This window comes from Stegodyphus dumicola, chromosome 3 (genome assembly GCF_044657685.1).
Source record: "Stegodyphus dumicola isolate Sdum_Otavi_A_Nest chromosome 3, ASM4465768v1".
NCBI classification, from domain to species: Eukaryota; Metazoa; Arthropoda; class Arachnida; order Araneae; family Eresidae; genus Stegodyphus; species Stegodyphus dumicola.
The window spans coordinates 111,468,003-111,740,667 of NC_140770.1; the positions used below are offsets into that span (position 1 = coordinate 111,468,003).

Here is a 272,665-nt window from a genome sequence, read left to right on the forward strand (position 1 = left end):
CTGTAAATCTATCCCGTCTTAACTCTTCTAATCTCTTTGAAAGTCTTTCCACTTGCTCTGCTAAGGTTTCCTCGGTACTCATGATCTCTCTTAGTTTAGGGAAGTCTTGACGTATTGGCTAGAGAACAGAGGGTTTTTTTCTCTCTATACATATATCATGTGGGAGCGTGTAATTTATAAATCCTTGTGAAATATTTCTACATCTTGTGTAACTTGGAAAATTCTTCTTCTTCTCGTCGATTGGGGTGGAGTTATGGAAAAGAAATGGGATTGGAAAGAAATCAACATATTACAAAAAAAGGAACTTTTTTTTTCTATTTTTTTTTCTCTAGGGATTTACATACCATTTCATTCATGAACATTCAAGGGTTCTCTCCAAGACCAAATTTTAGAAGAGGACCACAAAGAGTACACTTGAGGATCCTCTTTCAGGTCTAGGTGAGATAAGGGTTGAGACCAATATTCTTGGGTCTCTAAAGCATCCCAACTTAGACATTTATTATTATTATTAGAAAGTTCATCCTCCTCCTCCTCCTCATCGTCGCACGAGTTCTCCTGGGGAGATTCTTCCGCCTCCTCTTCGTCTTTGACCGCTTTGCTCTCGGAGGGGTAACAATGTAATTTCCGGAAAACGTAACTACCCTCCATCAAATGGTATCGAAAATTTCTCACCTTGTTCTCGGCACAATGAATCATCTTTTGGAAATATTGGTGTCGCGTGCATTTCGACTTGTTCCGCCACTCGGTTTTCCCTGGGATGTAAAACTCATAAACGGATCGCTGGCAGAGCTTGCTGAAAAATTCGGCTTTATCGTATCCATTGACGTAGATCACCTCCACATTTTCGGTCAGTATTTTCAGGATTGTAGGAAGATGCTCGTAGGAAAGACGACCCTCGGTCCATTGCAGGCCGTGTCGGTTATTTGTAGTCTGGTTGACCACAGCTTGATTGCGGGACGATAAGTCATCGTAATGGACAGGAGGGAGAAAAATCATGGATCCGCATAAGGTTAAATCGCAAGTGATGTAGCCCAGTTCTTTCAAGATGAAACATATATCTCCCGTATTTGGATCATAACAGTGAAAGTATTCCATGTCCAGAACAATGTAGGAATCTTTGAGAGGTTTGGCACTCAAAATGTCCATCTTCTTCAATTGAGGAAAAAAGAAAAAAAAATTCTTTCTCTCTCTCGCTGTGTGTCCTGAAGGAAAAAATGGATAGCGTTCTCTCGCCGTCTCCTCTTTTATATATATAGAGAGAGAAGGTTGCACGTGACAGGTCGTATGAATTCTGGGAAAGGTCACATTCGTATATATATTTGTTTTTTGAATAATATCGTGCGTATCTCAATACACATCCATCATAATAATAATAAAGGTCACCTTGGAAAGAAAAAACATGGAACTCGTGCTCGACTTTGAAGGTTTCTACGATTCTCAAGGAGCCTTTATTGTGAAAGCATTGGCTTACGTCACGTTGGACGGTACTTCTCGAGGGGTATTTGTTTTTAAACCCCCGTTTCCATGGCAAATGCTCACCGAGAAAGAAAAACGAACCGCTGTGTGGGCGAGTGATTATTATCACGGCTTGTCGTGGTACGAAGGAGAAATTCCGTACAGTTATTTTCCATGGGTGTTAACGATGTTGACGGAACCTTTTTCCATGATTTGGGTGCGAGAAGAAATGAAACGGCGGTTTTTAGAGAAATGGTTGCAAAGATCCATTTATTGCATTTCGGGATCGACGCAAGAGATTCTCAAATACAATGGGATCGAACACATGAATTGTCCTAACCATACAAAAGGTTTTTTCCATTGCGCTCTACAAAAAGCGGTTCGGTATCATTATTATTTAAAGACACAGAGAAGAAATTCGCAAGGTCGATCCTGCACAATTCAATCTTGACAGAACTCATTAAAAAAAAATACATATATCACGTTACTTCTTCAACAGCATAGATGGTTCTTAAGTGAAACTTGGAATTTTGAAATAATAGATCAGAGAGAAATCATTCTTAAAAAAATGGTAAAGTCTCGAATCGGCTGGGAGAAAAAAAATTTCTCAGAGCTGAAAAAAAAAAAAACAAAAAAAAAAACTTTTGGTTAATTTTTATCATGTCATTAGACATGATAAAAATTAATGACCCTCCCTTTTTGTCTGGGAAGGATGTCTCACCCTTTCTAAAAATAGATCATGACTCATCCTTTCTCTAATGGCAATCATTCCATGAATGAATCACGATTTGTTTTTCAAAAGAGTGAGACAACATTCCCAGACGAAAAGGGAAGGGGTCGTTAATTTTTATCATGTCTAAGACATGATAAAAATTAACAAAAAAGTTTTTTTTTTTTTTTTGAGTTGTAGAATTTTTCTCAGCTCTGAAAATTTTTTTCCAGCCGACTCAAGACTTTACCATTTATATTTACGAATAGTCTTTGGATTATTTATTTATTTTCTTTTAAAAAGAAAAATTCTGAGCTAGACCTATCTATTGGCTTAACATTCTGGTCATAGAAACAGTCTAGAATCTCATTTTATTTTTCGAGGCTAATGCACGGGTTCTCCAATCAAAAGGGTTACTATAAAGGGATTGGTTTGAATGCATTTATCTGCAAATGTTTTAGGATTCTGTTGTTGAGAAGGGGGTATATTATTATTATTATTATTATTATTATTATTATTATTATTATGATTGTGGCAGATTCGTTTTCTACATGGAAGTCTAATCTCCTCCGAAGACCTTTTCTGGGGATCGTCGATAGATGGTTTTTCAATAGGAATCGTTTCCCTCGGATCCTCTAGAGATAGAGGGTGTCCTGTCTTGAGACATGGAGCGGTCTCTCCTCCTCCTCCTCCTCGAGAAGTCTTGAGAAAGGGAGAGGATTTTCGGTTCCCTTATTCTTGAGGGGTCTTGACAAATTGAGAGGTCCCTCTTCTTCGAAAGAGAGAGAAGTTTTGGTTCCCTTATCCTCGAGGGGTTTTGACAAATCGAGAGGTCCCTCATTTTCGAGGGGTCTTGATAAATGGAGAGGTTTTTTCATCTTCGAGGGGGTTTGATAAAGGAAGAGGTCCCTCCTTCTCGAGGGGTCTTGATAAATGGAGAGGTTTTTCATCTTCGAGGAGGTTTGACAATGGGAGAGATTTCTCCTTCTCGAGGGGTCTCTCTTTCTCAAGGGGTTTTGAGGAAGGGAGAGGTTTTTCATCCTCGACGGGTTTTGACAAACTGAGAGGAATCTGAACAGGCTTCTCCTCATCCCCATCATTATCGAGGAGGATGAGGATAGGCTTTTGGAAAGGTTTTTTCTTTTTCTTCTGAACAGGCTCCTCTTGATGCTCGGGGAGAGGGATGGGGTAGTTGTTCCACCATTCTATTTTTTCTTGCTCGAGGATTTTTTCAAAAGTCGTGGCCTCTCTATGATGAGACGAAGGAGGAGAGTCCTCGAGAAGAATATAATAGGTATTCTTCCCAGTCTTCTCGATCGAGAGAGGTTCGTGCAAACATTTATGCAACCATTCACTAAAATGAACGAGAATCCCTTTTGTCTTCTCAAGACGATCCATAATCCTATTCATTTGCGAGACGGTTAGAAAGTGGGACGTGTAAAAATATTTGGCTCGTTTCATTAACAAAATTTGTGCATCCAAAGGTGGAATGTCACGATCCATCAACACGTTTTCGTCGGACAAAAATTCGTCCCGCATCTTTTGATAACTCCCCACGGTATAATAACCCGCACATTTTGAAAAATCGGAGGCTTTCAGGTAAACGACTCCTTGGATGATATAAAAGGAAAGATCAACATATTTATATTTGAAAGGAATACACGTAGTGAGCTGGGGATGCCTCCTCATGATCCACTTGGACAAAAATACGACTTTGGGGCTCTCCCCTTTTATTTATAGAGAGAAAGAGAGTGTGACCTTCCCTTCCCTCCTCCTCCTCTCTCCCTGCTTCCTCTATCTCTGGACGTCCTTGGATTGGAAAGGTTGACTTTGAAAAAAAAAAGAAGGTCATGGTTGGATAATTTTTTGTTTATTAAATTATTACTTTCACTTCCTCATTCCCACACACATTCATCTTTTTAAGAAAAGAAAAAGAGGTCATGGAGATAAGATTTCTTGGAAAGAAGAGAGAGAGAAACAAAAAAAAACAAATAAAACGGACGTCATAGAGCCTCTATGTGTGTCTGTGTGTGTCTATATAGATATATAAAAAGACGAGAGTACTGGGCGAGATCATTTCTTTTCCATTGGGAGCCATGTCGCTATTAGACGTTTTTCCAACTCAACGGATTTCGAACGGGGAGGATTTGAAGACGCTAAAGCAAATCTCCAACTTGAAAATTTTTTTGGCGTGTCATTGTGCGACATTTATTCCGCATTTACCACCTCATCAAGCGATCGTTTCTTTCAACCAAGATGTCGAATCCTCCAACCTGCTCGTTCAGAATATATACAGAAATTTATTCGAATCGCAACAAACGAAAGAGGAATCTCCCTTCTCTTGGAATCGGATGGATCGAGCTTTGAGACGGCCCATTCAAACAGACCGGCGATATACAGATCCGCGCACGAGTTTTCGGTGGAAGAATATTTTTCTCACGAAACGATATTTTACGTTTGGAGTGAGAACGACGGCTGAGGACGAAGTTCATATTGTTCAAACCACAGCCGCTCCTCTCGCCTATTACGAATCATCGTCCCCCAATCTGAAGGAAAGAAGTTTTAAAGTCAGCGACAGGATGAAATATAAGAAATATATTCTAAGACCTTTTCAAAACTATGTCGTTCCCCCGAAAACGCAATATTTCATCGTCACAACCCAGAAGAGTCTCTTTCTCGTCGATCGGTGCTCGTCCTCGCTTTGGAAACAATTGAAAGAGGAGATTTCTTTCCAATCGCCGATTATGTTTCAAGAAAAAGAAGAAGAAAACCCTCCGCCACCTTTACCCATCCCTTCCTTAGATGATAAGAGGAGCTGGACCAAACCGTTATTTCCCGAAACAAAATCGACCCGGCAACGGAATGAAATTGAAGTCATCACAATTGAAGATGAGGAGGAAGAAAAAAAATTACCTCTTAAAAAACGGTCGACTTACCGGAACCTACCTGGCGTGCAAGATCCGCTTCAGAATCCAGAAGCTTCTTCTTCTTCTTCCCCGACTTGTTCAAACAGGCAACCTCTTTCGGACTCCTCACAGACAGAACCTCTTCCAGTATCCTCTTCTTCTTCTTCTTCTCCTCCAACCTGTCCCGACATCGTAGAGGTAGAATGTCAGACGGGTCCACAAGCTTCAAAAAGTCCCGACATCGTAGAGATAGAATGTCAGCCGGGTCCACAAGTTCCAACAGGTCCAGAAATCATGGAGGCAGAATCACAGCCGGGTTCACAAGTTCCAACGGGTCCAGAAATCGTAGAGGTAGAATTTCAGCCGGGTAAACAAGTTCCAACGGGTCCAGAAATCATGGAGGTAGAATCGCAGCCGGGTCCAGACATCCTAGATCCCTCCACTCATCCCAAAGAGACTCCAAGTGTTTCAAGACAGCCTTGTGAGGATCCAGCCCTTCCCGTATGGAATGATTATATGGACTTACAAAATTTGGTGCAACAGGAAGGAGAAGAAAATAATCATACGGATGGGTGGGTCAAAGACTGTTTAGATCATTTAACCTCGAATGAAATTGAACTGTTATGGAATTGCATTTCTGAAATCACATCGGAAATGGGATAAAAACCAAAACAAAAAAAACAATTTTTTAATAACAAATGGGAGGAGGGTCATGATGTCAATTAAAAAAAATATTATATAGAGTCCAATCTTGGTGGTTCACTTCAGTTTTCCAGCATGAGGTGATCCACGTTTCCCGAAATTTGGATCCCATTCCAAGAGAGATTGTGTAGAGCCTTCACTTCAGTTCTTTTTTTTTCTACCAAGAGGAGAGGGTCCCCAAAGGGTTACCCATGTCCAAAGAGAGAAAGTGTAGAGCATTCATTTCAGTTTTTTTTCAAGTTTAGGGGAGGGAGGTCTCAAAATGACACACCCCCATTTTCAAAGAGAGATGGTGTAGAGCGTTCATTTCTGTTTTTTTCCAAAGTTAGGGAGTTTTCAAATGGCTACCCATTTCAGAGAAAGAGAGAGAGAGAGAGAGAGAAGGTGTAGAGCGTTCATTTCAGTTTTCCAACATTAGGAGGTCCCAAAATACCTTCTGAATTCAAAGAGAGATCGTGTAGAGCGTTCATTTCCAGTTCTCCAAGATCAGAAGAAGAGGGTCCGCTTTTCCCAAAAGGGCTTTCCGCATTCAGAGACAGCGAAATGCAGACTTCAGTTTTCTCCCTCCCCAAGAATAGAGGGTCCCAAAATGGCTTCCCATTTCAAAGAGAGAGGGAGAGGCGTTCATTTCAATTCTCCAAGATAGGGTCGTCTGCATTTTCCCAAAATGGCTTCCCAATTCAAAAAGAGAGAGAGAGAGAGAGTAAAAGGGTGTGTAGAGCGGTCATGTTCATTCTCCAAGATAGTGTCGTCAGCTTTTTCTCAAAATGGCATCTCCCCATTCAAAAAGAGATCGTAACCAATTTTTTCCAGTTTTTTCCAAGATGGGGGGGAGAAGAAAACCTAGGGTGGAATAACACGACACACAGAGAGAAAGAGAAAAAAAACGCCATCTTGTCATTTTCTGATAGGGTACCGGTGTTCGAATACTTTTGTGACCGACTGTACGTTCGCGCATGCGCACAAGCAGCCCAGGTACCAGCATTTTTTGCCGATTTTCGTAAGGCAGGCGGTAGTGAGAGCGAAGGTTGTTAACACTAACTTAGCAATAGAAAGAGTTGTTAATAGTTCACCAGCAAGAGAATAATTTGCAAGTAATAATTATCAGTTGCAAAGACGAAGTCAATCTATATACATGATAATGTTCAGGAAATGATTAGATAAAATAAATGATGGTTCTAATTGCAAGCGAGGACGAGTAATTAGTTAAAAAAATCTTTAGTGTATTGACAAGAAGGCTACAGAAATTACTTAAATTCTTTTATTTAACAGAGGATTTTTTATGCAAACTTAGACCCTTATGTTATAGCATAGGACTGTCAGAATTTATTATTCAATAAGAAAACTTACTGAAAATGATAATATTCTTATATATTCATCACTTTTTCAGTATCCACTCAGGTTTACAATTTCAAATGCCATATTTCAAAATCAAAGTTATGTATGAAATAAAACCTTACAAAATCTGATAAATCATTTGTGTGTGCAAATTTTTAAATCTAAATCTCTTACATTAAATTATTTCTGTCTTTTAAATTACATCCCATTATTTATTTCAGTTTAATTGATTAATGTGTTTGTATTAATATTTCAAAGTTCTTTGAAGCACTTTTTGTGTCTTGAAAATGCAAAGTATTTTCATAAAAAAAAATAATCAGGCATGCAGAATAATTGATTTAATAGTTCATATAATCGCTTTTAACTTATTTCATGTCTAAATTTTCTACACAGAAATCTAATTTTTAGTATCTTTTATCGGACGAAACTTTTCAAAGAGGAATGAATTAAAGGCTTGATTGAGGAAAACACATCTTTAAAGCTAAATGTATTCTAAGAAGTACAAAAAATGTCAACACGATTTTGACCCCCCTTTAAATCAGTCATTTAAACTATTTAAACCGTTCAGGAAAAGGATAAACATTGCGAACATATTAAATCTGCCCTTTTTTATATTCACTTTAATAAAAGGAAATATGTTCCTTTTTTTTATAAGAAAAGGAACCCATTTTCCATTCTAAACTTTTAAAAGTCGCCAACGCGTAAAATTTGATTAACTGCGCCAAGGTAGAAACCCGCCTTTGACAACTCAATGCGCATGCGTCGTTAATGTTGGTGCGAATACCTTAAGCGGCTAATCGCACCGAAGCTATTCGCACCACCATTAACCACGCATGCGCATTGAATTGTCATATCCGTAACGGATTCCACGTACGCGAACTGCCCGAATTTTTTTTTTTTTTAAAGGCGGGTTACTACCTTGGCGTAGTTTTTAAGCGTTGGCGACTTTCAAAAGTTTAGAAAGGAAAATGGGTTCCTTTTCTTATATATGTAAAAAAGAGTAGATTTTTATGTTCGCAATGTTTATCGTTTTCCTGAACGGTTGGTATAGTTTAAATGACTGATTAGTGGAGGGGGGGATCTTGTTTACATTTTTTGTACTTCTTCATTTGTACATTTCATTCTTCTTTGAAAATTTTCGTCCGAGAAAAGATAATAAAAATTAGACAGTGGATTTCTGTGTAGAAAATTTAGACATGGAATGATTTAAAAGGGATTAAATCAACTATTAAAATAATCATATAATACTGGTTATTGACAGTTCTGTATACCTGCTTATTTGTTTTTATGGAAGTACATGGCATTTTCAGGACACAAAAAATACTTCAAAGAACTTTGAAATATTAGTACAAACACATTAATAAATTAAATTGAAATAAATAACGAGATGTAATTTAAAAGACAGAAATAATTTAATGTGAGAGTTTTAGATTTAAAAATTTGCACACACAAATGATTTATCAGATTTTATAAGGTTTTATTTCATAAATAACTTTGATTTTGAATATGGCATTTTAACATATAAACATGAGTGGATACTGAAAAAGTGATGAATATATAAGAATATTTTAATTTTCACTAAGTTTTCTTATTGAATAATAATTCTGACTGTCCAATGCGATAAGACTAGGGTCTAAGTTTGCATAAAAATTTCTCTGTTAAATAAAAGAATTCCACCATTAAATCCCAATTTTATCTAATCATTTCCTGAACATTATCCTGTATATAAATTGACTTCGTCTTTGTAACCGATAATTATTACTTGCAAATTATTCTCTTGCTGGTGAACAATTGACAACCCTTTCTATTGCTGAGTTAGGGTTAACAATCTTCGCTCTCGCTACCGCCTACCTTACGGAAATCGGCGTAAAATGCTGGTACCTGGGCTGATTGTGCGCATGCGCGAACGTAGGTGGTGTGAATAGCCTGTTAGCTACAGGCTATTCACACCACCTACGTCGGCTATTCGCACCGTCTAACACTAACAGGCTATTCGCACCGTCGTCACTGCGGGTGCGAATAGCATCGGCCCCTTAAACTTAGGTAGCACAAAGCGGGATTTTGGAGCGACAAAATGGAGGAGTAAGCACGTGCGCAACTCAACTCCTTTTTATTTGTAGCGGAAGTTTCTCGACGTAGAAATAAATCAAAACACATCGAAGCAGTTTGGTAGTAAACATGGCAGCAGAATATGGGGATTTACGTAGGAAATTGCAATTAACTCAAGACACGAACTGCAATAATACACGTAATGCAATGAAAGAGAAACAAATAGAAAGAAGAAGTTATTATGACAGAGAAGCAGACTCCTATCTTGATACTCTGAGAAAACTGCATGAAGGTATCCAGCAAAGAAGGCTGTTTTCAGACGAAGAAAGCAAGGCAATTGAGGATAAAATTGATGAAGTTGTGGCTATAGGAGAAAAAGGCTTATATAAAAAGCATACAGTTGATAGGGCTCCGCTGAGGAACAAATACTTCTTCGGCGAAGGATATACCTATGGTTCCCAGTTATTACGTAAAGGTCCGGGAATGGAAAAGCTATATCCCAGAGGCGAAGTTGATGAGATACCCAGCTGGGTTCATGACCTGGTGAGAACATTTTATTATCTTTTGCATTAGTAAATATTACTTAGAATTGTTCATTTTTTTTTAAAGTAAATGTAACTGCATTATCTAGACAGTTTAACTCTGCTAACATCGCAAAACTAGTAAAAGAGTGTGTGTTAATAATGATATAGAACTTAAAGATATTATAGTTGATAGTGTTAAATTTACCTATAGCAAATGATTAAAAGATTCTCTGCAAAATTTCTTGCTGTATTGATGCCTGTCTGTTGTAATGTAAGTAAACTTTGATACATTTGTAAAGACCTAAGTTTAATAGTATTGATAAAATAGACTGAGTTATAGAAGTTGAGTATATTTTGCTTAGGTAGTATGGTTTATTTAGCAAGACAGATTATCAGGAATATTTTCGGCAAATTTCGTATTGTATGTTTTATATGTTCATGTAGTATGTTATAAATGAGTTTTCTGTATATTATTCTGTATTTTCTTGATATGTTCTGGCATTATATTCTGTTTTCAAACTAGGACAAATTAAGATTTGTATCGGCATTACATTAATACAAAAACTATGCATTTTAAGGAAAGCAGGTATGGTATTCTTCACTTTATACAGTGTAGATTTTCTGTAAATCTGGTAGTAACAGGCTGAATATTTCAACCTTTGGAAAAATACTTTTGTTTCATAGGAAAAAAAGAAAAAGGATTTTTCTTTAAAATGAGTGTTTTATGAGTGGCCAAGAGGTTAAGGACATTGAATGCTAGGAGCTAAACATGATTTCAGTGTCGGGTGAATAGGCTAGTTGAGTGGTTGGTTTGTATGACTTTCCCCATTTAATGTAAATATGAACCAGTTTCCCTCAGAATGCCTTCGCTTAGACGGATAGCGCTTGTATGCTTTGCCCTATTCACATAACCTAACATTTAAAATATATCGAAGTTTTTCTGTAAAACTAATAATCAAAGCAAAGTTTTGTCTAATTGAATTCTTAGGCTTTCTGAGGCAAGTTTAAGAAGAACATGTCAACTTGTGCTATAATCAAGTAATTTGTTAATTAGGAGTTAATTGTAAAATTTAAGGAAATTAACTGCTGATTTTAGGGAAATGTTATGGGTAATCCTGCAATTGATTAATATGTTTATTAAAGTACTAGAAGCTTTAAAACATTAACCTTTCAGCTTGTTGTCATTATGACTATGCACTAGAAGGAAGCTGTCAGTATTTTCGATTGATTATTTTTGATTTGGCAGTATTTTGAACGGAAAAGTCCGAGTGCACAAATGATACACATGCACTAGACTGGCAAAAATCAGTCATCGGATTTTAACATCTGAAGCAGACTTTAAAATTATTCACCCATAATTTTTTTTTGTTTGTTTGCAGTTTCTTTTAATACTGAATTTGGTTGATCTTTACATTATGGTAACTTGGTGATTTTTTGGCGAAAATTTGGCAACCAACTCTCTTACAGCAACCCTCTATTTTTTTTCCCCGCCGCCATTTTGTCTTCACGAAGTAAAGACATGTTTCTTTTCTTATTTACTGAACACTTCTTCCAACAATCTACTAGCCGAATTACACTTATGCTAGAAATTTTATCAAACAAAACTGCTTAATCATGACAAATATTCACTGCAAAATTGGGAAAAAGTGCACAATACCATACTCCTTACGCGTTTTTCAAAATAACACATACACATAAACCATGTACACGCCGACTTATTTTTACTTTAAAAAACATCCCAGAATTGCACAAAAATGGCATTGCGCACCCTCTTCACTATATCCATGTACACTGCTTTTTTCTCATAAATTAGAAAAATTTCACGAAAATACATGACAATTTTCTCAATCTTTAAACCCGGTAAAAAGAACATATATGAAATTACCTGATCGCGAAAAAGTATTTACCCTTTCCAAATATGAACATTTCCACATATAAAATAAATAAAATATCCAAAAACTTTTACCTCTAAATCATCTATTACATTATACACGTCACCAATGAATTCATACCGCAAGCATTACAAATACTTAGTATCAAATATTTAAATTATTTCCATGCACGTTTATTTCAACTTAAACGTATACCAAATTCCTACAAACATAAAATTCACAAAATAACTATCATTTAATTAAAATATCACTAAACCATGTACACGTCGACTTATTTTTACTTAAAAAAACATCCCAGAATTGCACAAAAATGGCATTGCGCACACTCTTCACTATATCCATGTACACTGCTTTTTTCTCATAAATTAGAAAAATTTCACGAAAATACATGGCAATTTTCTCAATCTTTAAACCCGGTAAAAAGAACATATATGACATTACCTGATCGTGAAAAAGTATTTACCCTTTACAAATGTGAACATTTCCACATATAAAATAAATAAAGTATCCAAAAACTTTTACCTCTAAGTCATCTATTACATTATACTTGTCACCAACGAATTCATACCGCAAGCATTACAAATACTTAGTATCAAATATTTAAATTATTTCCATGCACGTTTATTTCAACTTAAATGTATACCAAATTCCTACAAACATAAAATTCACAAAATAACTATCATTTCATTAAAATAGAATTAAATTCAAAAACACTCCTTAAAATATAAATGAGCACATACTATAAATTAATAAAAATTACCTTACAATCCTAATTACTTTATACTAAATCATTGCTAATAACAATTTTCCCAATAATACCAAATTCCTTTCCACCTTACATTTAGAACAATGCATAAAAATAATATCCTCAAATAATTAAAAATACTAACTTACCTAATCTTCTTCAAAATCTTGATTACGTGGCGGATACACTTTTCTAATTCATTCAATAAAATTATTAAAAGATTTTTTCTGCGAATTATTCCTCCATACTTCCTCCGCTAAATAAAAAGCAAACTTCTCTTTATCACAATGCCTAAATACCCATTTCGAATTCACTTTAGTTAGGGCCATGGGATCCAAAAATTAAACAACACTGTTTCACACAACACAGAATAAAGCTAAATACAAAATTTCCACATTTTTTCCCGATTTCCCCCCTTTTCCGATTAAAGAACCGTAATTCGTCCATTAATATCACATGACATATCCCATGATCTCTCATTTCCCTCACGCAAAATAATACGTAATCGGAACTGAGTACTGCTCACATTATTACCAAAGTCCCAGGTAGTAACCTTTATCGCCTCCAAAAATGTTGCCAAACTACCAGTTACCATATTGTAAAGATCAACCCTGAATTTAATATATTTTATACCTTTTTGTACCGTTTACATGAAGCTAATGTCTCACTCTTCTTATCCTTGATATAACTTTGTAGATCTTATGGTAATATATATATATGATGATGCTTAGTACGTTTTTAATGAGAAAAATTTAGTTTCAGTAAACAAATTACCATTTACTTCAGCAAAAAATTTAAAAAAAAAAAAAAAAAGTACAGTTTCTTTTTATCAATTGTGCAATTTTTGTGGTGTTTATAATTAAGTTTCTGCAAATTTATCAGATTTTTATACTATTATGTATCATGAGTATTAGATTAAATTTGATGAACTTTTTTTCCTCAGTAGTTTATTTCTACCACTATTTACTTTACGTCCATTGTCATATGTATGTTTCAAAGATAACCGTAATGTTCTTATATGTACGTCAGCAGTAGACCATGCATGCAGTACTAAATCCAAGATCCAGCCTCATCAGGACTTCAATGATTCCAGATTTGGAATTTTTTCGGTTATTAGATCATTAATTTAAGTCTGGTAAGATGACATATAAATATTTAAACTAAAGATATGAAAGTGATTTATGAAAATATTAAAGGGAATCAAAATTTACAAATAAATAAATAACGTTATTAAGCATTTCTTTCAATGTAAATTGTTTAATTTGCTTCATTTTTTTTTTTTTTTTTTTTTTTTCCCGCACAGATACTTTCTCTTTAGTTCCAAAGATAGAGTTAATTTCTTATTTAGTTACAAATTTCCATTGTTCAAATCCTGTAATTGCTGCGTCAAGAATTCTTACTAAATACTCATATGAACTTTTTTCGTTTTCAACAGCCTCTTTGTCTTTTCCTTCACTGTTAGTAGCAATGTTTTCTAGATTTAGAATCTTAATACGGATTTTGTCGTCCGTTAGTTGATTGATGATCTAGGCATTGTCATCTCATTGAAAAATGGTAAAAGTTTACAGAAGAGTATCCTTTGTATTTTTAGTGATTTTTATAATGCCAAGAATAGTGCCAAAAAGCAGCATTTCCAAGATGGCTGTCATCCAAAACAGTGCTGAAGTTGCAAAAACAACAAAAGTACTCCCCTTGTGCGTTCTTGTCTACATTTCATTGTGTCAGCGTCGAATGACTGCTGAACACACAATAATGCAAATCATGTAGTCCTAGAATTGATTCTCTTCCTTCTGATCCCAGTATTAGCAATGTCACATAAACACTGCAAAGTAAGAATACTAAATATCATCCAACAACTGCCGAAGATCCCACTTGTGAAAACTTGCACTAAATGTGGCTCCGTATGCCCTCAGTGGTGTTGGTATGAGTGTCAGTTTTGAATGCCCTTTCTTGTGACAAACCCACCCATAGCTATCCAATTGATTCTTAAGCTTGACCAGATGCATATGTTTCATACAACTTGAAATTCATCGTGAGAACTAATTCAATCTTCATTCATATACCAATCATTTATAGCTTTCGTACACTTTTTCTGTAAATCATGAAAAAAGAATATTAATCTTTCTAAACATACTTCTTTGTGAAAATGATGAGACTGTAATTAATTAGAACCAGCCAGCCAATGAAAACCAAAGGTTAATGGCAATTAAAATTGTAATAATTCAAAATGCGAGATTTGTGGCATGTGATACACGTACTTCATTTCACTTAGCCCTCAATCACTAAAGTAAGACGTTCTAATTAGATTAAACTTAAGAAAAACATTGGCATATAACAAAAAAAAAAAAAAAAAATGTTGTTATAACATTGGGCAAACATAGCTGATTCTGGGTTACCAAAAATCTGGTAAAAGGTATAAGTATATTTGTTGCCAGATCAAAGGGCATCCTTTTCTACACTAGAATCTGCAAAACTTCTTTTCATCTTCATGTATTACCACTTCTCTCCATTTCTTCACAAATTCTATTTATTGGAAAATTTTACTTTTTGTTTGTGATAACTGAAAACCTTCAAATTTACTACTATCATCATAAAGCTTGCCTGATATCCACTATACGTTGTTAGTAATTTGTCAAAAGATCGAAGATTAAAAACATGTTGTTCTACTAAATTTTGTCGTGCTTCTATCGCACACTGATGAAATAAAGCTTGAATTATGTTCATTTAATTATTTATTATATTTATAACTATTTTCTGCATATTTTTAAGGCTGAGTTTCGAATAAATCAATTCACAAATATACTTAAGGCTTATCCAAGGCTGGCATTAGACATTTTGGTAAAAATATATTTCACAGTGCTCCTTGGCGATTGGCCAGTAAGGCACAATTTCAAGATGGCCATGACACAAAACAAAATAACTTTCAAAGAATTGCACAAACTCACTGTCCATGTATACATCAATCTATTTTTACTTAAAAAAAATCTGAGAATTTGACAGATTCGGCATTGCGCACTCCGTTTGTACATGTACACATTGATCTATTGTTAAAAAAATCAGAATAATGACGTCATATAATGCTAAAACAAAGTTACTCACACGAAAATTTGTAACTAATCGAAGCTTAATAAACTGCATTTTAACCAGTTCACTGTTTGCCCCAAAAGAGATGCGGTCACAAGAAATGCATACTCGTCTGTTAGTAACGGCTGACTCTCATTGGGGTAAAATGTGGGCTAGACCGTAAACTCTTGAGACACATTCGTCGCAGCATGTTTCTCCAGCCACCCCAGAATGAGTCGAAAAGGGGTGATTGATAGGTTATTAGTCGCACTTATCTTCTCGGCGGTGTTGCATTAGGATCGCAGCAGGTCTTTTTTTCAGGAAATAAAAGATGGGACATGACTTTCGTCGAGTTGATACCCCTTCAACATATCTTATGAGATCCACAACAGCTTTCTCCCTTCTATTAATGAATGAAGAAATTTGAAGGCTTTAAATGCTATCCTTTCAATTCCTAACGATTCCCTGACAGTATGATCTGTATTTTATTCTCTGAACTATGAATTGAATTGGAATGTTATACCTAATATATGCATTTTCTTTTATCCCTTTACTTACTCAGATGGAAATATTATTCGCATTAAATCTCATTGTGACTACGTTGCACCAATTATTGAATGTCATTGTTGAACTGAAATTTTCTGAACTGAAAAGTTGCATTTCATTTTTCAGAACTTGAACTATTAATGTTTATTTTAAGTTTTTAATCGATACCTTTCTATTTTATTTAAAATCTCATTAATTGAGAATGCTACAGCGTTAAAAATTTTGGAATTTTAAAAGAATAGCTAGTAATATGTGAAATTTGTATTGATGTATTGTTTCTTTTAGTTCCTTTCTAAATGTATAGTTACATGTTGTGCAAAACATTTTCAATAATAGGAACTTAACTGGTTTGAGAATAGTTGTCTGCCATTTTCTAGAAGAGACAAATTTATATACTAACAAGTGATAGAAATAGCCAGTATTTATTTAAAAAAAATAATGATACAAAATTTTATAACATTTTCATTTATATTATAGAAATCTTAAAAACAATTATCAATCACATTTCATAAACAAACCTCATAATACAGTCAAAAGTCGTTAATTTGGACACCCATAATCTGGAATGATCTATAATCCAGACCTCAAAGCTACAAACGGTTGATCTTTAAATTATGGTAACTTGGCGTTTTTTTGGCGAAAATTTGGCGACCAACTCTCCTACAGCAACACTCTATTTTTTTCCCCGCCGCCATTTTGTCTTCACGAAGTAAAGACATGTTTCTTTTCTTTTTATCTACTGAACACTTCTTCCAACAATCTACTAGCCGAATTACACTTATGCTAGAAATTTTATCTAACAAAACTGCTTAATCATGACAAATATTCACTGCAAAATTGGGAAAAAGTGCACAATACCATACTCCTTACGCGTTTTTCAAAATAACACATACACATAAACCATGTACACGCCGACTTATTTTTACTTAAAAAAACATCCCAGAATTGCACAAAAATGGCATTGCGCACACTCTTCACTATATCCATGTACACTGCTTTTTTCTCATAAATTAGAAAAATTTCACGAAAATACATGACAATTTTCTCAATCTTTAAACCCGGTAAAAAGAACATATATGAAATTACCTGATCGCGAAAAAGTATTTACCCTTTACAAATATGAACATTTCCATATATAAAATAAATAAAATATCCAAAAACTTTTACCTCTAAATCATCTATTACATTATACACGTCACCAACGAATTCATACCACAAGCATTACAAATACTTAGTATCAAATATTTAAATTATTTCCATGCACGTTTACTTCAACTTAAACGTATACCAAATTCCTACATACATAAAATTCACAAAATAACTATCATTTAATTAAAATATCACTAAACCATGTACACGTCGACTTATTTTTACTTAAAAAAACATCCCAGAATTGCGCAAAAATGGCATTGCGCACACTCTTCACTATATCCATCGTACACTGCTTTTTTCTCATAAATTAGAAAAATTTCACGAAAATACATGACAATTTTCTCAATCTTTAAACCCGGTAAAAAGAACATATATGAAATTACCTGATCGCGAAAAAGTATTTACCCTTTCCAAATATGAACATTTCCACATATAAAATAAATAAAATATCCAAAAACTTTTACCTCTAAATCATCTATTACATTATACACGTCACCAATGAATTCATACCGCAAGCATTACAAATACTTAGTATCAAATATTTAAATTATTTCCATGCACATTTACTTCAACTTAAACGTATACAAAATTCCTACAAACATAAAATTCACAAAATAACTAAAAATAACTATCATTTAATTAAAATATAATTAAATTCAAAAACAAAATGAGTAATTATACTTACTTAAAATATAAATGAGCACATACATTAAATTAATAAAAATTACCTTACAATCCTAATTACTTTAAAATAAATCATTGCTAATAACAATTTTCCCAATAATACCAAATTCCTTTACTTCCACCTTACATTTAGAACAATGCATAAAAATAATATCCTCAAGTAATTAAAAATACTAACTTACCTCATCTTCTTCAGAATCTTGATTACGTGTCCGATAAACTTTTCTTTAGTTACGGCCATGGGATCCAAAAATTCACGAACACTGTTTCACACAACACAGAATAAACCAAATACAAAATTTCCAGATTTTTTCCCGATTTCCCCCCTTTTCCGATTAAAGAACCGTAATTCGTCCATTAATATCACGTGACATATCCCATGATCTCTCATTTCCCTCACACAAAATAATGCGTAATCGGAACTGAGTACTGCTCACATTATTACCAAAGTTCCAGGTAGTAACCTTTATCGCCTCCAAAATGTCGCCAAACTACCAGTTACCATATTGTAAAGATCAACCCTACAAACTTTCTGCGCATGCATTGCATTAACGCGTGCACATAGTCGTTTACGTGTGCGTGTAAGACCTTTACGGCTGCAAATATGAGTGTGCGCGTGCGCATAAAACGTTTATGCATGCGCGTTTAATGCATAACGGACGGTATAAGCTAAGCTAAAATTATCTGATTCAGTTAATGTTGCAGATTGCATTGTTCCTTAATTTTCGAATTTGATCCGCCTTATTATTTTTTGCAGACTGTTAGAGCAATTTTATAAAAGTAAGCTTGAACTTTCGATTGTATGAAATAGAATTTCCGATATATATTTGCTAATATGTAAAGGATCTAAAGCGAAAGTATGTTTCAAAATTCGAAATCTGTTTATCAATTTCACGCTGCTCGGCGGGGGGAACGCCGCGGCGCGCAATGAATTTGGAAGTTCATCTGTCAGCACTATCCTTATCTTCAGGACAGATGTTTTTATTTTATTTGGTTTATAATTCCTTACTGAATTTAGTATTTCATCTCGATGTACTCCGTCTTTAATATGATTTAAAACAAGTTCCTCGTCATTATAATTTGCTTCCGATACTGAAGAAAGTGACAGAGGTTATTGAAAATGAAAAAATTTCGATTGACAAATTAGTTGGTATTCTCGACACACCAATTATAGGACTTGAACAGCAGAACTTTGTAACTAAACAAGAAATTATGTCTGTTTAATAGAATTAAAGAGAAAGTATCACATGAAACGAAGCAACTTAAACAACTTACATTGAAAGAAATATTTGATAAAGTAAACAAATAAATATTAAGCTTTTTCTTTTTGTAAATTTTGATACCCTTTAGATCATAATTGTTTTTTATTTCATAAATTACGGTTTCATATTTTTAATTTTGTAATTTCTGCATGCCATCTTACCAGATTTAAACTGATGATCAATATTCCGGAAGTCCCGATGAGTCCGGATTAACGACTTTTGACTGTATATCTTTATATTACAAAAATTTATTTTGCAAATGCAATTTTAATTTCTTGAAGTAGAACTACTTGTACTTTCATTTTAAAGTTGTATAGAAATATGTAAATAAGAATAAAGTTCTGCTGTTTTACAATTTATAACTTGTTATACATTGTTTCCGTTATTTATTTAACACTTACAGACTTATGTTAACAGTTAAAATTTAGTATTCACAAATTTAATGTATTTAAATTCTAAATACAAAATGGAAACTCGATTTTAAATACTATAATTTAACCCTTTGAGGGGCGGTATATAAAATAATTTAAACTGTGGTAAAATTTTGCATGAACTATAACTTATGGACCCTAAGGACACAAAATTGAGACTTAAAAAAATTCTAGAGCGAAATCCTGAATTTTGAGAGCCGGTATCCCTCTAGGACATTTTTTTCCAGGTAGCTGCCAACTGTTAATCTTTGTTTTTTAAATTAATTTTGGGTACTTTTGATGTGCGTCTGTAGTGATGAGTGCTTGAATATAGTTATGTAAGTCTAAAGACATAATTTTCTTAAATTTCTGCAGAAATTTAAAATTTAAAAATAAAATTTATATTTTTATGCACTTTGATGATGCAACCCAGCTGAACATACTTATGGGTAAAAAGCTTTTCAACTTGATTTAAATTCAATATTATTTTATAAAAAAAAATTAGCAAATATAACACTGCATGTGTAAATCATATCATTCTGTAACTGAACTAGTATAATATTACAAGCAGATATAACTCAGCCGAAAATTTAAAAAAATTGAAAAATGAAGCACTACGACCGACTCAGCTGAGAAAGTATGTTGCATTTTTGAAGTTGTATTTTATGCTTTAGATAATATGGGAAATAAACCATGCTTCATACTATGATACGAAGAATTGCCCCCCCCCTCCACGCACACACACTTTAGATCATGGAGGACCGTAAGGGTCCCTTTTTTATTTTTTGTAAATATAGGTTGTAATATATCTTTTTGTTCAGGAAGAAACACCGTTAAACAATTTTATTATTTGATACACCTCAAAGCTCTTATTCTGATTTTCAACCCCTTTGGCTTCATAGGGGATCCTTTTCAACTTTTGGATAAATTTTAGTTTGCATCTAAAAAGGGGCTTAGAAGTATTTTTCCTCCTTTCACCAACTGTGAAAATATATTTCCGAAACAACCTATTTGTATCAACCAGAGCGCGAATTTCTCTAGTTGTTCATCTGAAATTAACAAAGAATTAAAAAAGAATTTCCCTAAAGAATAAAAGCATGCTTTCAAATCAGCAGTTTTTGTGATTACACTATGAGATGGACCTTAAGTACATTTCCATTTTAAGTGAGCTTTCCCTTTGTGTGATCTTATCACACTTCACAAAGGGAAGAAGGTCTGGCTCCGGAAAGACAAATTGGTTGTCAATCACCTCTTTTCATTTTCTTATATTCTAGGATTTTGGAAAACAGGAAGCAACAGGTGTCTTTTGGGGGCTAGCATGCCACGTTTAACCCCCACAATTGTGTGAAGTTTTGACCCCAGACGGCAATTTTGAAATCGATGAGTCTTTCTCTTGGGAAAGGGATAAGTGCTGAAATAAAAATTTTGGCTAAACACAGATGAATGAAACTTGAGCTGAGTACACAAAGAATAAATGAAACTAATATACAGTCAAAAGTCGTTAATTCGGACACCCATAATTCGGAATGATCTATAATCCGGACCTCAAAACTAAAAACTTTCTGCGCATGCGCCGCGTTGACGCGTGCGCGTAAGACCTTTTACGACTGCGCATATGAGTGTGCGCAAGTGCAGAATACGTTTTCGCGTGCGCGTTTTATGTATAATGGACGTATAAGCTAAAATTATCTAATTATCTATTTCAGTTAATGTTGATGATTGCGTGGTTCCTTAATTTTCGAATTGGATCCGGCTTATTATTTTTTGCAGACTGTAAGAGCAATTTTATAAAAGTAAGCTTAAACTTTCGATTATATCAAATAGAATTTCCGATATATATTTGTTAATATGTAAAGGATCTAAAGCGAAAGTATGTTTTGAAATCCGAAATCTGTTTATCAATTTCACGCTGCTCGGTGGGAGGATCGCCGCGGCGGACGCGTAATGAATTGGAAGTTGATCTGTCAACACTATCCTTATCTTCAGCGCAGATGTTTTTATTTTATTTGGCTTATAATTCCTTACCAAATGTAGTATTTCATCTCGATATGCTCCGTCTTTGATATGATTTAAAACAAGTTCCTCGTCATTAAAATTCGCTTTCGATAGCGAAGAAAGTGACAGAGGTTATTGAAAACGAAAAAATTTCGATTGACAAATTAATCGGTGTTCTAGACACAGCAGTTATAGGACTTGAATAGCGGAACTTTGTAACTGAACAAGAAATTATGTCTGTTTAATAGAATTAAAGAGAAAGTATTATCATATGAAACGAAGCAAAACTTAAACAACTTACATTGAAAGAAATGTTTAATAAAGTAAACAAATAAATATTAAGCTTTTTCTTTTTGCAAATTTTGATACCCTTTAGATCATAATTGTTCTTTATTTCATAAATTACGTTTCATATTTTTAATTTTAGAATTTCTGCATGCCATCTTACGAGATTTAAACTGATGATCTATAATTCGGAAAAATCGATAATCCGGAATCGCCGAAGTCCCGACGAGTCCGGATTAACGACTTTTGACTGTACTTGTATTCAGTCCTAGCGCAGGGTCAGAAAACTCCCCATTTCTCCATGAACATAATATTTAATCCTAAACAACTTATAAGTTAATCATGAAATATTATTACATCATAAACTGTTATAATAATAAAGAAATTCTGTCACGTCACAGAGTAGAAAAGGAGAAGACTGGTGCTGCCATCTATTGGCGTGGTACCCTCAGTGTGGGCGCATACCGGTTTTAAAATCATATAAATAATATGCTGTTAATTATCACTTCTGACTGAAATGAAGTAAATATATAAGATTCAGCATGTGTACGTCATATATTTGCAGATTTTGAATTTTTTCTTTCCCTCCAATAGAATTTATCAATCTTCCAACATGATACCTTGGAACGATGTATATTAATTTCATAACTGTAAAATATTGAGCATTCATAGGGTGATGTTGCCATTTAGAATTGAAAGAAAATACTAGACACTTACGATTATAGCTTTTGGTGTAGAAAAATTAGCATTTTTTCGGAGGTTTAAAAATTGACAAACAACCGGTATATATTATATACCGGTGCCTTTCAAAGGGTTAAAATATGCGAGTGCTTCATATTTTTAACCTACATGTACCAAAACCTTAGGAAATAAATTTAGCTAAGTATTTAAGTTCGCCTAATTTAAGAACACTGAAATGTGTTTATTAGGATAGTCTTGGAAGACACTATTCTTGAAGCCATTTACTTTTATGAGGCTTGAATAAGAAAACGAAAATATTAACAGAATTATAAAGATAGTTGCAACAATTACAATTTAAAAAATTAAAAATGGTAAAAAATTTGCTGCTTAATTTTATTATGAATAATGTTGAATTTTCAGTCCAGTTTTTAAAAAGGAATTGTCACTTTTCTAGTAATCTATTCAGCAAGAACAACTACAAACGGTTGCTACCACTTTGAAATTGGCACTTCACATAGTTAAAACTTTCTTTGCTGTAAGAAAAGTATAATAAGCTAAAAAAAAAAAAAAAAAAAAACCCTCTAAATTAAATAATTGCAATTTTAAATAAGAACATAAAATAAGCTAAAAGATTTTTTTAACATAAAGAAAATAAATATTTTAATTAAATATATAAAAATATACAGGAAATAATTCAATCACTATTTTTGTTACAGTGCATCAAGAAAATAATAAAACAAAATTCAAGGGTATTTCAAATAGACAATACATACTAGCTAATGCACTTATTTTTACTTTAAATAAAGCTTTTACTTGACACTTAAAAATTGCATTTACAGTGTAATAGATTTGGGGTTAGGTAAAAGAAGTGAGGTCAAAAGGAAAAATATCCGCTCTAAGATTCTTTGTGTTTATGGTCCATAAAACACCCAGTCTGTGTTTTATGGTCCTCGTTAGGGGGTCGTCATTCAGCTTCCTTCAGTATGACAGGTACCTGGTTGAATCTGATTTGAATAAAACTTCTAAACAGGTTTCTCACAGCTGGGGAAAGAAGCACTCTAAGGATAGTTTTAGACACAAAAAGTTTATCTTTGGAGGAGTAAATTGGCATGAAATGTTTGCAAATTTTCAGAACGGTGAACTGGTTAAATCACACAATCAACGAAAAAAATCTGAAAGAGTTTTCAGATTTTACATTACGCCCAAAGCGGCTTTTTTTTTAAATGTTGTGTTACCTGTATTTATTAAATAACATGTTCTTTGCACTTAAACCATAAAATTCCTTTCAACAGCAATATCACAAAATAATTTTAAAATGAACATATATTTAGAATTTCCGATGCGCAGTCTCGCGCACTAGAGATAAATATGTTCCCCCGCAAATACAGTGTTGCCATTCCTCATTTTAAAATCATTGAGTTTCTTAATCAAAAATTCTTTAATGTCTGACAAAATATGAAGTAGATAATAAAACAAGTTCCAAATTAGGGCTTCCAGGTGCCCATATTTACTGGAGGATTATGTTATTAAAAATTTGATGTCTGTATATACCGTTGTTATCACAGTGCGAGAAACATACATGCATTTATGTAGATTCTTCATTATTTAATTTCTTTAAGTATAATACAGGGCTGTAATAGTTGGTAGCAACAGTTTGAAAAGTGGAATCAATGCAGAAAGGGAATCAGTGCAATATGCCAAAATGAAATTAATAACCCTTCTGGGCGTGCTGTGTGGGCTAATAATATAAAAAAGGAAATACATGTTGTCGTTTATATGCACTACAAAAAGGAAATATCAATTTACCATATTTTGAAATTTTTGTGTCTTCAGTCTGTGGCACATAAAATTCCTTAAGAGCAGCCCAAAACTCTAAAATTATCTCAACTAGAATATGCATACTGCCGTCTTCACATAAACTCACAAAAATAAGAGTAAAAAATATCTTCCGTAGTGCCGGACTGTTGGTGGCATTTCTTGCATGAACCTTTCTTGCAACAAACCCATTCAAAGCCATCTGAACAATCTTTATGTTCGACCATACGTATTTCCTTCATACAAACAGATCACTTTTAATGACTAGTAAGTAAACCTTCATTTAAACAAGAGTCAATGAATGCTTTTTTTTTTTTTTCCTTTTGTTCCAAAGCTTATGGAAACTTCACATTAATCTCATCACATACAACCATTTGATGCGGTGTCCAGCACAAAATAAGCCGTGTACTTCCTAGCTGACATCCAATGCAGAAATGAGCCCTTATAAATATTTTCCCATCAATCAAATTCATCGCAATCATGCAACCAGTCACGTCATAAAAGGGTTTCCATAATATTCAACTACTCAGGTTACCATAAATGAAACAACAGCTCGGTGATAATCCAAGGGACACCGTAAAATATAGACTAACCGATATTTTTCAGTCTCTGCAGATCCTAAATTCTAAAATTTTGCCACCCCTTAATTTTGCATCCAGGTGCCTTTCCTAAATTCTAAAAATTTTGTCCCTCCTGATTTCTGCTGCCCGTTGTGGTCGCACCAGGGTGGGCTTAACTGAATAACTTAGCCATTATTTTCAGATCAAACAGCATAATGTGTAATCTTTTGGCTTATGAATATCATTTACAAAATCTGTTTTTTGCATATGGAAAGAAATTTTTCCTCGTAGCACACTTCTTCACAGTGAGTTACAAAATGAAATTAAGTATCGAACTTTCCACATGAAATATAAAATGTATAAGCATATAGCATGAAAAGGGTTTCTTAGAAAGAAAAAAAAAAAAAAAAAAGGAGGGAAGGGATACTGGTGATCCAGAGCTCCAGATTTTAGATCATTCCAGGTATTAGAAGTCCAGATTTCAGTCTTTGTACTATATATCATATCAGTCTGCAAGGACATTTTTAAAATCTGTTGGATCAGCTTATCTTAATTTTTGTTGGGAATTTTTTTCACTTTTATCATGTTAATACCATTTTTGACAACTTGCATTCGTATTTCTCACTGATGTAATATGCTCTGAAAATTTATCAGTATTATGTTTAATTATGTTGTTATTGTATAACAGAGAAAATGTAACTGTAAATCATTTCAAAATAAGCACATATGACAAAAAAGTCAAATATTTTATCAGAGATGAGTATGTGAAGTTTTGTATTATTCAGCATAAAAATTCATTAGGCTGTAAAAAAATAAATAAAAATTAATTATTCAGGTTATCTACTTTTCTTTAAAGAAAGGAAGATTTTAAAAAATGTTCAGATATTTTGCTTTTCAGACCGAAGGGGCTTTGTATCTGAAGGACTATTGTTTTCATTTTGTGATTTTACGTTGGATCACTATAAATGTCTCTTTCACTTTTCAAACTGTTGCCACCAAATGTTAGAGTCCTGCATTATATTTGAAGAGATTAAATAATAAAAAATCTGCATAAATGCATGTATATTTCTCACATTGTGATAAAACAACGGTACACAGAGCCATCAAATTTTGAATGACATAATCCTACTGCAAATATTGGCATGTGGAAGCCTAAATTTGGAATTTGTTTTATTATCGGTTTCATATTTTGTAAAACTTTAACGAATTTTTGAGTAGCAAACTCAATGATTTGAAAGCGAGCAACGGGAACACTCTAAGGGGGGGACCTTTTTATCTCCAGCACGTGGAACTGTATAACTGGAAATTCTAAAGATATGCTCATTTTAAATTGTTTTGCAATATGGTTATTAAATTGAATTTTATATTTTAAGTGCAAAGAACATTTAATAAATAAAGGTAACACACAAGGTTAAAAAAATGTCCCTTTGGGCGTAATGTAAAATCTGAAAGATTTCAAATTTTGTTTCTATTTTAAATATTTTTTTATTAACTGTTTTATTAGTTAGGGTAAACTGCTTGTTTGCATGATACATGCTTACTATTAAATATGCTAGTCTGAATGGAAGGTAATGACATCATATCTGTGATGCAAAATGTCATTGTCAAATTCAGTTATTACTCAGTAAAACAGTCTTTTTGATCTGTAAATTAATGTTCAGATACAAATATGTTTTGGCCACAGGGAACACAATAAATAGTCTTTGGTACTTAAATGGTTAATGATTTCATATTCAGAATTGTGTCCTCATTAACTTTCAGAGAAAACTCAGTAGTCACATCCCTAGTTGCAAATATTTATAGAATTGCTGTGGTTTTGTATGTGTAAATTTGATTCTTATAAAATATTTTTTATTTTTATGAGCAGAACAGTTTTGAGTCATAACCCTCGGATGCCTTGTATGAATGAGGTGACAAATGGCAATTATATAGTAAGTAACTTCTGTGATGTATGGATGATAAGAAAATATAAAAAATGAATCCTAATGAGACTATAATAAAAAATGCAACTTTTTTTGGGGGGGATAAATATTTCCTGCAATCATTTAAAAATGGTCATTTGCTATTCAACATTATTATAAAGCCTTACATTCGTAAAGTGCCAGCTAGCTTACTTTCGTAAAATGTGAGTGTTGGGGCAGTATGAACATCGTTATGTTTCTGTTGCCAGTGTAAAAATTTCAAGAAGCAGTATATTTTCCTATATTTGAACTTATGTGACATTAACTCATATTTTATTTTTCAGGTAATAAAGCCTTTGGTTAAAGCTAAAGTGGTTTCTGAAGGCTTCATCAATAGTGTAGCCATTAATGACTACCAACCTGGAGGGTGCATTGTGTCACATATTGATCCTGCACACATATTTGATCGACCAATAATTTCTGTGTCTTTCATGAGTGACAGTGCTTTAAGTTTTGGCTGTAAATTTAGCTTCAAGCCTATCCGTGTCACAGATCCAGTTTTATGCTTACCAGTATGTAGAGGCTGTGTTACAATTCTAAGGTATTTGCACATATTATTGTTATTATACTAATTATTTGTGCATGTTTTTATTTGAGAAAATTAAAATAGAAGAGCTATATTAAAATAATCATTTAAAGTTTTGCACATAACTTTTAAAAATTTGAAGTGTTGGTACAGTTTAGTATAGATGCTTTTATTGTATGATCAGAAGCAATGTGAGTACGCTAGCGGGAAGAATTTAAAACTGCTATAAAAGGTGTGTTAATTCTGTGTTACTTCTGTTGACTGAATTTTATCTTCATTCTGCTGACTGCAGTCCAAAGAGTTTGGAATACTTTTTTGCTGTTGGGACCAGATTTAGTAATGTATGTGTGTGTATGCACATTTATGCACATACACATGTATGTACATACATGCAAAAATACATGCATACATTTCTGAATCTAGTCCCAATAAGAGAAAAATACCGAATTTAGTTAGTAGCTCAAAAGTTAACATAATCATGTTATCCAGTGGGTTTTACCTTTTCTCTATAGAAATCTGAATTTTTTTTTTTTTTTTTTTTGAAAAGAATATATGGAGGCATTTCAAATTCTAATCTCAAAGACTGTGTGAGTAGCTATATAAAATGTTCATGTATGTAAGGTAGACCATGTCAATAAGCATATGCCAGATTTCGATGCCTAGCATGTGAGTTAGCGAAGAGAAGCAGGGCAGGCTCTGACACAGCTCTATAAAGGCCTAGAAGTAATCAAATGCATCATGTCTAGAATCTAAAAACACTGTTAATGCATGCGTCATTGCAGCCCTCACCTAGAGCTTTAAGGTGTTCATAGTAAATGCACTTTGTAACCACAGGAATTATTGAATAGTTGCTATCAGGGCTGACTGTACATGTTATTAATTTTTTTATTGTATCTATAAAAAGTAGTAACACAAGCTTTTCTTTACCCCGCTTTATATCGTATTTGCTATGCTGCATTTAAATTGATTATTTCCAAATATGGACGATTTTGTATTTCTTGAAGATAAGTCAGATATGACAAAATAAAGATCTTGTGCAAGGTTCAATTTCTTAACTGCAAAATCATTCAGTTGCATATTTTTAATAGTTGTTGCTTTAATTTTTCCAAGTAACATATGAGTTACTTGTAATATCCTATAACCCACAGAATATTTGTTTATGTACTTTGGAAGGGCTGTGTTTAATGCAGCATGTACTTCTAATATTGATTTGTGTTATGATTACCGTTTATTATACGATTCAGATCACGAAAGTGACTAAGAAATTAAAGAAGTAAGGTAATCTTAAAGGAACTCAAAGCAAATGTCATGATTCGATTAAAGCTGCCATCGTGACACAAGTCCATAAACATCTAAAAGTTAATATGAAAAGCCTTAAAAGACACTAGTGATGTATGCAGACAACAACTCAAGATTAAAAATAAACCACAAACAGCCTTTCAAGACAATTAATTTCTTTACAATTGCTAAAAGCTATAATAAATAACTGACATCAGCTCAGATTACAAGAGAGTTTGCTGCAGTTATAGGAATTAGAGTATGTCAATATACTATGAACGACAGGCTACATGCAAAGAAACCTATGATTTATATCAGATTAACTTGGACTGTGAAATGTGGGCAACTGTAGGATTGCAGTTTAACCCATTTCAAAATTTCAAACTCTTTTCAGTAGTATGGTAGTCACTGTAAAGGTCTGAGTATTCAATCAATTTTATTATGGCAGTAGAAAAAGCAAAATATTCTACTGTTTATAGATTCTTTTAATAACTCTTTTATAGTTATTAAAGGAGATGGTTGAAGGGCATCAAAATTAATAATTTAAATATATCGCATTTTTTTCATTGTACAGTGTTTTGGTATTATTTAAGAATAAAAAATTATGTAACATAATTTTATAACCCCCCAAAAGAAACGTAGTCATAAAAATAAATTTTGAATATTTTTTCTTGTGGGTGTTTGAAATGTATAGAAATATAATATTTAGCTTGCAGTTGTCTGATTTGTTTCCTGTATAAAAAATTTCATTAAAAATGTTGATATTTTTAGTGGGTATGCTGCTGATAACATAACACATTGCATACGTCCTCAAGATGTTAAAAAGCGGCGTGCAGTTATCATTTTGAGACGGTAAGGTGACTCATTATTATCTATTTGAAATTTTATTAGAATTGTAACTTCTGTTGAGTTCTCCCTCCTCCCAGAAAGAATGAAGGGGGAGGAATTCACTCACCTTAGTTTATTAATTTTCCTTTTATTAATAAATAAAATAGTTTTTGGCAATTGATAAAATTATATTTTATTGTTTTTCTGTTATATAAAATTAAAATTCTTTAAAGGAATTTCATTTTTCTAAATGTTACAGCCTTTTTAAAATGTAAACTGGTATAAATAGCAAGGTATCAAATCATTAAAATGTGCATTAGTGTTTGAATAAAATTAAAAAGAATTTTTTAAAAGACATTTAGTATCAATATATAGATCACATTTGTCTGTATATAGTAGATGATTGCAGTTTGTACATTGATATAAAATGCTATCACCACTGGGTTTTATTTTTGATGTGAAAAATCATGTACAGAAAAAGTAGAGCTATAATTGTGCATTTGCTATATTACAGTCAAAAGTCGTTAATTCGGACACCTATAATCTGGACCCCAAAGCTAAAAACTTTCTGCGCATGCGCCGCGTTGACACGTGCGCATAGGCGTTTACGCGTGCGCGTAAGACCTTTACGACTGCGCATATGCGTGTGCGCAAGTGCAGAATATGTTTTCGTGTGAGCCTTTAATGTATAATGGATGGTGTAAGCTAAAATTATCTAATTATCTATTTCAATTAATGTTGATGATTGCGTTGTTCCTTAATCTTCTAATGGATCCGGCTTATTACTTTTTTCAGACTGTAAGAGCAATTTTATAAAAGTAAACTTGAACTTTCGATTATGTCAAATAGAATTTCCAGAATAGAATTTGGAGCGAGAGCTCCCAAAGGATCTGCAAAACAAAAGTATGTTTCGATGTCCATCAAACAAAAAGTGGAATTGCTGCAAAAAATGGATAAAGACATGAAGAAGGTGACAGAGAGGTTAGTGAAAACGAAAAAATTTCGATTGACAAGTTAGTCGGTATTCTCGGCACAGCAGTTAGGGGACTTGAACAGCGGAACTTTGTAACTGAACAAGAAATTATGTCTGTCTATAGAATTAAAGAGAAAGTATTATCACATAAAACGAAGCAACTTAAACAACTTACATTGAAAGAAATGTTTAATAAAGTAAACAAATAAATATTAAGCTTTTTTTTTTTTGTAAATTTTGATACCCTTTAGATCATAATTGCTCTTTATTTCATAAATTACGGTTTCATATTTTTAATTTTAGAATTCTGCATGCCATCTTACGAGATTTAAACTGATGATCTATAATCCGGAAAAATCGATAATCCAGAATCGCAGAAGTCCCGATGAGTCCGGATTAATGACTTTTGACTGTATATGGTATTTTATTTATTTTGCAAATGGGATAAATATAATAAAATAATTTAAAATATTACAATAAAGTAATATTTTAGTATATCGAAGTGTTATCAAGAACCACGAATAATTTTTTTTTTTTATGTGATTCAATTTATTGTATTGAAAAGCAACATATGATGTTGTTAAAGATAAATGAAGTATCTTAATGCTGTGTTATTTGGTTACAATTTATCATCATGTTTCTGATTATTATTCATGTAGGGCAAAAATTTGTTTGCTAACTCAAGAACATACTTCTGTTGAAAAGAAAAACTAGAAATTTGATCCCTTTCAGTTCTGAATGACAATAATGCCTAGAAATAGTTATATGCATTGACAAAATGGTTTTATTTTCCACATTAATATCATTGGGAACTATGGGTTTGTGGAGATCTCTTCAAATGAGATGACCAGGGAGAAATTGGCAATTTATTGTATTTAAGAAGAATGCGAAACAAAAATAATAGTTATTAGTAATTTTAGGAGAATGCATAGATTAGGCAAATCCTTAACACATGAGAGATATCATAGATTATTTTTGTCACTTACAGAGTAAACTGCCAAATGCAGTTCAGCTAATTCTTTGAACTGCAATCTTTCTGAAGTTACTCGGACTGAAAACTGACTTCATTGATGTCTATGTAAGCTTGCCTGACCTTCTGAAAGCTTCAAAGTAGCCAAGTTAGGTAGAAATTGACAAATTTCTCTTTCTTGGTAACAAAAGCTATCGCTAAGGTAAAGCTAATTGGGAGAGGTTCTGTTATACATCAGAATTACCAGATGTACATTTCTATGCAAGAACTAAGCACTTATATACAAAATATGTGGCCACAAATTCAGTTTAAAAAACTGCTCTCAAAAACCATTACCTATTACTCGAAAAACAAGACATAACATTGTAACAACACACAAAAGGATTAATATGATCAAATATAAAAATTGACAACAATATGTTAAACACAGAAGCACCAGAACAGGCAACTTAATTTATTATATCATAGCATGTTATACTAGTATATGTTTAAAGTATTAGAATGCTGTTATCTATGTTTCTATTTTTAAATAGTAAGAGAATTTTTATTATTCAGAAAAATTAAAGAAGTAACAAACTTATTATTTCATAAGAGTTTGATTATTGGGCTGTTACAGTCTCGTACTTTAAACAGTCAGTTTTTAGTAAGTGAATAATGTTAGGTTTAATTTAGTTTTGCTGTTAATCTAATATTCGGTAAATGTTCTGTACTGTTTCCTTTAATTATAAGTATTCATATGGTATTACATTCAACGGTATTGCATATAAAATTTTAAGTAGCATATACTTGAACATTAGTAGGTACTTTCTGATTGTCAGCAACCCTACCTAAAATATCTGAATTGCTTGGCAACTTTAGAGAGCATGTGTGAACTCATAGGTGACTATTTTTTCTCCAAGTTAATGTGTGAAAGGCTACAGCCATTTTTGAAATGGAGACACACTAAGAACTGCATATTAGAGCAATCAATTAAATATAAAAAACAAGGAACATTGGTAATAAAACACTTATTTTTTGTAGAAAATCCTTTTTTTGTGCTGTTGTTCTGCTAATGTATACAGCAGTCTGTTTTTGCTTAAAAAAAGAAATCTCCAGAAAATTGTGGAAATGGGTCATCTGTACAACTTTGGCATTGCACACTGACCAAAACAGGCATGTGCTACCACGTAATTTATTTTATATAAGGGGTTGTAACATAACTATTTTGGAAACATACTGCTTTACTTATGAATCTTTTTCACGACTTTTAGGCAGGGGTGCAGATAATTGGAATGCACCAAATATTATAATATTATATATTAAAGTGTTGCCTTTGTTTTGTTGCATTGTTGAAGTTCTCTCAAAAAAAAATATATAGCAGTTGTTTTTTATCACAAATGTTTCATCTAATTATAAATATTCATGTGTTATTAAAAGTTTAATTTGTGTATATTAGAATATTACTATCAGGTTTACCTGTTTTGTTGCATTATTGAAGTTCTTTTTTATGTGATAATTGTTTCTGAACACAATTATTTAATTCATATGGGATAGTTTTGGAAAAAGAAGAGGGAGAGTCATGTTTATTAAAAATGCACCAAACATTAGTGCATGTTTGAATAAAACTTATAATAAGAACTCAAATGTATTAAATTTTAAATGTAAGAAAAGTACATAACATGAAGATAATAAGACAAAAAGTATGATATAGAAAAAAATGTGTAGTTATTGTCGAGACCAATGTGCAATGCCAAAGTTGTTTGACATACTGAAAATTTTGAGTTATTTTCTAAAATAGCACAGTAAGAGAAATTTTTACAGCTTCAGGCCAGACGTAATGAGACTTTTTTGGACATTTCAGATCAAAAACAAAAATTTTTAGACTTAAATAAATAAATAAATAAATAAAAATAAAAAGTAAATAAATAAAATTTAAAAAAATAAATAAATACAGAATAAATAAATCTGAAGCCTTCGGATTTCTTATTACGCCCAAAAGGACATTTTTTTTAGCATTTTGTGTTTTACCATTATTTGTTAAATATCATGTTCTTTGCACTTAAACCGCATAAAATTCAATTCAACAGCAATATCACAAAATGTTTAAAAACAGCATATTTTTAGAATTTCCGATACATAGTCTCGCGTGCTGCATATAAAAAGGTTTTTTTTTTCATTCAGTGCTGCCGTTGCTCGCTTTGAAATTGTTGAGTTTGCTAATAAAAAATTCATTAAAATTTTACAAAATTTGAAATAGATAATAAAACAAATTCAAAATTCGGGTTTCAGTTGGAGAGCTATGTTATTCAAAATTTGATGGCTCTAGGTACCATTGTTTTTGACAGTGTGAGTAGCATTCATTATTTATTTAGTTTAAATAGTTCTTCATTATTTAGTTTCTTTAAATATAATACATATCAATAACATCTGGTTGTTACAATTTGAAAAGTGAGGCAACACAGAAAGTGAAATGACACGAAATGCCATTTTGAGACTAATAACCCTATGGGTCTAATGTCTTTTTGGTCTCAGAAAGGAAGTAGATTAAAGCAAGTAATTTCTTTGACATTTTTTGAAGTTAAGTGAGAGGCACATAAAATGAAATAAGGATAAAAGGTACAGTAACAAACAAATAATGTTTTTAGATTTTTCATACATGTGTTGTACAATGGATACCTTTAAAACTGTGTATGCTGTTATGTTAGTTTTGTATTTTTGATTATCAGCACCCTACAAAAAGTTTCTATTTCATTAGCAGCTTTGTGAATTAGGAAAAGCATTTGTTTGTTAGCTTTATGGAGTAACTTGAAACAAGACAGTTCTATTGATTGTTGAAATTGGGAGTGCAGTATCAATTTGAGTGAAAATAATCGGAAAGTACCGTGCACCTTTTTGCAAAATATATGCATTTATTACTGCCGTATCCATTACACAGTTTTGTTATTCTGAAAATTTCAAATGTTTTACTTCTTAAGTCAAGAAAACCTTCATCATATGATATTTTAGTTGTTCATTAGTTTCATCATCATTATCAATCTTGTGCTGTATTCATAGCATTGTCAATTTGTTTGATAGTCTTCAAGTTCGTTAAAATATGCCATCAAATTCATACAATCATCTTCTTGAAACGTTGGTTCATTCTGCATCATATCTTTTGCATAAAGAAGCTGCTTTTTAGCTGTGATGTTTATTGAATTTTAAATTCAGAAAATTTTATATATTACCATATTCTATTTCTAAAGAAATATGAATTTGATTATAAGTTTCCCTTCATATCTGTCAAGGTAGACTTAAAAATACAAGTTTCAAAATTAAAATGTATGACAGTTTTGCAATTTTAAATGTGAACTTCATTGTTTACATCTGAGAGAGTGCAGAGATTTCAGATACAGATAGATGTTAGGTTCACAGATATTTGAAAATTGCCTGAGATTTTTGTCTCTGCTGTATTTACTTTCATTTTATTACTACTATATTTGCACTCGTCGGGATTTGGACTCGAGCCCTTTCGTACCACAGTAGGCTCCCCTAACCACTATTCCGTCTGGTATAGTGGTTAGGTAAATTAGTAGAAACCATAATGATAATTTTTTATGTTACGAATGTTGCTGCAATGCTATGAACATTGTGAAAGAGAAGAAAATTTGGCAAGATTTCAAATATGAATATTATAAAAAAAAAAGTTTCAATAGAATAAATAGTAAAGTTAAATTAAATAAACATTATCTATTCGTAAAAAGCAAATTTAAAGTTAATTAAATTTAAATAATGAAATTTAATTGCAAACAAATAAATGATTAATCATAGCTGCGAACTAATCTACAATATCATTTAAATTCTGAGAGCATATATAAATCAAGTACAAGTATCAAAATCCATGAATAAATATATAATTCGAAAACATTTTTTTATTTAATCCTAAAAAATTTATAAAACTACATAAGTGAGTAATTGTTTAGCAGGCATGAGACAGACTTATCAAGGGGAAGTTGCCTCCAAACCTAACTCTTCAATCATTCAATTCGTGTTTCATCATCTATGTAGGCAAGGGTAAAAGTAAAATTCAAAACCAAAAGTAAAACCAAATGTTGTGAATTACTAAAAGAAATTTAAACAAATGGAATTTTAAGAAATTGGCAAGTAAATGATTAGAATTAAAAAGGTCAATTAAGAGTAGAAAACTGAAGTAATTTATAAACCTCAAAAACTTAACGAAAATTTATACCTACCGAAAACTTCCCCGACACAAATTATGCATATAAATCAAAAAGAAACTAGATACTATCTATAAAAAATATATATAAATAATACTAAAATAATACTAAAAAGGCAAGTATATAGTAAGTTTTGATTTAACTTACCAACTATATTTGTATTTGGAGCAGCATTTGCCAAACTAAATAGTGTGTTTCTGCTAACTTTATAAATAGAGGACGCTAATATAAGGCTAAGTTGAGTGTTAAGCTGCTATCTGTTAGATCTATTTTAAAAACCTATTCTGTAAACTTTTAAGTAATGTAAAATGTGTGTTCTGTTGCAAAATTGTACTTACTTTTCTGTTATCGAGACCGGATTCAGATATGTATGTGTGCACATGTGTATGTATGTGTGTGTACATACACATACCTTTATTCATACATATATACATGCTGTAACGTATTTTGCAATTTTTATCGAAATAACAGATGAGCTACTTAGTAAAACATAAATTTTATTCTCAGTTCACGAAGATAGATAATTTGAATACAATTCTATCCGTTACAGCTTCACACTCCAGCTTACAGTTTCTTTCTCTATAAATTTTTCATACATTTATTACTGGTAAAACTTTCAGAATAACTTTTTAAAACATTTTCTGACATCGCTCAGCAACAGTTACACGATACAAATATGACGTTGCCACTCCAATGTCAAAGACAATAAATATAATTTTTTAAATAATAAAATCTTACAATGCATACGTTGAGCACATCCATTTATCCATACACACATTTCTGAATCCGGTCCTAATAACAGAACAGTACCAAAAATAGATTTAAATATAAAGTGTGCCCTTTGACTTCGTAACATTACAACTGTCTTATAGAGCTGGAATTCTTAACCATTAAGCATTTCTGGGGGGCAGTATTCATGATTTCAGGAGGAGATACCATGAAATAACTTCCCCTGGAAGGATATTTACATAGCTGTTTTAAGGAACAAAAGAGAGTGACAAGTTTAATGTAAGCATAAAGTAAGAGAAATGAAAATATAAGACTAGATTTTTCTGTTCAGGTAGTCAAATTGTAGAAATAATGTATTTCCTTAAATATTCCCCCACTTGTTTTAACTAATTTTGTCATCGAAAATTTAAGTGAGGAAAGTTATACAAGTAATTCAATTTCCGAAGGATGTAGTTATGGTAAGAGCATAACAAATGAAAAATAATCATGGATTAATAGTGGTAACTAATACAATATTATTTCTTTAAAAGAAACCTACATTCCAATAAGAATACTAAGTAATATTAATATAGTATATAATATATAATGTAATATAATAGTATATATTAATATTACAATAGCTAAAACGATAGCTTCATTTCCACTTCCCTGTAACTTGAATCTCGCCTGTTCCGATTGTTATCCACTCCTGCCTGTTTGACCTCATCTTATTCAGTACTGTTGGAACTGCTGTCTGCGTCAATGGCTCCTGCTTGCAAATCATCATCATCACCATTCTGTCTTTCCAAATGTCCATCTTCAGAACCATCAACAGCATTAAATATCTCCCTTTTGTTAGCTTTTTACTATAATTACTTTACTACTCGGAGCTCATGCACCAAAAATTCACGAGCATATCAATTCAATGGATGATCTCTAGAGTTTTCCAATTCTAGTAAAATTGTGCCATTCTGCTGAAATCCACTCATTATAAAACTTTCGGAGAAAGTCTTTGAAGGGTTTGTTCACTGTTATGTCCAGTGGTTGCAAAAGTGATTGAGTCCTAAGTAAAGTTGTGGAAGCTGTCCAAGACTAATATTGGCTTCTTATTTTGAAGAGTATCTAGTCGATGGTTCCATACAATTTTGAACTACTCTTTCATTATGTCTTTCTCATATACTCTATGATACTGTGATGGAGCTTTTATTTCTGCATCATCTTCCATTTAAAAACTGTGAAAGGCAGCAGTCAGTGGTAATATTACAGTACAGCTCATCTTTTTAGCTTCTGTAGTTTTTACTAACCCAGAAAATGACCCCTCTTGATTAACTGTGGTGTTATTAGGCATACCAAAAAATACTTGAGTTTGACCTGCATTTTGTACATAACTTAAAAACTTATTTTTTATTTTTATTTATTTTTTTTTTTTATTTTTTATTTATTTTTTTTTTTTTTTTTGTGTGTGTGTGTGTGTTGTTTTATGAACTTCTGAATTTCTAACCCTTTTCATCAAAAACATCTGGTAGCAGTTGTGGAAGAGTTGTTCTTCTCCTTAAACTAAATCCATTTCTTCTCATGAAATGATCTATCTATCCTCTGCTCACTTGAAATTGTTGGGCTGTAATATCGCATTTTTTTGTTTCATCCTCACTTTCGTATCATTCATATGTCACGGCTATGTCATCGTTTGCTCTGTCATGTAATTCAGCATCAATTTTCTGTATGAAATGTTCACTGCTCTGAATTTGACATCCTCAGTGCATATTTTTATTTTCGTTAAAATCTAATCAATGTACACTGCCCTCCAACAATTTAGGAATAGCATGTTTTTCAATGCTCAGCATTACAAAAATATCAGTAACATTTAAATTCACAATTTGTATGCTTCATAGTAACAAAGGTTAGGAAAATATATGAAACAGCAATATCTGTCACTTTCATTTTATAGAAATAAATACAGTACAAAGTCCGAGATCCAGACATCCAATATCTGGAATGATCTAAATTCCAGACCTTAAAGCCACCAACAAAATTTTTTTAGGAATTTTTTTTAATGCTGTACGCATGCACATTTGATTTTTTCCCTGTAAGAAAGCATGTGGAGAATCCTGATTCTTAATTTCACTTCGATACTGAATAAAATGCCTCGCTATTGAAGAAAGTTCCAATCATCAATCAGTTAACAGATGACAAAATCTGTAGTATGGTTCTAAGTCCATAAAATACCATTACCGATAGTGAAGAAAGTGATGAGAGGTTTTATAATTTCTGCATGCCATCTCACTAGATTTAAACTGATGATCTAATATCCGGAAAAATTCCAAATCCAGAAACGCCGAAGTCCCAACGAGTCTGGATCTTGGACTTTGTGCTGTACTTGTATAGGAGTTGGAGAAAAAAAATGCAAGAACTATGAGTTTTGTTCACAAGTGTTGATTTTCATTGTTATTAGCAGTTTCATTGTTATTAGCAGATTTTCATTGTTATTAGCAGTTTCTTTGAGTATATCCTGGAGAGTCTATTACTGTCCAGGAGAAGTCGTTTGCCCAATTCATTGAGCTGGTGGGCAGTTGGATAGATAAAAATGGAGATGTCACAAGCTAATGTTATTAGACGTCTCAATGTCTCTTGTAGTTTAATCCACTGACTATGGAATGAGTTTGAATCCAAGGATTCTGTGTCTAAAAGACATGTTCCAGGCAAACCAAAAGGTACAACAACTGTGGGAGAATGTTATTTAGCTCTTTCAGTCCAAAGGAAAAGCAACATTACTGTACCTCCTTTCATAGCAGATCATTTAGTGCCAACAGGAACAAGAATCTCAGCTACTACAGTGCACAGACACCAAGACAATGCAGGTCTGTATGCAAGATGACAAATTGTTTGTGTCCCATTGATTTGAGGACACAGGGGTGCCGTTTTATGTTGGGCAAGAGAACCCATCTCCTAGAACAGTCAACAATGGGCGTCTGTTCTCTTCACAAACAGGTTCACACTGGAGAGTGATTCACGTATTCAGCTGGTCTGGAAGGAACAACTCACCAGATACAACCAACCGCACATTGCAGAAACACACAGATACTGAGGTGGTGGAATAACGGTTTCGGCAAGGGATCTCGTTGTGTTCGCACTGACTTGCATGGGTTCCGTGAAGAAACTTTGAGATATTAAGACAAGATCATTGATCGATATGTCCACCCATATACTGCTTCTATTGGTCCTGCATTTCTTCTAATGGGCAACAATGTGCATCAGCACCGACCTCCAGTTGCTGAAGAATATCTTATGGATTATGGTATGGAGCAGATGGAATGGCTATCTCAATCCTCAGAAATGAATCATTAATTCGATAAAGTATCTTTGAGACTACCTTGGGAGAGAGGTTGCTGCTTAAAGTCTTCCTTCAAGGTCCTTAGCTGAGCTTGAACAAGGATTACTCCATGTCTGGTCATTGCTTCCCATTTCACTGGCTGATAACTTAATTGTCAGCATGGAATATTGATTGCTGCCGCCAATGTGTTGCAGCTAGAGGGAGACATATTGCTTATCAGAACCCATTTTTATAATGTTAACACCACATCTTTCCCCAAAAAACTGTGATTTACTGTTTCTCCAAGACTGTTTCTCTGCCAAGAATGCAGTGTTTTGTTGTAATTCATGTTTATGTTGAACTTTAAAAACATTCTATGCTGCAAACATTAAAGAACTGTTTATTGAACAGTTGTGTTAATTGTTTCTATGTTGCTTCATTCTCAAATAAGACACAAAAAACATATTGTCCCATAACTTTTGAAGGGCAGAGTAGGTTGAACACAAAACTGTCTACTGACAAGTTTGATACCATTAAGTTCAATGAATTTTAAAACATCTAAATTCTGATAGGTTGCTGCGACTGTTTTCTCTCATCATAGTTTTGAAAATTTGAAGCACACTATGCTCATAGTACATCCACTCCAAAAGAAAGTTCCTCTAATTATAAATTATTGATCCTGAATAGAGAATCAAATTGATGAGGTTGAAGCCTTGAATATTGTCCAGAGTGCGATGTGTCCGGCTTGGTTGCCCTGTAAAGCTCCAGGGTCACCTTACATGAAAGAGTCTTGATCACAGTTCCCAAGACGGACATCAGAGGAAGGAAAGAGTGGGTGTTGAGCAAAGCACTCGGATTTTGAAGTGTCAAACCCATCTGCAGCAAATAGGCTACAGTGAATAGGAATATAATTATTGAAATTTCATGTTTCAAATATTTCTTATACGTACAAACACCTACTACATCTGGGTTACTTAACAAAGAATCTGCATAACATACATTTCAGATAATAAAGTGTATGAAATATTAATGGAAATACAAATTGATTACATTGAATGAAAATAATCAAGGGAAGTGATTATTGCAGTAAACTATTGCCTGCATTTATACGCACTTGCTCTAAATTATGCATTTAAAGCCCCCCCCTTTAATGAAATACACAGTTTCAGTTTTTTGACCTAAAACTTTCTTAATGGAGGTAGAATTATCTTTGAAACCATTGCTTCTTACTGTAGCATTTAATTAATTTTGTTTTATCCATGAAAATTGTTATTTTATGCAAGTGTGAAATCCAGATTTTGGAAACTTTTTAAAAATATCTTAAGCTCTGTCAGTAGTTTCCAAGAGTGAACAAAAATATGAACTCTTTTTTTTTAATGAACATTGTAGAGTCATTAGGTTAATTGGAAGCAGAAAAGATGAAAAATTAGCAACCGTCTTTGCCGGAAATTGAACCACGGATCTCTGGAATACTGGCCCAGTGTACAGAATCACTGAACCATGAAGGCTCGCTAGGGAAGTGTAGGGAAGTGGGAGAAATACCTTATAACATGAAAGAACATACTTAGCAAACATGAGCAGTTGAGGAACATGATTTACATGAATTCACTGATCAAACTGAAATGAAAATAAACCATTTGCTGCAAACATGATCTCCTGTATGACTTAAAACCTTAGTATAAATAGTCATATCACTGTCTTTAAATATTACTGTTTGATAATGAAATTGCTGTCCAGTTTTTGTTTAATTCCAGTCCATATCTGAAAACAATTTCTACAATTCTGAGAATGTCTAATCTGATCCAAATTTTCCAAATTGTGTATAGATTTTTCTCCTTTGCTATTTTAAGTGACATAAGAAGACTTTCATAACCTTATGATGGCATAAAAAGCTTCCACAACCTTATGATTAGATTTTTTTGTTTTCAAGAGAAATGTGATTGTTCATTGTGGGAACTAGCAAATCAACTCGAACTATTCTTTTGAAGTGAAAGTGGAATTTTTTTTTCTGTTTAGAAGATGAAAGGGAATTATGCACTTCTCCTGCTTGTTTGACACTTTTGAGCAGCTGTATAAACTGAAGCTTCATATGCAAGGAAAGGATAAATTCATTGATTCCTTCATCAGTAAACTAAAAAATTGGAATAGAAAGGTCAATAGTAAAATTCTCAATGTTTGAGGAACTGTTGGGAGTTATCGATTTGAATAGAAATAAACAAGTGCTTCCACAATAAGAAAAATTAGCAGTATTTACTGGAGATGAATTCAGTTGATATTTTCCCAAACTTGGTGATAATACTAGTTTGGATTTAGAGAGAAATGAGTTCAGATGTTATTGACTTTTTCTGAAAACTGAGTTTTAAAATATTGTAGTCTTTGGAGCATTTTGTACATTAAGTAACTTATTTGAAATTTAATTTAAAATGGTATTTACAAATTTAATATTTTTTTATTTTTAAAATTTTGTCAAATCTGAATTGAAGTAAATTTATGTGTAACTTTGCAGTGTATTAAAATAACTTACTTAAATTACATAATATACTTAACATACTTAAATATTAAAATAACACACTAAATTTTATGTGTTACTTAAAAAGTGTTTTAAAGTCAACAAGTCTTAGAAAGATGAATGGCATTCTAAATTAGATGAAAATGGAAGGGAAAACTGAGAACCACTGTTATGGAATATCTGTTATTTCTTAATACTTCATTTTGAAGCGGTTTGACTTAATCGAGTTCATAGATGTGCACCTTCTAAAATTTTGTAAGTTTCTTTAAATATCATTGGAAATAGGACTTATTGCATCCATCTGACTTTTAGGTATTCCTATAAGGTATTTCTCCTGCCTTCGTGGTGTAGTGGTTCTGCACGCTGGGCCGGTATTCCAGAGGTACGCGGTTTGATTCCCGGAGAAGGCGGTCGCTAATTTTCATCTTGTCTAGCTTCTAAAAACTCCTAACGTTTCTACATTGCAACTAAACTTCATCAGCAGGGGGGCTAAATGCAATGCTATTAAGTACTTTTTTCATTATTGGAAATTCTTTCTATTTCCATTGCTTTTGCAATAAAGGAATCTTTCTTTTTCTACAGTTATTGGATAATTAAATGGATTCTTTCTTATGATTATTAAACTGAACAAACTAGAGTCAGTATTGTAAGAAAGGTAATTTGCCCAGAAGCCATGAATTTTTAATTTATTACTTTCATTTTCATGCCTGGATGCTAAATAGGAAAAATACATGTTTTAGAATTTGTTCTTACAAAATGTGCAGTTAATGCCACACGTGTATTTGTGATATAAAGTTACAAATTAATTATCCCTGTCCCTTTTTCTTTTCTTTTCTTTTCCCCTCATGCATATGTCTGTAATTTAAATAAAATAAGTAAAAAAAAAATTAATTAATTTACATGTATTTTTAAGTATGTTTATAATTAGATTTGAGAACAAATTAGTACAAAAGTTGAAATATCATCAACACAATGCCAAATTTTTGTTTCTTCTTTTTCCATCTAGTTGCATATTCTTTGTCATGTTTTGCACTGTCTTTTAAAGAGAGACAGAGGTGTTGGAAATATCAAACTTACATTCCATATCTTCCAGAGTATTAAAAATTTAACCCGGCAGCATGCACGTCCTAATAGTAACGCGAGAACACGTTGGGTCAAATTGGCCCGTGCGCAGTTTTCTTTAATTCATGCGACTTATTATTGAATCAGCAGTATATTTTTTATACCATGATTCATAAAAATCAAGAGAAGTTATATAATTGAAAACTATGAATTAATATCTAGAAAAATCTTGTTAAATCTTTACATCACATATAATATTGAATTAGAAAGCAGAATAAGGTAAGATAATTGAATAGTTGAAGAAGGTAACTAAATAATTGAATTAATGCATTTAAACTTTTAATACTGAAACAATATTCACATATGAAGCTACAACTTGATGCTGGTATATATTTATTGGCACATATTACACATTATGGAGTTATGCTCACCGCAAACATTTTTTCACATTTTGTGCATGATGTTTTAGATTTTCTGCCCTTCACAGCAGGACATAAATGGCATCTTTTCCTTGCAGCAGCTTTTAATTTTTTATAAGAAGGGTCTTCAACTTGTTCAGGCTATGTTCTTTTTAATTCCATTTGCAAACTCCTGGAAATATTAGATTGGATTCTTCTGTTTTCATTGTGCTCCTTTAGAAGTTTTAACACAAGATCCTTCAAAAAGAGCCTCCTTTTATGGTACTTTTCTTCAGGTTTATCGGTTGACAATAACAGGATGCAAGCGTTGATAGCAGCTGTATTTAACATACTAAAAATTACGACCAATGGCCATCTATTGCTATTCTAGCTGTAGAATATAATACTGACATTTCGTCTACTACATCCACTACACCTTTCGTCAGGTTATAAAAAGTAAGGCATCAGCAGATGAAGGATCTATAGCATCATCATTATGCATAGTTGATAATAAAAGCACACATTTATTCTTTTTGGGAGTACATGACACTAAAGTCATATATTTCTGAAATCCGAAGAGCGATGAATGCAATTCTTGTTTTCTGGAGCATGTGAATGCCTTCGGTATTTCTCTTTTATTTTTTTCTTATTGTTCCAACAAGAGTAATTTTTTTACCTAGATGGTCTTCAGCTAGACCAACACTCGTATACCAGTTATCAACAATGAGGTTTCTTCCTGTGTTGAAAATAAGTGCGACAAGTCTCATAACAACTTTGTCTGCACTGTTTTCCAGTTTGTAGGGACATTCAGTTTGCATCCCTGCATATATTTCTAAATTCCAGGTATAAAAGGTCCGCGAATCAACTAGAGCAAACATTTTAATACCGCACTTTGCAGGCTTACTGGGAATATATTGCCTCCAAAAGGTTTTATCGACGGTGACATACTCACCAAGCCTGTATAACTTCTTACAGTTATTTACAAATAAATCAAACACAGATCTTACAGGAGCAAGTTTATCAAGTTCTTTCCTATTCATACAATCTTAGACAACGTAACATCGAATCTTAGACAACGTAACAGAAATAAAAATCTCTTATAATACATAGTCTGGTGGAATATTTCCAGTCCTGTGCCATCAGTGGCCCAAATATCTTTCACATTAACATGGGAAGATTTATGCACTCCACAAAGATAAAGAAGACCGATAAAAGCTTTTATTTTGATTAAATTAATTTTTTTGCAGTCATGGTATCTATGAAAATTATCCGCAATCTTGTCCATATAAATGTTCGTGCAATCAACAATGCACTCTTATATGGTATTATCGAACAGTAGTAACCAAGAGTCTGTAGGGGACGATACAGTTCTGGCATCACCAACATTTCCAGGTAATTTAGTGATAATATTATGCGAAAGTGTTCTTATATTTTGTTTCGCCTTTTTTTTCATTCCATTTTGTAATCCCATCTTTCCCGTATAAAATTCTCCTAAACTGGATGCATCTCTTTCATTATCTGAATCAAATTCATCTTCCGATGAAGTTTCATGAGCACTCAATTGCTCTTCATCGATGCTTTCTTCATCATCATCTCCATTTATTGATTCTTCATCTGTTGATACTTTGGCAAGTAATATTTGAAGCCATTTCATTTCATCTTTATAGCTCTAATAATGATACATCTTTTAAATTCTAATGCAAGCGCTATTTAAAAAAAAAAAAAAAAAAAAAAAAAACACGAATGCAAGAACGCGCGTTGGGTATTTCAGGCCCGGAGGTTCAGTTCCTAGCTAAAGACAGGTTCGAGAAATATGACCTTCTACACAATGGAAAGGGGGTGACTTTGGAAGCAGGTACTGGTAGACTCAACCATTTCCACGAAAGGGGAGAGGTTTCTCAACCCATTGAATATTTGCCCAGCCTGTAAGGCTCAATGCACGTTCTCGCGGATTCAACTTGCCTCTGATTCATTTACTTGAATATAGATACTGATGAGGATCTAATTCAGAAATAACTGCGTATTCTTATGAATTTTAAATTTATATTTGCACTATTGATTTTATTCTTAAAAAAATATAATCATTTTCATCTGAAGTAGATTAATATTGCTGTAAAATTACTGCATACTTTTTCATAGCTGCTAATTCTGTTGTGATTTTACATATTAACTTATTTAAACTGATCTTTCTGTCTAAAATTTTATTTTAGTGTTCTTCCTGATGCTCCTCGTCTTTCTACGGCTGAACTATCTCTAATTTCTCAACCAAAAGTGATCAATGTACCGTCACCATATGACTTTATTGATGAAGTATTTGATCGAAAGAAAAAATGGAAGCATAATTTTGATTACAATCCTCTAAGGAGTACTATAAATGCACAAAAACGCAAACTTCAAAGTTCTGTCTCATGGGCTAGTAATACTCTTAAAAATGGCCATGAAGAAGTAGAAGAACCAAGGAAAAAAAGTTTGCGAAAGGATGAAGAAGAAAAGAGAGATGAATCAAATCGTTAACATTTAATCTTTTTATCTAACTTAACAATTCCCTAATGTTGGAACTGTAAAGTCACGTGTATTCCAATGGACGATAACAAAAAAAAAAAAAAAAAAAAATAAGCTATATTTTTATTGCAGTCTCCTGCTCTGTAACTTGTAAATATATATGTATATTGTAGAGTAAGTTGTAGTCAAAAATGCACTGTACTTGTAAAATTCTGCCTGAATGCAGAGTGTGCTTCAAATTTGTACATAACATACCAGTTTCTTTAATGATCAAAATGTGATGAACTGTTGAATTTGATTCTAATTCAAACATTGTTATGCATGTTAATACAAAGAGATAGAGTAAAAAAGATTTTACTGACACTATGCAATCAAAGGACATTTTGAAGTTTATAGGTTCCAATGTGGGAACTTCACCCTCTTTAGAGCTGCTATGTTCTTGTAAAGGATTGAGCTCCTTATAAAAATAACTAATTATCAAGCTTTGAATATTTTTAGTAGTTTAATATGACTGTGTTAAATTTATTGCTGGAATTTATTTTTCACGCTTAATATGTTTTATTTAGTGCAATTTTTTTGTATAGTTAAAAGTTGGAAATATCTTCTAAGGTTTTATTCATTTTTCATTGTTGAATAAATTCTTATTAGATGTAAATGTGCGATTTTTGTATTGATCCTTTTTTTAAAATAAAAAGTTGTAAATTATTTTGGAAAATTATATTTTTAAAGCATGGACATGATTAATCAAAATCATGTATTAAGTTTCAAAATTAAATTAAAAAAATTGTTGGAAAATTTCCTTTGCTAAATGCGTGTTGTATTATGCTTTGCTTATATGTACAAATGTGAATGTGTCATATAATTAAATTCTAGTCTTACCTAATATTAAACTATGGAGTCATTACAAAATTTTTTTACTCAACATTTGTTTTTAGTTAGACTTGAAATTTTGTTCTTATTCAAGTCTAATGCAATGTATAGAATAAGCAATCACGGTAGGTAAGCAGTTTTTTTTTTTTTTTTTTTTTTTTTTTTTTTCAAAATTGATTGGCTTTAATGAAACTGAAATTTATTCGCGAGATTTTGATTTAATATACATTTAAAAAAAATTGAAAGATTGATTTTCTTGCTAGATTTTCAATAATTAGTCATGTGATTTTGTTTTAATGAAGTATTTTAGAAAATAATCTATTGATACCATCTGAAGAAGCAACTTTGCAGTGCTTCGATTCGTTTAATAAAATATTTCTAAAACATTATTTGGTATCTGTACTATAACACTACTTTTATGTGTCTTCCTTATCTAATTTCTGTTTTTCTAAAACATAAGCAAACTGCAAAGTTATTTTTATCACTTCTAAATTTTTTTGAAAAAGAATGAGCTATACTTTATTGGAAATTTGTGTTTATTATAAATATGTTTAAGTTTTTGGCGAATTTAAAATTTTGTGTTTGGAAATTTTTTTCACATAAGATTGGTTTAAGAGAGGTGTATATAATATACATACTTTATTTTATGACTTGAAATTGTAAGTTTAATAGCATTTTATACAAATATTCTGCAAGAATGAAACAAGTTGAGCATTATTATCTTCATATTAGGATGAATATGTTCAAGAAATTTTTGGAATGTTTTGTATTGTTGATCGAGTTTTTAGCATTATTTATTAGTGTTTGAACTTGATTTTAATGGATTGTTATTACAAATTTATATAAGTTCTACTGTTTTTTAAATAGTCAGTGTTAATTCTGTTTTAGTTTATATAGATGCTAAAGCAGATGTTTTGAAACTTGTGTTTTGGCTTTCTTTTCTGTATATTGAGAAAATAGTTGTAATCTCTCAAACAACTGCTTATCTGAATAAAATATAGAAAGGATAGTTAATTTATTGTGAAATAAGAACTATTGATTTTAAGGGCCTTTTTTAAATGTTTGAGCCTGTAAGTTGCAAATAAAACTGGTTACGTTGAAGCCAATTCTAATTTAGTCTCTTGTTTATTACTCTATCTTTTTTAACAATGCATTTTATATCCTTTACAAAGTGCCCTATCTGAGATACTTTTCTTCCATAATATATAAAATATACATTTCATTATGTTCTATTTTTCATTATTTTACCATTTTGAAATATTTATGTATTGCGCTCAAACATACCACTTATTAATGCTGAAAATTTTATAGTATATGATCCTTTAAAAGTTAATAGGCAAACATTAACTTATTTTTAATTATTAAATATAAAAATTTTGCATTTAATATCTTTGGAAAAAACAATTAAAGATTAAAAAATACAGATGCAGGATAAACTAAGTAATTTTTCAGCTGCTTTACAAAGTAGTGTCAAATTTATAAATCATGTATATAGGGTGCTGAATGAGTGCATATTTCGGGTTTGGAGAGCTGTATTTGTGCTCCTTTTTTATTATGGATTCAGCATGGTTATGCTGTGTGTTAAGCTGGTATCATGCCTATGAGCTACCCTTAATTAATGGCTTGAAAGAGAAAGTTCTCATAATATTTGCTTTCCTATTATCCGGTTCTTTGACTTATTCTTTTAGTTCTTTGGGGAAATCGAATGAGGGACAAAGCTTCAAGCGGAACATTTTTACTTCAATTTCAAAATCCTCATGGAATTAGTGAAACATGTTTCAGCTAGGAGAACCCTACAGTAGTAGGAGAAGTATGTTTCTTGAAACAATTTCTCTTCTCCTCTCACACTGTTAGATGTAAATCCCATTATAATGTAAGCTGTGTTAGTTTTAATCATCATAAGTTCATGTATGTGAGTGATTTCTGATAAAGTGATACAGGTTTTAAACGTAAATAAAAGTCTGTTTGTTTGGGCTGCAGTTTACTTGATTTTCAGATACATACTTCTTAAATAACACATGCTGAGGTGTCCTGTTCATTAACTCCTGAAATGTCTTGCTACATATGCATTATAAAACTTTTATTGAACATGCCATGTAGATCTCAAGGATTTCTCATAATGGGGCATTTATGAGCGGTTCCTCATAAATTTCCAGCATAAATTAATGAAGCTAAAATGTTAATTCTACCTATGTGAAATAAATAAATTAAAAATCTCATAATTTTGCTATGAATACCTTTAAAAGAGAACAGTTTGATTGTTTTAAAGTTATATTGATATATCTAATTTAATATTAGTGTAATTTGATTCTTACTAAGGCTGTAATAAAGAATACAATCATCTTATCTTTCAGATCGGTTTGTAAAGGTGTTTAGCTTCAGTCATCTGTGATTGAAGGTAAACATTTGTACAGTTAGCATAAATTTATAAAAATTTATGTAAAGGTTAGTTGATTTTCAAGTTTATGAAATTTTCAAGTCAGTATCATTAAATAAAAGTTCTGAACACTCTTCTGAATGCTTTTACGTAACCTGGTTTACCTGACTTAGTGATAACAATTTTGGGAGCTATAGATGAGCTGGTATTTTTTGAAGATTTTTAAGAAATGAAAAGAAAATTTAAATAAAATAATAAAAATCCACTAAAATTGTATCAGCGAAATGGCCAAACTATCAAAAATTTCAGACTGGAAAGTAATAATGCTGATTTAATTGTCGAATGAAAACAGTACACTTACATTTTTTTTAATAATCATAATTCTGTTGTAGAGTCATTAGATTTTTTTTATGCTGGAGATGGGAAAAATATGCGGTGCCATCGCCAGGACTCGAATCCTGGACCTCTCGAATATGCGCTGAGTGTGCTACCGTTACAGCTGGAAGGAGGTAGAAAATACCTTATATACTTTCCCTTTTAAAAGGTGACAAGTAATAAGGAGACACAATTGCCTAATCCTGGTGGTGACGAATTATTGCCTACCTTCTTTTAGTTCAGCGCCTCTGTAGAGTCATTAGTTTTTTTAGGGGGGGGGTTGGAAGAGATGTGAAAAATGTGCAATGCCCTCACCGCGACTTGAAACTGGTGCACCAACTGAATTAATTCATTATTCTGCTAAGAGTTTCAAATGTAAATAAATGGCGGCCTCACTAGACTTTTAAATTGTTGATAATTCTACAACTATTGCATGCAGATTAACTAAAGGCATAAAAACCTTAACCAGAACATAAGAACACCATAATTCAATAATTTTTAAAGCAAAAAATGCACAATTTACAATATATAAGAATAAAGAAACTGGATTCACCTAGCCGTGTAACAAAGTGGCTATATAAATATACAGGATGGTTATGATTAAAGTTCCACTTTAAAATTGTCATAAAAGGAAAACTACTGGACCAGATGTTATCAAACTTTGTAATCTTGTAAAGGAGATCATGGGAATTCATTTTCCGCAAAAAAAGAAAAAAAATTAAAAACACACCACCAGGAGGGAAATGGCGCTGTATGCAATATTGTTAAACGTAATAAGACGCGAAGACATCGGTTTAAAATTTGTTTTAATCGTTTCTGAAACGTGTTATAAAGCATGCTTAGTGTGACATCTACCATTTTTTGAAAGTAAATTAAATCGTATAACTGCATTCTGAATAGCATATCGGGAGAAATGTTACGGACATGTCGGTGTATCGCATCTTTCAATTAAGCCAAATTGTTTAGATTATTTGCATAAAGTATTTGATATTTGCATAAATCAACCTGCTGTAAGCCAATTACAAGCCATTGCGGTTTTGCCTCACCCCACAAACAGCTTTGCATTAGAAATGATGGAAAACATTTTAAACCGAAATCTTCATGTCTTAGGGCCTGATTCAAGCTTCAAAAATCACAAATTGGAGATTTGTAAGAAAACGATTTCCGGAATGCGCACACTTTTGCGAGTGGTTTGCGATCTCACATTTGTTGTTTTTGTTGCTGCTTATGCTCACTTTTCTGACGTAGTCAGCCCAAGCCCACGAAATTTCTCGTGAAGGAACGCTAGATTACGCCTGTCGTTGGCAACAGCCATCTCACATTTTCTAATTGCTAGTTTTTGGTTTTCACGGAAGTTCTCCGTTACACGGATGGTGCACTCGACTTTTATCGCCTTTAATTGGTAATTTTGTTTAGGTCAGTGTTTTTTAAGGGTATACAACATCTTAAACCCACGTAACAAAAGGCTAAGTTTGATTCCGACCCTGATTTCGTTTAATAATAGTGCATATAGAGCCATTTCTTCCCTGGTGGTGAGTTTTTGAACTTTTCTTTTCGAGGCAAATAAATTCCCATGACCTCCTTTACACCATTACCAAGTTTGATAACATTTGGTCCAGTATTTTCCTTTTATGAACATTCCAAAGTGGAACTTTAATTATAACCATCCTGTATATGTATTTAATTTATTATTAGAAAACATTTTTTTTACATATTATCTCCAAGTAATATAAATTTAATTTTTGCGATGAATTACTGGAATAAATTTGAGTCAGTATTTTAAGTGTAAGTATTATTTATTTGTAAGTATTATTTAGATTTCTATTGCAGTAAATGTATATACACTCTTTTGCAAAAAAATCGAAGCACAATGAAGGAAGTGGTTGTTTTTGATGAAACTGAATATATGGATAGCTCATACACAGATAATAAAATGATTAAAAAATCAAGGTCATAGTACCTGTTCACGGCTTACAATCACCCATTGTCTTCAAATTAGTAGTTGGTCGAACCGCCCCAGGCTGCAGTGCATGTTTCAGTTCGTCGAGGAAAGGAGTGGTAGAGGTTCCTAATGTCATCCTGCGACACTGCCAAGGCGTTCATCAATTGTTGTTCCAGATCTGCGATATTTTGTGGTGCCAGAATCTGGCGGCCTACTATGTCCCAAACATGCTGAATTGGTGAAAGGTGTGGTGACCTTGGTGGCCAAGCAAGAGTATCAACCGCACGGAAGCAGTCCAGAGATATGCGAGCGGTATGTGGCTGGCATTATCTTGTTGGAAAATGGCCCCAGGATGACGTGCCATGAAGGGTAATGCAACCGGCCGCAGGATGGTATCAACATATCGTTGAGCTGTTAAATATGTACAGAGGATGACTAAAGATGACCTGCTGTCATAAGAAATAGCCCCTACACCATCACACCAGAGGTTATGGCTTTATGCCTTTGTAAAACAAAGGCTGATTGAGACCGCTGGCCTAGTCCTCTCCAGACACGAACATGGTTGTCATCTGCTTCAAGAGTGAAGCGGGATTCATCGCTGAACACTATACGGTGCCAGTCTGATAGCAACCATGATGATCGGCTGCGACACCACTCCAGATGAATCCATCGATGTTGTGGGGTCAAAGGCAAATGTCTTATAGGTTTCTGTAAGCGTAACCCTGCCTCAGACAAGCGCCGCGAGATGGTGGACGGTACCACGGGAGGTATAGACGTAACTGTAGTGCGTTGACTTGTCGACATTGCTACCGTGAAGGCGGTTTGGGCCTGGCAAACAATCCTGCCTCGCATTTGTGCTCCTTGGCCTTCCAGAGCCTTTATTTCGTCGGCAATTTCCTTGTAGCAACCATTGCTGCCATCATCTTTGCACAGCAGCGTTTGTACGCTGCAGGTGACGGCCTATTGCTCGGTATGACCACCCAGCTTCACGCAACCTTACAATGCGAGTACGTTCGAAGTCGTTTAGTTGTCTGTAAGGTTTTCAGTATCGTCGTAATGTCATCTTTAGTTGCTTCTTCATGAAATTACAATGGCAGCAACAACAAAAAAAAAGAAAGAAAGAAAGAAAAAAAGATCCATTTTTCGCCTCTGTTTCTGGTTTTATACTTTGCGAATTGCGCAATAGAAATGCACGCTATTCCTGTTCATTTGCCTTGAAACTTTGATCATTTTCATGTCCGATCAAGATGTTTTTGCATACCAAATTTCGTCACGATTGCAAAAGTCCTTGGTGCTTCGATTTTTTTCCAAAAGAGTATATATGCATATAATTAAAGGGGAATACTTCTATTAAAATTCTTACATTTCAAATTAAATTAAGAAAGTTAATCAAAGAATTACAACTTGAAGTCTAAATTTCAAATTTACAAATTCGTAAATTTTAAGGAATATTAAGAAAAATTTAAATTGTTCAAGAAAAATGTTTATAAGTATTAATTAATAAAAGTTAAATCGGCATGGAAAAATTGCTTTACCAGCAATGGCCAGTAGTAGTGGATGTGCATAAAATTGTGGCAAAAATTGTTATAGACAATTAAATCCATATAAAGAAAATTACTTCAAAATGAATAACTGAAAGGAAACCGAAATAATACCGACTTCTTCAGGGGCAATTAGCTTTCACTCTCCTTCCAGTCGCTCATCGTGTTTCGTCGCTGCTATGCATATGCAAATCGAAATGAAATTGAATGTAAATATTTAATTCTCCAAATTTAGTATATTCATGTGCATATCAAGAATTCCCCTATACGCTGTAAATTAATTTAAATTATTTGGAATGGTAAATTTTATTTAAATGCCAAAATACTTTTAGAACAAAACGTAAGTATGTAAGATAGGTACATATGTACATACAGACCATCATGAACAAAATCTCTTCTGTATCCATTTTACAATCGGTTTCGAAAAAATAATCCTTTATTCTTTTCGTACTTACAGATGTCACGTCACGGAAAAAAAAAAAAAAAAAAAAAAAAAAAAATAATAATAATAATAATAATTAATTTAAAAAAAAAAAAAAAAAAAACCAGAAAATCCATTGATTCGAGAAAAAATGGATTCGAGGGGGGGGAATGGTGAAAATGGATATTTTCTTTGAAATATGATATCTGAAATTTTTCACAATTACAATACTTCCTTTACTTCGTAAAAGGAAGTAAAAACCATGAAAGTCCCTTGCCGCCAGCCTGTTTGCTAAGAGTCAAACTTGGAGCGAAACATTAACATCCATGCAGATGTTAGTAACCCAAATAATGAAGAAAATAACTCGATCAAAATGTCTAAATACGTTACTAACGCCCTCTAAAACTGACCGATTTGAATTTTACTTATAGCAGAAAAATATGGTGAAGGGAGAAAAAAAGAAAAATTCGAGAATTTTATTACTCAAAAAAATTTCCATTGCAAAAGATTCTATTGTTGATTAGATGAACGGTGTATTTTTTCTGTATTCTTTTATGTAAATATGTTACAAATTTATTAATAATAACAACTACCATTTTATTAACTTCATAAGCAGTTTCATTATATTAATAGAGGGATCGGAAAGTAATGTCACTTTCTTACATTAAATTCAAAGGAATAAATTTGTAACAAGTTTTTATTTTTAATCAATAATATAATCACCCTCGTTATCAGCAACCTTTTGCCATCTAGTATGCCGATTTCAATCCCAGACCGATAAAAATCAATTGGTTTTTGAATAAAATATCTCGAGATGGCATTTTGGACATCATCCAAATTTTTAAATTTTTGGTCACTAAGAAAATGTTGTAGGGATCGGAATAAATGGAAATCCGAGGGTGCGATATCGGGCGAATATGGTGGGTGAGGCAGTACCTCCCACCCCAATTCATTATATTTTTCCAGTGTTCGTCTTGCACAGTGCGGTCTTGCAATGTCGTGCGCACGACAATGCAAAACCGCAATGACGCCTTTTCCGTTGACAATCACAAGATATTTTTCGATTAAAGATTAGTTCACTAGATCCAATAAAGATCACAATAAAGGTCTACATTAACAGTTTTTCCAGGTTTCAGCAATTCAGAATGAACAATTCCGCGAATACTCCATCAAACACCCAGATGATTTTCGGGATGTAAACACTTTGTAACCCCTATTAAAACTGCCTTTTGAGTTTTGGATTATCATATAGGACTTATTTTTTTTAGTCTCCACTAATCAAACGATCAAAAAACGGTTCTGTATGGTGCCGTTGAAGCAATACGTTGCATGTGATGGATAGGTTGGCTTTGTTCTTTTCCGACAGATTATGGGGGACTCGAACACCTGCTTTGCTTATTTTTCCATTCTGCTTTAAATGTTCTTGGATGGTCGACCAAGGTTAATTAAGAGTGTTTGACATGGATTTGCTTCCACTTCTGCACTTAGCATGTTGTTGTCGACATGCGCAGAAACGACATTACTTTCCGGTCCCCCTATTACATTACCCGCAAACTCGACATAATGTGGGCTGAGAGACTGTCGAGTTTCCGAAAAGTCGAGTTTTACGGAATAAGAGGTGGGTCTTTCAAAACTCTTAATATTTAACTGTAAATTACTCTAGACATTTGTAGCACAATATTGGACACGAAAAAGTACAACATACAATTAAACTAATGCTAATTTTTTATGTCAAGTTCTAGCACAATAAGAGTCATAAAAAGAACAAATACCCTAAGATAATTGAGTAAAAAAAATTTTGCATACAAAAATGAAGAAAAATTATTAGTAGTTCTTGGTAGAAAAATATAGTGTAATGGTAGATTGTGTCTCGTACTCATTCCGGTCGTCATGCAGCTTCATCCCGTAGACGACGAAGGAACAAAATTTCAATACCAAATGCACCTTCCCCTTCTCCATATAACAGAGCATTCCTTCAGCGGCGGCCTTCAAGTCTTTCACTATGGGTCATCATTTTAGCTTTTTCGTTGCCTTCAATTTCTTCACTTTTATCCACATTGTCTTTCACCAGTGCAACTATTTCTGCATATCTTAAAATTTCACAATTTGCATCTTGTCACTTCAAAAATGAGCTATCCATCCAACAACATCCAACATATCTATTTTTTTCAGTTTCTCGATCATATCACACCCTTGCTCCATGGTTAGAGTAAGAGATGAAAGAAGTGTACGTCTGTATTTTTTATTCAATGCCTCCAAAACGTCCTGTTCCATCGGCTGACACACTGAAATTACGTTAGGAGAGAGAAAAAGGGTTTTTATATCTTCGTGTCGTAACTGTTCTGCATCAGGATATGAGGCATTGTTTAGAATGAGAATCACCTTCCTTGGCAGATTTTTTTATTTTAAAAACTTTTGCACCAAAGGAACGAACTGCTGATGAAACCGATCATTAAATATTGCTCTATTTATCCATGCGTTTGACTGATTCCTGTACCAAACATGAAGATCACAGTTGCTTTCGGTCTCATTAGTGTATTTTTAGTCCAAAGGGATTTGAATCCCGAAGGACTGGCATTTTGCGTCGTTTAGTTTCGTTTTGGCATTTTGCGTCGGACTCATAAATGTCGGTTCACTTTTCAAACTGTTGCCACAAAATGTTAGAGTCCTGCATTATATTTGAAGAAATTAAATAATGAAAAATCTGCATAAATGTATGTATATTTCTCGTATTGTGATAAAACAACGGTACATAGAGTCATCGAATTTTGAATAACGTAATCCTCCAACGAATATGAGCATGTGGAAGACCAAATTTAAAATTTGAAATTTGTTTTATGATCGATTTCCTATTTTTTAAAACTTTGACGAATTTTTGATTAACAAACTCAAGGATTTCAAAGCGAGCAATGGCAACGTTATGCAGAAAAAACATTTTTATCTCCGGCGCGTGAGTTTTTGTATCGGAAATTCTAAAGATATGCTCATTTTAAAACTATTTTGCGATATTCCTGTTGAATTGAATTTTATGGTTTAAGTACGAAGAACATGATGTTTAACAAATAAAGATAACGCACAAAACGTTAAAAAAACGTAATTTAATTTGGACGTAATTTAAAATCTGAAACATTTCAGATTTTTTTTTTTTTTTTTTTTTTTTTTTTTTTTTTTACGTTTTTAAACGCCTGTGGGTTTTTTGATTTGCCTATAAGCGCTAGTTTGGACTTATGGCTGCCTGTTGCATTGCTGCATGCCAAGACTATGACTATCTTCCTTGCTTCTTTTGTAGGTTAAGTGCCGATTTTTCCTCCTTGGATACCAGCGTTTTCGAAGGTATCATTCAAAACGTTAGACCGGTCTCATCGCAGTTATAAATTTGATCTCTAGATATACCCTCCTTTTCAATTAGTTTGGAAATTGTGGAAAGCATCCTTGAATATTGCAGCATTTTTCAAGTTAGCTTTTCCCTGCAAACGTTTAACTGCCTGATGTCGTACCCCTTTTTCCATCTGTCGAGCCCATGGAAGTAGGAAGTAAGATGGAGTAGCCCTAAGCAAGTTTCTCCCGTACCCTGCTCTGAAGCACCGGCGATCCCTACGTGGTTACCAAAACATTGGATCATTTACCATTGAGTTCAATGGGATTTGACGCGTTCGGATGTAAATATTTTGTAATTACATCGCAAATATACATATAAATGTATACATTTTCTTTTTCTACAACACTTCAGAGTCCTAAGTATATGAAAACAATATATTGTTGCGTGCGTACGGGTTCGTTATGAAATGAATGCACAAGTCCGATGAAAAATGAACAAAAATTTATTATTATCACAACAAAAATGCTTAAATTTTCTCAAATTATCATGCAGTATTACAATATCTCACAGTAGTTATCTTTTAACTACTCAAATGTCCAATAGAACGTAATTCAAAACAGCTAAAGAACGCTAATCCGCGAATTCGCTACAATCAACAACAGTAGTTTTCTAAACAACAACAAACTAAGCAGCAACTACTAACTGAGATGTTTTCCTCCTTTTATAAATTTTTAAAATCACGCGCTAGAATTTTCCAGTACTTTCTCGAAATCAAAAAGAGATATTTATTTATTTAATGCACGCGCTCTTGTATTTTCAATTTTCCGGCTTAGCTTTCTTTTAATATTCGTCACGCGCTGCACTGCGCGAGAAATAAAACCATTTAATTTATAATTGAACTAACATTAGCTTTTTCAATACCAAATTCGTAACACTGTCCCCTTCCCAAGGACTGCACGTCCCGGGCAGTACAATCCCTGGACAGGAAGCTAAACTTACAACTGTGGCATAAATGCATTAATAAGCATTACATTAAAATAATAAACAACATGAACAATAAATGCAATAAATAAAAAAATCAAATGCTATCAAATACAAATCAAATACTAAATGCAAATCAAATACTAAATACAAATCAAATCAAATACACATTTAAAAACAAAATGGACCATGGTCTTATACTATTTACAATTCTTTACATTATGTACTATGGCCATAATAATGAGCTAACCTGTCGTAATGAATGACTTTAGGTTTAGATTTCGAAGACTTACGAATCCGAACCACGACGTCATTCAGCCTGTTTAGGACTGTGTACGGGCCATCCCAAGGTGACTGTAATTTCGGACAAAGTCCTTTCCGTCGAGTCGGATTCCACAACCACACCTTGTCTCCTTCGTGGAATTGATGTTCAGTAGCTCTTGTGTCGTATCGGATCTTCATCTTCTCCGTCGCCAAGTTGACTCGCTCTCGTGCAAAGTTGTGCATCACTTCAAACCGGGCCTGGAGATCTTGAATATATTCCTCAGGCGATGAAGGAGCATCCGGAGGGCGACCAAACAAGATCACAAGGCAGACGAAGGTCACGACCGAAGAGCATCTGTGATGGGGAATAGCCGGTAGTCTCGTGGACAGCACTGCGGTAAGCCAGTAAAAACAGTGGTAATTTCTTGTCCCAATCCTGTTAGTTTCTGGAAACCACTAATGAGAGGTTATTAAGGATGGTTCGATTGAACCTCTCTACCATGCCGTCCGACTGGGGATGTAATGGCGTCGTTTGGGTTTTGTCAATGCAGAGTAGTTTACATAGTTCTTTAATTACTGCCGAGGTAAAATTCCCTTCCTGATCTGAATGTAACTGAAGAGGCACTCCGAACCTGGAAATCCAGTGCTGTATCATCACCTCAGCTAAATCTTTCCTAATGATGGTAACATTATATTTTTTTATTTATTGCATTTATTGTTCAGGTTGTTTATTATTGTAATGTAATGCTTATTAATGCATTTATGCCACAGTTGTAAGTTTAGCTTCCTGTCCAGGGATTGTACTGCCCGGGACGTGCAGTCCTTGGGAAGGGGACAGTGTTACGAATTTGGTATTGAAAAAGCTAATGTTAGTTCAATTATAAATTAAATGGTTTTATTTCTCGCGCAGTGCAGCGCGTGACGAATATTAAAAGAAAGCTAAGCCGGAAAATTGAAAATACAAGAGCGCGTGCATTAAATAAATAAATATCTCTTTTTGATTTCGAGAAAGTACTGGAAAATTCTAGCGCGTGATTTTAAAAATTTATAAAAGGAGGAAAACATCTCAGTTAGTAGTTGCTGCTTAGTTTGTTGTTGTTTAGAAAACTACTGTTGTTGATTGTAGCGAATTCGCGGATTAGCGTTCTTTAGCTGTTTTGAATTACGTTCTATTGGACATTTGAGTAGTTAAAAGATAACTACTGTGAGATATTGTAATACTGCATGATAATTTGAGAAAATTTAAGTATTTCGTAATTTTAAACAACATTTCATTCTGAACGGAATTAAATGCTATACTTTTCACAGGAAAGTTTTCTCAGAATGGTTTACTTTGAATGAGATATTTTCACAAATTTTCGTTAATTACATTAGGGAAAAAAATTAAGGTAATTCGATTTTATTCGGTTAAGGTACAAAAATCAAGATCAAAGTTTATTGTATTATTAATATTAAAATTATGCATTATTTCTTTTCTATTTATAGAGCTTCTTCCTAAAATACTTTCTTAAATATGACATGATTTTTTGGCTTCTGAGGCATATTTTAAATCGAAAAATGTAAGTCAATTTATAATTAATGCTCTATTCAGTTCATTTTAAATTAGAGAATTATTAGGAATTAGCGAAATACTTTAAATAGTACTTGACTTTCTCTGAACATTTCTGAAAAGGAATAAAATAATTTTTTTTAAGTATTATTTAAAATTTGTTACTGAGTTATTATAAAATGTAAGAGGAATAATTCTTTTAATTATACTTATCAGATTTTTTTTTTTTTTTTTACCCTTCATTTCAACAATACACATTCCAAAACTCTTTATTACGTTCTTAAGTGCGCGTCTCATAGCATTTGCTTTACAATACCTTTTAACAGATTGCTTTCCGATACGAACAATTCTTGCTTAAATAGTTTTATAACGTATTTGTCAACAGGATTTCAATTTATGTTTACAACCTGCGTACGTTAGACCTGCGTACGTTAAGAAGCCAACATAAAACTCGAATTTCCGAGAAAAAAAAGACTTGCGTTGGAAACATTTAACAATCTGGAATCAATAAGAGGACCATTCATGATCGGACCTCCTTTGGCAGGATATACAAATGTTTTCACCTCCGTCGATTACCCTATTTTCAAATTCTTAATAAGCTGTCTTGATGATGTAGCACGTTCACATGGTCACATCATCTTGACCGCACATGGTACTTCCGCCAAATTCGCAAATGTATCCCTCTTCTGTTCCGCACATTTGTGTAAAACTGTACATAATTTTACATAAATGTGTGATTCCAAATCAAGGGAAAGCTAACTTGTTGGCATATCTGTGTGTATATTTATTAATTTTGACGAGGATTGCAGCATTTGATGGTAATTTTATTTTTAATTAACCCAAATAAATAAAACGTGCAAGCCCAAAGTGATTATTTTTCAGATATATAAAATTAGAACGATGGGTTTAAAATGAGCAGCAGTAAAGCCTCTCCTCTAAAAAATTTTAAAAGGTACATGGTACAATAATATATGGATGTGAAAAAAATTTGTTTTAATTAAAACATTTTCGCGTTTGGAAAATAAAATACAAGTAGCGAATACTCTATCAAGGGTATCGAAAGACGTATACAATTTTAAATGTACCGTAAGGTATATTTCATTCTTTAAGCATGACATTTTTCTTAAAATCTATATTTTTGTAGTGCAACAGCTTAGAATTTTATAAAACAAATTCATAAACTAAATCGCTGTTGTTAGTCATCGAAAAATAACCAAGATGTGATTTTTGCGTAAATGTCACTAAACTATACAAATTGCAATTATCCATCACACTATGAATGCTTCTTTCATGCGAAAGTGTCCCTTTTTCGGTTTCTATGGAACTGTCGTGTGTCGAAATACTATCAGAATCCTGTCAAGCAAGATTAGATTTTAGAATGTAAACAAAGAACACCCTATCTGGTGACCCACTCAAAGCAGTGCTTCACTTCTAGCGCCGTTTGGCCCCTCCTCCCTTTCCTACCTCCATGGTCGAGCCAGCCGGCACTAGCAGTAAATTCAGGCTGTCCTTCTTGAAATTCGTTATAAAATTAGAGGACTTGCTTTCTCTTGTAAAATTGGTCCTGAAATGGGTGTTCCCTGTTCTCTTTGCTGCCTGAACCACAAATAAAGCGCCTCGCTCACTTTTTCGTTTTCACCAATTTTCATACTTTTCCTTTCCTTTAACCTATCCACACATGTTCTTTTCACACACCATGAGTGAATTTCAGACCTCTTCTCTTTTCATCCTATCAAAATAGTTCATCCAACACCTAAATCCATGGTGATTTTGTTTACACTTTCCCCTTTGTTCAGTGTCTTTCAGGCATCTAGTTTCATTTCCAGTGTCGTGTTAGTTTGTTTTGTTTTCTTTTCGAACGACATTTTCACTTCACAGAATATCAAAAGTTCCCAAAAATATGTTAACACTTATGCGCCTGGATATGAACTGAGGAACGTTACCCGCAATCAAATGGTGGGAGTTTAGTTTGCTATAAGATGCAGTCACAAAACTTCAGACAAATCTCCTAACGTTTCACAACAATTGAGAGGAATGTGAGCCAGCGGCAATCTGCTACCTGATTTTCTTCGTATCCTCGAAAGATACAAACAGTGTTGCCAAGTATTACAACATACTGCAAATTTGTTAGGCAATTCCAAAAATTAATGGTGCAATGCGAAAACGGCAAAAAATACAGAAAAGAATACTCTTTAAACAAAACAGGAGACATAAATAATAATTATATGTATTGTATATAATATCTGCTTTGTTTGGCCTAGAGATATCTTAAAAAAAATTCCTAAAATTATGTCGAGATATCGGGAGTCACGATGAAACCGATCATTAGTCGGTTTCATCGTCAGTCGAGACTTCATCGTGGTCGAGTTTGTGGGACTCTAGTATATCACTGAATTAAATGCCATTAAATGCGATTGTGATGCGAAACATATTTTGAGGAAAGTTTTGCACAATTCTTTTGCTAAGATGAAAAGCGAAAAAAAAAAAAAAAAAAAAAAATAAGGACAAGCTATTCCGGAATTATTAGTTAAAAATGCAATATTTCAAGCAAAATGAAAATCAAGAATTTTTTTTATCATGAAAAAATTAATGTAAAATATTCCTATATTTTTTTACATATCTTTTAAGTAACAGTGTTTGAAGGTAAAATACTCTGACAAAATTATTTAGCATGCTGAAAAAACAAGTTAGTGTTAAATAATGGTATACAATTATTAATAACGACTCAATAGGATTTTATTACGATGAATTAGTGTTAAAATGAACTTTAAAAATGCCAATATTATGCGCTTCATTAATTTTTTTTTGGAACTGCGTATTTCTGGCGTTGTGGAAGTTAAAAAATCGTCATCATATTTCAAAATTTTATTGTCTTCGTATCAGAACCTTCCCTGATTCCAATTTATATCTTTTTTGATTTTGATTAGAAAATTAGGAGGGCAGCAGAGAAACTAGAAAGAAGGACACTCCTGCGCAGATAACAAGAGGTAAGGAAAATTGGTGAAATGCCATTTTGAGTGAATCGGCAGTGAATGAACTTTCTGTGCAAAGGTTAGGTTAGTTTGTAGAGTCATTAGGTTATCTGGAAGCAGGAGACGTGAAAAATGAGCAACGCTCTCGCTGGGACTCGAACACGGGCCTCTCGAATACGCGTCGACTGTGCTGACCACTATACCACGAAGGGATGCTAAAAATGCGGAAGAATTACCTTATATCCTCCCCCTTTTAAACAACAAACGGCAACAAATCGAACAACGAATTGATGACAGAGTTTCTGCAGCTGCCAAAGAAGTTTATACTTTAAAAAAGTTTGTAGCGACGTCAGGGAGCAATTCTGATGGTTTTAAATTTTTACTCATGCCTGCTCGTCCCTCACCGAAGCTGTCCACATATGATGGAAAGACCTCCTAGCAAGTATATAAGATACAGTTTTCTATAGTGGCGGATGCGAACGGATGGAATCCCCAGCTAAAGGCCTGCCATCTGGCCGCTTCTCCGAGAGCAGACGCTGCGGATATTCTTCATACTCTTCCAGAAAACCAAGGACTTAATTATTAACTTTTTATCGGACTTGTGCATTCAGTCTATTACGAACCCGTACACACGCAAACAATAGTTAATTTATTTACTTCTATTTTGTTTTTTTCTTCTGAAATATATTCAGTAATACTTATCTAGCTGATGTATATTCATCTTTATTTTAATTTGGTCTCATCAGAAAGTGAAAAAAAAAAAAAAAAAGATGTGTCTACTATGTTTATTTGTATTTTTTGAAGCTAAGGTTGTAATTGATAAAGGAAAAGTTAATATGTAAACGATTTTAAAGATACAAATAACGATTTGCTATTTCGTTCATATGTTTTACCATACTATGTGTTTTAATTTCATTATCCACTCTTGAATATTTTAACAGTTAAGCCCAATAACGAAAGTAAATATTAATACTCTCATCCTATTAAGAATTATAATTAAAATTAAACATATTTCAATCAAGTATCTTTACAGAAATTTTTACAAGCTTCTAAACAAAGAATAATTTAATTAAATATATATTTAAATAATTAATGCAATATTATAATTAATAATTGTTCGAGCGGCCCGGAATGGCACAGGCTCGTATTCTCAGATAAATCACGCTTCTGTTCCAATTTCTCCAATGATAGTCGCCGCCAATGAGTGGGGCGTCGATGTGGAGATAGGTCCAATCCGGCAGCAATTTTGGAATGCCCACCGCGCGACAACACAGCAGCATGGTTTGAGGCGCAAATGCGTGTGATTCCACGTTCCTTCTAGTTCCTGTTCAGGGCACTATGACGGTCCAATGATGCATGGATGATGTGCTACGGCAGGTGACATTCCCAGTGCCCTTCAGGGAGTGCCCTGTGCTCTTTATCAGCAGCATAACGCCCTACCACACACTTCTCGCATCAGCCAACGTGCTCTGCGTACAGATGCTTCCCTGGCCACTGTTATCTTCTGATCTCTCAGTAATCGCACTCATTTGGGATAGGATTGGACGCCGTTTGCAGACCTTGCCATTGCCTCGTTCAAAGACGAACTGTGGCAAATGGTTAACAGGGAATGGAGAGCCATTCCTCAAGACACCATGCGTAGTCTCATTGACTCAGTTACCTAGACGTATTGCTTCGTGTATCGCCGTCCAAGGTGTCCCTACAACCTACTAAGCCGGCGCTATTCTCGCTCTGTATTATGAATATCATTTCGAAATTAAGATCACTTATTGTTCCTTGCTGTCTCTCTCTATTTGCCGAGTTTCATCACTTTCTGCCCACTCCTTGGTATTGCATTTCCAATGCTGGGTAGTATATATATACGTATACACACACACAAAGAAAGAGAGAGGTGGCGAAACCAGAGTTTCTGCCAAACCAAGGGCGTTTGACCAACACCTCTGTTGGGAATGGCATCACTACGCCAGCGAATAAAAAGCCAGATAGAGACTGACGTCATGGGACGCCAGAGGAAAACGAACAGTTCCGGTTTAGTTAGCTAAGAACGATGTTTGCATGATGTGGCTAGATAGATATTGTAGCTAGATAAATATTTTTTATTCTTTTAACTTGTCTTTATGTGTAAATAAATCTTTTTGCTTAAGTTTAAATGAAGTACTCCATTTATGACGAGATAGCTGTTAATTCATCGGGTAGATGACTTACGAATCCCTTCTGAGCTAGCCATTGTTCGAACGCAACAAATGCTCTTTGAATGACCTTTTGTATAAGGGTCCGAACTTACTAGAAATAATTCCAGAGATACTTGATAGGTTTCGAATTCATCCAATAGGATTATCTTCAGATATTGAGAAAGCATTTCTGATGCTAAGTATAGCCCCTCAACATAGAGATTTCTTGCGGTTTTTTTATCCGTCCGAGAGTGAACAGATTGTTTACCGACATTGCAGAGTAGTATTTGGGTTAAAGTCGAGTCCATTTTTATTAGCAGCCTCAATTACACATTTATTAGATAATGTACCATCTGAATTTGATGCTATAGCACAAAAACTGAAACATTCTTTTTACGTAGATAATTGTGTTTCTGGTGTTGCAAATATTGAGGAGCAGGAAGATTTTATTGTAAATGCAAAAGATATTTTGTCACGGGGTTGCTTTAACTTAAGAAACTGGGAGAGTAATGTAAAATGTAAGTATGTTTCTAATAGTACTGGTGTCACGAAAGTATTGGGAATTTTGTGGGATCTTGATAAAGACACTCTTAAGTGTAATTTAAATTTTAATCTTGTAAGTGAAGATCAGAATTTTACTAAGAGAATCATTTTAGCTACAGTTCACAAAATATTTGATCCAATAGGTCTGTTGAGTCCTGCAATCTTACCACCTAAGCTTTTACTGCAGGAAACGTGGAATTTAAATCTAAAGTGGGATACTCCCTTACCAGATAGTATTCAAATGTCTTTTAAAAGATGGTTTAGAGAAATAGATGCATTAAGAGATATCGAAATCTCACGTTATGTTGAAATAAATGATTCCACTGAGATGCATGTTTTCGTAGACGCGTGCAAAGAGGCATATGCCACTATTTTTTTTAGAACGAGAACCTCTCAAGGGGTAAAAATTTACTTTGTTAGAGCAAAAACCAGAGTTGCACCTTTGAAGAAAGTAACGATCCCTAGGTTAGAGTTAATGGCTTGCTGCATTGGTGCCAGGTTGGCATATTCAGTGAAGCAGGCTTTAAATGCCCATGAGATTAAAACAATATTTTGGAGCGACTCTAGGGTAGTTTTATACTGGTTAAAAGAACGTGGTGATTGGACAGTTTTTGTCTCGAACAGAGTAAAAGAAATAAATAATTTGTTTCCTAATAATGAATGGCGACATGTGCCAGGGAAAATGAATCCCGCTGATCTGATTTCGCGAGGGTGTTCCCCTAAGAAATTGTTAGAATCCTGCTGGTGGAAAGGCCCAGCATGGTTGTTGCAAGCAAGAGACAACTGGCCTGACACCGAAATATTGATAACGGAAACACCCGAAATAACACTTGAAAGGAGAAAGGTTAGGTTATGTAATATTAATTTGTCGGAAGAGAGAGTCCCGTGGTATGCCATTAAATTCTCAAATTTCCATTCAATAGTTAGAATGGTTGCATGGATATTGAGATTTATCAGTAATGTAAGATCGCGTCATGATACTAGACGGGGCGGGGGAGAACTTCTAACGCAGGAGATTGAAAATGCTGAAATTCTGCTTATTCGTAATGTGCAAGCTCAATTTTTTCCTAATGAAATCTCTTTTCGGAACTTGTGTGTTTTCAAAGATGTGAACAGAATTATCAGAGTTAAAACTCGAATTACTGAACGCATAGATAAGCCTTTCTTCATTTCACCTATTCTTCTTCCTGATAAATGTATCTTTACTCAAAGACTGATTGAATATTTTCACCGAGAAAACTGTCATGCTGGAACCCAGATATTACTAAGCATATTGCGTGAAAAGTACTTTATTACAAGAGGAAGAAGAGCGATACGTAGTGTTCTGAAGGACTTTATTAAATGTCGACGATACAAAACTAAATCTCTCATCACTGAACCAGTTTCCTTACCTGCTGATAGAGTGGAAAATGCTGCAACTTTCGAAGTAGTTGGTATTGACTTAGCAGGTCTCCTATTTGTAAAACGTGGGGACAAAGTATGGATGGTTCTCTACACGTGTGCTCTTTATAGAGCAATTCATTTAGAGTTAATAACGTCGCTTTCCACTGATGCTTTTCTGTTATCATTTAGACGTTTTGTTGCTAGAAGAGGAAGACCTAGAGTGGTTTATACAGGCAACGGAACAAACTTTAGGGGAGCTTATAATAATTTTTTAGAAATTGATTGGAGTAAAATAACTCGACAAACAGAAATACAGAAGATCGAATGGAAATTCATCCCCCCCACTGCTGCCTGGTGGGGCGGATGGTGGGAAAGACTTGTCCGAGTAGTCAAAGAACTCCTTAGGAGAACATTGGGCAGAGCTGTTCTTACCTATGAAGAACTGGAAACAGTTATGTGCGAATGTGAAAGGGTAGTAAATTCGCGACCCCTGACGTATGTATCCGAAGATACAGAAGACTTAGTTCCACTTACACCTGCCATGTTTCTGACCGACAGATCCAATTTAGATGTAACTGATATAGATACAGTAGACACCAATCATCTCAGGAAAAGAATCAGATTTCGTGCAAAATTAATGGAAGATCTCCGTGTACGTTTTCGAAAGGAATGTTTAGGACTACTTATTCAGAAACGACAGCAAAATTGACACTTTCCAAATATTCGAGTGAATGACGTTGTGTTGATAGGAGATGATATCAAAAAGAGATTGAATTGGCCTTTAGCCAGGGTTACGGAACTGATTCCAGGAAAGGACGGTAAAGTGAGAACAGTTAGATTAAGAACGCAAACTAACAATTTAGTACGTCCGATACAACGAGTGTTTCCCCTAGAAATCCAAGATGATGATTTGTCAGGTTCATGTCATCCAAGTGATCCTCAAAAACATCAATCTGCTGTAAAGTCTTCAGATTCTCATCGTGGAGACGACATGAGTACCTCTCATCATTCAGAAATTTCTGAGTCACCCCGATCTCCGGACCCCATTAATGTTTCCGATGTATGTGACAGTTCTAAGACTATAAAGACACGAGCTGGTAGAACTGTTAAGATGCCACTTAGACTGAACTTGATAGACTTGAATGTTTTGAGTAGCTATCCAGCAACTCAAAGGGGGGAGGATGTTGGGAATGGCATCACTACGCCAGCGAATAAAAAGCCAGATAGAGACTGACGTCATGGGACGCCAGAGGAAAACGAACAGTTCCGGTTTAGTTAGCTAAGAACGATGTTTGCATGATGTGGCTAGATAGATATTGTAGCTAGATAAATATTTTTTATTCTTTTAACTTGTCTTTATGTGTAAATAAATCTTTTTGCTTAAGTTTAAATGAAGTACTCCATTTATGACGAGATAGCTGTTAATTCATCGGGTAGATGACTTACGAATCCCTTCTGAGCTAGCCATTGTTCGAACGCAACAAATGCTCTTTGAATGACCTTTTGTATAAGGGTCCGAACTTACTAGAAATAATTCCAGAGATACTTGATAGGTTTCGAATTCATCCAATAGGATTATCTTCAGATATTGAGAAAGCATTTCTGATGCTAAGTATAGCCCCTCAACATAGAGATTTCTTGCGGTTTTTTTATCCGTCCGAGAGTGAACAGATTGTTTACCGACATTGCAGAGTAGTATTTGGGTTAAAGTCGAGTCCATTTTTATTAGCAGCCTCAATTACACATTTATTAGATAATGTACCATCTGAATTTGATGCTATAGCACAAAAACTGAAACATTCTTTTTACGTAGATAATTGTGTTTCTGGTGTTGCAAATATTGAGGAGCAGGAAGATTTTATTGTAAATGCAAAAGATATTTTGTCACGGGGTTGCTTTAACTTAAGAAACTGGGAGAGTAATGTAAAATGTAAGTATGTTTCTAATAGTACTGGTGTCACGAAAGTATTGGGAATTTTGTGGGATCTTGATAAAGACACTCTTAAGTGTAATTTAAATTTTAATCTTGTAAGTGAAGATCAGAATTTTACTAAGAGAATCATTTTAGCTACAGTTCACAAAATATTTGATCCAATAGGTCTGTTGAGTCCTGCAATCTTACCACCTAAGCTTTTACTGCAGGAAACGTGGAATTTAAATCTAAAGTAGGATACTCCCTTACCAGATAGTATTCAAATGTCTTTTAAAAGATGGTTTAGAGAAATAGATGCATTAAGAGATATCGAAATCTCACGTTATGTTGAAATAAATGATTCCACTGAGATGCATGTTTTCGTAGACGCGTGCAAAGAGGCATATGCCACTATTTTTTTTAGAACGAGAACCTCTCAAGGGGTAAAAATTTACTTTGTTAGAGCAAAAACCAGAGTTGCACCTTTGAAGAAAGTAACGATCCCTAGGTTAGAGTTAATGGCTTGCTGCATTGGTGCCAGGTTGGCATATTCAGTGAAGCAGGCTTTAAATGCCCATGAGATTAAAACAATATTTTGGAGCGACTCTAGGGTAGTTTTATACTGGTTAAAAGAACGTGGTGATTGGACAGTTTTTGTCTCGAACAGAGTAAAAGAAATAAATAATTTGTTTCCTAATAATGAATGGCGACATGTGCCAGGGAAAATGAATCCCGCTGATCTGATTTCGCGAGGGTGTTCCCCTAAGAAATTGTTAGAATCCTGCTGGTGGAAAGGCCCAGCATGGTTGTTGCAAGCAAGAGACAACTGGCCTGACACCGAAATATTGATAACGGAAACACCCGAAATAACACTTGAAAGGAGAAAGGTTAGGTTATGTAATATTAATTTGTCGGAAGAGAGAGTCCCGTGGTATGCCATTAAATTCTCAAATTTCCATTCAATAGTTAGAATGGTTGCATGGATATTGAGATTTATCAGTAATGTAAGATCGCGTCATGATACTAGACGGGGCGGGGGAGAACTTCTAACGCAGGAGATTGAAAATGCTGAAATTCTGCTTATTCGTAATGTGCAAGCTCAATTTTTTCCTAATGAAATCTCTTTTCGGAACTTGTGTGTTTTCAAAGATGTGAACAGAATTATCAGAGTTAAAACTCGAATTACTGAACGCATAGATAAGCCTTTCTTCATTTCACCTATTCTTCTTCCTGATAAATGTATCTTTACTCAAAGACTGATTGAATATTTTCACCGAGAAAACTGTCATGCTGGAACCCAGATATTACTAAGCATATTGCGTGAAAAGTACTTTATTACAAGAGGAAGAAGAGCGATACGTAGTGTTCTGAAGGACTTTATTAAATGTCGACGATACAAAACTAAATCTCTCATCACTGAACCAGTTTCCTTACCTGCTGATAGAGTGGAAAATGCTGCAACTTTCGAAGTAGTTGGTATTGACTTAGCAGGTCTCCTATTTGTAAAACGTGGGGACAAAGTATGGATGGTTCTCTACACGTGTGCTCTTTATAGAGCAATTCATTTAGAGTTAATAACGTCGCTTTCCACTGATGCTTTTCTGTTATCATTTAGACGTTTTGTTGCTAGAAGAGGAAGACCTAGAGTGGTTTATACAGGCAACGGAACAAACTTTAGGGGAGCTTATAATAATTTTTTAGAAATTGATTGGAGTAAAATAACTCGACAAACAGAAATACAGAAGATCGAATGGAAATTCATCCCCCCCCACTGCTGCCTGGTGGGGCGGATGGTGGGAAAGACTTGTCCGAGTAGTCAAAGAACTCCTTAGGAGAACATTGGGCAGAGCTGTTCTTACCTATGAAGAACTGGAAACAGTTATGTGCGAATGTGAAAGGGTAGTAAATTCGCGACCCCTGACGTATGTATCCGAAGATACAGAAGACTTAGTTCCACTTACACCTGCCATGTTTCTGACCGACAGATCCAATTTAGATGTAACTGATATAGATACAGTAGACACCAATCATCTCAGGAAAAGAATCAGATTTCGTGCAAAATTAATGGAAGATCTCCGTGTACGTTTTCGAAAGGAATGTTTAGGACTACTTATTCAGAAACGACAGCAAAATTGACACTTTCCAAATATTCGAGTGAATGACGTTGTGTTGATAGGAGATGATATCAAAAAGAGATTGAATTGGCCTTTAGCCAGGGTTACGGAACTGATTCCAGGAAAGGACGGTAAAGTGAGAACAGTTAGATTAAGAACGCAAACTAACAATTTAGTACGTCCGATACAACGAGTGTTTCCCCTAGAAATCCAAGATGATGATTTGTCAGGTTCATGTCATCCAAGTGATCCTCAAAAACATCAATCTGCTGTAAAGTCTTCAGATTCTCATCGTGGAGACGACATGAGTACCTCTCATCATTCAGAAATTTCTGAGTCACCCCGATCTCCGGACCCCATTAATGTTTCCGATGTATGTGACAGTTCTAAGACTATAAAGACACGAGCTGGTAGAACTGTTAAGATGCCACTTAGACTGAACTTGATAGACTTGAATGTTTTGAGTAGCTATCCAGCAACTCAAAGGGGGGAGGATGTTGGGAATGGCATCACTACGCCAGCGAATAAAAAGCCAGATAGAGACTGACGTCATGGGACGCCAGAGGAAAACGAACAGTTCCGGTTTAGTTAGCTAAGAACGATGTTTGCATGATGTGGCTAGATAGATATTGTAGCTAGATAAATATTTTTTATTCTTTTAACTTGTCTTTATGTGTAAATAAATCTTTTTGCTTAAGTTTAAATGAAGTACTCCATTTATGACGAGATAGCTGTTAATTCATCGGGTAGATGACTTACGAATCCCTTCTGAGCTAGCCATTGTTCGAACGCAACAAATGCTCTTTGAATGACCTTTTGTATAAGGGTCCGAACTTACTAGAAATAATTCCAGAGATACTTGATAGGTTTCGAATTCATCCAATAGGATTATCTTCAGATATTGAGAAAGCATTTCTGATGCTAAGTATAGCCCCTCAACATAGAGATTTCTTGCGGTTTTTTTATCCGTCCGAGAGTGAACAGATTGTTTACCGACATTGCAGAGTAGTATTTGGGTTAAAGTCGAGTCCATTTTTATTAGCAGCCTCAATTACACATTTATTAGATAATGTACCATCTGAATTTGATGCTATAGCACAAAAACTGAAACATTCTTTTTACGTAGATAATTGTGTTTCTGGTGTTGCAAATATTGAGGAGCAGGAAGATTTTATTGTAAATGCAAAAGATATTTTGTCACGGGGTTGCTTTAACTTAAGAAACTGGGAGAGTAATGTAAAATGTAAGTATGTTTCTAATAGTACTGGTGTCACGAAAGTATTGGGAATTTTGTGGGATCTTGATAAAGACACTCTTAAGTGTAATTTAAATTTTAATCTTGTAAGTGAAGATCAGAATTTTACTAAGAGAATCATTTTAGCTACAGTTCACAAAATATTTGATCCAATAGGTCTGTTGAGTCCTGCAATCTTACCACCTAAGCTTTTACTGCAGGAAACGTGGAATTTAAATCTAAAGTAGGATACTCCCTTACCAGATAGTATTCAAATGTCTTTTAAAAGATGGTTTAGAGAAATAGATGCATTAAGAGATATCGAAATCTCACGTTATGTTGAAATAAATGATTCCACTGAGATGCATGTTTTCGTAGACGCGTGCAAAGAGGCATATGCCACTATTTTTTTTAGAACGAGAACCTCTCAAGGGGTAAAAATTTACTTTGTTAGAGCAAAAACCAGAGTTGCACCTTTGAAGAAAGTAACGATCCCTAGGTTAGAGTTAATGGCTTGCTGCATTGGTGCCAGGTTGGCATATTCAGTGAAGCAGGCTTTAAATGCCCATGAGATTAAAACAATATTTTGGAGCGACTCTAGGGTAGTTTTATACTGGTTAAAAGAACGTGGTGATTGGACAGTTTTTGTCTCGAACAGAGTAAAAGAAATAAATAATTTGTTTCCTAATAATGAATGGCGACATGTGCCAGGGAAAATGAATCCCGCTGATCTGATTTCGCGAGGGTGTTCCCCTAAGAAATTGTTAGAATCCTGCTGGTGGAAAGGCCCAGCATGGTTGTTGCAAGCAAGAGACAACTGGCCTGACACCGAAATATTGATAACGGAAACACCCGAAATAACACTTGAAAGGAGAAAGGTTAGGTTATGTAATATTAATTTGTCGGAAGAGAGAGTCCCGTGGTATGCCATTAAATTCTCAAATTTCCATTCAATAGTTAGAATGGTTGCATGGATATTGAGATTTATCAGTAATGTAAGATCGCGTCATGATACTAGACGGGGCGGGGGAGAACTTCTAACGCAGGAGATTGAAAATGCTGAAATTCTGCTTATTCGTAATGTGCAAGCTCAATTTTTTCCTAATGAAATCTCTTTTCGGAACTTGTGTGTTTTCAAAGATGTGAACAGAATTATCAGAGTTAAAACTCGAATTACTGAACGCATAGATAAGCCTTTCTTCATTTCACCTATTCTTCTTCCTGATAAATGTATCTTTACTCAAAGACTGATTGAATATTTTCACCGAGAAAACTGTCATGCTGGAACCCAGATATTACTAAGCATATTGCGTGAAAAGTACTTTATTACAAGAGGAAGAAGAGCGATACGTAGTGTTCTGAAGGACTTTATTAAATGTCGACGATACAAAACTAAATCTCTCATCACTGAACCAGTTTCCTTACCTGCTGATAGAGTGGAAAATGCTGCAACTTTCGAAGTAGTTGGTATTGACTTAGCAGGTCTCCTATTTGTAAAACGTGGGGACAAAGTATGGATGGTTCTCTACACGTGTGCTCTTTATAGAGCAATTCATTTAGAGTTAATAACGTCGCTTTCCACTGATGCTTTTCTGTTATCATTTAGACGTTTTGTTGCTAGAAGAGGAAGACCTAGAGTGGTTTATACAGGCAACGGAACAAACTTTAGGGGAGCTTATAATAATTTTTTAGAAATTGATTGGAGTAAAATAACTCGACAAACAGAAATACAGAAGATCGAATGGAAATTCATCCCCCCCACTGCTGCCTGGTGGGGCGGATGGTGGGAAAGACTTGTCCGAGTAGTCAAAGAACTCCTTAGGAGAACATTGGGCAGAGCTGTTCTTACCTATGAAGAACTGGAAACAGTTATGTGCGAATGTGAAAGGGTAGTAAATTCGCGACCCCTGACGTATGTATCCGAAGATACAGAAGACTTAGTTCCACTTACACCTGCCATGTTTCTGACCGACAGATCCAATTTAGATGTAACTGATATAGATACAGTAGACACCAATCATCTCAGGAAAAGAATCAGATTTCGTGCAAAATTAATGGAAGATCTCCGTGTACGTTTTCGAAAGGAATGTTTAGGACTACTTATTCAGAAACGACAGCAAAATTGACACTTTCCAAATATTCGAGTGAATGACGTTGTGTTGATAGGAGATGATATCAAAAAGAGATTGAATTGGCCTTTAGCCAGGGTTACGGAACTGATTCCAGGAAAGGACGGTAAAGTGAGAACAGTTAGATTAAGAACGCAAACTAACAATTTAGTACGTCCGATACAACGAGTGTTTCCCCTAGAAATCCAAGATGATGATTTGTCAGGTTCATGTCATCCAAGTGATCCTCAAAAACATCAATCTGCTGTAAAGTCTTCAGATTCTCATCGTGGAGACGACATGAGTACCTCTCATCATTCAGAAATTTCTGAGTCACCCCGATCTCCGGACCCCATTAATGTTTCCGATGTATGTGACAGTTCTAAGACTATAAAGACACGAGCTGGTAGAACTGTTAAGATGCCACTTAGACTGAACTTGATAGACTTGAATGTTTTGAGTAGCTATCCAGCAACTCAAAGGGGGGAGGATGTTGGGAATGGCATCACTACGCCAGCGAATAAAAAGCCAGATAGAGACTGACGTCATGGGACGCCAGAGGAAAACGAACAGTTCCGGTTTAGTTAGCTAAGAACGATGTTTGCATGATGTGGCTAGATAGATATTGTAGCTAGATAAATATTTTTTATTCTTTTAACTTGTCTTTATGTGTAAATAAATCTTTTTGCTTAAGTTTAAATGAAGTACTCCATTTATGACGAGATAGCTGTTAATTCATCGGGTAGATGACTTACGAATCCCTTCTGAGCTAGCCATTGTTCGAACGCAACGCCTTACGTAACATAACAACCTCCTTATAGAAGGAAGCCAGGACACTGAAGCGAGAGGAAGCTCTGACGTCACAGGCAGTCGTCTGACGAACTTCGCTCCTTCCAACAAGCTCAAAGCCCCGTAGTACTGGCGAGCGATAAACGTGTGGCGAGTCTTTTGAATTTTTATATTAACTGTTCTCGTGATGTTATAATTTCGTAGGATGAAATACGACGTTCAGCGACGTGTCGTGAAAATGATCCAAAAGATCTTTTGTACCTTCGAAGTGAACTTTAACGTAGAAATAAATAGACAAGAAGTCTGCAAAGCAAAGATGACTACTAAGGATAAACAGTAAGTCAGATTTTGTTGCATTTTTCATGTTAAGTCTTTACTAGGTTTTTTTATTAATTTTATTGATACATTTGTGGTATTTGTTTTCGTTATTAAATTTGAGTTTTTGACAAGAAGTTTATGTTTAAGTCTCGCCAATTGTAATAAATTCAAAGAAATATTTTCCTTCAAAGCTAACAATTTTAATCATGAAAATTGTAATATTAACTTTCTCTAAGTTCTTATTTGGGTACAGATAAATGTGAATGAAATAAAATTTCATTTAACAGGAAGAATTCTCAATGTAGTAGTTATATAAAAGCCAATTTATGTGCCAAAGAAAAGGAGCTAACAAATAATATTAGGTTTCATTTTAAAATGTTCATATTGATTTATATAAGTTTGGTATCAATGTATTTAAAGTAACTGATTATATTCAACACTCAGTGTTTGATACTCCTAATTATTTGCCAATGTTATAAATTTCTTTAAATCTAAATAAATTGTAATCATCATGATAAGCTTTCTAAACATTACAAATTACTTAAACAATTATATTGATTAAAATGAAAGCATTTTAAATGGTATTTAGTTATCTAAGTACTCGTTTAAATCATAGGGCTTACTGACTTCTGTTACTAAATGTATACATATATGTAACTATTATTACGACAAGTTAATTTTAAAATGGCATTGTAATTGGTATATAGTTATCAAAGTACTCGTTTAAATCATAGGGCTCCTTGACTTCTGTTACTAAATATTAACATGTAACTATTGTAATCACAACAATTTAATTTTAAGCTATTTTGTTTTATAGGTGTGTGACTCATTTTTGAGTGGATGAAGAAGCACAAGAAATGGAAATGTATGATGAGGAATCAGCAAAATCCATTAAAATCCTAATTTCTCGGCCATGTTTCAAAAAATAATGTGTTATCTCTCAATTTCCTGATGGTGCATCTTACATGTCATTAAAATCTGTATAGAGAATGTCGTCTGAAAAGATGATAGCTCGTTTAGGAGAGAAAGCAATAGAAGAAAAATTATAAACAAAAGAAAAGTATGATAATGAGCTATCAATTACCTAGAACATCAAATCTATAAACATTTTATACGACTCTGCATACTGAAAATTCAACTATGTTAAATGACATTTTAAGTGACCCAGCTCCAGAAATTCTGAAGTTGGTAGTAATAAATGAGGATTGTTTGTGTTTTCCCTCTAAAAATGTGCTAATGTGTTTTCCATTTAAGAATTAGTAATTTATACTCGTAAACATGTTTTTAGAAGTACTAAAGGAATTTGAAAGGTCTGCCTTATAAATTTCAAAACAGAGGACATATTCAGAACTTGCACAAATTGTGGATGATATGCTTTCAAAATTGAAAAGAGTATTATCTGAAAAAGAATCGGAACTAAACCTCTTTTCCGAACTAGTACATAAACTAAATGTACACAAAGAAAAATATCGATATACTCCAGATTTACTTGTTTTAAGTTATGTGCTTCAGCATGCCGACAATATGACATGTTTGTAATAACTGCTACTGTTATAATGAGAATTAGTCATTATTATTCTGTTAATATGGACATTTACTGACATTTTCACATTCAGATCACTTGAATAGTGATAATATTGAAAAATTTATTTCTGTGCTCTGAATTTATTGATGGGTAAAAAAGTATCTGTGGTGACTAATTTTATTGTATGAATATCATTCAGTGTTAACATATGGTAAAATGTTTAACCATGATAAAAAGTAAAGTGTTTCAACAAGTTTATAAAATGACATGTTTATAATAACTGCTACTGTTATAGTGGGAATTAGTCATTCTGTTGATATAGACATTTACTGAGTGTTTCATATTCAGATACTTGAAAATTGATAATGTTAAAAAATTAATTTCTCTACTCTGAATTTATTGTGTAAAAAAGTCCACAACTAATAGTTCTTAAACAATTATATTAATTAATAATCAAAGCATTTTAAATGGTATTTAGTTATCTAAGTACTCGTTTAAATCATACGGCTGACTGACTTCTGTTACTAAATGTTTACATATACGTAACTATTATTATGACAGGTTAATTTTAAAATGGCATTGTAATTGGTATATAGTTATCAAAGTACTCATTTAAATCATAGGACTCCTTGACTTCTGTTACTAAATATTAACATAGATGTAACTATTGTAATCACAACAAGTTAATTTTAAAATTTGGCTTGTGTTTTAAGTGGCGACTAATTTTATTGCATAAATATCATTCAGTTCATTTGGTAATATGTTTAATCATGATAAAGAGTGTTTCAACATGCTTACAAAATGACATGTTTGTAATAAGTGCTACTGTTATAGTGGGAAATAGTCATTATGTTGATATGGACATTTACTGACTTTCATATTCAGATCACTTGAAAAGTGATAATATTGAAAAAGTAATTTCTGTGCTCAGAATTTATTGTCGTGTAAAAATGTATCTGTGTTGTGTTTTAAGTGGTGACTAATTTATTGCGTGGCTATTTAATTGTGTACAAAGTGCTGTTATAATATTTAATTGTTTATGGTCGAGGAATAAATTAATCCATTTTACATTGAGTCGTATGGGGGAAATTGTTTCAGTTTATGAATAGGAACATATTACATTTATGAACCAAGGTTTTACTGTATTTCAATAACTGTTACATGCTGTCTGTCTGTCGAACCAAATCTCACAAAATTTTTAAACATGTGAGTGCTCACTCATTGCTCTTTTTTGATTCTGTCAAGAGCATAATGTAACAGGTTGAAGCTTTAGAATATTTCTTTCCTGATAATGCTGATTTTTTCTTAAACATAGTTTCTTATTATTGAGTTGCAGATAGAAAATCCTGCATGAAACTTTAATGTATGCTCTTCATGAACACTTCTATAATTCAATTGAGTACTACTGACAGTCCTCCTAAATTTAGGTGTCATTTTGGTTTTATGTGTTAAAATCGTTTCTTTGGATTACATTTATATACTTCATAATGATGAGAAAATTAGTTCAGAGCTGTTTAGTATATGGCTTTGTGTTAGATTATGTATGAACAGTGTATTTGATAGTTGCAACGTTTTCCATATATTAAAAATAAATTGAGTCAACTCGACTCATTTTTTTCATATATGCAAACATATTTTGATTTTTTGCATAAATTCAGCTAGCTTATTATAAAATTATTCATTTAATCTTAGTTCAGAGATCATAGTTCCTCAATAATTTGAATAGCTGCTGCTTTTATATTGTGAATTGAGTATTAATTAATAGTTTTAAATTGTGGTAAAATGTGCTATCCTGATCATTTTATTGTATCTTATGATTATAAATTCATTTGAAATCGCCAGAGATTTATTGCTTTAAAACTTTGTAGAGTGTGTTTAAAAAGATGTTACTGGTATGCTATAACTTCAGTGTTACTTTGTTATTCTGACTGTTAGCTTAGATCTGTAAATAAAAAATTATTATTTTTCACTTGTGAAAATTCATTTTCAAGTTCTGATATACAACTAATATAATACAATTAAGTATATATGCAACTAATATTATTGGTTTTATGGATTTAAGTAATAATTTTAAATTGCAGTGTTGAATTATTTGATAAACAAACCTCTAATATATTAATTTCTTTGAAACTTGCAAGATACACAGCATATTATATTTAAAGTTTGGTGCATTTTTATAATATTTACTTTTAAAGACAAATTACTGGTCTGAAGAAAATGAGGTGGTAAGTAGTAACTTGTGTGCAGATAATCTGGAAAATCTTTTTTTTTTTTTTTTTTTTTTTTTTTTTTTCCCCATGAATATTAGAAAAATATAGTGCAACATTAAGAATGGCAACTGAAAATATTAAATTATGAGATTAAAGCAGAAATTCCTTTCTGAGTTAGTATTGCTGATTTGAACTTATTAACTGCTGCATTTAACTTGGATGTGTAAATAATTCATTAGTTAGCCTAGAAATTAGAAGCAGAAAATTATAAAATTTATGTAAAATTTTATCATGTTAAACTTCGAAATAATTTATTCATTGTGTGTAATACTAAAATATTTCTTCTGCCTAAATAAGAACAATCATATATTTCATAATGTTATGTGCTACAGTAAGATATTTTTCCTTACAAAAATGTATTTATCATAAAAAATTATACTTAAAACTACAGAAAATTATGAAAAGAGGCAACTAGTAAGATATTTTTCCCTTACAAAAATGTATTTATTATAAAAATTATACTTAAAACTACAGAAAATTATAAAAAGAGGCAATTTTTTTTTTTTAATTTTGGAAGTGTTACTTCATACCATTTAAAGCATGAAATAGAAAGGACGATCTTAAGGAAATACTTATCTTTTACAGAACGCCTGCAATCCTTTTTTTTTTTAAATTTAATTATTCTTTAATAAGCAGGAAAGTAGATATTTTGATAGAAATTAAACCATATTCCAATAACAACTGTCTTCATGCACAATATGTTTGTTAGTAGATTTATAGGAACAAGTTGTTTTATATTTCACAATGTTTCTCTGTGAAGTAATTTTTTATAATTTAAAATAGTTTTGACGGTAAACGTCTGTAGTTAAATCATGGTCAATAATATTTATGTTATTTTTGAATATAACCTTCAAGGTATGAATGTTTAGCATTTTTCTTTGGCCAAAGAATTTATAAAAATCTTATTTATTTATTTTCTTAATATATTAAAACCCGAGAAATATTAATCGAAAATTGAAATCGTAAATTCGAAATATTAATCGATGGATATTAATCGTTTTGCGTTATAAACGACAAAAGTGTTGAATCTTTGAATAAAATCCAACCCAAATATCTTTATCAAATAGTGAAAGCAATGTTAAGTGTGGCACTAGCGCGTAACCTATTTCGTTTCTTTGCCTTCTCGGAGTTTCGACTTAGACGACTACTTGTGACGTCACAATCCAGTGTCCTGGCTTTCTTCTGTTAGGAGGTGTTGGTTTGACGCCTTCTCAATGGGGAAAAAAAAAAAAAAAAAAAAAAAAAGAGAAGGCTGTAAAATAATGACACAGTGATATATAGGGAAATAAATAAAAGCTATGGTTTATTTTTAATTAAATCTTTAATTACAACATTCTCAAGTGTCATCTTTCTTGTGTGCTTTTTTTTTTTTTGTTGTTGTTGTTTACAAAATCGCTGATTGAATTTCCTTGTATTATTCTAGTTTGTATGCTGTGAGATTTTTAAAAGGAAGGTACTGATTTTTAGATCTTAGGCGCTTCTTAATCGATTTTATTCAGTAAAATTCCTCTCACAACAAGCAACACTTTTGCAGCGCTAGGTTAATCATTAAACAATATCCGCGATTCACTTATTGCCCTATTATTATTACTATAGGTGGCCCTTTAACACATTAATGTGGCGGATAAAAACCGGTATTTTGATTTGTGATCTGACTTCGTACATTCAAAAATGGAGTTGCTTAGCTTTTCCGAAATGTTTGATTTTGTTCAAGGAGGCGTAAATTCTCGCTGTGTTACTGAACGAGAGCGAATTTTAAAAAGCGGATTATTTGGTAATGCACGGAATTTTACTTGAAAAATCCAGTGTACAAATTTTGGCTTCCTATTTAAGGATAAGTTGTATAGCGTCCTGATCGCATGAAATCGAAGGACATTTCCTTGTTAAAAAGGAGAAGTAAAAATATTTTTAAAAAAATTTCTTGTTTATGTAAAGGAGAAACTGCTGGCTGTTGTAGGAAATCGTGTCACTGTTTTATTGTATTGCGACAGGTAGCTGATTTTAACGTTCACTGATTGTAAACAAATGATTTCATATGTGTTTAACTTGGGATTTACAGACAATCTGTGCAGTCAAAAGTGTCCTTTTTTTTCCCATGAAAATGACATTGAATCATTATATTCTAAAAATATTTGTATTTATATCTATTATATACATCATAGCACTAATTATCAGATGCAATTTTGAGAATATCAACAAGCAAAGACTTGTAATAGAAATAGTATTCTATATGTATTATAGAAAATACATGCAATGAATAATACCATGACCAAACATTTAAAAAAAAAAAAAAAAAACCAAACAGATTAAGTATTACCTACCCCTCAGTACTTGAGAAAGAGCAATCCTGACATATAACATGTAGTTAACTTTTGATTACATGATATTACAAGCATTATTTCTTTAGATTTGTCCTACAAGTGGTTAAAACGACTGAACACATAATGCCCACAATAATAAAAAATAAACACTTAATTACTTTTCGATCGCAACACGCTTCACAAACTACGTAGTATTGTCAAACGTAAATACCGATTTTTAATGTTTCCACCTTTTAGCCACTAGATGGTGTATCAGAGCGCTGGAATTGCGGATAAGCACGTGCTTAGGGCATGAGGGAAAAGAGGGCATCAAAAACTTTTCCATTGCCGCTTTTTACCATGGAATGCATGGTGCAGCTAAACTAAAAGCGAGAGAGAGATAGAATTGGGGAAAATGAAATAGCATAAATTTATCTTGGGGCACCAAAATCTTCTAGGGCCTCTAAATGTTTTATTCCGGCCCTGCACTTATAGCAATAGAGAAAAAATTTGCGGTAGTATTACAATATTTGAAACAGCATTCTAGATCCTATATTTTAGAATAAATTACAAATTTTCACAGCCATCGTTTTATTAGTATTCTGTTCCGTCTTTCCAAGCGGCTTATAGAAATAAAACTGTAGTTTTTCTATCTGAGTGATGAACTTCTCCTTTTTTATGTGATTGTAAACATATCTTGATTGACATTAGTATTTTTCATTTCATTGATTGACATCCTTAATTCACATTGATTGACATGATTGGTATTCACTTGATTGACATTACCATTTTCACAGCACTTGGCAGGGCGCGACCCATATATGTCCAATTTTTACTGATTTGGCCTAAGAGACAGCGACCAATGTATTTGTGGCAGTACTGGTGACCCAGACCACTCTCTATATGATTGCTCGCAAACATTTCTCATTTGAAAAGAGCCTGTATAATCAATATGCCGGCATGGATCAGGAATATAAATAATATGCGCTCAGCCGCATTACAGACTGTACTAACATTGCTAAGAGTACTGCTGACACACTGTGGTGACTTCTTCATTACTTTCCTCTGACAGCGTGCCGTCAGCAGCTCGCTCTGCATCTATATTAATTTACTTAATGCCTTGTTTTTTCCTAATAATTATCTACATTAATAATGTTTATTATGATTAATCCAGCTTGTATTATTCTGAGCATTTACTCGCAGTTGAACTTTATTATCGATATCTAATTATTCAATTTTGTACTAAGGATGTACCTTAACTTGTTACGAATTTGGTATTTAAAAAGCTAATGTTTGTTCAATTATAAATTAAATGGTTTTATTTCTCGCGCAGTGCAGCGCGTGACGAATATTAAAAGAAAGCTAAGCCGGAAAATTGAAAACACAAGAGCGCGTGCATTAAATAAATGAATATCTCTTTTTTGATTTCGAGAAAGTACTGGAAAATTCTAGCGCGTGATTTTAAAATCTTATAAAAGGAGGAAAACATCTCAGTTTGTAGGAGTTGCTTAGTTTGTTGTTGTTTAGAAAACTGCTGTTGTTGATTATAGCGAATTCGCGGATTAGCGTTCTTTAGCTGTTTTGAATTACGTTCTATTGTACATTTGAGTAGTTAAAAGATAACTACTGTGGGATATTGTAATACTGCATGATAATTTGAGAAAATTTAAGCATTTTTGTTGTGATAATAATAAATTTTTGTTCATTTTTCATCGGACTTGTGCATTCATTTCATAACGAACCCGTACGCACGCAACAGTATTTTATATGCACTAAAATTTTGCATTGAGCACAATATATACATAAATTTTTATTATTTTTTTTTCCTTTCCAAGGAGCACTGTGACTTAAATTTATACAAAGAGGTATTATATGTGGTAATGTATTTTATGTAAATCAGTCGGCACACATATTTTATCGTATTTAGTTAATTAATTTAGTACATAACATGACATTATCCATATTAATGCAATTCTCTGAGTTCAGCACTCATTTAATGTATTTGTAATTACTATTAGTGCATAATATGGATATATCAGTCTGCAATAATGCCAGTATAACTTGCCATTAGTGTTTGTGCAATGTAAACGCATCATCTATACATGCACAGTTTTATTAATTTAATTTGTAATTTGTTTGCTTCATGATTTGTTATGTATAAGTACAAGGGCAGTTCGAAAAGTAAAGATACACCGTACGCCAGAGAAAAAGAAAGGTTTTGGTGAGCAAGTTGGCAACACAGGTGTTAACCTTGAACCGTTAGCTTTCTCCTCGCGATCGTTCGGCATTACAACGTTGATTCTGGTTGGAGTAAGGCGTGTTTAAAATGGCTGCGCCGATTCAGAATCCCGCCAAATGCGAAGTGCGCTCCGTCATATGTTTTCTTCATGCAAAAGGTCAGCGACCAGCGGATATTCACAAAGAAATTGTTTCTGTTTATGGGAATATTATGAATCGACAAAATGTAACGAAATGGTGTTATTATTTCTCTGAAGGTAGGACCGATGTTCATGACGAACAAAGAACAGGTCGGCCATCTGTGAACTTTGATTCCCTTCTTCAGAGAACAGAGGAAGCAATTCGTGCGAATAGACTTTCTCAAATTGAAAGAATTGCATCAGATCATACTGGAAGTGTCAATGACAACTCTTTATGAAATTGTGACTGTCAAGTTAGGTACAGGAAATTGTGTGCGCGCTGGATTCCAACAGGCGGCAACCTTCTGTGACTGTGGGATACAAAAGATTGTGCACCGACTTAACAAATGTTTGGATAACGGGGGCGATTATATCGAAAAATAATAAATAATCCAGTTAATAAGATGTAACTGACGTTTTCTAAATAAATGTTTTTTTTTTTTTTTAAGGAATGCGAGCCATTGTATCTTTACTTTTCAAAATGCCCTCGTATTTGTATAGATTCCATCTTTACATTTGTACGTGTACTTATAATATGATATCCTTATTATATTTGTATACCTAACATATATACCATAATAGTGCAAAGTAACTTAAATATGTATTGAATTAGCAGAAGTACGTAACACACTACCAAATTCCAAAGCACTTGGTAATGTAGCATTTACAGCATCAAAATATTTTGTTTTCAAATTGCATAACTGTTAATACCATGGAGGTAGGAAATAAGATGGAGTCGCCCTAAACAAGTTTTTCCCGTACCCTGCTCTGAAGCACCGGCGATCCCTACGTGGTGACCAAAACATTGGATCATTTACCATTGAGTTCAATGGGATTTGACGCGTTCGGATGTAAATATTTTGTAATTACGTCGTAAATATACATATAAATGTATATATTTTCTTTTTCTACAACACTTCAGAGTCCTAAGTATGTGAAAACAACATATTTTTAAACAACATTTCATTCTGAACGGAATTAAATGCTATACTTTTCACAGGACAGTTTTCTCAGAATGGTTTAATTTGAATGAGATATTTTCACAAATTTTCGTTAATTACATTAGGAAAAAAAATTAATTCGATTTTATTCGGTTAAGGTACAAAAATTAAGATCAAAGTTTATTTTATTATTAATATTAAAATAATGCATTATTTCTTTTCTGTTTATAGAGCTTCTTCCTAAAATACTTTCTTAAATATGACATGATTTTTTGGCTTCTGAGGCATCTTTTAAATCGAAAAATGTAAGTCAATTTATAATTAATGCTCTATTCGGTTCATTTTAAATTAGAGAATTATTAGGAATTAGCGAAATACTTTAAATAAGTATTTCGCTAATTCCTAATAATTAAATAGGTATTAAATAGTACTTGACTTTCTCTGAACATTTCTGAAAGGGAATAAAATAAGTTTTTTTTTTTTTTTTTTTTTTTTTTTTTTTTTAAAGTATTATTTAAAACTTGTAACTGAGTTATTATAAAATGTAAGGGGAATAATTCTTTTAATTATACTTATCAGATTTTTTTTTTACCCTTCATTTCAACAATACATATTCCAAAACTCTTTATTACGTTCTTAAGTGCGCATCTCATAGCATTTGCTTTACAATACCTTTTAACGGATTGCTTTCCAATACGAACAATTCTTGCTCAAATAGTTTTATAACGTATTTGTCAACAGGATTTCAATTTATGTTTACAATTCAATATTAAGGTTATTATATATTTAGATGACATTTATAATCATTATAAATTAGATACATTTAATAATTAGATTTCTTGACAGTACTTTCACAGTTCTTTATAAGTGAATATATTCTTCATTTCAAATACATTTATAAATAATTTAATGAATATTTAAGTATTTTGTCAAAGGCAGATACATGCTTTTTGCAAGCACATGCATAAATACCCATACATATTTCCTATTTTTCATTTCCGGCATGTGCAAATCTTTAATTTCTGTGCATTCACTATATTTTTCGTGTAAAGTAATTTACACTAATTTAGCATACACCCGAAAGTTTTACATAAAAAATATATATGAATATAATTTGAATGAAAATTATAAGTATTATTTTTAATACCCACTCAGGTCAGTTTTTCTTCAAAATTCCTCCACGATGGCATCTCTCTCTTTAGGCAGATAGCCCTTGCATACGTTACTCTATTTAATAAAAACTTAATCTGACCTATGTGCCTAATTACAAATATTTTAACACACATAATTTTATATTTATAAAACGTGTAAGCCCAAAGTGATTATTTTTCAGATATATAAAATTAAAACGATGGGTTTAAAATGAGCAGCAGTAAAGCCTCTCCTCTAAAAAATTTTAAAAGGTACATGTTACAATAATATATAGATGTGAAAAAAAGTTGTCTTATTTAAAACATTTTGACGTTTGGAAAATAAAATAAAAGTAGCGAATACTGTATCAAGGGTATCGAAAGACATATAGAATTTTAAATGCACCGTAAGGTATTTTCATTCTTTAAGCATAACATTTTTCTTAAAATCTATATTTTTGTAGTGCAACAGCTTATAATTTTATAAAACAAATTCATAATCAAAATCGCTGTTGTTAGCTATCGAAAAATAACCAAGATGTGATTTTTGCGTAAATGTCACTAAAGTATCCAAATTGCTATTATTAATCACACTATGAATTTTTCTTTCATGCGAAAGTGTCCCTTTTTCGATTTCTATGGAACTGTCGTGTGTCGAAATACTATCAGAATCTTGTCAAGCGAGCTTCTGAATGTAAACAAAGAACACCCCATCTGGTGACCCAAGCTTCAAAGCAGTGCTTCACTTTTAGCGCGGGTTGGTCCCTCCTCCCTTTCCTACCTCCATGGTTAATACGAATTACAACCATGAGCACATTGTACTCGACAATGTCAGTACCTCCCTGCGAGCAGCAGCAGCTTTGCAGTGCTCAGAAGTGGTCATCAGCATTCCCCCCTTATAGTCTCAACAGTCTCCACTATGCACCTTTCCCTTAGTCCCTACCATGCACTTTCTTTCCATGTTCTGGCCCTTCTTTCAGTGTTCCTCACTTTATTTAGTCAATTCCCAGAGGACATAGTACTAAGCTCTAGTTTTTTTTTTTTTTTTTTTCTTTTTCTTTTATTCCATCGACAGAATCCAGCAGACTGAGAGCATCTAACCCAGTGGGCCAGCTGTTCTGACGATGGCGAAAAGATAAGAAAAAATATTTTCATTCAAAAATTTTAATGACGTAAAAATCATATAGTAGTTTCAAATGCTGTTGAATTCTCGCTGTGATTTCTTTAGCATGAGTAAAAATAAAGCTCTTTTCAATTTAGTTACGTATGACAATTCAGCAGTTCGTGATTCTTCACCTTACCAATGAACGAGTGGGTAAGACTGCTAAATATCCGTAATTCGATCTGGGGTCAATTATCAAACAACGGGCAGGCTGCATAAGTAGTTTTGTGATTTACTCGATATATAACGTAAATACGAGCCAATGCTAATTTCATAATGCGAATATGAGTCACTACCAAATTCCAAAGTTCATGAGTGCATGAGTTCCCAGTTTCTAGGTCCTATGTAGAGATTTTAACTCTTTATGAAAGCCTCCCTTCCCTTGAGGCCCACCAGCGGCCGAGCGGTAAAGTCGCTGAACACTGGTCCGAGGTTCGAATCCCGCGAACGGGCTGGTTGCATGGGAGTTTTCGTGGTTTTCCCCATGTGTAACATGTATACGAGCCAGTTTCCCTTAGAAAGTCCTCCACGAAGGCATCCCTCCCCTTAGGCAGGTAGCCCTCGAGGCTTTGCCATAATCACACACACACCCTTCCCTTGAACAGATAATCGCAGTGAATTTTCCTATAATCAAATAATTTCTAATTCTATATTTCTGCTTTCAAGGAAGTAAAAGTGATATAGCGGTTTCAAATGCTGTTGAATTCTCGCTGTGATTTCTTTACCATGAGTAAAAATAAAGCTCTTTTCAATTTAGTTTCGTATGACAATTCAGCAGTTCGTGATTCTTCACCTTACCAATGAACGAGTGGGTAAGACTGCTAAATATCCGTAATTCGATCTGGGGTCAATTATCAAACAATGGGCAGGCTGCATAAGTAGTTTTGTGATTTACTCGATATATAACGTAAATACGAGCCAATGCTCATTTCATAATGCGAATATGAGTCAGTTCCCAGTTTCTAGGTCCTATGTAGAGACTTTTATGAAACTATTTATGAAAGCCTCCCTTCCCTTGAACAGATAATCGTAGTGAATTTTCCTATAATCAAATAATTCCTAATTCTATATTTCTGCTTCGACAATCGATATCACTAACGTTTATAAAATTATATTTAACACGACCGACCCCCCCCCCTAAAATGCGCCGAATATACCTGAGCCTCACAAATAAGTTCTTACCCTTTTTGAAAGTATTTTAAAGAAAGAGGAGGATGAAAAAAAAGTGGCTTGCATATGAGATAGCCTTTCTTATTTAAGCTAGATAAGCAGTTCTCAGAAGAAATTAAACAGTTCAAAATCATAGCTTGAAATTAAGTAATTACGTTTCATCTTAATATTAAAGCTAAGAAAAAAGTATCAAGTGATTTAGATAATTGATACGTTTCTTTTTAATACAATTTTACGGTTTTAAAACATTACAACTGCACTTTCAAGACTTTCATGGATTTTTAAAAAGGCATTATGTATATTTTATAAAAAGCGTATATTCAGAATATTGCAGGATTAATATACACATTTATTTCATTAACAAGAATAACTATTTTGTTCTTCTCATAGTTCTCTGATATCAGCAGAAGCCCGAAAGTCTAAATATTACTAATGGTTGTTGAATCGTTGAAAACCCAGTAATTTTAATTCTTTTTTAATTCATGGGTTTTTGTAACAATTATAAGACTCTCACGACTTATGCTTATTAAGGGATACTCTGAGATTCGAGAAATGGACGAACTCTTTAAAGAAAAATGTATCCGAAAGATGGCGCTTTCATCAATAGTTTCGCGGATTAATTTTTTGTAGTTTTCATACACGGTCGCTCGATGTACATTTTCTGTAGAATATTTGAAGCTGTTAAGATCTTTGACGCATAGATGGAAGAAGAATAACTAAAGAAGACAGAAAAATATACAAAGTAAGTTTCTCTGAAGTTGATAATTTTATTTCAAGTCTTATATGAATGATAATGAAATCAGTTGCATGTTCACGCAAGTCTGAAACAAATTAGATATTATTTTAGTTTCTCTCAAGTCAATATTTTAGTTTTCTTTATAGTGAATATTCGGAGAACATATTAGCTTTTTTATAGTACTGTGGTAAAGAATGCGTTTTATATTAGAAATTAAAATTTTTGCTTTCCCACATCGATGAAATTTTCATGTTACATAAAACTGTTATTGAATCCCCTCCTGCAAACTTCATTAAGCAGAAAGTACATTGCGCATTTTCTCTTAGATATATTTTCTTTAATTACAATTAAAAATAATTCAATTTTTTTCTTTACGATGATGTTCAAATTTTGCAATATATTTTAAGCCTTTTCTTATCAGTTATAAAACATTAAAGTCTTTCAAGTGCTGTTATATGTATTTAAAATATTGCTCATTTTAAAATAACTCTGATTTATGTACTAGTCTAAATGCTGCTAAATACTGTTTAAAACGCAGATAATTCTATGATATTGATTTCGTTTTTTCACAAATGTGTTAAATTAATTAACATTGTAAATTTTAGGAGGTTCTTAAATTTGTTGGCAACTTCAAAACAGTTATTTAGAGTACATATTAGAAGTATACCATCTTAGTCATAAGCATTTCCTTTATGTTTGCTACTGATTCATTTCGACAAATCACTTTAGAACTCTAACAAGCTCTAAGCTACGACTTGAGTTCGAAAGTTAAGTAGTGATTTTATTAACTTGAATGACCTGCGCACAAACTAGGCGATGAAAGCTGACTGAAAAATCTTGCTTGACGATTTCATTTTCGGATATAATTTGGGGAATATCTTTTTCTCTTAAAGTTTATTAACTATTCAAGTAAAGAGGAGATATAAAAGAAAGTTTTTTTAAAAAAAATTCTAATAATAATTATATTTTAAGGCGTGACATATTGCTACATATGTTTTTGTTTATAAAAGAAGAGTTTTTATAATAATTGATCAGTATTTCAATTTTAAAAGATATTAATTAAAAATCATGCATTACTTCATTATAATATATGTTCTAATTAATTATAATAAATATTTATTTGAATTATCCTCTGTTTAGAAGTTTGCCGAAGTTCTGCAAAAATATTTAATTAAAATGTGTTTACTTTTAATTATAATTCTTAAGAGGATTAAAGTATTGTGGTTAACAAGCTTCAGGTACAGATTTCAGGTACTTCTTTCTCATTGTAAAATTAGTTCAGTAACTTGAGAAATCTGTTAGTGGTTTTGCTCATTATTTGGCTTAATTGATAAAATACTGAATTTAAAACACATTTTATGATAAAAAATATGAATTAAATAGCAAAACATTGTTTGCGCCTTTAACTTTGTACGTTTTTCTTTATAAATTAAAACTTTAACTCCGAAAAATACAAATAACCAAAGCAGACGCGTCTTTTTTTCAAGTACTGATGAAACCAAATTACAGTGAAGGTCAGCTGGATAAATATTATTGAATATATTTCAAGAGAAAAATAAATAAATAAATAAAATTAAATGCATGATATATATTAGAAGTGTATTTAAACGAGAGTTTTGCGTACTTTTATAGTACATTTAACTCATCTATGCTAAGTTCTTCGAAATGAATTTCCTTAATTGAATACTCATATGTGCGAAATGTGAAACTGAACCTTTTTATTTCATGTTATTCAATATGTTTAAAATAAGCAAATGAAATGAAAAGAAGATAAGAAACTGGATAGTATCTTTGTTCAGACTTTAAAAGACGATATGATGATTTGAATGTAATATTACTTTGCAACTGCGCTGTACAAAAAGATTCCAACTGTGTGTGTTTTACGGTTCTTCAATAATTTAAAGTACTAAATCATCCCAAAAGAATCGTAAGGACTGTCACACGACTTTACTTTCTAAATAAAGATACCACAATTTAAAGTAAAAATTTTAAATAATAGGTATTTATTAACACATTAAACTTAAGGTTGAACAAACTGAAACGCATAACAGGAATAATTGCTTGCTGTGCTTGCTGGTAATTTAGAACAAAAGTTCAGATTCATATTGAATCCGAAACATAAATTCAACGCATTTCATTAAATTTTGGCTGGTTTCTAATTGTTCGCGGAGCACAAGCGACTTGCCGAAGCTTAAGCCGATAAATTAAATTCAACTAGAGTGACGATTACATACTGTCAGTGTAATAAAAACGATTTTTCCGATGAAATGATTGAGATTTATGTTTTAACTTTAGTTTATATCATTTCAGCCAGATTTCAGCTTTGCGCACACGTTCTGTTTGCATATGCAATTGAAATTTTATTATTTGTGTCACTCATGATAACTATCTTGTGCGCCAACTTTTATATGTATTCATTGTATTTTTCTTGGTATTACAGTTTTTCTGAGCAGCAATGCGTACATTGGATGCTAAAAAAATTAGTTATAGCTTGGGAAGTTACTTCTCACTTATGCAAAAGGTCTTCCGCAACTTATGGAAACAATTTTCCATTTAAATTTTCTCATTAGCATTTTGAGAAGGTCAGGTAAATACATTTTTTGAGGAAAAATATTCATAATAACTAATCGTAAAGTGGCTTAAAAACTGAGGTTATTGCATTTCAATGAAAGTTATTTTAATATATTAAATATGAAAAGAAATAAGCTCCTAGCTTAAAGTAAAAATAGTAAAAATGGCCGCAAAACCGCATCCTAATACGGTTCGAACATAGGTAAATTTCAAGAAAGTGAAATCTCTGATCCTGAAAGAAAATCCCCGACTCAAAGATACATTGCATCAGAACTGGGAATGTATTCTGGCACAGTAAATAAAATCATTCACAAAGTTTTGAGATTAAAAAAACATGTTTAAATTTGAAGTTCATCTGCTTTTGCCAAAATATATTGCGTAAAGAAAATAAAATTATAGAAAATTATATATATATATATATATATATATATATATCCAGTGACCGAAGTGATTAAGACTGAGTACTGATAGTTCGACCCAGTTTGGGTTCGAATCTAGGTGAACGATTGGCTGCATGGTTGGTTTACGTGGTTTTCCACATGTGTAACGTGAAGAATATCAAACCACTTCCTTTCAGATTGTTCTCCAAGAAGGCATCATTTCTCTTAGACAGATAGCCCTACTTGGCCTTCCCATATTGAAATAACCTATAGAAAATTCTATGAAAAATAACCAGCTGCTGCTAATGGAAATTTGTGGTAAGACTCGCTGAGGCATTAGTATATTTAAATGACTGTCATAAAAAAGATACATTTTCACTTTAACAAAATAACATTATGAAATGGGTTCATCAATGAATACTAATGTTACCAGCAAAGAATCATGATAGTTATCGGATTTTTTTACAACGGTAAATAAAAACTAAAAATATTCTCATGAAAAATTAAAACTAATTCACTATACTATCAGCAGAATATTTAAGAACAAACTTCTGATGAAGGAATTCCAGCCTTATATGGAAAGGACATTAGTAAAGCTGAGCTTCATATCGGCAAAGCTTCTAGTCACACATTTAAGTCAACTTCCACTTATCTAGCAAAGAAAGAACCAGAAACAGGAATAAAATGTACAATGAAATACTTGTAAAAAATCTCTGACGCTTCTCGTATGGACTTTTGAGTTTCCAGTTTTTCTAAAACAAGCCTTAGAAATACGGCATCCAAAAACACCGAATAGATTTTGGTAAATGACTCAAGAGGACTGTAATAAAACTGAAATTATAGTGGAAACAAACAAAAAAAAAAAAAAAAGGTTTACTTTCGTAGAAAATTCGACCTAAGCTAGAGCCAAGAATCAATGTAGAAGGAAATCGCCGAAAGAATTTACATAAAAATTAACTATCAAAATTGTTTGCATAAATTGCGAACGACCTTCTGTATGAGCTTGTGGCGTAGAGCAATGGTAAAATCAATAATAATTAAAAAAATTTATGCGATTAAATATAACTGTTTTCCGTGTTATTTTCATAATTTATATACAGAATTTAGTAATGACGCGTCTTTAATTTGCGCTTCTATTTATTATATATGTACAAAGTTTCCTGAAAGTGAGAAAGTAGTTAGAGGGTAAAATTTACGGTTTTATTTTACATTATGATTTACAGTATTTTTATAATGTTAATAAGTGTGTAAATTAAGCTTTTATTTTAATTTTAAATGCGAAAAATTTTCCTTTAATATCAGAACTCCAAAACCATTATTTCCTCAAATATTCTAACTGAATTAACCGATCCCTCAAGGCAAGTTGAAAATGACATTAAATAAAAAAATAAATCTGCATATAAAAATTGCAGATTTCGAAATTAAATATCCCGGTCAATCTTTGTCGTATGGGACTTCTTGTACTTTGTTTTGTCATAGTGAATATAAAACTTTCCCAAATAAATATAGGAACCATGAGGCCACATCAAAAGTTATATTTCGTTAATCCGCCAAAATTAAATTTTTTCTTTAAATTCAAAATTTCCAAAGCAGGAATATTTTCTTAATTGAAAGCACTTCTGTAATTCGAAATATGTGTCTGCGGCCAATGATTGCGAAAATAAAGGCCGGCGAAAGATTTTTAAGCTGGGTAAGGGCATTGGCTATATATATATATATATTTACTGATATATATAATATATATCAGTAAAGACATAAAATACGAAATTTAGAACCAATTTTTCACAAACACCAAAAATTGAAATTGATAAATAATACATTTCATAAAATCCTTTAAATGCAAAAAAGGATTTAAGAATTATTAAAACTAAAATACATCAAACGAGTCATACCTTAATTAAAAACAAATCAATTAAATTTAAAGAATAAAGAATAAAAAAGAAGAGGAACTCAATCGACTTCAGTGCCACTTCATCAGGAGGAGGAACATTGAAATCAACTGAAATCTCTCTTCTATAAAAAGTCCTTGCTTTTTTGTATCCAGAATTAGCCGATGAACCATTCCAGTATATATTAATTATAATAGTTCACATGAAAATTCTGGCTTTTCCCCAAAGCAAGGAAAAATTCACTAAAGTATTTTGTTTTTTCATTTATGTTTTCAATTCTTTGGATAGAGTTCTCTTTATTTAAAGGTAAAATTTTCATTTGAATTTATTTTGTTTTTTCCTTGTTTTGTGGAGGGGCCGGAATTTTCGAGTGAACTATTGTAATTAAAATACATTGGAATGGTTCATCGGCTAATTCTGTATACAGGAAAACAAGGATTTTTTATGGAAGAGAGATTTCAATTGATTTCAATGTTCCTCCTCTTGACGAAGTGCCATTGAAGTGGATTGAATTCCTCATCTTTTATATTCGTTAGCCTTTAAATTTCATTAATGTTTTTGAAATTTTGAATTTTCATTGATTTTTTTTTTTTTTGAGTTTTTTTTAAGTACTTTAAACGAGTATTTTAAAATTAAAATACTCGCTGGAATATTTTAGTTTTAACATTTCTTAAATTCTTTTTTATATTTATAGGATTTTATGCAAGTTATTATTTATGAATTTCAAATTTTGGGCTTTGTGAAAAACTGGTTCTATATTTCTTGCTTTATGCTTTTACTGATAATTTTTCAGCAGCTTAATGCACGAAAATACTAGGGATGATTATATTATATTTAAAAAAGCATTTTTTAATTATGAAATATACATATATATATATATATATATTGTTACGAATTTGGTATTTAAAAAGCTAATGTTATTTCAATTATAAATTAAATGGTTTTATTTCTCGCGCAGTGCAGCGCGTGACGAATATTAAAAGAAAGCTAAGCCGGAAAATTGAAAATACAAGAGCGCGTGCATTAAATAAATAAATATCTCTTTTTGATTTCCAGAAAGTACTAGAAAATTCTAGCGCGTGATTTTAAAATCTTATAAAAGGAGGAAAACCTCTCAGTTCGAGTTGTTGCTTAGTTTGTTGTTGTTTAGAAAAATGCTCTTGTTGATTGTAGCGAATTCGCGGATTAGCGTTCTTTAGCTGTTTTGAATTACGTTCTATTGGACATTTGAGTAGTTAAAAGATAACTACTGTGAGATATTGTAATACTGCATGATAATTTGAGAAAATTTAAGCATTTTTGTTGTGATAATAATAAATTTTTGTTCATTTTTCATCGGACTTGTGCATTCATTTCATAACGAGCCCGTACGCACGCAACAATATATATAGGCTTTTGTTTAGATGGTACGCGTCAGTCAAAAGGTTGACAACTGCTGTATGTGTAATTGCATTATTTACAAAAGGCGAAATGCATTATTCGTTTGTTGATCTATTTAGTTTCATCAAGGAACCAAATATTGAGCATCCATTTGAATTTTAACTCATCAGACAGACGTTATAGATTTAATTCGTTACTGTAATTATATAAGCAAATCGACAATTTTCCTGTTCTTACACAAACATCATTGTATAAAAGTACCGAACTGAATAAAAAGCGGGAATTCAAAACATTTTCCTAACAATGGAAGACTTTTTTTTTTTTTTTTTTTTTTTTTTGTAAATCAGAACTCCTTTAAGATTAAATTTCGAACTAAACTGGAATAGGATTTCCGCAATGATTGTGCAAGAGTATGCCGGTCAGACCACGGTCAGATCCAAAATAAGATTCAATCGCATTTCAATTTTAAAGTTAGTATTATAACTGAGTGAGTTACAGCCACATTCAGGAACAGCAGCTACAAAGTTTTAACAAAATGAAGATTTTTTGAAAACAGGTTTTTCAGACTTCTTGATTTTGTGTTGTAGTATGAACGATATTCACTTTTTTATTTTAGCATTTTTAATACACCGAGAGGACCTTGCGATGCATTTTAACAACACAAAACAAAACAAAGTCAAATTGGATTCTGGAACCGTCAAAATGGATATTTCCATTGAAATCTGAAACCCAAATTTTTTTGCGGTTACAATATTTCCGAAATTTTGGGCGATACTATACTATTCAATAACAAAATAATTAATTCGCAACTGATTTACAGACAAGAAGGGTGTAAATTAAAAAAGGAAGCATAAGGTCCGTAAATAGTATAAATCCAAAAACTAATGATATGTCTTGAAAAAAAAATGAGATTGATTAAGTATAAGCCACTAAAGATAAGTATGCACATTTTTCTTTTTAGTCTAAAGGGGTATTTTCCCCAGAAGAGTTATTAATTTCGTTTTGACATTTTGCGTTGTTTCACTATAAACGGCGAATCACTTTTTAAATTGTTGCCACCAAATATTAGAGCCCTGTATTATATTTAAAGAAATTAAATAATGAAAAATCTGCATGAATGTATCCATGTTTCTCGTATTGTGATAAAACAACGGTACATAGAGCCATCAAATTTTGAATAACGTACGTCTCCAATCGAATACGGGCATCTGGAAGCAAAATTTTGGAACTTGGAATTTTTTTATTTCATATTTTATAAAGCATTTATGAGTTTTTGATTAAGAAAGTCAGCGATTTCAAAACGAACAATGGCAACACTGTGCGAGAAAAAAACAGTTTTATCTCTAGCACGCCAGACTGTGTATCGAAAATTCTAAAGATATGCTATTTTAAATCTTTAGAATTTTATTATTTAAAATATTTAAATATTTTGTGATATTGCTGTTGAATTGAATTTTGTGGTTAAGTGGGAAGAACATGATATTTAATAAATAAAGGTAACACACAAAACGTTAAAAAAACGCCCCTTTGGGCGTAAAATAAAATCTGAAAGCTTTCAGACTTTTTTTTTTCTTTTTTTTTTTTCTTTTCTTATTATTTCGTTTAACGGAATAGTCCGCTTCTATAATTGTGAGGTAAAGGAAAGAAAACTGCGGGGCTTAAGTATTATCATTCATTATTCCATAAACTACGGCCCTGTGCTCTTTGGGGTAAAGTATTAAAGTCTACAAGGAAAGTAAATGGTATAAAACTTCCCAGATAAACAAAACAATATTTCTAAAACAGACTTTCCTCCCCTTTCCCAACGGAGCAGTAAATGGTTTTGTGATTCACTGCATTTAAATAAATACATTAAAAAGGGTTTGATTCCTTATCAAAATAGAGCAATTTTATGATCAAATTTATGTATCAGCCATTATATGACAAATCTTATTGGTATTTGAATAAGCAAAAAATCGATTTTGAGTGCGAATCGAAATATTCCTTTATATACGACCAAAAGGTAACAAAGGGTTGAGGGGATTATTAAAAGTACTCGAATAAACAAAGAGACTAAAAATCCTAGAGAATTTACTTCCGACTGTTAAACATTCAGTTTCTAATGAAACGGTATAAGGGTGCATGAAGAGAACAAGAGTAGGTCTTCGTCAAATAGAGCAACTGGAATTTACGCAGCAGTTTAAATGTGAAAAAAAAGAACTAAATTATATTCTGATGTTAATTTAATCCGAGTTTTAGGATTAACTTTAAAATGTTTCAAATTTGTCTCACACTTATCCAGGACGCTTTTTAATAAATAGAAAAGTCTAAATTTTAAGCAATTAAAGAGTAGAACCCTTTTTAGGAGCTCAACTTCTGAGTAATAAATGCAACATATAGATACAGATGAGACTAGCATCTAAAACGGTGCATAAGTTGATGAGCACGTTATGATAATTAGAATGAGATCATGATAATAAGAAAGGATAACTCGTATGTATATTGGCTAAAGCTTGCGTCAGTTATATGGTGACTGTGGAGCTAATTCTAATTTCAAAACAGAAACTAAAGAAGCTGGCTGTTGGTTCCATTATTGCAATGGATGGTGTCCATTCATTGACGTCAAGAGGGGATTCTGAAGAAATGCCCGATAAAGGTTCTACTTTCATGTTTTAATAGAAGCTCAATAAGTCTCCACAAAAATCCGAAGTCTTTGCAAAAAAGTACGTTGTTGGAAATACATTTTCAGGATACAAACGGAATATTCCACCGCCATTGTATTTGACAAGAACAGATCCTATCCTAAATAACAGGGAGATGTGAAAGGGGAAATTCACCCAGTCAGATCAAATTCATATTCATGTTGATACCAGAGTTAGTTTTTTAGTTATGTTCTTCATGTCTGTTTGTTTGAAGGTGTTGTTTCTGTAGCTTGCTCTCTGGCGCAGCCCGCGAAAAGGCCATAGGGCGACGTAAAGTCTGCCAGGAGCGTCGGGCTGCGTCCCTGATATCATATCATGTTAATACAAAACTCACTAGAGATTGTGAGAATCTGACTGTCAGTTTCAATGGTTTGCCCATTCGAAGAAAGAAAGCCAAAAGTACAATTCGGAAGCCAGATCTTTGTATTGCTATCTCATAAAGTAAAAATGTTTTATTTATTTCAGATTATCTTAAGTCAGATGAAATAAAATAACAATGACAGGTCAACTGATCAGTGCATTCAGTAATAATAATAAAATGATGCTTGATTTCCTTTTGTTACGTGATGACATCATCACCGGTATGATACAAGGTATGATAATACCTAATAAAACCGGTATGATACAAGAATATACTATGTATACATGTAATGGCTGACTGGTAGTTTTGAAATATAGCCTGAGAAAAGCTGTAAGAAAATTTGTGCGCTGTTATATTGCAATAACAAGTATTTTTATTTAATTAAAAGGCTCAAAATATAGCTAACTTATGAATTTCTGCGTGAGTTTCCAGTCAAATGACATAAATCTAGTTTGTGGGGGGGGAAAAAAAGCAAGCTTTATGACCTCTAAGTTAATTTTTAAAACAAATGAAATTAATTTAGGAAAAATTTAATGAGATGGTAATTGTATAAGGTATTTCTCCCACTTCCCTAGCGTGCCTTCATGGTGTAACGGTAGCACGCTGGGCCGGTATTCCAGAGGTCCGTGGTTCGATTCCCGGCGAAGGCGGTTGCTAATTTTTCATCTCTCTGGCTTCCAAAAAAAAAAAAAAAAAAAAAAAAAAAATCCTAATGTGTGGTGGTATTCCAGAGGTCTGTGGTTCGATTCCCGGCGAAGGCAGTTACATATTTTTCATCTTTTCTGCTTCCAATTAACCTAATGACTCTACAATTGAAAGCATGAAACCAGATTCCTGCATATTTTTATTTATTTAGGAAGAAAATATATGACTTTTCACTTCTAAATAACAAATTAATTGAGAGTATGAACTGATTATAAACTGAAATCCGCAAAAGGAAAAAGCAATTTGAAATTTCTTATTATTTTTATGCTGCTAGTTTTGGTTAAATCCATTCCTTACGAATTCAGGGAATAAATCAGTTCCTTTGAGTTCGGTTCTATTAATAAATTGTTCAAACGAGCTAAAAATGTTTCATTTGGTTTTATTTCAAATTCCCAAAGCGAAATCGCATAATATCGGTATTGATCTATAGCTTGATTCCATAAATAGTATTCTGCCTCTTTCTCTTCTCATCATCACATGAATCTACAAACCAACAACTATTTTTAAATGGACTCCTGCGACAACACATCTGCTAAACTTGTTTTCTAAAGAGAAATTAAAAAATAATTCTCCTAACAACTTTTAATCGGAGTAAAAATGTGTATTTTTGAAGAATAAACTTTTGATCTTTTGCGTGCCATCTTTTTCAGTAACTATAATTTAGATTTTTTCTTGGTCGGCATTCCATTAAAGAGGAGGAAAAGTTTTAATAAGAAAGATATCGGATACAAAATCTTTTTCTGATTTTAATATAGTTTTGCAGATCTAATGTCTTAAATTTTCATCTTTAATGTTCAGCACAATGTTAAATACTATCAAACTTTTCAGATATCATAAAAATAATCTAATAAGAATCAAATGTGGACAACATCTTTTTCAATATAAACAGTTGCTACCTCGTATAAAAAGTAATAAGAGGAGTAGGTTACCCAAAGATGAATCCGGCTCTTTTAGCAGAAAAGCCATCGTCATTTATGAGAGTGCATAGAATACGAGAATTGAAAGAGCAAAGCAAAAATAAAGAGCCTTATTTTATTCATCAAAATGTAACAGTCGAGTTTCTAAGGTCGAGATGCAGTCGAGATGTAACAAAAGGTGTTAGTTTCCGCCATCAGCTGCAATACAAGCTTGTCATTGGCACCGCATGAAATCACGGACGTTTAAAAATATTACGGGCAACTTGCAGATGGCCGCGAGGCAGCTACACAGGTGAATGCAATAAGATCTTTCTCACCGTCTAGAGGTGTAAAGTAACCAGAAGTTTCATATTACCTCAGCAAAAAAAGAAAACTTTCAGGGATGGTAGGTCCAGCAATGATGCAGAGGAATAAAGAGACCACTATGCTCGATCCTTTACCGTACAAAGCTTGTATTTAAGTGCTGCTGAAGGCTACGGCTAAAATGGGCTGGGGCCCAGTTTTGTTGGAACATTTTTCCTTTTGGTATTCAAATTCGGGTGCGATTTAATCCAAAGAAATGTTAATATACTGTTTATTCAGACGAATCGATAAGAGATATGGGCCTCCGACAGAGCACAGAACAAAGACCGACAGAAAACCGGTGTTTTGCCGAACACATTCGTGTAGCATGAGAAATCTCTACTGTTCGTACATACGAGTTAAATGCGTTGCAGCAAACTTCGCTAGTGAAGTACGTCTTGGCTGTGGGAATACAGAAGCTTGAAGAAGGGATTCCGATGCACACTTCTGAAGATAACATGGAGCAAAAATAATACTTTGGTGGATAATCATTAGAGGAACTCTTCAGCGAAAGTAACAGAATCGTTTAGGCTGCAGTAGCTTTGCGTGCTGCTAATGGCTAGGGTGCAGTCTGTTTGAATTAAGGATCCTCTAGACCGAATGTGCCTATAGTTCGCAGCCCGCGGACTGCATGCGGCACAAAAAGCGAGTGCAAAGTGCAAAAAAATTATCAAGAGCTCATCCGATGATACATTTTACTGTTGTGATCGGGGTTCGAGTCTGGTTTTCAGTTTGGAAAGACGGGTTATTGCACACTCCGTGTTGAAGCGAAATAAAATGAATTTTGATTGGATTCAAGCAGTTTCCAAATATTTTTGACTTGTGCGCGAAGTCATTATCTTCATCTTGATATATCGTTCGTCTTTGTTTGTATCGCCAAGGTGAAGAAACCAAGATGAGTGTTCTGCGTTTCTCGTTTTATGGAAGTTGCAATGGATACCAGCGATGTGATATTTTCAAGTGCTTCAAAGTGTGTCGTAACACACATCTGTTAGGTAAACGAAATAAAAATTTATCCCAATTTTTTTTTTATCATTCCTATAAAAGAAACGTTTTTCAGTTTCTAATTTTTCAAAAAATAACACGAATCTAATTAAAGGAAATAAGCAATAAAAAAGAAATTTGAAAGCTTTCAGATTTTACATTATAATACGAGCTCGTACTCGTATTTGCTCGTATACGAGCAAAGGGGCTTTTTTTAATGTTTTGTGAGTTACCTTTATTTATTAAATATCATGATCTTTGCATTTACACATAAAATTGAATTCAACAGCAATATCGCAAAATAATTTTAAAATGACCATATCTTTAGAATTTCCGATGCATAGTCTCGAGCGCTGGAGATTTTTTTTTTCGTACAATGTTGCCATTGCTCGCTTTGAAATCGTTGAGTTTGTTAATCAAAAATTCGTTAAAGTTTTACAAAATAGGAACTAGACAATAAAATAGATTCCAAATTTGGGCTTCCAGATGCCCATATTCCGGTGGAAACGCACATTATTCGAAATTCGATGGCTCTAGGTACCGTCTTTTTATCACAATAGGAGAAACATACATACATTTATGCAGATTCATCATTACTTAATTTCTTTAAATATAATACAGGGCTGTAATATTTGGTGGCAACAATTTGAAAAGTAAATCGACATTTAAGGTTTCCAACACAAATTGCCAAAACGAAATTAAAAGCCCTTTGGGCTAATTAAAAAAAAATTACATATTTTTAGTTTTCAGCAACTTTGATGTGTATAAATAAGTCTTTGAATTATAATTTCTTTTAATGTCAGGCACATTATCATAAACCTGAATTCTTAGATCGGACGCAGCATCAAGTCGGTTTCTGGATCTAGGTTTTGTTGTAGCGTAATGTGAAAATCCGGTGTCGCATACATAAATAATTTCGAAAAAGGAAGTAAAATATGAGTGACTCGTTTTGCTAATTTGGATATTCTTCTGACATGCTTATGCAATATTCATGTAGCGGAAGTTCTTAATTTTTTTTTTTTTTTTTTTTTTTTTTTTTACTGGGATCAGTCGTCAAATCAATTAATGTTTAAAAATTAGCTGCGCTCATATCTGTCAGCTACGAAAGGATTCCGAATCCAAGAATTGTCTCTTTTCACTGAAGGAAGTATTGACGAAAGGTTAACAGAAATTCATGCAAATGTTGTTATATTTCACTGTAAACTTTGCTGTCTATTTTTAAACTTTCTTTATGTAAAAAAATATTTAAGGTAAAAAACAATCAAATTTATTCTCTTCTAATGAAAAACTCCAGGATATCAAGTTTCGTTTCAAAGACACAATTTTATCAGTTGCTTTGAAACGGAAATATTTCTTCCTTGTAGTAATAAATTTATTTCACTACAGTTAGCAAATACAGGAGTTGGATAAAAATATGGAAACACCTCGTAAAATGCACGTTTGAGCTGCAATATTTATTCTTGCAAAAGCTGTTGGTAGCGCTGATGTGTTTAATACATAACCTCACCTGTACAACATCCCTACTAGGTTGCAAGAGTCACTGATTATCGAGACAGGTGTTCTCTGTGCAGTTGTGAGGACATCATGTCGGAACTAAATGAATTTGAAATTGTTGGGGCTCGTATAGTGGGTGCTTCCGTAACCAAGGTAGCTGAAGTTTTCATGTTTTGAGAGGCACAGTATCAAATTTTTTAACTTATGCTGGAAAACCGGAAAAACCGCATCCACTAAATCACAGTGCGGACGAAAATATGTATTGAGTGATCATGACAGACGATCGTTGAAGAGGATTACAGCCGCAAAAGTGATTGCTGAACTGAATGTCGCACTCTCAAACTCTGTCAGCACCAAAACAATACGAAGGGAGCTCTGCAAGCAGGGTAATTTTGGGCGAGCTGCAATTCAAAAGCCAGTCATCAATGTTCAAAATGCCTGAAAGAGGAGAAAGTTGTGCCAAAGTCATAAAACTTGGACTGTATAGCAAGGTAAGACTGTCATTTGGTCGGATGAATCTTTCTTAAATAGTTTTCGATTTCTGGGCGAATTTACGTCTGGCGAAAACCGCTCTAAGCGCGTGACAGAGACTGCTGCCGAGAGTTAAACATGACAGGAGTTGGGTCATAGTTTGGGCATCTATGTAGTGGTATTTCATGGGACCCATCATTGCTCCGCAAAGTCACATTACTGCCAAGGATATGTGACCATTTTGACTCATCACGACCATCCCGTGACGCAAAATTTGTTCTCTAATTATGCCGTGTTTCAAGACGACAGAGCTCCTGTTCACTCAGCTCACACCGTTCAGGATTTGACTTTCTGAGCATGAGGATGAACTTTCACATATACCATGGCCACCGCAGTCACCAGATATCAATATTATTGAGCCTTTATGGGCTATTTTGGACAGAAACTTTTGTAAGCGCTATCCACTGCCATCGTTGTTAACTGAACTTGCCCTCTTACAGGAACAATGGCATAAGATTTCCTTGCAAAGCATACAAAACCGCTGTTTATCCATTCCGAGAAGACTGTAAGCTGGTTTGAATTCCAACGGTTTTCCTACACCGTATTAGTCACAGCAATATATTTTTATTTCAGTGTTTCTATATTTTTTCCAATCCCTGTAAATCTTTTAATAAGCAATACTCATTATCCAGATAGGATTTGTTAAAAATTCGGTGAATTGCTACCTATTCATTGGGTAAAATTTTAAATTATCTGGATTGGTGTGGTCAAAATTTAACATAGTTGAACACTTTTATGACTGTAATCAGAATACTTTTTAAATATGCAGATTTTTTTTTTGTAACTGTGCAAAACACAGTGATCTTTTGATGGCAAAAATTTTCCAATGAAGTTTGTTTTTATGAATATAATTACTAATGCCGTTACTATATCTTCCTTGTGTGTCATTTGTTGGAGGTATTCGCAGAGTAAACCTTCTTCAATAGTGGTATTGTACTCGTAATGCACAAATACCAGTAAAACAGATTATAGACCTGCGATATCTTTTGATTTATCCGTTTGTAAAACAATGTCTGCGTCGTTAATTTAAGTCGATTATTTAGCACTGTCTCTAATATCACTAGAAAGATCTTCAATGTGACACGAATCAGTGTCATTAGATTGTAATGATAACACAATTTAATGTTCTTTTGTAACTATTAAGATTTGCCGAGTGGCAACATCCATGACACTTGTTTTGTTTTGAATTGTTAGTGTTTTTTATTATTATTGTTTCGTAAGCCTATGCTTTAAAATAGCTTATGCTATTTTTTTCATTTAAAAAAATCGTAATGTGTATGAAATATTAAGGATATATAAAGAGGAATATGCTATTTTAAAGGTTGAAAGAAATACTATTTCTTTTAATTTTAAAACTTTGGATGTGATGTTGCTAAACAGTATTCTTTTCCCCGAACACTCATAGGATAATTGCAATGAATAAATTTTTAGAGGACTTTTCACTGAACCTGCGAGATACAATGTATTTCACACAAGCCTAATAAGTATCTCTACAATCATGCGAGCTTCACCATTGCGTGCGATGCGGTAACTCACGCGACAGGATGCCTTCAGTGCCCTTCGTTTTCAATTTTCGCAATTTTCATCACTTGAAGTTGAGATTTTTCCAGGAAGCTAAGCTTTCTCATAAAGAAGTGTATAGTTTTTTCTTCGTAATTACAGCGCTTTATTGAAATACCCACGAAGTTTAGCTGTATCTAAAGAACTATTAACCAGAATTGTATTACATACAACACATACTGTATCGGGAGGCATTTTTATTGCCAGTACACATAAAGACTCAATATAAATAATTCTCGCCATATTTTCATTTTGGCGCGCTCTTCGATGACACCTGCTTTTTGGATGAAACCACACTTCTAGCTCAGTCACAGATAGTCTGAAGAAGCACTTTTCCCCTTTTACTTTCAAAATTCCAGTTTTAAACGAAGAACCCATTTTTTAGAATTAAAATGGAAACAAATAAAAACTGGTATAAAAATATTCATAAAAAAATTCAACAAGAAATGGGCTGTTTTTATTTAAAAAATTTTATATAAAAATAAGTAATGTTGGTTAAAAAAGGGACACCAAAAAATATAAAAAAGTAAAGTTAGGTAGATAAGTGCAGTAGCAAAATTATCAGAAGTGTTATACATTTAATTCTATTAGATAATGCGTAAAAATAGCCTTCATTGAATCCTAAAAATATATAATAAAACTCATTACTATGTTAATTTATTAATAGATATTTATATTTATTTATAAAAACAATGTATTTCAAAATGTAACTGTAAGAATAGACTTAAATATACTATATATCTATATGTGTACATGTTTGATTCAGTTACATACACTTAAATTTTGGTTGTGTTTACTTGCAGATTAATGTGTTAATGATAATTGAGGGCAAAATTAACAGTCTATTGAGAAGCATACAAACAAGAGAAATAGTTGAAATACTTTTAATCCTAGCTAAAAGAGAAGCAATTTAAATTTTATATAAATTTAAAGGCTTTTTACGGTCAGAAAAATGATCGGGAAATAACAAGTGAAAATTGACTTTCCTAGTTTATTGTAGCAGGAAGCTATAATATTCAATAATAGCTCTATACAAATATCTCAACTACAAAAATTTTGCTTTTAATGATAAAAAATATTACAATTATTACTTGGTGTTAGTAAAAGTTTTCTATTTACTTAGCAATTCTAAAAAGACAGTACAATGAAAAACAAAAAGGAAATACGAAAACTAACACTTTTAACAGATGTAACACTAAAACACTACTTTACATCTGAACACAGAACAAATACAGGTAGAAGTGGGCAGAACACCAGAATTTCACGATTGGTTGTAGAGAAAGAATTTCACGATTGGAGAAATCCACTGCAGTGTGCAGCTCCGCCACAGTTTTGAGGGAGAACAACCCATGGAGGTAGGAAAGGGAGGAGGGGCCATTCCGCGCTAGAAGTGAAGCACTGCTTTGGAGCTTGGGTCACCAGACGGGGTGTTTTTTGTTTACATTCAGAAGCTCGCTTGACAAGATTCTGATAGTATTTCGACACATGACAGTTCCATAGAAATCGAAAAAGGAACACTCTCGCACGAAAGAAACATTCATAGTGTGATGGATAATAGCAATTTGTATAGTTTACTGACATTTACGCAAAAATCACATCGTGGTTATTTTTCTGTAACTAACAACAGCGATTTTGATTATGAATTTGTTTTATAAAATTCTGAGCTGTTGCACTACAAAAATATAGATTTTAAGAAAATTGCTATGAGAAAACTGCCAAAATTTATTTTCTAGTAGATTTGAAAAGTTTGAAACTTGATGGCTAAACGTAAATATAAAATTATGTATGTTAAAATATTTGTAATTAGGCACATAGATCAGATTAAGTTTTTATTAAATAGAGTAACGCATGCAAGGGCTATCTGCCTAAAGAGAGAGATGCCATCGTGGAGGAATTTTGAAGAAAAACTGACCTTTGAGTGGGTATTAAAATAATACTTATAATTTTCATTCAAATTATATTCATATATATTTTTTATGTAAAACTTTCGGGTGTATGCTAAATTAGTGTAAATTACTTTACACGAAAAATATAGTGAATGCACAGAAAGTAAAGATTTGCACATGCCGGAAATGATAAATAGGAAATATGTATGGGTATTTATGCATGTGCTTGCAAAAAGCATGTATCTGCCTTTGACAAAATACTTAAATATTCATTAAATTATTTATAAATGTATTTGAAACGAAGAATTTATTCACTTATAAACAATTGTGAAAGTACTGTGAAGAAATCTAATGATTAAATGTATCTAATTTATAATGATCATAAATGTTATCTAAAAATATAATAACCTTAATATTGAATTGTAAACATAAATTGAAATCCTGTTGACAAATACGTTATAAAACTATTTAAGCAAGAATTGTTCGTATTGGAAAGCAGTCTGTTAAAAGGTATTGTAAAGCAAATGCTATGAGATGCGCACTTAAGAACGTAATAAAGAGTTTTGGAATATGTATTGTTGAAATGAAGGGTAAAAAAAAATCTGATAAGTATAATTAAAAGAATTATTCCCCTTACATTTTATAATAACTCAGTTACAAGTTTTAAATAATACTTTAAAAAAAAAAAAAAAAAAAAAAAAAAAAAACCTTATTTTATTCCCTTTCAGAAATGTTCAGAGAAAGTCAAATAGTATTTAATACCTATTTAATTATTAGGAATTAGCGAAATACTTATCTAAAGTATTTCGCTAATTCCTAATAATTCTCTAATTTAAAATGAACTGAATAGAGCATTAATTATAAATTGACTTACATTTTTCGATTTAAAATATGCCTCAGAAGCTAAAAAATCATGTCATATTTAAGAAAGTATTTTAGGAAGAAGCTCTATAAATAGAAAAGAAATAATGCATAATTTTAATATTAATAATACAATAAACTTTGATCTTAATTTTTGTACCTTAACCGAATAAAATCGAATTACCTTAATTTTTTTTTCTAATGTAATTAACGAAAACTTGTGAAAATATTTCATTCAAATTAAACCATTCTGAGAAAACTGTCCTGTGAAAAGTATAGCATTTAATTCCGTTCAGAATGAAATGTTGTTTAAAAATATGTTGTTTTCACATACGTAGGACTCTGAAGTGTTGTAGAAAAAGAAAATATATACATTTATATGTATATTTGCGACGTAATTGCAAAATATTTACACCCGAACGCGTCAAATCCCATAGAACTCAATGGTAAATGACTCAATGTTTTGGTCACCACGTAGGGATCGCCGGTGCTTCAGAGCAGGGTACGGAGAAACTTGTTTAGGGCGACTCCATCTTACTTCCTACCTCCGTGGAACAACCCGGGGGGGGAGATCCAAGCGTCTTTCCGTGACTTCCGAGAACCTTTGTTTCTCAAAGGCCACGGCCTTTCAGGCATCTTCTCCTACTGCCAATCTTTCAAGAGAACTTTCAGCTCTCAGTGTATTTTCAGTGCTCTCTTGCCGCATAGACACCATATGCTTACAAACATTCATCTCTTCTCTTGAATTTGAGCTCATGCCTGTCGATATGGCAATCAGCGTCACTAGCGACAATACCAGCTACGCGGCTGAGAATCGAATATAAACACTAACAGAACTGCATTATGTATGTAATTTTAGCCGTTAGATGTCGTAAACGTAATCCATCTGATGTCGTAAACGTAAGCCATCTGATGTCGTGCTACATTACTAAATTTAATACCGTGCTTTTTAAATCACTTTGTTTCGTGTTTCTCTTTAAATTTGTTTTAAAAGTTGTTATTTAAATTGCGCAAAAACACTCATGTCCATAAATTAAGGATAATTCGGAGTCACGCGGAAATCGAACTCTAAAATAAATATATCACCTGTAAAATCACTACACACATATTCAAGAATCATATGCAAAGTTCAGGAAGTAACCAGATGACACCAATGGTACGTCACAATGACGAGAGTGTAATAGAGTAAAATGATGAGAGTGTAAGAGAGCAAAGAAGTAAAATTGTTCGCAGGCGCTTTATAAGCATTTCAGTGCAATAACAGAATAGTTATGACACAAAGAACGCATTTGGATGATTTTTTACGTAGTAGAATCATCGGCCGTCTGGAATGTGGGCGTTCCCAACTGGAAGTATCAGACGAACTTGGAATTGCCCAGAGTTTCATCTCCAGGCTTTCGCAACGATTCCAAGATGATGGTAATGTGAGTAGACGTTACAGCACAGGTCGCCCCAGAGTTATAACGCCGAATGAGGACCTATATTTGGCAGTTACTGCCAAAAGAAACAGGCGGAGCACAGCCTCAGACCTGTCTCGTAACTCTCTTCAGCCACTGGTACGACAATTTCAAGGCAGACCGTGTACAGACGCTTAGGGCAGATTGGTCTATATGCTTGTAGACCTATCAGACACGTTCCACTTACTGCAACACACTGTCTCCTGCGGTTAGCCTGGAGTAGAGAGTATGCATCGTGGACACCGCAACAGTGGGCTTGTGTGATGTTTTCCGACGAGTCCAGGTTTAGCTTGCAGTCTGATTCTCGCGGGACTTTCATATGGAGAGCTCCAGGTACCCGTTACCACCAAGAAAACATCATTGAACGACACCGTTATGGTGGTGCAGGAGTGCTCGTTTGGGGTGGAATTATTCTGGGTTCCAGAACTGACCTGCATGTTCAAATTGGAACCATGACAAGCCAAATCTATCGGAACGTCATTCTGGAACAACATGTACGTTTGTTTCGGGGCGCCATGGGCGCACAATTTGTGTTTATGGATGACAACGCCCGTCCTCACCTTTCAAACATCGTAAGCGAATGCCTTCAATCGGAGGATATAACCCGTATGGACTGGCCAGCATTCTCACCGGACTCGAATCCCGTAGAGCACGTGTAGGAAATGCTTGGCCGACGAGTTGCAGCCCGTCAACCTCTTCCTACATGTTTTACCGGAACTTTGGAGAGCATTGTCTTTTGAGTGGTGTAATATCCCCCAAGATCAGATCGATAATTTGATACTCAGTAGACGTTGTACGGACTGTATTGCATCGTTTGGGAGACATACAATGTATTAACAATCATACCAACCATGTAATATTGTTTTTTGTAAATAGGTGTTTTTTGTAATTTGCTCCAGGGAGAAAAAATCGCTAATTTTTTTAATAATATCAAACATATATCATCTTTTTTTGCTCTTTACCTTTTGTAAATAAGCTTTACAAATAAGTCAAATTTGTTTTGCTTCTAACTCTTCTTTTGCCTGATTTTGCATTATCCTTAATTTAGGGACATGAGTGTATTTCGCAAATGAGATTGCAATACTATTGCTGAAGCTTGGTCTAGAGTCTTCCTCTTTTTCTTGTAAAACTCCTTTAACAATAAAATCTATTTTCAGACAAACCGCATTTCTTCCTTTTTCTGCTTTGGTTATGCATTTCTTGGCGTAAAAGAATGAGATTTTCAATTCAGCATCATGCTGAACTCGTGAAACTGTATTACGTGAATGATCCATTGTTGATTATGAGCATTATACCACTTCCGGAAGCATTACTTTCAAGGATCGATAATTTACGTAGGGACATTGTTCAAGGTAAGCTAAGCACGATTTAATCGTCATGTTCAAAGAAATTGATTGCACATGTGACCAGTAGATGTCGCAGTAGCCGTGAATATTTGCAGAGTCATTATTATTATTATTGTTATTATTATTATTTTTTTTATGTACACATGAGTGTACATAAAAGCAGAGAATGTTTCGTTGCTCCCTGATCTCACTTTCATAAATTTCACGGAACACAGTTAGGGAAACATTGTCCTAGATGTACATCTGTAATCTCCGCATTTGTGGAAACTTTTCATTCTATTACCTCTGCATGTAGTTACCGAATGATTTCACTGGTTCCCCAACAATTTCCTCTGTCGAGTTTCGATTACAATTACGTTTCCGATTCTGCATTACTATTTAATCCCGATTTTTCTTTGAGTAACCTACTCCTGAAAGAAGCCTGTATATGCGGTAGAGAATCTCGTATGCAACCCATCAATGTTTCGGAAAGAAATTGAGCTTTTCATCTTCAGAAGAATGCTGGTAGCATACTTATACGTAACTACATCATTACGTAATTGACAAGAGGAATATTGAACTGCTGGCAGAGGCAGATTTATGAAGTTGTGGTGGGGAGGAACTTATTTGAAATTTCGAGGACTCGTCTTCTTAAGACATTAGGGTATTCTTGCGGTATGCTTGTTATTTTTGAACACCTTTGCATTATTTTTCTTTTAATCGAAAGAATGATTTTGGGGCCATTTGGAAAAGAGGCGCCTTTGAGATTGCGATATCGCGACCGCATAAATGCGCCTCTGACCGTTGGAGAGGTGTATACAAATGTTTAGCTCCCATGTTCTTCTGAGTTTTCATACTGGGAGTAATTTCAGTAATTTTGAACTATTTTTTCTATTTCAGATATTTATTAGAATGTAATTATTGATAAAAGTCTTGATTAAATTGTCGATGATAATATATTTAAATAATTTACGAATCTGACACAAAGATTTTACTGTATCCCTAACATAAACATATATGCCGGCTTTAGAAACAGAGTATATCAGGGAAGACAGCCCTAATATTAAGAGGTGATAGAACAATGGCAAAAGTAACAAATTTCGTGATACGATGCGTAGTTGGAAGAAAGTGGTTAGCCGTAAGATGACTCCAGGTAATTTTCGAAGCGGGCGCCAATTATTGCATCATCGTTCTGATGTATATACTGCAATTGGTGTTGCTCACTTGAAATCTTCTAAACATCAAAAACAATTTCTTGTAAATACTCGTGAATATTGCCTTTTCGTTTTATATGTTCTTCGCACTTAATGAAATTTTTACTCTTACGTTTCACATTTCTTCGTCATTGTTTTAAGAAACTTGTTACTCTTGCCATGTTCTATCATCCTTTATTATTGTGACCATCTTTTTCTTTACACTCTGCATGTGTATGCCCTATATATGTCAGCAGAATAATGTATATATATATATTAATATGCTGAATATATGTATAGGATATGTATTAATGTCGGCAATGTATCAGGGAAAAAAAACCGATTTTCATTACATCATTGTTATAATTCTAAACAGTTTTCATTTCGTATCAGTTAGCCAAAAATAGATACTTTGAAATACACAAATAAGATTTCCTTTCTTTGAAATCTTGTAAGATTTGTTAAACTTTTCTTGAAAATGGGATAGAAATTTGTACAAATCCAGAAACATGAATAAAAACTGATGAAAATGTAAAAGAATGGACACATATACCCTTTTGAAAATAATAAAATAGAATCCGAAATTTTCAGATTAAGTAGTTCAGCTAAAATCTAAAAAATTTCGTGATCCATTAATGGAAAGAGAAAACTAATTTTTTATACCAATACAGTGTAACCAGAGGAAAGGGCCTGTTTAGGTAATCTGGTATTTACTCAGTCTCCCCATTATGCTGTAGAGAAATTAGGTTATTTCGAAGCAGGAGATGGGAAAAATGAGCAACGCCTTCGCCGGGAATCGAACCACAGACCTCTGGAATACGCGCCCAGCGTGCAGACCACCATACCACGAAGGCAAGCTAAGAAGGCGGAAGAAATACCTTATAATGCTGTCTTTCATGTTTTTCATAAGGAATATACTTTTAAGGAGTTATTGAAGGATTCTGTAATTCAGATAAAATGAATTTGCGGCCCTAGAAAAAAATGACCGATTTTTCGGTAGACAGTCTGAAAATTTTACGTGATGCGTTAAACTCCGCATTGGTCGTTAGGGACTGGCGTTAGACCAAGCAAATTAAGCTTGGTATTTACTCTGTTAAAGGAATCAATGTCATCGTTTTTGGAAAATGAGAACAGGGCAGTGCATTTCATATTTGAGCTTTCAGTCTTTAGCGATATATTACAATAGTTGTTCGCTATGAACATTTAAATCTTAGCCAACTGATTTTTAATGCGATGAGATGTCTTTTGCTGTCTAAAATCTGGCATATATATTTGCAACTTCCTCCCCCCCCTCCAGCAGTTCAACGAAAATAGGAGAATGTGGATATTTTCAGTCTTCCTGTATCTTTTATGTAGGCATAAAACTTTTTATTTCTGCGTAGCAATCACATTTGGAGGTATGTTCATTGCCCGATTCGTCCTCTATGATATTATAATTTAGACTTTTTTCAATCAATTACGATCTCTTTATCAAAAGTATTATCAAATTTGTCTTTTCATTCACAGCAGGAGGAGTATCTTTACATGCTATTTGCTGATGTTTGCACATTTTCGTTTTAAATTAATATGACTGTATCGATCTTAGGTTACAAATAGTACTTCCAGTCATTTCTTGGAATAATTTGTTTTGCTTATTTTGTTGCTGTAAATACAAATTATTTGACACAAGGTGTTGTATTTGGCATAAGAACCTGTAAAATCATTTTAGTTGAAAATAGGTTATAGCTCTACAAACAGGGTAGCTCCACAAGAAGTCATGATAACCCCACAAGAAGTCATGGCAATCAATTTTAAATAATATAATACAGAAAATAATAATTAATCTTGCTTCAAATCGAATTCATAACATCATTTTTTTAATATTGCGACATATGCTATGCAGAATCTCTTCCCAAACACTAAAGTTCCGTTGTCGTTAAGTTTTGGTTGGATAACTGGGCAATTATTTGAATGCAGCAATGCATGTGAGTATTATAAGCCTAATGCAAGGATGTCAAACTCGCGGCCCACAACAAATATTTTTGCGGCCCTGCCAATATATCGGCAAATAATAATATATAATAAGAAAATAACATATCGACGAAGGAAAAAATGAAATGTTTACTGCTAAGTAATTAACGATAATTTATTCAATGTTGTTAGATTACTCACAGTGAGCTGACACACACACTACTTAAATTACAAATGCGTGTGAGTAGCTTGCGTTTAGCTACCTTCGGCTTTTGGGGGACACGTGCACTCAGAACTTGTACGCATCCTCCGATAGCCGAATGTGGCCGAACGCATGGTCTCAGTTTTCCAATCATAGTTTTGTACGCTATATTGGTGCATGCATGTGCATGCACTTTGCTTTATTATTAATTATTACTTAATTCATATTGTTACGGATTTCATAGTTATTTATTTAGTTAGTTTTTTTTTTATTTAGAATTGTAATTAGATTTGCTTCATGTTGCCTTAGCAACGCAGACGATTTTTGAAAAGACAGCTGCGTTGGAAGGTTAAAAATAGAACAGAGCGTGCATTTAATACCTAACAAATAAATATCTCGTAATTGCTGTTGCCATCCACAAAAATCCAGGTATTTATAGATGTTTCCAGTATATTCGAGAAATTAATTATAAAGCTTATAAAACCCGAGAACAAACAACTCATCTCAGTAGTAGCTGTAGTTCTAGCGAACTGTTTGTTTACTTAATGCTGTGATTGATTTGTAGCGATTTCGCTGTGAGATATAATTAGTTTCTCTGTTTTGAATTGATTTTTGCTAAACGTTTGACATTTTGTGATATTGTTAAAATATTTTTGAAGAAATGTTTCAGCATTTTGATTTATCTCTTGTGGAAAGAATAAATTTTTGTTAACTTTTTAACGTTAACCGTGTTTATTCCAGACCTTTGTATTCAGTATGTCTATATCAAAACCAAGTGGTAGTAAAATTAAACGAAAAATCGCTGACGAACATAGAATATTCCAAGTAAAATGGGAATTAGAATATTTTTGCTGTGAAATAAAAGATAAAATAATCTGCTTGATATGTAATAATACTATTAATGTACCAAAGTTATATAATATTAAACGTCATTACGAACAACACAAATCGTAATATAACAATTACGAAGGATTAATGAGAGAAGAAAAGTTGAAAGAGCTCAAGTTAGGAGTGAAAACGCAACAGTCCATGTTTAGTAAAGTATTGCAAGAAAGTGAAGCGGCGGTACATGCAGGTGACAGGTGACGGAGGACGGGGACGCCTGACGTATAACATAGGTAAACAGGCATATGTCCCACGTCCTCCACTATCTCGAAGAAGCAACTCGCTGGAGCCCCGTGAGGCTGCACCGGGAGTTTACATGGCCATACAGGTGCTAGATGTCGGGTAGTTTTTACATAGGACGTTGTTAATAACACAAAGTAACTTAAAAAAGAATATAAAGGATAGCATTAAAACACTCATATAAGCTGAAACACATAGATATACAAAATTAAACGTAAAAGCATAAAAACACACTCGTAATTACGTAACATAAAGACATAAAAACACACACGAGAATACATATCATGACACATAGAATAAATATGGAAACACGTAGAGCACATAAATGCAAATATTACACACAGAAGAAACATATGAGACATAGTAACGTGTGCGTAAAGCAGTAGCGCTGTGCGGAAATATGCTCAGTTCACATAATACATAATGTACATACTTTCATTAGGGGCTTCTGTTGCATGAATTACATATTTCGTTGCATACACTACATTCGTGCATTGTACGGATATTATATATTTTGATTTACGATAACACATCATTCCATTGGGTGCCCAGTACTTTACACTGATAAACATGTCAGTAACATTATTTCTGCAAGTTGGTGGCTATTGAAAGCAGATGTTAACACGAGGCTCGAAATTGAATGTGGAATGTGTATTACAGAATGTGTACATACTGCGAATATCTAATCGTTGAGTACATTGTCTGCAGTACCATGCTACTGTGGCTCGCAAATGTCTTGCCCTAGGGCGTTGATTTGCTGTACAACTGCGCAGATACTCCTTATAGCTGGCGGGTGTTTGATTATGAAACGATAGTAAAGTGTTCTATCATTCGTTGGATGTGGTAAGTGGTGGTTTGTTGTTAGACCGCAGTCAAATAGGTAGTGCTCGGGAGAACCTAGCATGCCACAGACACAATTGTCAGATGCTGAGATGCCATGACGCATAAAATAAGATGGAAATGGGCCATGACCCGTTATGTACTGTGTCAGTGGGACTATTGTTATAAGACGTTCCGTGTCTACCTTTGGTAGGAAGTTTTACGTCCTTCTCCCTGTGTCGCAACTATTCCATTCTTCTTGCCACTTTTCTTTACAGATATTACGCAGAGTTTTCTTGAGGTGTGAGACGGGGGTAGGGGCTCTTATAGTTTGAGCGTGGATGTTGTTGGCAGCCTCATTAGCCAGTCGGTCTGCGACGTCATTCCCTTCGTTGTCGGAGTGTCCTTTCACCCATACCATGTTAAAGCGGGCTTGATGATTATTGCGTAAAAGTTGCTGTATATCTATGATGATGGGTGAAGTGTGGTGATGATCCCTGAGTGCGTGTAGCACTGACATGCTGTCCGTGTAAAAAGTCGCATTGGTAAGGGAAAGGTTGAGGGCATGTCGTAGCGCATTAAATATTGCTAGTGCCTCTGCTTGGAAGATACTATTGCTGTTAGTGAGATGTCCTTTCCATTCCTTTACTAGTGTGCCATGTTCGTAGTGAGCAAACGCGCAGCCCACTCCCTGATCATGTTTTGATCCATCAGTGAACAGTTGTGTAATCGCGGAGGAAGTGTGTTGTCTGGAGTGCGATTGCTGATGTTGGATTTTGACATGGATCCCTCTACCTTTGATGGCAGGGTGGATGTGTTGCACACTGCCAGGGAGTTCATAGTCTGTTGTTCTGAACGTAATTCCTGCATATGTGGCTTCTTGTCTGTGATGGGTGATTCGTACATAGGTAGCCTCTGCCTCTGCATTTATGTGTAATGGCAGCAGGCCTGCAAGTATCGTGGCGGCGCTGGACGCTGTTGTGCGATAACCTCCGCAGATGTTTAATGCAAACGGCCGTTGAATTGTGGTCAGTAGCTTGGTCTTTCGGCTGCTCATTGGTTGTGCCCATATGACTGCTGCGTAGAGAATTATTCTCTCTGCCACTGTCAGATATAATAGTTTCCTGATATGGGGGTTTTGTCCCCAATTTCTCCCTTGAAATTGCCTGGCTTTCCTTGCGATGGTCGATGTTTTTGTACGTATTTCTTGGAGGTGCGGTAACCAGGTGAGTCTTTGATCCCAAGTGACTCCTAGATATTTAATCGTCTTCGTTATTTTTAAGTTCTTGCCCAGTAGCTTTATACATGGACGTCTTGTGGGATTTGTGCCAGGACGTGGAATTACGATGGCTGCGGACTTTTGTCGAGAGATGATTAACTTAATTTTATTGCATAGGTTCGTGAATATCGAGCAGGTTTCTGTGGCATTCCGTTCCAGTTCATCTCTTGTGCGGCCAGACACCAGAAGAGCTACATCGTCGGCGTATGCTATGATATCTGTGTGCAAAGGCCATTCATGTTGTAGTATGGAGTTAAAGGTGATTATCCAGAGCAACGGACCGGCGCAAGAGCCTTGTGGACACCCTCTTTCCTGCCGCTTGATAGTGAGGCCATTGTTGTTGGCTACTATGAGGCTACGTGCATGTAGATAGTCCGTGATAATGTTAAAGATGTTTTTGGGACATTGTGCCTCTCTAAGTGCTTGCTTTATAGCAGGCCACCAGAGGGTGTCAAAGGCGCTTTGCAGGTCCAGGGATATGAATGCCGTGTGAAGATTTCTGACTCTATTTTGTTCTATGCTATCTTTAAGATGACTCAGGGCATGCGTGGTTGACAAGCCAGTTCGGAACCCGTATTGCCGTGGGCTGAGGAAGTTGGTCTGCTGGAGATGGAATTTAAGTCTGTTTACCAGTAATTTTTCATAAATTTTTCCCAGAGACGAAAGTAGGCAAATTGGCCGAAACGAGCTTGGGTCATCTGGGGATCTCTGCTTCTTCAGGAACAGGACCTCTTCTCCTTTTTTGAAAGCAGTAGGGAAGATCTGGTATTTTAAGAGCTTGCCGAAATATTTCTCGAAGAAGGTAGGGCGGGATGTGTAAGCCACCTTTATTATTGCATAGTCTAGACCGTCTGGCCCCGGAGCCTTTTTATGGGAAGAAAACGGAAGATTTGCTGTATTTCAGCTGAGTCGAAGGGTATGTCGTCTGGTGTGTTAGGAATGGAATGGTTGTCCCGTATCTTCTGTTGTTCTGTTGAGTCATCATCCGGGTTATCTGCTAGGAAGATTGCATTAAGGATAGCAGATGCTGTGGTTTCTGCAAGATTGGTGTTGTCTGAGTTATTGGCTGATTGGGCATAAAGCTGGTCAGGCTTGTAAACTTTATTTGTAGCTAGTTTATGCAGGATTCCATAGACGTTGGTATTAGCTGTGCAAAATTTCCGCCAGCTATTGACTTTGGCTCGTAGTATGCATTTTTTATAATGCGCTCTTTCCCTGCGGAATGTGGTCAGCAATGCCATTTTGGTGGCTTCGTCCATTACACCTCGGAGACGCCGTCTTAGGGCTCTGCACTTTTGCCGTGATTGGCGTAGTTCCTTAGTCCACCAGCATATGCCTTGTATGCGTTTAGCATGTATTGAGGAGATGATCTGTATAAGTGTCTAATTCCTCTGGGCTGTTTATTTGGTCTATTACTTCTTCTTCACTCTGTAGGGTATCCGAGAAAGCCTTTGTTAATGCACGCAGTTTATTGCCTGGGATCTTGTAGCGCTTAAGGATAGTGATGCTTGTGTCGGTATTAATTGAAAAGTGGATATATTTATGATCAGAGCAACTCTCGTCGTCTGTGACCCTCCAATCTGTTATATTGTTGGCTATGTTACTTGTAGCTATTGTTAAATCAGGCCATCCTTTGTTGTATGCGGAGGTACATGCAAGCTACGTCTTGTCCGAGTTGATAGCTAAACATTCGAAGCCTTTTACTGACGGTGATTTCATCAAGGAATGCCTAATGAAAGCTGGCGAAATTGTTTGTCCTGGAAATGTGAAGGCTTTTCAATCAATTTCATTGTCTCGAAATACAGTTGCGGAAAGCGTTACTGATTTAGCCGCGAATTTAAGTGATCAGATCAAAGCAAAATCATCTAGTTTCGAAAGTTTCTCCATTGCCTGTGACGAGAGCACGGACATTAGTGGCAAAGCTCAATTAGCAGTCTTTCTTCGTTCTTGTGTCAAGAATTTTAACATTTTTGAGGAATTACTGGAACTAATACTGATGCCTGGTACTACCACAGGAGAAGATATATTTACTTGTGTTTTTGGACTTCTGCAGAAATACAATCTACCTTTGGCAAAATTAAATTCTGTAGCTACAGATGGCGCTCCATCAATGACCGGGAAAAACAAGGGCTTCGTAGCATTACTAAGAAAAAACTTAGTGAAATTCACGGTTCAAACATTCATCATATGCATTGTATTATACATCAAGAAGTTCTATACACGAAAGTAATAAATATGGAGAATGTTTTGTCATATATAAAAAAAGTTATAAATTCTATAAGATCTCGAGGTTTAAATCAGCGTCAATTCACTGCTTTCTTAAGTGAGTTAGATAGTGAATATTCGGGTTTGTCCTACTGTACCGAGGTACGTTGGTTATCTTGCTCCAAGATTCTCAAACAATTCTGGGATTTGAAAGAAGAAATATCTCAGTTTTTAAAAACGAAAAATCATGACTTAAGTTTGTTTTACGATCCAATATGGATACAAGATTTATCTTTCTTGGTTGGTATAACCAAACACTTAACCGATTTAAATTTATCGTTACAAGGAAAAGATCATATCATTACGAACATGTTTGACATAATTAAAGCATTCAAATGTCAACTAGTTCTTTGGGAAAAACAACTTAAAAATGAAGATTTGACGCACTTCCCGACATGCAGCATGAATAAATCAAGTTTAGATGATACTTGTTCATATCAAAAATACGCAGAAAAAATTGCAAATTTAACAACTGAATTTGAAACGAGGTTTAATGATTTTAGTTCCCTTGAAGACAATTTTTTTTTTTGTTTTCTTCGATTTTCTCAATAAGTATTGACTCAGTACCCAGCCATATGCAAATGGAGGTGATCGAGATTCAATGCAACTCAAATTTGAAAGCAAAATTCATTGAAGTGGGCGTGCCTGAATTTTACAAATATTTACCAGCCAGGTTTGAAAATACTCGAAAATTCGCATGTGAAATTATTTCCATGTTTGGTAGCACTTATCGGTGCGAGCAGTTATTTTCATTCATGAAAGGTAATAAGTCTCCTATTAGAAACCGTATTAATGATGCTCACCTTGGGTCAGCGTTGAAAGTTATCACTGCAAACAAAATTTCTCCCGAAATAGGAAAGATAATAGCAGAGAAGAGATGTCAAGTATCAGGACGTAAACATTAAATTTTTCTTGTTCTTTTCTATATAAATATATATGTGGGATTTTAAATCCATAATTTTAAATCTTTAATATTTTTCCTCGCGCGCTGTCTAAATTTTAGCTGTTGACTGCACGAGTGAAATTGATAGAACTCTCGCCACTTTGTTTTATTAGAATAGATGTAAGATGTTGTTTTTTTTATAGATGTAAGATGATATAGATTCTGTATTAATAGATGTAAGATGATATACCGTATTTATTCGAATCTAATGCGCCATCGAATCTAATGCGCATCCCCATTTTAAAACTTTAAATAATAAAAAAATTGTTTGTCGGCGAATGTAATGCGCATCAATGATATGAGGAATTTATTGAATCTTATTTTATACAACAATGGATTTGTATATAAACTATCAATTAATGGTATGATAATTTTATTTAAATTTAGATACCATATTTTATACAACAATGGATTTATACATAAAGTAGCAGAACATAGAATTAACTTATTAGTGTGCTATTGTCATGTGAAACAATCATTGTTAATTAGCACTACCGTATATACGGTACCTATCGTAAAATATGAACATGAAATAAATCGTAACATTTCTATCTAGCTAACAGTTTCTACAATCAGTGATTAATAGTAAACGTCTTTATTCACTAATGTTTTCATCACTGGAATCCTCGCAGCTCTCTTCGTCAGAAGCAGATTCATTTCTTCATTCCTCATCATCGTCATCGTCATCCTCGGCGTTCCAGAGCACGTCATCGTCACTGCCATTCAATGAATTTGAAATGCAGCATTTCTTGAAAGATTTCACAATCATTGGTGCTTCGATGCTTTTCCAGGCAGCAGAAACCCAGTGTGCAACAAAGTGCGGTGCAGCACGCTTAATTTTTTCTGTCGGGGTCAATACACGGTTTGTCTCACAAAACCATTTTTCGTACTCCGCCTGAACGTACCCCTTAAAAGGTTTATTTATACTAACGTCCAGGGGTTGTAACACAGACGTCATCCCTCCAGGAATGATAACAAGATCACTGCCTAGGCTGTGCATCTTCTTTTTTACGTCGTCGGTGAGATGACCACGAAATGCGTCCAGACAAAGCACTGATGGTGGATTAGAGAGCCCACCGGGACGGCGTTTCCATACATTTCGGAGCCAATCAAGCATTAATGATTCCGTCATCCACCCCTTCTCTTGGTTTCGAATCAGGACATCATCTGGGAACAGCTTTCCATTCTTAGGGGTTTTAGGGCATGTTTTCCGTTTGAAGATTGAGAAAGGGGGAAGTTTGCACCCGTCTGCTGTTATTGCCAGCATCACTGTTAGGCGTTGTTTTTCACATCCCGAAGTTTTGATGATAACTTCCTTAGTCCCCTTCTCCGTAATGGTGTAGTTACGAGGCATATCAAACCAAATTGGCGTCTCGTCAGTGTTGCCAATTTGCCCCATTGAAAAATTCTTTTCCTTCCGAAGTGTGATGACATACCGCTGAAATGTTAGTAGTTTTCCCTCAAAATCTGCAGGAAGCTTTTGGCATATTGTTGTACGGCGTCTTAGAGATAAGCCCATCCGCTTCATAAGCCGATCCAGCCATCCACGGCTAGCCTTAAACTCTTGTTTCGGTATTCCAAAAACTTCAGCCTCCTCTTTTGCTTTATTTTTTATGGTGTCACTAGTCACAGGTTGTCCATTCTTCCTCCTTTCACGTACAAATTCCAAAACTTTTTCTTCAATTTTAGGGTGTCTTCCTTTGCGAGGGCCAGTGAATTTCTTTCTACTAGCTTTAGTTGCAAACAGTGCCAATTTCTGTTGCCGCCACAAGCGAACATTGCTCTCAGATACGTTGAACTCTCTCCCTGCCTTTCTATTGCCATTTTTTTCAGCATAAAGAATTACTTTAAGTTTGAAAGTAGCGTCATATGACATTCTTCTCTGTTTGCCCTCCATTTCGTGACTACGTACTCTGCAGTTTGTATCCTCTATGCAATAATGTGTCAACGATAAATGTAACAGTAAATGTAGTCGAGAAATTTGGTTGACGTCATCGGCGAACTTTGCACTCGAATCTAATGCGCCATCGAATCTAATGCGCACCCCAATTTTGAATACTACATTTGGCCAAAAACGATGCGCATTAGATTCGCGTAAATACGGTAGATGCTGTATTAATAAATGAACGATCTTATAGATGTATTAATCTTTTATTAAATGGCCCACCAGCGGCCGAGCGGTAAAGTCGCTGAACACTGGTAGTTCGGTTCGAGGTTCGAACCCCGCGAACGGGCTGGCTGCATGGGTGTTTTCGTGGTTTTCCCCATGTGTAACGTGTATACGAGCCAGTTTCCCTTAGAAAGTCCTCCACGAAGACATCCCTTTCCTTAGGCAGATAGCCCTAGTGTGCTTTGCCATAATTAAATACACACATACACACACTTTTATTAAATGTATTTTGTTTGACTATGAATTGTGATTTTGAAACTAAAGAACCCACATATATATATGTTTATTAATGTATTATTCGAAATAAATCTACGTTTCTAAGAATATTGATTTTTTTTTTTTGGCCCGCCTAAAGTTAAACCTTGTTTGTTTGGCCCAAGTGTACCTATGAGTTTGACATCCCTGGCCTAATGGAAGGAATATCATTTCTTTCTAAGAAAAAACTTCGTATTTATGTCAGTGGTACTGCGACCTGGTTCGATTTTAGGCGAAACCATAGTTAAATAAACCAAACCAATCATATTTACGTTATATGCAAGGAAAAACCACGAAACCATCCATGCCACCAGCTGTCCGCAAAAATTTGCACTCTTATCGAACTATCGGTGTACAGCATTCTTAGCCACCCGATTGGTGATGGGCTCTGTGTAAGTCACTAAATCACTGGTGAATTTCAAGACTGTTTCCTTTGTTTAAATTTTAGGAATATAATCTTTGATTACACTTCTTTATCACATCACAGGCATACCACAGTTCGCAGCTAACGACGGGGTGTGTTTAGAGGGCGTTTTTACAGAAATATTTCCGGGAAGAAGCTGGAAATTCTTTTTAACATTAATTCCCTACCAAAATCTGTCAGAATTTATCTCATTCATTTCTTCTTTTTATTTTTTCCTTTTTTTCATTTTACATCTTTTTGCCATTTATTGAATAGTACACACACTTGTTTATCATAGCAATATATTCTTGCATCCTCTGGGTTTCTAGAACGATTTTTTGAATGAGTACAACAGAAAACTTTTATTTAACTTCAAATTCTTTCTCATGTGACAGTCAGAAGATAAAAGGAAAAGATACCTTCATTATTGCTAAGGTGTAGCCAGAAAATCTTCCAAAAAACAGGAACAAGTTTTGTAATCTTTGTTCTAAAACGTACATAGGAAATAAGATACTTAAAGGGAAAATCACTTAAAATTGCATACTGAGAATTACTCGAACGGTTAAACTACAAAAGTAGAGTGATGGAGAAACAAATTCTTTTAGTGAAATAAATAGAACTTAACCGAAATTCGAATTGATTGTGGTCAGATGAAGTCGAGTTTCTTCATCCTGGGTGTTTCAAAAAAGATACGACAAACTTTAAAAAGAGGTAAAATAACCGAAACAATTAATCTTTAATTTATCTTTGATCATAGTCTACATGGTCGAAAATAAAACTTAAAAGTACTGCAGTGAGCTTTCGTCGAGGTGAGACGCAAAGATAGGAATGATAAAGAAGATGAATAAACAGCTATAATTAAGAACTATTACAGTAATTGCTCGAAAGACCTCCAACACACAATGGCTGTGGAAGGATTGGCGGATTTTTTTGAATACTCCGGAAACACATTACACTCAACTGCAGTGCCATTCAAAGTTCTGAGTACCCCATCATATCCAAGGTAAGTTTCACAGAAGTCTCTCGAGATATTCTCACAAAACGAAATAAGTTTATAGTAATCATCTGAACAGCATCGGTGGTTCAGTGGTTCAGTAATCATCTGAACATCTAGAGGCATCTAGATCTCGCGATCGTTGGAATGTGAGAAAGCCGTTGCATCTTTAGCAAGATATGTACATGTGATATGTGCTGGTGATACACGAAAATAGGAGAACACGCATTATGGTTACAGTTAACATAACGGTAACACAAAAGTATTTCAGAACAATCATAGAAATTTTACAACGGCACGAGATAATGCAAGGAAGAAAACAATATTGGTTAAAAGTCTGACTAGAATAAAAATTCAATAGAAAAATGTATTACCTATGAGAGTGAGACGGCAGTGCAACGAAAATAACAGAGCATGAGCAGGAAATGAAACAGATGATTACTATAAACATGAACGAAATCTGTTTAAATACAAACAGAGATTACAGTGTTGCATTTGAAAATATTCGATACATCCATCGTTATTCCAACGATATATTGCTCACGATTAACATCGGAGCATATCAGTTTGAACACTCAGTGCCTCCTTCATAATGCTTAAGACACTTAACATACGGAAATTATTTCTCTGGACTTTGGACTATATTACTAATCTTTAAATTATATATATATATATATTATTAGTATATAGACTCTGGACTTTAGATAACCAAATAGACAAAATTCCATTGATGTTCAGTCAGGAGAGAGCTAAGGTCCAGGACATGAGATGGTGCTGTCACTCACACGATCTTGAAACAAAGTTTTATATTTACAGTCGTATGTAGCCGTTTACATGTATGCCTTATGTAGCCGTCGTATGTAGCTGTATTTACAGCCGTTCCGTTTCAAAATGATATTCTGCGAAGAATTACTTGTTGATTACTCAGTGTGTGGACAGCATTCAAACTTAGCTCGTTCACTGCATAGGCTTGTAGATGCAATGTTTTTGAAACAACTAATAGGTCAAGGAGGAAATCAGCCATGCTCCAAGCCAAAGAATAACTTTGTCATTGTGAAATTGCATTAGCAGAAAGTCTCAGGGTTTGCTTTAGACGAATAACATAGCTCTTTGTTTTTGTTGTATACTATTACCCTGGGGTTTCACAGAATTGATAATGGGAAATCTTCATTCTCCTTTTAACAGTTTGGATATTTCTGAGCGCTGGTGGATCGTTATCTGTAACATGGACATTATTTCTGTGAGACTATTAACATGATATTCTGGATAAATAGAGACCATCTGTGCCACACAAACACTTTCCTGGTATCATTCTGTGTGGTCACTATAACATCTTGTATTTTTGGGTAATCTAAACTATATGAAAGGTCTTTTTGTTGTATACTATAACTTTGAGGTAATTGATAATGAATTTCATTCACAGAATTGATAATGGGAAATCTTCATTATTATTTTAACAGTTTGGATATTTCTGAGCAAATAACTATCGCGCTGGTGGATCTTTATCTGTAACATGGACATCATTATTGTGGGACTTTTAACACGACGGTCTGGGTAAATAGCGACCATCTGCTACACACAAACACTTGCCTGGTGGCATTCTATATGGTCACTATAACATCTCGTATTCTTGGGAAACCTAAACTATACGAAACGCCTTAAGACTTCGAAATAAATTATCACTATGTCTTGTAAAGTACCACAACGACGAGGAAAGAGTGTAAAGGACCCTTTTATTTAACTCAAATAAGAATTAGCTGAGAGCATCTCTCATGTTTGCAGAAGCCAGCATTTGTGTCTTAAATCAAAGATAATAAAATTGTCTGAACTAAGTAAAAGTAAGTTAGCCTAACGGCTACTCGAATTAAGTAACGCGCGAATTGGCTCTGACATAAAGTCGGCGTGTCAAACCTAATGGCGAGCACAACGCAAGGCCACAGAATACTACTGTCAAGAGAATCATGCGCCCTTCAGCAAGGTAGAAAACGATCTGATTCTACCCACTAAAGACTTTCTTTAAATATCAGCTTTCTACCTCATATCAATATCACACAAGCTAGAAATTTATATTCTGGCCGGAAAATGGGAAATAACGAGGACAGGAAAGCAGTTTAATATAAAACATCTAGTTAACAAACTAAACGAGACCTTACTACTTGATCAGTTTGTAATACATTTTCTCCCTCGATGTAGCATGTCTTCGTAGTGTAACGTTACCTAATGACTCTACAAACGGTGCCCGAACTAAAAGGTGGTGGATAATTCGTCACCCCCAGGATTTTGCGACTGGATCCCCTAATCCCCAGTCGCCCTTTAAAAGGGTAAGTATTTAAGTCATTTTAACTCTCTTTCCAGCATGCATTCGTGGTGTAACGGGAGCCCACTCGGCGTGTATTTGAGAGGTCCAGTTTCGAGTTCCGGGAAGGAGGTTGCTCATTTTTCACGTTTTCTGCTATTTAAAAAAAAAAAAAAAAAGACTCTGCAAATATTCACGGCGACTGCGACATCTACTGGTCACATGTGCAATCAATTTCTTTGAACATGACGATTAAATCGTGCTTAGCTTACCTTGAACAATGTCCCTACGTAAATTATCGATCCTTGAAAGTAATGCTTCCGGAAGTGGTATAATGCTCATAATCAACAATGGATCATTCACATAATACAGTTTCACGAGTTCAGCATGATGCTGAATTGAAAATCTCATTCTTTTACGCCAAGAAATGCATAACCAAAGCAGAAAAAGGAAGAAATGCGGTTTGTCTGAAAATAGATTTTATTGTTAAAGGAGTTTTACAAGAAAAAGAGGAAGACTCTAGACCAAGCTTCAGCAATAGTATTGCAATCTCATTTGCGAAATACACTCATGTCCCTAAATTAAGGATAATGCAAAATCAGGCAAAAGAAGAGTTAGAAGCAAAACAAATTTGACTTATTTGTAAAGCTTATTTACAAAAGGTAAAGAGCAAAAAAAGATGATATATGTTTGATATTATTAAAAAAATTAGCGATTTTTTCTCCCTGGAGCAAATTACAAAAAACACCTATTTACAAAAAACAATATTACATGGTTGGTATGATTGTTAATACATTGTATGTCTCCCAAACGATGCAATACAGTCCGTACAACGTCTACTGAGTATCAAATTATCGATCTGATCTTGGGGGATATTACACCACTCAAAAGACAATGCTCTCCAAAGTTCCGGTAAAACATGTAGGAAGAGGTTGACGGGCTGCAACTCGTCGGCCAAGCATTTCCTACACGTGCTCTACGGGATTCGAGTCCGGTGAGAATGCTGGCCAGTCCATACGGGTTATATCCTCCGATTGAAGGCATTCGCTTACGATGTTTGAAAGGTGAGGACGGGCGTTGTCATCCATAAACACAAATTGTGCGCCCATGGCGCCCCGAAACAAACGTACATGTTGTTCCAGAATGACGTTCCGATAGATTTGGCTTGTCATGGTTCCAATTTGAACATGCAGGTCAGTTCTGGAACCCAGAATAATTCCACCCCAAACGAGCACTCCTGCACCACCATAACGGTGTCGTTCAATGATGTTTTCTTGGTGGTAACGGGTACCTGGAGCTCTCCATATGAAAGTCCGGCGAGAATCAGACTGCAAGCTAAACCTGAAGTCGTCGGAAAACATCACACAAGCCCAATGTTGCGGTGTCCACAATCAACACCTTCTTAAATACAAGCCTCCCTACTGAAGGCTCGTAGTTTAGTGACGTCACAAACTGTTGCCCTTCTCGATGGGGTGCGAAAAATCGCCCCTAAACCAAGGCCATCTAGATGACATGAGGAAGTTAGGGGAATTTCGTCCTTGGTCGTGAGAAGGCGCGTGAACCAAATCTCCTTAATTTGATATTGATATGTTTTTTTTTTTTTTTTTTTCGATTTCTATCATGCCTTTAAAGTTCTGTGTGCTGTTATGCCGAGAAAATTATTGTGACGGTTCTAAAGTATCAGTATATAGATTTCCTGAGCAACAAGATGTATTACATAGATGGTTAAATTCGATACCGCGAGAAAATTTTACCATTTCGAAGTATTCTTGGGTAAGTTAAGCCTAACTTGAAATTTAAATTTATTAAGGTATTTGCTTCTACATTTAAAAGGATGGATACGTTAATATTAAGGAATTTCATTTTTATAGAATACACTGTGTATAATATTGTGTAATTACGTATCGATTAGTATAATTATGCATCGAATTGTATGGTTAATAATTATGTATCGAATTGTATGCTAAATATTTACTTACTTTTTAAAATGTACAATTTTTTACTTTTTGATTAATTTTATAACTTGGAACTTTTAACGTATTTGGCAGCAAATGAAATTATTTAGCTTAATATTTAATATATTTTGGTATTAAAAGTTTTTCTAAAGAAACTGTGAAGGCAATAAATATGCTTATGGTTTTTAAATTGTAATATAAAGTGCACAGTTTTGCGTAAAACAAGAAATAATTTAAATTCCTAATACATGAAAATTCAAATATTATTAAAACTTATGTTACTAAGAATCCTTTCCTTCCCCCCCCCCGAGTGGGAGACAAACACACATATGCTTGCTATTACCTGTTTTGTTAAACTATAAATTGCATTACTAGAAATCATACTTTTATTACTTTAAAATTCGTAATTAGGTAATTATAGTAATCTGAGTGAGCTTTCATCATGTCTAAAAAATGTTAAGATACCTGATGATTTAACAGTTGTGATTAAAAAAATAGTATATTTTTTCTCCAGATAAGCACAGAATTTGCTCCTTTTATTTCTGCATCAGTCGTTATCCATGATGATCTGTAAGTGGAAGCATATTTTAGAGATATTCCATTAACAAAAATTAGTAATTCCCTTTAAAAATTAATGATGTGCATAATCTCTGTTCATTGCTTAAAGAAGTTGCAAAAATTAAAGGTGATAATAATGAAAGCAGCTTTAAAAATTCATTATTCGTAACTCAAGGCCTTCGTGAATTAGAAAAAATGCCCCTGAACATAAAAAGAAAGTAGTTCAGTTGATATTTGAGCAGCTGACATTACTCGTTTTGCATAAAAATAATAATAGGTATAGTTCTGATCTGTTAATATTAACAAGTTTGATGTTTTCAATTTCTCCACATTGCTATAAATTTTTAAGAAATAGTGCATATGTTACTTTGCCATATCCTTCTACATTGAAAAGATTGTATTCTGAATATAATGTTGATCTAAAGTGGAGCAAACTCCTAAAAATTTCCTGAATTATGCTGAGGAAAAAAATCTGCTTTCTAGACGAAAACGATAATATGTCACTTTAATGGTTGACGAAATTCACATTAAGCCATTCTTAGATTTCAAAGGTGAAAATATAATAGGAATGTAGCAAAATATAATTGTGAAAACGCTGCTAATTCTGCTTGTGTTTTTATGCTGAAGAGTATTAGATCTTCATGTAAGGATGTTATAAGTATTGTCCCAGTAAAATCATTATCAGCTCAATTTTTGCATGGATATATTGTGAAAATAATACAAGGTTTAGAAAATTTACGTTTTTCGTGTAATATGTGTGCTTATAAATCTACCCTGCTAAAATTTAAAAACTTCTAATATTCTTAAAAATATTTCCACACATCCTTCTTATATATTTTTTATGCAGTTAAGTGACTTGAATATTGTTAGTATGGAGAGAGATTCCAAAATTACCTCAAGTCCTTATCAAAAGTCAACCAGTACTTTAAAGCATTATTTTAACTGTAAACATACAATATAAGATCACACAAAAATCAATAATATATATTTTGTGCAAAGGAAAATGTTTCCAATAGTATATCCACGAACGAATTGAAAATATATATTTTCAATATATATAAAGTAAAAAAAGAAAAATAATATGTATCTACATCATTAGAAAATACCTTTCTGTTCGTAAAGCTTTAAAAACATATATAGTTTAAAGGCAGGTAGTAGGTGACCAACAGCGATTATCAGCCGCCAGTTTATGACGTCACAATTTCGTAGTTGGGCTTCTGTTTAAGAAGGTGTTGCCACAATGCATGCTCTCTACTCCAGGCTAACCGCAGGAGACAGTGAGTTGCAGTAAGTGGAACGCATCTGACAGGTCTGCAAGCATATAGACCAATCTGCCCTAAGCGTCTGTACACGGTCTGCCTTGAAATTGTCGTACCATTGGTTGAAGAGAGCTGACGAGACAGGTCTGAGGCTGTGCTCCGCCTGTTTCTTTTGGCAGTAACTGCCAAATACCGGTCCTCATTTGGTGTTGTAACTCTGGAGCGACCTGTGCTGTAACGTCTATTCACATTACCATCATCTTGGAATCGTTGCCAAAGCCTGGAGATGAAACTCTGGGCAATTCCAAGTTCGTCTGATACTTCCAGTTGGGAACGCCCACATTCCAGACGGCCGATAATTCTACCACGTAAAAAATCATCCAAATGCGTCCTTTGTGTCATAACTATTCGGTTATTGCACTGAAATGCTTATAAAGCGCCTGCGAACAATTTTACTTCTTTGCCTGTATTCCTTATATATCACTCTCTTACACTCTCGTCATTGTGACGTACCATCGGTGTCATCTGGTTACTTCCTGAACTTTGCATATGATTCTTGAAGATGTGTGTAGTGATTTTACAGGTGATATATTTATTTTAGAGTTCGATTTCCGCGTGACTCCGAATTATCCTTAATTTATCGACATGAGTGTAGTATGGATGTTCTCTCTCAAGTATACGATTGATTCCCATTGTTTAAATACTGATAATCTCTGGTTTTTCGTCCTAAACGATGTATTTCGATTCCTTGAGCTGTTTACGTCAAGCACATTCCGATGTCATTGTAAAATTGAGACGTTTTTATTGGGAATTTTTGCCATGCGGTTACGTTAACTATAATCATGGTAAATGTTTTAATGATTTTTTGGGCATCACAAGATGCACTAGCAGCCGAGCGGATAAGATAGCTGAACACTGGTAATTCGATCAGTGAATAAGGGCCCTTTTTTTTAGAAATTCCTCTATGAAGACATATCTTCCATGCAGAAGATAAAAGCTAATTTTCTTCACAGACTTCTATTATGTATTACGAACACATATTACTCTGTACTTATTCTGCATACACTGTAACGGATTTCTCGCTTTCTGTATTTCCTTGGTAGCAGCTTACATGGTCAACTAACTTTAACTGGCTCGCACGCGAAAACAGCCAGTATAGATTATTTAAACAAACCTCTGATATGAAAAGATATTCTGCAGAACTGTCATCAATTGAGAACTATGAGAGTTGGAAATAAATTTTACTGACCGAAACTGACGACAATATAACAGACTTTTGCTTATTCAAAAATTTTGTTTAGCTGAATAAAATACCTATGCTCAAAATGGTAATAGCTTAAAATTTCAAAATGCACGGCTATATCTACTTATAATCCGATTCTACTTATCCTGATCTTGATGGACTTCTTCATGCTTTTATACTAAATTTATTTGCCCTTTGCTGGAATAAGTACTGCCAATTAGAACAATAAGAGTGGAATGGCGAAATATTTTGAAATATTGACTAGTTTATAAAACTAAACATAAAATCATATAAAGTTACTTTATAAATTGTACACGATTGCTGAAATTTAGGTTTTCCTCTGCCTCTGTGCAAAGTATAGCTAATGTCTAACATGGACCTTTTTAGGAATTTCACTAGAATTGCTGAAATTCTTGATTTGATTTAAGCTGGTAATGAATAAATATTATTACATGATTATTATGTGATAAATATTATTACATTATTATTGCATTATTATTATTGTTATTACATTTATTATTGCATGATAAGTGTTATTATAATTTTAATAGACGATCATCTGTGCGTTCCATTTCTAGGATAATAAAACAAGTGCAACTCCTAATCTCTCAGAAAACTTGTAACGATGCTGTCCAGCTTGCAGTTAGTTCTCGACATTTAATAAAAACTTGTTTTTATGCGCAATGACACAGCTATTTTTAAATTGACGGAATAAAAACAATTTTCAGAGGTAAAAGGGAATCGTTTTAAACTTAAATGGCAAACAAAAGGAAACATAGCTAATCAACGAAAAATATTCTATTCTAAGTCATGATTCTTCACTTGAAATTTCAGGTTAATTAGACTAAACTGCTTATTATTTTAACCAGAAAAAGAAACGTTATTTCTTCAGACTTATTAGATTCACAAAAACATTTAGTAGTTAGACTGCTTCAGCATCCAATATTACCCCAATTCATTGGGGGAAAATATATTGGCGGGCACTTGCCATTACGGGTGTTGGCCACTACTAAGGCCAGAAGCAGGGGTCACTTTATTATACAGGCGAGTCATATTGCTTAAACATATATTCTTGTACGAAGAAAAGGAAATGCTGTAATCACAAAAAATTCGGGTGTAGTATTTCGACGAAAATATCTATTTTGATCTCTCTCGAATCCATTTGAACGATTTTCTTCGTGATATTTGTACGTATGGATTGAATAAAAGACTATTTTTTCCAAAACGGATTCTAAAATGGATTTAAAATGGATTCAGAAGATATATTTTTTGTGACGTCTGTATATACGTACTTACGTATATATCTCACATTGCTCAAAAATGAGTAGTCGTAGAACGTTAAAATTTTGTATATGGGTCTGCTATAGATATAGTTGTGCAACTTTCCTTTTTGGTTGCAATCGGCCGCACCAAACATATATATATAATATAGTGTTACCCGGCTCTTTAAGCTCAGTTTTCTTATACTAGTTCACTACGCGGCCAGCCTTCGTCTGACTTTTAAATGTACTGGAAAAATGCCTAAACGGAACATCAAACATTAAATTTAAAAACTGCAGGGAATTTTACTCTGCACAACAACTTTATAAAAAAAATCAATAAAAATCTATTACATGTAAAAAAATTACAATGAAATAAGCAATATCCTTTAATACAAATATTAATCATCCTAATAAATAAATTAACCAACTTCCCGTTGCCTTCGCTTGACAAACGTCCAGTATCCAAGAAACACATTGAATTTAAAAAGTGCACAGAATCCCTCATTTTTCCGAGTGGCAACAGTGTTGATATCATCAACAATGGCAACAGTGATATATCAGCAACAACGGCTGCGTGCCATTATTGCTGTTATAATGAGAGAGAATTAGCGTCTTGATGCGATTTCCTCAAAAAACATAAAATTAAAAAAATCTCATTTTAATTTTGGAAAAATCGCTTCGAGGTCTTGTCTAGATGGCTCTTGTCTAGATGCACCTAAATACCTATGTACCGAATTTCGTAGCCTTGGGTCTATTAATTTACGCGCAGCAAGAAACGAGACACACATACAGCAGACTCTTCCTTTTATTATAGTATGCAGAGATGTTTGTACATGGGTCAGTTTTTCGCTTTAAAAGTTATTGAATTATATTGCTCTTATGTTCTAGTTAAGATTTTTACTTTTCAAGTTAATCTGCATGCTAATATAAATAATTTAAATGTTTAAGCGGCGGAAACCTAATGAGGATGTCATTTGCTTACATTTGGAACTCTCAAACAATAAATTCAACCTCAGTGTCTTTTTGTACAAGTGTTGACCAAAAGTAAACTTTCAAATTTGTGCACCGAAAATCTGTCTTACTCTCCGTTAACTAGTTTGCTTGTTTTTGAGTAGAAACCGTAATTTTAATTGTACAAATTATTTTTTAACTGTTTTTAATTGTATTTGGTGTTTTAGGTTTTTGTTTATTTTACAATTTTTAATGAAGATATTTTGAGTTTTTATGCATTTTTGCCTTGCGGCGAAGTGAGAACTGAATTAATTGAATGAGAAATAACACATCTCTAATGAAATTCGAGGAAATAAATTTTATCTTAAACTTCTATTGAAAAAAGCTTTTCAAAATTAATTGCCTTTATATTTTAGTTAATGTTATTATTATTATTACTATTATTATAAATTAAGTGAAGGTTGTAGATGCAAATTACTTCAGATCTCTAGCTGACTCATTGACTATTTTAATTAATAATAATATCAGTGAGAATACGATGGAATACGATGTTCCCTGTATCGACTTCGCAGATTCAGACACATTTTATTTTCCATTATAAACGTTGCAGTAAAATTTACTAAGTTTCGCAAAAAACTGTCAACTCATATTAACTCCCATTTGTTTGAAATTTGACGAATCTTGTATATGTAAGCGACTAATATTCAATGGCGAACCTTTGTATATGTAAACGATATATGTAAGCGCCTAATATTCCTTAAAGTGTGGAAAAAGCTTCCAAATTTGTCCAAGACAGGCACAGTCGAGTTGCTGTGTTTGATATATTTCGAAGCAAAGTTACTTTTTTCTATCTTAATCTGTCGTTTCAGTTTGTTTAAAAACGCCTCCGTGTTTCTTCAGTTATATTTCAGTTCACACGTTGTGAGGTGCACAATTTCTCAGTCAAAATTTCTGCTGTAAACCAAAATAACTAACCAATGCGAAAATGACATTTTTTGGACCAATTCCAGGTCAAAAATGTCTTATCTTTATTAATATACTCTAGAGTTTCTTTTTTTTTTTTCATTTTTTGGCTTATATTTATGTAGATCCAGAACTTTAGCAACACACGTACACCTAAAGCAACACACGTATTGATTTAAAAGATTGATATCTGATTGCCAGATATGTACTGGACTGGATGCTGAATTTTAAAGTTGCATTGTTCCATAAGAAAAAACTGACATATATGCGTACGTATATGTTTGAGTAAGGAGGTATTTCGATTTATTGGATTAAAATATTCCAATACTTTTACATCCTAACTAATTAACTATTTGACTTCATCTTGTGTAACCTTCAAATGCTTCAGGCGAATTTCCATCTTCGCACTAAGCTAAAAGTATAGAAACAGAATACGAACGAGAGGTAAAACTTAAATAAAAGTTTTATTAAATCTATGTCTTTGTAGGTACAATTAAAATTTAACTATACTTCTTCATCGTTACTTTGAAGTCTTAGAAAAGCAAATGCTAATTATATACAGTATAGAAAATAATTTTAATACTTTATCAAATCAGCTCCAGTTATCCAGGACCTTTAATAACTTCAGATCTCTAGCTGGCTTATTATTGACTGAAGCCAATACTTTTTTAATTAACAATTATATCAATGAGAATAAGATTAATAAAAAGCATTAATAAAATCAGCAAAATATTCCCCAAATTCAGATCTGCTACAGGTGGAGGATTATAAAAATAAGTTGCTTTTATTGTGTTGCTAAAATTTTCTTTCTTAATTATGCAAGCTTTTTTTAAAAATTTAATCTAATCTGTATTCAAATGAATGCTGAGGGGAAAATAGAGAGGAAAGGATTAACACAAAAGTAACTTATTAGCTAAGATAAATCTTACATAAATAATTTCAACAGATTTGTAGGATTTTATGTTAATTAACCAAGTATTATGATTTGAAATTTTACTGTGAAAAATTACTATTTCTTTCCGTAGTTATCACCAGAACGCTAATGAGATTGTAGAGTATTTAAGCCAAGAGTTTGATTGATTTAGTGATAGAGCTTCTGATACCCTTGCTTGCGGTTCGCGTCCTATCGGCACCTCTGTCTAAGTTTATTCCGGCTTTAGTCATTTTGCTAACCGACATTATACGCGCGCAGCTAATTACTTGAGCCAGCTGAAGTAGATTATTTTATGTGTAATCTCAAACTGAGTTAGTTAGATTTAAATCTTACTTTATGTTATTTTAAATGCCCGCAAGTGGCGAAACTTAGTTCTATAGCACAAGCACTGCCTTCTGTTAAATTTCAAGATTTAATGAAAAGGTTGTTTTAACCTTCGTAAGATTTTGTTATTTGATTCAAACTAGGTCGATAACTCGTTTTTCAGGTTAGTTGGATCTTAAGGACATTGATTTAAGATTCTATACAAGCAGAACTCTACCGAGTATTAAGATGTATAAAAATTATTAAATCAAGTTCACAATCTAATCAAAAACGACTTTAATTCTTTTTCCTAAACATTAGACCACCAGCGGAATTGAATGACTGACACTGTTGAAGACTCATAACTCGCCTTGAGTTTATAATATTATATTGACGAACGCGCTGGTGCATGGGCTTTTTATGGTTTTCTCGATGTGTAATAATAGTAGTCAGTTTCTCGCAGAAAATCTTCCATGAATTCATCCTTCTGATTGGGCACATAACCCTAATAATGTTCTTTATCTCAGTCAATCAACAGTATTCTTAAAATTATGTCTTAAAACTTGGCACTGTACCTCGAAAGCTGAGGAAACTATATTTTTCATCAAATATTCATCTAATTTATAAATTTTACAAGAAATACATTAAAAACGACTCTGTATTATTATCTTTCTTCAGCCTATAAAAACTGGAAAAAATGATTATAAAAAAAGTGTCTTGTTTTTTTACTTCCTTGTACGAAGTAAAAAGGAAGTATTGTAATCGCGAAAAGATTCAGGCAGCATATTTCAACGAAAATATCCATTTCGACCGCTATCGAATGCAATTTAACGATGTTTTTGCGTGATATCTGTACGTAAGGACAGAATAAAAGACTCGTTTCCTCCAAAAAAATTATAAAACTGCTTTAAAATTAATACTGAAGAGAATTTTTCGTGGCGTCTGTACGAACGTATGTACGTACGTATCTCGCATAACTCAAAAACGAGTAGCCTCAGAACGTTGAAATTTTGTATATAGGACTGTATAACATGTAGATGTGCACCTCGTATTTTGGTTGCAATCGGACGCACCAAACGTATATAAATATATATATATCCACTCTGTTACCCGGCTCAGTGATCTCAGTTTCTTTACTCGTATATGTTTGTAAATTGTACATTCTTTGCTTTAAAAATGATTGAATTATGTTGTTTTTATCTTCCGGTTAAGGTTTTTATGCCTTTAGTAAATCTGTATGCAATATTTTTAGAATTATCAACAATTTTAAAGTTGTTTAAGTGGCGCTAAGCCTTTTTTTTATGGCGGCCATTGATTGTTTACATTTGAAACAGCAGACTAGTGGATTTGTTGCCAATATAGAGAAACTTAGCTTCGCAACAACAAAGATAACGCCTTCATTTATTATTGCGAATTAAATCATGCTTAATCCTTTCTGGAATTTTTTCGAGGAAATAAGTGTTTAAGATTTACTTCGTAATTTTTAATATAGATATTTTGAGTTTTTATGTATTTTTGCCTTCTCGCGAAGTGAGAACTGAATTAATTGAATGAGAAATACTCAATCGTCTGTGAAGAACTGTTTCTTTTTTTGTTTTGTTTGCTTAATTTCTTTTATACATCATTCTAGCTTTATTATAGTATTTGAATAGAACATGTGGCAACGATTAGATAATTCTATTCTTTGAATGATATAAATTTTGTGCATTATGAGTTACAATATGAACGAAATATAATACTGTTAAGTGAATCTAGCGTCAGAGTGTCGCTATGGTAAACAAATACTATATAAATTTTAAAGAATGCATTTATTCTATTATGGTTTATGCGCTGTCGGCGAAGTAGATTTAATTCAATCCAATAAGTTTAAATTAAATGCAAGAAAAAAATGCGTATAATTTAATATTCCGTACAAGGAAGTCATGTGGTGTACACATCAGATTTTTTTAAACCGTTAAACGAAACTTTATTTGAATGTTTCTAATTTGGACGATAGTCACAACCTCTCAATTCCATACTTTGTTTATCCGCTTGAAACCTAGCAGTTGTGACCCCATTATTTATCTGGAAAACTAATACAATCTACGATAAGAACTTCTAGTATAATTTCCTATTTTTTAAACAAATAAATATTTAAAATAAACTGTTAAAATGTTTATTACATATGAAATAAATAACTCAGAATTTTTTTATAGGAAAAAAATACACAAAAATCATTCTTTATTGAAAGGCGTTTTAAATGACAGTAATTTCTTAATACAATGTTTAATAATAATTAATGCTAATAAGGATGTTATATTATACACAGTATCCGTTGAAATCCTTACAAGCCATTAATTTCACAAATGGTTGTCGTTAACAGACACTTACAATTACAAAAGTACTTCAAATAAGTAAAATATACACATTATGATATTTATAAATTAAAAAAATAATTAATTTTGTAAAATTTATGAAATGTGAATTTTTATACTTCCATATAGTAACCTTTAATTAAGGTTTATACTTATTCTAAAAAGTAAAATACAAAAGGCTTGATTGCTCTACTGCAAAAATGGAGAGATATTGAATTTTAAAATCTGAAATCATGTTCAGGATCTACAACCGAAGTTCAGTTTATAGATCTCCCAAAATTTAGACTTCACGAACGGTACATTATAGAAAAAGGTGGCAGGCGTCAAATTTTGATGCACAGTCAACTCGTAACATTATTTGCATAAATTAAAAATAAAAAAATATTCCTAGTTTAATTAATTCTTTCTATGACTATTACGTTATGATCCTAAATTGAGTAATGTGCATGTGAATATTATTAGCGCATTTTTAGAAATAAAATATTTATTAACTATTTTTGGGAAACTGCTTTCGGTATTCTAAATGCAGCAAAATGAAGAATTATCACGTGCTAGTAAATCGTAAAGAATACCATCGAATGATGCTAAAGTGAAGAAACGTTGTCTCTGACTTTTCTAATTTATTAACAGATCTCTCAATAAAAGCCGGAAAAAATGGCAAAAAAAGACCATATTTTGAAATCAAATATCTCGTTCAATTTTTCTTGGATGGGAAACAAGAAATCTGATTTTTATTTCTTATAATAAGTTAAAATTTTACTAAATATAACTGTAGGAATCGGGGCCGTATAAGAAATTAGTTTGTAATTTTTACAAAATTGATTTTTCTTTAATCTAAAAATGTCATAATACGAATATTTTCCTTATATAAGTTTTTATAGTTTTACACATTTGTCTGCAACCATCAGCAGCTGTGGAAATAAAGGAAGCATAATGACTTTTATGTCGTTTTTAATGTATTTTTATGGATACTGTGTATATTTTCGTATATCGTAGAAATTTTCAATTACTAAAATATTATATTGCTCATTGGTTCCTTGGTTATTGAACGCGGATAAAAAATGTAAGATTGTACTGAATTTAAATATAGAAAATTTAATCACTGTGTACTTGCCGCATATAAAATGGAAACTGATCAATTTTTCTGAGATTCTCAGTCTGTTGTTTTTATATTTCTCCGGAATGTGTTAATTAATGAGCACATGATTTGATTCTATCCCCTTAGATATTATGTTAGTTATAATTATTTTATGTTATAAATGTAGAAAATAATATTATTATTATTTCCTATACTACAGCAGCGCGAGTATTAAAGTTCTTAACAAACTATAATGTTTAGTTCCCAAAAAATTACATTCCTATTTTAAAATTTTATTCAAATTTTATTTTATAGTTCCTGAAGTATGTTTCAGCTCAAGAAGGGTTCATATGCAGCATGTAGTATTTAATAAAGCTTTATGTATAACCGATAGGAAATATTTGTACACTGGAAACATAACGTTTATATAATATACATATCTAACACATCATGTGATATGAGATTTTATGTATCAATTTTGCCATCTTTACAGAAAAACGTGTCTTAATCATGCTTAGCTGTCTCAAAGAACGTATCTTGTCTGTGGAAGTTAGTAGAGGTATGATGAATCCATACCTATGCTGGAAACAGAGCTTAACTTTTCGAAGAAAAAGTGCAAGAGAAATGGAGGGCAGCCAGAAACACTGTTAATAAAAAGGAATTACAATAAAAAAATTTAAATAAAAAATAAAAAAATCTGACAGCTTTCAGATTTTACATTACGCCTAAAACGACATATTTTAACCTTTTGCGTTTTATCTTTATTTATTAAATGTTCTTTGCACTTAAACCATAAAATTCAATTCCACAACAATATCGCAAAATAATTTTAAAATGAACATACTTTTATAATTTCCGATACACAATCTCGCGCGCTGGAGATGAATTATTTTGTTTTCCGTACAGTTTTGTCATTGCTCATTTTGAAATCGTAGAGTTTGTTAATCAAAAATTCGTTGAGGAGTTACAAAATATGAAATTGATAATAAAACAAATTTTAAATTCCAAATTAGGGCTTCCAGAAACCCATATTCGGTGGAAGATTACGTAATTCAAAATTTGATGGCTGTAGGTACCGTTGTTTTATCACAATGCGAGAAACATACATACATTTATGCAGATTCTTCATTATTTAATTTCTTTCAATATAACTCAGGGTGATAATATTTGGTGGCAACAATATGAAAAGTTAACCGAAATTTAAAGTTTTCAATGCAAAATTCCAAAATGAAATTAATAGCCCTTCTGGGCTGACGTCCTTTGGGCTATTAACGGTACCTCAGAAATAAAATAAGCTACATATTAAAACCAGTGAAAGGAAAGGAAGCAGTATAAATCGCAATCAGCCGAGATATTAATTAAAACTCTGAAAATACTAATTTTCTCTCTCATTTTTTCGAGTGGTAACAGTCTCGCGTGTTGGAGATAAAAAACGCCCGTTTCTGTTTTGACCCAAATCCTCTAATTCTGCAACACCATTGGCTGTTTAGAGATATTAGGATTTTGCGTGAGTTACTATATTTTGTCTTTTATTACTTACGCGACAATTAAAAATTTCAAAGCAAATACATCACATATTGCCAAATATAGCCAAGTAAGTGATTAATTCAGTGTAAGATAATTTTAAACTGAACTGAAATAACTGTAACTGAAAAAGTATAATAAGTATAATAAATAAAATAACTTAAACAAACAAAAAAGTTTACAGCGCCTAAATATATTTATAAATTGGTTGTTTCGGGTTACACGTGATATGAGTTTTTGGTTGTTGCGAATTGCTGCGAGATATGAATTAAAAACTGTGAAAACGCTAATCTGGCAACAAATCATTTATTTACGAATTGATTGTTTGCATGAAAAGCCCGCTCATCTGGCGGGTTTGTCCGCTAGTAGTTTTTATTTTTTGTGTTCAAGAGCTGCATAGGTGTTTTAAAGTGTACCAAAGAAATGGTTACACATTTTGAATGTTACGAATAAGAGGGAAATTATTATAGATGAACTGACTAGAAATTCTATACTTGAAACTGCAATGAGAATGTTGAGTGTGCATGGAAACATTCTATTGCTTTTATTACATACATAGCGTTCGCTAGAAGGCAGACATAAATGTGCAGTCAACTCCCGATTTTCCAAAGACAGATTAAACATACAGATCTAAAATCTTTTCCATCTAAAACATTTTCAAAAGAAATCTCTCTACGGAAAATACAAAACAGAAAAGAAAAATACGTTAAATATAGCAGTAATGTCAGAATTTTTTTATCCACAACAGTACATAGATTAACATTACTCATTCTAGAATATTTAAATATTGTTTAATCATTCGCAATCATTAACTAATTCGTAGTCTGGTGAAAACTACGGAAAGAATTTATAGTAAAGGTTCAAATCATAATCATTGTGTAATTAAAACAAACCTTATAACTGCCTTTAGGGGATATCTCATTTTATCGTTTCTTTTAGCACCATTCAACTCTGTTTGAGACTCACTGAGCCTCCATTTGATTCAAAATTTGTCCTGCATGATTTATTGTTGCTTATTTTTAAAGTTTTTTGATAAATGAGATACGACATTTTCACTGAAAACGCTTATGCTGTAAAATGCTAATGCTATATCACGGTAATACCATTTTATGCAACTTTGCACCTTATTCGTTTTGCACAAATTTCGCGGATTAGAGAACCAGGATAATTTTTTAATTCTTCTTTTGAAGACATTTCTTGCATAATCTTCTTTTGCTTCTGATTCTAAAGTTGTAATTCTTCGTTGATAGCTCATTTTTATGTCCTCTAGTAATATATCCACGTCTTTTTTGTTAATATTCTAGCCTATGATTTTGCGTAAAAACACAGTACCATAAATAAGAGAAGTGCAGAAACGCTCAAAGTCTCTATATGCAAGCCAATCTAGCCATAATTTCCTCCAGACCATATTCGTAATCCTGTAATTTATTTACATTCGTATTTTGTTAATGAGAGCTAAACAATAGAAAATATCAAAATGATGTTTCTACAGAACTCCCACAGAGAATTCTACTTAAGTCTATATTTTACAGAAGTCTTCAAACATCTTTAACAATCCCACATTGCCGACGGCATTGTTCGTAACTCGAGACACCATTCGTAATCCGAGGCGTTCTCTATTCACGTAATTCCTCCGTGAACCGCACTGTTGGTGAGGTGACGCGTCCATGATTCGAAGTTCTCCTGTGCTTAACTTGTAATACGCCTTCTTCTCTCACAAACTGTATCTGCATAAATATTACGCTACATTATTGAGTAAGTATGTGATTTTTATGGTTATAAGGTATTGGGCTTTAGTTTCTTTTATGTAATTTTTCAAAGTTCAGTTATCTGTGGATTATTGAACTGTCTGTTTTTTAGAGCATCTCACCGTCATTGGAGAATAGTCATTCCGTATATTTGAAAATCCTGTTAGTCAAACCAGGCTGTCAGTTAGTGTAAGTCTCTTTAGGATTGTGTCAGTTCCTTTCGGGTAATTAAAACAAAACTCAGAAAGTAAACATTTTACAGAAATTATTTGCTACTTAATGCATTTTAAATTTCCTAATCAGTTCTTTTTTATGATTTCCTCTCCTTTCACGGATCTCTTTCATATCATCTCATCAGCATATGCAAACTAATTGAATAAAAAAGAGTACAGCAGTGCAAGTAAAATATTATTTTACTTGATTGACTATTTTTGCTTCATAAAGTCAGACTTCTAACAATTCCCTATTGTAAAGACAATAGGTATTTTTGCGAAGCAGGAGATTTGAAAATGAGCAACGCCTTCATCCGAAATCGAACCACGGACCTCTGGAATACACGCCCAGCGTGCAGACCACCACGCTACGAAGGCATGATAAGAAGGCGGGAGAAATACCTTATACTATATTTTATGCTGTGTAGTTTTGGCTGACGCCTGAACAGGTTCTATGACAATTTAAGCCTAACTTTCTACAAAAATTTCTGTATATTTTATGTATGTGACTTTTAACGTAATACCTCGCTTCGGCAGGTAAACGATAATTGTGATCAGCAATAAGAAATCTTGAGTATCTTACAGTTTCGAGGAAAACAGCTTTAATATTACATATCGAGTATTATGAACTGAGAGGTATTTAGGAACTCAATGCAGTGGGATCCCAAAGTATCCCAGATGCAATATCATCTGAAATATAATGCAAAATTTTTTTAATTCCTAAAGAAAAGTAATTGCGTTAATTATCTTGCTTGAACACTACCTAGCTCCTATAGAACATACACACGAGATTTTTTTTGCAGGCGATAAAATGCTGAGATGTATGGGAAATATTGCAATAAAAAATAAAGAAATGTTATATAAAAATAAAATATAAGCAACTTAAATGAATTTTTAAGAAGCTTCAAAAATGCTTTAAAAATGATTAGTCGCATTCAACAATTTCAGAATGATAAAACGTTTTGAAAAGGATTAGCTGTCATCAGATTTTATCATTTTATGTTTTATTCAGAATGAGACAAATTATTCATGCTAAAATGTAACTCTAATTTACACACTTTTATTTCTTTAATTGTCGGGCTCATAACCACAAAAATTAATATAATACACCTTAAAAAGAAACGTAATGGTTTATACTTTTTTTTTTTATTTTTGCATTACAAATATCTTAAGCGAACTCCAATTTCAAATTTGTAAAATGTTACTTTATGCTACTTTATTGCTATACATTTCTATACATTTATCATCTATGCAACGTGGCAAATTTTGCATTTGCACGAAATAAAAGATTTTTATTTATGTGTGGCGTCGAGAAAAACCCGTTTTTGGAGCGCTGCGATTTCGCAAAGCGTAAATAAGAGTTTTTATTGTTGTTTTATATTCAATTAATCTATAATTGCTTAACAAAATGAGACATGCTCTTATTAATAATTCAAATTTTTGTTCCATTTTCTTAATAAAATACCTACATATAATTTGCAGTACATTTAATGTATAGTTACATATATGAACATTTATTTGCAACATTACTGTAATTAATAAAAGATATTTCTAATCCTGTGTATTATAGATCGATAAAGAATCAATTGTTTAATATTGATTTTACTTTAAATTCATTAAAGTATGAATTGAAGCTTAAAAATGCCACCATTTCGGGAGGGGGGAAACTGGTGAAAATTTTATATTCTTAATAAAATTTTAACCAAAAGAGTTGCGGCTTCTTATTTTATTTATACTTTACACTTTCTATCATAGCATCAGTTAACATTATCTCGAATACAGTCTTATTGCATCTCTTAGAAATTCGACTAGAATTTATTTAAACTGTTCGAGCAAGTGAATGAAATGCAATCCTAAAGGGGCCTACCTGATTATATTCAGTATGCTAGAAAATAGCAGAATGTGTATAGAAAAGAGTCGAGTTTTCAAGTGGATCGAGTATAAAATTAAATCAGTAGGTCTGAATATGAGAACGCCGGATGTTATGCATTATTCAGTGCATTTGCGCCGCCAGACCGCAGTAACTATCCTTTTTAGAACTAGAGATTTGAGTGGGAAAGAAAGTATAGTTCACGTTTTTTATCCTTCCTTCTAGTTGAAATTTAATATTTGAACTCTGAAATTGAGAAAAGAGAAAGAGATTTTCGTAAATTATGACATAGTTTCAGTTTTAGGTAAAGGAAAAGTATATCTTTTACGTGAAGTTTTATTCACTCTTCTCCGTTTTATATTTTGATGACCAGCTGTTGAATGCATTAGGGGTCTGTTTCTTATGCATTTTTTTTTTCTTATGAGTTTGAAGAGAGGTGGGTAGCTATAGGCTTATTAAATGTTGAACCTAGACTTGTGATTTTCATTACAAAATTTCTTAAAATAAGGCATAGAACTTTACGAAAACAGTTTCAACAGTGGGGGTAGTTTTTTTTTTCTGTAAATACAAAAATCTGGCGTTTTATACAATTCCTATATAAGAAAACTTTCATTTTGGAAAATATTCATAGTGCTTAATTAAATTCGAAACATTTTAAAACTTAGGTGCGAATTTTGCAGAGATGTATCGTTTATTTTAATTATTTCTTGTTTTAACACATTATTTTTTGTTCTAAATTTTTCATGCACGTCTACTACTTCGTCTACTCTACCAAAAGTTGTAACTGAAGTAAGTTTTCAATAACAGCTGCGTAGAATAGTAGTTTAGTTTATCAGAAGTTTAAGAGACGGATCGATATAATTCGGCTATCGTCTGAAACTCTTATTATCTCCCTTCAGCGCCACTGCTATGAGCATCTACGGTTGAAATTAAGTTAGTGGTTGGGAAACAGCTGAGCTAGGCTGTTTGGACTTAAAATTAAAATTTTGACTTCTAAATATTTTGAGCCCACAAGAAACGGAAGTTTATTAATTGTTTCAGTTTTTGTAACTTCAAGCTCAAATTTAAATAATTTTTGGTCGTTTTATATTCTTATACTTACTCAGTGTTTTAGTATTGAAAGATTAATACAGGAGATTAGTTCGTCCGGTAGACTAGAAAGTTGCCCTGGTACAGCAGCATTTCTCAAACCTTTTTCAAACTGTGGGCCACTTTTATGAACAAGAATGTTCTACCGACCACCGTATTGTTGTCACCTTCGAAAACAATTTTTTAAACACATATTGCTGTTAGTATATTTTTATTTAAAATAACTAAAGTTCTTTAAATTTTATATTAATATTAATTTAATATAAGAAAATTGATGTTTGATTATAATAATTCGAGATGATTAGAGTTTCTGTAATTTATCTTATTGACTAAAAATGAAATTAAAATGTTGATATAAATGAGATGGATGAACCTGCCGATTCTTGCAGAGCTGTTTTGCGTTTGGATGTATGCTTTTAAACTTAAGTCCGAAGCCCGCGCGTATATTAAATCGATTTTTGTACATTGTTCCTATTTCAGTTAGTGATGAAAACATATTCTCATACAGATATGTAGAAGGTAGAAGCAAATCGAATTATAACTTTAAAGTACTATTGCACAGTTCCACATATTCCGCTTACACTGGAAATGCGGTCCAGAAATTAACCTTACTTTACCGCCTAGATTTTCATTTTATGTCCGGTGTCATTGCAGAGTTTATTTCACGTCCTCTTTCCTTGGATGAAAGTTTGTTATTTTCAATATTGTAATACAATGGATCACGAAATCTTGAAAATTCGTTATAGTACTTGTTCGTTAATAGTTACTCGTAAAATAAGTTTTAAATTGTGATCTCAGAATTTTGAGATGAGAACATGTATTTAATTGCATTATTATTTTCCAATAAGGATAGCATTTTCTATTAACAAAATGATTAAAAAAGACTGGAAAGAGTGAAGAATATTTCTGTTTTACACAACTAATCCACAAACCTAGTTTCTTCTCATATTTCTTTATTTTATCATGGTCATTGAGAAAGATCGAAGAATTGCTTTGAAGACAAAGATTTAGTTTATTTAGTTTTAAGAATGCATCTGAAAGTTATCCCAGTGTAATTAGGAATTTAAAAATTAATAATACCCAATGTTTTACTAATTATCCTATTTTTAGTGATACGCATAGGAAGTCAACTATTTCGGGGATAATCTGATGTCTAGATGAATTTCCGTGTTTAATTGCTTATGATTTAAGCCTTAATCACATTAACGGTTATTAATTTACGGTTAGGATTCATGTAGATTCAGTATCAGAAAATTGAACTTTAAGATGATTTCAGAGAAGTCTATCTCTTTGAGAGAGAACTTAGTTGAATCAATCTTATTTTCGTTCTTTAATATTTGACTTGTAGCATTTGTTTTAAATTCATCATTTCACCTTTAATTACTTCTTGGCTTTAATAAACATTAAATTAATATTTTTGAATTGTGTTAACAACATTGTTTCTTCCTTTTTGTTTTTTCTAACAAGTTACGACAATTTAGATTATTTTTAACTAGTTGGCCTTTAATTATCACTTCTTACTTCGTTCTTTCCCTTCAAATGGTTATGTAGATTTTTGAGACGAGACGAGCGTAGGAGTATAAGTAGGTTAACTAGAGCTGTAGAAGTTGTCTGTTACCTGCTGTCTGAAGAACGTCTGTCTGCGTCTGGGCCTAGGTGTGGCAGAGTGAGCTAGATGATACAGCCGTAAAAAATTAGCAGCTGGTAATTACTGCTATTTAATCCTGGCCGTGTAGCCAGAAAAACTCCTGTCCAAAATGTAAGCTACAGTTGAAAGTTAGCACATTAAAATTAGATAGAATTGAGAATTGATCTTAGAGTAAAACTGAGGGGTGAATTTTAACCAGTCAAGGATAATTATCTGCATTTATTATGTTAATTCTCAAGTAGAGACTCATTAAAGTATAATCTGAATTTAATTATTCTTCTCTGCAAGAATCTGGAAATATCGCTTTCATCATGATAACTCATGTAAGGAAATTAGTGGCATTTAATAATTTAAACCCACAGAGCTAGCTTTAGAGGTTAAAATAATTATATTGTTTCATAAATAATTTAACTATTTGTTGCACCTGCTCCCATTAAAAGATTGAATTTTAGGAATTTCACGTAAACTTGCTTTTACCTGATAATATGTACTATATATGTTTAGTATGCAATATGATTTTACGTAAACGTTGTCTTGCTATTCAGTGACCTTTCCAAACTTGTAATGCGTTCGGAAGCCTTGTGAGGTTTTATTTGATCTGAAACTGGTAATTAGTACAATAACCCCAACAGGCGTAAAGTGACTTATAGCTATGTCTGAAGTCTTGAGAAGGTTTAAATGACCATTCTATGTAAACGGAATATAAACGCTTTCTCTTGTGCTAACAATATCAGCCACAGCTTGTGATGATGCAACTAAAAGAACAGTCAAATTCCAGTTAAACTTGGAACAGTGGTCAAAGACTACACAGTTTAATATTACTCGAAGCTGGCTCAGTAATTCTACTGGAGCGCCAAAATTACGGTGTCGGCAGCAATATAACAATGCCGAATAATTACAACTATCAGGGCTGGCAAGAGTCTAATACGTAGCACGAGAAGCCAGAAACACGCTCTGTCTTAAAACTGAAAAACCTCAGTTTCATTCTGGTGAGAAAACCAGGAAGGAGAAGTTACATTAAAGGTTAAAATTATAAATAATTGGTTAATTTAAATAATTACCTTATATCCTACGGTTTAATTTGCTGAAAGTATTTAAAGAAAGAATTTATTCTAATTCCAAGGTCAGATTATTAATATGAAAATTTAGCTATTTAGAATTTAATTTAATTTTGATCTTCCCTTTTCAAATGATCTGACATTTTCTTTTTAAGCATTCGTTAAGAATATTCGATGCAACTAAGGAAATTTTAAATTATACAAAAAATTATATATATATCCAAAAGAGAAAAAATTTTTAGAACACGGTTGCAGATCCTTAGAGGCAGAACATTGTTTGACTATCAGCAAACCAATAAGTAATTTTTATACAAAACTTAAAGACATACTAACTTTAAAAAGATTTGAAAAAGTCCATTCACTTCAAAATTTTTGTTTTTGTTTGTGGGTTGTTGAGACTGATAGTACTTAATAGGACGTTTGATCCCCACAGGAAAATATTGGATGGAAGTGAATAATAGAAGGTTTTAATTACTCTCCTTAGCTTTAACAGAATATATGAACATTGCATGTCAAACTATGACATATAAAAAAAGCAAAATGAGATAACTTGACATTGATAACTGCTGCGTTGGAATCTTACATTCTAAGGCTACGTTCAGATGGTGGTATAAATGTCATAACTGGTTTAAGCCGAGCTTCGCTGCTAAATAACCAGACCTTCCTACGCCACAAAAACTGGTTTAGAGGTTATTGCATAAAGTTCAAAGTTTTCAAAATAATGCCGATTTAGTATAACAGTCGACCAATCAGAGCGAACGCACGAAACCTATTGAGCGGGAAAGCTGTAGACACAATTCCACGCCCGCGCAAATTTAGCTTCTCCAACTGGCTACGACTTAGACCCTGTCTCGCAGGTGTGAATGGAATTTCTGCATTTTATGTCGCATATTATATCTAAACCACTATGATAATTATACCAGCGTCTGAACGGAGCCTTAGTCTTGAAACGAGAGTTTGCGTCGCCCACTCTATTCGGAGAATCACTTTTCAAATTGTTGCTACCAAATACTATCACACTGAATTATTTTTAAAGAAATTAATTCGTGAAGAATCTGCACGTATGTATGTATGTTTTTCACATTGTCAAAAAAAACGATGGCACCTAGAGCCATTAAATTTTGAATAACGTTTTTCTCCACCCGACATGTGAATCTGGAAGCCCGAATTTTGAATTTCGAATTTTATATTTTCTAAACCTTTAATGAATTTTTGATTAACACACTCAACGCTTTGAAAGTGAGCAATGGCAACACTGTAAGGAATAAAATAGTTTTATTTCCAGCGTGCCAGACTGTATATCGAACATTCTAAAGATATGCTGGTTTTAAATATTTTGTGATTTTGCTGTTTAACTGAAGTTTATGTGACTTAATAATAAAAAGATACAAGAAATGTTTTTAAGCCATCTTACTAGGAAAATTGAACATTGACATGATGAACTGGGAAAAGACTGAAGCTGCGAGCTTAGAGAGTGCGTAAACACTTTAACTAATCCTTTTGGGAGATCCTTAAAATCTGAAGTCTTTCAATTTTTTTTTCATTGAGCTGTATTAATTCGCGTCTAATTAATCGGGAGTTGACGGTACTTTCAAAATAAAACAAAATAAACATGTTTAGGAGATTGTAATTGTAATGATTGTTAGCTGATGTAATGGAATTCTTCCCTAAGTTTAATTTACTATTTATAATCACAATAATAAAAGTGGAAAAAAATTGTAAAATTGTGATCAGACGGATTTTTTTTAAAAGCTAGGACATAAACTTGTCAGGTTATGTGCTTTCATATTTTTCTCAGTTCATTTCTTGACAAAGTGTAATATCCCGAATTTAACTTAACGGAATCCTTCAGGAATAACGTCCTTCAATGATAAATTCTTTTAAGGTGTAGATATAATACCCCACCAGCACATGCGATTCTCTCACACAAATTTACGAAACAAACATTCAGCCTATCATTCAAGAGTTTCATTTTCGTATGCAAGCTTTTTGTTGTCATGGAAACATTGAACAAATCGAAGACGTCGGGTACAAATACGATTTTCTTAGTGAAAAGAGAAAAAAAATCGTCACAGCTTTGGAGGATGTCATGGATCGGAGAGACATTGTCTACAAGTATTAAGCATCACATACATGTACTTGGTTAAAATAAACCTTCCTGAAGAATAGAAAAGTATAAACTTTAAAACATTTTTGATGGATTTTTCTGCTGAATATGATGGTTATAGAATGACTGGATTAATTTTCCAAATTTCAGTGTTTCATGTATGGTTCTTTATCAGAAGAAAGCTAGCGAGTTAGTTATAGTAAACCTAGCTAGTGAAAAAAAGATAGTTAAAGTTATCAGTATTTTATTTCATTTATTTACTAGTTTGAAATTACAGACAGGGCCTATGTTTTAACTCACCAATAATACTAGTATTAGTAGAATAGTTGGCAGAAATTGTATATATTGAACTCCTTTCATTCGAATTTCAAGGCATATAGCCCTCGAGTGCTTTTTTGTTATAAATAATCTAACTTAATTAATCATTTCTTTCGGTCTCAAGGCACATAATCCTCGATGCTTTGCCGTTATGAATATTCTAACTTAATTAATTAATTGGGATTTCAGTTTGCTCAAATGAATTAAAGTCCAAATTAAATACTAAGGGATTTAAAAAACATAATAAAAGGTATTAAAGTTCGTAAAATTTCAAAATAAGTTGCAAGACTTCAAAAATCCTGTTGTTTTGCAAGAGTTTAGGCATTATTACACAAACGATAAGTTACGTCACTACTTATGAAACTATGCAACTCACAGAAGCTAACGACTTTTTTAGAATAATAGACTTTAAAGATAATTGTCCTGATTCGGCATTTGTCGAATCAGCATATAAGCCGGTAAACTTTTCTAGTAAATTAGAGGTTATATTTTAATTTAATAAATCAGGTAAATGCTTTGAATATTCGTAAAATAATTAACACATTCTCATTCGGTTTGTTCCATGTATCATATACTGAAATCAAGATATAATGAAATTTGGGACAATTTAGTTTATTTTAACTAACACGTTGAGTTTTAATTTCTAGCTTTATATATTTAGTCACATAGCTCGTTCTCTCAAGAGGGTTTCGTATATTTTTGAGACGAGCGGGAGAGCATAAGTAGGCTACCGTAGTGGAACCGTAGAGTTTATCTACTGTCTTGAAGAGTATCGTGCTTAGGTGTGGTTGAGCAAACGAGTGCAACTACGGAACCGTGAGAAACTAGTCGTTGATGAATGTTCCTGTTTAATCCTCGCCGGTATAGCTTATAAAGTTTGGTGTTCTTTGGGAGCATGAACTACAGACTTTAAAAAGACTCTAGAAGAATTATCTTCTGGTCTTGTGAATACAGAAACACAAAGTCAGAAGAAGGGTGCATAAGACCCTTGTATTTGAACACAAAGAAATAACAATGACCCAACTTGGGTTTACGCAAGCCAACATTTCTGGCTTAACTTAAGTACGTAATATCGAACTAATATCAAGTGTAATAGCCTACCAGCCTAGCAGTTCACAGGATAAAGTAACGCGCAGGAAAGGCTCTGGTTTGTAGAATGTTTTTCGTGATGTGTAAGTACGTATATATGCATTTCGCATAACTCAAAAACGATTAGTTCTAGAACGTTGAAATTTTGTATATGGGCCCGTTATAACATCTAGATGTGCACCTTCCTTTTTATTGAAATCGGTAATACTACAAAACGTAAATATGTATATTTTAAATAAATTATAATTAAATTTAAAGTACATATATATATATCTTTATAATTAAATGTAAAGTACACACACATATATATACATATAAAATAAAAGCTAAGTAAGGCGAAAATAAAAGCCTTGGTTTTTATTTTACTTATTTATCACTAAGTAAGTTACTTGCTTTTTATTTTCGCAATCGTTGGTTGTAGTCAGGACTTAATTTTTAAAATTAGAAGTGCTGGAACTCTATGGAAGGCCATCAGGAAAGATGAATAAATAAATAAATAAATAACAATAAACAATAAATAAAATAACTAATGCAATAATAAAATAATTAGCAACTAGAATATTAAATGATTATTATTATAATTCAATAAAAATGTAAAGACAAATGAAAATTTAATTAATTCTTAAATTAATGATGAACAACTAAGTAATGAAATAAAATAGCAGACATCGTCTGGTTCGGGGGCTGTGGCTGAAATTGCAATTTAAGAATTAAGCCAAGCATTAGCTAAATTTAGGCCCTTGAGGAGCAAATAATGTACTGTTTACCAGAGTATAGATAGAAATTTGGTTATGTAGCCTATTCTTCTAAAACGACGTTTCGTCGCTGCCTTCCCCCACCAATTCGATTTTTTTCGGTTTCGGATTATTTGGTTACGGCAATGCATACTAGGGCTATTGCCTAAGGGAAGGGATGCCTTCGTGGAGGACTTTTTAAAGAAAACTGGCTTATATGCAAGTTACACATGGGGAAAACCAGGAAAACGGCCGTGCAGCCAGCCGTTAGCCGGGAATTGAAACCCGGATCGAACTATTAGTCTTCAGCGACTTTACCGCTCAAACGCTGGTGGGCTCTTCGCTGTTTGAAAAACAGGTGTTCACTTTACGATAAAGCAAGCACCTGTTTGCTTCAATTAAAACAGGTTAGAAGATATGACTCTTACTACTTCATTCTCACTTAGCTTTTGATTTCTAATAGTTATTCAATATTTTCTGTAGACATTCTGATTAGAATAATGGATTTCAAACATGTGCAAAAGGTGTGTATCTGAATATAATTAGGTTTTATAACACAGGGCCCATTTTATTAATTTCTAAAGCAATAGAACCACAGTATCGCTGTTTTGAAAGAAAGCAAAAATGTGACAAATGTATAATGAACATTAATATACATGCTTTACTAGAAATTCACCCTTTCGTCATTAGCGGTTCTGATGAAAGGAATGGGGAGAAGCAGTGAACGAAATAACGAGTAACGGACAAATAACGAAATCTAATCCTTAATGCGGTCTCCCAGTATTTTTAGCCCACCAGCGGTCGAGCGGTAAAGTCGTTGAACCCTGGTAGTTCAGTCTGAGGTTCGAATCCCGCGAACGGGCTGGCTGCATGAGTGTTTTCGTGGTTTTCCCCATGTGTAACGTGTATACGAACCAGTTTCCCTTAGAAAGTTCTCCACGAAGGCATCGCTTCCTTTAGGCAGATAGTCCTAGTGTGCTTTGCCATAATTAAATACACCAACACCAACCCAGTTTCTTTATTTGTATTTGGGAAAGTTTTATTGTCATTATGAAAAGTGAAATTTGATATGGATACCACATAACTTTTTAAATTATGCTTATTTTTGCTGCACTTCATTTAAACTTATTTCCTCGAATTATTCTAACTTAATTAAGCGATACCCGAAGGCAAGTTACAAATGGCATCAAACACTGCAAATTTTGAAATTAAATTTCCCGGTCAATCTCTTTCTACGGGACTCAAACTTCTTGTATTTTTATTTTTTCATAACGAGTATAAAACTTTGCCAGCTATAAATATAGGAAACAACATTAAAAGTTAGATTCCATAATTTGTCCAAAATTAATTCTTTTTAAAATTTGACATTGACAAGATATGAATATTTTCGTCATTTGAAATACTTCTGTATTTTTGTTGCACCGTATTTAAACTTGCTTCTTCGAGTTATTGACATTAAATTACATTAATTCCGTTATCTATTAGAAAATAATTATAGCAAATCATCTAATTATGACATCTCTAAGAGGTCACTTTCTAAGAGATCTGTATTTTTGAGAACATAAACAAACATTGGTAGTGAACATCACCTTTTTAAGACCACGACCTGTAAAATCCTCTAAAAAGCATGAATGGTTGCATTTAAAGAGGACCCATTACTTTTAATAAAGAATGTAACATTAATGTTAATTATACATGTTTTTGGTGTGTGTGCCAAAATAGTGATACTGATACCGTGATTCTGTTGCTTTAGAAATGTGTGAAATTAAAAAAATGGATACTTTATAACAAAAATGTTATTATATTCAGATACAACACCTTCTGAACACGTCTGAAATTCATTCTTCTGCTCAGCATAATTCGTCTGCGTAAAATAATAAATAGTATTAGAAATCAAAAGCTAAGTCGAAGTAGAAACAGTCATCTCTTCTAAACGATTTTAATTGAAGTAAACAGACGTTCGTCTTATCGTAAAGTAAACACCTATTTTTCAAACAGCGGATAAAACGGGAAAGAGGGAATTGGTGGGGGAAGGCAGCGAACGAAATGACACTTTTTGGAGCTGGGATGAAATGAGAAAGGACGAAAAGGTACTAAGCCAATAAGACAAGGTCTGGTATTTTACTTTATAATTTAACTATTCATCATAAATTTAAGAATTATTTTAATTTTTATTTGTCTTTACATTTTTGTTAAATTTTACTTATAAGTATTTTATATTTCAGTTGCTAATTATTATGTTACTTTAATTATTCATTATTTTAATCACTATTTTTTATTATTTTAATTATTAAATTTTTTAATAAGTAATTTTTTATTATTTTAATTACTAATTAATGTTATTATTGTAATATTTATTTTATTTCTTTATTTATTTTGTATTTTATTTTTTCCTATTTTCCTGACGGCCTTCCGTAGGCGCTTCTGACTTCTAACTTTTGTGACACCACAAAAGGAGGTGAATTATTTCTACCCAAAAAATACGACGCAAAACTCCCTATAGCATAGGGCCGTATACCGATCCCTAGGGCCGTATACCGATAAAATAGGCTCAGGATACGGATACCGATCGATTTTACCGAAAGTAACGAGTAACGATACGATAGTAACGAGTACTGGTTCACCGCGTAACCGAATGCATACGGGTACACAATTTCTCGTTACTTCTACAGCGCTAATACATAGCCTCGGCGAGGTAAAAAAAAAAAAAGCTTAATACGAAGAAATACACTAGGACACCTTTGCCTCAGGGCACCACTCCCTCAGCAGCAGATACATTTATGTGGGTGCCTCACCTTACTCTGTCAGTCCCCGTCACTGGGACTATGAGGGCTAAACCCCCATCGAAGAGACCCAAAAAACTTAAAGTCTACATATAGCTCCACCACAGCCGGAGGAACAGACACGACAGTACCAGTACAGTCCCTGCCAAGTCTGAACCAACCTAAGTACAATACTCGGGTTCTAGTCCTGTGAAGACTGTATACCCCCGTGGTTGAGATTGCCTAGGTACAGATCCTAACCAGTACTTCCCAGGAATTCTCCTGAGTCAACCCCCGGGGAGGCCTATGAAGGGACAGATTCACATCCATGCCTTCTCTGAGATTCGAAACCTAGCCCATCGGTACGGCAGTCAGAGTCAATAACCACTTTTCAGTCTGGTCGGCAATTCGAGTCCTAGAAAGTTCTTAAATCTTTCCATTCGAATCCTTCATAGAAAAGTAGTTAAAAGGGGAAAAAAAGGGAAGAAGAAAAAAAGGCTGAAAATTTTAATTAAAATACACAATTTGAAACAAATATTTAATGAAAAAGTAATTTAATAATGCAATTTTTATAAATATATCTTTATTTATTAAAACGATATAAATGAAGTTCAATAAAAGAGGTGCATATTAGTATTTAAAGTTCTTGAATCTTGAAATTCATTTCATCAATATATTTTGAAGGGAAAAAAAAAAAAAAAACAGTCAATTGATTCTGAGTTTTTACATTTTTTCCATATTTTTTTAAAATCAGGCAAGTTTAGAAGAGATTGTTTCAAGAGTTAACAGAAATAATCGCTAAAATGGAGCATTAAATTCCCTCTCGAAAATTAAGAAAATATAGTTTTGTCACAAGGAGATACCTGTGATGTAGGTCCATTGAAATTGCAACAACTGCTTATGAATGCTTGTATCGGACGCCATCAAAACTAATGTTTCTTAAGTTCTGAATTGAAATGTTTAAGTTTGCGAATATCGCAAAGTTGTGGAGGCTACCTGCCTAAGAGAACAGTTACCTTCGTGAAGGGCTTTCTGATGAAAAATGGCTCATATTCATGTTACAGAAGAGGAAACTACGAAACCTAACAATGTACCCAGCCAATTCACCTGGGATTGAACTTAAGTTATGTCGAACTACCAGTATTCAGCGGTCTTAACCACTCGACCACTGTTGAAACCGAAATGTTTAAGGATTCTTTAGGTTGGTATTCGAAACACCCACGAAATTTCAAGTTTTGAAAATTCGGATCCTTATTGAGATATCAGTGATTATTGTTAAGTTAAACGTTCTGTCATTTTAATCAGTTTTTAGTTTTCTATTTTATTTTTGTTATTTTCATCATCATCAGAATCTTCTGATGTTCCAGTCTACTATCTTCAGTTTCCATTTAATTTAACATCTGATAGCTGGAGTTATTTTCCTTTTCACGTCCGACCAAAATCCATATCCTCTGGTGAAACTTCTACGCCTCTGGATGCTGTGCTTCATGAGAATCCTACATCTCGCTTACACACATTTTAAATTTCATTTATGAAGAGTTTTTCTTTAAGAATTGACCAGAAAGGAAATTTTAATACCCTTAGAGCAGCAGAAAAGCTGACATTCTTCGATTTCAGTTTGAATATTTTTAAATTCTATAATATGAAGGTATTTTTCTTTGGAAGTAAGGCCTATTATTTCTTTTCCTTGTCGGTTTAAACATTTATTGTAACAAACCACTTTTTCTTCTCTTAGAATTTATCAATCTTCCTTTTAGAATTCTTTTGCCTACAGTGATGATGTTCAGTTATTAAGACTTTACTTTATACAGTCTGTTAGGTTATTTTGATGCTGGAGACGTGAAAAATGAGCCATGCCCTTTCCGGGACTCTTACCTGGACCTCTCGAATATGCGTCGAGTGTGGTACCGTTACGCTACCAAGGCATGCAGGAAGGAAGGAGAAAATACCTTATGTACTTTCACTTTTAAAGGGCGACTGGGAATTAGAAGACCAAGTAGGCAAATCCTGATAGTGAAGAATCATCATCCACCACCGAACTAAAAGTTCGGGCATCACTGTAGAGTCATTAGGATTTTTTTTTTTTATGCGAGAGACATGAAAAATGTTCAATGACCTCACCGGCACTCGAACCTGGACCTCTCGAATACGCATCGAGTGTGCTACCATTGCACCACGAAGGCATGCAGAAAGGAGGGGAGAAAAGACCTTATAACTTCTGCATTAATGGTTTTTAGTTCTTCATGTTATTTGAGAAATTTGGATTCCAAATAACTGCATCAAAACATCAGTGACAACAGGGAAACACCGTTCTCGTGGACGTTTTCCCGACTTCCCTTGAATAATTTCACCATTTTTTTTATTCAACTGTCAGTCACTACATTACCACCGAACACTCCACATGTCTGACTATGAATATCCACAGTTTTCATGTTTCTTACTTACTGACCTTTTTTTCGTAGTCAGCAGTCTTCTGGACTAACTTAAACATTTTTAACCTCACACAACCAAGCTACAGACTGACTCCTTGAATGCAAATGGCGTTAGACTCCGTTGAATGATGACAGACTTGAATGCAAATGGCGGGTACCCTCATTCTCACAGACACACAAATTTTCAGCGGTATTGACAAAGAGACTTTACTTAAAAAATAGATTACGTATTAACTGATTTCTTTCGATCTCTATATCAGTTGGTCCTTAATTTCTACTACGGCAGAAATCTTTTCTTGTTAAGTCATTTATCTGCTTAGCAGACTTTGTTTCATTGTCAAAAGGCCTAAAAAATGTCAGTATATTAAACTTTCTTCTGCTTGCTTTGATGATCTAGTGGTTAGACAGACTGGCTTTTACTCTAAGCTTCAGGATACGGACTCGAATCCTACGTATAGGTTAGCTGTTCCTGTATATACATCCTTTTTCACGGGTGCAGTATTTGTCTCTTACTGTGATATACATTCAGCAACACTCGCGGTGATGAGACAGTTGTCAGATGACTTCGATTTCTAACGAATGCATTAGTTTGCAAGTGTTCCGGCATTTGGTAAGGGGGCAGATTTATATTTTTATTAAATTTCTTGAATTTTACATATGTAAAAAGCCCGAAGGTGTTAAATAGTAAAATTTTGAATAAATGTTGTATTATTGTTAATTTGTCATAATGCATATTTCGAAAACTGAAGACATTAAGCAATATAATTTTGAGCCAATATTGCAACTCCTTATGAATCTTCTTTCTGTTTACCTTTCTTTTAAGTTTACTTTTATTTTTGTAGAACGTAACCCTTAACCATGTAAGACGAATTGCAATTATGAATTTTATGCAAATTTAACAACTTTCTTTCTATTTACTTTTATTTAATCTTATACTTTTAACGAATTTAAAAAAGCAATACCACACAGCGCAAGAAAAACAAAAGCTTGCTGTGATATTATTCCCTCGACTAAAATCATGCCATATGAAGACTTTTGTACTTATTTAATAAAGAAATCGAATTATCCTTGTCGTATAGTGCATCATTTACGTAAAAGACTCTGCAACAGGACACAAAAATTAGCAAAACCTTTTTTAGTAAATTCAAAAGCACCTTGTAAAATTAAAAGAAAAACATTTTAGACTAGAGTTGATTTTATCTAAAAATATGATTTTAAGAATGACTTATATAAGATCTTTTTCTGAAGATTAAAAAATACTTTAAGACATAGCTTTGATAGCTTCCAGTTTAAATTCATTTTTCTAGTGACAATTAATGCATCAAAAATTGATCTCAAAAATAGTCTTTTCAGAAGATTTTTGTTTTTCTAAAAAGTATGATGTTTTTCCACTTGCAGGATTACAAAACATTACGGTTAAAATAACAAGCAGAAGAAAGCATATTTTTTTTAAATGACAGTTACGCTTGCTATTCTCGTAAACAATGATATTTAAGTTAAAATATAACATGCAAAGCAAGCAGAGTATTTCAATTACATAATCGCTAATCTGATCTGTACACACGAATTTATAAAATTTCCTTAACATGGGGATGAAGGTTAAGAACACAATAAGAAATGCAGTATGTATCTAACATTTTAATCTGTCCTTCAGTAAGAAATCAGTAGTCAGTAAGAAATCGCTTGGTAACACAAAATAACTAAGAGGAAAACTAACAATAATATTCAGCTGGAAAACTGTAGGACAAAATTATTTAAAACGACACTTTTGTATAATAGATTCATAAAAGTTATGCATGGCATTAGCTAACTAAAACATCTTCATGAAAGAATGTTTAGTAAGTCCGAAATTATAATTAGTTTTAAAGAGAATGTTTCTTTCTTTTACCGTGAATAATGCTAACTTTAGCTGCCTCTATTTAACCTTCAAGGAAACAAATTATTTATTTGCTTTCCCTTTGTCTATGTTTCACTTCCGTGAAAATGAAATCAGCACTGGTTGTCAGAAGTTGTTAACATGATTATTTTAATTCTACTTAATTGCTATTGGCGGGAAATCACTTGATGTTAAAGAAGACAATACATAAATCTGATGTCGGCTTAATTACATCTGGATGCGACGGGCCAAGGGCGTGGCTTTGTGAAGGATTGACGATCGATATAGAATGTCTGAGAAATCTCATGGCTTTCATTCAATCTAAAGCTATTAAATCTTATTTTCCTGATGGTTTTAACTCCTAAAGGGGTTAACATTTTTCTTGTGCATAGCAATTATTAATCGTGTATAATGAAAAGTGTCGCATTACTAGCAAAGTTGAATTAAATCGTGGAATTACGTGAATTATTTATTTCAAGGATTATGCAGGTGTCATGTACTTTCTGTTAAATTCGGTTTCATGCATTTTGTGACCTCCTGATCACGTTTATGCATTAGATTAAGTTTGTATTCGGATGTCAGAATTTCGTATTGCATAATTATTGTTTCATATGTATGATTGTGATTTTATATAGTTTTTCAATTTAAGTGTATCGTGTGGAAATAATACTTTTGCTTCCAATCTGTTATTTATTTCTTTTCTCATTAAATTTAACAATTAATTTTAAAAAATGCTACCTGCTTTAGTTTTTTCAAAGTAATTGCACATGCTCTAACATCTGAACTAATTTCACTTTAAAGCAATTAATTTAAATAGCCTATATTAATTTTAATGATCTAATAATACATATTTTGACGCAAGTGCGCATTTATTTAAATTAATAAAATACGAACCGCCCCCGGGTGGGCTCGAACCACCAACCTTTCGGTTAACAGCCGAACGCGCTAGCCGATTGCGCCACGGAGGCTACGAGAAGGAACGCCGATTAATGGAATAGAACATTTTGCTACTCTCTGCCAGACGTTTAAATTCTTTGGTTTTAGTGCCAGTTTTTAGTGCAAACAAAATGGTCTCAAACTATTTTCTTTGCACTAAAAATGCCAGATGAATCATGCTATTATAATTTAAATCATAGGAAAATGGAGCGTTTCTCATAACAAATTATGTGTATATATCCAAGCTATAGAAATCTTAACATTGAAAAAATCTTATTTCATAGTATGCATTATAACTAAGAAAAAATCTTCTTTTCCTCTTCATGTACATAAATATATCAGACAAACTTGTACTACTATAAAGATATTTTTACTAGTTCTTAGTGGATATTAATTTCATTGCATAAAGGCAAACTGTCGTTAGATAATTAATGATTGAAAATTAAATATGGAAAAAAAGAGAAAGCGATTAAAGTTCATGGTAACCTAGTTTAACTATTGAACGGCAAGCCGCTCTGGCAAATTTTGCCATTTCACCTGGCACAAGATTATTTAGTTTATCATCTGCATGGGTTGATAAATTACCAGTACTCAGCGACGTTACACAAGATTCTTATTTTATCTTTCCAACAAAAATCATTAATTAATAAAAGGAGAGATTTAAATGCCATATACCTCTTACTACATCCTTATTTGGTTATATTTTTCGGTTTCGAGGGCCGTAAAAAATCGCCAAACTATTGTTGATGCCAATGCTGCCAAAAATAATTTCGGCAACCCTAATAATTGCGGCAAGAAAGGAAGTATAATAGTAAATAACTATTTAAGATTGATGGTTAAATTTAGATGAAAGGTTAATTTCATATAATATTTTTTTATTATTATAATTTATATGAAAAAGGCTAAACATGACTGAATGGAAGCATAAGAGTAAATAACTATTTCAGATCATTATTATAATTTATATAAAAATTGCTAAACATAACTGAATGGAGACCTGCATCGCTATTTCGCTACCGACTTATCGCTAAAGCATAATTTCATCTCGTTGGTTGTTCAAACGTAATTTTCTATAATGAATGATGCCTTTTCTTTGAAAATATTTAGAATCGGAATTCAGAAGTGCAGAATCGCTCACTTACTTGTTTGCCGCTTTTAACAAGGGTAAAAACAATTGGATTTTTGTCAATTTTCTTTTACTTTTTAAATGAAAATAGGTCGATGTGTACATAGATAAAGTCAAGAGTGTGCGCAGTGCCATTTTTTTGCAATTCTAGGATTTTTCTTAAAGTGAAAATAGGTCGATGTGCACATGGATACAGAGTATGTGCAATTCTTAAAAACGTGTCAAGCAGTGGGTGATTCTGCACTTTACCCAAAATTCTACTGCCGAGTTTTCGTCATGGGCAATTCCAAAATTGTTAAATCCATAGGATATCAAAAAAGGATTTAAAATCAAAAAATGACTTAAAAATTAAACTAGTATTTCAATGGCGTCTTCAGAAATATAGAACTATATAAACTTACGCCATCTGAAATCGGCGCGTACGCTAGATTTAGCGCGCTGTTGAATGGGCGCGTTTGCTAGATTTGGCGCTTTTGCACGTACATTTTCGCTGCAATTTTTTTACGGCCCTCGAAACCGAATAGTACCCTTTAGTAGTTTATTTTTAATGATCTAATTAGTAATACATCATATAATTCGTAGTTCATATTATTTATAACATCTTTCTATCTAAATCAGTGTTTTCCAACGTAGGGCTCACGTCCCACAGGAGGCCATGCGATTGTTAAGGGGGACAATTCGAAAATGGACTCGTCTAGAGTTTAAGGGAACAAAAGAAGTTCAAATTTCCAAATTTGCTTCAAGAAGTCGAAATTTTTCGAAATTTCATTTTTTATTCCCCAAAATAAGAAAATATAACTGATGTATAACGTAAAAAAGTTTTTAAACTGCGGTGCATTTAAAATATTTTATAAAGAATTTTCGCTGTAGACATGGACATTTAAATGCTTTAAAATGGAATTTAAATAGCTGACACATTACTCTTTGCAGACGTTTCTTCCACCATTTCACCCAATGAATTTCTTTTATTTTTTACTGTAGGAATAGCAACTATATTATTCTTCCCTTGAATAGCAATAAGAGCTGCTTTCAGCTTTTTTTATATTGACCTTTTCTATCAGCCCTTATTGAAATTAGGGGTGCAAGCAAGAAAAAAGTTCGTCAGTATTCGGTGGGATATTTAAAATTTGGTTTCATACCCGCTGTACACGACGAACGGTCACCTTTTTGTCTTTTATGCCAACAATGTCTGACGAAACAAGACCATCTTGAGGCACATTTGAAGGCGAAACATAATGCTCATATTAATTCAGATTTATATTATTTTCAAACTTTAAAGAAAAATTTTGAAAAAAAGAGTAGTTTTAAAGTTTCTTTTTACTACCCATAATGCAACTGTTAATCGTGCTCTTGAGGCTATTTATCAAATTTCGCTATTCATCACTAAATCTGGGAAAAGTCATACTATAGGGAAGAATTTAATCAAACCATCAATATCAGCATTTCTTAAAACTGTTCTAGAAAAAGATGACAAAGACGTTAAAGCTATGCCACTAAGTAACAACACTGTTAGTAGAAGAATAGATGAAATGACTGAGGATATTGAAATACAACTTGTTGGAAAGCTGAAAACAAGAAAATTTTCGATGCAAATGGCTGAATCAACTTTGAGAGACAGTGAGTCATACTTATAACTTACGTAAGATATATTCATAGAGGCGATTTTGCAGAAGAAATATTCTTTTGTAAATCACCAGAAAGCACCACTACCTCCAAAGATGTTTATATTAAGCTAAAAAATCACTTAGATGTCAAAGATATATCAATAAAAAATACAATACATCTTATGCAGATGGTGCTCCTAATATGATGATTGAAAAATAAAATAAAGAAAGACAGGGGTTTTCAACCGGTGGTACGCGTACCACTGGTGATACGCAAGAGAAAAATAGGTAGTACGCAAAGAAGCAAAGTATTTTTAACTATTAAATTCAAAAATTAAAACCCCAACATCCTGATTGGTTTTTTTTTTCTCTAACACTCGTAAATTTATGCGTCGGAACTTTGTTCAAGAGTGATGGTGCTAGTAGTACTTTGTAGTGGTGGTACTAAAGGTTTTCAATTTTTGTTTAGATGGTACGCGCTAGTCAAAAGGTTGAGAACCGTTGGAATAAGAAAAAGGTTGCTTAAAAATTGATGAAAGATGAGAATTAAGAAATGCTTCTTGTGCGTTGTGTTATTCATAGGGAAAACCTGGTAGGTAAAAACATTTAACCTATTCTAAATAAAGTACTAAGTGTATCACTTTTATAAAGTGTATCAATGCTATTAAAGCTAGGGCCAAATGTGAACGTCTTTTTAAGTTAGTTTATGAAGAACAAAATGAAGACTATATTAGATTTATACTTCATACTGAAGTTGTAACGTTTATTTTATTTTAAAACTTTACTATCATCTCTTTTTTTCCACTTCCGACCAGAATAAACGCGTTGAATATGTTTATACAATTGTACTTGCTAACGCTTAAGTATTTAAGTTGTGGCTTTTTGTCAAGAGTGCCGTTGGATAGAGAGAAAGTGAGCCGCTTTGCCACTGCATCTCACGCGAGCTTCATTCAGTTGCTGTCTGCCTTTAAGGCCAGAGGTTTTATTCCTTTCGAAAGCTAAAGACTTATTGTAGTTTTCCGCAGTTTGCATACTACATACGTAATAATTTAAAAGGCCAATCTTAGTGTTAGTCATTTGTGTAAAGTGTTCAAAGTTAGCTTTTATTTAAATTTTAGTTAGTCAGTAGTTATTATATTTTTACGTTCAGACCACAAGTGGTTGGTCTTTGTATCCCGAAGTGCGGGAACGTCAGTAATATCGTGGAAAATAAAGGGTAATTAAACCCTTCTCATCTTGTCGTCCGTACTACACTCCATGAGACATAGTTTGTAGTCAGACTCACTGTCTAATCAGAACACTCAATGTTCGCCAAAAAGATTAGAAGGAACTGTTGTTTTGATAAAGTAAGATGGCTGTTGAAAGGGAACGGTTTGAAAAGATTTATGGAACTATTTGATATTCTTAGTTATTTTTTAAGCGACAAACCTGAAATGAAAAGTCTGTTAACGGATGATGGTAAGGCATTTGTGAGTTATTTAGCCGATATCTTTGAAAAACTAAATATATTAAATAAACAACTTCAAGGAGCAAATAAAACTCATGTCCATGCAAAAGCGAAGATATTTGGTTTGATTATCTTTGTTGAATTATATCAGGCATATATACTATTTACAACAAAAATTATGAAAAGTTTCATTGGCTCCAAAAAAGGGAAGTGTCTGATACCGCTATACATGTTACTGACGAGCATCTGAAAATTTTATCGGCTGATTTAAAACACAGATTTTTAATTTGAAACAGCCATTATTAGTGGATTTGGCTGATATTTCAAATATGCAGTATCAAGAAGAACTTGCAGAAATGCAAAATGATGAGTCAATTAAAACTTTAATTAATATAAAAGGAGCGATGGCATGGCTTTTTGAGGAAACCAGAATCAAATATCCAAAGGCAACAAAATGTGCAAGAGAACTATTGTTACCGTTTCCATCTTCATATTTTGCTAAATGCGATTTAGTGCCAGAAATGATTTGCTGCTGAAAAAGAAATCGGCTGGATATAACAAAACGGGGATACTTGAGACTCAAATTTGTAGAGTCATTAAGTTGATTGGAAGCAGAAAATAATGAAAAATATGCAACTGCCTTCGCCGGGAATCGAACCACGGACCTCTGGAATACCGGCTCAGTGTGCTGACCACTACACCATGAAGGCACGCTAGGGAAGTGGGAGAAATACCTTATATACTCTCCTTTTTAAAGGGCGACTAGGGTTTTAGGGGACCTAGTCGCCAAATCCTGGGTGCGGAGAATCATCATCCACAACCCTTTTAGTTCGGGTGCCACTTGTAGAGTCATTAGGTTGATTGGAAGCAGAAAATAATGAAAAATATGCAACCGCCTTCGCCGGGAAAAGAACCACGGACCTCTGGAATACCGGCTCAGTGTGATGACCACTACACAACGAAGGCACGCTAGGGAAGTGGGAGAAATACCTTAAAAATAAATAAGTTAACTAAATTGTAACCTGACATAAAATCTCTTTGCAGCAAGCATCAAGCACAAGAATCTCACTAAATTTAAATAATAAATAATAAATAATGCTTTAATAATACAAAAAAATAATACAAGGCTCTGGTTCGAATTCCGGAGAAGTACCTTTTTGCAGCATAGCGACACTCTAAATATATGGTAAGCCGAAAGTCCTCTCGTGTGGTTTATGGTAGAGAAGAGGGAGAGGAGGGAGATCCTCGGACCCCCCCCACCGGGTTACTTCCCCCAAAACTATTATAACTGGGCTGGGAGTAGAAGTCCAATTTCCTCGACGCTTTGGCAACCATTATTCCATGAAATACACGTACAAAACAACAACAACAAAACAAATAGTATCTTATATACATATAGAAAGAGAGAGAGATAGATATACATAGGTATATAATATTAAATCTGCCTTTTATATACATTTGGACAACTATTACAGTTGAAATATACTTCAGCACTTTTCCTTTAAAGTTATACCATGCATTTTTGCGGGGTCATATTGGTGTATTCTGGCTTATTTCTTTCCCCACACTTTTGCTGGTACTAGACGAAAGGAAATGATCGGTTTGATTTCATTTATTTGATTATGGCAAAATACTCGAGGGCAGTCTGTTTAATGAAAGACTTTCTAAGGGAAACTGGCTCGTATCCATTTACACATAGAGAAAACGCCCAAACCGCAAGCTAGTTTCCTTGAATCGAACCTCTATAGAATGACCAGTGATCAGCTACTTAATCGCTCAGCCGCTAATGGGACGGAATGACCGGAATAAGGAATTTCGTGACAAATTTCATGGGGAAAAAAAAAAAAAAAAAAAAAAAAACGTTTTCGAAAACCCATTGTGAAGAGGAGAACACAGCCTGCTTATTTTTTCCTATTTGTGAATGAGCTTTCATCTGACATAGCAAGTTCTGACATTTCATCTGGTACATAGTACGTCTCTCATGTAGTTATTCCAGTCAACTACTGTGTTGAGTTTCATTTGAAGCAAAATTTCGTCCGTAAAACTTAATAAACACTATCTCTTGACATCATGAGTAAATGAATGAGTTGTAACGAAAGGAATGCAAGTTCAATAAACACATTCTTGTTTGGATATATTTTTATTCCTCTCAGAAGTGAAGACCGCATGGCCGCTTGGCACACCCCAAGTCGTGAAACTCACTGCAATTAAGAAAAGTACCAAATATTAGGACTTTAAGTGAAAAGCATCCATGGTTCTAAGCCGTATATTACATAATTTGGCTCAGAATAATTTTCGCACCACCTAGAAGGAAGTTTTAATCCTTTGCACTTGAGTGGCGTCTGACAATCGCAATTCATTGTATTGCATAAATGTATCACTGAATGAACCATTCGTCGTTAGTTTATAAATGTACGGGATCCCGAACATGTGATACGGGTGTTTAAAATAAACTTTACATTATATATTTTTCTTTTATTGTTTCTGCCGAAATTAAATAATTTGACTGAATCTCATCCAAGATAAACATATTGTGAAATTCCGTAAAACTATATATCTACGTTTTAGTTCCCATTTGGTGCAAAATAGTTGAATGTTGTTTAATTGATTAAAGTACACTAGAGCTGTGGGTGATACCTTTGTACTTCCTGTACGAAAAACTGGCATCTTTCATGTTAGACCTGAAGAAAAATTTGAAACATCTGCATGCAGGAACCGAAACCTAGTCAATCTATCATTGTTCAATAGTTTTCTTATTCAATCGGCCAGCGGTATGCTTAGAAATATAAGGAAAAGTACTTAGAATTCGCAATATCTCGCTGATCCGAATAATTACCCACAGTGCCATTAATCGGTAGAACTGCATCAAGACAAAGGAAGCAGCCACAAGTCAAAATTCATTGTTAATTTCTTGGAAAAATGAAACAAGAAATGTGTATCAAAGCCATACACTTCACTCATATCCCTACTAAATCTCCTGATGTATCACCAACGGATTTTTTCACTTTTGGACTTTTAAAAAGCGGATTGTCCAGACGTAGCCCTGCAGCCCTCCTTGGACTTTGGAAACCTGTTCAAGAGGAATGGAATAAAATACCTGTTCCGCTACTAAAAAAGGCTGTATTGTCTTGGAAATTACGGTGTAGAGAAGTAATGAAGAACAAGGTTTACCAAATGGAACATTTAAAAGGCAAAACTTTTAGGTAAAATATTTTTGTAAATACAAAGAAAATCGTCTAAAAATGTGCGAACAGTAGAAGTAAGCTTAATTAAATATTAATAATTTGTAGAGACATTAGGGGTTTTTTTGGAAGCAGGCAAGATGAAAACTTAGCAAATGCCTTCGCCGGAAATCGAACCACGGACCTCTGGAATACCGTTCCAGCGTGCAGAACCACTATACCACGAAGGCACGCTAGGTAAGCGCGAGAAATATCTTTTATACTTCCCTTTTTAAAGAGCGACTGGGGTTTTAGAAAACCAATCGCCAAGTCCTGGGCGAGGAGAATCATCATCCAACACCCTTTTAGTTCGGGCGCCACTGTAGAGACATTAGGTATTTTTTGAAAGCAGGCAAGATGAAAAATTAGCAAACACCTTCGCCGGAAATCGAAGCACGGACCTCTAGAATACCGGCCCGGCGTGCAGAACCACTACACCAAGAAGGCACGCTAGGAAAGCGGGAGAAATATCTTATAAATTAAATTATAAAGTATTTTCTCCCTCCTTTCTGCATGCCTTTGTGGTGTAACGATTAGCACACTTGGTGCGTATTCGAGAGGTCCACGGTTCGAGTACCGGCGAAGGCACTGCTCATTTTTCACGTCTCCTGCTTCAAAAAATCCTAATGACTCTATAAAATATTAATTAAAATGAATTAAGTATTAAACAATAAATTATTAGGTAATAAAATATTAATTAATAATTATAAATTAATTACAATTTTTAAATAAAAGATTTGTTTTCTAAAGCTGTAGCATAAACGGAGTCAAACTGCCTGCTGTATTGCTGTTTGATTACGCTGCTAGAATACATTTTAGATCTCTGTAGAAAATGTAACAATTTCAGTAATATTTTGAAAAAACTTATGCAAAAAATAAACTGATAATTATTAATTATTTTAGTCATAACTATTTTCAGTGAAGTTTTTGGATACAAGTAATAAATAATTCGATAATGATGTTTTAATTTATTAATAAAGGAGAGTCTTCTAAACTTGAAATTTTATTTTCGTAAATAAAGGAACTAAAACTACGTTTTTCAAAAGTTAATAGCATATATTTTATGATTTGAGTATATTACTTGAAGAAAGATTTTACTTAACCTCAATAAACGATTAATTCTATACTTTTTATTCTTACAGAGATTTCCTTTGCTTTCTGTATCATGAATCAAAAATGGAGAGGAGCAGGTTGGAGAAATTTATCAAATCAACATCTAACATTACTGCAGTCCAAAATGAAGAGTTAGACTTCAGAAATGGATAAGAAATCATCTTCTGAAACTTCTCGGCGGTCACCATACTTCTGTTGTCCGGGCCTTTATCCCAGCACTTTCATCAGAACAGCGCTTTTATCTGCCATCTTTTTACTTTGTGTGAGCTTTGTGGCCTTACTGTTATGCGGAGTATTCTATGCCAGTGGAAGTTCGGTATTCTTCTACGTGAGTGCCACCATTATGTTATCTGCAGCAGCCATGTTAACATTGTTCTACATCTGGCTGAACCGCAGGAGTATACCAATACATTTGCGCTGCCCGTCTTCAGTAAGGATTTATTAATTTCTTCCATTTCTTTTATAATGTGTTTTGAAAGTTTCCTTGAAAGAGGTAAGCATATTACTATATTGTCGTTTACACATTTTTAGAGCAATTCTGACCAAAGCTAGGGAGGTTTATATTAATGAAGAATAATTTGGTAAAAAATTACGGTTCTAAGCTTTAGCTTGCGTCTGATGTAATTAAACATCATCTGCTAGACTCATATTTTGATATAGAAATTTGAGTAATATTCTTTATTTTCTTGTCAATTAAGTGTCGCATTATTACATTTGTAGTGCCCATACTTGATTTATTTGTATTTTAATTTGTTTAACGGTACATTCTTCTTCACCGATCCTACTTAAACCGTTATCAGACCTGCAAGCTATCCATGATTACAATTAGAAAGAAATATTTCCGGGAATCTTCACTTTCGGGATAGCTGGAGTTAATTTTAGAAGAAGGGGAAGCTCGTTTATCGGAAGTTCTTCAAGCGTCTCGCATCGCTAGATATTATAATCCCAATGCACTCCATGCGCAAAACAGATACGAATAAGTGGGACGTTAAACCTAATTCATTCTCCACTTCTTACTTGTTTAATCATCTTATGCTATAGAAGACTTATCGTATTCTCAGTTTAACCTAAAGTCTGGAATGAATGCAAATGCAATGAATGTAAAGAACAGTGAAATTGAACGAAAACTTTTCTCCCGTTTTCCTAGCTTGCCTTCGTGGTGCAGTGGTCAGCACACTGAGCCGGTATTCCGAGGCCCGTGGTTCGATTCCCGGCGAAGGCGTTGCTAATTTTTCATCTTGCCTTCTTCCAAGAAATACCTAATGTCTCTACAGTGGCCCCCGAACTAAAACGGTTGTGGATGATGACTCTCCACACCCAGGATTTGGTGATTAGGTCACCTAAAAAACACCAGTCGTCCTTTAAAAGGGAGAGTATATAAGGTATTTCCACCGCCTTCCTAGCGTGCCTTCGCGGTGTAGTGGTTCTGCACGCTGGCCCGGTATTTCATAGGTCTGTGGTTCGATTTCCGGCGAGGGCGTTTGCTAATTTTTCATCTCTCTTGCTTCGAAAAAATCCTAATGTCTCTACACTGGCGCCCGAACTAAAAGGGTATTGGATGAGGATTTCTTCCCACCCAGGATTTGATGATTGGGTCCCCTAAAAATCCCAGTCGCCCTTTAAGAGGGGGAGTATATAAGGTATTTTCCCCACCTTCTTAGCGTGCCTTCGTGGTGTAGTGGTTCTGCACGATCGGCCGGTACCCAGAGGCCCACGGTTCGATTCCCGGCGAAAGCTTTGTTAATTTTTCATCTTTCCTGCTTCCAAAAAATAACCCAATGTCTCTACAGTGGCACCCGAACTAAAAGGGTGGTGGAGGATGAAGATTTCTCCCCACCCAGGATTTGGCGATTGGGTCCCCTAAAAACCCTAGTCTCCCTTTAAAAGGTGGAGTATATAAGGTATTTCTTCCCGCCTTCCTAAAGTACCTTCGTGTTGTAGTGGTTCTGCACACTGGGCCGGTATTCCAGAGGTCTGCGGTTCGATTCCCGGCGAAGAAGTTTGGTCATTTTTTATCTTGCCTGTTTCCAGTTAACCTAATGTCTCTACAAGTTCGTTATCATTAAAAACGTTAGATTCAGCTAAAAATGTAAAATCTTATTCACCGCTTCTTGTGGAGTCCTGCCATACAAAAATGCTTAAATGTGAAAAATATAATGAAGAGAATTAATATCTATTAACCCAGCTCCTACTATTCACGACCTTCAAACATAAATAGTAGCAAAATCAGGGAAAAGAATAGTCACCGAAATCACTGCAGGTAAGAGATTCGCAAAGGAAACAGTGTAGCTAGTACGTTGACAAACTTTGTGTCTCTGTTTATACCTGGATATTTAAATCCTCCCAATATACATTCTGGGAAAACTCTCGGAAAAAATAGAAGTGCAGGAAAGAATCAATAAGTATCTTACACATTAACCCAAATAAGTTCATCTATCAAAAGTTTTCTTATTAGCTACGATTAGAATAAAGTTTGTAATCATTTGTCTCTATACATGGAAGCAATCAAAAATGAAATACGTGAAAGAAGTAAATATAAATCAAATACGAATAGTATGCTATAATAAGAAGCGTATTTCTTGATTGATTTATATAGAGATTGGTTTCTTGTTTAGATGGCAGTGTACCTATTTCTATGGATTTATCGCAGCAATTGTTTTCGTTCTTGCAAGGAGGAGCCACGTGGGAACTGCAAATATATTTTGTAACTTTCGCAATCGGTCACATGCGACGATCCTCCTAATTAGGTTGTAAGCTTCTCTGGGGATGAACCTCTGAAGGCTTGTATCTCTTTCATTCCAGATAAAGTTTCTTTCATTTTTTTTTTTTTTTTTTTTGTTTTCCTCTGAAGCAAGAAAGAAGTTATTTGGACTTAAAATTTAGGGAAGTCATATAGAAAGGCATAAGATATTTTGTACGCTAACCTTTTTTTTCTTTCTACTTTTTAAGCGGACTATTACACCTTAAACCCCTCATGATCTTCGAATATGTGACTGTTGCAAGAATTGGGATATTTTATTTATTTTAAAAGCAATTATTTCGAACTTTTTACAGCTGACTACATAATGTAGCTGCTTTGGAAACTAGTAACCAGAAAGTTTGTGTTGCCACAAATATTTTTGTAATTTAATCCTCTTTGTGACAAAATATTTCGTCATGTTTCCACCTTGCGCGCATGATATTTTAAAAATGGCTGATGGTACATACTTGAAATTTAATGGAATTCTTTATATGGGCACTATTTTCTAACTGAACCAACAATCTGATGAATATTTTAATATTGAAAAATTTTATGGACGAAAACATTACAAATTTTGTTAATAAAATACATTTTATAAACTCAACTCAAAATAAAACAAAAATTTAACATGAAATTTTTAGAATTTTAGGTTCACAGTAGTTTCCAAATGTTATAAAAGCTATATATTAAATATGGAATTAAATTATGAAACAGAATGTTTTAAGCTGTGCGCTCAAGTTGGAAACACGACGAAAAATGTTGTCACAAAGAGAATTAAATTATAAAAATATTTGTGGCAACACAAACTTTCTGATTACTATTTCAGAAAGCAGCTATATTATGTAGTCAGCTGTAAAAAGTTGGTAGTAATTGCTTTTAAAATAAATAAGTTATCCCAATTCTTGCAACAGTCACCTATTCGAACGTCTTATGGGTTTTAAGGTATACGAGTCCTCTTAAGTCGGCCTTTTTTAACTAACTAACATACTTTTTTATAAAAGCAAATAACAGAATAATAATTATTGCTTTAAAATAATACATACAATTAAATATACTCATAATAAGTATCGGACAATTAACGTTAAAATTTAATTAATATGTTAAAATTTTTATTTCAGTATTATTTACTTGCGCCTTTCTTAATATTAAATAAAATATATGGAAATATATTTATAAGATGTGTTAAAATTAGCATTTAACAAATCGCAACTTTTAGCTTCGACTTGATAGCCTTATCCAAGGAATTCTTCTTAGCTCTTGATAAAATTACATTGAACTGCTCGTTGAAATTATTTTGACTGCTCTTAGAATATTGTCTTTATTCTTCATGCCTTATTTGCATGTATATTTGCTTTAATATAGTCCAGAGAAGAAAAATTTCTCATGTTAAATCTGGAGATCACGAAGACCTGTTAAAATTCGAAAATATGGATGGTACGCTCATCTGACATTATGCGATTGCGAAGATTTTCCTTAAGAGAATCATTGTTTGTTACTGAAACTGTGTAGAGACATTAAGTTATTTTGAAGCAGGAGACATAAAAAATGAGCAATGCCGTCGCCGGGACTCGAACCACGTACCTCTCGAATTCTCGTCGAGCGTGCTGATCACTAGACCACGAAGGCGTGCTAAGAAGGTAGGAGAAATACCTTATATACTCCCCCTTTTAAAGGGCGAATGGTGTTTTAGGGTACCCGATCACCAAATCCTGGTGGTGAAGAATCATCATTCACCAACTTTTAGTTCGAGCGCCATTGTAGAGATATTAGGTTACTTCGAAGCAGGAGATATATATGGTCACTTTACTTAACCTGTTCCGCCAAACTGAGTTAATGGCACTACAGGGTTAGGAAGTTATCCTATTCATTGCTAGCAATCTGACGGTTAGGCCGCCTTTCTACATTTTACTTTAATCTGTAATTTCTTGGATATAATTATTTTCATTCACTTGCTTCATTATCTCTAAGATGCCCTTGTTGCAGTAATAGTCCGTGAACAGTCTATTCACAGGATATGTGATGTAGTCGGAAGGAAAGAACTGCTGTCGAAGGTGCTCTGTCAGAGGGCAGGAGAGCAGGTAATGAAGTGCGTCCGCGTCTTCCCCGCGAAAACCGCAAGAACAGTTGACGTCCCGTCTGAGGAAACGTCTGTAATACGCTGGGAATTTCCCGTGGTTGGTACAGGCTTGGAGGAAGAGTCGGTTGCATTTCAGCCTCTTGAGAGAAGGTATTGGAAGATGTTGTAAGTAAATCTTCCTGTCTCTTCTTCCTGCCATCGTGATGCCCATGTCTCTTGAAATGCTGTCTTGAGGAGCCTTTTTGCAACTTCTGCGGAAAGCGGAACTTCCTTGTCAATTTCTGGTTTGAGAGCTGCAGTCTTAGCTAGTTCATCCGCTCGTTCGTTGCCCTTCTGCCCGGTATGTCCTTGTATCCAGTTGATCTTTAAAGGTATGGAAGAGCCTAACGTCAAGAAGATCTCTCTAAGTGCTGCCGTGTGCGGATGTTTTGGAGGAAAGGAATTCAGCGCATTCAGAACGCTCATGCTATCTGTGAAGAATGAAGTGTGAGCTGCTGGTTGTGTACCTAACCATAGTGCTGCTTCTTTGAGTGCTAGGGACTCGGCTTGGAAGACTGAAGCATGATCGCTTAGACGGAATTGTGCTTGATAAATTTCTTGATTGTTCGAAAAGACCGTGAACGCTGCCCCTACTCGTCCTGAAATTTTTGAACCGTCAGAAAAAATCTCTCTTTGTTGTCCTGAGGGTGGCGATTTGCACCAGGAAAGGATGGGTAGATCTCCTGGGTGTAAGTTAGGGGAATCTTGGAAGCATTCTATGCTGGCATATGATAGATGTAAATCTTTTTTAGTGTGAAGGTCCTCTTTGTAATGTAGAAGTCGATAGATTGATCTTTCTAATTCTGCCTTTAGGTCGAGTGGGAGCGTGCCAGCTAAGACCTGAAGTGCTGCGGTTGATGTGGTGCTATACGCACTGGTGATTTTTAACAGGATTACTCGCTGTATTTGATGTAGTTTTTGACATATTCTTGCTGTGCCATTCATCCAGACTGGGCAGCCGTAGAGGATCATGCGTTCAATTGCATTAAGATATAGATGTTTTAACAGGCGCCCCTTTTGGCTCCATTTGTCTGTGATTATCCTGTTTAGTTTATTGATGATTCGATGCGTCTTATCTCGGACTTCCGTAAGATGTGATACCCACGTGAGCTTCTTATCAAGCGTGAATCCGAGGTATTTAATGGTATTCTGGCGTCGCAATGGATGCCCTTCCCACTTTATGCGTGGTGGATTCGCGTCTATTTTTGAACTTTTTGGAAAGACTATCATCTGTGTCTTTTCAATACTGAAACACAGTTTGTTGTCTTGACTCCATTTTGCAAGCAATTTGAGTGCTGCGTCTGCTTTACGCTCTATTGTTGTCCTATTGCCTCCGTCTATTATGAGTATAATATCGTCGGCGTAAGCTTGTATCTTGGCATTGTTTCCAAAGTTGATGTTCAGCGCTGAGTCTGCAATTATGTTCCACAAGATGGGTCCGATATTAGACCCCTGTGGGGCTCCTTTGTGGTAATTCATCGTGATATTTAAGCCGTCTCTTTTGTAGGTCACTTGACGTTCTGTGAGGTAGCTTGCGATCAGTTGGTAAAGATTCTTTGGACATCGCAGGTCTTTTAGTTTTGTTTTGAGCGCTGGCCACCATAGTTTATTGAATGCGGAAGCTACGTCAAGCGATATTATACACGTATGGAGGTTATTTTGTCTGTTATTTAAGATGATGTCTTGAACACGGTTAAGGGCGTCGGTGGTGCTCCGCCCTTTAGTAAACCCGAATTGGGCGGGGTTTAGTAGTTTGTTTTTGACCAGGTAATACGTTAATCTCTGCGTAAGCATCTTGTCAAGGACCTTGCCCCACGCTAAGAGTAAGCAGATAGGTCTGTAAGAACTGGGCATGGACTTTGGTTTTCCCTCTTTCTGGAACAATACTAGCTCTGCGTTTTTCCATTCCTTTGGAGAATAACCTAATTCAAGGCACTTGTTAAAGAGTGCTAGAATTTGTTTGTCGTCCGCGAGCCTAAGCTCTTCAATGGTTTCAATCGTGAGGCCATTCAGCCCAGGAGCTTTACCTCGGCGTGTTGAGTTTATCGTACGTTGCATTTCTTCGAGTGTGAACGGCTGATCGTCTTCCGAGTTTGGAATCTCGGTTGATTGGGAACGAATATCTGCATGGTATGTAGAGTCCTCGTTGGGGTCGTCTTCTGGAAAATGGAACCTCATGATTTCTCTAATTGTATCCTCAATTGTGCTCGTCATTGTGCCATCTTCTTTTTGAACTGAACCTATCTGTAATGGATCCATGCTCTTCCCTTTAGCTAGATCGAAGTATGTTCCGAACGGAGAGCTAACAGTGATTTTGTTCCATGTCATGTCCCATGCTTTTTTCTTTTCTTTATACATCTTTTGCCGGTACTGTGCACGTACCCTCTGGTAAAGCAGCCTGTTATGGGTCCTTTCCTCTCCAGTTGTTTTTTGGAATCTTTTCCTTGTTGCTCTGACCTTTTTCCTGAGAATAGTGAGATCTTTTGTCCACCATGGACAGGTGCGCGATCTTGGTTTCGAGTTATGTGAGAGAACTGTTCTTTGATAGATCTCGTGAAGACTAGTGGTAACTTCTCTTACATATTTATCGATTTCTTCGATAGTTGTCAGATTTCTAGGGTCTGCTAAAGATTTTGAGATATACCTTTTGAAACTTAGCCAGTCGGTATGTCGTACATTGATTTTCGATCTTCTCCATGTTGGGTAATGAATGCTGGAGACGTCAAAATAGATATTATTATGATCGCTATTGTTTGCTTCATCCGTTACCTTCCAATTATCGATCCGGATTCTGTCTCTACTTATGATAAGTGTGAGGTCAATCCAGCTGTTACCACTTACTCCTGCGAAGGTTGGCGTATCCCCTATTTCATTGACTATCGATAGTCCAGTGCTGGCAATGAATTCGCATACTTTGAGGCCTCGTGTGTCCGTATTATGTGAGCCCCATAGGGGACTTTTGGCATTGAAATCTCCGGTAATTATTGTAGTCATGTTGTTATTGTCCTGCATAAACCTTTCTAGGGTTGTCAGGATTGGTGCAATATCTCGCGATGGAGGACAGTATACCGTGATTAGTATAAATCTTGAGTCACTGCCTATTGCAAGCGCTATAATCTCCGGAGAGCTGAAAAGTTCCAGAACTGGGAGATTTGAGTCCGCTATAATCACTGCAGTTATTGCGTCTGTTCGAGAGTAGAACTTCCTATATTTTGTGGAGAATCCGTACAGTTTGTTCTGTACTGTGTACGGTTCCTGGATACATGCTACTTTGAGTTTGTCGTTTTGTTCAAAATTTATCTTTAAGTTTTCTGTTGCACTCCTGGAGTGCTTAAGATTAATCTGGATTATTTGGATACTATCCATAATTTGTTCGTTGTTTTAATCTTTCGAGCTCTTTTAGGTAGCATGGGCATTTCTTATCTCGGCTATCATGTTGGGCATCGAGGCCTGTATTATATCGTTTATTCACCTTTGTGCAGTTGACACAGCTGACTGTTTTTTGGTCACAATTGGTCTTCTCGTGGTGTGTGGAGCCGCATCCGGCACAGACTTTATCTTCCTTGCAATATTTCGCTGGGTGGTTATACCCAAGGCATTTGACACATTGCGAAACCTTTATAAACTCCCTTACGTTATATCTTGATCATTGTATGTTCAATTTCTTCGTTTTCATAAGGATCTTGAAAGCTACTGGGTCTATAGATAGAACCCAGTGCTGTCCAAAGCGGGCCTTCATGGCGAACAGAATCTCTATTTCACTTTCTGCTAGGTCGGTGTTCTGTATTTTAATGAAGTTTACTATCTCGTCTTTATTAATGTTCTCGTTGACATTGTAGACTATTATTCTGGGGTTTCTTTTTTGTGGATGTTTCGTCTCCACTACGTCCTTCAGCTTCCGATTTTCATTTATGGCCTCTTCAAGTATTGCCAGTTCTTCCTTTTTCGTAACTTCTACTAGGAGCCCTCCTTTGTTGACTCTCTTTATATTCTTGACGCCTACTTTGAGTTTTCCTGGATCTATGTACTTCACCAGCTTCTCCTTTACCTCGTCGGATGTACTGCCCTCAGTCTTAGGATAGACTAGTAATACATGCTCTGTCTCTTGCCGTGATCTTGATTGTGATCGTCTAGATCTAGAACTACTTCTGGATAGCCGACGAGATCTTGCAACTTCTGCAAAAGACAGCTTTTGAGTGGCGACTATTCCTTGGATGTATGTCTCTATATTCTTAGTTTGTTCAATTTGTCCTTCCAAATTGGCAATTTTGTAACTCTGCCTCGAGACTATTCTTAACATATGGTCAAAGAAACCTCGTATCTTTTTGTTTGCTTTTGTGGAAATGTCGTCTCTATTTAAATATCCAATTAGATTAGTATAGCACTCTGAGGCCTCTTGATACTCTGTACTGGCATCTACCAAAGTTATATCAACGTCTAGCTGTCGTGTACTGCTCTGTTTCTGTGTCTTATCTACGAGTATTATTGGAGCACTGGCCGACTGCGTCTCATTGTCGGGGCGTTGCCCCTTAGGCTCTTTATTTTTTGGACGAACCATCTCACTTTGTGTTTTAAATGGTTCCAAAATAATTTTTTAAGCAGAAATTTGAATTATCTGTCTTTCAGCGGGCAGAAAGACTTGTGGATGGTGCACCAAATTCGTGGTGTCAACATGTATCCGCCACACTAAGCCTAACGCTTACTCAGAATTACAAATGCATATAACATTTTTCATACATGTACCAAAATCACAATTTTCAAAAAATAGGTAGAGAAACAGATATAAAATCCTATTTTGTACTCAAAAGTTATTAGCACAGTATATAAAAACCTTGAGAGACAATGCTTACTCAGGATATGCAAATGAGGGCGGCGGACAGCAACAATTTTAAAAGTCTTCCTATCCTCGGAGATTTCCCTTCTTCGCAGAGAAACACCACAGATATCGCAACCGGAACTAGTAATCCATGGAAGAATCACATTTTCACAAACACAAGTGGTATAATTACCAAGATTTTAGCACTTTTAACGGAGCACACAAAACCACAACCAATATGGCCGCTGACATGCGCAGAACTCGAAGCAGGAGATATGAAAAATGAGCAATGCCGTCACCGGGACTCGAATCATGGACCTCTCGAATTCGCGTCGAGCGTTCTGAGCACTACACCACGAAGGCATGCTAAGAAGGCGGCAGAAATACCTCATAATTGTTGAATCAATCGGCACATTGTTAAAGCGGTAGGCAAGTTCCGAACGTTAAAGAAGTTGCGGTAAGGTTAACGTGTCAAAATAATATAGAGTTGAACTTTAAGATAGCACTGCAGTTTTCGCTCTTGTTTGGTGGTGAACCTTTCTATAATCAAATCGCCACATACTGGCTATACAGTCCTCAAAAGAAAAGAAAAAATACAACAAAAGGTAAAGTTATTTACGATTTAAATCACAACGCTAATTATTCCCGTACTACAGTTAAACCTATCAATACTGTAGAATGGAGCTTTCTGTCAGATCAGAATCAAATATTTACACTCATTTTTAATACAAAAATGCCATCCTTGCTATTGACTTTCGTAAAACTCAAAAAGCAGTGAGCAGTGGAGCTAAAAATTCTTTGACAGGAATCACAGGGGTTGTTAAGATAATTTCAATCGTCCTTCCATAAGGCCTTTTCTTTATTCCGTAATTTTTTACTAGTTCAGACTATCATACTTTTGAAATTTTACCTATACGACATAAGAGATAATATTATCTGTTCCCATTTTGAGTGAAACTCTTATACTCAACTTATTCATGAAAGGTACGCTCATCTGACATATTTCGCTAAGAGTTATTTATATTTATTTATCAAGCCCACTAGCGGCGGAGCGAATAAGCCCGCTGAACATTGTAGTTCGATCACGGTTTAAATCCCAGAGAGCAGGCTGTATGGAAGGTTTCATGGTTTTCTCCATGAGCAAAGAGAATCCATGGTAGTTTCCATTAGAAAGCCCTCCACGAAGGCATCCCCATCGGGTATCTTCCCAACCGCTCTAAGCACGTTCATGTGTCATTGCTCCTTAAAGCAGGCAGAAACAGGGATGACTGTAGTTCCTATAGGCCGATTTGTTTGTTTTTTCCCCTTAGCAGGCCCTTTGAAAAAATGATCCTAAGGCGGCTGAACTATCAACTGATCGCAACCAGAGGGCTGCAGAAAGACCAGTTTGGTTTCTTGGAGTAAATTTCAGTTGAATCCAATCTACCCAATGTTCATAGCATATGCCAGGACAGTAAGAAGACTTGGCTATACAACTAGGCGCATTTGACAACATATGGTGGCATTACATCATCATCTCATTGGCACATATGGGTATACATAGCCAAATCATTCGAATCCTCGCAAATTTTCTGAACAATCGCTCTTTACTACCATCTGAACTATACACGGACGCAGTCGCTTTCAAGAGACTATGCACATGGCAGCTGTATGGTTCGAACCTTCTGGAATGTTGTAGCAGACTCAGCATTGAGACTAATCAACATCTCTCAATACATAAAACCTCAAGCCTTTGCTAATGACTCCTTGGTTATTTCAAGTGGTAAATCAAGGACCCAACTACACGAAAGCATCAAAAAGGCCCTGCAATCACTAGTAAACTGATGCAAAGCACATAAACTCAGAGTCCAGCCACAGAAGTCAGTTGTTATAGTTCTTACAAAGCTTCACACAGTGCTTTAACTTCCCGAATTAAAAACTCTAATATCAAAATCTGCAGAGTTTAAAATACCTTGAAGTTCTCTTAGATGACGACATTTCCTGGTCCTCTTATATTTGATATATCAGTAATAAAATCTGAGTAGTTAAAAGTGATCCAATACGCACCACCTCCAAGTCATAGGGATTCAGTCCCAATCTCCTAAAGACATAGTAGGAAACATTAACTAATTATGTATCTAGCAACATCGGCCTGGGGCCTCAATACGAATAATGCAATGAGAAAAAAGCTTCTAAAAATCCAAAGAAAATCGGAACTACTGATAACTAACGGTTATAGAACCTTTCATCTCATTCATTTCCAACACTGGCATTGTTCAGCTTGGCTCGAATTTTGCCAGTTATAGCTCAAAGAAAAGATCATCAGTATTAAAGTAGTAAGCCTACAGGAAGATATAATTACCTCACAGAATCACTATATCAGTTCTGATTGGAACTCCAAAATCATATCCACAGCATCCATCCAGCAGAATAATTTACAGAGATGTACACTATAAATTCAGGAGCGTTATATCTAACAAATATCTATCTATCTATATATATAGGGATGGCTCCAAAACGAAAATAGGCACAGTTGTAGTCTGTGTTAGTCATCGAAAAAAAAAAAAAAGGAAATGAACTCGCTAGTAAACTAACGAAAGCAGATCATACTATCCGTCACATCTGCATTTCCAAACCCAAGCTCCCGAGTCAAAACAAGACCAAAGTTCAGAATGGCAAAAGAATTAGGACAACATGGATGTAGTTCGATTGAACTATAAAATTTCCAGATCTACCTATAAATTAAGACAAATTGCAGCTATGCCACAAAGTTCACACAGGTCATTTTCTAGCCCTGTATATCTACACAGATTTGGCAGTAGAGAAACGGGCATGTGCTACTGTGGTATCAAGGAAGGCTTCAGCGACTATCTGCATGACTGTCAAATGACGACAAGATTTCATATATCAAAACCATCACCAGATAATGAACAAAAATATTTTGAGTTGCTCGCAAGTAATCATGGAGTTCTAAGAAGAGTGATACAGGTAGTTAAATACAGAAATTGTAACTCTGATGAGCTGCAACATTTATCAGGTTTGAAAAGACCATAAACGTCAAAGACTGTAAACACTATAAAATATTTTAATTAATGTAAAGACACAAATCCAAATTCTGCCTTTCGAAACCGCAGTTGTCAAAACATCATTGTAAATATCCGTAAAATAGCATTTTCAAAATTTGTAAAATTCCAGTGTCTCTGAGATCCAGTTCCGCATAATGTACTCGGAATTGCATCTGTAAGCTATTATCAGAATTATATTAATACACAGAAATAAATGCCCGATCAACCATCTGACCTTGCCTATGAGCTGTGTTTGGCTGGTTGTAGACAACTTCCCACTGGCTGGAAAATTGGTTTGAAGCACAATAGCACGTGAACCGTCCAGTCTGCAGCGGAAAGAAATACTACAGCATGTACGAGGGAATGCAATAATTCAAGGTAATAATTCAATTTACAAGGTAAAGTGGAAATGAGTGAACGGGGATGCGGTAACTTACCTTAATGTATCATGACGCGAAAATCGGAATAATTAGACTGTAGATATTTCATAACGTTACTCTTCATATATTCGCAGAAAATACTTTTCTTAACAGCAGTTGTATAAAAAGCTCATAGGCATTCGTATTTGCTAAACCTGTGTAATGGTTGGTTTTCATACACATCAATTTATCATATTAAATTACTAAAACGTATAGTTGATCTATTTATCTGATAATTTATCTTTCGGATCTCTATATATAACCATTCTCTTTAAATAAGTTTCTATATAATAATTTATTTTAATCTTTTATTTATAATAATTTATCTTGCAGGTTTCGAGCAATAAAGCGGAAATTGCGACAGTAACTTTGTCTGAGTATTATTCCCAGACCCCAACAGGAATGAAATCCGATTATCCGATGGGGCCTAACCTTGTGATGACCTTACCCAAGCCTTCGAACGAAAGAGATCGCAGCCCAACGCTGGATTCTGAAGATTACAGTGTTCCAAATACTCCTAAATATGCTAAGAAAAAGTAATAATCTCTTAAATTATTTTCCAATAGTAAACTTGTCATGTTACCAAATGTGTATGATTAATTATTTTGAAGTAAATTTTCAGAAGCTCTATATTTTTCTGAAACTAACCTTTCAATACACAAATATAGTCATTGAACCTATTGTGTTGTACCTCTCATCATACAGCGAGGATAAGTCTGGCAACAGCTGCAGGAAGAAAAACTTGGCAGTGTTGGAATGGCAACAGCGGATGATATTCTATAGATTTTAATATTTTGATTTTTAGTCGACGTTTTCATTTGCGATACTATTGCGTTAAAACATTTGAGTTTTGGGTGAAATGAATGGAATCCGCTGCGAATATTAGTAAAATATATTTAGAAAATTAGCTGCGTTGAAAAGGATGAAAACCTTGTGTTTGAATTTGCGATATTTTTCTTCCTAAAGTTGCGTCGAGTTCAAAATATTATGCCAGGCTTATTCACGCTGGTGCAGATAAGTTCAAATTTTGTTATTGTGTTTATAGTGTATAACTTGCAAATATATGAATAGAATTCTATAAAATAAACATTCAAAATTCTGGAATGGTGTTTAAAATTTTAGATGTAGAGTATTCACATTGCTATGTCGGAGCCAGTGCCAGTCAGGTGTAAAATAAAATTGTTTTTGCTCCACGACATAACATATTGGAAGAGTCTAAATGTAGTATTTAAGTATCCTTGATATTGTAATGGTTCTCCTGAATCTAACATTAACCAAATAATAATAATAATAATATATTCTGACGTGAAATGCTTACATGTGAATCTGTTACATATGTGCTTCGTGTTTGAAAACTAATAAGTATAGGAAAGAACCAGACTGCATTAAAGTTTGTGATGAACTCACTTTCTAGTAATTTTCCTCCAAGATTACAAACTTTATGAAACCCGAAACGCTATGAAGTGCTGTAGTTGAAAGTTGTATTAAGAAACAAAGAAGTTTATAGTTACTTACATTCAGATATTTTTTCTGTATGTGCCATAAAAATATCTAATGAATGAAAGAAAGAGAATAGGTTTCATTATTTATTCTCAAGTTTTGTCATTCTTGCTAAGTTTCCATATATTACTTTAGAAAGTATTTCTCCCGCCTTCTTAGCGTGCCTTCGTGGTGTGGTGGTCTGCACGCTGGGAGCGTATTTCAGAGGACCGTGGTTCGATTTTTGGTGAAGGCGTTGCTCATTTTTCATCAGTCCTGCTTCCAAAAAAATACCTAATGTCTCTACATTGACGCCCGAACCAAAAGGATGGTGGATGATGATTCTCCACACCCAGGATTTGGCGATGGCTCCCCTAAATCCAGTCGCCCTTTAATAGGGGGAGTATATAAGGTGTTTCTACCCGCCTTCTTAGCGTACCTTAGTAGTGTGGTGGACTGCACGCTGGGCTCGTATTCCAGAGGTCCGTGGTTGGATTCCCGGAGAAGGCGTTGCTCATATTTTACTTCTCCTGCTTTCAAAAGATACCTAATGTCTTTACAGGGGCCCCGAACTAAAAGGGTGATGGATGATGAATCTCCACACCCAGGATTTGCCGATAGGGTCCCCTAAAAACCCCAGTCGTCCTTTAAAAAGGGGGCGTGTATAAGGTATTTCTCCTTCCTTCTTAGCATGCCTTCGTGGTGTGGTGGTCTGCACGCTGGGCGCGTATTCCAGAGGTCCGTGGTTCGATTCCCGGAGAAGGCGTTGCTCATATTTTACTTCTCCTGCTTTCAAAAGATACCTAATGTCTTTACAGGGGCCCCGAACTAAAAGGGTGATGGATGATGAATCTCCACACCCAGGATTTGCCGATAGGGTCCCCTAAAAACCCCAGTCATCCTTTAAAAAGGGGGAGTGTATAAGGTATTTCTCCTTCCTTCTTAGCATGCCTTCGTGGTGTGGTGGTCTGCACGCTGGGTGCGTATTCCAGAGGTCAGTGGTTCGATTCCAGGAGAAGGCGTTGCTCATTTTTCATCACTCCTGCTTCCAAAAAAATACCTAATGTCTCTACAACTATTTAGTTTAACTTTATTAAGTTACTGAATGGTTACTTTAATATATTACAATTATTTGAATAAATTTTAAAATGAAAATTTTAATATTTAGCTACGACTGCGTTTGAATTACAAATTTTCACCAGTAGAAATTTCTTGCAGCTACCAAATTTAAATTTCAGGGAGGGGGAAAAAAAAAGAATTTTTTTATTTGTATTATTTTTATGTAAATATTTAGTAATTTTTTAAATTTAGTCAACAAATTGTTTGTGAAAAACTGATTTTTCTTTTTTTTTTTTTCGTTTCTTAATTGTTTCCCGTTAAGTATTCTCAGACTGTGAATGTGGCCTGCAGGCAATTTGAGTTTGAGACTCTTGTGCTACAACCTCTTGATTTTATTGATTATTTGCATAAGAGCGACATTATTAAACGCTTTTGCGTAAATTTTGTTAAATTTAATTAAAGACAGAATATTTTTTTGATACATTATGAAACGTGAAATTAGTTTTCTTTTCATTAAAGCTTTTACGTCAGGCTAGAATAGCAGTGCTTGGTGATTTTCCTACTAGCAACTGTGTTAATACTCTGTCATTCATCACTTTCTGTTTTGGGGGATTCACTTTTGTTATCGATGATGATCGCATAATTCGTGTTAACAACTTAATTTCCTTTGATATTTACATTTTAAATAACTTTTAAACGCAGTTTTAGAAATAGGTTTTTGCATGGCCAAGTTCTAACTCGTAAAGAGGGATAATCCGCAATTTTTGAATTTAGGAAAATCTTCCTAATTAATATCAAAGATGGTCGTGTGGTCTGCTGAGGAATTTGATCCAACATACTAAAATTGACAGAATCCCCGTGTTTCACTGAATCTCTGGCAATCTAGACATTATATATTTTGCCGTTTTCGATCTTAACTTTTAGTTTAATTGTTTCGTTGATAATATAAATTTTGACTGCCTTGGAGCACAGACCATATGTAGGTGTTTGAATTAAATTGATTTATATTCCTTCAAACTAACACGGTATGTTATAATACTGAACTGAAGCATGCAAAGCTAAATTTTAATGATGGTAATTATGAACACTTAAACTGATTTGATGGTCAGTGGTCTAATTTTTCGTTCATGGATGAAAGTAGATATTTTGTCGTCTAGATCATAACAGAAGTGATAGAGTAAAGATGTGAACTGAGGAAATAACTAATGGGTATGTAGAGCTACTGATGCTGGAAAGTAAAATTATGAATGCGCTTCGTTATTTTCATAATATTATATGTAGTCTTATAATGAATTTCATGCTATTATTGTAAATTCTTTCATCCATAATGATGGCAACAGCCTTTCCAATAATTATGAAGATATGATTCAAAGAGAGGGAATAGACAAGATTTAATATCCTAATCTACAAGATTCCCTGTTCTAAAAACCAGAGACGATTTATTTAATGATCCTATTAGGCGTACTGCAGAAAGCAGACCCCTAAAATGAGCCTGGTTATAGTAATGAATAGGGTACTGGCAGAACTTCTAACATTATCGTTTGCACAATCTGGTTGAATTCATGCGTCACTGATATCAGTCAAGCATTGTAATCAAGTGTGGAATATATTATAGTCATTAGGTTTTTTTGAAGCAGGAGAAGTGAGAAATGTACAATGCTTTCGCCGGGGCTCGAACTTGAACCTTTCGAATGCACGCTGAGTGTGCTACCGTTACACCACGAAGAAATGCTAGAAGAAGGGAGAAAATAGCTTATAATATCATATTAAAGTTTGCTATAGAATTTTATTATTCATATTTTGGTGGGAGATAAATTTTTTTTTAAATTACCAAACGTGGTTTGTTTTAATTTTTTGCAAATATTTTCTGTGTTAAAAGCTAAAAGCAAATATGTATTTTTCTATGTAAGTTTGTATTCCTGTTAAACTTATATTTGTTCCAAATAAAAATATTTTCAATGCACAGACCTCATGCAAAATATTCCAGACAAAAATACATTCAATTCTTAATTTATAGACATTTTTATTTACTATTACTATTTTATTTAGTTACACAAAAGAATGAATAACATTCATTCTAATAATAACACATTTGCTTAATATGTACGTCTTTCACATTTTCCTTCATTATCAGATTAATGCTATTATTTGTCGTAGTAATATATTTATTATCTCTCATGTGAATCTATACTCTTCCTTTATCAGAGGGCAGTGTTATAGACGACTCCATGTGACTTCTACCTGAAGATTGAAATTCGAAAGAATTCTTTAATTACATTGAACATAATCTGATCGGTTATGATTTTTCTAATTCTACAGCATTTGAACTACTAGCGCCATTTTATTTGCACTAAAGTCCTGATTACTCATGCATCATCCAAATACGTTTAAATTAACTAGATAATTTTGCTGAAATTAGAGTTTCAAGAAGATGAAAAGTCTTCGAAATTTTGAGAGAAATTTATCATTTTTGGTAAAAACCTTAATTCTTGTTAATATATTGGCTAGAGTTAAAAGCTTAACCTAAATGTTGTGTCTTTTTTAATGCTTTTCTATATGTTACCTATCTTCCGAAGAGGTAAGAGAATCCAGTTGTGTTAGTCGTTTTTGAGATTCAGAGTTTTAAATGAATACAGCAGGGAGGTTATAGTGAAGTAAGAGAGTACAGGATGTTCTGAATTTACTTTTAGAGATTTTGTTATTTTTAAATTGACAACTAATTATTTCTAATCTTCTCTCTGTTTTGCCGCTTTTTGATGCACAAAGATCTTTCAAATCAAGATATAAACTGATTGACACGAATAAAAGGTTAAAATAGATATAAATATTATTCATGACTTTAGTTTCGTGGCTGTCTCCTAAAATAATCACTCCGGGTGAACAGGAAGAAATTGAAAATTTATTGTAACTAATAATGTCACACAGAAAAAGAAAATCTGTAAATAGCTCAAGAAGAATATGAATGTTAAGCAACTCCTCTTCAGCACATGAAAAAAAAATTTTTATTTACATGGCCACTGACAAAGTAAACTCTAAAAAAAAAACTGTTCAGCAACGCTAACTTTTATATCTGATTAATTACTAGCTCGTCCTAGCTGTTGGAGCTGTATTTATGTAGCGTAACACGGATACGGATCCAGCGTAGCAGGGACTTCTGGAAGCTAAGCAAGCAGATAGTTTAACTATCCAAACAACGGAAAAAAAAAAAAAAAAAAAAATCCAGAGTAATCTAACCAATTGGCCGATAAGCAGTAACGCAAAATATAAGAAACAGAAATATCGCCAGATCGAAGAATGTCACGGTAAAGGGAAAGAAAAAGCAAATGTTCAGGGACATGGTTACTATAACCATGCGCTATAACGCTGAAGAATAGTTGCTATAGATTACAAATAAACTATATACTGTAAGAATGAGTAGCAGTTGAAAAGGTTATATACAGTAAATAAAAAAGCGCTACACAGTTTGCAATATCAATAATAAATATATATGCAGATAAAGGATCCATAAAAAGTTCACATTAAAATCAGGCAGAATATAAGTATAGAATTATACATAACTTAAAATCAAGCAGAATATTATAAGTATAGAAGAATGCAGAACTAAGTGCATGTAAAAGCCAAATTCAAGTACATGCATTCATTCTGTATCAATAAGTGATGCAGAGTAAGTAACAGCTGATCGCTGCTATATTTCGGTTATACTCCATACAAGCTCTCCAGTGCTCAGTAGCTGGCATACCCAAATGAAGAAAGGCCATGATGGCGTGTTAATAGCACAATGATCTGGCTCACAGGGTGCTCCGCATCAGCAAATGCTGAAACGATACATATATTATGGGAACGGATCATGGCCTGTGAAGGATTATCAGATTCAGGAAATCTGTGCCTCTTTTCTAATGGAAATTTTGTGAATTAACTTGTAAGTTCTCCGACTAATCAAAACCGAATTCCATCTTTCTTGCCACTTTTCAAGATGTCTGTGGAATGGTTCTTCATATATTATACTGGTAATGATATGTTGCATTATACAGAACTGAAGCTTGCTTTGCGAGTTCGTCTGCCACTTCATTGCCGACAATCATCAAGCATGTATGAACGGATTGCCTTGCACCCGTTCTGTTACCGAACAGAACAAGATTTTCTGCATCCTGGTTGACATTCCCTGCACAAGGCTCACAGTTTTTTGCCCCGAATTCGAAAGCTTTATAAGTTTACCCTTCACATACTTGGCACGAGAAAGCCAGTTAACCCAACAAAAACGTGGTGTACTTTTTCTAGATATAAAAAGTAGGAGTCTGGGTATTTTTTACTGCTGGATTTTTGTTTGTTTGTCTGTTGAGTTCATAATTGCGAGGGTACTAGAAGCAGAGTCAGAAACTAGTGTGGTGCGTATCAGCAAACTCTTGGCATAAAATACGGCTTGTTTCATAGAACGCAATTCCGCCTGATAAATTTCATGATTGATAAATTCGCCTGATATGTAATTGTGATTTCTGAGTTTCGTTTTCCAGCTATGCACTTCTCTGTCATCTATATAAGCACAAAGAACCACAGCAACATGTAAAAAGCCACTTTACTTACCAATTTTACAGCAAAATGTAAAAAGATCTAAGGGAGTCCCCATAACAGATTCGCAGTTTAAACTGCAATTAAAATCGAAGAGTGCAAGGATACATGGATGTTCAATGTATCATGATGCTCATAATACTCATAATCTCTATAAACACAGGGTGTATTGTTACTAAGTAGTTGTATGATGGAGTCGAGTTGTACGTACAACAGTTGCTTCGCGTTCTACGACTAAGTCTAATGGCTGTGGACCTGCTAATACTTGTAAAGCACTTGAAGAAGCTGTCCTGTACGGAGTAAAATTATAAGTACCTGACATACTTGCAAATTAATTGCAGTATGAGCATGACACTCTATGCACGACACTCTCTGACACGTGCAAGACAATGTATTCTGTCAACAAACAGAATCAGATTTTTCTCATACTGCTTACTTACCACCAGCTGAGTTGCTGTACCGCCTGTTATATGACTATCAGCAATTGTATTCAATTGGTGGAGCATTCTTTTGTCGCTGGGACTACCCAAAAATCTCTATAGAATATTAAAATTTGTAGCGGAATTAATAAAGTTACTTCGGAAGATGGGTATTTGTGATTTATGATTATTAAAGACATCCTTTCAAGACTTTTATTGTGCTAAATGAGGATTTTAGCAATGTTTTATGCATTGTGATTCCGAATTTACAGAGAATGTTTACTACAGAAGTCAGTGGTAACTTTGATATAGGAAGTTATTCAGATGCATTTATACTGAACAGTATGAACTGGGTATATTAATGTACATCGTATGTGCTGTTCACATGGTTGCAGAGCTCCTGTGTAATATTTGCTTGTCACACTCATAGTAGTCACTTGTGTTATTCACTTATTTACAGTTCGCTTACAATTTAACGTAAAGCCTTCGTATTCTTCAGGTACGACTTCGTATTAGTTAAGCTGATCAGCAATTATGACATTAAGGTATTTTAGGTTTTGATCAACCTTAACTAGGTACCATTAAACCCGATTTTTAAGACGGTTTAACTGTTTTCTTGTGAACTGAGTGTTATCATTGATTGCCCTAGTGCTCTTATTTTGTTAAAGGGGTTTAAGGGGTATGATCAGTTTACTTTGATTGGTCCAGAATGTGAAACTTTGTAAACACTTTTTGGAATTACCTTATAATTGACATCTATTCCGTCCATTGGAAATTATCATGAAGTCTTCTGCATATGCAATGCCAGTATGGGGCATACAATCGTTAAAGGCTAAGAACGGAACTGGGACTTTTACAAGAACACTGTGAGCACCTTTGGTTAACTTGAAACTTACGGATCAAACTCTCTATGGTAACCTACATTTATATGATTTCCAAGTAGCTGGAAATCATTTTGATTTTCGTAAAAAGAGCATCGCAAATGATGAGTGCATGTGCCTAAACTCTGTAGAATCATTAGGTTATTTTTGAAGGAGGAAACATAAAAAATGAAAATGCCTTCGCCGGCACTCGAACCTCGGACCTCTCGAATACGCGCCGAGTGTGCTCACCATTACACCACGAAGGCATGCTAAGAAGGTTGTAGAAAAACGTTATAACCCATACTGCCTGTGGTGGACTCTGCTTCAACGACTTTACCTATATCAGATGGCGGCGCAGATAATGAGCCGTTGTTGATTCTTTATTGTTGATTCGGTGAAATCAACAACACTCCTGCTTGAACGCTGGTGGCGAGGGTGCGTGTAGTTCTTCGCCACCGGAACTCTCATGAAACTCGTACGCAAAACTAGTGTCTGCAGCTATGTGTTTTGTACTACGTTTGAGTATAAATATTGAGTATTGTGTATAAATTGTTAATTTAATTTACACAACCTGTCAATACGTTAGACATTTTTGGATTTAGTTAATATCAGTGATTAGTTTAGCTTTCAATATTTTAGTTTAAATTGAGTAATTTTTTAACTGTGAACCATCGACTTTCTCTCTCATGTATATTTTCATCTCTAGCGGTTTCAGCATATGATTTAGGAATTACTGATTTATGATAATAATGAAAAATGTGTGCATTATAAGGAATATACACTGCCCGACTTAGAAAATGTAACACCATGAAGATTCGGCCGTATAAATATGCAAATTTCGGAGAATAAATAGGGGAATAAGAACCGCAGGATCACGTGATAATAACGCGAGACAAAAGGGAAGGAAAAGGCGGATGAACCAGTATTTGCTACTCTTTGCTGCTTGCAGAATCCAGAATTTCGAGAAGTTCTACGTTCCAGAAGACATCTGTGAATATAAAGATGCCTGTACGATGGATACCGTGCGCAATTCTGGCAAACGGATGATTTTACGAGGGGTCAAATTTAGGTTTACCCAAGGCTGCTTTATCTGACCGTTGTATCGTTGCTGAAATACGCAGAGATGTATCCACTGTGCATAGAATTTCGTCTAGATGGATCAGTGAAGGAAATGTTAATAGATACGAAAAAGCAGGTCCATCCAAACGAACTACAGAGTGCACAGATCGACGCATTTCGTCCACCGGTGAAGTGGTGGCGACTCCTCAGTCGACTACTATGGACATTTAGCAGAATGTGCAGGGAGCCTTGCATGATCCAGTATCTGGAAAAATAGTTTTCCAACGTTTGGCTGGAATCGGCTTGCACACGTCTTTTGCGAAGATTGTCATCGAACGACATTGACACGAAAGACTGCAGCGGTGTCGTCAACGAACCACTTGGACATCTTAATGGCAAAATGTGGTATTCAGTGACAAGTCTCTGTTTTGCTGATATGTTGATACTCACCTGTTAAGAATCTGGAGGCGTCGAGGAGATAGAGTCAATCCGAAAATTATTTCTGAACGCCACACCGCTCGTCAGCGTAGTACAATAGTTTTGAGGTGCCATTAGTCGGGATAGTAGGTCATCACTATTTCACATCACAGGCTCATTGAACGCACGCCAATACGCTAATGAAGTGCTGCAGCTAGATCTGCTACCTTAATTTCAGCGGCTGCAAAATGATATTTCCAGCAGGACAGCCGTTAAGCCTTGGAACATGTAACGCTTCTTCTTTGGCCTACGAAGTTCCCTGATCTTTCGTCTATGGACCATAAATATGGTCGTGGTTTGTCTGATCTGCCCCAACTGTTATCGGAAGACGAACTTTGAAGGAAGATTCAGAGCATATGGTCTTCCATGCCACAAGTACCGTAAACTAACTGAATCTGTACCTCATAGGGCTGAAGCTTGCATCACCGCGAGAGGTGGTCATAAAAAACTTACTGATTCCCTGTATATTTCAGCACTGTATAAATTTACCTTTCTGTAAATAACGTCACTTATTTATATATGCATGCTCCGTCTGTGTATCAAATGACATCACATTCTACCCGATCAAAGTGCTGCATTTTCTATACTGAGCAGTATATTTTTTGTAAATAAAAGAAATACCGTTGAAATTAATAGCCTCAACTGACTTCTTTGAAATACAGAGTACGTAATACTATATGTCCATATGCTTATTAATGCGACTTTCCGTTTACTGAAGCCTTCCCCTTAGAAATTATATACATCGCGTAATTTTCCTGTCTCGATTTCTAAAATGTAAAATTAATATGTAGGGTTCCTCACCCTTATTCACTAAATGAACACTGAGGAACTTAGTGAATTGTTAAGCGACTTATCGCTGACTTCGAATAACTAAAGACGTAGACTCAAGAACGGCTACCTACTTTTTATTTCACTGAAAATAAGATGAACAGTTGGCCCTTTTCTTGGGCTTACAACAAAGCCTCCACTCAGGCCTGAACTCAAAAAAGATGCAAGAACTAAACTATAATTAACTAAGAAAACTAACTTGTCTAGCCGAAGGTAAACACAAGATCTAACGTTGTTGGCCCTTAATTTAAACTAGCCGGCGAATATCAAAAGACACGTAATAATACGGCCGGGTGTAACAGCTTCAAGAGAGATTTAGCCCGAAGGCAAACACGCGCTTCTCAGGATTCCTAGCCATCTCTCTCACGAAGTAAGTTAAACCTTCCTTATATCACGAAGTAAGTTAAACCTTCCTTATATATTATCACATCTAACGACGATCGCCGCTAAACGGGACTTTTCTGAGAAACGAGATTCTGGTAGCACTGGTTTAAACGGATTTCTAGAAATAATAGCTCCGCTGGAGGCGAAGTCCTGTCTAGCTAAGGAAACGATGTCACGGCTACGCGGGATATTTTGAAACTTGGCCGCAAATGTTTCGCCTGTAGCTCTGTACCGGGTAAAGATCAACCAATCAGACGAAAGTTCTGCTTCTGAAGGATCACGTAATCCCAATCTGAGCGATAACAGACTACTGTTTGACCTTCAAGTCTGTTTAATAAGTAAAAATGGAAACCTAGCTTTGTAGGTTTCGCGGAAATGTGCGGGTTCTAAGAAATGCCCCTTTCAACGCCCAGCCCCGCGTAGAGGAAACTATGTGGTAGGGATTTATCCCATTTGAATTCAATGCGATTCTAAAAATTCACTCCGGTAGGGAGTTGTAGAAACAAGAATCGATAGGAAAGCACATTGAAATTAAAATAACTGTTATAAAATTAAAATATACCTTACAAATAAGAGAAGGTTAGTACTTCATTTAACTAAAATTTTAAACAAATATGTAATTTTAATAATTTTCCTAGGTATTTACACTGTTTATTTTACATAAAGATGTTTTACTATGACTGAGACAAGTCATTCTTCAGCAAGTAGAAAGTGAAGCAATTAATTAAAATATTAAAATATAAAGGCATGATCAGATTTTCCCAAAGATATTTCTGTTAATATTATAAATTTCCTTAATTCTTATGGAATATTTAAAGCTTAATCGTGGTTTAAAACCACTTGCTCTTAAAATACTTCATGTGTGTGATGGCAAAATAATTATATTAGTAAATATTCCCAAGTTTCATTCCTTTTTGGTAACAACAAAAGCATCTTTAAAAAAGCCCTGCAACCTTAAAGGCGAGTTAGGGTTTTTCTTTTATTCATAAAAGTGAGAAGTCAAAACAATTTCCATGGAAGAGTTTTAATTGCAAAGGATTTTGAAAGAGAGGGCTTCATGAAAGGGTTTTTTAAGATTTTAATGATGATAGTTTGTTTTCATGGAAGAACTCAGATGAAGCAAAGAGAGAAACAGGTACAATAACAAGGAGCACTTTTTTCTTATCTCATTAATACCAGTTGTTTCATATTAAATGCTTGTTTTCTTTCGTTATACGTCTTAATTAGAGCTATTCGTAAAAGAGTTATGCGTGTTAATTAGTTGTTTTAATCCCCAGTGCTAATACACTGGTAGCCAAAATTATCTTTATAGGTTCCAGTACACCGATTTCTTAAACACCATAGAATAAAAAGTGCATAAATTTGTTTAGTGCAATCTATAGCGTTTTAATACAGAAATATAATCTAAATAATAGATGAATGCATACGATGCAGACAAGACTGAAGTTTCGTGTGACTCACTGTAATCTCTCTAGCGTTGTGTATATATATATACATATATTAAGATGTGATTTCACGCTCTTAATCACATGATTGGTTAGACCTTGAGGAAGTAAGTTACAGTCCTCCACAAATCGTCTTCTAGGCACTGAGATCTTCAGAAAGAGAATTTTGCAGTACACCTCTTCTATGACTTCCTTTTAACTCCTGAAATCTTCCGTAAATTCTTTATTTGATAAGATGGAAGCCAAGAGCTTAGCCGGCCACTTTATTCGCTCAGTACTTCCAGGTTTAATAAGTTTTTCAACCAGTTATTTTTCGATGAGGATGCAAGTTACTATGCATAAAAAATTAGATCCACATGCACATCTAAGAACCCTTACGTAGACCTTCTCCTTGGCTTCTTTAATGAGGCACATATGTTCTATAGCGCAAGTGCAGAAAATATTTACTTCCACTAATAAATTATTTTTCCCATACCACCATATCTGCATCGCTCAAAACAGTTCTATTCATAGTGAAAAGAATATATCGCATTCCTGACTCCTTCGAGATGTAACTGGGTTTTAAATCATCTAGTATAAGAGTAGCTAGTATAAGAGATACCGATGAAAACATCACGATACGACGTAAGCATCGCAGATGGAAATCCTTGTAGAGAAGAGAATGTATAGTGAAATCATCGTAGGGTAAAATATCATGATAGAAAAGAAAGTAAAAAGAAAAATATTGCACTTCTAAAGCATCATGGTAGAATATAAAGCGAACTAAACTTTCAAAACATCGTGGTAGAAGATGAAACACTTACGAAATTGCGGGAGAATAAGATCCCACACGTGAGTTTTCAGGTTTAAAAAACTTCAAATATATCTTCAATATTCTAGAGCAGTTATTTATGAGCAGGAGGAAAAATGAAGAATATTTTCACCCATATTATTTCAAAAAAATTTTTTTAACTACTTCTTAATTTTTAGATTTTTTGGGAATCAAAATATGTAGCAGCAGTTAATAAAATTTTAAACTTACGTAGATTTTGCAAACTTTATTACAAGTCATAACTTAATTAATTATTTTTGTAAAAACTTATTTGTAGCCTTCTACGAAAAAAATACGATGCAAAACATTTTAAAAAGTTGGCTGATATCTACCTTATACACGCGGAAAAACCGCAGTCCTTTCAGTCGTTAGATATGAAACAATATGTTTCACCCTACCACCAACCTATCGAGAGGAACTTTCGGTTCGCCGTGTATTTTGAGTGCCCCCTTGGCAAACAGACACTATACGCTTGCAAACATCCATGCCTTCTGTGGAATTCGAGCCCGAGTCCATCAGTATGACAGTCAGGGCCACTAGTAACTATAACGACTGTGGGCGAGCTGCATTAACAAGTATTCGCCCTCATATCACAAACACACTCTTAAAAAAATTCAAATTTTGCTCTAGCAATTTCCCTTAAAATTTATTACTCATTGTCAAAGACTAAAATAACGCTTTAAGCAGCATTTACATAAATAAAAACATAAATAAAAACGTCCTTTCATAAATTTTTACATTTACAGCAAAAAGCGTGCATATAATGAAGTAAGTTGGGATAAAATAATTATACCAAGATCAGTAGTAATACTTTAGGGATTTAGCTAACTTTTAAAATCTTATAACTCTTATGACTGTTTCGTTGACTCAGCTAAGCTTTTATATCTGCTGAAATTTACCTTCTCTGAATGAGTATGGCTTCAACCCCGTTTCACAAGTGAACGAATTTAATGACTTTTAAGCTTTAAGGCTATGATAATAATATAGATCATCGTGTGACTGGTACTTCAGAAGCAATTTACTTAATCCGAAAAATCTCGCCAATGCGACCAATTGTTGCGACAAACTTCATAACACATAAATAAAAATATTTGACACATATTTAAAATTCTAGATCAGGTGCTTCCAGTATGCATGCCCGAATTTCCTAGACGTAAGAGATGAAATTTCAGGGGGTGCGACAGAAACGCTTGTGTTTTTAAATGACAAGAATGACGATTGGCGATATGATGTATTTATTTACTGTGGGGGAATATATTTTGCAGTTCGGTTGGTGGGTTAACTTGAATATATTTTGTCATAAATTTTGCAACATGAATATATTTTGCAGTTCGGTTGGCTAATTTCTTCTTCCTTGGCGCGTGGCATTTGTGTATCACTGGAAGAATGCCCGGCTAACAGTTGCGAGGTAAGGTGTTTGAATCTCGACACAGGACATTTTTCATGTTTCTTGCTTTAATGACTCTACAAACTAGTAACGAGAAATTAAACAAAGTTATGTGCCTTAGAAGCGATGTCTTCTTAGAATACTTTCTAAAGGAAACTATCTGGCATTCACAGCTATTTGTTTGGGGAAAACCACCAAACCTCCAAGCAGCCAATTCTTCAGAAACAAATTTTTAACGAACCGCTGGGATACTTGGAGCTTTATCGGAAGAAGACTCACATATATTAACACTTTTATGGACTTTGAATGCTAATGAAACACTCCTTAAATGTGTAGAGCTTAGAAAGGTTGGAAGTATTTGGACTGTAACTAGGCAGCATTAATGCAGCTGTTATTTCGTGAGTAAAGAAATAAAGTCTTTAAAATTCTCAGATCAAACAATTTTCTTTTGGTGTATACCTGAGTAATCGAATTGTTTGCTTCATTTAATTTTATAACTATTTAACTTTTGAATAAAATGTTGTGGAAATGATATGGGAATTGGAGCAGTAACCTTGGGGTGTTGCATCTGTAGGAGGAGATTTATAATTTAAGATCAAGAATACAGTTTATTTAATACACGTTTGGGAACTTATGATAAGTTTGAGGAGTCTTAAATTATAGGTAATAAAAATTGACAGCATTTGGATACTTGTCCAAAGAGCGATGGATTATACTTTTGTATTCTGGTAAGTGCACTTCCATGTCCTTTAAAATTCAGGATCATTCTCATGCCGTAACAATTTTGGATTTTTAATTGTCATTATTCATGATAAATATTAAATCATTAGAGCTTTATTAAAGATTATTATACATTTGTTTAAATCGTTAGCATGCGATGAGATTTATATTTTAAATGAGATGTATAGTCAGATTTCCTGTAAAATTTGTGGAGAAGCTAAGCAATAATTTTCATACAGAAAAACAATCCCTCATAACAAATTTCAGAAAGGAATCAATTGCTTCAGTAACTTTCGTTCCTGATCTCATATGAGAAAACTACAGCAGTCGTGTTTATTCTAGAAGATCATCACAAAACTTCCTGGAACACATGTTTCTCGTGACTCATTAGAGAATGTGAGAGAGAAAGATGCATCAAGAGAGTTTACATACATCCAAAGAGTAACTTCCATTAAGCAAATGCGTGTTTGGAAGGTTGCTTAGTAATATCGACGATGTCCATATTTTTTGGTGTTCCTTTCTCAGATACGGGCACTCTCTTTTAAGAAAAGATAAACCAACGATTCCACGTCAAAAATCGATACAGGGCGTAATCCTAAGGGATCATCGTTGCTGTAGAAATAGGGGTCTCTGACCGAGACCACCACGTGCTTTCGGTATAAAATAATATTTTAAACCTTATCTAGGAAAGAGCTTTGTTTGAATTCCAAACCGTTGTTTAAAGCTGTTTTCACGGAAATGAAAACAATAAATATTTTGAATCATTTTAAAGAGTTATTAGTTCTACTGTTGTAATCGTAAAATCTAAATCAATTGATATTAGTTTTTAAAAAGTTTGCCCAACCGAACAAGCTGAATTAACTGTCAACAGACGTATTCGTTATCAAACCAAAAGGGTTATTTATCTCGAAACACAATTTTTTGTTGTTTCGCTTTTCGTTCGAGTGTGTTGCCAGTCTGCAGAATATAAAATATTTATCTTTAAAATTTAACCTGTCTGTCACTGATTAGCAAATTAAGCTATTTAAAAAGCCACTGAGTTCTTAAGAATATTAGTTGCTTCTTTCTAATCTGATTTGTTTAAATTAAAAGGCATTTAATTCATGATATATCTAATTAAAACATTTAATATTTTATAGAGCTATGTTATACATTTCTTCACTTTTAAAATGTACAGAAGGTCCAGGATGGTCATAAAAATCTTCCCCAATATATTAGCGCTTAACGGCCTATCTACTCAACAAGCGAAATGAAATTTAAGATATTATTATTTAAAGGTATGTGTTCGAGATTGTGATGATTTAAAATAATAGAGCTCTCACGCTTATAGCGACACTTAAAAAAAACTTAGCAATTTTCTAATGGCAACACCCACGTTTTCCCTGCTCAAATTGACCAGCTCACTGAAAACCATAAATCTCACTGGAACGATACACGTACGACAAAAATCACCAGCATAAAACGCTTGCAAAGAGAAGCATTTTATAGGACCAATGACAACAAAAGGGAGGAGAGGGAAAATATATATTTATGGGAATTAAAGTTTTCAACTTGCTCACCATCGCAGACGATAACGCATTGTGGGCGGGAGAATGTTGGCAACAATGACGAACATAACATAGCTGGGGGAATCTGGATAGATTCACGTTTTATGATATCTTTCAATTCTGACGTATCTCGTCGATTTGATGTGTACAGTTTAGATTTCAGATAATCCCAGAACCAGAAATCTACCGGGCTGAGGTCGGGAGATTGCGGTGTCTACGAAACTACCAAGTTACGGGTGATGACTTTATCTCCAAACTGCTATTGCAGCTCTTATCGAAAACATGCGTCGACGGGCGAAAGAGCACCATCTTCTATCCATATCCATGCCATTAATGACATTTCGCTACTGCAATTTCCAGAATCACGTAATTCTGCAACATGGTTGTATACTGAACACTTGTGATGAAGGATATTTTATACCTACGTAAGTAATCTTCTTGAAGAAATACGGCCAGAGAATGAGTGTGCTTGCGATGCTCCACACAATCACTTTAGCTTGATATAAAGGCGCTGGGTTGCATATCGTCAGGATTTTCATTAGACAAGTTCTTAGAATTTACTTTCCCATTTACGGAGAAATGCGCATCATCCGTCCATAATAATTCGCAGTGGTCACTTGCTACCTTCATCATAATGGTGAGGAAAAAATTAGCAAAGTCGACACACTGTTGCTCCAGATTGCAACATCTGGACGCGCTGAAATTGATAAGAATACATTCGTAGAACAAAGCGCAGAAGCCTAAATTCTGTGGTTTTTGCTGCTTCCAAACCGCGGGCACCACTTATAGCAATATGCAATGGATCTGCAGTAATCTCAACAATTTCCAACAAGAACACATGGTCGGCTGAATCTTGATCTGTCACATGTGTATCCAGTTTCTTTAGATATTTTACCAAATAGTTTACAGTTTTTATGAAGAATGGGCTTCGTCTTAGCTTATTTCGATGATAAACTTGCACTGCTTCTCCAGCATTTTCCGCATTCAGGTGAAACAGCTTTATCAATTCACCTCGTTGCTTCCTTAAGTGTCAGTTTGTTACAGACCTTAAGCTGTTTAAAACAAAGTATTCAGTCAAAGAATACCCAACTGAAGAAACAACTTTTCCACACTGCTAATTAAAGGATTTTTCACAAGCGATGCTTCACATGGTGCTTCTGTTGTCTGTCTCTGTGAATTATGCAAAGTGCATCAAATTTTCTCCGCTCTATTTGTCATCCTTTACGGTGCTCTTCTTTGCAAACGTTTTACGCCGGCAATTTTCGTCATACATGTGTCGTTCCAATGCCGTTTATGGTTTTTCAATGTGCTGATCCATTTACGGGAAAAAAAAAAAGTGGGCGGTGCTATTTGAAAATTTCGATATGTTTTCACTGTAACCGTAACCATAAGAGCTTTAGTATTTTAAATCATCACGATCTCGAGGGCATACCTCCAAGTAATAATATCTAAAATTTCATTTCGATTGGCTGATAAGATAGGCCACCAGGGGATCATATATCGGGGAAGTTTTTTAGTACTCCCCTACATATAATATTCCAATATTAAGACACAATAACACGCCGAATAAATACTAATTCAGAAGTCAAACAACAAAAATCAGCGTTATATTTACAAACTGTGAAAATTTTGACTGTGAAAATTTTGTAAATATAACGCTGATTTTTGTTGTTTGACTTTTGAATTAGCATTCCAATATTAGTTTGAATGTATGTTCTTCCAGTATGTAAAATGCTTTGCTAATATACCTAGCCCATCTCTGTTGAAAAAGCTCTACTGAGAAAACATGTTTTAATTTTAAAAGAGCCCGTTTGGGTGTCGTTTAAAATCTGAACACCTTTCAAATTTTTATTATTTAGTTTTATTTAGATTTTATTGCTGAAATAATTATCAATTTAGCTTTTTCTGTCTTTTGTGGTAGTTTTTTGATACGAAACTATGACTATGTAGTCCAAATTATTCAGATGATATTGATGATATATTCGTTTAATTTGATTAAACAGTAAACAGGAATTTATAAGTGTATCTTTCTCAGACGATTATTGTCTCTAAAAATGTCTAAACAATTTCGAAATTTTTCACCAAAAGTATTTTTAAAATTTTTGTTAACTTTAGGGCAAATTTTAATTTACCTAGGAAATTTAAATAATTAAAAATTAATACTAAAAAACTTTTAAGATTTAGTTTTCAGTTTATATATGTAAAACAAAAATTATTAATTGCCTCTCTTTCAAAGTTATCTCTTCTTTAACAGTTCTAAAATAAATCAAAAGAGTTATGTATTTAATCATATTATCTGCTTGGAAGAGAAACGAAGTTTCGATAATTTCGAAGAATGTAAAACGTTAACTAAGTTCCTAACTAAGTTAAGAGTTAACTAAGTTAAGAGAAAAAAATTTAGATTTAAAATAAAATTCTATTATTTGTGCGTGAATTGACATAAGGTTCCTCTTCTTCAATAGCAAAAAGATTTTGCTCCAAAAAAGTGTTGTCTTCTTTTTCAGAAGCAAAATACTTTCTTTGGGGAGGGAACAGACGGACGTTTTCTGTTGTTGTTACGAGAGTAAAAGAAGGGTAAATTAAAAAGGTATTTTAATAATGTAAAATTAATTTTTTTTTATCTGAAGGAAGAAATTAGATGAAAACATAGAATATTCTTAATATTACTTCCATTTAAATTAATTTGTTGAGTGTAAAGAACTCGAATCGATGTGTCTGAAATATTATCTATTAATTTATTTCAAAGTATTTAAATAGTTCATTGTCAAATTATGAAATTTAAATTAGGAATAATTCAAAATATAATCATCACAGGTGAAAACATAGGTTGGCTCATTAAAAATGTAATTATATATTTATCTTTAGTTAAAAAAACGTAGCATCAGATTTAGACAAGAGAAGAAAAAGGACAGGACGCTTTGAAATCTTCGCAAATCTATCGATGTACGAGAATGACAATGCGTAATTGCGTAGAGCATATGTTGTTGATAGTATGTTGATATAATTGCAAAATAAGTATAGACATAAATATATATAGAGAGAAAGAGAAATTTCAACCCTCTTTCGGAAAATCGGCAATAATTAATTTTTTTTATTTTTTTAATGTATGTACTGTTCTACCTTAGATTTATGAACGTGCTATTCTTTTTCTTCTTTAAAATGTACGATTTTAATGCTTTCGATTATAAATTATTAACAGCTTTTAAGTTTTAAGTTAGCTTTAAGTTAACTTTTAATAGTTTTAACACCATTTTCTTTGGTATTAACATTCCCGATTTCATTTTGGAATAGTTTTACATTTCCTTTCCTAAGAAATAATCATAAATAGAAGATTAATAATTAAATTTATGTATACATATATTCTTATTATGTCAAAGCACACGAAGACTATCTGCCTAAGATAAGGATGCCTTCGTGGAGGACTTTCTAAGAAAAACTGGCTGGTATAAACGTTACACATAGGGAAAACCACAAAAACGCCCATGCAGCCAGCCCGTTCAACTGGATTCCAACCCAGGTCGGACCTACCAGTGCACAGCGATTTTATCGCTTGTATGTATAGCTATGTATAGATATATGTAGTATGTATAGATATATGTATAGCTGCCTATAATTAAGGGCCATGGCCGCTGACATATCTTGTGAATTGCGCTGCTGCGAATAAAACGCATCCGTCATTACTTTGAGAAAGAATTCATTATGTACGCCGACAATTATCGCCGTTATGTCACGTGTTCTGTCATTGCTATAATGCCAGTTGTTTGATTATTTGCTTAAGTTGTGATCCTAATTATGGGAGCTGATACTGGAAAGCTTCCGCGTTATTTGAATCTTCCTTGTCAAGTAAGTCGGCAAGTTGTTTTCCTGTTTGACCTGCAGGCCCTTTTGTTCAACTTAGTTTGATCTTCTGTTTCAAGGTATTTTCGGAAGCTTTAATATGTTTATAATTGTCTGTGATGAAGGACATGATTATTTACTGCATATAATGCAGATAGACTATCTGTAATTATTCTTACAATATTAAGTTGTTGTTTATAACGCAGGTAATGGCTTTTTCGAGTGTTAGTACTTTAGCTTGAAACGCGCTGTTATTTCTTTTTAGGCGTCCTTCTAGTCCTTCTAGTGATAGTCTTGGATTTATTCATATCTACATATGAACTTTCAAAGCCTTCGGTCTGTATAAACAGCAGTGATTGTTTCCGTATTATTTTTATTTGTAAAATGTTCCTGCGCCTTTTATTGCTGATGTATATGAAGTATATTGGAATTTTCGATGTCTTTGGGTTTAAAATTGTATTGTTTGTAGTTAATGTCTTGATCCAAGTGTTGGACTTTGGAGTAGCTTCTTGTTCCACTCGTACTGTGAGAGGTATTAAATCTGATGGGACATTTATAGTGTCTATAGATGCTGTAAGGCACTCCCTGGTAATCCTTAAGGTGAATGGGCGTTGCACTGTGCGCAGGTTTTTGGCTTTTCGCCCGCACATAGGGCATGCCCACATACCTGCGGTATAAGTTACTACTTTTCTACTACGGTATTGTAGAGAAATATTTGTAGATGCGAGTTTCTACTTCATTTGGTTTCTCGTACCTACTTGTTCTTATTGGCAATGGTGAGAGTTCGCGTTTTAAGGCACGCAGTAGGGAGCGAGGCAATTAAGTTTGATAAATAACTGCACATGGTTTGATATATGTTGGCAGGGCATCGTGCATTTGTCAGAGTCTGCCTAAATGCAGGTCATCAGAGAATATCAAATACATTTTTGAGATCTACAAAAAGTATTGCTGTTTGGACTTTGCATAAACCATTAATCTTATTGTTTGGCTTTTTGTACTTTATGATTCTTAGATTTATTAGAACTATTAAAGGAAGATCTAATACTAAAATTTTCTTTCAGAATTGCCAAACGAGCTAAAAATGTACCCCCTTTGGCAAGTGCAGAGACATTGACACCTTCTCTCATGTCATCCTGCTATGGAAGTATAGACAGTGTCGTCTAGTCAGTTTACAGTATTCGAAGACATCGGAAAAGAGGAGAAGAACGTTTTAACGCACACAACATTAAATCAAGTTTCTCTGATAAGCTTTGAAACAAGTGGTATTATCGAAATATCTTTGCTTGGCATATCATTCAAGAACACTACATATTATTTAGTAGCCAGTTTCATTTTCATAACACGTTACAAAACAATTTTCAGGGATTTACATATATTCTTATTATGTCAAAGCACACGAAGACTGTCTGCCTAAGATAAGGATGCCTTCGTGGAGGACTTTCTAAGAAAAACTGGCTGGTATAAACGTTACACATAGGGAAAACCACAAAAACGCCCATGCAGCCAGCCCGTTCAACTGGATTCCAACACCGTTAAATCTGAATGCAAATGTACAGTGCTATTATTCTGTCGTGTGCTTCGCTTGTGTACTTGTAATGGAAAATAAATGTATTTACGAATTGATTGAGTGTAAAATTCGGACTTGAATAAAAGATAAATGTTTTCTTATTACTTGCTTGCTTTTAATTTCTTATTTTATTCCGGGTTTTTTTCCCCTTTGGTATCAACTTCATTCATCTAAAAAGACATGCAAACCGTTTCCTACTCATTACAAAAACACATACTTATTTTTGCTGATTCTTCATACATGGCATGTTGATCCGTTGGGCAGTTAATATTTCTATACACATTTTTTTTTTCAGCATAACATTCTTGTGTACTATTTCTTTCAAGAAAATCTAGTGTTTTCGTCTTTAATTTTACTCATTTTCAATAACTATTTTAAAATAAGGATGTACATACTTTGTGACGATTTACAATGTGCTGTAAGGAGGATCTAAAAATTCGTTTTAATTTGAAAAACTTCCCAAAATTCAAGGCCATGCAGGTTCTTCAAGTTCTTTTCATAGAAAGCAATGTAACTTTTCTTGTGACTTTGTTGTACAGCACATTTAGGACATTTTCTTTGTATGTGGAGGTATAAATCTTATAAATGTATTTCTAAGAAATAAAGAACATCAGCTTAATAAACCAATGACAGCCATATCACTTTAAGCTATTCTGTGGATCTTCTCTTCATTTACAGAATACTGTTAAGTATCACGAGTTATCTCTCGGCAAAACGCTGCAGAAATTTCATAAAAATGGATATAATGCTTCAATAGTATTATAAAACTAATAGCAATACTGGGCGCAGTTGAAAAAATAATTGGCTTTAGCCCGTAAAGATAACTATAACGGTAAATTATTTCTACTTAAGTTTCTGAAATTTCTGTTATTGTGTGATGTTGGGAGGCCCCAACTTGTCAGCAATAGTAGTAGTGACTGCTATGAACTGGAAATTACACAGACTCTTAAGAAGGGTTTGACTTCCTTTTTATTTCACTTTAGAAATTACAGTTGCGTTCACTTGACGCTCACAAACTACGCCGACCCGGCGGTTAAACAAAAATAGAAAAGTACAACTAAATATAAATGACAGGATGAATAACTAACGAAGTCACTATCTACAAAGCTCTATAATCGTAACTATCGTAACCGCGTTCTAAGCTACAGCTGAGATTCAACAAACTTTCTGATTAAGAATTTGAAAGATTCAACGAACTGTCGAAAAAGGCACACAGGCCGAAACGCGCAGTTCTTAAACTTTCTACCAAGCAGTCTTTACGCTCGTGATTCAAGAAGCACACTTAAAATCTAGCTTCCCTTCTATTTAAAGTCAATTATTTCTGCTAAAATTTGAATACTCTGCGCGTTCTACTATGATTTACATACTCTGGCATTGGCAATTCTAGGGGAAAGTAAAGGCTTGACAGGAAAGATAGCTCAAACTTAAAATAAATGCTAGTTAAAATAAATATAAACCCTACAACTGATTCAATAATTTTCTTCAAATTAATATGTTTTTTTCTTTTAAGGTCCTTTTAAGGTCATTTACTGAAACTTAAGTTCTTTTTTTATACTTGGAACATTAAGATTTTTAATTACTTAAAATGTTTTCTATTATTTTAAAAGTTATTTAACGTTTCTGGGGCTGGAAAGAGGAGAAGCATTACAAGTACACTCATTATTTAGGGACACTGGAATGAGAAAGATAAATTTATTTAATGATTTGAAAGTCGTGGTTGGGGTTGGAAAGGTTTTACGGGAAATTTTAAAAAGAAATGCCTATAAATCTATAAACTGAATTTCAAAAATCTTGCCTTTTTAAACAGTCTCCTCAATAGGTTTGAAAATGGCACTCACAGAAATAAAGGAAATTTTCTAGTTTACTATATGCATTATAATAAATCATCTCCTGAAACTACTATAAATACTTTTAATGGAAAATTTAATTGCTATCTTTTAGATTACTTTCAGATGCGGAGTATATTATTTGTTTTTTGAAACAGAAATAAAGATAAAGTTATCAAGCTGTTATCCTTACACTTCACTAATATTTTGAAAATATTCTAGATGTTTTTTGGAAATAAAAAACAGTATTGTAAAAAAAAAGAGGATTCCTTGTTTGATTTTAGTGGAAATTGTGATCAGTTTCATGAAATGAGCGCTACCATTATGTATGATGTTTGTTCTTCAGTCTTATGTGGAAGAAGGTGCTTTATGATAAGTTCTTCACCCATGACAAACATGTAGGGAGTTTAATCCGCATGAGAAGCTTTATAAGCATACTGTGTTCATAAAACGGTTAATAATTTTAAAGTTTTTTAATGCTTTTTTGAACTGGTTTTCATATCCGTTATCAAACATTCTGAGTTTGATTTACAAAATTTCATTTTAATTCATTTTCTAACAATGACAAAGACTTTGAAACTTACGGGCATGTGTATCTCCAGTGATAATATGTAATATTGTAATAATTAAAGTTACTACTCTTTTTTTTTCTATGCAGTTACCAGGTTGGTTCACAATACATGGAGAAGCAATGCTTCCATTTGGCAAGCAACTTCTAAGAAAAATGAGGTGAAAAATCGGGTCGAGGCAATGAACTTATGTTATAACTACAAAGGTAGTTAATTAATATGTTGTGAAACAAAAGTTCCAGAACAAAACAAACATATTATCTTGCTTCAGCTTTTGGAGTCCTGATGTCAGGCTGCCTGAATATAAACATGTCTCTTGATAAGGCAAATGCATTCAGATTTCACTCCATAGTACAAAATATTTACAGATTTATAAATGGAACAAAGAGTAGCAGCACTTTCATAACTTTAATTTGTAAGGTTTAGATTAATTCATTCATTATCTTTTTTATTTCTACTGTCACTTCTAGTTTCGTTGCTTTTCACTAGAGTCCAAATAAGTTACATGTATATAAAAATGGAATCCTTGAAGTTAATGAAAGAACCGTTGGCAGTTTAATAACTTTGCCCAATTGCTTTGATACACTGTCTTTAACGGTGTCCGCCGACACCGTCGCGGCAAAAATATCATGGATGAAAACGTCGTGGAGAAAACAAAGCATGGAGAAAACGTCGTGGTACAAAACATCGTGGGAGAAAAGATCGCAAAGAGAAAACATCGCAGTTCTAAAACATCGTGGTACAAAATATCGTGGTCGAAAATAAAGCGGTTCAAAAACTTCGCAATTTAAAAAGCATCGTCGTCAAAAATATCGTGGTAAAAAATAAAGTTCCTACAAATCATCGCACACATGATTTTTCAGGTTTTGAGAATTGTAAATGCATGTTCGTATAAAGATCATAGACCGCAACAAGGAAAGAGGGATTCTTTTACTTTTTATTTCATCTAACTAATAAATTTGTGCTGAAAAAATAAGAAGGAAACTTAAGCATTTAAAAATCGAAAATGAGTAGAAAATTAATGCAGCTTAAAAGGCTTAATACAATTTTAAATTTACATAGTTAATTAACAAAGGTCATTAATAAATTAAGCTTTTTTTATAAAGTTTAACTGATAATTTTTCATGATAAATACAGTCTAAAAATGATTAGAAAAAGGAAGGTAAATAACTGCATGAGGTCACCTCTATAAAAATTGCTTAGTCAAATTATTTTCTTTCACATTTGTTAATCTGATATTGTTTTAATGAAAATTATATATTTTTTTGTTTCCGTTTATTCTTAAAGTGTCGTTAACATTTTCATGAACAGCGTGCAAACAATTTTTTTGGATGTCGATTTGTTGGTTGTGACGAAAGTCAGTTACATACACTATTTATGCGAATCTAATACGACATCGAATCTAATGCGCATCCCCATTTTAAAACTTAAAATAATAAAAAAAATTGTTTGTCGGCGAATGTAATGCGCATCAATGGTATGAGGAATTTATTGAATCTTATTTTATACAGCAATGGATTTGTACATAAACTATCAATCAATGGTATGATAATTTTATTTAAATTTAGATACCATATTTTATACAACAATGGATTTATGCGTAAAGTAGCAGAACATAGAATTAACCTATTAGTGGGCTAATGTTGTGTGAAACAATCATTGTTAATTACCACTACCGTATATACGGTACCTATCGTAAAATAAAACATGAAATAAATCGTAAAATTTCTATCTAGCTAACAGTTTCTACAATCAGTAATTAATAGTAAACGTCTTTATTCACTAATGTTTTCATCACTGGAATCGTCGCAGCTCTCTTCGTCAAAAGCAGATTCATTTCTTCTTTCCTCCTCATCATCATTGTCCTCCTCGGCGTTCCAGAGCACGTCATCTTCACTGTCATTCAATGAATTTGAAATGCAGCATTTCTTGAAAGATTTCACAATCATTGGTGCTTCGATGCTTTTCCAGGCAGCAGAAACCCAGTGTGCAACAATGTGCGGAGCAGCACGCTTATTTTTCCTGTCGGGGTCAATTAACGGTTTGGCTCACAAAACCATTTTTCGTATTCCGCCTGAACGTACCCCTTAAAAGGTTTATTTATACTAACGTCCAGGGGTTGTAACACAGACATCATCCTTCCAGGAATGAAAACAAGATCACTGCCTAGGCTGTGCATCTTCTTTTTTACGTCGTCGGTGAGATGACCACGAACTGCGTCCAGACAAAGCATTGATGGTGGATTGGATAGCCCACCGGGACGGCGTTTCCATACATTTCGGAGCCAATCAAGCATTAATGATTCCATCATCCACCCCTTCTCTTGGTTTCGAATCAGGACATCATCTGGGAACAGCTTTTCATTCTTAGGGGTTTTAGGGCATGTTTTTCCGTTTGAAGATTAAGAAAGGGGGAAGCTTGCACTCGTCTGCTCTTATTGCCAGCATCACTGTTACGCGTAGTTTTTCACATCCCGAAGTTTTAATGATAACTTCCTTAGTCCCCTCCTCCGTAATGTTGTAGTTACGAGGCATATCAAACCAAATTGGCGTCTCGCCAGCGTTGCCAATTTGCCCCATTTAAAAATTCTTTTTCTTTCGAAGTGTGATGACATACCGCTGAAATGTAAGTAGTTTTCCCTCAAAATCTGCAGGAAGCTTTTGGCATAGTGTTCTACGGCGTCTTAGAGATAAGCCCATCCGATTCATAAACCGATCCAGCCATCCACGGCTAGCCTTAAACTCTTGTTTCGGTATTCCAAGAATTTCAGCCTCCTCTTATGCTTTATTTTTTATGGTGTCACTAGTCACAGGTTGTCCGTTCTTCCTCCTTTCACGTACAAATTCCAAAACTTTTTCTTCAATTTTAGGGTGTCTTACTTTGCGAGGGCCAGTGAATTTCTTTCTACTAGCTTTAGTTGCAAACAGTGCCAATTTCTGTTGCCGCCACAAGCGAACATTGCTTTCAGCTACGTTGAACTCTCTCCCTGCCTTTCTATTGCCATTTTTTTCAGCTTAAAGAATTACTTTACGTTTGAAAGTAGTGTCATATGACATTCTTCTCTGTTTTCCCTCCATTTTGTGACTACGTACTCTGCAGTTTGTATCCTCTATGCAATAATGTGTCAACGATAAATGTAACGGTAAATGTAGTCGAGAAATACAGTAATCCATTGTTACGATTTAAATTTGGTTGACGTCATCGGCATTAGATTCGCGTAAATACGGTAATATGTTACTATGCGATTTGAAAAATGCATGTGTGCGATGCTATCGTCATCCGATGAATTGTGGGTATTTTATTTTTTACCACGATATTTTCAACGACGATTTTTTTATACTGCGAAGTTTTTGAACCGCTTTATTTTCGACCATGATATTTTGTACCACGATATTTTAGAACTGCGATGTTTCCTCTCTGCGATGTTTTCTCCCGCGATGTTTTGTACCACGACGTTTTCTCCTTGCGTTGTTTTCTCCGCAACATTTTCGTTCGCGATGTAACCGTTTTTAACATACTACCATAATGGCACCCAGTCTGAATGAAGATGCCTGCTGATTCAGCTACTTCTGTCTCACGTCTTGCAAAGCTACAAACTAGATGAATGCCGATAAGCCCAATGGAAGGTTTAAGAAAGAAAGAAGAAACATTCTTGTAAAGAGCTTTGAGCGTAAATGAGAAGTGGATATTCTGCGGCAACTGCACATGATTATCGCAGTCGTTGGAAGCGAAAGACGCTCCAGGAAGGACACCCAAGGTACCTTTGTGTCCAAAGGTGATATTATTTACTGCATAGTTGTCTTCCATATAGTGGTTTTATTTGGTATTGACTACTTATGCGATGTGAAACAATAAGTACAGCTTGTCACTCTACAGGTGCGCAGAAAATGCTTGCTCTTAAGCAATCAGAATTTAAGAATAGACATGAAGGTTTATTGCTTCAGAGTAACACCCATTCACATATGGCACTGTCAGCCATACTAAAAATTAACAATTTGGGATACGAAATTTCAACCTCATTCTCCATACTTTGCTGACATTTCCCCAGCAAATTACCAATTTTGCTGAAACTTGAGCAGTTTTTTTTTGTCCAAGTAATGTTTTACCGACGATGCGTCGACCTATAGAAGAATGGAGAATTTAATTCCTTTCAGAGGCACTGATTTAATACACAAATATTTTTCTTTTTCAGTTTCCTTAAACTTGGCCATGTTACTTGCAACAACGCAGTACTTCCACTTTTTTTAACTCTCCATTATCGTCTATGGATAAAATACAACGCCCATATCAATACTTTTATAATATTAGATATGACAATGGATAATCCCATATTACTCTGCTATCATCTAATTGACTTGGGAATAAATTTACAAGATATTAAACGATTACCACAATAGCACCACAGAAGCTAAGCACATACCTAATTTTTATAACTGTAGGAAGAAACTGAGGCTGCTGTAGATTTTGAATCAATTTCTATCGATTTCAGTGGCGATTAGATATCGGTTCCTCTTTTTAAAAAGCAAACGCTTTTGCTTCTGGAGAAGAACGACTCACGCCTGATTATCTTAGAGACCGGTAAAGTTTAACAGAAAATCTACGCAAACCTAAGATTGTTTCTTTTTTACCTAATTTTAAATTTTACATTGGGTATATCTCTCTTCCAAACAGATATACCTACTATTTTGCTTTGAAGTTTCTATCTATTTCAGAACAGTTTTATTTTGTTATTGTTCGGCGGCCAGCTTATTAATTAAAAACATTGGACTGATTTTTTTTTTCCTTCAACGGATGAAGAACCTTTCATTCAAAAAAAATTCTATAAACGAACGTTTTGCCATGATTTAAATGATCGAATGGGACACATGGAACTTAAATTGCATATGACGTAGTTCTTTTAAAAAATATATAAATTAATATGTTTTTCTCCTTTGTAATGTATAGAACTTTTCTCAGTTCCATTTTAGAGAACGCCAGGTTTAGCAGTACACAAGTACAAGTCGGTGTACAAGTCATTGAACACAGGCAGTTCGACCTGAGCCCGATTCCTGGCGAACGGTCTTTCTGTATGGCGATTTTGTGTTTTTTCCTATGTGTAATAGAGAATCAGATTTCTTTGGAAAATCTTTGGAAAGAAATGGTTAGAATCAGATTTCTTTGGAAAGTTATCCGAAAAGGCATCGTTTCACTTAGGAATAGCCCTGGTAGGCTTTTCCATAGAAAAATAAATTAAACCAATTTAGAGCAAATTTTTGCACTTTTATAAAATATCCGTTTTAAAAATGGCAAACTTCATTTTCATCCTTTGGCTTTCCATATCAGTAAAAAAAGTTAATATATTTCAACGGATAGCTATAGGAACTCAGTACAGAAATTTTAATAGTGCCTTTTAAATACATATTTTCTCTTTTCGAACTTGAAAATTGTAAAATAACTGTTAAATCTTAAAAAAAGGGGTTAAGTAGTTAAGGATTCCTCCACCGTACAACGCTTTTACTTTTGAGATAATGTTATCTTTTATTACTGGAAATCATTTATATTTTTTTCAGCAGTGATAAATAATAAGCAAAAAAGTAATCTGCGATCTGCAAATTAAAGCGCTTAAAATATTCTTCTCCCGCAGCTTCAGTTAGTAGCTGATCCAGTTTAATGTGGTAAGTTATGATTATTCCCAAACTTCTTACCGCCACAAATAGTCTTGGAAAGACAATAAAATTCCCTAGATTAAATGAATACACCAGTGGCAATTTGCTTTATCCATGAATAAGCCGAAAGTACGCTCACTTGCAAACTAAGAGAATTGGCAAACTATGTCAATTTTTGCGAAATTTTTGAACCAACTTACTAATTATGCCACCAAAGAATTATGCTGATATTCAGAGTAGAATACGTAAGTATACACGTGCTTGTCTGCGGAGCTTTGATTGTAGAGGGGATATAAGTGCATGAGAAGTTTTCGGCGATTCGATTTGTGTGCTCGTACACTTTCACGACATGCATCGTGTTTCTTGCAAGAGTTGGGTAAATTTTATAAGGTACCAGGTAAAATGAGTATGGATGACCCGAACGTATGGATGACAGAATGAGATGGAGAATTGTAGGTAGACTGGCACAATCACAAGCGCAAGCTCAGAGCTCAATGTAAGGCCCCTTGCCGTCTGCAAAATTTGTCGAAACAGTTTCAGGATACTAGATCCATATAGAGAAGATCTGAATAAGATCGACCAAGATCCACAGTGACGAATGAGTATCTTTATTTGGAACCTTCAACGCGGCGACGTAGGGAAACTACAGCTTTACAGCTCTCACGTGAGCTATGTTTTGCCACTGGCACCCGAGTTTCATGCTCTTAATTTATTTGAAGACTTCATGAGATAAGGCTATATGCCAGAAGACCCATTCTTTACGTGGCAGTCACAAGACAGCTCGTTTGGCATGGTGTGGAAGAGCACCTTGGACCAGAATTCAGTGGCGTACCGAGAGAGCGGTAAAGTCGCTGAATATTGGTTCAGTCAGGAGTTCGAATCCCCACGAACTGGTTAGCTGTATGGGCGTTTTCGTGTTTTTCCCCATGAGTAACGTATATACAAGCCAGTTTCCCTTAGAAAGTCCTCCATAAAGACATCCCTGCTCATAAGCAGATAGCCCTCGAGTGCTTTGTCGTAGTTAAATAAACCAAACCATAGCAGCACCGTGCTTTTTACAGATGAATCAAGATTCAGCCTGGACACCGATTCTCAACGTGCCTCCACCTGAAGAGAATCTGGAACATGTTACCATCCTTTCCTCATCAAAGAAAAGGATCATTACGGTGGTATAATGGTTTATGCAAGTATTATGTTGGACGGCCGCACACCCCTGCTTGTGTTTAAAAAAGACTTCTTGACTACTACGAGATATAAAGAAGAGATCTTAAAGCCCTATATTCGATTTTTCAGGAGCGCCGTTGGTTTTGAGTTCCTGTAAATGGACGACAACGGTCTTCTATATAGGGCTCAGCTGACCGGCGATTATCTGTAAAGTGAGGATATTCGTCGCATGGACTGATCAGCCAGACCTCCTTACCTTAACCCTATACAGCATATCTTGGACCCTCTTTGGAGGCAATTTCATCTGGCTATCTTCCTCCAAAAATCATCTCGAAGTTGAAAACTGCCTTGCTGCAGGAGTGGGATCGACTGTCTCCTGTCCAGTATGCCGTTATGCTGCGTAACCTATCTGGATGTGAGAGAGTACCATATCCTGTATTAAACTCATTTTCAGTTTTATATCATAGAGTGGATTTTGGATATCCCTGCAATATGGGCTTTACTGACAGTCATGCGTACATAAAATGACTTCTGAACGGCATTTGTTTCTCTGCTATAAATGCTATTAATACCAAATTTCATTAAAATTTTGCCGTTAGAAACTCAACATAATATGCAAATTCTCTTAATTTTGCAGACGTGTGTAGTTATATGGAAACTGTTAGAGCTCTCGAAGCATGAAACGTAAAACATCACGCTTTCTTTTACTGAAATTCCAATTACGGGTCTTCCAGTGCTAGATGAGTGTGCTAATCAGTTACATCACAAGAATGTGTATAGAGGAATATGATAATATTTTTTAAGCTTTAGACTTAAAATGAAGACTATATTATTAATTGTAAGGACAGTTCTTTTTCTGGTATAATTTCGAGTATTATCACGCAAGCGCAGCTGCGCGAAATTAGTATGCACAAAGTTAACATAAAAGTGTTCGAGTTTTAGTAAAAAAGAAAAAAAAAAAAAAAAAAAAAAAAAAAAAAAAACATACATACCTTCATTTGCCTTTCTATGAAAATCCCAAATTTTTCATAATTATCACCTTTTATTCGAAGTTTTCAATTATATTAGGTTTACTTAAAACACCATATTATTTTTAAGTCAATTCTTTCCTATAAAACCTGTTCCTTCCATTAGTCTTCACCAAAATGCAAATTAGGTCAAGCTTAACTAACAAAGGAATGTATAATTTAGGAAAAGAGCTTCGATTACACACCAGCAAGCAGTTTATTTTCGGGAACCGTCCTCTTCTTTGCAGATTTGATTTTAGTAAATCAATTTTTTTATATTTGCTAGCCTGTTAAACCTAGCCAAAACTGGGTTACTTATACATTAAAACTATTTGTTGTGTTGTATATATTTAAGCATTTATTTTTTAAGATCCTTCAGCTAGCGAAGGATGAATTTTGTTTAGTTGTACTTATAAGATGCAGTGTTAATCAATATTTAGTTTAAATTTTACTTTTCTTGTAATTTAGAATTCTAATTAAATGTGAAGAAGAGATTTCATCTGAATGCAAAATGTTTAAACAGGTTGTAGTTAATAAGTAATTAGGTTTTTAACGTTACAAACTAAATTACAATTAACGTTTGTTATGATACTAGAATAAACAAGACGCGCTTTAAAATTATTTCGTGACCAAAGGAAAAAAACAATTGAACAATATCGTATCTTATTAATACTTTACTGCTTACTGTTACGCTTTATTTTTTTACCACACAGATGAAGTTTTTACACTGGTTAGGCTAGATTTTTGATTCCCTCCATTTGCAAAAAATAGATATTCTTTTTGAGCATCTAACTTTCACATAAATACATTTCTCAGGATTTGTACCCGCAGTGATATGCTTACCAAAGATAGAGAGTATTTTTAGAGCAATCATCGAAGGCAGAGGTACATTCGTGACGCAGCAATGCCACGCAGAAAATACCCCATAAGCACGCACAGTCGTTGATCACTGAATGTTGAGCAGAAGATAAATACGGTGTTTTGGAGTAATCGTTGACAATTTTGTGTTATTATTTTATTTCCAAAAATAACATGAAATGCATTGTAAAGAAACGCTGTTTTTGTTTTGTCTTAAACTATGATTCGTGAAATAGTTTTATTGAGCAGCACCAATGGCGAAGATTAATTTTCCATTTTACTAACAGACAATATACTGCTCCAGCTCTCGTATGTGAGAGAGTATGAAATAATACCTCATTTTACTTAAAAGATGCTAATAAATTCTTACTGTATATGCAATAATGTTTCTAGCGTATTAATTAAAAGAAGAGCGAAGGCTCTGAAGTAGATTAAGTTATACGAGGGCCATCCAGGAAGTAGATTACGTTTCCGTCTGTGTCCGCTAGGGGCGGGGCTAGCGCGGCCATCTTGGGGTCAGAGCGTTGCGCAGCTCAGTCTGCATCTAGCCGTGCTAGTGAGAGGTTCGTGCTGTGCTCCGTTCAGATACTGTGACGGTTTGAAATGTCTGCGTTAATTGAAAATCCCGCGAGCTGCGAGGTGCAAAAAACTGTAAACCGATAGAAATCTATCGGCAGCTTCGTGAAGTGTATGGGGACAACATTATCACTGAAGGTGGAGTGCGTCAGTGGGTCATAAGATTTCAAAATGGCCGAACCAATGTTCACGACGAAGATCGAAGTGGGAGACCCAGCATAGTGACCGCCGAACTTCTCGAAAAAGTCGATGCTAAAGTCCGTGAAAATCGAAATTTCACAATAACGGGACTTTCTTTGAGTTTTCCACAAATTTCGCGAAGTTTGTTGCACGAAATCATCAGCGAAAAGCTTGGTTACCACAAGTTTTGTGCAAGATGGATTCCAAAAATCTTGACAGAGGACCACAAAAATCAGCGAATGGCTGCAGCGTTGAACTTTTTGGACGCTTACCATAAGGATGGTGACTCTTTACTCGATCGCATCGTTACTGGTGACGAAACATGGGTGAAACATGTGAACTGTGAAACGAAATTGCAATCAATGCAGTGGGGGCACACAAGTTCTCCCCAAAAACCCAAGAAATGCATGCAAACAATGTCGGCAAGGAAGATGATGGCGACTGTTTTTTGGGACAGAAAAGGTGTAATTTTGGTGGACTTCCTGGAAAGAGGCACTACAATAAACTCTCAAAGGTATTGCCAAACTCTCCAAAAACTCAGAAGAGCAATTCAAAACAAGCGCAGAGGAATGTTGAGCTCTAAGATCTTGTTGATTCACGACAACGCCCGGCCCCACACGGCAAATGTCACTCGTAAAGTTCTTGAATCTTTTAAGTGGGAGTTGTTTCCTCATCCGCCGTACAGTCCCGATCTGGCACCGAGCGACTTCCACCTATTCCCAGCAATGAAGAAGTGGCTGGCTATGCAGCGTTTTGATGACGACGCACAGCTGCAAGAAGAGGTAACGAAGTGGTTGAAGGCGCAGGCGGCCGAATTTTTCGACGAAGGAATTTCCAAGCTCGTACATCGCTACGATAAATGCCTTAATTTGTATGGTGACTATGTAGAAAAGTAGTATTTGAGTGTGGCTTTCATCTATATATAATAAAATTTGTTTCCTATACTTTGTTTATTTTTTTATTCCAAAACGTAATCTACTTTCTGGATAGCCCTCGTAGGTTTATGGATTATTTAATCATAGGAAAGCATAAAATCGTGTTGAAGAAGAAGCAAGTTGAATAGTAGGAAAAAAGAAGGGTTGCAAAATTAATGCAATAAATTAAATAGTAATGTTAAATGATTAATATATATATATATATATATATATTCAATTAATCAATACTGTTTAGGAAATAAATTATTATATATATATATATATATATATATATACAAAGTCGCTTTCTCTGTCCCTATATCCCTATGTATGCTTAAATCTTTAAAACTATGCAACGGATTTTGATGCGGTTTTTTTTAATAGATAGAGTGATTGAAGAGGAAGGTTTATATGTATAATAACATCCATTAAATAGTGGAGAAATACTGTTATTTTTTAGGTTTCTAATGTGATGTCGTAAATAATCGTATTTTTTCCGCTTACATTGCAAACGCAGGCTGAACCCTACGAGATTTATCAAAATAATGTACTAAGTATTGTACAGATTGAAAAGATCTACAGATTTAAAAATTCCGGGACGTAGCGTTTGCGGCGGTACCGGCCGGCCGGGGCGGCGGCAGCGTGCCTATAAATAGCCTGTCGGAGGCCGCAGTTCTCCGTACAGCACTTTGAATTTAGCAGCGATCGGACGCGTTTATTATCGGAGCTCTCTAGCGAGGAAAATAACAATCTACTTAATCCAAACGTGCTTTTCAGCGTGACAACGTATCAGTAATTATAAGTAAGTTACGATAAATAATTGTATGATAGTAGTTTAAAATATAAATGATATTCTATTCTAAGGTTAATTTTTTAAATCGAATCGCACTTGTAATAATTATAAGTACATAAGGTTACATAAGATTAGATTAAATAAAACCATAATTTATGGATTGGAATTTTCTATTAAGATCTTGGTTAAAATTTAGAGTTAAATCAATTTAATATTAGGGAAATTATTTTCAAAAATCGTAATTTAAGGTGAGGTATGTAAGTTCAGAAAAAGAACTTAGTAGAATACGTATCTTTTATTGTTGATGATTGTTGATTATCTTTTGTTTTTAGTCGCACGAATAGCAAATTATTTTTTACGCCATGACTTACGTCAGAAATTACGGCAAACCTGATTTATTTATAACTGCAACATGTAACCCAAATTGGACGGAAATCAAAGAAAATATTAACACCAATTTAACTCCACAAGACAGATATGATATAGTTAACAGAGTCTTCCATTTAAAAGTACAGAAACTCCTGCACCTAATTAACAAGTCTCATATATTCGGTCCGCCGCGCTGTCATATGTACACAATAGAATGGCAGAAACGTGGCTTGACACATGTACACCTGCTGGTGTGGTTAGTGAACAAAGTTATACCAAACCAAATTGACAGGGTCATTTCAGCTGAATTACCGGATAAAGATGAAGATCCTATCCTGTACGAAATCGTAAAGAAACATATGGTACACGGCCCTTGCGGGACTTTAAACCCGAATTCTCCACGTATGCGAGATTCTAAATGCAGCAAAAAATTTCCGAAGTCGTTCCAAACTCAAACAAGTACTAGCGATGACGGATATCCCAAATATCGTCGACGATCTCCAGAACAGGGTGGGCAAAATGGTACCGTCCGAAACCATGATATTGATAAACGATGGATCGTTCCCTATAATCCGCTCCTTTTGAAAATTTTTGATGCCCACATCAACGTAGAGTTGTGCAATTCAATTCAATACGTTACTAAGTACATTAATAAAGGCAGTGATCAAGCCACTTTCAGCATACAATCACCAAATGAAGTGGAAAAATATCAGTCTGGATGTTACATCTGCAGCTCTGAAGCTGTATGGAGGATTTTATCATTCGAAGTGCACGACCGGGCTCCCGCAATTGTTCACCTTGCAGTTCATTTAGAAAATGGACAAAGAGTATATTTCACTGAGAACAATATACAAGAAGTTGTTAATAACCCGCGGGATACAACATTGACAGCATTCTTCAAGTTATGTGCTCAAGATGATTTCGTGAAAACACTGGAATATGACAGAGTTCCAAGTTACTATACATGGAACCAGAGTTCTAAAACTTTTCAACGGCGAAAACAAGGTACTGCGGTTGATGGTTTCCCCAGAGTAAAAAAAACGGATGCTCTTGGCAGAGTCTACGTGATTCATCCCAACAACAGCGAATGCTTTTATCTGAGAATGTTACTGCATATTGTAAAAGGCCCGACATCCTTTGCACACCTAAGAATTGTACAAGGTGTTGTTTACAATACTTATCAAGCAGCATGCAAAGCTATGGGGCTCTTGGAAGACGATTCTCACTGGGAAAACACATTATCGGAAGCAGCTGTTTGTAGTTCAGTTACATCATTAAGATATTTATTTGCCGTCGTAGTAGCGTTTTGTCAAGTAACTGATTCTGTTAATCTATGGAATAAATTTCAAGAAAATATGGCCAGTGATATTCTGATTCGGCGACGGCGAGAGTTAAACTCAGATGATGTATAATATGATCAAAACATATTTGACGAACCATTATTTGAATTGAACAAAGTAGTGCAATTACTTTAGGGTAAATCGATCAAGGATTTTGGGTTGCCGATGCCAGCTAATACTACTAACTCATATTTAACTAACAGTGCGGAATACACAAGAGAAACATCATACGATCAAACGAGACTTTTACAAAATATAGCTCAAGATGAGGCTCGATTAAACATCGATCAGAAAAAAGTATTCACTGCCTTACTATCAACAATTAATAACAATGAATGGAAATTGTTTTTCCTTGATGCCCCAGGAGGTACAGGAAAAACATTTTTAATCAATCTGCTTTTTAAAAAAGTGAGATCTAACGGAAAAACTGCGTTAGCTGTTGCGTCATCCGGCATTGCCGCTACGCTTTTGGAAGGAGGCTGAACTGCACACTCTACATTCAAGCTCCCGCTGAAAATCGCCACCGATGATAATAACAGCGTCTGTAGTGTTTCTAAACAGAGCAATACAGGAAAATTGATGCGTGACTGCTCATTAATAGTCTGGGACGAAGCTACCATGTCAATCAAGACGTCTGTGGAAGCACTGGATAGGACAATGCGCGATTTGCGCAACAAAAATTCACCTATGGGTGGATGTACAATTCTGTTCTCAGGAGATTTCCGTCAAATCCTACCAGTTGTGACTTGAGGAACACGTGCTGACGAAATAAATGCTTCCCTAAAAAGATCCAACCTTTGGCCACATGTCAATAAATTAGATCTTAAAACTAATATGAGGGTTTCGTCACCTTCACGTGAGAACAGGCTATTTCCAGAAATGCTGATAAAAGTTGGCAATGGAGAGTTAACACAAAGTGAGGAAAAGATTAACCTAGAAAACCTTTGTGTTTCGATAGACAACATCCAAGAGTTAGTCAACAATGTCTATCCTGACATTGATAACATAAGTTATAAGACAATATCTTGGTTTAAAGAGCGATTCTGTCACCAACTAACGAACAAGTAGATAAGGTAAATAACTTGATTCTTTCAAAGATTGATGAGCCGACGAAAATATACTACTCGGTCGATACTGTTCTCGATTTGGAAGAAGCTGTTCATTTTCCTACAGAATTTCTAAACTCTTTGAACCCGTCTGGACTCCCTCCTCACAAAATAGTGTTGAAAGTAGGTTGTCCTGTTATTTTATTAAGAAACCTGAATCCACCTAAACTTTGCAATGGCACGCGTTTGCTGGTAAAATCACTGAAAACTTTCATAATAGAGTGCACAATACTCACAGGATGTGGTACCGGAGAAGATGTATTGATTCCCCGAATCCTTCTGATACCATTGGATTTACCCTTCCAATTTAAACGTTTACAGTTTCCGGTAAAGACATCTTTTGCAATGACCATTAATAAATCGCAGGGTCAAACCTTCAACGTTGCAGGCTTAGATTTGAGCGTTGACTGTTTTTCACACGGCCAACTGTATGTCGCTCTTTCAAGAGTAACCTCTAGAGAAAACATGTTTGTATTGTCTAATGACAAGAAAGCTGTGGACGTTGTATATAAAGACATTCTGTAATATACTAATTGTTGTAAAAATAAAATAAATAGGTAAAAATGTAAAAAGTAAATAAGTAAAAATGTAAAAAGTAAATAAGTAAAAATGTAGTGTATGAATTTAGATATTCCAAAGATAGCAGGAAATCTTCATGGTATAGGGAAAGGGGAATTGTTTTACTCCAAATTTAACGCGTGCGGGCCACGGGCAGTAATGAATAAATCAAAACTACTGGATCGATTTTAATCATTTTTTCAGTGAGTGACATAAGTTATATATTTTATACCCGTGCGAAGCCGGAGCGGGTCGCTAGTATATATATATATAAAAGAAATAATTGTGAGTTTGTCTCAGTTCATATTGTTGCGTACATACGGATTCCTAAGAGATTAAATGCACACAGGTCTGATGATAGGTGGAGAAAATTTATTTTATCAACAGAAACACTTCAAACTTCTGGAATTTTCCAGAGAAATACTCGTACAGATGTTTACAGTATCACAAAGTACAATCAGTAATTACGCTTCAAACTACTGAGAATGTTGCACACAACGCAATGCAATGAGCATCGAAAGATAAAGCTAATCCGATCTCACGCTGAACTAACAACTCGCACCAATAACAACAACTAAACAACTGAGAGCTGATGCTCTCTGTTGGAGGTTATATAGTTTTCAACCGGCCGCCGAAATATTTCTAGTAGTTTCTGTGCTTTTTAAATCTATTCCTACACTATTCTAGAGGTATTTCTTAGGATTTTATTGTTCTTTGGGAAAAGAATCATCTGTTTGTGTTCCATAATACTCGATTTTATATTTTTTGCTCCATTCTTCAGTCACGCGCTTAGCTTTACTAGATTAATAAAATATAAGATATTATTTATAAGAGACTAATATTCCAAAGAAGACGGCCAAGTTTGATCCTTTGATGACGTCTTTGAAATAACGCTGAGAAATTCGTGCACCACCTCTATTCAGTTCTATTACTGTATTTCGTAGGTAGTCTGCATGTCTAATATTGACATTATAAGTGGTGACGCCTCTAAAATTGAACAGTTATATGCTGCCAGGGAACTTCTCCTTATTTGCGATCGTCTCATTATCCTGCAATGAATCAAAGCCCAGGTAGGACACGAGGGAAATGAAAAGGCTGACATGTTGCAAAGATAGGAACAACACACACCTTCCGAGTTACGGGACATATTCCCAAACTAGAGTAAACACTAGAGAAATCTTAAAATAAATGCCGACAATAGCTGCAAAAATACGGAATACAGAGACAACGAGAAGAATCACCATGACTTATTTTTCACTTGCCTCATTAACCCTAAAATCAGAAAGTGCCGTGCTGATCCAACTGTACACTGAATACTGCCCGACAGCAGCCTATTTACATAGGTTCGGCTTTAGATACTCGAAAGCTTTTTTAACTTTAATTTATATTTTAACTTTAGTACACTTCCTCCTTATAAATCATTATAGTAATATTGTAATAGACGCATTCATTAAAGTTACAAAAAAGATTAAATTAATATGTTACAAGTGTTATACCCACAATAGTAATAATAGTCTAAATGCGAAAATTAATGTTGTATTGAGAAATTAATATAAATCTGACCATCAAAGACGAAGATAGACGCGTTATATTGCAATTAAACATACTAGTACTGTTATTAATAATATTTTCATACTTTTCGACTCAATTCTTCCGAACAGCTTCGTATTTCTTCTAGCTATGCATTCGGACATAACCAGAGATTATGAAATACCATCTGCTCAGTATGTGAAAAGGAAAAACAAATTGGTCACTAAATGAGTTTCTCTGTCTACTCAATCAATCAAAATTATTGATCGTAATACAATGGAAAAGTAATGGAAGTCGTTGCATAAAGCCACAAAAGTTGTTAACATTATGAAAAAGAGGCTGAGAAGCGTCGCATTATTTAGCCTATTAAATTAAATAAATAATAGCCTGTTAAAAAGTGTTTTAAACTACATGCTTTATTCTGGGGAAGCCCATGGCTTCACCAAATGGTCATTATTCAGTGATTAACTAGAGAGATTTCACTGGTTTTTTTTTAAATGAATTTTATCTCTGAACTTTTTTTCTTGCAAGAAAATATGAATAAGTTGAAAAGAATGCATACTTTTTGAGTTACCATCAGATTTTCGTTTATGGCTTAACTTTTGGAAACTAGTGTAATTACTCTCGCTATTACAACCATTAATATGTATTCTGGTGAAAAACGACAGAAAAACGGAAAGGGCAAAATTAGCATAAAGTGCTTGTTAATTACTTTACAGAATTAAGTAGACTTTACAGTATTGACTTTTTTTTAAAAAAAACTCTATTTAAGAGACGATCATTTCGAAGATTACGAAGCAGCATTTAGAAATTTTGAAAATGTTAAAGTGACTTTGCAAGTATTTTCTAAATATCCCTATATTTTACATTTTTAATTAGTAAGTTCTCTGTTTCAATAAAGGAGATAATTTTAGACAATGTTTACACCATTGTAATACTAAACTTACGAAAAAAACTATTTAGTTAAATTTTCTTATTACCTCTGAAAAGCAATAAAGCATCTCATTTTCCCGCTGGAGTGCTGTGCAGAAGACTTCGCGTGTGTCAGATGTGCGTGCTAGCATTAAGGTCTTTAGTGAATATTAATTAAGCATTGACCTAAATTCACTGGAGAAGGTTTTATTAAGCAAATGATTCTGGATAAAAATAATTAACTAGTACAGCAATTTTGCTTTCATATTAACATATTCGAAGTATGCTTTAATGAAATTGGCAGAAAAAATTACTTATTAGAAAATGTTGCTACCATGGTCTAGCAACTTAAAAAAGACAGTACCTAGAGATATTAAATTATCCAAATAAATAAATAAAAGAAAGAAAGGAAAAAAAGAAAACTAAGGAATTCAATAAACCAGGCATTTCATCTTTATTCTATCATTTCTCTGCTGGTAGATATTAAAATGAAGACGAGGAAAAGCATACCATTAATTTTGTATGTATTACTCAGTTTTAAGACTACTTACATTTTTTACTGATCTTAAAAGCAAATGTTTACAGATAATTGAATTTATTTCAAAACACGGTTGATTTTTTTTCTTTCCGTTTTATATCTATTTAGGGTTTTCGATTAAATATTAGAAAGTTCAAGTTTTCTTTAAAATTAACGCCTGATGAATATTTTCAAATTTAGCAAAATAAGGACTAGAATTGTTAATTTCAAAAAGAAGAAAATTTCATTTCTTTAACAGAAAAGAGGTAATACTCAGTTTAGGAGTTTCGAAATTTAGTTTCGTCAAGTGTTTGAAACATAAGTGTAGATTTCAAATAAACATTTCTTCTATGACTGGATTTACTAAATCATGGCAAAACACATTAGAGCTTGATTCCATGATTTTTGATTTATATTTTCTACGATTTGGATTTTCTTTTGAAAACTGAATTATATTATTGTTACACGTGGAGGAAATTTCATGCAGCCAACCTGTTCATCGGGATTTAAATCCATGTTAAACAAATAGGGTTCAGCAGTCTCATATGCTGGAATGCTGGTAAACCTTGCTTCTATCATAATCTAACCTTTGAAAAATCCTGTAGTTATACTTTATTTTAAAAGATTGAACTTCATAGTCACATCAAAATCAAAATGCCATGACATGCAAAAAAAATTAATATCCTTCCAGTATTAAATTTTACATTAAATCAATGTCAAGCTAATAAATACATTAAAACACAAAAGGCTATGTTAACAATAATATTGTTACGAAATGTGCAGGCACGGTAAGATGGCTTCCCCGCAAAGCAGTTTTAGGGTTGCCGTAAAATGGCAAGGGAAGGCAGGGTTGCCACATTTGGCGAGAAATTGCCCATTTGGCTACAAAATTGGCGATATACCGTAGACTGTTGGAGAACCTTCTGGAACGAATTCTTACAGGTTTAGCCCAGAATGTTCTCGAACACAAGCCGAAAGCTATATAAACCCTGCTGATCCGCAGTCAGTTAGTATGTGCCTCGTCGAGAGGGCGAATGTGTGCGCCTCGTCTAGAGTGCGATCGATATAGTAGTATTGAGAGTGTGTCTCGTCTAGCGAGTCAGTCCGTGCGGAGTCGATCGAGTTGACAGCCGGGCAGCGAGTGCCGAGTGGGTCGTCGAGTGCACCGAAAGAGTCTCGTAGTGTATCGCGGTTAGTGCATCGTCGAGAGAGCGTGTTGTGCTCCGGGAACGACTGAACCGAAGAGTCGGGTGCTGTGCTCTGCGTGTCGTCGAGTGCATCGCGAGTTGTAGCGCGAAGAGTCTCAAGTGTACGTGGAGTTCCGAGAACGACTAAGCAAAGTCGGGAGCTGTATTCTAGTGCTTTGCCGTGAAGCTGTCTCCACCGTGATAGTCTGATAACTTGGTGGCTGTGTCGCTGATCGTGTCAACGTGTTTATAGTAATTTATCAACGACTGTAAAAACGTGTTTTTGAGCTGTCCTGACAATGTAGTTTATATAGCTTTTGCCTTGTGTTCGAGAACAGAAAATTCTCCATCCGTCCATGGCATATCGCCAGTTTTGTCGCCAAATGGGCGATTTCTCGCGGAATGTGGCAACTCTGCTTTCCTTTGCCATTTATGGCAACCCTAAACCTGCTTTGCTGGGATGCTATCTTACCGTTTCTGGACATTTTGTAACAATACTACCATAAAAAATCCTACCATCAAAACAGTAAGTTAATTAAATATATTAGCAATGTGGTTTCAAACGGACGTCAAATTACGCCTTTACACAAAGCTGTCACTCAATCTACCACGTGTGAACCACATTTCGTAACAGTATTATCAGTAATATGCGAATCAAGTACATTTTTTTATTCTTTCAGCACACGTAATTAATTAGGATTTTAAATTTAATTATAACCTAAGCGATATAAAATTATCTTGTAGATAAAGCAGGAATCCAGTTGGTAGTGTTAATGTTAAATTTCGTGGTGAAGCGACACTCCTCGCGGGGATACCTCAATTCTTAAGTTCGAATAATACTTTTAGCTTAATTGTTCGAGTCACGGCTCTTAGAAGACCCAAGATCGAGCCTTGGCACAGCAGTGTACATTAGCATTATACACGTTGCTGGTGGCATCTAACGGCAAACAACGTCATTAACATCTTTAAAGAGTTCTTCTTTGATTAACATCTTTAATTGCTTTGATTAACATCTTCAACTTCTTTTATTAACATTTTCAACTGTTGATTCTACCTCTCAGATAGAAGGCGGTATTACGGAATAAACTAGGTTGCAATTGCAATAAAAACCGGATGATGTAATCTAAATGTATAACTATTACTATGCTTTTTCAACGTGACGATTAATTGGTGCAGGAATAAAAGCAGGTGCTGCCATTCGAAAATTTCGAAATTTTTTCACTGTTACAATAACCATGACAGCTCCATTATTTTGAATCAACACAGTTCGAAAGCATATTTTCAAATAACAATATCTGAAATTTTATTTCGATTGTGTGAGAAGATAAGCCCCTAGGGGTTCATATATTGTACAATTTTCTTTTTATGATTTTATTATCTTGTATATTGCTGCTTAGCCTGCAGAAAATACAACCATAATTGAATCTTCTAAACATATATACAAGACCTTCCAAAAACATGTAAGGATTATGTTAATTTATCTAACAGTTAAATTTTGAGTTAAAGTTACTGTCCTATTTTTTATTAATTTCAAGCTTACAACTTCCGGCCAGAACGTAATTTTAGAATCGAGTTTGAATGCAAATGAGGAGAAGTATTTAACTGTGAATTTCTACTGATTTCGAGAGAGAGAACCAGTGATTCTGACTAGCGCGCGTCCGCCTTTCTAGGCTACTCTCTCTTATTAGCTATTATTACTCTCGGCCGTATTTTAGGCCCTTGATAGCTTCGCTGTTATTTAGCGTTAAGGGGATAACTCTGTTTGAATCTTGAAAGTTTCGGCTATATTCTTTTAGTTAAGATTAGTTAAGTTTAATTTCTTAGTTCCTGAGTTCAAGCCCGAGTATACGCTTTATTGTAAAACTCCAAGAAGGAGTTCTGTGAATTTAATTTGGAATAATAAAGGGTATTTGACCCTTCCCAAGTTTCATTTTCTGCCTCATGAACGTAAGCGATTATTCGCGTACCAGTTCTTAAGATTCTTCAACTTCAACTGTAACTTAAAAGTACACAGGTTAGAATCTTATAAAAATACATACAGGAACTATCTCGAAAGAAATGAGACTAATTCTTGGAAAACCATTTTTATTACCAGTAGTTCCAAGTATACTCAATATTATTGAGAATAAAGTCCCTGAATGTCAATACAGTAATTCCAGAGTTACTGCCACTATTCTCGGCAAAGCTGGAAATATTGACACAGATCGCTTGCAGAGCACACGTTCCAGCAGCTTGAACTTTTAGAATTTTGCACTTATTCATTGGTCAAAACTTTAAGAACCAGAACGCACGAATTTTTCGTATGTTCAAATATTCCGTAATGGTAAATTGTACGTCTGATTTCAGTAGTTCCCCGTTCATATCTGTGATTAATTTCACGCTTAAATCCCGGTCAAAGTGCAACAAATACTTTTCTGTAGCTACATTTCATGAATTCCTCAGCGAAGTGTCATTCCCATAAGCTCATAGTGTAAGGATCCTAAGTTTTACTAATGTTTATTTTATTTTAAAACTGTACTATCACTTCTTATTTTCTACTTCCGGCCAGAATTAAATGCTTTAACTTGTTTATGCAAATTGTCTTGCTAACGCCAAGTACTTAAGTTGTGGCTTTTTGCCAAGAGACAGAGAGAAGGAGTTTTTAGGAAGCAAGCCGCTTGCCACTGTAGTTTTACGAGTTTCACTCGGTTGCTGGTTGTCTTTAAGACCAGAGGTTTAGCTCTCTTGATAATTGTAGACGTATCGTAGTTTTAGCAGCTCAGCGTAATACATACGTACCTTTCTTTAAATAAAGGCCAATCTTAGTGCTAGGCATGCTAGGCATTTGTATACTAATTCAAAGTTAGTTTTTAGTTAGAGTTTTAGTTAGTAGTTTTTATATTCTTACGTTCAGACCACAAGTGGTTGGTCTCTGTATTCCGAAGTTTCGGAAATACCTGTAAAGTATTGAGAATAAAGGGTTTCGTATACCCTTCCTGCTTGTGTTGGCTACTTCACACCTTCTTGAACATAGCTTGAGTAAGCTCCCTGTTCCGATTCAGGACCATTCATGTTTCCAACGCAGATCAAGAGAAACACAAGTCCTGACAATCGGAACACTGCAAGCGCGTCGTTATTGTATTTGCCCAACTTGATGCAAAACTATCGTCTATGACTGCTCCAAACTTCGTTGCATTTTCCACCCCGATATGACTTTGGAACATTTTCATATCTTATTAGTGGTCCGAACGCTGCAGTAGCTTGTAGGTAAGAACTATGAATATGAGTATAAGTTTACTCGGTTTATAAGTTTCACAATCCCATCAATCACTTTCTTTTCTAGACGCCTTCTACCGTTCTGAAGAGTCTTATCCCATTTCAATGTAACAACTTATCCCATTTCTATTCGGAGAGACATTGGCAAAGCACAGAAAAGTATATGCCTTAGGGAAAGGATGCCTTTAAGGAGAATTTTCTAAAGGAAACTGGTTCGTATTACCTTTACAGGTAAGGATAACCACGAAAACGAGCCATACAGTTAGACATTTCGCCTTTGTTCAAATACGGGACGAAATGTGTTCAGCAGTCTTTAACAGCTCGACCATTAGAGACTTCATATAATAACTAATATTGATTAAAAATGTCAATAAATAGATCAAATTATTCCCAGCCTGAACGATATTCCTGTCATTTATAAGAATTTGTATTTCTAAGTATTTTGTTTTCTGTTACCAGTAAAAATGTTACACTTTCTTCGAAAGAGAAATCCTTGAAACTCAGTTTAAATTCCACAAAATAATTGTAGAGAATAAATGACGTTATATGGCTTAAGTGCTTTGACTTGGAGCTAATGAATTTTTGCCAGTTTTGAGGCAAATATGCGCTGAACGACATCTGACAAATATGCGCTGAACGACATCTGACAAATATGCGCTGAACGACCACAATGAGATAATTTAACTATTAACATCTGAGTAACGTCTACCACCAGGCGAGTGATTGAAGATGCAAAAGGTCACTAGCTTGACCTGGATACTGTCCCCATTTGTGACTCTCGTGTTTATGAGAGAAAATACGAGCAATTTTCTCTTATAAATTCTTCCACAAAGGTCTGCCCATCCATAGACAAATAAACGTTAAGCATTTGCCATAATTATGAAAAGAATTTAAATACGAGTATAATACGCTGCTTACTTTTCTTAAAATAATCTTTTGAAAAACCAAACTATTCTTACATGTGCAGCCCAGCATTTAAAAATCTTTTTAAGCTGATTTATTACTTCTGCTTTAAAATTGGTAGTAAGTTTAAGATAAGTTTTTGTGGTAAATAAAATCGCATTTATTTAATTTTAATACGTATGATATTTATATCACTTAAAATTTTCCTCGCAGAGAATCTTCAAAATATCTGAATTGTATGTATAAAGACATCTTACACGATTGCATATATTTTAACTTTATTAAAAAATAATTTTAACAATTTTTTAAAAAGATAAAAAATGTCATGTGACTTTTTATCATTGAGATGAGCCATGGTAAGAGGTTTCATTTCAACAATAGCTCAGTAAGCCTCATATCGTCAGATTCCCATCGAATATTGAATCGCAAATACTGATCTTTCTGGAATAATATCTTACTTTCAATATATCGAATTCGTATGTGTGGAGTCACGTTACATGATAAAGCAATTTTTAACAAGTAAAGAATTTTCAAAAATACGAAATTCTCCGTCTTATGAATGAGGCCATCTTTTATTCTATCGAATCTCGGAGAAGACACGGATGTTTGTAAATGTAAAGTGTCTTTTGGCATGAAGATACTCTAAATATATGGTAAGCCGAAAGTCCATTCGTTAAGTTAGTGGCTGGGGAAAAGAGGTGGGAGGTCCTCGGACCCGTCCCTCTGTGGAGCTTCCTATCAAAATGAGGGGGGATGAGCGAAACGTATTATCACCTGTATGGTGCTCATGGCTCTTGACAACAATTCGATAGCATAAAAGGCACAATCTTTTTCTGCTTGCCACGATGAACTTCGTGGGCTTGTTCTGATGTTACTATGAAACAAGTGAGATAAGTCACAACACAACAACACAGATCTGCTATTCATTAAGGAATACAGGGCACCTTGATGACAATTTATGAGAAGTGTAACTTTAATAAAACTGATACACAGATTCAAAATATAGATTCATCTCTTAGTTAATAATATTACAGAAACTTTCAGAAACACTAGATTGTGACAGTAAAAGGAGAATGTGCTTAAGTGTTTATGTCATAGTAATCTTTTAAGCAAAGAGCCAACTATTTTTAAACACATCTGTAATTTCGTTCATAAAACCCTGATAAAATTCACAGCTTAAATCCGTCAGCAATTCTTTCTTTAAAACCCAAAGCGAAACCAAGAATATAATTTGAAGAATAGGAAAGCTTTCTGGCGATTACAAGTTATAGAAAATATACAATCTATCAAATTTTACTTCTTTGTAACTACAGTATTGAAAATAAAGTCGAGGAAGGGGGAATGAAAATAAGAATTTTCGTTCAATGAGGCAAAGTTTATTTACTTATATTTTATGAATATTTTAATTTACTGCTAGAAATTTGGTTCTTATTTTCAGCAAAATGGCGAAAGGTTAAAAAAAGGCATCTTAAACGAAGGATTTAATTTCACAAAAATGTTCCTGTACGCTAATTATCAAACACATATAAAACTCGTAAAAACATTAACGTAATCATTAAAATACGTAGGAAAAGAGAGTTTTGCATAAATATCGAGGAAATAAAATAAATTATATGTATAAGTACTTCGTGTTTTTAAAATCAGAGCGCATGCTTCACTTTTTAATCGAAAAATAAGCGAAATTGCACCCTTGGGTGAGATTGAAAACGCAGGTGAAAATATATTCCAAGAAAAATGCAAGCATAAAAAATTATTGAGCGAGTGTTATGTTTGCCGGAGGTTGCGATGGCAACACTAATCTTCAGTAGTGAGGTAATTCACCTTTCTAAACCCGTTTCTGGCATAATTACGGAAATCTTTCGAAAATTGATATCTTAGTGCATGTATTGATAGGTTTAACAACAATTCCGATAACTTGATCAAATAATTTGCGCACCTTATTATTGGAGTATAAAACATTCTGAGCATCACACTAGCTGCAGAAACCACTAACACACTCAATATTAAAAAAAAGTATTCCTTTTTAACGATGCATTCTGTTTTTAGCCTGCAAGAATAAGTCATTCAATAAAGTTTGCAACATACAGTTCGCATTAAACTCTTTTCTGTCAACAGGACAATTAGTCCCCATGTTGATGCATTTCAGTTTGGTGAGTCCTGTCAGTTGTATTGTCTAACAGCAGCTATGAATTTCATTCACTATAGATGGACAATCTGTTGATTCAAGCCTATAAGGTATTTCTCCCACTTCCCTAGCGTGCCTTCGTGGTGTAAGGGTAGCACGCTGGGCCGGTATTCCAGAGGTCCCTGGTTCGATTCCCGGCGAAGGCGGTTGCATATTTTTCATCTTTTCTGCTTCCAATTAACCTAATGACTCTACAAGCCTAGTAAGAGGCAGTATAAGAAGGGGATTTTACAGCAGAGATATAGTTATTAACATAGATATGGTTATTGTATACATTATACGAAGTTTAAACCGTTTACTTACACTGGACATTGCAATTATTTGAAGTTATTATAGATTGTGATCAAGATATTACAACATCGTAAGCAAATCATCCCAAATCTAAATAAAATTAGTATTACTATACAGTGCCTTTTTTTGGTATGGTTCATTTACCAGTACGCATTATACAATGCATTTTGTTAATTACAACATTAATTACGGTTCAGAACAATAGTATGTTTACAAGCATATGAAGACAACACTTAATTTAGTTTATGCAGGGTAGTTGCAATTCAGTTTATGCATTAATATGAAGCAGTTTAAAAAAAATTCATTAACAAATGCTTGATTGGCTATATTGCAATGCAATGTTCATTGTTCATATTCATAGTAAATAATAACATAAATAACATATTTAAATACAGTTGTGTTATATATTATTACGACTCGTTATTTATAGTAGATGTGCAGCAATACAGTTATAGCAATTACAAACGAACTCGTTTGAATAGGTCACTAAAATATTGTAACGAAATGTCCATGCGCGGTAGGATAGCTTCCCTGCAAAGCAGGTTTAGGGTTGCCAGAAAATGGAAAGGGAAGGCAGGGTTGCCACATGTGGCGAGAAATCGGCCATTTGGCAACAAAATTGGCGATTTGCCATAGACGGATGGAGAACCTTCTGGAACGAATTCTTACTGGTTTAGCCCAGAATGTTCTCGAACACAAGCCAAAAGCTATATAAACCCTACTGGTACGCGGAGAGTCAGTTAGTGTTTTGTCTAGAGAGTTGATAATCAGTGAGTGTGCTTAGTCGAGTCAGTTAAGAGTCAGTGAGCGAGTATTTCGTAGTGCCGAGTTGGTCGTCGAGTGCATCGAGAGAGTCTCTTAGTGTATCGTGAGTTAGTGCAACGTCTAGTTTCATCTTGGAGTGTGTTGCGCTCCGAGAACGACCGAACTGAGTCGGGAGCTGTGCAGTGGTTCTCAACCTTTAAAATTGAAAACCATTAGTACCACCACTATAAAATACTACTACCACCACCACTCTTGAACAAATCTCAGATCGCATAAATTTACGAGTATTAGAGAAAAAACTCAATCAAGATGTTGGGGGTTTTAATTTTTGAATTTAATAGTTAAAAATACTTTGCTTCTTTGGGTACCACCTATTTTTCTCTTGCGTACCATCGGTTGAAAACCCCTGCTCTAGTGTATCGTCGAGTGCATCGCCAATTGTAGCGTGGAGAGTCTCGAGAGTACGTAGAGTTCCGAGAACGACCAAGCAGACTCTGGAGCTGCACTCTGGTGCTTTGCCGTGAAGCTGTCTCCACCGTTGTGGCCTGATAGCCTGGAGGCTGTGTTGCTGATTGTTTCAGCGTGTTTAAGTTCTTCGACGACTGTAAAACGTGATTTTGGAGCTGTCTTAAATAATACTGGTCAATAAAGTGAGTTTTGATACTTCATCAAGTGGCGTCGTTATTTACCCCAAATTCACGAAAACGTACCGTAATGTACGTGAAGAGAAAAACGTAACAATATATTTTTTGTGATCTGCTAAAAATTTCTATGGCGAGGTTCGGACGCGTCATAATGTACTTTAGCACGCATTTCGGGCCCTATATGACTGTTCTGCAAGAATATATTTTTAGAAGAAACTCGGACTACGAGGAGCAAAACAACTGCAATAACTTTCATCCAGCAGCTTTTAATCTCTCCGACGGTATCAGTATAAACGACCAACCAATTCAGAGGTACAGTAATAACCTTTTCACAGATGGCTCCAAAACTGAGAACGGCACGGGCAGCGCCTTCTGTAGACTAGAAAATGGAGTTGTAACATTCGAGTGGAAAAGGAAATTAGGCTCAAACAACTCGGTATACCAAGCAGAGCTTTTAGCTATCAGTGCTGCAATTAGATATGCGAACACATGTCAACAGGAGAAATTCTCCATACTCAGTGATTCGGCATCAAGTCTGGCGGCTATCGCAAGTCAAAACAGCCGGAGTCCTTTGGTATACAGAATTCAGAAACAGCTTCTGACAATGCCTATTTCGCAAAGACCCACTTTAAAATGGGTTCCCTCTCACACAGGGATTCAAGGCAATGAAGCCGCTGACCTTCTGGCCAAGCAGGCAGCCAACTGCACGGATATATTAGAAAGACCAACTAAACTTCCTTGGTCTCATATTAAGCGAACAACTTTGAAAAGTCTGCTAGAAAATTGGCAAAGTAGATGGACAGAGGCAGAGGTAGGACGAAGGACATTTCGCTTACTGCCAAAAGTTAACATGGAAATAAAGACCCACTGTGCTAGCCTAACACAGTTCTTGACAGGTCATGGACCATTCCCAGTATACCTGAACAGATTCAGACTTAGGAATACTCCTTTCTGCGAATGCGGAGAGGAAGGCGACACGGACCATTATTACTTCCATTGTGTACATACAAGAACCTGGCACTTGAAGAAACCAGCGGACTGTGCCTGGGCAATGTGGACGACCAACACACTCAAAAACAGAATAGCCCTTGATGAAATAGAGAACTCAAGACACTGCCTAAGCAGAAACAACCGTGGATAATATTATAATGTTTCAAATGTTCAGAACTTAAAGCAGATAACCAGAATAACGCTTAGTGCCTTGCATTTAACAATATGTAAAAACTGTTATTAGTATATAATATTCAACCTTGTTACTCTGGAGTCTTCCCCGCCGTGATGGTATATAATTCCGTTTGGTTCATGTCCGTGGTCGGAAGCCATCATAGCGGTGCACTCACTCACTCACTCTTGTGCTTCAGAACACTAGTGAAAAGCTGCTTAATCTCTACAACACTTAGCAATATCATGCTAACATTGGAGGAATGGTAAATGCACGTCTATGTGTGTCGTCATGTTGCCACTTTTGTTGCAATTTCTATAACAATTGTGAAAAAAGTGGCTGATTTCATACGCGAACTTGGAAGATGGATGTGAATTAATCTTACTCTACCTTATCCTTAAGTTCGTTGCCAAAACCTCCAATGTGTGCTAGAATTCAGTGGCCTTTTAGTCCAGTGCTCATTTTTTTCAAGAATAAAATCTGCTGTAGGTGTTTGAAGATTCAGGTTCTGCTGTTGCCGGTTTGTATGTCCTGCAGGTTTGAAGTAGAGTAAGTATGTGTAATATCATTACCGAAATTGCGATGTTGAATTGCTCTTGTTAATACCATTTAACTTGACTTAATATCATTAACTTGACTCTCTGTTTACAGTTTCCTTGTTAAAGACATTAATCGTTGTTTTATCATTCATCCGACAAAAACCACTTTCTGTTCCTTGCTCCCCTTTCGACACGTCCATATAATAGGTGTTGATTACTAGTGTTGTTGGCGGTCTACATTAGATTTCTATATTGAGCTCCGCCAGACAACAGGATGACAACAGGTTATAATCCGTTTGCATATAAGCGCAATTCCAGAGTGAGTTAGTTTATTTTATTCTAAGAGCCTGACTGCAGCATACTACCATTGCTTTACTAAATGTAAATTTCCACACAAGTAGAAGTTTTCAGAATTCAGAATTTCACCATGGGGTAGTACATATATAGCCTCGACTTACTAACTGTGCAATTCCTCCTGGAAGTTTTGAAGGAAACTTTCCTGGGGAGAGGTTCGAAGGTTTTCCACTCTTCTTCCCCTATCCTCAGTCTCTCAAGAAGACGAACAGTCCTTTAGGCTTGCTTTATATTTTAAGTGCTACCTTGCCGCTTACAGGCAGCCATGCATTAACCAGGATTCAAATCCAGGCCAATCGGCTTGGCATACAGCTTCGCTAACCACTGTATCGGTTGATCAGCTGATTTCTACACAATTAGTCAATATTCACTGATTGCAAAAATAAGAAAAATCTAAACTAAGGGTTAGTGTTTACTTAATATGAGAAGGCCCATCAGCGGCCGCATGGTTAATTTAGTGATACAGCAGTGTTAGAGCGGAGAACAGTTTAGTAGTGTTTCCTGAAAATAATGTTTCAAAGCGACTCACCATGCCAACCTAGCTAAATCTATCACTTTCGTTTGCAACAGCTATTAAAAGACATTAATTTGATACGTTGGTGTTATCATGTGTACGAGGAAATAAATAACTGTTTTGTTCTTTATTTATTATACATCATTTTAACACAGATATGAACGAATGCAAGACAACTTCTGATTTAAAAATTTTAAGTTTGAACTCCTTCTTTTAAAATTTTATTATAAAATATAACAGACGAATAAAATAAGTAAATAAATAAAACATAGATCATCTAGAGACAATTTTATTAGGACTGGATTCAGTACAGAATGGCAGACGAAAGATGCCTTCGTGAAGAATTTTCCGAGAGAAACCGGCTCATATACACATTAAATATGGGTAAAAAAACCACAAAATATCCCATGCAGTTGGTCCGTTCACCGAGATTTGAGTCTGAATTGAACTACTCACGTTCAGCTGCCTTTAAAGCTCGACCACTGGTCGAAAAATTTAACAGAATTAATCATTATTATTATTATTGCATACTACTGATTCGAAAAGAACTCATTAAATTACAATGCTAGGTGAACAGAATAGCTTGGAAATTTATTTCAGCTCGAAGATAACAAAACTTTTTTACATATAATGTAATAACTACAAATAACTCAAGGACAACAGATAGATAAGCTGAAATTTTCCTGCACGCATAGAGAATATTTATTTTACAAAATTCTCAGATGATTAGCGGATCTTTGCAGCTTCCTAATAACATCCTTATCCAAAGGAAAGGCATTACTGGACCTTTCTAGAAAAATCTCTTTTAGGATTTCAAAAATACGTTTTCTGAAAACTTCAGACAACTTTGACGCAACTTCTCTGTAGCAGTTTGGCATTGCTTATAAAAGAAAGTGAATGATGATGCAAAAAATGCAAAAACAAACGAACAAACAAAAATTATTACGTAAATACATATTATTACATGCATGTTTCCCATTTATTAGGTGTTTATCCTGAAAATAATTAACAAACCATCCTGCAAGACGGGTTTTTTTTTTTTTTTTTTTTTTCCTTTTATTCTGGTGGAAATTTCCTGGCGATCACTTTGAGAACAGATTCACTGCAACAATTCACTTTTCACTTCAGTTTTGCGGCAAACTACTTATCTCTGCGGATAAATCCTAGAAGTGCATATTTTAAAACTTGAGTTTAAAGGTTAGCTATGCCTGAAAATGGGCATCGGCAAAAGAGGAGATTGCGATGATAATGAGTGAATGAAATACTACTTGCTTATAACCAGGTTGAACGTAATAGAAAATTTAGGTTCTACTAGGAAATGTGGAAATTAATATAATAAATGACGATCACTTCATCACCCCATTTTGCTTTAATCTTAGTCAGTTTGCCCAACTTTTGAAGAAAAAATAAGAGGTTGATCATGCTATTTCATTCTCAAGTCAGAACTTTCAAATTATTGTGTTAAGTGATATCTCTATGATACGGTATACGATTTTAGAATTGACCTTTTTGTTAGGGCTTTGTCTTCGAGGCAGCAGAAATCATTTTTAAAATCCGTCAAAGTAGAAGCTACCCTTTCTGATACCTGGCTTAAGCTGCAGTGTCGGAAACACATACTTCTTATTTAGTAGCTGTTTAAATAAAAGTACTTTTTAAAAAATTATGAAAAACCATCAAATTATGTTCCATTTTTTTTCTTCTAACGATATGAAATGAAATGAATTGAGCTCTTAAAAAGTATTACATAATCTTGTAAAAATATTATTATCCCGTGATGTTAAAGTCCTTAGGAAAAATAAAAGATATAGCAATTCATCAACTCGCACAAACAATACTTTGAAAATGGCAGCAGCTTTCAGTTACATTAGTATAATATTTAAAATACTTAATATTATATATATATTCATTATTTATATTGTTACTGATACCTGTACCTAAATAAAGAAAATAGCAAAGTTTAAAACAAAGAACTTTTACATCCTGCAGTCGTAGTTCATTTGAATAGTAGAGCTGACTGTAGATTGAAATCGATATTCTGTAATTGTGATAATGAATCAAATTTATTCTGCCAAGCTAAATATTGCCGATGGTTAAAAATGGAGTCTATATTTTTTAAATGATATACGAATTTAATAATGCGTATATTTATATTTTATATTTTGATAATAAGATGTCTAATCCCAGGGGATCGACTGTTGGGAATTTTCGGAACCGACCATTTATAGGAGGAGACCCGGAGTTCTCCCAGACCACTGGCTGGACTTGTGTCCTGCCAGCTTCGATTTGTTGGGTATATAATCAAACTTCACAGGACTAGAACCATAGGTCCATCCTATGGTAGGTGCGGGCTTGGCAGGGGCCGTATTGGTACTGTCGTATCCGTTGCCTTTGCTGTGGGGAAGCTCTCATGTAGATTTGAAGCGCTGTGCCGGGGGGGGCGGCTCCCCGCACAGCCCTCGGTGTGATGGATTGTGGCGATGAACATGAGAAGTCCCTGCGGACTGTTCGGTGGGTTGGCGCCCCGCCGACACAATCAACTAAGGAAGGTCTCTGTATCCTGTTAAGGTCGCTCTAGAAGTAGCCAGGTAATGTTGCCCGAATTAGAGTTAATATGATGTCTAATATTACTGGGGGATATAAGCTATCAATGGCTTTAAAAATGTAATTTCGCTTGCGAAATGATAATATATCTAAGAAAATACGTGCAGGTATTCGAAGCTTCAAGCAGTTTTACTAATATCTGAAATTTTCACCTTTTTTTTATCTGTTAGTTAGGTACTTACGTAGTATCCCATCTAGGTGAAAATTGGTGGAGCTCCCATCAGTCGTTCCTGGAGTGTTTTGGAGTCTCACTTCTATCTGCAACTCTCAAATAAAACATTTATCAGTGTCTCTGCACTATTACCAAACACCCAGTTGGTAATAGTGCAGAGAAAATATGTTGGGAAAATATTCCACCAGCATTGTTTTTGCACTTCGTAATAAAAGCCTTTCGTCGATTATTTCGCCTATTTGATAGGCCCTCCGATTTTACTGAAAGCTCTTTTAGAACGCTATGAGTACATACTTCTCGTGGATAACCTATCAGATTTCCTACTTTTATGTCCATCTATTCTCGCCATTCAACAGATTTTAATTCTCTCGACCAGCTGTAAATGAATCGTAGCGCAGTCACAAATGCTATTTCTCAGTTCTCGAACCGCATTCCTTTCCGAACGGTTAGTCTTTTGTAGCAAGATTTGACGTTGCATCTCTGTTGTTTATCCATGGTTACATCAAGTGGAAGCTGTTATGAGTGTATTGCGATTTGCGACGTCTCGTTTATCCATAATTGGACTAAATCGCGCTGATTGGGGATTGTTTCACGGTCTGCGGGATAATACATAAGAACCGAAATAAGTTTACAAGATTATGTTTAATGACCGTCAGGAATTCGGTTGTGTTATTACAATAAGCCTCAGATTAATAGCGGGCGGATTAACTCAGCTTTATCTTTAAAAACAAGATGGGTTGTTTACTAAGGAAGAATGAAAATATTACTACGACAAACCATCAACGTAACGGGAAGTACTAAAAAAGAGAAAACAAAAATGCATGACATGATTACAGAGATGATGTCAAAATATTCTCGAATTATTTTTATCGACAGCAATACGTAATTTAATTGTACGTATTCTGCAATATATAAACATTGTATAAATCACACAGTAAAAATAAATTGCTTAATCACAAAAATAAATCAATAGTATGCTTTCAATAAATACCCCCAAAGATCAACTAATCTTCTATTTCATACTGACTGCTATCCAAATACAGCATTAATGTGAAACACAGATATTGTTCTTTTTGTTTTAAGTACTGATTTGAGTAACGTAACCAAATGAACTTATTCTCCGGAAAGCATTGCTTGGAATTACGGGAAAATTGATAAATTGTTAATAGTATTTTTTTAGTCTATTATGATATAGGTTAAACATCTTTCTCGTCCTGTTTTATTCGTGCTCTCATATTAATGGTGAGCTTGGATTAACAATGGGCATCGTCTCCGGAATTAATTCGCTAAATCAGGAAATGATAGTAACTAAAATCATTGGCTGTCTGGGAGAACTGTGTCTAATGAGAATAATGATACATGTATACTTTCAGTGAATGGGCTGTATTTTTTTACTGTGATTTCTTTAATATTTCAGGCCTAGACTTTTAGCAGAAAGTAATTTTCACATAATAAACATACTTAAAGGAGACACATTTAAAACACAAAGCATGCAAGCTTAATGAGTTTTCCTTTCCTTTTGAATAGGCAATTCTCGAGACTGACTAAAGCCTTGTTCGTACAAAAGGCGTTTACCAAATATTTTAATAGAAAAATTACGGTTAATACTTCGTGGGCGTGGCTTGTCATTTTCCTAATAATGACATATTTTACCTCCTCTTTGAAAATAGTCCAGGTTCTCTGATGCATTTAGGGCGTATCCCTGTTAGAAAAGGTTGTAAACTATAATAAACAGCAGAATGTAATTCTGTCTGGATAAATAGACTCCTTAAAGCGTTTTCCTAAAATTAACTATCTTGAATAAAATATAGCATTTTATTTTGTTATTCACTACATATATGTACATCGCGTCCACAGAAAGCCTTACCCGACCTTTTTTCGCAACCGTTAGACATACGATTCCTGTCACAAAAATGTTTTAAATCACGCAAAGATTCATGTTTTTGTTTACAAAAAAAAAAAAAAAAAAAAAAAAAAAAAAAACTAATATTGTATAAAATACGGAATATAATTTTTTACACGTTCCTCAAGTTCTTAGGAAGATGTTGTACTCGTTATAAAAAACAAAACGCAAAACGTTTGACTCCCATACAACAAAACCTGACTGAAATATTTGATATAAAAATCGGAAATCATATTCAGGAGGGCATACACAAAATGAAAAGGTAAAGTGTTTGCATTTGTAGGAAACATTAAAAACTTTATTTTTCTACAAAAAAAAAAAAAAAACTAATATTGTATAAAATACGGAATATAATTTTTTACACGTTCCTCAAGTTCTTAGGAAGATGTTGTACTCGTTATAAAAAACAAAACGCAAAACGTTTGACTCCCATACAACAAAACCTGACTGAAATATTTGATATAAAAATCGGAAATCATATTCAGGAGGGTATACACAAAATGAAAAGGTAAAGTGTTTGCATTTGTAGGCAACATTAAAAACTTTATTTTTCTACTTCCTCCCCCTCTCCCACCCCCCAAAAAAGGATATCTTATTCACAGAATCTTATAGAATTCAGACTTCAATATCGAACCATAGCTAACCAGTTATATCATTTGTTATTAATTAAAAATGAAAAATATTTTACTTTAATCAACTTTTTTACGATTGGTAGATTATGATTCTAAACTTCATGATAATATCAACATTTTTAGACTTTTAAAACTTTAAAATTAAATTCTTTCGGCTTGCCAAATATTTAAACAATGTAACAAACAGTGGTAAATCACAAGAGAATATTATTAAATGGCACTTAACGGGGAAAATTCCAACCTCCTAGTGATCCTAATTTATTTAATAATAAACCCATCATTGCAAATTTAAAATGAAATCAAATATGGCAGATTTTGAAATCAAATATCTCGGCGAATTTTTGTCAGGAGTCAGACGGTTGTATTTTTTATAATGAGTGCAAAATTTTCTTAAACGTAAGTACAGGAACGGAAGGAATGTGTAAAAGTTTAGATTTCATATTTTATGCAATTATTTTTTAATTTAAAAGTACGAAAACATGAGTCTTGTGTCATTTAAAATATTTTTTTAACTGGAAGTGTATGTCTGCCAGCAACGGTTGCGAATAAAGGCTATGTAATGGACTTTTGTAGACAAGATGTAATACCGACCAAGTCTCAAAGTATCAAATATAAAATAAATGTTACATTTTATTCTTTATAATAAAATTTATTCATCTGAGCTCTCAAACTCATCAGAATTTGATTGTCGCAAGAACAAACGTATACGTAATACGTGTCCCGTCCCTTCACTTTCAAGACACCTCTAGGTACCTTTGAAAGTTAAATACAAACTAGTTACTATGGAATCAGTAAATAGTTTATTTTAGAGTGCGACATTTTACAGTAATTAATTTGTATTTTGGACATGACATTTTCAATCATTTCTCTTTTAGCCTTTATCTTAAAAATTAGGGCCCACCAGCGGACGAGTGGTAAAGTCCCTGAACACTGGTAGTTCGGTTCGAGATTTTCATCCCGCGAATGGGGCGGCTGCATAGGCGCTTTCGTGTTTTCACCATGTTTTACGTGTAAACGGAGCAGTTTCCCTTAAAACGTCCTCCACATAGACATCTGTTCCCTTAGGCAGATATCTCTCGAGGCTTTGCCGTAATTACGTAAACTTAACGAAATCGCATTATTAAATTCGTATATCATTTAAAAAAATATATTATGTACTTTTTATTTTTAATGCAGATCTCATGATAAAATAAGCTAATAAAATGAATATTCCTGTATAAATTATTATATTATAAAATAAAAATCAGGCAGAAAGAAATGGAAAAATTATTACATTCTCTTTTCAACTGAGTTTCTTCTGTTAATATTGTTGCGAAATGCCCAGCTGCGGTAAGATAGCTTCCCCGCGAAGCGGGTTTCAGGTTGCTAGAAATTGACAAAAAAATGCAGGGTTGCCATATTTGGCGTGAAATCGTCCATTTTGCGATAAAATCGGCAATATGCTATAAAGGGAGCGTAAACATTCTAGAACGAATTCTTACCGATTATCCCCAGAATGTTCTCGAAGACTGATCAAAAGCTACAAATACCCAGCCTGTGTGGGAAGTAGCAGCTTATCGTGAAGTCAATAGCAGAGAGTAGTGTTTTGAGCTCCGAGAGGACCGAGTCAGGAGCTGTACTTTAGTGCTTTGCCTTGACGTTGTCTTCACCGTTATAGCCTGACAGCCTGTATACTGAGTTGATGATTTTTACAGCGTGTTTATCGTAGTTTTCCGACAATTGTAACTCGTCTTTCGAACTGCTCTGGGTCATACTACGAATAAATTGGGTTTTAATTCTTCATGAAGTGTTGTCATCAATCACTTCAAATCCACGAACCCGTAGAACGCAACAATATATACAGTTAGCCAAAGCTCTTTTCCTTTAAGTGGATTAAAATTAGGTAATTAAGTATTATTCGTTGACCAAGAAATTGTCGCCAAAGTAGCAAGATTTAGAGCCAGTTATGAATAAGTACAACACATTCATACAATCTCGCTTTCAAGCCATGTTTCGTTTCTTGAACAAGAGTATGATTTAAATGTTATTGCTGTACTTTTTTCTTGCATTTTGAAAATATATATATATATATATATATTGAAATTTGGGACCTGCTTTTTGTGGGAGAACAATCTATGGATTATTTTTAAAGTTCTCAGATCTTAGTGTGTAGTAATAAACACGATATCACGATATGGTCAGCTAAATGTTACCAACAAGATAGTAGATAGGAACAATTACTTGCGGAAATTTTGTACTGACAAAGTTCTAAACAAAACTTCCAGTGAAATCGGAAGGCCTAACATAACAGTAGAAATTGACAAAAACTTTTACGAAGCACAAAAAACAAAGTGGAGTGAATACTCATTGCCTTGACCAACTAAGCTGCATCGTTGAGTGTTCCTTAATGTATATTACTCGTATGACAATTTGTTCTACTATACATTTATTTACATATGTACAAGCTTTTAATAACTAGCAGATACAATACACTATATCATTAGCTGTAAGCCACCCGAGATCTTGGCGTGGCTGCTCCTTTGGCGTTCTATAACGAAACTAACTTTCGCGCGGTGCGCCGTCTAGTAATAATTACCAAAATCGGAGAAGACCAAACATCCTCCCATCCCTCAGATGAATTACAAGCAACTAAATGAAAAATATAGAAACGGAATAACATACAGAAATCTTCAAAAAGTACAAAATTACATATTACAACCTTCTAGTCAAACAGCTTATAGCTTATTATATTCAACTATTAAATATAATGGTTAAACTAAAACAAACAAATAAAAGTATTGTTACAATAAGCGATATGAAAAATAATAACACTGGATCAACATAAATTTGGCACTTAAAAGTTGATGTTCTTCTTCATTGATTGGCAAAAGGCACGATTTGGTAATAAGACGTTTAAGGCCGCCCGTGGTCCCGAGGGGTAAGACTGAAAAAGTCTTACCACTCCAACATTATTGTCGTGGAAATGTCTTATCTCGTGCATTCGAGCTACATCAAGAAATTCACACTTTTCTGCAAGAGTAAGGTATGCAAACTCCAGATAATTTGCCGAATCAGCCCTTTTACTACAAATGGCATATTTGAGCGATATGCTATTTGACAAACTGAACGCTTTGGATTTGTCTCTACAGGGCAACAATGTGCGCATCTTGAAACTATTGTCGAAGATTGCGGGGTTTAAATGAAAACTGGAGTTGTGAATTACAAAAATTAAAGAAGATGGCGGTCAAAATTGTTTCCCCGAATTGCATAAATACGCGTTCTCTAATTAGCTCGTTGTCTCTCAGAAATTGCTGTCATTTTTCATGGAACATCTTTCAAAGCTTACTGAATAGTTTGCAAAATACTTTGTGGAAGAAAATATTGAGAAATAATCGTGGATCCAAAATCCTTTCCATGCTCAAGCTCCAACAGAATTCACTTCACAAGAAAAAGATAGTCTCATTGAACTCTCTTGCGGCAATAGCCTTAAAACAAAATTCGCTTGTTCCGATTTGGTGGAATTTTGGATAATCATCAAAAAATTAATATTCAACTCCAAGTTAAAAAGCTGTAAGGATTCCCATTCCTTTTGCAACATCATATTAATTACGAAACCGGATTTTCCGTTGAAACTGACTAAAGAGTAAATATCGTTCAAAAATCAACTTGGAGCAAGAAAGGAGAGTAGCAGTGCCAAGTCTTATCCTTCGTTTGAAAAACTTTGGGAGATCAGCAAACTCACCCGTCCCATTGATTTTTTCCTAGTTTTTCTTTAATAATAATAATAATAATATAATATTCTTGTGGTATTAGTTCAATATATACCTATACTGATCTTCAAATTCAAACATAGATGTGCTTCAGATTGTGGTTGTTTTCATTTCTGTGCCTGGTCACTAGTATCAGTATACAGTCGTATTAAGGAAGTGTTGTGATTTGCTATAACACTATGTAGTAAGAAAGCTGTAAAGCACAAACCTTGTACAATACTTCGCTGAACACGACTAGGGCCCCGTGACAAAATGCTAAACCTGTAAGTGCGCCGCCAACTGAAAAAATCTGGGAACCGCTGATTTAGATATGACTGAATAATGATGAAGTTAAACCCAACCCTTGTGGTGTACGCATGTACATTTTAGAGAGGGTATCGCTGACTCGTTTTTGTAAAGTACAACATTTTCGATATGAACTTAGGAGATGTATAATTTTGCTTGCTAACTGCATCGTAGTAAGTTTATGTAACAGGCCTTTATGACAGGTTTTATCGAAAGCTTTTTCTAGGTCTGAGAAACAGGTTATGACGCTGCATTTGTTTGTGAAGGCTTCGGCAATCGTTTCCACGACATTTATAATTTGTAGTATAACTGTGAACTTCACTAACACCAATCCGGCTATCTTTGAGAACACTGTTTATGAGTCGGGTATGTATCACACGTTCGAAGATTTTTGCAAGACAGGAAAGAAGACATATTTGTCTATAATTGGTTGCAATTTTCGGGTTTTTGCCCGGTTTGTGAAATGTAATTTTGATTGCATGTTTCCACTTTTGAGGAAAATATAACTTTAAGCATGCGTTGACGTTTGTAAGCCGGATGTAACATTTTCTTGGAGCTTACTGCATTGCATTGTTGGATATATTGTCATATCCATTAGCTTCTTTGGTATCGAGTTTTTTTATTATCTTTTGGAATTCTCTGGGAGCTGCATGCGGAATGCTGATAGAATCATTGTTTTACATATACTTGACTAAATGATTTTGAATTTCTTCATCGTGTTGTGGACAGCCTACTTGGTTGAACGAAGGAATCTTATAGGACCTTGACGAATACTTCGGTGATTTCCTCTTCTGACTAAGTAGTGATATTTGCATTCTGCAGTGGTCCAATGTGACTGGCTCTTTCCTGTTTTAATGATCTTGTACACTTGCAGACTGTATTGCGATCCAAATCCGTGGTTTCCAGGAGACCAAAAACGACCATAGAAGAACGAAGTCGGTGGTTTAATTTTATTATTTTCATTACACACAAGAGATAGAAAAGCTTCAGAAATTGGCGTCTGTTTTATTTGATCGAAGAAATCCGCCTTTAAATCCTTCGTTGCCAAGTCACATAATAAAGATTTACGCAATTTCTGGACATTGCACAGCCTGCACTTTTCATCTTTACGAGCGCAAAAACGCCTTGGATGTCCTTTGAAAAGCAAATAAACCATCAACATCGATCCATTAATATCTTTCGGCGAGCCTTTACATCAAGTGGGCAATCATGATTCATGCCACAGGAAGATAAACAAAAAATGCAGACATTTTAATTCTCTTTCCTTCGCTGACTAGAGTAGTTTCGGCTTTGATTAAATGCGACTTATGCCTATATTTAAAGAGAATAAGCTAAAACTGAAGCGTCTTTCTTCGCGTAGAGCAATCAAGAATATATATGAGATTTATTTTGATGACTTTGATAGGATATTTTTTCGTAATGATGGCTAACTTACATCAAACTTTTTAGAATGCGCTAACATTCGTAATATTTCGCTGCATTTTACTTCTGTTTTTATAAGTTGTTAGTAGTTTATTAACATAGAAATTTTATTTATCGCTTCTTTTCCTAGTGAACTTTCGGGTATTAACTTTAATGGTTTGCAAAATGGTATGCAAAAGTTAAGAAGTTAAATTCTCGAGTATTATCTTTAATGAAATAGGGGATAATAAAAGTCCATAAGAACCGCTAACAACATTTAAAAATTTAGATTTCTTATTTCTATTTCTCTGTTGTCATAAAACAAGCAGCTGCACTTCAGGAACCCTTTACAGGTTCTAAATTCGGCAATTTATTTATATACCCATTAAGTAGCAAGTCATCTCTACCGAAACAATTTTTTAGTATAATCAACAGTCTCCGTATAGTTTGCACTAACGGTAAATCACTGATAGCATTTAAAGTTAAGCCTAACAAAGCGATTTAGTAACAAAACTTATGAATCCAGCTGAGACTTTTGTTTTGGTGCCCGGAATTACAAAACCAATTCCAGAATTCACGCCAAGAACGAAGATCACCCTAATATTTAGTAATCGTTAGTTTCAGCAATTCGAAACTATTCACCTCAAAAGTTTTCAACTTCACAGATGCATTTTTTTTAGAAAAAAAAAAAAAAAAATTCAATTCAATTCTACACGCATTTTTTTCTTTTCCTGAATTTTACATTAAAAACTTTAATTCTTTCCTCATATTTCCTGTGCGGAAATTACTTCCGTTTCTGACTCCTGTTCCGTAACCATAAGCTTTTCAATCTCAGAATCATATTGTTTCAACAACTGTAATTTTTCATTCGCCGATTCATCTTCTTCTAACAAGGTAGGTTCTATTCTATAGATCAATTTAGTGGCTAAGCTACGCGTTACCGTACTACTTTGCCTTATACATAGCCTCCATTTTAGCCTTAAATTCCAATCAGTTATAATAATCAGCAAATAATACATTTTTTATTCAACAATTTAATTTTATTCACAACTGAAAAATTAAAAAGGACCTACTTTGAATTCCTTCCTGTTTTAAATCCGAGCTTTGCAGTTAAAAAAAAATTCAATAATTTTCTTCGACCATTCTTGAATTCTATTAATCACCTACGGCGTTCACCAAGAAAAATGTACTGACCGATTGAGCAGCGTCGGTGTGTGTTCCTTTCATGTATATATCACTCGTGCCCTAAATCGCTCTACTTTACATTTATTTATATTTGTAGAAGCCAACTGGCAGATACATGTTAAGCTTACCGGTTTACTGCCACCTGGCAGATGCAATGTATTATATTATTAGCGGTAAGACTCACGAGATCTTCCCGTGTCCGCTCCTTTGACGATCTATAACGCAACTAACTTTTGCCCGGTGCACTCTAGTAAAAGTTAACGCAACCGGAGGACGAGGGCACCAAATACTGATTGTTTTTTGTAAAAAAATGCTTCAAAATTCTGCAGGAACTTTGGGGACCCAACTAATCAACTTTCATGATTTGATGGTAGTCAACTTCGACCGACGAGAGATTATACACTTACGTGGGTAAGGGTTTGTAATGGATTGAATGCACATAGAACCGATGATAACTTGATAAAATTTGATTTTCAAAAAAAAAAAAAAAAAAAAAAAAAATTCACACAAAAGTATTCGTACATTTCTTATGAGTATGACAAAACATAATAAGTAGTTACCATTTCAAATTACTAAGAATGTTGAACAGATGACAATGCAAAACGCATTTAAACGCGAAGCTCACGCTGTGATTTCTCAATACTAAGTACTCAATTGAAAACTAATGCTTTCTCCGGTCTTAGATAGTATCCTCCTCCTGTCAGAAAATTTCCCAGGTAAGGTTTGATTTCTCGAAATTGCTGGAGGGCATACACAGTCGCAATTACACAGACCCGGATATGGTTACCATGACACAGGAACCGGACCAGTTACAGCTACAGAGCGTCAGTCACTACTACAGACCAAAACGTCGCCAAATAAACGCCAAGCTTGGTAACTATTGGCGATTTCTCGCCAAATTTGGAGACAGAAATTAGTCGCCGAAACCATCGTCGGCTTGGTGCTATCTCGCCAATTTGGTTACGTAGACTTTTACCTCAGTGTTAAGTAGACTTACTAGTAGTTCCTTTTTTAATGCTTTGCTGAGGCCTTTTCATACTATATTATACAACATATTCTACAATTTACATATAATGTCACTAAATTTATTTACATGTATACAAAATTCGTCAACACTGCCCTCTTCCCAAAGACTGCACGTGCCAGGCATTTCCCTGGACAGAGAGCCATACTTACGATTAAGGAAAATCAATGATTGAATAGTAATTGCAGTACAAAATAATAATTTCAATAAATGAAATAATAAATGAATAAATTAATGCATGAATTTACAAACTTATATACACATTGGACCATGATCTTAGTATTCTATTTATAAGGGATATTCAAATGAAAAAGTACAAAATGTCGTAACAACCAAACCGGTTGAAACCGCCTAGAGCAGTGGGACAACTAGGGACGCCACTGTAGTGTCCGGTGTGGTTGTGCGCATGCGCGGGCTCCCACACATGACTCAGGAGAGAAGTAAGCAGTTGTGTGTTCTGTCCAATTGATGCGGCCGTTCATGTGAGGAGATCGTGACGTTCCCATTGCTAAATTCGACGCCTGAGAAGCAAGGAGGTATTATCAGATTTCTGACATAGCCGATACTCATCGCCGGATGGTGGCCGTATGAGGAAGAGACTGTGCATTCAAGATGTTAGTGGGAAAGTGGAGTGTTCGTTTTCATGAAGGCCGAGAATATTTTAGTGATAACCAAAGACAAGGCCAAGCAAACACGGTAATTACGGCCAAACTCGACAAGTTGAACCGATCTGGCGAGAAATGATCGACATGTCACAATGCGAATGTTGGCAGTGATGGTGGAGGCCAGCTTTGGAACAGTGTGAACAGTTCTGTATGATAGTTTGGGCTACCGGAAGATGTGCGCGTAGTAGGTTCCGAAGAAGCTTAGCGAACCGCAAAAGGAACTGCGTATGGGACTAGCACTGCAAAACTTGTTCCGACATCATGAAGACCCCGCTTTCCTGGAGCAGATGGTCACCGGTGATGAGAGCTGTAGTCATCACTACGAGGCAAAATGGGACAGCTTGAAATAGAAATATGCGTCCGAGGTCCGATACTCATCGAATTCCTCGAGCACGGAATAAGCATTAATAGCGACGTATACTATTGAGACACTCCGTAACCTACGCAAGTCCATCAAGAGCAAACGGCCTGTGCAGCTCATGGCGGAAGTGTTCTGCTCCTGCGTGTCTACAGGTCTCCAAGATCCCACAAAGTGTAATGGCTAAGTTCAAGTGCCAGCAGCTTAAGCATTCGCCCTGACATTGTAGTGATTACTTCCAGTTACCATCAGAGAGCATTAATTCCAGAGGTAAGTGATAATCCGCTTCGTTATTAATACACACACATTTTATTTACAATATAATACACTGGCTTATAAGCATTATTATTAGGCAAACGCCTTCATTATTATTAGGGTTAATACCTTCGTTCTTCCATCAAACTCAAGTTAAGTTACAGAATATCAACAGAGACAAGACGTTCGGAGTGCCACCTAACGGCGCAAACTATCAATTTATAACAGGCATTTCGTCCTTGCGATTTCCATATGCTTGGTTCGCTAAAAACACATCTGAAAAAGAAGCGCTTCAACTCGAACGGCGAACTGAAGGACGCAGTGGAAGTCTGGCTCCTGTCACAGCCACAGGAATTCTGGAAAAGGGAATCCTTCAGCTCGTGAAACAGTGGGATAGTTCAGCTCATACCTGTGGTCATTACTTGTGAATAAAGACTTCAATTATACTCATAGTGTCGTTTCGTACCTTTCCATTTGGACAATCCTTTATATTATTGGGTTCTCCGGAAAGTTCGTGCCGATTTGGTAGGAAAATTGAAATGTTGAAGATTTAAATTTTAATATATATTTATTAAATTATATAGGTACCATTCTATTCTAAAGCTCATAATTCAGGATATCTTTCCAATCCCACCAGACACCGAGCATGTCCTTCTTTGGATAAAGACCGGCTTTTGGGGTAGCTAAAGCTGGTTCATTCCGCTTTCCCCAAGATCTGTTTCGCTTAGCATTGTTATAAATGATCAATTTTTCATTTCTCGTCACCACTTGCTTCAACAATGGTGTCTCCTCGTTGTGTTTACAGAGCGAGTCTCAAATGAAAATGCAGTACATGAGATTTTTCTCTGTTAAATCGTGAGGAATCCCAAACATCAAAACCGTTTATGTGAGGAAGCTTCACAAAATGCTCGTTGATGGTAAATTTTGTTATGGTATTTTAATTTGATCTACATATGTGGTGGAGGGCCTTCTTGATCTTTAAGGCTGAAATCACCAGCTTTAAACCTAGCAAACCACTTCAGCACAGTTCTTTCAGCTACAGCATCTTCGCCATAAAAAGTATATCCTGTCTGTAGCTTGTGTGGCATTTTTGCCTTGCCGGTAAAACAAAAGCAATAATTGCCTAAAATGTACTTTGTTTTCATACATATTCAAAGGCGCATAAAATTGACAAAAATTAACGTACCGCAAACACTTTTTTCCAAATATGCCTAAAATACTATCTTTTACCAAACGCGTCAAATGTTTTCAGTCGTTCTGATGTATTCAGATCTGCCCTTAAGCCACCTACCAAAAATGGGCAAGAACTTTCCAGACCAACCCAATATATACACTACATACCTTATGTTTCATTTAGTGGCAATACTTTCCGAGGCGAAGAATTTGAAGTGACTTTCCGAGGTGACAAATATTTGTATCTTAACATAATTTAATACTCCAGAAATTTTGGATGATCTCCATTAAGATGTTAATATCAAAAGTTATTATCCAAAACGACTCTAGCCTTTTTAATTTAAATAAGACAGACTAGACCGGCATTGCTGTTTAATTAGTAAAATTGTAATTATATTCTACAATTATTAGCCCAAATGGCGTTAGACCGGCATTTTGCGTTGAAAACTTTAAATGTCCGTTTCCCTTTTCAAATTGTTTCCAGCAAATATTATCGCCCTGTGTTATATTTAAAGAAATTAAATAATGAAAATTCTGCATAAATGTATGTATGTTTTTCGCATTGTGATTAAACAATGGTACTTAGAGCCATCAAAATTTGAATAAAGTAATCATCCACCGAATATGGGCATCTGGAAGCTGTCACTGATGTATCAGTGATGATTCACCATCACTGATGTATACAGTACAAATAACATGGTATCTGTGTATTTACAACTGTATGTATGTACATATATATATAATTTACTAAATTATTTTGATTATTAAACCACGATTAATTTGTGTGTGTCTATATATATGAATGCAAAACAATATTTTAAAAACATAATATAATCATGTTTAGTATTTTCACGCATTAAGCTGCTGAAAAATTATCAGTAAAGACATAAAGGAAGAAATTTAGAACCAATTTTTCACAAAGACCACATTGGTCATTCGTCATCAGGATACAATAGGCATTTAGCATTTAAAATATGCTTTTATCTATATTCGAAGTTTTTGCCTGAGGGCGCTGGCGCAATTTAAATGCACAGGAGTGCTAACGCCGAAAAGGCGAATCCATGGACAAGTGCCGCCACTAGCGACTAAAAGAGTCTTTAACTGAAAGCGAGAGATTTAATCACGAGCTTGAACTGTTGTAGGAGGAACTCAGTCAGTATAAGTACTATGAAAATATAATTTCCAGCTGGAGAATACATATTTTTTGTAATACTTGGAGTATGCTGTAGTTTTACACTTGGAACTATAATAATTTGAAGATTAAAATATATAATACAAATTACTAGGGATTGCAAAGTATGTAACCCGCTTTGTCGGGCGATAAAACACATAAACTTGAAAAGCATATTTTAAAATGATGATAATAAATGAATACATGAAGAACAAAGTCCTTGCTTTGTAAAAATTTCAGGAAACAGAGTTCATACCCTGCTCTGTCAGGTTGTAAACAAATGTAAACACAGAAGAAAGAAGATTCGACCGTGTCAGTCACGTAGGTGGCCGTCTACCCAAGTGTTGACCACGGCAGTGATGCTAGAAAATGAGCATAAATTTAAAGATCTGAGTTTGAGAAACAATTAAAAATTTACCCTTTTGGATTGTGATGAATCGTTTTTGGCCTTTTAAACGTATGTTCAATTAGTTGGATTACAGTTTACAAGTTCTCTTATATGGTAGTATTCTGAATTTTAAATTTTCTGGGAAACGTTATTGGCAAGTAGAAAGTATTTCGTCATGTATGAAATCGATCTTCATTTCTTTAAGTATTTGCTAGTTCCGAAGCTACCATGGGGCGTTTAAAATCATCCTTAGTAATTTATTTTTAAAAAATTCTAACTTTTTACGACAGGTTTTAGCAACAGTACTCCAGGCAGGAATACCTATAGTAAAATGGGTCGAATCATACCGAGATATATGGGTTATTTCGTTCTTATGGAAAGTTTCGAGTTTCTTCTTAGGAGTGGATAAAGGACAATGACACTTGCGTCAGCTTTTTGTAATGCATCCGTAGTTTGCTCTTTAAACAGTAGTTGTTCGTCAGAGAGCACACCTAGGTATTTAATGGAGCTGTTAACTGGTATTTGCACATTATTAATTTGAATTATCGATGTCGGCAGGAGTATTCTTTTTATATTTTCTAAAAGTAGTGACGTTACACTTACTTGAGTTTAATTTACTTCTCCAGATCTTGAACCAATTACCTGCGAACTTAAGTTTGTCAATAGCGAGTTGCGGTTTTAAGGACTTCGTAACAACAGTAACATCAGCATATTTAGCGAGATTTTTTCATTTGATGGCTGCGGTATGCCATTTATAAAAATATTATATAAGATCGGGGCTAAAAGGCTTCCTTGAGGGACACCACTTTTAATGAACTTTTCTATTGAGAGAGATTTTCAATTCTAACTTGATATTGTTGCGAAATGCACAGGCGCGGTGGGATGGCTTCCCCGCAAAGCAGTTTTAGGGTTGCCATAAAATAGCAAGGGAAGGCAGGGTTGCCACATTTGGCGAGAAATCGTCCATTTGGCAACAAAACTGGCGATATGCCATGGACTGATGGAGAAACTTCTGGAACAAATTCTTACCGGTTTAGCCCAGAATGTTCTCGAACACAAGCCGAAAGCTATATAAACCCTGCTGGTACGCGGAGAGTTAGTCAATATCGAGTGTGTATGCCTCAGAGAGTGTGCCTCGTCTAGCGAGCCGTGCGGAGTCGATCGAGTTGACAGCCGGGCAACGAGTGCCGAGTGGGTCGTCGAGTGCACCGAAGGAGTCTCTTAGTGTATCGCGGTTAGTGCATCGTCGAGAAAGCCTGTTGAGCTCCGGGAACGACTGAACCGAAGAGTCGGGTGCTGTGCTCTGCGTGTCGTCGAGTGCATCGCGAGTTGTAGCGCGAAGTCTCAAGAGTACGTGGAGTTCCGAGAACGACCAAGCAGAGTCAGGAGCTGTACTCTGGTGCTTTGCAGGAAGCTATCTCCACCGTTATTGCCTGACAGTGTGAAGGTTGTGTCGCTGATTGTTCCAGCGTGTTTATAGTAGTTCATCGATGACTGTAAAACGTGTTTTGGAGCTGTCCTGACAACACTGACTAATAAAGTGTGTTTCGATACTTTATCAAGTGTCGTCGTTATTCACTCCCAGAAGAACAATTCGGTTTTCGTAATCATCATAGCACTTGCCACCAACTTCTTAGAGTTATCAACATTATTATTGAAGGCTACAACTGCAAGCTTCCGACCAGTGCTATATTCTTCGATATCGCGAAACGACAGGGTATGGCATTGAGGCCTTATTTACAAACTAATCACTCTCAATTTTTCCAGATCATTTTATTTGCTTAATAGCCCCTTTTCTCAGCAGGGACAGGGACAGGGAAAAGTGGACGGAGCACCAGAACTTCGTCAGTGACTTTTACAGGTGTTGCTCCGCCGCACTACTGTACCCCGCTGGGCTTTTAGTTGGCCCGCATCGGATGCTAGCCTACCAAGACATTTACATAGTAATTTTACATTAATATTAGACTTACGTATTGAATATACAATTACAAAGACATAGTATACAATTATTGCAAAGAAATTAACCTATCAACAAAAGTTGGATTATAGCAGATTGAAATAACATAATTACTTCGAACATACATACAAACTTTCATTGTACATTGTACTTCATACAAACAATATATTTACATTAGTATATCTAGTTACATCGAATTAAAATAAACATCATTTTAAGGAGCTAATTGAAGGATTTTTTTTTTTGTGCACTTTATCATACTTAGTTGAATTACTAAGGCGAATTCTCTTATTAATACATTTCCTTTCATTTTTTTTAACTTGTTACACACAAATGCATCAGCACTGAAATCTTACATTATTATTTTTGTAAATTAATGTATCATAAATACAGAAAATATACATTAGAAAATCACATAATACTTACATTTACACTAATATATCTAATAGAGTCGTATATTATTTACATTATATTTTAATTAATGATTTAATTATTACACTAATACAGTCCAAATTCTTAATGTAACTATTTTATAAAAACTATTTATACCATATTTAGCCTGTTTCAGACACTTGCAATATTTCTGAAATCTTGCATTATTTTTGCAAGTTGTAGAATAAGAGGTATTTATACAGATGCGATAGCATCTTGACATATGTCTTCTCTTTTATATGCAAAAAGTTTCTTCATAATCAAGGAAACCTTTTGTTGTAAATGAGGTATCGTTAGCATGCATTTAATGTACTCAGGCGTAATTTGTGACCTTCCTTTGCAGTGTAGCTCTTTTGTGAGCTGGCACTTGAAAATATAGTGCTCTGGGTCTCCCTTTTCCCCACATACGCACTTGTCTGATTCGCTCAAATTTCGTGCAAAGTAGTACGTGGGGAAAGGACCATGTCCAGATAAGAATATGTTGATGAAGAAGTTATAAGAGATTGGATCATATGTGGGTTTCTTGTAGAAGTTGAAAAGCCTTCTACCTACTTCTGCATTTTCCCATTCAGTTTGCCATTTTTTTAATGTAATTTTTTTCAACATATGTTTCACATACGATTTAGGGAATGGGACATTGATTGGAGGTAGAGATGGGTCTTGAGCTGCATTTTTAGCAAGCGCATCTGCCCTTTCATTTTGGGCTTGTCCAGCATGCATAAAAATAAAGTGGGTAAAACCACTTTATTTTTATAGATGTTCTCTTGCGCTGTGATAATAAATCGTAGATATCTTGCACTATTGATGATTTGTTTCTTGCATCATTGACAGCTTTAATTGCCGCTTGGCTATCACTGTAGATGGTAACATATGTTAGATGCTTTTGATGAGACCATAGAATAGCGTGTTTTATGGCTGAAAGCTCAGCTTGGAAAACGCTGTTGTTGTTCCTTAGGTGTCCTTTCCATTCTGTTGTATCTTGTTCTGAGAGGAGTGCAAAGAACGCGCATCCTACTTCTTCGTTTAACTTTGACCCATCTGTGTACACGACTGGAAATGAAGGTACACTGAGGGTGTCTTCTTTTGTAGATATTCTGAGTTTTGCATGTACTGCAGGGTGTCTTAGGTAAGGATTTCGTGGCTGTTCAAAATCAAGGGGGCACAGGTTTTGATCTTCTACCTCTATGTTTTCCTTGAGGTGGAATAACGTGGCTAAGTCTGCATCTTCTTTTGCTTTCAGGTGGAGGGGTGGGATTCCTGTTAATACACAGAGAGCTGCCGTTGAGGTAGTTCTGTATGCTTTTGCTATTTGTAAGAGGAAGGGGCGTTGGATCGAAGCTAGGAGTCTTTTCTTTTTCACTGTCATAGGGTGAGTCCATGCTGATGCCCCGTAGAGGATTATTTTTTCGATCACGGTATTATACAGAATGTTTTGCATCCTCGACTTGAGGCCCCACGTTGTGCCTTGCATCCTTGCGAGGGCTCTAGAAATAGTTTGGGTCTTCTTCCGAATTTCCATGAGGTGTGGGATCCAAGAAAACTTTTGGTCAATTTTCAATCCGAGGAATTTGATTTCTTTTGAGATCTTGATTCTTCTATTATTGATTTTAATGCAAGGTAGCCTTTGTAGCGATTTGCCCGGTTTTGGAAATAAAATAATATGTGATTTGGGCTCTGAAATTATTAGTTTTTGATTGACGCAGAGGGAATGGAATATGGAGAGAGTCTCGTTACTATTCTTTTCTAGTATGTCTCTTGAATGCCCATTTGTTACAAAGGTAACATCGTCGGCAAAGGCGATGAGCTTTGTATGGTCCGGCCACTTGTAGGAGGTGATATAATTGAAGGTGATGTTCCACAGGTCTGCACTTAGACAAGAGCCCTGTGGACAGCCCCTCGTTATTCTTCTTTCTACTATACAGTTGTTGCTGATGATTATCGTTGCTCTGTTTGTTAGGAAACTATTCATTAGCTTGAATATGTTCCGAGGGCATTTAATGTTGCGCAAGGCTTCAAGGATACCAGGCCACCACACGGAATCAAACGCATTTTTGAGATCCATGCAGAGTACTGCTGTATGGAGAGCTGAAGATTTATTCCTACGGATCTGCTCTTGAAGTTCTACTATCGCATGTGATGTAGATTTGAGAGGTCTGAAGCCGTATTGGTTGGGGCTTATGGTTTCGTTTTTCTCTAAGTGGTGGCGTAATCTGCCCGCGATTGCACGTTCCAGAAGTTTACCTATTGCAGGTAAGAGGTTGATTGGTCTGAAGGCTTCCGGATCCGTAGGATCTTTATTATTTTTCTTGAATAGTATTGTTTGTCCCTGTTTGAGACAATTCGGGAAGACATAAAATTTGAGGCAGGGGTTTAGTAGTTTGTGGAACAGAGAAGGCATTGCGTGGTGAATTATCTTAATAATCCTGTTGTCTAATCCGTCAGGTCCCGGAGCTTTATTATTCGGAAGATACTTAATAATTTTTGAAATTTCTTGCGAGTGGAATTCCACATCGTCTGGAGTATTTGGAGCGGTATTATTGTATCTAATGTCGGAATGTGAGTGGCCATCGTCTTCTGCATTATCTTTTAGGAAAACAACATCTAGAATATTGTTGAGAATCTTTTCAGTGACATTACCAAGCTGGCTGTTACGTGAGAGTTGATCTCTCGAAAGACCGATATGTGCGGGACTAAAAACTTTACTTGTAGCCATTTTATACAGCTGGCCGTATGTATCTTTATTACTACAGCAGTAATTCTTCCAGCTGCGTAATTTTGCTTCAGTTATTTTCTTTTTGTAATTTGCTAATTGTTGCTTGTATTTTATCCATATTTCCATTTTCAACCCTTCCGGAGCACTTTTCATTTTTCTACGAAGGGCCCTTGTATGTTGCTTTTCACGTCTTAATTCCTTTGTCCACCAGTTAGTCTTCGTAATCTTGTTGTTGTTACGGAGTTTAAATGTGTTGGTCGCTGTCTCCTGTATTGTTTTGATAATTGTTTCCATTAAATCATGGACTGCATCGGGTGATGTGCATTTATCTATAAGTTTCTCCGCATACTGAAGACATGTGGAGATTTTTCTTCCAAATTGCCTTGCTTTTTGCTTTGAGATTGAAAATCTTCTTAATTTGAGGTCGGGGATTTCTTCTGATAATTCAAATGAGATGTAGTTATGATCTGAGTGGCTTGGATCATCAAGAACTTTCCATTCTTGTATTTTATTGGAGATACTCAATGTTGACAGTGTCAAGTCCGGCCATCCTTTACCATTTGTTGTTTCAAATGTAGGAGTGTCTGAAGAGAGGTTATGTATATACAGATTGTGTGTAGCAATAAAGTCAGCTAGTGTATGTCCTCTATTATCTGTATTATTGTAATGCCACATTTGATGGTGAGCATTGAAGTCACCTGTAATCACGTGCTGTGATCTTCTGAGATTACTAAAGATATTTTCTAATGTGTGGAGATTCGGCCCCATATCCTCTCGTGGTGAGCAGTAAATGGAAGTAATTAATAGCTGTTCTGATTTACAGTTAATACTTATCGTCATCACATCTCTATGGCTTAATATAATTGTAGGGGACCATTTGGTATTGGTGACTATAATACTGGCACGTGGGTTAACTAGAGGATCCTTTTCGGTAGATTGAAATATTTGCCAGTAAAGGGTGTAACAGCTTTAAATAGTATTAAAATCTTGTAGTTTAAATAATTTAAATAGATGAACATTAAGTTATTTGTGAATGGCAATATTCGAAACCAGACTCGAGTGCCACGTGCGACTCTCGCACGAAGAATGTAATTTATTTTTAAATGTTAGAATATGTTTTCTTTTCTTGTTTGTATGTCGCCATTTTTTTGAGTGTTAAATAAAAGTTATTGCTGTGTTCCATCATTGGAATTGCTTCATTTCGTCAAAGAAGTATCACAGTCATAATTATTTTGGAGGCACCGACCAAGATCGAATAATCGTGCGTATTTTTATTTTATTAGTTCATCACTGAACATAATATTAGTGATACCAGATTATTACTTCCTGTTCATATAGAATTGCTTTATTTTATTAGTTCATCACTGAACGCAATATTAGCGATACCAGATTATTATTTCCTGTTAATATTAAATTGTCTTATTTTATTACCGTATTTGATATTATATTTAATATTCATTTTAGTTGTGCAGACGGTAGACATATATATATATTGCTCTATGTTATTATTCTTATTTTAATCACAATTAATGTGGTAGAGAGAATGAACTTCATATAATTTAAATATTTCATTTTTGAGGTATACGTACTTAACAAAGTGCATTTAATTTCGTGATTCCTGACTGCATTAATTAATTAAAGTAATTGAATTGAGCTATTTTAAGGAAATATAAAGAAAACAGTGTTCGTTAATTTTAAACATAGAAACAATGTCTTACTTAGGAAGAACTCGTAAGGAAGATTTGCAAAATCTCGCGGCTGAACTGGGAGTTCATGTGACTGCAGATTTGAAAATAGTCGATTTAAAACAGAAAATTGTTGAAAGTAGAGATTATGATGAAGTATTCGTCAAAGGAGTCTTAGACACAATAATAGAAGAACGGAAAGTGAGGGAGGAAAGGGAAGAACGGAAAGAGAGGGAGGAAAGAGAAGAACGGAAAGAGAGGGAGGAAAGGGAAAGAGAAGAACGGAAAGAGAGGGAGGAAAGGGAAAGAGAAGAACGGAAAGAGAGGGAGGAAAGGGAAAGAGAAGAACGTAGGAGACAGGAAGAAGCGGAAGAGCGGAGAAGGAAAGAACAGTATGAATTAGAGAGATTAAGACTTGAAGCAGAGACAAAGTCTCAAAATACCGGACAGATCCGGCCGAAAACGGAGCTGCGTCACCTTATGCAGAAATTCGATGACAAGAAAGGAGATATCAGTCTATATTTGCTATTGTTTGAAAGGCAAGCAGAATGGGCTAAAATTGATAAAGAAGAATTTGTATCTCATTTACTAGGACTACTTCCTTACGAAGTAACCCAGTTAATAGCTAGAGAACCCTCCGATAAAGCTAAAGACTATGAACACGTAAAGAATTTATTGTTAAGACGGTTTAAACTAAGCCCGGAAAAGTTTAAGCAGAAACTTATGAAACATCAAAAGAGTACCGAATCCACATGGGTGGATTTCAATTATGAAATAGAAAATTATTGCAAGGAATGGGTGACTGGTCTAGGAGTTAAGACTTTTGATCAGTTGCTAGATTTGATGGTGATTGACCAACTTAAGCGTCGAGTTCCTCCTGAAATTCGAGATCATTTTCTTGATGAGTGGGTAGAGATGATTTCATCTAAAAAATTAGCTGAAAAACTTGATGCCTATGAAAACGTTTGCGGAAACTTTAAAAAAAAGCCTGTAGTGGATAGGCAGAAAGAAAGATACAATGCACTAACTCAAGGTAAATTGAGTTCAGATAATAAAAATAAAACTGAAAACAAAATGTCATCAGGATTTAATACGCAAAGCTTGTTTCATAGACCTAGAAGTCCACGTCCAGATGATAAATATGAAAAACGAAAGACGCCACAATGCTATCAGTGTGGGTCCTATCAACATTTAAGGCCCCAATGTCCAAAACTTAAGAATAGTACTGAATCTCCTGCTAATCTTAACAGAATTAGTGCAAAACCAGAGGATAAATTTCTATTACCTTATACTAGTATGGGTTACGTAAATGGTCATAAAATTCCTATATTAAGGGATTCAGGTGCTAGTATTGATATAGTTTGTCGCAAATACATCACGCCGGAAATGCTGACAGGTGAAAATGTGTGGGTGCAACAGCCATTAGACTTGAATCCAACCTGTTTACCATTGGCTGAGATCGAACTAAATTGCGATCTTGGGCGAGTAATAACTAAGGCTGCCATTATTAGAAATGAACTCGACAAAGGAAGGTATTTATTAGGCAATCGAACTTTTGCACTGTTGAATAAACAAAGAAAGGAGCCTGATAGTTGTCCTCACCAGGTTAATGCTGTCTCTACTAGAGCTCAAAGGAAAAGAGAAATAGCTGAAGAGAAGCTCTTGGAACCGATGAAGGAAGAAAATAAAGCATCCAGATATGTTTTTGAAGAAGAAGATAATTTACCGGAACTAAATACGGAAGATGAAGCTCTCATGAAACTGGTAAAAATTGACTCAGAAGAAATTGCACAACTTCAGCTTGCTGATAAGGAACTGTCTAAAATCATCCAAGAAGTTAAAGAAGGTACATGCAAAAATGAGAACTATAGTCTGACAGGAAAAGAACTTTTAGTTAAAAAAACGACGGATAAAATGGGCTTTGAAAGACAGCTTGTCGTTATACCTGAAAAACTCAAGCCGTCAATTATAAAGATGTGCCACGAAGGAACTTCTGGTCATTTGGGTGTCAAAAAGACCAAAGACAGACTTGCTAGATATTTTTACTGGACGAGGTGTTACAAAGAAACTGAAGATTTTGTAAGAACCTGTGATGCTTGTCAGCGCGCTGGAAAAGGAAATGACAAAAAGAAGGCTCCAATGACATTAGTACCAGTAATTTCCGAAATATTCACTAAAATAAATGTCGATGCCATTGGTCCGCTACCTATTTCAAAGACTGGAAAAAAATATATTATTACAGCTCTGTGTATGTCGTCCAAATATCCAGATGCTGTAGCGGTGACAGACATTTCTTCGCCATCTGTGATTGATGCTTTCTTACAGATTTTCAGTCGTATGGGTTTCCCAAAAGTGTTCCAAACAGATCAGGGGACCTCTTTCGTCAGTGCTTTGACAGAGGAATTTTTGGAGCGTTTCGGCATTAAACATGTAAGAAGCTCTGTGTATCATCCGCAGAGTAATCCCGTTGAGCGATTCCATAGAACGCTAAAAAGAGTGTTAAGAGTCGTATGTATAGGAGCGACTTCGGATTGGGAGAATTATCTACCATCAGTTCTTTTTGCTCTCAGAACAGTCACACACGAAAGCACTGGTTTTACACCAGCAGAATTAGTTCATGGCAAAAACCTACGAACGCCAGTCACTTTACTTTATGAGCAGTGGCTAGAACCGATTGAAGAAAGTAATAATGTTGTCAGTTACGTTTTCAAACTTATTAATCGAATGAAGAAATGCCAGGAACTTGCCGTGGAAAACATGAAAGAAGCTCAACAACGGAGGAAAACATGGTACGATCGAAACGCAGTGAAAAGAGAATTTGCTAGAGGAGATTTAGTTCTTGTTTTATCAACGAATCGTCAAAATAAACTAGAAGTACAGTGGAAAGGACCTGGAAAAATAGAGCAGAAAATTTCAGAAACCAATTATATTGTAAGTTTCGAGGAACAAAATGAGCCAAATCAAGTATATCACATTAACATGCTTAAACCATATTACAAAAGACCAGAAATGATTAATATGATAACTGAAGTGGAAGGAGACTTAGAAATGGACATTCCTCGTTTACCTTCCAATCCAAGTATATTAAATTTCTCGGACATCATAGAAGAGAATGAACTCGAGAAAAGGTTGAAATCCGAGCAAATAGAAGATTTACGAAAGATTTTATGGAAATATTCTGGTTGTTTTTCAAATAATCCTGGACTAACAAACTTAGTTTGTCACGATATTGAGCTATTAAATAACGAACCAATACAAATAAAGCCATACAGACTGTCACCCCGACAGACTGAAATTCTCAAAAGGGAAATACAGAAAATGCTCGATCTTAAAATTATAGAGCCGGGAGAATCGGACTATACATCTCCCATGATTTTGATAGAATCTTCATCAAAGGATCCTCGGCCTTGTATTGATTATCGTAAACTCAATGCTGTTACTAAAACTGAATACTATCCTTTGCCTAATATTGAAGAACGTATCGAAACTGTAGCAAAAGCAAAATATATTACCCTATTAGATTTATCTAGAGGCTACTGGCAAATTCCGTTAACAGAAAGAGCCCAAAGATATGCAACATTTGTAACTAGTTTTGGAAGTTTCAGGCCTCTACGTTTACCCTTTGGATTAAAAAATGCCCCATATTTTTTTAGCAAAGTTATGACTAAAGTCCTGGCTGCATGCGAAGGTTTCGCTGTACCATACCTGGATGACATTGCCATTTACTCAAAAAACTGGGAAGAGCACCTTAAAAACTTAACTTCTGTTCTAGAGAGAATACAGAAAGCAAATTTACGACTAAAACCATCAAAATGTAAATTTGCACAAGATCAAGTGAGATACCTAGGCCATGTTGTGGGACAAGGACAACGAACCCCGGATGAAGTAAAGATCCTGGCTGTAAAGGAGTATCCTACACCTAAAACCAAAACAGAAGTACGTGCTTTCTTAGGACTGGTAGGGTATTATCGCCAGTACATACCGAGATTTTCGGAAATTGCTTCACCCCTCACGGACGCTTTGAAGGGGGTAACAAAAAAAGGAAATATACAATGGTCTGAAATATGTGACAGAGCTTTTAAAAATTTAAAAGAGTTGCTATGCAAGAAACCAATTCTGTATGCTCCCGATTTTGATAAAAGGTTTATTATACAAACCGATGCCTCAGACAATGGCATGGGTATAGTACTATGCCAATTAGATGATGAACAACGTGAACATCCTATCTTGTATATAAGCAAAAAATTTACTAAGTTTGAAAAGAATTATTGTACTACTGAAAAGGAGTGCGCTGCTATCATCTACGCTATCAAGAAACTGCATTTTTATCTGGATGGTCAGCAAGAATTCTTGATTCAAACTGATCATAATCCTTTGGTCTGGCTACAATCCAACGCCAAATGTAACTCTAGATTGATGCGCTGGGCACTCTCATTACAACCTTATAATTTTAAGGTCATTCATCGCAAAGGATCTTTGCACAAGAACGTAGATGTTCTGAGTAGAATTAAGTAATGTAACTCTTAGTGTATGTAACCACGTTTAGAATTAATTTTATTGTTTAATGTATGCTCAACTAATGTATTTGAACGTTCTCCATTTCTTTCTTTTTAAATGTAGTGTAAAAGTATTGTTTAAAACTTAAAATTTTTTGGCCTGAAATTTAGAAATTTATAAGAGAAATAACCTTTGCTCTTTAAGCAAATGAGCAAGCCGAGCTTATTAAACTGTCAAATTTTACAGAACTTTTCCCTTCGGAAAAAGTCTCTCCGTTGGGGGAGAGGTTGTAACAGCTTTAAATAGTATTAAAATCTTGTAGTTTAAATAATTTAAATAGATGAACATTAAGTTATTTGTGAATGGCAATATTCGAAACCAGACTCGAGTGCCACGTGCGACTCTCGCACGAAGAATGTAATTTATTTTTAAATGTTAGAATATGTTTTCTTTTCTTGTTTGTATGTCGCCATTTTTTTGAGTGTTAAATAAAAGTTATTGCTGTGTTCCATCATTGGAATTGCTTCATTTCGTCAAAGAAGTATCACAAGGGGAAGGCATCTAACTTCACCTTTTACGCAATACGGCTCAGTAATGCAAATTACATCATGATTGTTATTTTCAATTACTTCACTAAGTTGTTCTGACGCCTTTTTTCCTCTGCCTAAGTTTATTTGAAGGATTCTCCCTTTTCTCAGCAACAGAACACTCAGAATCAAAATCGGTACTGCTTACTCTACCATCAGAGTAATCAATGCTGGTGTCCCACAGGGCTCGTCACTTTCGCCTTTTTAATGTTTATACACAAGACATCTCTAAAGACCCTTCTGTTCATCTTGCACTCTTTGCCGATGACACCCCCATACTTACTAAAGCCTGCACAGTTATCGCCGTAAGAAACCAACTCGAAAACTATCTCATAAAACTGGAAAAATGGCTCACCCTTTGGAGGATTAAAATTAACACTGATAAAACTAAGGCAATAATTTTATGTAAAGGAAACATGAAATACTATCCTCCACCCCCTGAAATATTTGACGAAGAAATAGACTGGATTAATGAAACCAAATACCTTGAAGTCACCCGTATATTCACAAAGCCTACAGACCATTTCTCTATGGGCTGCTCTCATTGGAGGAAACATCTGCTTGGCGGTCATATTTGGAATGGCGAGTTATCGCCCTGTAGGCGTGGTAATTAACGCAAAACAAACGTTATTTCATTCGATATTTTTTTAGTTTATCAATGAAAGCTTAGAGGAATTGTGTGGAATATATTTTAAATAACCTACTGATCTTATTAATAGTTTATTTGTATTTGAATTTAAACTTTTAAAAGTACGTAATTGTTTTACAAGAAAAAGGTGTTTACATGGAGATAGCATATGCACTTTTTCGTCATTTCTGTTGCGTAAATTTCCATAGAGCATTAATTTATACAAATAAAGGAATATTAAAAAATTAACCAAAAGAAAACCTTCAGTAAACATTTAAAGGCGTCGAATACCTATTCTTTTTACCTAAATTATGAGTAAGTATAACTAAAATTATATTTTATTCCATTATGCGCTATTTCTATTGAAATGCTTTTTGGGATCTTGGATAGTAATCTTGCTACTGGTACCTACTACAAAGAGTGCAAACCAGTAAATAAAAATAAGAAAAATTAAAATTAACAAAAATAGAAAAAATAAAGGCGTTTAATTTTTAACACCACACCCGAAGGCAAAAAGACAAAGTCATTCAATAAAGTTAAAATAAAAATAAATCCGTGCAAAGCAGAGTTTATGAAAACTACGAGCGGGGATAGAGCGTGGCCTTCGAGATAACATGGCCTGGTTAGCTACGAGTGACGTCACGAAAGGCGTCTGATCCTTCCGTGACTTTCTTTGCTTCAGATTTGAATACGAGCGTTTCGTTCGATGTTTAGAGTGTTTTGTTTTTAATAATGCATAATAATTAAATTTCCAGGGACTTGACTGGAAAACGTATATAAAAGGTCGTATATTCATTTGCAGTTAAGATTAATAACTTAATAAATATTTTTTTTAAGAAATATTAATGAAATTTTCTATGCCATGTTTTAGGTTATCTTGTGCATTTTTTTTACACTGTATTGTAATAATTTGTTAGGATACACTCAAAAAAGAATGTTCTGAAATAAGTAAATAAAAAGGCTGTTATTTATTAACATAAAAATGTCTTTACAGTTTGAGAAGGAGAGGAATGAAAAGATTTAGAAATATAAATAATTCACTAACAAATGTAAATATAATTTAGCAAATTAAAAGACATAAAAAATTATTTTTCCTTAAAACTATAAATATTTCAGAGCTTCTAAACATTATGCAAATGCATTTTTAATTCATTTAAACTACTATCTAATAAAATGAATAGCAGTTCAAAAGCCACAGAAAAAATTTAAATCCCCAATTTTTAAATTAAATAAATTACAATTTTGCTGCACCATTACAGAAAACGAATAGCTTTCACATATTTATATGTTATCTATAGCAATAATTATAATAATATTTACATTATTACTTATATGTACCTGCATAATAAATAATATATTTACAAATAAAAGCCATCCATATAATGTTTCATAAAAGCGTAAAATCAATAAATTTGCCAACGAAAACCGCAAAACAACTATACATAGAACAAACCATCATTTCTGTCTAATTAGCAAATACTGTGCAAGTTGTACTAGTATACTGAAGCAATAATTAATCCCAATTGATAATTTATTTTGAAAAATTATGAAGTATTATCAAATAATGAGGAAACAGCAAAAGGATTAATAAATTTAAATGTAAAAGATACATTATTGAAAATATATTTGAACTGCGTCATATTTAGTACACTATTTTTAAAAAATAAAACAATGTCATTTACATACTCATATCTTTTCATCACGTATTCTTGACTTTTCTAAGTTTCCTTTCATCGATTTTTGTATGCATATTATTTTGAAGAACTTTAGTATAATTGTTTAAACAAATATTTGAAATGGTGCTCATTATTTTTTTTTAATCTGCTAGAAAAGGGAATTCCACACATTAAACAAGTTTCATGAACATCAAACATGTTAATGTTTTGTACATATATCTCGGTAAGTTTGACCAGTAAAGAATGTTGTTGTTATCTTCTTTACTTTCAACTGGAACAACTTCATCTCCTAGATAAACTGCTATATCCATATGAAGCGATACAAAGATACTTTTCTCAATTTTAGGATGTGGATGAAAACTGAGAAATAAAATATAAATACCAGCAGCAGATTTGTGTAAAATAATATTTGAAGTATCTGAAATATTTAACTTATTCGGTAACATAGAAGAAAAATCCTCAAATGATGCTATTTTGTCCTTTCTCAAAAATTCATTAAAAATATGCTTCTCCATCTTAGTTCTTTTTTCCTCCCTGCTCATCCTCTGAGGAGTTGGACTTTCAGATAAGTATTTTGGACAACCAGAAAAACTGCATGGGTAAGCATCGTTATTTAATTTAGGATGCCCTCTGCACATCTGAATTAAAGTACCTTCGTTTGTTGGTAAGTAATCATAGCGAATAATATCATCTTTTCGAAAATGTTTTTCACACACAACGCTGCGATCACTTGGAATAAAAATTTTCCTTGGAATTTTTTTGATCCATAAATCCCGTTTTACCGCATCTTTTTGAAATTTGAATACTTATTCATTGGTGAAACCGTAATTGGATTTGCATGCTGGAACGCAACATCGTGCAGGTATGATGAAGACAACTCTACATAGACGTCGATCGTTATTCTTGTTAACAAATAAGTTAAGTAGTAATCTCAATTTAAAAACAAAAATATCCTTAACAACATTACTTAAATTTAGCAATAAAAAGACACGAATAATAAAAAAATACAGCACGCAATCAACGTAATAAGAAGTCTTCGCTTGCAGTGTCAACACAATGCAGTGCGAAGGGTGAAAGTTCAGACGCCTTACGTGACGTCAAATCACGTGATTCTGCAGCTGACCAGGCCATCTAATCTCGAAGGCCACGGATAGCGCCGGCGAACTAGAAGCCTGAGATTTTTTCGCGCGCCCGTTACCGCTCAGCTGCGGTTTCTCCGATGGATTAGGCTCACTTTTTGGTACACGACGCTCAAATACAAATTGTAAAGGCGATGAACCAAAAGTCGCCAGCCAAGCACTAGATTCTGTAACCCTAAAAATCCTTTTTTAACCAATCGGAGCAAACAGCAGCAGAAACGGTCTGTAGGCTTTGTGAATAAGGGAGTCACCCTTGACCAAAAACTTACCTTCAGAACCCAGTTCCGGTCCGTAGTACAAAAATTTAAAATCACCACAGCTACTATGCGACCTTTTCTTGGTAGGAAAAGCAACTTATCTACTACAAACAAATTAAACAAATTAATTCTATATCGCTCCATATTTCGCCCAGCCCTCCTTTATGCAGCACCGATCTGGGAACATGCAGCTAAAACCAATATTAAACAATCACAAATTCTACGAGAAATTATCAATGCTCCTTGGTATATTCCAAACATCTATATTCACAGAGACCTTCGAATCGAACTTATTCAAGAGTATATTAAACGATTAGCGGTCAACTTCTTTTATTGAGTACAAATTTACAGTGATAGCCTTATTAGCACTCTCAGACACTCCCCGCATCCCAGAGAAAAACATTGGTACCCATGTGACATCCTACCCACATAAGAATTACAACCTTAATTGACTCATTCACGCTAAACTGACTCCGCGGTTTGCGGACCTCTTCCTCTTTTTTCCGTTTCCCACACTTCCTTCCACCCTACTCTTTCTCCTCCCACCCGATCCTTATCAGAAGTCGAGTAAAAAGATGTTTCTACATCTTGACACTCGAGAATAAAATACGATCAGTGTGTCGTTGTTCACTCCAAATCTAAGAACCCCGTACGAATGTGAAGGAAGAAAATGACGTAACAACTGGTGTCAGAAGCAGAAAAGAAAAAACGCAACAATATGTACGATTTTTTACATAGAAGTATATGAATTTCAGGAAATTGATAGGAAGAAGTGTTTTTTGAAATTTGAAGAGAAGGCCGGCGTGCCATACTCTGTCGAATGCCTTTTCTGTGTCTAAAATGTATGTAGCAACAGCATTTTTTATATAAAAGCGTCAGCAATAAATTCATTCACATTAATAAGCTGGTGTATGGAACTATGTCCTCAGTATTATTGTTTGGAGTCGATGATATTCTTTTCCAGGTGATCAATTAGTCGAATTTGGATAATTTTTTTCGAAAATTTTACCAATGCAGGGAAGCAGGCTTATTGAGCGGTAACTGGTGGTTTCTTTTGAATTTTTACCTGGTTTGAGGAAATTTATGACCATAGCATGTTTCCATTGATGTAGAAAATACTTTAAACAAAGGCAGGGATTAAAGAGATTTGTTAATAATACGATGTAACGCCAGGAAAGTTCTCTGATATATTTATTGGAGTAGCCTTGTGCTTTATCAATCTTGAGATTCTTAATGATGTTCTGTACTTCTCTAGGGGAGGTAGGTATTACATAATTTACATCAGTGCGATGAATTAAATTCTCGTTGAATTTTTGGTCTTCACTTTGAATTCTGGAATTGACTTTATGGATTTCATTTTCGATATCAGAAATGTTAGCAAGATTAGAGTAAGCATTTGGAATTTCAATAACAGTATTAAATTTCTCCCAGTTAACATTACATTTCAAATTTTGCCATTAAGATGGATTTAACGGGTAAGCGATCAGATGACATTTCCTGTAGGACTTCAAGGTAAGGATTTTGAATAATACTTTTTGTGATAACGATGTCGAGAACTTCCGAAAAGCCTGTGTAGTGAAATCTTGTAGAGGTTTCCAGTCCGAGTACTTTAAGATTATTGTGAAGAGCATAGTTATCGAGGATAGTGCCATTATTGTTGGTTCTACGTGAATTCCATAATGAATGCTTAGAATTTAAATCTCGCAGCAATAAATAACAAGCATTCCAGGTCTCTGTCAATAACTTGGCTTCCTGTAGAATTATAAGCGGACATAAATAAATAAAGATCACCAGTTCTTCTATAAATGATAACCGCAGTGTGCTCAATGCACGTATTTCTAGACGTCTTAAGTTGATTTCAGATGATTTTTAAGCATAATGAAGGGACCTCCTTCTCTGTTATGTAAACACTACATATGTATTATATGTAAAGTTCTTTGCAGACTTTTATGGGTCATATTCCGTGTTGATTAACAGGTCAAATACTTCCATTCCAATTTGGATTTTTTAAATCGTTCAGAAAGGGTTTTATCCGTTTCAAAGATATTTTTAATCCAAGACATGAATGACTAAGTTATCTTTGATGGAACTACTTTCTGACTCATAAGTAGTAGTCTTTGGAGATTTTTCAGTTTCCTTTCGAGTTAGTGAAGGAAAAGTTTTCTTACGCATTCGGTGGTGGTGCGTTTCTCCGAGTGTTAGTGATTTTGCGTATATTTTTCGATTATTTCTCCTACTTGCGATAGGACGCAACGTGTTCTTCACATAGACAACACTTGCCGGAAAGTTTCTTGTCTTTCTTACACCTTGATGTTTTGTAACTTTCACTGATATCATCTCTGATCGGTGTCCAGTGATCGACGTTGGCGACAAATATTGAGGCTATTCTCCGTCTTTTTACGCGGTGTAATTAATTATTGGGATTTTCATTGAAGTTACTAACTTCCATTTCATAGTTGTCAGGTAGAGTATTAAACTTGTTTTGAAGCGCATAATCATGGCCTGAAGTTTCATTTATAGTCCGTTTATACACAAAGACTAAAACCTGAAATTCATATATTTAACGCAACAGTTTTAACGAAAATTTCCTGCCACCATAAATATCGTCTGCGACCACAGTTCACGTTAGAAAGTTTAATGGTTGATGTGTTGTTACATAACAGATACTGGGCCGGACTTAAATCTCACACTTTAATGAACTCGTAACAGCTACACCCATGTCAACATTCCATGCACCAAAATATCACATCACAATGGCAAGTACCACTGTCATATCAGTCTGACTTTTAGTAGGGTTTCAATATAGTTGGCATTTTTCCTTTTCAGCACTATGCAGATACAAATTTCCCAACATATACATGTGCAAACATTTCAGTCTGTAGTTTGCGTACGGCCCCTGAATATGATTTCGAATTCTAAAATGAAATTTATCTATCAATTTTTGTTGTGCAAGGGTTATACTTTTGTATTTTGTTTTATAATGAGTATAACACTTAGACTCTACAATTGAACCGAGCTATTGCGAAGAGCAATGTTGCCGGTTCCAGAATTAAAGCCCAAGGGCACTTGACATAAAGAAATCGGGAAGAGGAGAAAATCTCAGATGAGAAAACGGAGAAAATGGGAAGAACAGAAGTACCAAAAGGAGCAAGACAATCAAATCGGACAAATTCGCAAAACGTGACGAGCGATCATAGCTTTCAAGGAGGACCCAAGACAATGCAAATCAATAACAACAATAAGAGAAGATACACTACAGCAATAGTTCCAATGACAAATTCAAATACAATTAAACAACCTGAATCAATAGTGCTAAATACAACACAATTTAAATACAACTATTCAACGCAATACACTACAGCAACTCAACAACAACCTATTTACAACACTACTATATCATCACACTGCGAAAAATCTCACAGCATTAGTTTTATCAATCTCCAAGAATAATATTCAAGCTACAGTAGAACTTCAATTAAAATCAGATGCATTGGAAGTATAAACAGCTACCAACTGAGTGAAAAAGTTGTCGTCTCCTCCCATGAAGGTGTGTGCTGCAAGTGGTCTGACGTTTCTATCTTCAAAGAGAATTTCATAATTAAAGACTTGGGAGTAATTAACAAAGTCACATTGCACAGCTTTGTTGAAGAATTTTCATTAGATCTTCTGACGTAATCTGGAATCGTCTCAAGTTTTAAGTCTCTGCGTAAAAGTTTTTTGCGGATAAGATAGTGTGAATCAGTAATAATGCGCAGAAATTTGTTTTGCACTACTTGTAATTGATGCAGTTTAGTTTGAGTGACCGTGTTCCAAGCAAGAGCAGCATAACAAAGTATTGATCAAATGCAAGTGGAATATATATGTGTTTTGGTACGCAAGCTAAGATTTGAATATTTTCCAATGACCGGGAGAAATCTGCATATTATGCCCATGGCCTTGCTCTTGACACTATAATGCGATTAGACCATGTGAGCCTTTGGTTCAAAATAATTCCTAAGTATTTGGTCTTTGTGACCAGAGGAACAGCTTCCTGAAAAAGGTACAGATCTTTAAAAGCAATGTTTTTCTT

The 272,665-nt window shown here is 34.4% G+C and overlaps 2 protein-coding genes, 1 long non-coding RNA gene and 1 other non-coding gene across 4 annotated transcripts; 3 read left to right on the plus strand and 1 right to left on the minus strand.

Annotated features, from left to right (window-relative positions):
* The first annotated feature begins 9,155 nt into the window (after nucleotides 1–9,155).
* On the plus strand, nucleotides 9,156–47,967 carry LOC118181163 (RNA demethylase ALKBH5-like). Its single transcript, XM_035350237.2, has 4 exons — nucleotides 9,156–9,702; nucleotides 27,019–27,275; nucleotides 29,310–29,390; nucleotides 45,700–47,967. Exons 1-4 carry the CDS (start codon nucleotides 9,289–9,291, stop codon nucleotides 46,001–46,003), a joined length of 1,056 nt encoding a protein of 351 aa, XP_035206128.1. The 5' UTR covers nucleotides 9,156–9,288; the 3' UTR covers nucleotides 46,004–47,967.
* A 26,558-nt stretch (nucleotides 47,968–74,525) lies between these two features.
* Nucleotides 74,526–78,668, plus strand: LOC146998067 (uncharacterized). The gene is made up of 2 exons (XR_015040247.1): nucleotides 74,526–75,192; nucleotides 75,992–78,668. It is a non-coding gene; the product is annotated as an uncharacterized LOC146998067 (long non-coding RNA).
* A 10,049-nt stretch (nucleotides 78,669–88,717) lies between these two features.
* LOC118185543 (uncharacterized) lies at nucleotides 88,718–204,504 on the plus strand. Its single transcript, XM_085813200.1, has 4 exons — nucleotides 88,718–88,831; nucleotides 168,847–169,247; nucleotides 182,286–182,488; nucleotides 203,895–204,504. The coding sequence occupies exons 2-4, from the start codon at nucleotides 168,963–168,965 to the stop codon at nucleotides 203,995–203,997; spliced, it is 591 nt and encodes a 196-aa protein (XP_085669326.1). The 5' UTR covers nucleotides 88,718–88,831; nucleotides 168,847–168,962; the 3' UTR covers nucleotides 203,998–204,504.
* TRNAN-GUU (transfer RNA asparagine (anticodon GUU)) lies at nucleotides 160,265–160,338 on the minus strand. The gene has a single exon. It is a non-coding gene; the product is annotated as a tRNA-Asn (tRNA).
* Nucleotides 204,505–272,665: the final 68,161 nt, after the last annotated feature.

What these genes read in the sequence shown, in the direction of transcription:
- LOC118181163 (XM_035350237.2), top strand. Translation starts at nt 9,289, where the DNA reads ATGGCAGCAGAATATGGGGATTTACGTAGGAAATTGCAATTAACTCAA. An exon ending in CCAGCTGGGTTCATGACCTG is followed by an intron (nt 9,703 to 27,018) that starts GTGAGAACATTT and finishes TTTATTTTTCAG; the next exon opens with GTAATAAAGCCTTTGGTTAA. An exon ending in GGCTGTGTTACAATTCTAAG is followed by an intron (nt 27,276 to 29,309) that starts GTATTTGCACAT and finishes TGATATTTTTAG; the next exon opens with TGGGTATGCTGCTGATAACA.
- LOC118185543 (XM_085813200.1), top strand. Translation starts at nt 168,963, where the DNA reads ATGGATAAGAAATCATCTTCTGAAACTTCTCGGCGGTCACCATACTTC. An exon ending in ATTTGCGCTGCCCGTCTTCA is followed by an intron (nt 169,248 to 182,285) that starts GTAAGGATTTAT and finishes TTTATCTTGCAG; the next exon opens with GTTTCGAGCAATAAAGCGGA. An exon ending in CCTAAATATGCTAAGAAAAA is followed by an intron (nt 182,489 to 203,894) that starts GTAATAATCTCT and finishes ATTTTCTTTCAG; the next exon opens with AATTGCCAAACGAGCTAAAA.